This window comes from Hemicordylus capensis, chromosome 4 (assembly GCF_027244095.1).
Source record: "Hemicordylus capensis ecotype Gifberg chromosome 4, rHemCap1.1.pri, whole genome shotgun sequence".
NCBI classification, from domain to species: Eukaryota; Metazoa; Chordata; class Lepidosauria; order Squamata; family Cordylidae; genus Hemicordylus; species Hemicordylus capensis.
Window position 1 is genome coordinate 21,082,977 of NC_069660.1, and position 257,776 is coordinate 21,340,752.

At 46.1% G+C, this 257,776-nt stretch overlaps 1 long non-coding RNA gene across 6 annotated transcripts; it reads right to left on the reverse strand.

Moving 5' to 3' along the window:
• Positions 1-112,803: 112,803 nt before the first annotated feature.
• LOC128323329 (uncharacterized) lies at positions 112,804-243,094 on the reverse strand. Of its 6 annotated transcripts, XR_008306207.1 has the most exons (13): positions 242,943-243,094; positions 241,923-242,041; positions 229,814-229,887; positions 229,546-229,708; positions 213,858-213,921; positions 207,795-207,901; positions 192,844-192,990; positions 161,951-162,128; positions 134,356-134,462; positions 133,535-133,712; positions 129,805-129,949; positions 123,993-124,099; positions 112,806-112,866 (listed from the first exon to the last, which is right to left on the reverse strand). It is a non-coding gene; the product is annotated as an uncharacterized LOC128323329 (long non-coding RNA). The 6 variants fall into 6 exon arrangements; XR_008306206.1 differs by lacking the exons at positions 213,858-213,921; positions 229,546-229,708; positions 229,814-229,887; positions 241,923-242,041; positions 242,943-243,094 and adding an exon at positions 210,746-211,454; XR_008306208.1 differs by lacking the exons at positions 123,993-124,099; positions 213,858-213,921; positions 229,546-229,708; ... (1 more) ...; positions 241,923-242,041; positions 242,943-243,094 and adding an exon at positions 210,746-211,451 and having other exon boundaries at positions 112,804-112,866.
• Positions 243,095-257,776: the final 14,682 nt, after the last annotated feature.

A 257,776-nucleotide genomic window follows, 5' to 3' on the forward strand; every position in this document is an offset into this window, starting at 1 on the left:
ATGGACTCATCCCTAATATAATAGTATAAAATTTTAATTTTAATAATTGTAATAATTTGTTTTAAATTCTTTTTATTGTGTTGTGTATTTTAATCTGTGACTTTTAATATTAAAATGTGCACACTGCCTAGGGATTCACATATCAGGTGGTATAAAAATATGATAGATAAATAAATAAATAATCCCACATCTTCCAGTCAAGCTCTCAAGTGCAAGGAAAGGGTGCTCTGAAACCCAAAGCAGATATCCTAAATATAAATATACAAAACAAAGCCATTTTTCTAGGGAAAATATGTTCCTGCTGTCATAGGAGGCCGATTTTGATTTTATGTTAACCAAAGAAGAGAAATGAAAGACAACAATGCATTGTGACAAATTACTCCCCAGTCAAACCCCTTATACAGAAAACTTGATAAGATACAGTGTAAATGATCTTTATCTCTTGACAGTTGTGATGGAAGAGGCTATTCTCTATGGAAATGCATATTGGGTGGCGCTCCTGATTTTTTGTGCTTTGCATTGTGCGAGGCATTGAACTTCAGATCAATGTTAATTCACATGTCAGCAAGTGACTGGGCTCCTTGTCAGCTGCTATTTAGGCTGCAGACAGTAAATTTTAGAGTTTGAAAATGACAGGAAAACTTTGGAATTCATATGCGTCATCCCGGTTCCTCAATATAGGAGCAACATACAAAGAACAGCAGAACATTCCAGCCTCTAGAGCAGGAATGGGCAAAGTTGGCACTCCAGCTGTTGCTGAACTATGGCTCCCATCATCCCCTGCTATAATAAACTGTGGCTGGGGATGGCTCAGCAACAGCTGGAGGGCTATCTTTGTTCACCCTTGTTCTAGAGCTGGTAAAGTAATCAAATGCAAAGCAAGATAGTGATCCTATCACCTTAATAGTAGCTCTATTCTCCTGACATATCCAGGGTGATACTGGCATAGAGGAAAGACCTATGTGCCTTCACTTGAATGTCTACATAGAGTCAATGCATGAGATTCTGTAGGGCACTTCCTCTGCAACCTGGAACTCTGCTTTGCCAGAGTCCTCGGTCAGGAGGAGGAAGCCCTTTGCATGTATGTTGTATGAGTGGTTGGCTCCATGAAGACATTCAAGTGAGCACACATATGTTAGAGAGTGGGGCCCATCATTGTTATTCTGCTCCCACCACCACTACATATGTGTGCTCACCATGAATATCTATCTATCTATCTATCTATCTATCTATCTATCTATCTATCTGCGTGATTTCATATGTTGCTGTTCTTCACATATTAGTTCATGGTGGTTTACAACAGAATTTTAAAACTCAATAGTGTTGTACTCATGACCACAGATCCCTGGATAGGAGGGGGTTAACCCTGGCATCTGTTGTCATCTGGGGCCCTGGGAGTCCTCCTGATCCAGCAGTTCTGAATCTGGGTAGCCCAGATCCACTACCCAGGTTAAAAGTGTGGTAGAACAAAAAAAGAGGTGCCTTACCTTTTTGTTTTGGTCATCTGTACATCCAGCGAAATTTAAACTGTTCCTGGGCTGCTGGCAGCCATGCTTATCATACAGCTTTGTGGAAAGCAGGACCAGGGAGAGGAGAGCTGTTGATGTACTGAGGGCTATCTCTCCGCTGCTCCCTCAGTTACTTTGGGATATGTGGAGGGAGGCCCCAGCTCCTCATATCAGCAATGGAGAACACTGCTACAGTGTGCGTGTGGGCATGCAAGCTGCCGCACCCAAAAAAAAGGCTCTGGTCATCTGGGAGGCATGAGGTAGAAGCGTGCCTTCCCTCCAGTCTCATATGAGCCCAATAAATACACAATGAAATAAAATAGCACTCTTCGGCATTATAAATACAAAGGGATAAAAGACAATAATTAAAGCAGGATAGTCATTGAGATAAATCTATCTATAGTGGCCAACATGATGCACAGCAGTACAGTCCCGCTGCAAGCTGTGTCAGGGCTGTTCTGGAAGTGTATGGCCGCCCCGACACTGCTGAGAATGCGAGGTTGTGCATGTTTTGCCCATGTGTTGCAGTGGGAGAAACTGAGGTAGCGCTGCTTGCAGGACCATGCGTTCTCAGGAGCATCAGGGCTGTCGTACAAGTCTGCAGTGCTGCCCTACCACTGTGCATCATATCTAGTTAGAGGACGGCCTCCTGAAATAAGAACATTTTTAATTTCCATTTAAAGTTGAATAGAGAGGGGGCAGGGCAAAGATCAAGAGGCAGAGAGTTCCACAGAGCTGGGGCTACCACTGAGGAGGCTCGCCTGTACATCATCAACAGCCATATTTCTAAAGGCAGCAGGACAGGAAATATCACAAGATTAGGAATAATGTAACAGCATCATGTACCCTTAGATGATTCTACTGTGGTAATTGCTCTGTAGCCAAGCACACACATTGAGGTTGTCCACATGACCTTAGCTGCTGGGGCTGAGGAAGGCTGGGGGGAGAGCAGGATCAGTCCTACCTTCCCCCGCACAACTGTGAAATAGGAGGGCTCACGCATGCTTTCCTACCTCACTTTTATCCTGGGTACAAAACCCAGGCTACCCAGTTGCGGAACACTGGGATCAGAACCAATCCTGGTGCTTCTCATGACCTGTGTTCCTGTGCATTGACTTCAAGAAACATCAGCCTGTGGCATACAGACCAGATTGGGTTGGGTTTTTTTTTAACATGCCACTGCAGCTGCCTGAAAAGAGACATTTGCAGAGGCATGGACTAACTGCCTTGTCATGGAATAACATGGCTGGAAGGCAGTTAGTACAGGCTGCCTGGAAACAATACTGCACTAGGCTGAGACTGTCACACAAACAGGCTCTGAATTGCCTCTTCTTTCACAAGTCAATATCTCTATATTCATCCGAGTATGTCGGTTCTTTCCTTGTTTGGTTTTGTTTTGGGTTCCTTCTTAGCATGCTGCTGCTGCTGTTGTTCTTATTGCTATTGTTTGTGTTGTGCCATCAAAGTAGAAGAGAGCAATTCCCTGCCCCAATGAGCTTACAATTAAAAACTAACACGTAGGAGAAAGCACAGGGATGAGAGGGAAACAGAGGCAGTGAGCAAACAAGTGGAGAATAGGTATTTATTTCAGTTTCCCCTATTTAGGCATAGTTACCATGGGGATATACTAAAGAGTTCATGGAAAATGTGATTTTGAGGAAGGATTTGAGGCAAATAAGAAAAGTAGCATCATGCAGGTGTTTTGAGTGAGAGTTCTAGGCATAAGGGGGGACCAGAGAGAAACTCTGGGAATATTCACAATGATCGATGAGGGTGGAATAATAGGATCAGTGAGTTTTGGAGTGGAAGGGACTGTGGAGGTCTTCTATTCCAACCTGCTCAGAGCAAGAAACTGCGATCGCATCCCTGACAGAAAAAGCAATATTTAAAAAACCTCTGTTGAAAGAGAGCCCAGAACTACGCGAGGCAGTATTTCACTGTATTGGAACTTTGAGGAACAAAAGGAAGTACTGAGAGGTGTCCTGAGAGAAGAGTGCAGAGAGATGAGGTGGAAGAAAGACATTGAGGCTGTTCTCACGTGCAGCCTAACCCAGGTTAGGGAAGCCCAGCCTGGGTTAGGTTGCACGTGAGATCTGCTGGGATTGGGCCGAATCCCAGCAGGGCAGTGCTGCCTAGCCCGGCTTTGTAGCCTGGCTTTTAGCCGGGGATAAAGGCACCAGCGTGCCATTAACCCCGGCTCCCTGATCGTGTGCAAGCCTAGGCTGTGTCTAGCCTGTCTTCACACAGAGACGGACGCCTAGAGCAGCCATCTCCTGGGGGAATCCCCCATGCACTGTGCTTGGTGCGCAGTGCATTGTGGGATACCCGGAGCTGCACGCTCTTTGGCAAAGCACTGCTCATCTGGGAGTGTGGTCCACGCTCCCAGCAACATGTGTCTGATTGTCTGGTGTGGAGGTAAGATTTGCACTTCCCCCTCACTCACCCACTTCTTCCCCCTCATCCACCCACTTCTCTGCCCACCCGGTCATGTGAAGAGCCCCATTGCTGGGCCAATGAATGTAAGGATGAGACGTGTTGGATGCAGGAATGCAAAAGTACATTGTGCATCACCGTTAACCTGGTGGGTTTTTAGGTTTTTTTTACAAGAGACAATTAATATTTTTCATAGAAAACTAAGCTATGTGAATATTTAAGGACAAGGCCACGTCAGCCATGATGAGTGGCTCACAGGCAAGCATTCTTCTGCGCTCCTGGGTTTCATCCTAAATGGTGCTTTCCTTCTGATTGTCTCCTATCTACGCTTAATAGATCTAAACCCACATTCGTAACTTGCTTTGCTGTCCAGATATATAGCATAAATGTGGAATGATCTTTGTACACAGGGAATACTTCCCCATAGAATTGTCAGTGGCACACAATTCCCGAAAATGAGGTGGTGGAGACTTTCCCCCTCCCCACTTTCAATACAAATGGCTGCATCATCATTTGAAGCTGTGTCAAGTAAGTGAATTAAATTTGCACGAGATTAATGTCTTCTAAGCAAGCTACTGAAAAAAATATTAGTGGGGATAGTAAATAAACTAAGTTCCATGACACGTACATCTATTACATCCGCAATTGCTTTGCTGGCAAGAAGAGGCAACCCATCCGTTGGGTATATGGGCAATTTGTTCCAGAAACTATACTGTCCTACTGTCATTACCTTCCCTGGTCTTGTCTGACATTTTACTGGGTCTTAGTGACAGGCGGGAAAGGAAAGGAATATAGTCCAAGGCAGACTTGTTCCTATATCCCTGAGCCCAGCTCTATGGCAGCTGAATCAGGATGAATGTCTGATGCCAGGGACAAAAGCTGCAATATTTGTTTGTTTGTTTATTATGTAAAATATTTATATCCTGCCTTTCTGAAAACACTCAAGGCAGTGTGCAATGATCAGTGAAGAACAATACATCATTAAAGTACAATGAATAAGAAAAAGACCACTAGCATCCCAAGGAAGTAAAATAGTGACACTAGTTGACAACCTGATGTGAGAGGAGAGCGGTGAAAACAGCCTCCCCTGAGTGCAAACACTGTTTCCAGCTCTTCCACAGACGTCGGAATTGCACAGGCTCAGTTGCGCAATGTACTGACATTATTCCCAATGGCTGTGCCATGCAACGGCATTTGTGCAATTCCAGGAGTTGCACAAGAACGCTCTGGTGCAATTGTGAAAAAACTTTTAAAAAGAGTTCTCAGCAGCTTCCATAGTGGCATGAGCCTGGTCAAATAAGCATTCAGCCACAAAGAGAGAAGAAGGGAAAGATGCTATCGGACACTCCTTTCCCAACCCTCCTGGAGAGGGATCCAATGGTGTAGCATGCAAGTGAGTCAGGGAGGCGGGAGGGTTCCATGTACCCCATGTACTCTAAAGTGTGCCGTTGAGTCGGGTTCGACTCCTGGTGACCACAGAGCCCTGTGGTTGTCTTTGGTAGAATACAGGAGGGGTTTGCCATTGCCTCCTCCCATGCAGTATGAGTTGATGCGCTCTAGAAGGCTACAAAGTACCTCTGGTTGGAAATCCCTCATCTAAACTATAGTTTAGATCAGGGATTCTCAACGTTGGGTCCCCAGATGTTATTGGACTTCAACTCCCATAATCCCCAGCCTGAGTGGCCTTTGTTGGGGATTATGGGAATTGAAGTCCAATAACATCTGGGGACCCAACTTTGAGAATCCCTGGTTTAGATGATCATTTGAACCTGCCCTTTGTGTTTTCCTCATTTCCTTTTCTGCAAAAACATGCTGTTTTCCAATTAAAAAATAGTTTTTTAACTATTAAAACTCAAGGCAGCGCTAGCACGGAAAGAATGTTAACAAGCCAAACAAAGTCATGAGGAAACAACAGAGAAGGTGAGATCTCTGGTCATAGCGGAGAAAATAAATGTCCCATTACATATGTGTTTAGCATCGGCATGGCATTTTGAAAAAGTGAGTTTGAAGTGAATTGCAGGATTCTTCTTAAAGACAAACATCTGAGAATGTTCAAGGGAAGCCAAACAAATTTCTGCAAGACAAGTGAAATGTCTTTGGGAATTTCTGCACATCTCTATGATATGTTTGGATCCAAGGGACCACAATCAAAAAATAACATTTCAAACTGCCAACCAGAGAACAAATTATGGCCCAATTTGCAAATGCTAAATACTTCAGAAAGTTGGATGCTTCCTCTGGGTTTTGGCAGCTAAAATATAACAGAGGAAATCTCCAAATTATGCACATTGAACACTCTGGAAGATACAGATTTTTGAGACTCCTTTTTGGCATAGCTTCAGTTCCCCAAATACCTGATCATACTGATAGTGTGCATGCATTTGATCTATGGATGATCTACGGCTACTAGGGGTGTGCATTTCGGGTTTTCGGTGATTCGGCTCGGGACCCGAGCCGAATCACCTTTGTTCTGTTCTGTGTCTGAATTTTGCTGACCCGAATCACCCCCGATTCGTTTCGGATTCGGATTTAATCCGAATCCGAATCCGAATCGATTCGGATCAGCAAAAAGGACTCTGGAGCCAAAAGAGTGGGGTGGGGTGGTAGTGCCTAATGGGTGTAGGCTACCACCCAAATTTCAGGGGGATGGGACAAAGGGCTGATTTTTTGTGATTTTTTGAAGTTTTTGTGTCTTTGGGGCAGATTGGGGGCAGAAAGCGTATCTGCCCCAAAAGAGTGGGGTGGGGTGGTAGTGCCTAATGGGTGTAGGCTGCCACCCCAATTTCAGGGGGGTGGGACAGAGGGCTGATTTTTTGTGAATTTCTTAAGTTTTTGTGTCTTTGGGGCAGATGGGGGGGCAGAAAGTGTATCTGCCCCAAAAGAGTGGGGTGGGGTGGTAGTGCCCAATGGGTTTAGGCTGCCACCCCAATTTCAGGGGGGTGGGACAGAGTGCTGATTTTTTGTGAATTTCTGAGGATTTTCTTGGGTGCAGCAGAGTGAGTGATTGATTCATTCATTCATGCAGCATATAGTACTCTCAACTCTAGATGACCCTAACACTCTCGCTTTTCTCTCACTTTCTCCTTAATTACTATGACGAGTATGGGAATGAATCAATCTAGCACTCTGCTCTGCTGCACCCAAGAAAACCCTCAGAAATTCACAAAAAATCAGCCCTCTATCCCACCCCCCTGAAATTGGGGTGGCAGCCTACACCCATTAGGCACTACCACCCCACCCCACTCTTTTGGGGCAGATACACTTTCTGCCCCCCCATCTGCCCCAAAGACACAAAACCCTCAGAAATTCACAAAAAATCAGCCCTCTGTCCCACCCCCCTGAAATTGGGGTGGCAGCCTACACCCATTAGGCACTACCACCCCACCCCACTCTTTTGGGGCAGATACGCTTTCTGCCCCCAATCTGCCCCAAAGACACAAAAACTTCAAAAAATCACAAAAAATCAGCCCTTTGTCCCACCCCCCTGAAATTGGGGTGGCAGCCTACACCCATTAGGCACTACCACCCCACCCCACTCTTTTGGGGCAGATCCACTTTCTGTCCCCCCCATCTGCCCCAAAGACACAAAAACTTCAGTAATTCACCAAAAATCAGCCCTCTGTCCCTCCCACCCCCCTGAAATTGGGGTGGCAGCCTACACCCATTAGGCACTACCACCCCACCCCACCCCACTCTGCTGCCCCATATCCCACTCTAAGTCCAGCAACAGTGCCCTGCCCTGAACCTCACCTCATCCAAACTTCTTTCGCCCACTACAGTCAACAGACAGGCACAGCCAGGAGGGAACACACATAGGACACACGCAAGACAACAACACTCCGCAAGTGGAGCAGCAAGTCTTGGCATGTTGTTGTTGCCCCCTCCTCGCCCACACAGCTTTGAAGAGTAACGGATGATGATGGCAGATAAGAAGAGAATGGCAGCACGCACGTGTCTCTGGACATTTCTTTTCCTGTCTGACTCTGTGGCATGAGATCGCCGCATCTATGTATCGGCAAGCACAATCTTCAAATAAAATGCTGTCAATCAACTCGCAAACAACATGACCCGATCTTCATTTGGAAACATAATGCAATGATGCATCTCCCCACACACATGCACAGGCACAGTGAATTGCACCTGTCCTGTCCTTTACCGGGCCCCACACGGACACACCACTCCACACCACATCACACAACAACACCACATACCACGAAGAGGTCTCTGCAACAAAGCAAGCTAGAATTTTTGCAGGCTTTTTCGGATTGCATCCCAATGCATGCCGCAGATACTGGGCAGAAAGACTGTGCAATCACATGATATGACATTACCACTAGTTCGGAGTCTAGAAGATGCCTTTATTCCCCTGTGTGTGTGCACTGTGCGGGTTTGCTGCTCAAGTCACTCACTCTCTGCAAGAGGGTTAGGGCTGAAAAGGGCTGTGTCGCCTCAGGTTGCAATGTGTGCTCTCTCTGTCTGCGTGAGACAGACATTTGTGTGAGGGCTGCACCAGCATCAAGCTCATCATTGGCAACACAGCTTTTCGGGGGGAGGGGAGGGGAGGGTGGGTGCATGTGTGTGTGTGTGCCGCTTCAGGCACAGCAGTAGTACTACTCCCATTGTGGCCAGAAAAAGCAGGCAGCAGCAGAGCAGACCATCTCACTCAGCGGCGGCGGCGACAACCTAATAGACCAAGGCAAACCACATATTTGGATTTGAACAGAGGAGAGCATGAAGAAAGAAGTAAACTAGACATCACCTGACAAGCAAGCCGAAATCAGAAATAATTACATCGCATTGAGAAAAGCAGCAGACAGACCTTTTTTAGATTACAGCTTCAATGCAATTGTTCATGGGAGGAAGCAATGATGACAGTTTTAGCAGGCAAGCAGGCTAGCAATTAGCGGCAAGCCCACTCAGTGACAGTGTGTGTGTGCCCCCCTCGCCAGGAGGCACAGGCCCATTGCACAGAGCCACTACTCTCCCCCAGGGATGTCCCTTCCAATCCTGACTGTGCCCCCCACACACGCACACGCAGCAGCCTGTCTCTGAGGTTGTGGATGGATGGTGCGCTGCCCTACGGCCCAGCCTTCAGCACTGGGCAAGTGGGTGCTCCCAGCATCAGGGGGGGGCCCACCACAGATTTCTTCTGCAGAGACAGCGACTACAGCTCCCATTGTCCCTAGTCTTGATGGTGGCCAGCCATCAGGACAGTGGGAAATGGGAGTTGTCGTCTCTCTCTGCCACATCTGTGGTAACCCCTCCCTCATGCTGGGAGCACTCACCTGGCAGTCCACCATCCCAGGCTGACAGTGCAGCGGTGCCTGTGTATGCATGCGTGTCTGGATGTGCCAGCAGCACGGGGCATGTTTTAGTGGCAGGGTGGGCTTAGAGGGATGGACTGTGACACATCTTCTGGCCGGGATGAACTGCCGTGGCGTGGGAGGCGCTACATAGGGGGGGTGACGCGAGTCACTCGCCCTCCACGGCCAGTTCGGGGTAGCCCAGCAGGGGGAGGTTGGCCTTCAAGAAGACGAGCTGCTCTACCAAATCAGCATCCAGGCGTGAGCGCAGAGGAGTCACCACGTCCCCGGCCATGGAGAACAACCTCTCGCTCGAGACGCTGGTTGGCGGGCAAGAGAGAAACCGGACAGCAACGGATGCCAAGTCCGGCCAGACTTTGCGACGTGTTGCCCAAAAGGGGAACGGCTCACTCTCCTCGTCTTCCGTCGCCTCCTCCAGGTACTGCAGAACAGTCTGCTCAGCACGGCTGGGGCGAGGGACAGGCTCCTCCCGTCTCCCAGGCATGAGACTAGCATAGCCCCTGAGCCACCGGGTGGTGGTTCGAGGTCGCACTGGCTGCTCTGCTGGTCCCAGTGCCGGAGAAACCACGCCGCTGGACTGGGAAGAAGTGGGGGTGGTGGCAGTGCTGCTGCTGCTGCTGCTGCTGGGGGTGGGATGCGCAGTGCCAGCCTGCGACCAAGTCCCCTCCTCCTGGTCGTCTGCTGCACCTATCCCTAGCCTCCTTTCCTCTTCACGCTTCACGTGTTCGACCAGGAGGCCCCTCCACCTGGGCAGCTCGCCAGGAGGCACAGCGCTGCCCTTCATCCTTGGGTCACAAATGCATGCCAGGACATGCCATGCAGATGCGGCCCATGGTGTCTTGAGCCGCTCAACTACCCCAGTCCTCAACCGACCTGCCAGGGCAATCGCAACCCCAGTGGTCAGAGTGGTCTGGAGATCGCTCATTGCCTTCTCCAGGAGAATAGCAGTGGGCAAAGCCAGGCTCAGCGTGGCGGTCTGAGTACACAAGTCGTTCGTTGCAGAATAGAACGGCTCTAGTACTAAGACCAGCTCGCGGATCACCGGCCAGTCATCATAGAGAGACTTGCACAGATCCAAGCAACCACGCGTCCCCAGGCTGTTGAGTGCTCCCTCTTGCTCATGCATGCGCCGGAGCAAGAGAAAGGTGGAGTTCCACCGGGTAGGAACATCCTGGGGGATTTGGTGTTCGGGCAGGCCCAGCTCGATCTGTCTGGCCTTGAGCTGGCGCCTTGCCTTTTCACTCCGGTGGAAGTGGCCCGCTACCTGGCGGCAACGCTCCACCAGGGCGGCCACGGGAGCAGCAGGATCCTGACCTAAACTACTGGAAGAGCCCCGAACACGCTGGTGCTCCTTGGCCTTCTTCGGCGCCTCCTTGAGGCCAAGCGCACCCTTCACTACGAGGTTCAAGGTGTGCGCAGCACAAGCGATGTTCACACCGTAAACCCGCCTAGCAGCCTTGGTGATGTTGGCTGCGTTGTCCGTCACCATGAAGCCCCGGCGGAGGGTTGGCTCCCCGGCCAGCCACGCCCCCACCTGCCGCTCCATGACGGCAGCCAACTCATCTGAAGTGTGGTCTGTGTCCATCGCCTCCACATGCAACACTGCCCAAGAAGGCGTGCATGCATGGGAGGAGCTGGATACAGCACCAGCAGCGCCAGATGTCCCCTCACCCCCATGCCCCCACCAATGGGCTGTCAGGGACATGAAGGCAGTGTGCAGCCCACTGCGGCTAGTCCAGATATCCGCAGTGAAATGCACACTGGTGTTTGGCCCAGCTGCACGCAGCTTGGCCAACACGGCCCCCCTGCACGCACGGTACAGGGAGGGGACCACCCTCCTGCTGAAAGTGGTCCTTGAGGGGATCTTGTACTCCGGAGAAAGCAGCTGGAGCAGACGCCGGAAGCCAACATTGTCGACAATGGAGAACGGCTGGTCATCAAGAGCGATCATCTCACCAATGGCCCGAGTCACGAGATGAGGCTTTGGACGATCAGACCGCTTCCCAAGAGATTGCACCCACTGATGATCGGTCAGCTTTTCCTGCCTGTGGGCAGGAGCCGCTGGCCGCTTGCTACTGCTGCCACTACTACTGCTTCTGCTACCAGGTGAGGCACCGGGCCTACTGCCAGTGCCAGCAGAGGTCTCCACACCTGGGTGCCGCCGACGCATGTGCGACCACAGCCCCGAGGTTGTGAAGTGCATAGGGTCCTTGCCTCTGCTGACCAGTGCCTTGCAGTGGGTGCACACAGCATGGGTGGGATCACCAGGGCTAAGCTCAAAGTGATCCCAGACCACACTGCCAGACTCCCCAGCGACACGAGGTCGCTTTGTTGGTGGAACTTTTGCTGGTTCCTTCTCGGGCATACCACCACCAATGCCCTCAGCGCTGGCATGGGAAGGCCCAGGGGCAGGAGAAGATCTTCCCTCCTCCTGAGCCCCCTCAGATGCCAGACTGAGCCCCCCACCAACCCCCATAGTGACCGTTTGGGGGGTCCGCAAGGTGGATCTGGCTGGACTGCCAACCTCCTCCACCAGCACCACCTCCTCAGCTGCCACAGGAAGATCTTCTTCCCTGGCAATCTGGGAGGCCCCCCCCCTAAATCCTGCCTGGATGCAGGCCCTGGCATAGGGCCAGGCTGACCCAAGAAGAAGTCAAGCCTGCGCGCCGAAGCAGGGCCGGGGGTGACTTGGGGAGTAGGCCCCTCTTGCCGCCCCCTGCCACGACCAGCTGTAGGGAAGACAAGCCTCCCACTTACTTGCGCCCTCCCTTTTCCTGCTGTCCTCCCAACCATTGCTTTTTAAAACTTTTTTAAAAATTTCAGAATGTGAAGAAGGGGTAGTTGTATCGAACGCACTCCACCACAGGGGAAAGTTACTCTCTCTGTGGTCTGAAAGTAGCACACAGTTACAAAAATGTTTCAAAAAATTATCTCTGTGTCAATTACACAGGCAAACAAGATGGAAAAGTAACTGTGGGCAGACTAGGCCCTTAAAAAATATTTCTGCAAAATACACAAAAGCAGCAACAGAAATATAAAGTTGCAGCACTACTAGGCCAGGCCACTCTTACAGTCTACTGCTACTCTACAGTTGGACCTCCTCCTAATAGCTAGCTACCGGGGAAGGTTACACACAATCCCTAGTTATTTAGAACCCTATTTATTTAAAACACTATTTAAAACCCAATCTTACAACTATCACAACACTTTAATACCCTATTTATTTGAAACACTATTTATTTAAAACCCAATCTTACAACTATCACAACACCTTGAAACCCTATTTATTTAAAACACTATTTATTTAAAACCCAATCTTACAACAACTATCACACAACACTTATAGAGAAAAGTGAAAACCCCAAAAACCTAAAAACAGGGAAAAATTAATAAACCCCAAGCGCACAGTTAAAGAATGGAACACTACAGATTAGAACGCCGTGCGTGACGTGCGTGTGTCTGTGTGTTGTGTGCGTGTGTAAAATATAAAATGGCTGGGCCAATCTCACTCAGGTGTAGGCTTCTCCAACGCCGGGTCTCTGGCGTCCACCTCTGAGGGTCTGGTCTGGTGGCTGGTCACACAGGTGGGCCTGGAGTGCAGGCAGGCAGGCAGGCAGCAGGCACAGGCAGCAGTGACTCTCCGCAGAAAAAAATTGCCCAAAAAAGTGGTTTGGCAAAAAATAGGGTGGGGGGATTCAAAAGGAGAAAAAACACCCTCCTTTCCCACCAAGGGCTGCAGGCTGGCAATGCTTGCAGGCAGTCAGATGTTTAAAAAAAAATCTAAAATCTATTCCTCTTCTTCTCTTCACAAAAAAGGATTAAAAAAAAATGGGAAGAGGAGGTTTGCTCTGCAAGGAAGAGGTTTCCTTCCAATCCTTTCCTTAAAAAAAATCTCCCCCTCTTCTAGCCCCAACAAGGATTAAAAAATGAACAGAGGGTTTGCCTCTGCAAGGCAGAGGTTTCTTTAAAAAAATAAATAAATCTCACCCTCTTTTAATCCAGAAAAGGATTTTAAAAAATGGGAAGAGGAGGTTTGCTCTGCAAGGAAGAGGTTTCCTTCCAATCCTTTCCTTAAAAATAATCTCCCCCTCTTCTAGCCCCAACAAGGATTAAAAAATGAGCAGAGGGTTTGCCTCTGCAAGGCAGAGGTTTCTTTTTTTTTTAAAAAAATCTCACCCTCTTTTAATCCAAAAATGGATTAAAAATTGAAAAGTGGTTTGCCCCTGCAAGGAAGAGGTTTCCTTAGAAAAAAAAAATTCTCCCCCTCTTCTAGCCCCAACAAGGATTTAAAAATGAGCAGTGGGAAACCTCTGCAAGGCAGAGGTTTCTTTAAAAAAAATTTCCACCCTCTTCTCTCTTTATTTTAAAAATTGCTTAAATAAAGCAGAAAACCAACCAACAAGGCAGAGCACTGGCGTCAATGCAGAAAAACAGCACCCACAAAAATCCAAAATCAAAATGGAGGCAAGACTTACTAAGCAAGGCAGCAGATCTCTCTCTTGTGTCTCTTCTCCCACGCAAGGCAGCAGAAAGGAAGAAAATGGCTACTGGTGGCCCCTTAAATACCCTCCTGCAAAGCCCTCCAAAAATCACCCCCACCCTTGACCCTACCTCCACCTGTACCTGGCCAATGGGAGGGTGTGATTTACTATCCAAACCTTATTTGGTCATTTTCCTCTGCAGGTAGGAACTTTTATTTTCAATGGAGGTGAATGGGAAAATTTTTCTGCATTGAAGTCAATGGAGAAAAAAGGCGGGAAATTCAAAGAGCTGTCAGAATTAAAATGGAGGGGGAAGAAGAAGGCAATTCTGCAGCCACAAAATGGAGGCTGCAGACATGCCCACGGAGGTCCGAATCACCCGAATTTTTTTTCACGAAATCGGGGTGATTCGGATCGGGCACAGAAATTTTCGGAGGTGCGCAGGGGTGATTCGGATCGGCTCCGAATCACCCGAAATTCGTTGTTTCGGGCACAGAACGATCTGTGCCCGAAACGAAATGCACATCCCTAACGGCTACAATTATTCACCCAATAATAGTGTGCCCTCGTTTATTTATTAAACACAATTCACATGCTGGGCAAGGCGGTATGGGCAGCTTCAGCACTGCCTGAACCTCTACGAGCTCATAAACACTGCTGATGGGGCCAATTACCAGTTGGTGTTGTGTCAAGCACTGCATGCATGGAACCCTTATGATGGGGTGAGGCTGCCCACCAATGTAGCCCCACCAGCAGTGCTTACTAGCATTCAGGGGCAAGGGCGGTGCTCAAGCTACCTATGTTCCCATGAGCTGTATGTCAGTCAATATTTATATCCCACTTTTTTGAACCAAAGGGATCTGCAGGTGAGAATAAAAAATATTAATTCAAACACAGCCAGTTCCCCCTCCTCTCTGCAGTCTCATTTACTATAGAGAGGATGCTCTCCATGACATCCGAATTCAGATGAGAGAGTGGCAAGAGGGGGCACGGAAATGCGGGTGCATAGGACCTACGGTTCTGCATTCTGTGCGAAAGCAGCCAAGAATTGATGCAGAAACAACAGTTTTTAGGAATCTTATTTGCTTGTGAATATTTTCATCAATAAATCTATGGGCAGACAATTCAGGTGGAAACAGGCCACAAGTCCTTCACTCAGTTATTTAGCAATCTGCTGAATGACTATATCTTAAAGTTTCCAGGAATAATGATCAAACTGGAAAAGTATCATTTGTGTGTCACATACACACCAGGTAGATTTATGTTCACGGTGGATACCCTTTACAGAGTTATAAAACTGATTTTGAAAGGAGAAAAGACCTCTGAGCCTGAGGTACAAACCTACATAGACTTGCTTGTCAAATCACTCTCTGTACCAGACAAAAGACTGGAGCAAATCAAAGTGGAAAGAGAGAAAGATGACGCATTGAGAATTCTAAATGATGTGGCCATTCACTGAAGCCCAGAAGACAAAGGACAGCTCTGAATTTGGTATAAGACTCTACTGAAACAGCAGATATATAAGCGTGCAATAATTCCTAGTGAGGGATGAAATCCAGCCCCATCTCTGTTCAGAATAGGCTTGGTCTTTCTGAGCCTTCTTGGAAAAAAGGCTCTGGATTTCCCTCCTCTCCCAGTTCCCCAGTTCCCCAGTTTTCTGCATCATAAAAGTTTGAAGCTCATTTATGTATTGGTTCTTATGTCAGCCCATAGGAGGGAGGGCACTTATTGATTTGGTTAACACTATATCCGTTCTCTGCTAAAGTTCAATGCAAAAAGCATATTTGCTCCTTCATGTCTGGCTGGTGAGATAAAGGCCCCATTCATACTTAACGGGAAACTGGAGTTGAAGGGACCTGAGGTTGAATTTCTAGAATGTCTAGAAAGTGTGCAACTGTGATTCAGACACAAAAGGTTTTCCTCCCAAAATTCCAGTTTGAACCCTCAGTTTGTAGCAAGTTTCACTGCTCTACCTGAGGTTCCAGTCTGGGGTTGTTATGTGCGAATGCTAAACTGCAGGTCCACTGACCTCTAACCGGGGTTGAGGGAGGAAGCTCCTCCCTCACTCCAGCTGTGAATGGCTGCCGGGGCTGTCCATCATTCCAGAAGGAAGCCCAAACAGCCAGGTCCTCCTCCTCCTCTGCACTCTCTCTGACTGCAGTTGGGGTCCTGCCAGTTACATCTGAATATGGACAGGTAACCATGCTGGGCTGGGGGGATGTCTGCTTCCTGTGAGAATGTGGCCATTGAAACACCAGCACAAACAGAAAATAAGGCTGCTGTATACAAATGAAAGATACTGTGGAGCAAGGGAGGAAACATGCACTGATAGAACAGCTAGAAATAAAGTTTAACTCATAAAGTGTCTTGTGTGGAGATTCAGCAACTGACATGAGAAAAATTACACAAAGTAGTCCCATTAAAGGTAATTGCACAATTTAGGCAATGTTTAACTTTTCCTTTTAATTTCAGTTGAACTAATTTGAGTAATTTTCCTCCTCATGTCAGCCAAAAATGTAGCAATGCCAAGTATCCCTCTTCCTATTCCTATTTCAGAACATCCCTGTTTCTTCTCTGCCACATTAAGCATTGCCTTTTTCACAGTAATTGGTGAAACGTCAAAAATTACTCTAATGAAGCCATTTATAGTATAACAAGAGAAAGCATTATTTTCTAGAAGAGTGGCCATTAAGGGATTGTGAAGTTCTAATTTTTTAAAAAAACAAAACAAAACAGGGAATTTAGCATTATGATGCTATCCTATACATATTACCTGCTATTCTGTCCACAGCCTGTGGTCCAAGTGTGGCCCTCCAGGCTTTTACTGCTTCTTTCATTCCCTTTCTGATATCACTAAACCCGCACCTCTCAGTTCTTTCCAAGTGATATATGCACATTACCCTAAATAAACACAATGACCAGAATGGAGGAACTGGCAGACACCTGAAGTAGTAGTGACAGGCAAATGGCAATGGTAGTGGGTGGTCTAGTGAACTCTCTCTGGCTCTATTCTAGTGTGTTCCACAAGGAAAGGGGCCACTGCAGAGAAGGTCCTTTTAAAATGAATGACTTGCATTCAGATCTATTAAGAATAAAGGACCCACTGCATTCCTGATCATGTTTACATGTACAGGAGAAATCTCTCTTCCCTCACCTCATGTGCAAGCAACCCCCTCCTTTCTACCCTCTTCCTTTTCCAAAATGTACCTGGTGATGGTGGGGAAGGCTCACTCCAGGGTTTATATATTCTGGTAGGAATGCTGCTGTGAACATATACAGCAATGTCCAGGACTGCCAGAAACCACAGGAAATGTAGTTCCCATGGTGCCCAATGTCTCTTAGTAACGATGGGAATTTCATTTGCTGTGCTTCCTTCAAGCCCTGGATGCTTCCATGCATGCTTGCAACAGTGCTTCGAGTCTTGTCTGGATGGCTACAGGCTGTCTCCAGGTTCAGAGGTGGGATGCCTATGAATACCAGTTGAAGGGGAGCTGCAGTGGCAGAGGGGAGCATGTCTTTATCTCGTGCTTGTGGGCTTCCCAGAGGCATATAGTGGGCCACTGTGGGAAACAGGATGTCAAACTGCATGGCAATGCAGCGCGGCTCCAAAACTGACCTGGCCTCCATGCAGTGGCAGAAGCCAGGTCATTTTTGGAAACACACTGTGCCATGCGGGTGGGCTGCTGGGGGTAGCACCGGACCATTAAGTACCTACCTTGCATCTATTTTTAAACGTGCCCTCTCACTGCCCCCCTCCTGGTTGGCCTTTTAGAAGCCTTATTAAAGCCAGGATTCCCCTTTGCTTGAAAAGGGGAATCCTCACTAGATCCCCCTTTACAAGCATAACCCCTCAAACCGTCGAATCGGTTTGATCTGCTCCGCCACAGCCCAGGCTTGGTTTGGTTCAATCGCAGACTGGCCTGCCTCTCCTGGAGGGCCAGTTTGGTCCATGATCGAACTGTTGAACCAGTCCAGTTTGTGGCGGACCAGTTTGCAATCAAATGGTTCATAAACACCCCTACTTTCCATTGCGTTCTGACATTGAAGAAGGCTCAGTTATCCTGCATCCAGCCTTCTCTGTTGTTGCCTCCAGGCTCTGGAATGCTCTCCTGGTGGTTGTCCATTCTCTGACTTCTGTGGCTGCTTTTTAAAAGCAGCTAAAGACTTTATTTGTTCAAGCTTTTTCCTCTTAGGGGTTGCCAGTCTCTCTGCTCTCCTGTTACTCCTGGCCTAGGTGATTTATTGCTGCTGTATTTTTTTTTAATGGCCCTTATTGTTTTAAAATTAACAATGTTTAAATTGATTTTAATGTTTTATGGTGGTTTTTACAAAGTTTTATTGTATTTTAACATTTGTAAACCACCTTTTAACAAATTTTTGAACTACAGAAATTGAACTACACTACATGTTTTATGAACATATAGTTTTGAACTATAGAGTTTTGTGAATGGTATAGAAATTGAACAATAAATGAATGACTGAAGGAATTAAATAAATAAAATCACCACAAGCAGAGCATTCACATTGCACTGCTTTTTGAGTAACTTCAGATGTCCAGCTAAGAAAATTTGCTATCTGGCTTCTTTTCCAACCGCCCAACAGCAGCTGTTTGGCATATTGTTTAATCTAAAACATTGTTCTTGTATGTTTCTCAAGTTTGATATGCTATTCTCTAATGTGCTTGGCTGCCCTCTAATAAGATCCACCTAATTAGACATGATTAGTTTTCAGATTGCATTAAAAGTGATGTCCACCTATAGAAAGCTTTGATCCTCATTAAAAAAGCTGCAGCACTCATTGGAGGGCTCTGCAAAGAAGACGGACACATAAATATGAAATAGCTGCTGGTCTGAGTATTGTCATTTCATGAAAGATGAAAAGGGAAGGAAGCAGCCTAGTGGTTCCTTTTCAGACAACCAATAATTACTTCATTTCAGGGCCAGACTAGAGCCCTATTCAGACTTCTGAATTCAGACATTCATGTGCATGTTTGTAGGAATATAGGAACATATGTATCTATACCGAATCAGACTATTGGTCCAGCTAGCTCAGTATTATCTACATCAGACTTGCTCAACTTTGGCCCCCCAGCTGTTTTTGGACTACATCTCCCATAATCCCCAGCCACAGTGGACAGTAGCCAGGGATTATGGGAGTTGTAGGCCAACTTCTGCAGGAGGGCCAAAGTTGATCAGCCCCAGTCTACACTAATTGACAGCAGGAACACATGAATGTTTTTTAGGTATACAGGAACGTAGGTTATTATACCAAATCAAACCATTGGCCCATCTAGCTCAGTATCGTCTACACCAGGCATCCCCAAACTGCGGCCCTCCAGATGTTGCTGAACTACAACTCCCAGCATACCCAGCCACAAAAAATTGTGTCTAGGGATGCTGGGAGTTGTAGTTCAGCAACATCTGGAGGGCCGCAGTTTGGGGATGCCTGGTCTACACCAGGGGTCCCCAACCTGCAGCCCTCCAGATGTTGCCAAACTACAATTCCCATCAGCCCCAGCTACGACTTATTGTGGCTGGGGCTGATGGGAGTTGTAGTTCAGCAACATCTGGAGGGCCGCAGGTTGGGGACCCCGGTCTACGCTAACTGACAGCAGCTTCTCCAAGGTTTCAGGCAGAAGTCTTTCCCAGCCCTGTCTGGAGATGCTAAGGATCGACCCTGGGACCTTCTGTATGCAAGCCGATGCTCTACCACTGAGCTACAGCCCATGTTTGTGGGAATGGCTGTATAAGAGTACTTTTTAAAGGTGAACCTGGATATAAAGGTAAAGTTGTGCCATAGAGTCAGTGTCAACTCCTGGCAACCACAGAGTCATGTAGTTTTCTTTGGTAGAATACAAGAAGGGTTTACCATTGCCTTCTCCAACGCAGTACGAGATGATGCCTTTCAGCATCTTCTTATATCGCTGCTGTCCCATATAGGTGTTTCCCATAGTCTGGGAAAAATACCAGCAGGGATTTGAACCGGCAATAGTCCCCCTGAAATGCAGGGTTCAGCTAGGAAGTGTAATGCTGTACATGCACTGAACATGATGTATGGATAACTGTAAAGATCTGTATGTGCATACACTGTACATAGCTTCTATGTGGATCTACTATAATGTGTGAACAGAGCCTAGATTATCATTGATTGTCCAACAGAGATGTACGTTTTGGGCGGTATTAAAATATGTTAATAAACAAACAAACAAACTGGGGCCTGTATATCTGTATTTTTACATTCAAATAGCAGGAACATACGGCCCTTATTAAGATTGGGAGTGCAGCATGAAGGAGAACTATTTTATAAGGAAAAATCATTATCTCAAATAAAAGTATCATCTCAATAAAGTCACCAAAATCCCACCAAAATCAACTAATGATGAGAAGAGGTTGTATGAGAAGAGGCTTCACAATAGCTTGCACTGTTTGGCTCATTCTCTCCCATTTCCTGTCCCTTTCATAAGTTATCCAGAATAAGATTTATTGCATCATTTACTGATGCAAAACAGGGCAACATAAATGGTGATGCATGCTTTGGACCTGTGCAAAATGTAGCAAAACATGTCAGAGATTAATAAGTGAAGCAGATGTTATCAAACACTAGATGGTTCCAATTCAAGGTTAAGCAAATTCCTGAAGAGCTTGAATTTGAAAAGTCACCTTTCTTTGGCTCTAGAGTTTTCTTTGTAATCTTCATTTATTTTTTCGGGCTCTCTTTTGATATGAGAGAGAACCTTGATGGAGCATGGTTGCTTGGAGACTGTAGAACAGTTCAAGCACCTGTTCCCTGTTTCCATTCATGCCACACACACCCCAATCTTGTTTTCTCCACAGTGATCTGTTCTCACCCTCAAACCCAGGTGTAGGCAAACTCCTCTCCAGCTATTGCTGAACTACAACTCCCATCATTCCCAGCTACAATAAATTGTGTCCGGAGATGATGGGAGTTGCAATTCAACAACAACTGGAGAGCTAAGGGTGCCCACTCTTGCTCTAACCTGATCATCACAATTCTTCCCAATCAGCTGTTAATTCCCTGATACCGTGCTTTTAAGGTTGCCAACTTTTTAAAGAGTAGGGCTCTTGTGCCTTTGGCAGTTATGTAACCAGTAGAGTTCAGCAGATTTAGCATTTCCAAACATACAGCTGGAGCAAGAGAGTTTCACCTTCTGAATTTATGTACATCAAGCACTTGTTAAACATATGTGAATACGTTGTGGGGGGTGATTAAAGTCAGGCAATTATTTCTGTATATCCCCTGGAAGGGATGTAATATAAAGACATATACACCCAAGCTCAATTAGACATGGGAGGTCTATTAGCTCATGAAGCTGTCTTCATCAGACCTTTAGTCTAGCCTAGCAATGTAACTGGTAGTAGCTCAGATAGCGATCATCACCGAGTTTGCTTCCTGAAAGATGGCAATGCCAGGGATTGGAATTGGGACCTTCCACATGGAAAACAGGTGCTCTTCCACAGAGCAATGGGCACTTCCTGATGGCAAGCAGTGTTGAAGATCCACTGCTGAAGATCCACTGAAGGCAGCCAGGAACTGCCTCCCGGTAAGAGTAATCCCTCCTGCTGCAGAGCCAGAGTCAAACCGGAGTGTCCTTGAAAAGTGTTGTAACTTAGAGCTTAATAATAAGCAGCAACAAGAGAAAGCAACAAGACTTACTTGCCTGGACTGGCCTTTGGACTGCAAGGATGCATTGAGAAAGAATAGGGATATTTAAGTGGATTTTAATCTGATTAATTGTTATTGTTTTACTAGTTTTAGCTCCTCCTCTCCTTTTCTTTTTGTCTCTTACTTTGCTCCTGTAATCCATCCAGAATTTTCTTCAGGGGTCTTCTGATACTTCCTCCTCCCGTGTCTAAAATCTCACTTCTGAAGAGACTCCTATTGAGCCAGGCTCTGGGATGAGTCTCAGCTTGAAGAATTTCACATGTGCCACATTCATGCATGACGGGAAACCAGAGTTAAATGGGGCAGAGGTTGGATTTCTTGTACGTCCAAATGCATGGAACCTCTGTCCCACGGGAAAAGCAACCCAAGGTTCCCCTCCCCAAACTTCAGTTTGAATCCTCAGTCTGTTGTAAGTTTTGCTGCTCCTACTTGAGGTGTGCAGCTGGCTGCTGTACATCCAAATTCTGAAGTGAAGGCTAAATGCTCCAAAACCAGAGTTCAGGGAGGAAGCTCCTCCCTTTCTCTGTTCCAATTGGCTGCTGTGGCTGTCCCTCATGAGAAGGAGGAAGCCCACCAGCCAGTTCCCCCGCTTGCGCAGCCATTTCCCCTTCCTCTCTGCAGTGTCTTTGGCTGTAGTTCCGGTCCTGGCTGTTATGTCCGAATGTGGACAGGTAAGTGCACGCAGGGAGGAGGGTGCTCGGTTCCACGTTACATGCGAATGTGGCCAGTATCTGTTGTCTGGATGATGAGAACGCCTGCTTATTGCATTGTTGCATCAGTCAAGTAGATCAAACAGTTTCAATATGAGGAAATATATACTGATAACAGATAAAAAGAAGTAACTATAAGTAAGCAAGAACAATTTATAGTCTACTATGAGAAATAAAAAGTTAGTACAGCAGTCTACGAAATGCTAAGGTCCTCCAGCTGTTGTTGCACTACTACTCCCATCATTTCCAGACACAGTTGTGGGGGCTGATTCAGACAATACTTCTCCAGTCCATGCAAATAAAAGGGGAATGCATGCATAAAGAGTGCAGCCATCATGATGCTTTCATGGATGTCCCAATGCCCTTCTGACACCTCCCTTTATTGTGGGGGAGGGGCCATTCATCCAAATAGCCTCTCTCAGTGCACTCCAAACACTAGTTAAAACTAGTATTTGGAATGCTGCTTCCTTCATAAACACAAAGTAGTCCTAACTTGGTTTAACTAAGGCCACCTTTGGACATACCAGCAAACTGGAGGCAAACGTGTCAGAGGTACAAGATTGTGGTCATCCGAATGTATGATCCCACAGTTTGATCACCGAACTGTGGGTTGGTTTTCAACCCCAAACCTGAACTTGAACCTTCAGTCTACTTTGAGTTTTGCCATCGAAACTTCAGGTTTGAAGGTGGCATCGTGGCATCCAGATGCTGCCGCCGTGTCATCCAGTTTGTGCAAACTGCACAAACCGGAGTTAAGGATAGCAAGCTCCTCCCTCTCCCCAACTCTAATGGCTGGTGCAGCTTTCCTTCATGCAAAGGAGGAAGCCTGTGCAGCCAGTTCCTCCCTCTTTGTAGTCACCCAGACTGCAGATCGTGATCATCTGGGAGCATGCTGGGGGAATGGGGGGAAACTGTGGGTCTGTAATGGTCTGTCATTACATCCAAAGGTGGCCAATGACTCTTTTCAGAAACAACTCAATTTTTCTCCTCCTTTCCCTCGCTTTTCTTTCTGACTCCACGCACCCCCACCCCCCCACACACACACTCTCTACAGGATCCTCACTAGGACAAACTTCTAAAATCACAAAACATAAAAGACTACTAGATAGAATACAAGTGCAAGAAGAGCTGCCATTTGGACAAACAGTCCCCCTCCCCTACATAATAAAGGAATGCACTGAGGGGGCATCAGGACATCCATGAAAGGCATGGTTGTGCTCTTGGCGTTCCTCCCTTTTGTTTGGACCAGGAAACTCTTGTCCAAATGGGCCCTAGGACAACTTGACACTGGGAGAACCTTCTAGAACATTTTTGACAGAACGTCACGTTCAATGAACGGGTGTCCTCAGCACCTGCTGTTCTCAAGTAATGCATTTATCAGCCTCTCACTTTCACGTTTCTCTGTTTCAACTGCATATTGACTGGCCAGCTATTTAGTCCAAGCTTTACTCAAATTAAGTACCAACTCCTCTTCACGGACCCATTAAGATGCTTTCTTGAGCAAACACAAATCGAATCCATCATCTCAGTAGAGTCAGAGCTCTTGACTTCCAGACAAACTTGAGACACACAAAGGGTGGAGAGCACTTGACATGCATCTACTGTCTGTACATCTCCTTGACTTTTAATTAGTTTCTAATCTATTGGGTCACTTCATCAAATGAGCTTCTGGTTCATCTCAGGATCTTCCTCCCACTCCTGGCTCTGAACAAACACTTCTCTTTTTGCTGTTGAAGCATTCAAAGACTCTTAAAGTCAAGCTGATGTACTTGCATTGTTTTGACCAGTTGCTTTAAAGAAACTCCACACAGTACCATTCCTTCAAGACACACCAGTCTTTCTCACAGTAAGCTTGTAAGGCTTGCACTGCATACATGCATGTAAACACTTGTTCTGGGTACATGCACCCAGTGCAATCAATTTCCCAGATGCATCTATATCAGGGCTGCACAACTATGGGCCTCCGGCTGTTGTTGGATGACAACTCCCATCATCCCCAAGCCACAGTGACTAATAGTCAGGAATAATGGAAGCTGTAGTCCAACAATATCTGGAGGGCCAAGGTTGTGCAGCCCTAATCTACATGGACTTTAAAAATGAATGCGTACATTTATGTGGACACCTACACATTATGTGTTTGCTGCAATCAATCAATCAATCAATCAATCAATCAATCAATCAATCTGTGTAGAGGAAGATCCTTGATTAAAGTGTGGGTGCAGGTCACTCAGCATATGAAAAGTCGTGTAAAAAGCTGGCATGGGATAGGGTGTTCACATAAATGAGTAGGAAAGCTTCATGTGATTAGACGAGCACATGGTGAGAAGGTTGACAAGACCTCCAGAAAGCATTTCCACCAACTTGATTGGCACCGTATATTAGCCCCAGTGGTGATCAGGGCAGTTATTTTTTAATCAGTTATGAGACAAGGACTTTGGGAGATAGGCAGGTATGTTAGGGTTGCCAAAAATTTACACAAATGGACTTCATCCTGACTAAGCATGCACTAAGAAGAAGCATCTCCACTTCAGAGAGTTTCCTGAGCTCTGCAGTGCCAGTCACATAAGGGGGAGATTTTCATCTATCTCTCTTTCCTGTGGAAGTGCCATGCACCACCCCAAAATATGTCCCTGAAGACTGTGTGATCCTCAAGCACATATTTTCAGGTGGTACAGGGCAATTGTGGGGGAAGGAGAGCTTGGCAAAAATCACATATACACACACATACCTGGTTCGGTACATGTTATGGAGCTCAGAAAACTGCAGTGGGGAGCTTCTTCTCATTACACAGGCACAGACAGTCAGGATGTCACCCAACATATCCAGTGTTCAAATATGACAGAGATACAAATTTGATAGACAGACAGACAGACCGATGCAAAGCATGTTAACATCTGGTGGGGGCCACCTACATTTTAAGAAATTGGTGCTGTCGCCCCCAAATAATGTAATTCCACCGCCACATATTGACAAGAGCACGTCAGTTTTGCAGACCATTCAGATTCAGAATAGACTCCATGTACAAAAACACAGCCAATAACTCAGCCAATCACTGTTCAGCGAACCTGCATACTCACTGAGAAACAATCTGTGGAGGTTCTTTCCATATACCAGGTGTCCATTATTGGCACCAGCAGAGTCATCTGTCACATTTAACTTATGGAAACCAAGTAGCCCTACTGACAAATGATGTGTCTATAGTACAAATTTATAAAATTATCTGTTAAAAATGTTGTGTAGGAGTGAAGGCAGATCCTTGCAGCTTTTTATACCCCCCGCAAAGAAAGGATAACTTTTCCGTCTCAAGCATGAATTCTGGGAAGCGGTAAAAAATTGTTTGCACAGTTATTTGAGGCCTGGATATCTTCATCTTCTCGATTTAATTTTCTGGGATAAAATGCAATCTGTTTAACATGTGTTGAGAAGCGCCAGAGTCTTCTGTCCGAAGACAAACTGAAGCCCAATCAAATAAAAGTCTATTTCAAGCTAACAGGGCTTTAAAAAAACAAAACAAAAAGAACTTTCAATGACTCTGTGTCGCAGACAGAATTTAATCAAAGGGAATGGGCAATGCCTCGAGGTTTAAGCCATCCTACTTTCCAGAGACAAAACAGTGCCTTGTGTTGATGCAATAAGACTCACTTCTCTAACAATGTGATAAAGCTCTCCCCACACACACACTCTCCACACTCCCTTCAATGCTGCTTGTTAAGACAAAACAGCTAATGCCATTGTCAAAGGGCCTCTCTTGTTTATCCCCAAGTCAGGCTCAGAACATATTGAACTTTCTATGAGCTTTCCAGCCCTGCCCTGCCATTGACCTGAACACTGCCCCACGCAGGTCACAGTCATTCAGGGCCTAACAATATAATTTGCATGCTGGCGTAGCTAAGGGCCTCTCCACATGCAGAAGGCGCTAATCACCCCACATTTTGCTGAATAATGCAAGGCGGTTTTGTGTCCCTGGTGTTCAGCAAGGCCTCAACAGCTGAAAGGCCGCTTGCCTGGTTCACGTAGCAACGGAGACTGAACAGCAGGCTGAAGACTGAGAAGCCAGGGCCCTTCCTATTGGCTGGGTCACTCAGTTCCCTGCCTGAGAGGGTTAAATCATCCCCCATGCACAAAGAGAATGAAGAAGCCATCATAAATATGCAAAAGGCTAGTTTGGGAGAGCCCCCAGCTTCGCATTCCAAGCAAAGCCCTTCTGACATTGGTTGGCAATGCACTCTATGTAGGGCTGTCCTTGAAGAGAGTTGGGAAGCTTCAGCTGGTCCAGGATGCTGCTGCAAGGATGTTTGTGGGTGTTAGTTGCTCCTCGAGGATGACACCTATCCTGCGGCAGCTTCAACGGTGATCAGTTTGCTTCCGGGCCCCATTCAAAGTGCTGATCTGAACTCGAAAGCCGTACACGGCTTGGGGCGGAGGTATCTGTCAGACCGCATTCGCCCATATTGTTTTGTTATTTATTTGTTTATTTTATATAACTCCTGACTTCAACGGCTCTAGGCAGTTCACAAAAATAAACACAACAAAAACAAAATCAGACAAACTGTTAAAACAATTTAAAAACAATTTAAAACATTCAAAGATTACTAAAAGCCTGGCTTAAAAAATGTGTCTCAAGGGCTCTTTTAAAGGCTGGCAAAGACGTTAAATCACAAACATCTATAGGAAGCACATTCCATAGCCCAGGAGCATCTACAGAGAAGGCCAATTCCTGAGTCACCACCAGATGAGCTGGCGGCATTCAGAGACGGACCTCTCTAGACGACCTTGATGTGCGATGGGGATCATGCAGAAGAAGGTGCACCAGGTAATCTGGTCCCAAGCCATTTAGGGTGAGGCAGGTATAAATCTGCCAGGGCTCTTCATTTATCATCTAGTCCTGCTTGTGGCCCCACCATTGACTGAGATTCAGTTGGCAGGGACAAGATACAGGGCTTTCTCGGTTGTGGCCCCTCAGGTATGGAATGCCCTCCGAGAAGAACATTGCTACGCTCCTTCCCTTAGGGTTTTTTTAAAATAAAGAGATCACAAAACCCATCTGTTTAGAGAAGCTTTAAAAAACTTTTAATGATAAATTGATTTTTTTATTTGTTTGATTTTAATTGAGTTTGTTTTGATTGATTATATTTTCTGCAGTGTTTTATTTGTTTTGTTGTTTTGAACATTATATATTACTTTTACTGTTATAAGCCGCTGTATTGTAATGGAGGGGCAGGATATAAATATTTTGTTATTATTAATATGAATATTAATATTAATAATATTAATATTAATTGTTATTATTATTAATACTACTACTACAATAACAACAACTTTTCCTTATACAGCTTTTTCAAAGTCTAGTGGCAAAGCTTCTCACCTTCACACTGTCGGGACAGGTGTTTTTGACATTTCCTCTGAAGCCAGTAATGAGATGCTCAAGCGTTTTCTGGAGTTTGTGTGGAAATTGTGCAAGCTCAGTTCATCCCAAATGCCCTGGAATATGACGAATGAGTGGTGTTCTGCAAAAGCACCATTGCACACTTGCAGAAATCCCATTCACTGGTTGGGTTTGCATCAAAGATGTTCCCAACAGATGGTGGCAAACATCTCCAGAAATGCAGGTAGCATTTCCATATTTACTTCTGCATTTAGATGTTAAAGTCATGTTTAGGGCTTGACTAGTAAAATGCATTGTTCAACACTCCATGATATGGAACGCTGGCACTAGGGAGCCTGGCTGCAAGGCTGCTGTGCAATAGGAAAGGCAGCCCCAGTGGAGCGGCGAAGACAGGAGGTTGTGCACCGACCTAAAAGAGAGTGCAGGCACTCGCACTGTGCTACTGGCATTGTTTTCTATGGAAGTAGCACTGTGGTAGTGCCAGCAGCCCTGGCAGGTCCTTGATGCTGGGAAAGAAACAAGTTACAGGGCATTCTGTAAAAGTGCCTCTTTGGCCACATTCGCATGTAACGGGAAAGTGGAGCTAAACAGGGCAGAGGATGGATTTCATGTCCAACCAAATGCATGCAACCTCAGCCCTGCTGATAAGGTGACCGAAGGTTTCCCTACCCAAACTCCAAATTGGACCCTCAGTCTGTAGGGAGTTTTGCTGCTCCTACCTGCGGTTTGCAGCCAGCTGTCTGTTCATTTAAATTCTGAATTGTAGGCTATGCTCAGGGTAACCAGAGTTGAGGGAGGAAGCTCCTCCCTCTCTCCCGCTGTCATTGGTTGTCAGGGCTGTCTTTCATGCCAGAAGGAAGCCCACATGGCCAGTTTCCCCTCCTCTCCGCAGTCTCACAGACTGCTATTCGGATCCTGCCCATTACATCAGAAGATGAAGAGGTAAGCTCATGGGGAAAGGGGGAATGGGCCCATGGTTCTGTGTTATGTGTGGATGTGGCCATTGTGTCTCATATCATTGTGTGAAGATGATAGTATCTGAGGTAGCATCTAGCAGGGCTGCACAGCTTTGGCCCTCCAACTGTTGTTGAACGACAACTCCCATTATTCCCAGCCCTATGGCCAGTAGTCAGGGATGATGGGATTTGGAACTGAACAAAAGCTAGAGGGCCAAAGCTGTGCAGCCCTGATCTACAGTATGCAAGTGCCATGTCTTTACAGGTGAAAACCACAGCTCTGAATTGTGACAAGAAATCTAGAGCCAGAGTGGACACAAGCAGTGCACATTACATAAGATGTGAAGACTAGAAACATCCCGTCAAGCCAAGCTGAACCCAGCCAACAATATCCAACACACTTGCACAATGCATCTTTAAAAGGAATTGTTTGGCCGTAAGAATGTAACCATCCCCAAGTCCCTGAATCCATGTATCTTTCAAAATCCTTAATAAATAAGTTTGCTATTCTCATCCAGAAGCTGTTGAGAAACTCATTACATAAGACTCTCTTTATGAAGTATTAAAGCTTTTGCATGTCTGAGTTCAGCAAAAGTTGCCATTTAAACATTAGGTATGGAAAATGTTACCCAACTGATTTATGCAGTCACAAATGATCTTTTACACTTAATTCCTCTCTAAAGACACATCTGCATGGGAACTTCTCTTAACATGTGGTTATAATCTTAAGGCATTCTCTAATCTTCCCTCTGGGGACCAGGAGAAAACTAGACATCCTGAGTTGGGAACTCCTGTGCTAGTGCACTACCTACCCCAACGCCTAGCAGATTTCCTGACTGGGATATATTTGGATATATTTGGCTTGTTACTGAAGTTCATCAGGTCCTTACTAAATGGGGAGGCCAAGGTCCCAACAGCTGTGGTCCGAAAGGTCAGGGCCTCCATGTCAGCCATGAGCTTCCCCCAATTTTGACAATGACCTTGCTGCCAGAACTCTTTTGCCGTCTTTGGTTGTCATGGGAAAGGTTGGCTCCCTGTGATGTCCAAATTATCAGAACTGTGGTTGCCGGACCCAACCACAGTTCTGATTTCTCCCCACCCCACCCCAATCTCCGGTTGAACTCTCCATTTGTAGTAAGGTACACTCACCAAACCGAGGGTCCAGAGGCTAGGACATGACACCTGGTTTGGGCAGATGGCCCAACCAGAGTTAAGAGGAAGCTCCTACGTAAAATCCATTGGCTGGTGTGACTTTCCTTTCAGGCTTGGAGGACGCCTGTACAGACATTCCCACCCCTTTGCAGTCTCCAGATCTTAATCATCTGGGAGTGCGCCAGGGGACTCAGAGGCAAACTGTGTGTCCGTTGGACCACTGTTGGACCCACAGTTAAATGTACATTCAAAGGTGCCCCTAGTGTCAGAGTTCCTTCCAACGAACTGCCTCCAATGGGGATCTGATACATTGCACCATTTATTCAGCCTTCAGGCTCCATGCTGGCCCCACACATGGAAGCTCGCCATTGGTTCATCCACAAATAGGAAGGATAATAAGAGACTTACTGAAGGGGTGTACACTTATTACTTCCCAATTTTCCATTAACTATTACTGTCAGGGACAATCTTCGTCTCAGTATTTATTGGACTGGTGTGCAACTGTTTGTGATATTGCCTGATTCCATGTTGTGACTCCTGGCTTGTTCTTGACTTTGGTTCCCACTCGCTCCTTTTGACTTCTGACTTTGCTTTATTTCTGGTGTGATTTTGACTGCTGGCTTCTGGTTCGACCCCACTGACCTGATGAATCCTTGGTTAAGATCCTTTGCTCCCTCCAGTTCTTGCCTTTTGCCTAAGCCTTCTGATTCCTGATGGATGTATCCAGCTGACCCCTGGTATGTATAGGTACTTCGATTCTGACTTCTGCCTCATTCCTCCAGATGTGCCTTATCTACTTGACCATCTGAGTTCCAGCGACTCTCAGTCCTGGCCTCTGAACTCATGTGCGCAGGTACTGCTGCCCACAGCCCAACTGCTGTAATACCTACACCTGTTGCAGGATGCACATGTGACCTGATGTTCTTCACAGGACCCGGATATGTTGGAGGGCAGTTTCAGTATTGCTTTTGTCATAGACAAACCATTTTTTGGGTTAAGTTCACAGGGACACGGAATTTCTTTGGGGATGGAAGGTCTGATAGGATTGCCCACCCTTGGACCTTTATAGATTGTATACAGAGCCCCTGGTGGCATAGTGGTAAAACTGCCGCCCTGTAACCAGAAGATTACAAGTTCGATCCTGACCAGGGGCTCAAGGTTGACTCAGCCTTCCATCCTTCCGAGGTCGGTAAAATGAGTACCCAGAATGTTGGGGGCAATATGCTAAATCATTGTAAACCGCTTAGAGAGCTTCCAGCTATAGAGCGGTATATAAATGTAAGTGCTATTGCTATTGCTGTAAGATCTGAAGATGCTCTGGGGATTTCCAAGCTGACCTTCTTCTTTCTAGCCAAATTGATCAGTGGAATAAACAACATGTGGCCCGAGGACTTTGACACAACAATGGTCAATGTTATCCTGTCAGTTTCCCCCCTGGCCAAGCAGCGGAGAGTTGGATCTCTGTGGATTTCTTTTCCGCTTGTGGAAGGTGGCTCTGCCTGCTTTCTGGGTATTCCCTCCCCCTGCACCCCATGTGTTTAAAAGCTGGTGGGTCTTCATCTGGTGATAGAATGCAGACAATAAGAGAGTGAGAAGGAGGCCAAAGCTCACTGATAGAATATCTGCTTTGCATGCAGAAGGTCCCAGGATCAATTCCTGGCAGCATTTCCTGTAGACAATACTGTGTAGACAATACTGAGCTACACGGACCAAGGGTCTGACTCATATAAGGCAACTTCCTGTGTTCCTTTGTTCCTGTGAAGTGTGTCTTCTTATGTAGGGAGTTCCACATGCTAGACAAGGCCACAGAAAAGGCCCTCTCCTGTGTTCCAACTAAACAAACTTCAGATGGCGGAACACAGAGAACAGACTCCCTAACAGATCTTAATATTGAGACAATTTGTATGGGAGAAGGTAACTTGGAGATTACTTCAGTTACTTGAATGTGATTGTTATATCAGTTCTGGCAGAGGTGCATGAACCTGCCTGACCTCCCCCTCTTCTAAATAGTCAACTGTACACCCAAAAGGGATGCAATCTTGCTGGCTGCATGGCACTCATCAGTTCATGAACACTCTTAACAATGGCAGGGAAGGCTCTATGCATCATCAGCACTGCATCAGATCAGCTGCAGACAACTCCCACTGAGAACAATGGAAGTCAATCACAGCTGCTTTGATGCAGTGCTTAGGAAGCATGGAGACTTGCTCGCCATTGCTAGGAGAATCCACACTCTGGTGAGTCCTGCACAGCCAGGCCGCCTTTGGGCATAACGCAGAAGGTCCATGGGAGCTCTCCCTGCTCTCCCGTCTGCATTCAGACATACTGGAGTGTCCTCTCTGCAGTCAGTGAGACTGCGGAGAGGCAGGGGAGCTGGTTGTGTGGGCCTCCTTCTTTCATGAAGGACAGCCCGCACAACCAATAGCAGCCAGGAGTGAGTGAGTAGCCAACTCCATCAACTCCAATTTGGGACAGGGATAACAGTGGTGTCAGCATTCAGACGTAACATTGGGACCACTAAACTAGAAGCAGAGGTGGCGAAACATAGGCTGAATTCAGACGCAACACAAAATCGGAGGATGGTGAAGCTGCAATTTCGGTTTTAAACTGTAAATCGTACCACTCTTCTGGTTACAGGGGAGGGGAGCCCCCCCCCCCCACTGCTCGGCCACTGAGGCTGGTGCCAGCAATCTCCACAGCCAGACTGTGTGCAAAGCATCAGCATGTCAGCGGAGCAGCAGTGATTGACCATAGTATGCTGAGCACGATAGTTCCTTTTCGGAGCCGTCTGCCCACCCTTGACATGGAAAGGGCATTTAAATCCCTTTAAAGTACATGTCATGCCAGCACTTCTTCAGACATCGATGGCACCACCGCCCTCTTAAAAGCCCTGCACCTATCCCAACAATGGGGGCCCCACTTGTGTGGGACCCCCAACTCTTTATGGTGAAAGGTAAAAATGCTGCAACCCCCACCTGAAACCTTGCATGCACCCAAAGGAGATTTTGATGGTCCATGTTTCAGAACCTGGCTACATGCATGGATGGGAGGGACACCAGGTGCTGGGACGGATCTTTAAACCCATTCAAAATTCCTGGTTTCTGTCCAACATCATGCTGTATGCAGATCTGCCAGCATGGGGAATTGCGGGAGAGGGGAGCCCCAGTTTCCAGCAGCCCCAGGAGAGCAGAGTTGCCATTTGGAGGCACAGGCAAGGCTGTACATGTCCACATGGATGGACAGGCTGGCAGGGGCAAGCTTTGACAGCTATTTGGTAGTTGCCAAGACAGGGAGAGCAGTTGCTGGGGTACCTATTCCTGCAGCTTTCCTCCGTACAGCAACCTGTTTCGATATAGAGTCCCAAAGGCCTGATACTCTAATGAGAGAGCAGTCCATGGGAGAAGGGGTTGTCTTATCATCACACATTATTAACAATTTTGCTCATCAATTCTTTCCCCTTCCTCTCAAGGTTCTTCTCATGAGTCAAGAGGGGACATCCTCATGGCCTGGCACTCTTTTGAGTGAGCGCAGTCCGCTTTGGGTCGTAATCCGTCATCATCTACATCAAATTGCTCCTCCGACTGGAGCAAAGCTGAACCTGGTGACTGGTCCTGCTCATGCGTAAGCTTAGGGACCATAAGCCCTCAAGGCGAAGGGGCTGGGCCCCCAACCTTTCTATGGAAAAAAACCTTGGCTGTTCAAGAATTCCTGGTTGGGGCTGCCTTTTAAACCTGACCCCTGATATTCCATCCCCAGCAATTTGTTCCCTTTCCAGTGCTGTGATGCGGTGCCCTGTTTATGTTGACACCTGGAGTGTTTGTTCTTGTGAACATACATCATTGTCACTTCCCTCTTGGGGAGCTGGTCTTGTGGTAGCAAGCATGACTTGTCCCCATAGCAAAGCAGGGTCTGCCCTGGTTACATATGAATGGGAGACTTGATGTATGAGCACTTTAAGATATTCCCCTCAGGGGATGGAGCCACTCTGGAAAGAGCAGAAGGCTCCATGTTCCCTCCCTGGCTTCTCCAAGATAGGGCTGAGAGAGATTCCTGCCTGCAACCTTGGAGAAGCCACTGCCAGTCTGTGAAGACAATACTGAGCTAGATGGAACTATGGTCTGACTCAGTATATGGCAGCTTCCTATGTTCCTATGTTGTTCTTATGTAAAGCACTTAGTGCCCATCCTGGCATCCCTTCCCCTTCCCCTTCTTTTCCAGGTGGAGAGAACAAGGGACAAAGTGGGAAGTGGGCATGCCCCTGTGTGACTGTGCTGCTTGACAGGCTGACAAGCTTGGGATGGGACGTCATGTTGCCAGACAACTCCATAGCTGGATAGGTGACAGTAGGGGTGGGGCTACTGCTCAGAGAGGTGGCCAGCAAGGAGCACTGCAGCCATGGAGCTGGCACGTTCCTGGGTGAGTCTGCACCACCATCTCTATGACTGGCATGAAACCGCAATTATGGCAGCATTTGGGATCAGACTAACGCTTTGGCAGCCAAACTGGAGGTCTCAACTCCAAACCTTTGTGCAAACTGAAGGGTCAAATGGGAATTTGGTGAGACAAACCACAGGTCGCTTTGGGCTTGAACCCATGGTTGCACAAATTAAACCATGGCTCGAAACCATGGTTGCACAAATTCAGACGTAATGGACTTCCAACCTTTACCCCCTTCTCTCCAGTGTCTTGCTACACCTCAATTCAGTCACAGATTGAACTGAAGGTACAACATGGAGGGAAACCATGGGTCCATTATTGGCTTTAACTGTGGTTGTCCAAATTTGGATGTGTGGTTAGTGAAACCAGAGATGAAGGGACCTCTGTGAATGCAGCCCCAGTGAATAGCAGCTGGATGTGTTAGAACACAGTTGAAAAGACACACATACACCTCTCTCATTTTAAGGATTTAATTGTTGAAGACTTGAGAATTGCTGTCGTGGGACAGATAGCAACTGTGTCAATTTGGGGAGAGCTCCAAATCTGTGCCCCATAGAGGACAAAGGTTTAATTGACTCTCCCCTCTCTATGCTCCTGATCCCTCTGTGCCTACTTAATATATTATGTAGTTTGACCACTTGTCATTGGAACAATGAATGCTGATAAATCCGACATAGTACCACTGACAACTCCAGCATACGATGGAACTTTGTTTTTATTGATGTGTACAAAACACAATTGTCTGGGGGAAATGTCTATGTTGGAGGAGGGGGAGAAATAGCTGATACCACTCTATGGTCCCCTTGGAATGCTGTGATAAGTGTTGACTCAATATTCTCTCAGGCGATTTCTCTGGCTATGTGACTGCAAATTTAAACTAAATGACACTCTTTACAATCAGGTATGGATAGTGGGGAGGAGTGGAGTAATTTCAACATTATTTGCTTTTCCATTTAAAATCATTTTGCGTCTGAAAATTTCTCCAGTGTCTAGACAAGATGGATCACTTGCCTGCTGAAAATATTAAAATTTTTATACTGTATCGTCAACATTGCTTCTCTGGTAATAAACATACAGATTCAGTTTTAAAGGGGTTATTATTATTATTATTTGTTAAAGTTCATGTTCATTTTAAAGAAACAGATTAGATGATGATGATGATGATGATGATGATGATGATGACTGCTGAAGGTGTCAGATGGAATTTAATGCAGGTAGTCAGACCTGCTGCTGTTTTGTTCAGCTCAAGCTGCTGTAGCTTTCCTCTTAAACGCATGTTCAGCTTTCCTCGTTTTGCAGCCTTTGCACTTTTCTGTCATCCGGCCCTGATGTGCAGCAATGATACGACATTAGACATGATTCAAAAGCTGCAGGAGATGCCATGTTTGCATGAGAGAGAGAGACACAGAGAGAGAGAGAGTCTTGCATACTCCACCAAAATGAACCATACCCCCACCATGATTTTGCACTTGTATAACTTGTTTTATAACATGTATAAAACTGAAAAAAGCTGAAGTCTGGATAAGTAGACTTGAAGGTTTTCAGAACTGAGATCTATTTGCATACTAATCTAAAGGAAATAATCTATTTATATAATAATTTAAAGAATCTAAACATGAAAATTGCAAAGAGCCATCTATCTGTCTGTCTGATTTTTCTTCTTTCCCAAGGTGAGTACTCTTAGATGACAGAGTATTTTCATATCCATCAGAGCTGCCAAGGCTTCCAAACCATGTGCCAGGTGGAGGAGGAGAGTTGGTCTTGTGGTAGCAAGCATGACTTGTCCTTTTTGCTAAGCAGGGTCCACCCTAGTTGCATTTGAATGGGAGACCACATGTGAGCACTGTAAGATCTTCCCCTTAGGGGATGGAACTGCTCTGAGAAGAACAAAAGGTTCCAAGCTCCCTCCCTGGCATCTCCCAATAGAGCTGAGAGAGACTCCTGCCTGCAACCTTGGAGAAGCCGCTGCCAGTCTGTGTAGACAATACTGAGCTAGATGGACCAGTGGTCTGCAGCTTCCTATGTTCCTAACAAGAAGCTGAGGTAGGGGTGGGAAAGTGACGCAAGTGCCTGGCAGGTTCTTTCTCCAATGTCAGGCCCATAGCAGTCGCCACAACAAGAGATCAGCATCTTCCAGCTGCTCTGGGTGAGGACAATCCCCTCCAAGACTGGGCCTAGCAAAATGTAGAATGGCAAGGCAAGGAAGCTGACGATCCTGCAGGTGAAAAATCCATTGGGTCCTCTAGGGTCTGTAACTCAGCTAATGAGGGCCTGAGGGTCACTGAAGTTAGATACTGTTGAGCAGGGGTGGCCAACCTGAGACTCTCCAGCTAAATCACAACTCCCATCTTGCACAGTTGTAATTTAGTGTGGCTGAGGTGATGGGACTTGCAATCCAGCAACTGCTGGAGAGCTTCAAGCTGGCCATCCCTGCTTTACAGTGTGAAGTGGCTGTAAACAGGGACAACTAATGTCAAGTACTGGAAGATTTGACTTGGTTATGTTAGTGCAACGGTAGCATCCTGTTAGGCTGCCAGAAGATTGTGGAACAGAATGATCTCGAGCTGTGCTTCAGTACCTGACATCTGCAGATCATTTTCCAAACTGGCAGAATGCAATCCTTTGACAAGAAGCATTCAAAAGCCAAGTTCATTTGCTCCATTTAAATGGGATGCTTCATTCTAGGCCACATCCAGGGCCAGCCCTGGGTGAGGAGTACCTTCCACAACCCACCCCCTATAGTTCATGTATCAGTGTCACCAACTTGTGTGGGTTTGTGCAGGTTTGCAAAACAGGGTAGTGTAACAGGCCCTACTTATAAATGTATAAGTATATAAATGTATTATATACATTTATAATATGTAAATCTATTAAATAAATAAATAAATTAAAAACTTCCCCAGCAATGCCCATCTCCAGTGTTGGGATCCAACAGAACTCTCACAGGTCTTACACTCCGCAGGGAGTCATCAAGAATATATGAACAGGCCTGCTGGATCAGGCCCAAGGCCTATCCTGTTCAGCATCCTGTTTCACACAGTGGGCCACCAGATGCTTCTGAGAAGCCCATGGGCAAAAGGTGAGGGCATGCCCTCTCTCCTGCTGTTGCTCCCCTTTAACTGGTATTTAGAGGCATCTTGCCTCAGAAGCTGGAGGTGTCCTATAGCCACCAACTAGTGGCCATTGATAGACCTGTTCTCCATGAATTTGTCCAAGCCCCTTTTAAATAAGAACATCAAGCTATGCTCAGCATCACCTTCAGATAGGTGCCTTGGGCGATCACCTAGCTGATCTACCACTAAGGCCAGCCCTGGCCACATCAACACAACTAGCCAATTAGAAATATGATCTGAACCATTTTAAGATAGTGGGTGACATACAGTACAGGGGAATGCCAACAGTTGTAGCACTGCTGACAATCCTGAGCATGTGTCAACAATACCATATGTGGTGTTGCGCTTCAGGGCAGTGCCACTCCATTGCAAAGATGCACAAATGCAGTTGTGCAATGCAACATCCATAGGAAATAATAGACATGGCGTCACACAACTTTGTTCACATAACTTTACGATGGAGTGGTACTGCCCTGAAGCACAGCACCATTGGTGTTTTACAAATGTGCAGGGGCACCAGAGTGATGCAACCATCACAATTCCCTGCAAAGCATGTCGGTGACCATGTGCTTACTTTTCTGTAAAAGAACATTGGGGAGGAGAGCTGGTCTTGTAGTAGCATGCATGAATTGTCAGTTTTGCTAAGCAGAGTGCTGGACTAGGACCGGGGAGACCCGAGTTCAAATCTCCATTCAGCCATGAAACTAGCTGGGTGACTCTGGGCCAGTCACTTCTCTCTCAGCCTAACCTACTTCACAGGGTTGTTGTGAAAGACAAACTCAAGTATGTAGTACACTGCTCTGGGCTCCTTGGAGGAAGAGCGGGATATAAATGTAATAATAATAATAATAATAATAATAATAATAATAATAATAATAATTTGGATGGGTGACTACATGTGAGTACTGTCTGCTAAGATATTCCCCATAGGGGTTGGGACCATAGCTTAGTGGAAAAGCATCTGCATGCTGGCATGGATAAAAGTCCCATGTTCACTCCCTGGCATCTCTAGGTAGGGCTGGGAAAGACTCCTACCTGGAACCTTGGAGAGCCATTGCCAATCAGTGTTGACAGTACGGAGCTAGATGGACCAGTGGTCTGACTCAATATAAGGCGGCTTCCTATATTCCTAAAAGGGTTAGGCAAATTCATGTCTCTATCAGTGGATATAAGCCAGGGCTGCACAATTTCAGCCATCCAGCTGTTGTGGGTCTACAACTTCCATCCTCTCTGACTATTGGCCATGGTGGCTGGAGATGATGGGAATTGTAGTCCAATAACAGCTGGAGGGCCAAAGTTGTGAAGTCCTGATACAAGCCATGACAAGGCCAATGGTGCCTCCATATTTAGAGACAGTGAGCCTCCGGTTTCTGGATCCTGGGAGCAAACCTTCTTTTACATGATCCCCACCGCACGTTAAGGTCATCTGAGGAGGTCCATCTCCAGTTGCCAACGGTTCGTCTGGTGGCGACGCAGAGGCGGGCCTTCTCCGTAGCTGCTCCTGGGCTATGGGATGCACTCCCGGCAGAAATTCGTAATCTGAGATCATTGCTGTCCTTCAAGAGAGCCCTTAAAATGTACTTATTTGGCCTGGCCTTCCAGAGTTTTAAATAATTAATTGTTTTAAACTGTTTTAAATTGTTGCCTTGATTTTGAGGGCTTTTAGCTGTTTTATTGGTTTTATTGTGTTTTTAATAGTTTGATTTTAATTGTTAATTTGTTTTTAATTATTTTTATCATGTTGTGAACCGCCCTGAGCCGTACTGGAAGGGCGGTATATAAATCTAATAAACAAACAAACAAACAAACAAACCACAGGCCCTGCTGGTGAGTTCCTAGGGCATATGGTTGGTTACTGTTGGGAACAGACAGAATGACAGACTAGATCAGGGGTAGGCAGCCTTGGGTCTCCAGCTGCGCAGTTGGGGATGAGAGTAGTAGTTCAGCAACAGCTAGAGCGCCAAGGACTAGATGGAGCCTTCCTTGGTTTAATATACCAAGATTATTCTTATGATATTCTGTCACCTGTCTATCTTTAGGATCAGCAGGGCTGTGGAGCAACAATTTGTCTTCTTAGTCTTTGAAGTACTGTTTGCTGACTGAGGATGTATCTGATCTTGATCAGAGCAGAAACATTAACCTGCACAGACTGAGAGTTACCAGCAGAAAAATGTTTGAGGGGGGCCCCCCTTGTTCCTCACTAAAAGAGGTCAAGCCATTAGCAGCTGTAAAAAGAGTTTTCCCCCACCTCAAATAATAATTTAAAAACCCTATCTTATAATATTCAAATGGTGACAAAACTGACAGAGCAATTAAGTAGCATGCCTTATAATAGTGAGAATCAGCGTAAATCCTTGGGGGACACGAGGGTCAGCTCTCTTCAGAATCGTTGCTGCAGAGACATTTAATAAGGCTCCTGGTTTGTTTCTGTCGTTCATTTCATGTTCACCCTCTCACTTACGGAGATCAATCACTGGTCCCCCCTGCTGCCCTGTATTCCCACCCCACCCCTTTTCTTATTCTTTAAAGAAGAAATGCACTCTCTCTGTTGAAGAAAATAAAGGAAAACATTCTTGATACGGGTTTCTTGTGTACACTTTCCCTCATCTTTTGAACTGCTCTATGAATCTTCCTGGCACATGATGTTCCACAAGTGGTGTGGGTAGAAGGAATCTGAAGCCCACTTAGAGAAGGCAGGATGGCCTACGGAGGAGTAGGAAGACCTGCTGGCCTGGATAAACCATACAGTGAAGCCACTCCAGAGACTACAGGCGTTTTTTGTTTGGTACATTACTGTTTTATATAGGTTTTTATACTTTTAAAGCAAAGTTGTGCTGTCGAGTCGGTGTTGACTCCTGGCGCCCACAGAGCCATGTGGTTTTCTTTGGTAGAATACGAGAGGGGTTTACCATTGCCATCTCTTGCGCAGTATGAGATGATGCCTTTCAGCGTCTTCTAGATCGCTGCTGCCTGATATAGGCTGGGAACATACCAGTGGGGATTTGAACCAGCAACCCCTTGCTCCCTAGGCAAGTTACTTCCCCACTGTGCCATACCTTTAAATAGAGATATTATTTTTATTTGTATAGTCAATAGCTGTACTTCTAATATTTTAATTGTGCATTGTTTTTATTATATTGCAAATGCTTTGAGATTTTTTAAAATTAAAAGCGAACAAAAGCGAACTGAACAATGAAAATAAATAAATCATGCACTGCTGTGCTGTAGTCTTTCTGGCTTACTAAACTAGAAGTAATACAACTCCAAGGTTTAGAGGGATGAAGTATGTACTGGAGTCTATGCTACAGTGGCATGCTTGTATTTAGAATGACTTGTGGCACATTTCCTCCCCACCCCCTCCAAAAAGGGATTGGTTGTCACAGTTCTAGCATATCAATATCCTTCTTGTACCACAATCCCCAAAAGACAATGGAAACAAAATCATCAGTCAAATTATGGAACAGAACCTGTGAGAAGAATGGAGAAGATATACAGTGTCATCTGTTCCTCAAGCCCATCTGTAAGCCTCTCTGCTTCTGGCTGAGTTGTTTCCAGTAATATGTTCTCTCTCTCTAGTAGGTCTGGCACATGGGCTAACACCAGCATACATGCAGTTGCCAGCTCCTGACCCAGAGATAAAACACATTTCTTTCTTACCCACAGTGAAGCAGAATTAGAGTCCTGCTTGCTACAGCAGATGGAATAGGAACATGCAAAAATGAATGTGTCACACTTTCGGGGTTGAAGTCCTCACTGTTTTCATGTCTATTTAACAGCCATTTGAATTGAGGAACAAACAGCCTTCAAAAGAGAAGCCAATATGAACTATGACAGGCTCACAGAAAGCACTGGTCGAGATCCCCACTAATGGTGCAGACAGAGCTGCTCTGTGCAAAGTTCCGTTGAAGTGTTTAGTAATCCAGAGTCTCAGTGTGCACATGGGAGAAAGTAATTTTCATCCATCTCTCTCTTTCCCCCAAAAGTGCTCTTTAACACCCCCTAAAAATGTCCCTGAGGGCTGCACAGCCCTCAGGGATATCTTTAGGAATGCTTCTGGGAGTGCTTCTGAGAGAAGAAGAGATTGGCAAAAATCACACACAATTCACATGTGCTGTGGGACTCTGGTTTACTAAATGCTTCAGAAACACTTTGCATTTGGCACCTCTGCACCACTGGCAGGGATGTCAACCACTGAGAATAATACATATCAGTATATACAGGGCAAACTTGAATCTCAGAGATTCCATCGTACTGGTTCTTTAATGGGAATGTTATTCTGTTGTGGGAAGGAGGAGGTCATCTTAGGCATTTGTTTAGGTAATAGCTTAACATTCCTTTAATGGGCATTGAGGTGTAGAATATGCTTGCTTAGGCAAGTACTGGTGGCTTTTGAAGGCTGGTGGCCACTAGCTACTGGACACGCCCTGCCAGCTTGGGTTGGGGCTGGAGCAAGACAGCAGCTACTGGAATGTAGACCAATATCTGGATTTGTTGCTGACTAGTAAGAAGCAGCTTTTTGAGGAGTGGGGGGAAAGCTCCTAATGCATGTGGTATGTTTTTGGTACATATTTTGCTGCTTTAGAGATTAGTGTTGTCTACCTGGGTGCTCCCTTGCACCCCCTTGCTCAATTTGTATATTTGTTATAAAATAGATATTACTAACATACCTAAGTAAAAAGATATCCCTGAAACCAGGAAACATTTGGGGAAGGAAGAGCATGGGACAATATTAAAAATACGCATTGCACAGGTCATGAAACACAAAAGTGCTTAGCAGGCTGTGTGAGAACAATTTTTGTATTAGGCAGGAGAGAATGGCCACATTCATATGTAACATGGAACCTCAGGTCCAATGGTTCTGCTCCCTACCCCCTGATCTCCTGTCTGGACGTAACAGAGAGCTCCCTCTCTGCAGTCTAACTAACTTCTTTCTTTCATGAAGGGCTTCTTTCTTTCATGAAGGACAGCCTGCATAGCCAATGACAGCTGGGTTGAGGGAGGAGCTTAACGGAGTTAACGGAGCCTGCATTTCTGCATTCACACATAACACAGGCCGTGTAAAACTTCGGTTTGGAGTGGCGAAACTCACTACAATCTAAGAGTACATATTACAGTTCTGAGAGCGGAACTTCAGGTCGCTCTCAGAATGGAACCGGAGTTCCAGGGACCAGGCCTGCATCCGAACATAATGCTCTGGTAACCTCTGGCCCCTTCAACTCTAGTTCCACATTACATGTGAATGCAGCCAATATCTTAGTCAAAGATCAGGAATCAAGAACTATTTTATATGCCCACATAACAATGATGAGGAGCTGGGGTTATACAAATGCAGCAAGTGCACCTAGGAGGCGTATTTGGCAGTGGAAATTATTGATTGTGAACAACTCTTGATTCTTCCTTATTCATAATAATATTATGCTGCCTGCTGGTAATCACTCCATTGTCTTCTAAAGTGCTCACAAATTCATTATTTCGTTATGCTCTAGTATTCAAAAAGTGAAGTCAGCAGGTCTGTCATTCTCTACATTTCTGTATTTTTTCTTCTCCTGTCTTTAGGCTGTGCATTGTGTCGGATCTGACAGAACTGTCAGATCCAACATTATCTATGTCAAAAAATGTTGAATTATTTCCAACATGACTCCTATGAGGTTCTGTTGGAACAGAATTGTCAGAAAGCAAAACTCTATTGTGTCGGATTTATGTTGGAAATGTCGGAATTAAAAAATATCTCTTTTAGGGCTTCTAGAAGCCAAGCCAAACAATATTGCCATAGCAATTGCCTTATTTGGAATAGGCTGGGGAGGGGAGGGGATTGGAAAGAGCTTAGGAGTGACAGATCAAGCTGGTAATTTGTAATTAATGATGTCAAATGATTTGAGTCTTTGTTATAAGCACAGTTATTCTGAGAGGGACACAGATCTCTACATTTTTCTTGTTCAAGTGCCAACCTTACCATTTTCCTAGCAATTGCTTTGGAGAGATACCTTAACTTATCTTACCACTTGGATTACTGCGTTTGCGGACTCACTCTTTAAAAAAAATCATTAAAAATCAATGGCTGGGCCATTATGATTCAAATTAAAGAAACTGAATGCTATGGCCATGTGCTATGACTGTGGGAGATTTGGCAACTTTTGCCCAGCCATTCTGAAGTTATAGCATGGGGTGCCAAAGCAGGGGGCAATACTCAATTTCCTATGAAGGCAAGGGGCACTTTTCTCCTAATGGGGCATGTTCAATTGTCACAGTAGGGGCTTCAAGTCTTGCATTTTTAAAATATAATTTTCTGCCATGAAACAAAGCAGTTATGGCACTTTAAAAAAGTTTTTTAAACTTCTTTTAAAAATCAACGAATGAACTAATTTCCTTAAAATGTCATACTTTTAATGCTATCATCATTTACAACCACCATGAGAAGTTTGAGAACTTTCTGCCCAGAGATTCTGGAGTTATAACATGGGGTGCCAAAAGGGGGGGTACTACTGCTTTTATATGAAGGCAAGGAGAAATTTCCTCCAAATAAGTCATGCTTGATGTTACAGATAGGAGCTTCAATTCCTTGCAATTTTTGTAACTTTCTGCCTTGAAACAAAACACTATGGAAAATTGTTTAAAACCTTTTTTAAAAAAATCATTAAAAATCAACAGGTAGACCAATCTCCTGTAAGGTCCACACACTTAATGCTATCATCATGTGCTACCACCATGTGAAAGATCAGAGCTTTTTGCCCAGTCATCCTGGAGTTATTGATATTTTTACATTTCCCATTGATACCTATGTAAAATCCAGCTTTACCTGGATATTTCCAACTGAAATCCAACATGATCCAGCAATATGACAATTTTAAAGGGTTCTCATTCTGATTCTGACAATTTTCATGTTAGATTGGAGCCAGCAGTTTTTCACATGCACAAGCCTAGCCATCTTCTGAGACCATGTCATTTCCCCCAGTCCTCAAATATAATGGCTCACATACTGCACAGTGAGCTGCCTCCTAAGGGAAGCACTCCCACTGCTACTCCCATTATTCCCTTTCAGCTCTTTTAAAACTGTTGCCTGTTCTTAGCCTCTGGTGGCTGTAAAACCCACAATGAAAACAGACAAAAATGGTGAGAGATTTCTTTGGCTATTCAAGCATATACCATGGGAAGAGCCTGCACTTGCCTTGAGCCCACAGTTCATTAGTGTCCTTGTTAATAGTTAAATGGAAAGCCCGCACCCAGCTGTTTCCCGTACCTTCTTCTTCTGCAGATACAACTGGAAACTCTGTAAAAAGGGGGCTGCTGGGCTTTCCTTCCACTACGAGGGCACATGGAGGTGAAGTGTGGCCAATGTAAACCGGTTGCCCAGAGGGTGGAACAAGGTGGAGGCAAGCAGGAAAAATGCTGCCCCAGTGCCAGTGGTGGGGAGGGGAGAAAGAGGGGCAGTGGCAGCAGCAGGGGGAGAGAAGGGGGAAGCAGCGATGAAGCGGGAGAGAAATGGAGTGGTGGGGAGAGAAACAGGGGCAGTGACGGGCGAGGCTTACACGCCTTCCCCATTTGTGGCGATGGGGCAGCAGCAATGCTAGGGGAGAGAAACAGGGTGGCAGGAAGAGAAACAGGGCAGTGGAGGTGGCAGGGAAAGGAACAGGGTGGCGGGAAGAGAAACACGGCGCTCTGTGTTAATGTCCTGCTAGAAAGCCGACACTCTTTTAAGTCCCCCTTAAAATTGGATAACTCCCAGGTTATATATGTGAAAATATGGTATATGCTAAAGAGCTAATGTGCTTTCCAGTTTACTTTTTAATATTTAAACTGAAGAGCAGTGTGCCTCTTCAGCAGTACAAGCAACTGCAGTGGAAATCTGTGTATGCAGTGCACTGTCCACCCCCCCCCCACCCCCATGAATGTGCAGAATCCTATTGGATCAAAATAAAGAAGGACAAACATTACCATTGAGACTTATGCCAGCAGCATCTAGAAATATGAAGGCCTGGAAAGAAGCCGGGTGGGAGGGATGGACCCCCCCCCACTTTTTTCTAAGGAGTTAGAAAATGTTTTGTTTTTATTAAGAACGGAACAAACAAAATACACCGCCACACCTTTCCCCACATTTTCCCAGGCCTTTATACCACTAGAAACAACCTCCCATATCTGACTTTAAAGTTAGAAAATGTGTGGTCTGCTACAAACCAACTCAATAATGGTGCTAAATACGACTCTGGATCTTAGCTAACAAAACCAAGAATCAGTGGCTAACATCCAGACTCAGTCGTGTTTTTTTCTTTCTTTGCCCACTTACCCTTGTAGCTGTACATAAAAGTAAATTTGTAATGTCATATGTCCTTCAGTAAATTTTGATGCACATTAATGCCTGTCCCACCCCCCCTACAAAAAATTGGTTTTTGTTTGTTACTAAAAAGCTATTAAACATGTTAAAAAATTATATTATCCTGACTCCCACACTTTCCCCCATTTGTGACAATGCAGCGGCGGGGGGGAGGATTCCAGAAGCACAGCTAGAACCACCATTCATTCTTCCCAGCACTACAGCAGCCCCTGGGTGTGGCATTATGCAGCCGTAACACTGCACATCATGAAGCCCACTGGGACAAATCCTGAGTAACTTAGTCTCTATGTCATCTAGTGTATCAGACGCTAAGGACAAAATGGAACCTCCATGTACAGAGATAGTATACCAGATGCTAAGGACAAACAAGGTGGTCAGTTTCTTCATGTCCTGCTTCTGGGCTTTCTAGGGGTATCTGGCTGGCCACTGAACTAGAAGGACTTTTGGCCCAGGCCAGCAGGAGGGGCCTCCTTGTATCCTTATAACAAATTTAAGAATCATTATGATAGGTAACAGCTCTAAGATTTGACCAGCTCTCAAGATTGTTGCATGAATGTCATCTCATACTACTGACTTTGGCTTATTCAGGTGGCCCAAATATTCCTTGGCATGTGCCTTTCATTATCCTGACCTGTGACCTTTCTCTGTCCTCTTTTAAGTCAATGTTGCTAAACGTCTTCTCAGAGCATTCCTTCTTGGCACACACTGAAGCAAAGTCAGTAGGTAATTCACTCTTTCTTTCTGCCTGCAAGTTTATCTCCTCCTGAGTTACTGACCAGATCCCATAGATCGTTCTGTCAGGATGCCACCTTACCCAGTTTCCTGTTTGGCCCTGTGGAGTCCAGCAGAGAGCACTGCACCCCTTCTTTGGGGCTTTGGTCTTCCTCTGAATGGAGCAGGGTTGAGATGGTTTCAGGCTGGTCGGGTCCAGGTGGGGTCAAGCAGGCAAGGCAGGGAGAGCTGCAGGGAACAGCTTCAGTGGGGCAGCCGTATTTGGTGTGGCAGGAAGCAGGAAATGAGACCAGTGAGGGGCAGGGCTTGGAGTAGGGTTTAAGCCCTGTCAGTTTCGGGGCATTTAAAGTCAAGGCAGCCAATGATAAGGGCTGTTTGTGAGCATAAGAGGAGTGCTGGTCGTGTGGTAGCAAGCATGACCCTTAGCTAAGCAGGGTCTGCCCAGGTTGCATATGAATGGGAGACTTGATGTGTAAGCACTGCAAGATATTCCCCTCAGGGGATGGAGCCACTCTGGGAAGAGCAGAAGGTTCCAAGTTCCCTCTCTGGCGGCATCTCCAAGATAGGGCTGAGAGAGATTCCTGCCTGCAGACTTGGAGAAGCCACTGCCAGTCTGTGTAGACAATACTGAGCTAGATGGACCAAGGGTCTGACTCAGTATATGGCAGCTTCCTGTGTTCCTATGATTCAGAAGTTCTCCTGGTGAGCAAACTGGCTGCATGCAGCAAGCCCGGAGGAGGGCTGAGATGATGAAGTAACCTCCACCCCAGGCCTACTCTGAGGCTGACCTTGTCTGTTCCTATCCCGTAATTCTGGTTTCAAGAAAGGCCAGGAACACACCTCCTTCCCTTTGGAGCCTTGCACATTCTTGTTGTATCGTATCCTCCTAACATTCGTTCAAGGTCCCTTCTTCTTCTCATTTCTAGTGCTATGCTGAATTTTTGTGAGTTTTAGGATTCCTTGCAAAAGTTGCCATTCGGGAGCACAGATTGGTTTCCAAAAACCCTTTGCCTTCCACTAATTGGTTGCCCTTACTCAGAGATGCATCACCTTTGGGGAAGCCATTCAAAGCAAGCCTTGTCAGGTAGCAAAGAGCCTGAGCCATTTCTGACTCATATTTTCTTCTCAGTCGGTGGCACTTAATTGTGAAAGCCTCTGGGCCGACATTTAGTGAGCAAATTAATTACCAGAGTGGTGACAGAGAACTCCATTTGGGGAGTAGCTATTTTTCTGCAACAGCCTAATATATGCCACATTCAGAGGAGTAAGCACCACTGTTCTGCAATTCTTCTAGCAGAATGCCACAAAGATAGGGAGGTAATTTGAATAATTTAAAGATCCGATGTTGCTACAGGGTGATTGAGGACTTGGGGCCTGGGCAGAACCACCAGAATCAATTATTCCCTGTGCTGGCTTCAAGACGTACTATTGTGATACAAATTAGAAGTTTATCTCTTTGCTCCCCGTGAGAGAAGGAATTTATTTTATAATCTCATCTGTCATTTCTCCTTTTCATTCCCCATGCCAACAAAACAGAAAGCCAGTAAGGAAAGAATGTAAAACAGCATGTCAGAAACACTCAAGGAACTGCTGATGAGTCACCTTTGTATTCCTTCCAGTAATGGGTCTCACACTGTGATACAGACCTCCCTACCGTGGGGTGAAAAGTGGCCAGGAGAGGCACAAAGGCCCTCACTGATACCTGCCGGAATGTATCTTGACTTGACGAGAAAGCAGAGGGTTGTGTTCACATAGCCCACCTCCTTTCCAGCAGTATTCATATAGGAAGCTGTATGGAAGGAGAGCCGGTCTTGTGATAGCAAACATTAATTGTCCCCTTTGCCAAGCAGAGTCCATACTGGTTTGCATTTGAACGGGAAACTACAGGGCTGTTCACACAACCACACATGCAGGCAGCCATACGGGCGGGAGAGGGGAGGCATCTGCCTACTGTTCCCCAGATGTTAGCTCTTGATCTTTTCAGCATGCAAGTTGCATGCCCATACCACCTACACTGCCAGGAGCAGTGAGGATAACGATCCATGCTGCTCCCAGCAGCGCAAAGCAACAGAGGCCGGGACTCATTTTCATCAGGAAATGGCATATCTGGAGGCAGTAATGGGCTGGATGAGGGATAACGAACAGAAGTTGAATCCAAATAAGACAGAGATACTGACTGTGGGGGTCAGTACATCCAAAACATCTCTCAGGACCTGAGAAATGTTTTGGATGAGGTTACACTCCCCTTGAAAGAGCAGATACATGACTTCGGAGTGCTCCTGGACAGCAAGCTCTCCCTGGTTTCTCAGGTTGAGGTGGTGGCCAGGCGTGCTTTTTATCAGCTTCGGCTGATACATCAGCTACGTCCATTTCTAGAGGTGAATGACCTTAAAACAGTGGTACATGTGCTGGTAACCTCCAGGCTTGACTACTGTAATGCGCTCTACGTGGTACTGCCTTTGTATGTGGTCCAGAAACTACAATTGGTAAAGAATGTGACAGCCAGATTGGTCTCTGGGACAACATAAAGGGACCATATAACACCAGTTTTGAAAGAACTGCACTGACTTCCAATATGTTTCCAGGGGAAATACAAAGTGCTGGTTATTGCCTAGAAAGCCTTTAATGGCCTGGGCCCAGAGTATTTAAGAGAGTGCCTTCTTTGTCATGAACCCTGCTGCCTATTTTGATCTTCTGGAGAGGTTTGGTTATGGTTGCCGCCTGCTCATCTGGTGGCAACTCAGGACCAGGGTTTCTCTGTGGCTGCCTGGGGTTTTGGAATACGCTCCCTGCTGAAATAAGAGCATCTCCTTCTCTGTTTGTTTTCAGGAAGAACCTCAAGACTCTCTTCTTTTCTCAGACTTTAATTAGAATTAATTTTAATAATTTTAAAAACTTCTTTTAATAATTATTTTATTCTGTTGTTTTAATTGTCATGTATTTTAATTTGTAACTTTTAAATATTTTAAGTTTTGTACACCACCTAGAGATGTACGTATTAGGCAGTATAACAATATGATAGATAGATAGATAGATAGATAGATAGATAGATAGATAGATAGATAGATAGATAGATAGATAGATATCCCACAAGGCAGCACACAATGAGCTCGGTGCCTCGGGAGATTCCACCATCATATGGACACTCTAGGCACACATCTCTGTGTCTCCTTGAATCTCCTTGGACTTCAGGCTTCGACTGGACCATCAATATCAATTATTCCATCTCTGGTTCAAAATGTACTATTTATAAACAGTTTCCAGAAGATGGCTTTTTCTCAACTTTATTCTCCCAGTGTTGGGAAATAACTTTTACATGGTAAGGTCACAAGTTAGACATGGCGGCCAACATGATGTGCAGCGTTCTGGTGATGGCGAGAACCATGCTGGGGCTGCCTCAGGAACAGAGTCCTGAACGTAAAAAAATTCATCTGGAGAATGAGAAAAGCAGCAAAAATCACACTCTTTCCTGCTCTGTGCTGCTGGGGCTGCAGGGAAAGACTCTAGAGCCATTAAGCTCATGACTGATTGCATCTCTGCAGAGCTACTTCCATTTTTTGTAGCCAGCCATTATTATTAGTGAACATCCAAACTAAGAACACAAGGAAGTCACCATCAGCAGGTGTGGGAAGAACACTGTAGTTGCAGGTAACATGAAACCGGAGTTGAAGGAACCTCCAGTTTCAAGAAGTGTATGCTTGAGTGCGGGCAATCACAGTGCTGCCATAAAATGGACCCACGGTTTCTCTCCCTGGACAGAGATTTGTACCTTCAGTTTGTAGTGAGGTCTGCCGACTGGACCTCCAGTTTCCCGATGCCATCATTATGTCAGAATGCTGGTACCATAGTCTGGTTGCTTTGCAACCAGAGTTGAAGGAGGAAGCTCCTCCCTCACTCTGGCTGCTATTGGCTGCCGGGGCTGTCCTTCAGTAAAGAAGGAAGCCCAGGCAGCCAGTTCCCCCTCCTCTCTGAAGTCAGCGAGACTGCAGAGAGGGAGCTCTTCTGAATGTCCTAATTTGGATGGGAGAGTGGGGGGAGGGGGAGAGGAACCACATGTCCATTGGACTTATGGATCTGCATTACGTCTGAAGGTAGCCTATACTGGTGTTGAATAGGGACAGTTGATAACTCCCTGCTAAATGTAAGAGAGACACCACTTTAAAAATGGCTGTCATTTCATTCATTCATTCATTCAATTTCTATACCACCCTTCCAAAAATGGCTCAGGGCAGTTTACACAGAGAAATAATAAATGAATAAGATGGATCCCTGTCCCCAAAGGGCTCATAATCTAAAATGAAACTTAAGATAGACACCAGCAACAATTGCTGGAAGTACTGTGCTGGGAGTGGATAGGGCCAGTTACTCTCCCCCTGCTAAATAAAGAGAATCACCATGTTAAATGGTACCTCTTAGCCAAGTTAGCAGGGTTTAAAAATGACAGTTGCCTGGGGTTAAATAAGTGTATGACGCAGGCCCTGCAGCTAGGAATGCCACATTTGTGGTCAATTGTAGGCGCATTCACACATTATGTACACACATGAACAACACTCATACAATGAGTGCTTAGTATACACAGGTACAGATCTGTACACAGGTACAGTCATTCACATATTATGCAGAACGCAGGTACAGAAGTACATTTCCTATCTGTACCATACGTTTGAAGGGCCGGTAAATAGGTTCACTCTTAAAATGAACACAAGTACAGTCATTCACACAAACACTTGTGCAAATGTACAGACATCTGTACACTCATACAGCATGATGTCTGAATCAGGCTTTTGTCTGCTAGTGATGAAGAGTGTAAACACACATTCTCTCTCTACTGGGAAAAAAAATCTTTTTCACATTTTACAAAGAGAGGTAAAAGAGAAAGAGGAAACAAACTACTACTAGCAGTACTACTAATATGTATATATCACTTTTTTTCAAAAGTTCTAAAAGTGGTTTAGATAGATAGATAGATAGATAGAAAACATGGTTCCCTGTTCCAAAAGGGCTCACAGTTTAAAAGAAACATAAGGTAGATAGACACCAGCAACAAGTCCTAGAGAGATGCTGTGCTGGGGTTGGATAGAGACAGTTGTTCTCCCCCCTGCTAAATATAAGAGAATCACCACTTGATCACAAACATGAATGAGTCATGCCTTGTTTTTCACATTTTCTGCTATAAGGTGCAGAACTGCTACAGGATGAGTTCCAAGCCTTGGTCTGAAGGCACGTGATATAGAAGACTTGTTGAAGCTAAGCAGGTCTGGAGCTGGTCAGTGCTTGGATGGGAAATCATCTGGAACCCCATGCAAGTTCAGCCACGCAAGTCACTGGGTGACTCAGGGCTAGCTGATTATCTCTCAACCTAATTACCTCACAAGGTTGTTGAGGATAAGCAGGGTTGTGAGGATAAACAGAACTGAACCATGCATGTACACCACTCTGGGCTCCTTGGAGGAAGAGCAGGATATAAATGTAAAAATAAATAAATTAAAATAAATAAGGCTGGATATGTTGAGAAATGCTTGAGTAACAAGCAGAAGGTTGCTGGTTCGAATCCCCGCTAGTATGTTTCCCAGACTATGGGAAACACCTATAATCGGGCAGTAGCAATATTTGCTGGTTTGAATCCCCACTGGTATGTTTCTCAGACTATGGGAAACACCTATATTGAGCAGCAGTGATATAGGAAGATGCCAAAAGGCTTCGTCTCATACTGCACGGGAGGAGGCAATGGTAAACCCCTCCTGTATTCTACCAAAAGAAAACCACAGGGCTCTGTGGGTGCCAGGAGTCGAAACCGACTTGACAGCACACTTTACCTTTACCAATGGCATGTAAAATATGGGGAAACTGGGCATCCAGAACAGAGTGCATTGTTAACAAAATCTCTTATTTGCAGAGTTGGGATCTCTGCTCAGCAGGGAATGAGAAGAGGCTGACCTGGGGACATCTGTACTCTGCCTGCCTGCCAGCCAGTCTACATGCTGGTAGAGGATCAGGAGAAATCACTATGCACATTTCCACATCTTTATCTCCCATTCAGTGCTTTCTATCGAAACCTTAGTGCAGGCAAATGACGGTCTGAATTCAAGGGAAGGGACTTCTGGTTCACAGACTGTGTCTGCCTTGATCACAAATCACAAGTGCCCTTTGAAAGCCAGAGAAGGCAACACATTGCCCTCGCACTGTAACTAGGCACCAATATATTCAGCAGCCTTTGACTTGGATAAATGTGGCTCACTAAGCCATCAGTCTTCCTGCAAGACTAATTGGCCCTGTGCCCACTGAGTGAAGCTGTTCCAACATGTAATCAAGTAAGTCCTGAGGGCCCCCCAACTGCTGCCTAATATAGCTATACCTGCTGCAATGAAGAGACGGCTTTCACTCTCAGCCAAGTGGAACAGTGTCCCTTTGGAGTACAGCAAGCTTTGGAGTAGGACTCTCTTGCAGAGAGAGAAAGGGAGGGCCATGGAGAGAGATAATAACTGAGTTGAATCTTACTACTACTGCTACTATTATTATTTCTTATTTACACAGTCAGATAGGTGTTATTGACTGGTTTGTCAATCCAGACATCGAGTCCTTCCCAAGGACCTGGGATGGCTGAATTTTATCATCAATACTGTTGGCTATTATTATTATTTATTTACACAGCCAGACAGGTGTTATTGACTGGTTTGTTTTATCCAGACATCGAGTCCTTCCCAAGGACCTGGGATGGCTGAATTTTATTGTCAATGTTGTTGCTGTTGTTATAGATATCATCGCAGAATATAGGCTGTTCCCAGTAAAGTTGCTTTTTGTAATTGGCTGATGGTGATTTCTGTGGCCCCTATGGTGTTGAGGTGCTCTTCAAGGTCTTTTGGAACTGAACCCAGGGTGCCAATTACCACTGGGATTATTTTGGTCTTTTTCTGCCAAAGTCTTTCCATTTCAATTTGTAGATCTTTGTATTTGGTGATTTTTTCTATTTCTTTTTCTTCTATTCTGCTGTCCCCTGGTATTGCTATGTCGATTATTTTAACTTGTTTTTCTTTCTTCTCAACTACAGTTATATCGGGTGTATTGTGTGACAGATGTTTGTCTGTTTGTAGTCGGGAGTCCCATAATATTTTTACATCTTCATTTTCTACAACTTTTTCAATTCTATGGTCCCACCAATTTTTGGCTACAGGTAGCTTGTATTTTTTGCAGATGTTCCAGTGTATCATCCCTGCTACCTTGTCATGCCTTTGTTTGTATCAGTCTGTTTGATCTTTTTACAACAGCTGATTAGGTGGTCCACGCTTTCATCTGCTTCTTTACAAAGGCGGCACTTGCTGTTTGTTGTGGATTTTTCTACTTTTGCTCTTATTGCATTTATTTGTAGTGCCTGTACTTGTGCAGCCAGTATTAAACCCTCTGTTCATTCTTCAAGTTGCCATTCTTAAGCCATTGCCAGGTCTTGGTGATGTCTGATTTTCTGCTTATATTGTGCAAATATTGACCATGCAGGGGCTTATTTTCCCATTTTTCTGCTCGGTTCTTGACTTGTTCTTTCTTGTAGGCCTGCTTTGTTTCATTGGTGTTGAATAGTTTCGCGTTCTTGACCATTTGAAGTGCATCTTCTTCACTGTCCTTGATATATTCTTCAAGGCCTCTTTTCTCCTCCTCTACTGTTTGATGGACTTGCAGCATTCCTCTTCCACCTGAGCTGCGAGGGAGGTATAGCCTATCGACATCACTGCGGGGGTGCAGAGCATGATTGATGGTCATGATTTTCCTGGTCTTACGATCTAGCGTCTCTAGCTCTGCCTGGGTCCAGTCTATTATTCCTGCAGTGTATCTGATAACAGGTATAGCCCAGGTGTTTATGGCTTGTATGGTGTTCCCGCCATTGAGTTTGGACTTTAGGATTTGTCTAACTCTCCTGATGTATTCACTTCCCATTTTTCTTTTCACTTCAGTGTGTGCAATGTTATCAGCTTGGAGAATGCCCAAGTATGTAATGTTTTTTCTCTTCCTGGTTGTTGATCTTGCTTCCATTGAGCAGTTCTATTCCTTCTGTTTTTCTTATTTTTCCTCTGTTCATTATTAATGCAGCACACTTGTCTAGTCCCAACTCCATTGCTATATCACTACTGAATATACGAGCAGTGTTTAGCAGTGATTCAGTTTCTGACTGGGACTTTCCATACAACTTCAGATCGTCCATGTAAAGCAGATGGTTGATTTTACTTGATGTTTTAGATGTTTGGTATCCGAGGCCTGTTTTGTTTAGTATTTGTGAAAGTGGGGTCATGGCGATTACAAACAACAGAGGGGATAGTGAGTCCTCACCATTGATTGTTAACTGTGTACTCCACATGTTCGTTGCTTTTAAAAATAAATATCTGAATGTTTTTTCTGACACCAGTTGTTTCTAAACTGTAGTGCCCAGTGAGGCACTACCTTGGCGTGGTTGTGGGGTTTGCGTGCTCTGAGGAAAGTGAGAGCTATGCCAGAGGTTCAACCATACTGGACAGGTCTCACCAGAGGAGCCAGACAAAGAGTGCCTCTCCCATCAACAATATGGTGAGATGTAACTTTAATAAATCTATACTGGATCGGTCGTTGCCCAGGTTAACAAGGACCGCGCCAGGTGCTGGAGTCCCTGGACATCTGGTGGCAAGTGGGCAACAGGACTCAGGATCTTCAGTTTGAGCAACCAGGGCTGGAGACTGCAAGGTGACTGGAAGAAACGTCACTTAACCAAAAAAAGAAAGAAAGAAAGAAAAATGCCAACAAGGAAATAAGGATCTGCTTCTGCTATTATTGTTGTTGTTGTTGTTGTTGTTGTTGTTATGGAATACTGTTGGAATCAGTAGCAAACATCCCATTGCCTCTGGACTGCACCCTTGGATATTCATCCCGCCCCATGTCCCCACCCCCATCCCCACCTCGATTCTTGGTGCCATAGGGTTACAAGCAGAGCTGAAGCAATGGATGTATTCTATATCCATGCAATATATTGTATGGAAATAGAATGTTCCATGTTTTCAAAAATGCATCACTTTTAAGATGAGGTTTTGCATTTGGAGATTTGTACATTATAAATTGCCTTAGGGAAGCTTTTGGGGAGCAGGGGGAACTAGTCATTTTGGATTGATTGATTGATTGATTGAATGAATGAATGAATGAAATATAGATCTGAAATGTGAGACTCCTCACATAGGAGTCTCCCTCTACTTCCTCTGCCTTCCCTGTGTTTTTAATATGCAATAGCCAAGAATTGTGCCCCCACAATAAATCTTGCCAGAGTTGGTGGCAAGAAAGTACAAGCCAAGTGAATCTAATCTGAGCCAGGCAAAATAAAAAATAAAAAATACAACCCACCTGGATTACTCTCAAGCTCCGAAGCCTCTTAGCCAGAACTCCACAGCCTATGCCTTTCTGGGCCCTGCTGCTCCCTCCTCCTCTCCATGTGACTGGCTGACTAGGTGCTCATGCTCAGCCTGATTGACAGGCTCAGAAGCCAGAAAAATGCTGGCTGATGCTTAGCTATATCATTTCTCAAGCTGCTGAGCCTGTGAGTCAGGCTGAGGGGTGCTGCCCGGGGCGTGCCTAGGTAGTTTTGGTGACTGGACCTGAAGGGCTTCAGAGCTCCCTGCCCTGCCCCACAAGTTAAAATTAAAAAGTCATTTTTTAAAAAGAGTCAAATCTGCACTTTACCATGATGCCAAAAGGTCCAGGGGGCCCTCCTGCCGCCACCCCATGCCGCTGCTGCCTTGAGGTGCTAAACCACAGCGCCGAAAACATCAAGAATCCTAGCCTCGCCATGTGCGTGGCTGGGGGTGTGGGGGGCATGGGGGGCATGGGGGGTGAACGGAGCAGGCCTCCCCCACCCCAGTAATGGAGGTGACGGTGTTGGCGGGCAGAGTGGGAGCGGCCACAGGGCTTGACCATTCAGCCCAACGGCCCTTGAGAACTGCAAGGAAGCGCCATTGCACCTGCTCTGTGAGCATGTCACACCTTGTTCTATTGCACCTACACTGCTGCCCCTATCCCTTTGGTTCCCATTTAGAATATTTTATTTGTTTGTGTGTTTAATACATTTGTATACCACCCAAAATGCAAGTCTTTGGGCAGTTTACAATAATAATAATAAAAGCAGATAAAAAGATTAAAACATTACAACAATTAAAATTTAAAACATTAAAACTGTTAAAAACACAATTAAAACAATATCTAATTAAAAGCCTGGGTGAACAAATGCATCTTGACTGCCTTTTTTAAAGTTGTAAGAGAGGAGGAGGCTCTTATTTCAGCAGGGAGTGTGTTCCAAAGCCTCAGGGCAGCAACGGAGAAGGCCTGTCTCTGAGTAGCCACCAGACGAGCCAGTGGCAACTGCAGATGAACCTCTCCAGGTGATCTCAATTGGCAGTTTGGTTCATAGAAGGCGTTCTCTTAAATACCCAGGGCCCAAGCTGTTTAGGGCTTTATAGGTTATAACCCAAACCCTGTATTTTGCCTGGAAACCTATTGGCAACCTGTGTAGATCTTTTAAGACAGGAGTGATATGGCCTCTCTGAGATGACCCAGAGACCAACCTGGCTGCCACATTCTGAACCAACTGAGTTTCTGGACTACATACAAAGGGAGCCCTGCATAGAGCGCGTTGCAGTAATCAGGTCTGGAGGTGACCAGCAGATGTACTACTGTCATTTATCTCAAGAACCATATGCAGCTGGCGTATCAGCTGAAGCTGATAAAAGGCACCTCTGGCCACTGCCTCAACCAGGGACACCAGGGAGAGGTTTGTATCCATAAGCACCCCCAGACTGCATATCTGTTCCTTCTGGGGAAGTGTGACCCCATCGAGAACTGGCAGATCAAAATTGTCTCCTGAATTCTGACCCCGCACAATCAGAACCTCCATCTTATCTGGATTCATTCTCAGCTTGTTACCTCCCATCCAGCCCATCACTCCCTCCAGGCAGGCATTTAGGGAGGTTATGCCTTCTCCTGATGATGTTGACATGGAGAAAATGACTTGGGTGTCATCAGCATACTGATAACACCCTGCACCAAATCTCCTGATGATCTCTCCCAGCAGTTTCGTGTAGGAACCGCTGGGAATATTGTGATTTGCTTGCCCCATACCAGTGATAAGTCCAAGGACAGCACTACAAAGTTTAGTTTCCATTGCATGAGAATACCAGAGGCTTGTTACACCTACACATTATTTGCCTCATTTGAAAATATATAAGCAGAGCGTATCAGAGGCAAATAGGTACTCCTACAGCAGGCAGAAAATCCACGAACTGTGCATCAGGTTCCCAGAAGGAAACCACTCCTCAGGTTCAAGCTCAGTTTCACTTCCACTCTCTCTCTGAAATCTATACCGCAAATCTGGTTCCAAACTGTTTCCCAATCTTAGGTAGAGAATGTCACCTTCCCCAAGCTGTGATGGTTGATACTTTCCAAAGACTGGGGAGAGATCCCCAGCCACCAAGGAATATTAACATTCTTTTGTTTAATCCCCAGCCAGCCATTCCTTCATGGTGATAAAGAGGCCAAACAGAGGCTGTGTGAAATGTCAGCCAGTGGCTGACATCCAGACTAACTGCACTAGTGCAACAAATAAGGATGCGACCATGCAAGAAGGCTCAGAGCTACACAGTCTCTTGCCGTCTCAGTCCACTTGTGCAGGTGTTGTGGTTCTGCAGCAAGGGGAGCCAAGAGCTTTACACCATTCCCTGCAACATATATGGACTGAGGAAGAGTTTCACAGCAGGAGGTTGAGCAACCACACCCTCTTGCCCCAGTGCAACACTGGTCTGCATTGCAAGCCGACTTCTTAGCAGAGCTAGCTATCACAGCATCCTTGACTAGTGCGTCATATTTCCACTAGTGCAGTGTTAGTCTGGATGAGAGCCACTGTTTGAAAGCCACAAATACACAGCAAATTGATGGGGGCAGTATGCAGAGGTACATTAGATGCTCACAAACCATTTATTAAACAGACATAGATCATGGATTTGATCACATATATCCACAATTAACAAAGAGATCTTTTTCTTCTGCACTCTCAGCTGATCAGTAGTGTTCCATGTGATCTCTCTGTTCCTGCTCTGTGACACAAAAAGATAAGGCATTTCTTAATTCTGATTCCCATTTCAAATTGCCTTTTCTTCCCTTCAGTGTCTGGCTGTATCAGGTTGTATTTCAAAATCCCCTCTCATCACTCCAGAGGGATGACAGCTGATGTCTTTGGACTCCTCCGAGAATCAGCAAATCATTTCTGTCTAGACTAGAGAACTGTACTCCTCCTAAAGACTTTTAATAAGCTTTCAGGAGTCTAAATCCTAGCTTCTGTGGAGTAAAATTCTCTAGGTATGATGCAAGTCACATTACAGACAATGAGATCCACTTGCTCTGGAAGCAGGAGTAGAGCAAAGAACTCCATTTGTTGAATTTGAGCTGCCTAGGCTAGGGGTTTGCATGAACGGTACGTTGCCTCAAACTGGACCGGTTCGGAGGTTCGATCGCAGACTGAACTGGGGGCGGTTCGGTCCACTATCGAATCGAACAAGCCCAGTTCAGACAAACTGGTTCAGCAACCAATGGGGGAGGTGGTGAGAGAGGTAGTTAAATGCTTACTCGGCCAGCAGAGCTGCCATACCTACCGCTCACTGGTACTCCCCCCCCCCGGCATGGCCCCAAGTGCATGCTCTGTCTTCTTTAGGAAGTTGCCCACACAGTGATGGAGCAGTTCTAGCATCTGATCATCTGCTGTGCGGGCGACTTCCTAAAGAAGGCAGAGCACGTGTGTGGGGCTGTGCCAGAGTGGGGAGCAGCGGCAAACGGCGATGCTGGCAGCCATGCCAGCTGGGTAAGCATCTAAATACCTCTCTCCCGCTGCCCCCACCTGGCTGCCCGTTCATTACTAGGGTCCCCCACCCGTGTACTTGTAAAGGGGAATCCTCACCGGATCCCCCTTTACAAGTATTAACCACCTAAACTGCCAAAGTGGACTGGCCAGTCGGTTCAACTGATCAGGTTGGGCAGCATGCAGTATGGCTCAAATTCTCTTCGAATTTGAGCCGAACCATGATTTTTGGTTTGTGCACACCCCTAACCTAGACCTCCAGATTTGTATGGTGTTTTTTAGGTACTCCCAGGTCAGCAGAACCTCATGTAATTAGTATCTCCAGTTAAGCAAGCAATGTAATGCTCTTTAAGACATTTTGACAAATTTGTTTAATCAGAGCTGAATTCACACCTCACTTGCAAGCAGTGATCATTTATTTATTTACTCTATCAGTAACTTCAGTGGTAAATTACTTCACTTCTGCTGCCCACATCACTCCCCACTATTACCACTATTATTACTACTACTATTACTACTACTGTTTTTACTATTACTATTACTATTACTCCCGGCTGAGTTGACAGTGTGGACAAGGGGATGTAGACTTTTCAATTTCTCAGGCGGGGAACAGGTAGGTGTATAAAACCTGGGAAAATTGGGGTAAGTACGTTTTAGAATGTTCAGGGGGGGAAATTGTCCATGTAGATGCAGACATAAAAATAGTCAATTGGGGAAACAGCAAATGTGTTTTGAGCAAGAGCTAAAACCTGAGACTTTAGATACCCAAATGTACTCTCACCTAGAAGTAAATCAGTTGAACATAGTGGGACTTGCTTCTGGCAAAGGCATTGCTAGGCACCTAAAAGATCCGTAGCTTGGATCCCCAGTTGCTGGGCTCAGGTTCACAACATGTCCTCTCCTCCCATTTTGATAATTAACTCTTTTCCTGTTCTCTAAACAAACTATTGAGCCACAGAGAGAAGAGGAGAAATACTGACACAAGGGACAAGCCTGCCTATGCTGCCTGGCACTTGCAGCCAAGGGGTGGATGGGTGGGTAGGCAGAGCACAATCACCCCACCCCACAGAGGATTCCAGTGAGGATCTCAGCCCTGCCATACAGCACACACACCTCTGCCCCCTAATGGCGCCGCGGGGAAGCCAGAGGTTGCCAGTTGACTAGCAAGCCAGAAGTTGCCGGTTTGAATCCCCACTGGTATGTTTCTCAGACTATGAGGAACACCTATATCAAGCAGCTGCAAGTTGCTGAAAGGTGGCATCTCATACTGCGCAGGAGGAGGAGGAAATGGCCAACCCCTCCTGGATTCTTCCAAAGACAACCATAGGGCTCTGTGGTCACCAGGAGTCGAAACCGACTCGATGGCACACTTTACTTTACACACACCTCTAGTTTATACCCATGGTGTGGACAATGGAAAGGTGAATCTGTTTGCTGCTGAAATTACTCCTGGTGTAAATTTCTGCTTCTTGATAGTGAGTTGGCAGCACAGAAGATATGGAAGAGAAGTACCATAATTAAACTACTGCTCCTTCAGAGGTTAGTAGCTGGAAGAGACTCTAGGTTTTATCTTTCCAATGCCATGCTGTATGCCACATCTTAAGAATATCTAACAGGTGCTTCATGAGCTTTCTGTGAAAACATTCATGATGGGAATCCATAGACCTTTTTGTTTCTCCAATGCAAAACTGTATTCATCACTCAGATATGTGTTATTTCACATTCTTTTAAGGTTTATTCCAGCAAACAATATAAATTTGGCATATTTTAGGAATGTTTTTTGCCATTTCCTTTGACAGAATTGTTTTTGACAGAAAATCATTTTGACAAGAAAGGTTTTTGCCATCTCTTACTTAAATAAGTCAGCTTGTTAATTATCTGCCAGCCTTTCCTTAACTGTTCATTGAGATCAGAGGTTCCCAACATTGGGATCCCCAATGCTGTTGGACTACAACTCCCATCATCTCTTGCCTCAGTGGTATTTGGCAATTGTGTCTGGGGATGTTGGGATCTGTAGTCAGTAGTTTGAGAAAAGCTCTGAATTTTGATTCATGAAGATTTTCCCCTGGAGAAGAGGCTTTGTACCATGAAACGTGTTGGGACTTGGAATGGGCCCAATCCCGGTGGTTCACACGAGCATGCAAACACCTTAGCCCGGTTTTGCACACTCATGTGAATAGCCTCCATGAATATGTGATGCTTTGTCTCCCACTGACCTTGCACTTTGCAGTTGCAGTGAAAAAAATAAATTCCAAACTATCCTAAGATTTGGGAGGGGAGGATGATGCCGGATTTTTCCTGTCCTTTCACTGATGAGAAATTAATTTCTGGATTTTGGCTAGAAAACAATAGCCCATTGTTTCTTAGTACTATCATGTCCTGAACTTGCTGTCCAATTTCTTTTGACCCTAATTCAACTTCCTGCTATGGAGTACAATTATTGTTACTAACATTCTCCGTCAAGGTAACCAGAGGACACTGTTCAAACCCAGCAATTCTCAGAGTGGTTTCAGCTGGAAATTGGCCAAGGAAGAGGAGAATCAAGTTGGCCATGTCAATTGACCTTCAGCATATTTGAAACCTGTTCGTAATATTTTAATTGCTAGTATGCAACCATCCTCCTAGATTGCTCTCTGTTTACTGAGAATATCATTAGAAAACCTACTAGATCAGGCTAATAGCTGAGATAAGTCCACCATTACTTGGTGAACTTCATGGTAGGGTAGAAATTTGATCTATCAGGTCCAAGTTCAGCATTTGGTTCCCTACAGCAGTGAAGCGTGTATGCCTCAGATTGACACCCGTCGAATATGACACCTTAGAGAACCCTCAATTTCAAAACAGAACAGGGAAAAACAAGAGTCCTTTTAACACATTGAGGCTATTCTCACGACCTTCCAAAAGCAGACTAAAGGAGCCCAGCCCAGTTTTGGGAGGCCGTGTGCTTCAACAGGAGCCGCATGGCTCCCTGCAGCAAACCTCCTTAAATGCCCCCACCTTTAAACGAGGAGCGAGTGCTCTGATAACCCCATTTTTCAATTGTGAGTCGCCACGGCGTGGCTCCATGCTGTGGCAACTCACGAGGAGATGATCAACCGGGAGGCTTCAACAAGCCTCTCAGCATCAGGGGTTCCCCAACATACCCCCACGCACTCCGATCTCATGCCCCATGCACTCCAATCCCATGCCATGCCCCACACACTCTGATCTCTGCCTCCCTACAGAGCCACTGTGATGGAGCTGCCACCCCCACTGTGACGGAGCTGGTAATTGTGTTGATGGCTGATCCGGCCACCCAGGGTGCGCTGAGTGCTCATGTGCAGGGAGAGTTGGTCAAGCCCGCTCTCTCCACCTAATCCCATCTGTCTCTCCACACTGCTCATGTGGAGAGCTTCATTATGTTCAACACATGTACAAACTAGTCCTTTTCAGACGGGGGAGGGCTCAGCCAGGGCAGGAGAGCCATGGGCACTCCTGATTATCAGTTGTGTGCACTCCAAGATCAATGTAGGAGGAGCAGAGAGTGGTTGTATGGGAAGTGGGAGCTGGAAAGGAAAGCTTTTTGTACACTCTCGATAAAATGCTGGGGGCTGAATGTGGGTTGGTCACTCCTGTCCTACCCAGCTCCTGCCTTCTACATGATCATTCTCCCCTCCTCCTAGCTTGAGCTTAGAGGTCACATGACCCCCAATTGGGAGCATGCATGGCTCTCCTACCCTGGCTGGGTGCTCCCTCAATTCTGTTACGGGCTGTGTGAACAAACCTGTTATGTTCATCAGAAGAAGCAGGCGCATAACAATGATAGGGCAAGGGGAGACAGTTGTTTGGGGTCCCCACTGCCTGGAGGGGCACCCCAGAGGCACCTCATGTGACTCCCCATTGCCCCCTGCCCAGCCCCATAGCCTCTCAGCCACTCGCCCTCTTCGCCGTCTCTCCTGCTTGTTCTGCTGGCCCGCAATCCAAGCAGCAGGCAAGCTGCAAAGAGCTCCTTTTCTCCCGCCTCTCAGCTGATCGGCGGGTGGGCGGGGCTTCCACGGAGGCCTCCGTGTAGGCCTCAGTGAAGCCTGAACTCCAGTAGGGCCCAAGCAAGCCAGGAAGGAGGAGGCAGCCAGAGTGTTCTCTGCAGCAGAAGACCCCTTGCTGCCCTGCTTAACCCAGACCAGCATTTGCCAGGTAGAGTGTGAACTCCTTTTTGTGGTTACCTTTCCCGCCCCCCCCCCATATATAGGGATCTGCTTGCCATAGGGCTTGGATATGGGGGGGGGAGGGACCGAGAAGTCTCTGAATATTTATTTTGAAACAGCTTGGAAAATTTGCTGACTTAAAAAAACTATCTAAAAAGTCCTATAAGTGGCTTGTTTCATGGCAGAAAATTGCAAAAACTTCTAGAACAGTATTTTATTAATTTTATTTATTCATTCATTCATTTATAAATGCACTTATGTTCAAGTTGTTTTGCAACCCAGAAGGTCTGAGTGAGAACTGTGAAGCATGTGTGGTGCTTTTATTTTATTTTTCTTGTGTGTGAACTGCTCCCCAATAACTTGCAGGGACTTCAGGGTAAATCTGGCCAACATGTGAATGCAGCACCTCCATTCCAGAGGAGATGTGTCTTAAAGGGCTTTAAAAGCCTCCTGTGAAAAACCTCCTGCAATCAAACTTGAATGAATTTGTTCAGAATTCTGAGAAAACAAACATAGGTTCACCCTGCATGGTTGAAAGTCTCCTTTGCTAATCTGCAGCGAGGGGCCCATTTTAATAATTCATCTTTCTAGTGTGTTCTAGGCATTAAAAGTAATACAAATGTATAGTACTCAATGTATATCACTATATATTGTGATGTGTGTGTGTGTATTCAGTGAAATGTATTTGCAGGCAGCATACTTATTTTGGAATATCAGACTTAAATCCTTGGGGGCCTGGGGTGTGCGGAGGCCCTGGACTTTGGGGGGGGGCATTTTAAAATCTTGTCTCTGGGCCCACTCCAACCTTGCTACGCCCCTGAGAAGAAGGCATACCCTCCCAAAATGACTGTCTGGAGGCAGTGATGAACTGGACTTCACCAAACCCAAAGGTTTTGACCAGCCTAAGGTCTTTCCCAGTAGACTATGCCTCGCATGAGAGTGCTAGACCACTGGCAGCAAGCTGCCAGAGAAGCAGGAGTGTGGTTTGGTCTGCATGGACTGTTTTGCGGGGTAAGCCTTGTAAGAGCATCCTAGGCCAAGGAGGGACAGACCCCTGACCCAAACCTTTGCACTCCTTCATACACATATTTCCTTCTAGGAAGTCATCGAGGTGAGTCTCACAATTGGTGAGACTCGCTGGAGGGGGTTCTGCGGGGAGAGCGGGCTTAGCCCACTCTCCCCGCAGACGTTCCAGGCTGCAGCCCTGGGTGGCTGGATCGACCACCCACTCATCTGCCGGCTCCATCATGGAGACTGCGGGGGCTGCGGGATCAGGGCCCCCTGAAAGTTCCAGGATGCCCCGCGTGGGTGAACGGAGCATCCTAGAGAGACCCCCAGGGCCAGGAGGCTGGTTTCAGCCTCCCAATGGGGGTCTCCTCGTATGTTGCTGCGGCATGGAGCCTCACCGTGGCAACACACGATTGAAAAGACAGGGTTAGCGGAGTGCTTGCTCCGCTAACCTCATCTAACAGGAGGGCTAGTTAAGCAGGTTACTCCCTTAGCTCACTTTTTGGCAATCATGAGAATCGCCTCATCATGTTCCCTTCCCTTTCCTGAGTAACAGGAAAATAGTGCCCCTCAAAGACACATACACACACCAGAAATCATGCTTGTGCCAGAACAGGGGCGTAGCAAGGTTGGAATGGCCCCTAGACAAGATTTTAAAATGTCCTCCCCCTCACTGAAGCACAGCTTATGAAGTAAAGAAATCTTAAATGAGACTGAATAGTGGTAACACAAAGCAGTGTGTGTGTGTGTGTGTGTGTGTGTGTGTGTGTGTGTGTGTAGTTTGTTTGGTCTAGGAACGTAAATAAAACTTGATCACACACACACACACACACACACACACACACACACACAATCACCTATGTGCCACAATAGAACATCATCCTAAATTATTTTTTTAAAGGTTTTGTAAATTGTGGACGATGCAAGTCATTTAATGGTACTAGAGAAAGACATGCTGTTCTGGTAGCTCCAGGTCTTAACACTCACATCGATTTCGGAGGATGAATACAACTGAAGGACCTGGTGCGTGATGTCAGTGTCATTGACCCTTTAGGGAACAGTAACCATGGTTAGTTAGTTAGTTAGTTAGTTATTCGATTTCTATACCGCCCTTCCAAAAATGGCTCAGGGTGGTTTACACAGAGAAATAATAAATAAAAATAAGATAGAACCCTGTCCCCGAAGGGCTCACAATCTAAAAGAAACATAAGACACACCAGCAACAGTCACTGGAAGTACTGTGCTGGGGGTCGATAGGGCCAGTTACTCTCCCCATACTAAATAAAGAGAATCACCACATCAAAAGGTGCCTCTTTGCCAAGGTAGCAGGGGTCAAAACAAACTCAATTAAAAACAAACAAATTAAAAAATCAATTTATCATTAAAAGTTTTTTAAAGCCTCTCTAAACAGATGAGTTTTGTGATGTCTTTATTTTTAAAAAATCCTAAGGGAAGGAGCGTAGCAATGTTCTTCTCGGAAGGCATTCCATACCTGAGGGGCCACAACCGAGAAAGCCGTGTATCTTGTCCCTGCCAGCTAAATCTCAGTCAATGGTGGGGCCACAAGCAGGATGAGATGATAAATGAAGAGCCCTGGCAGATTTATACCTGCCTCACCCGGTGCACCTTCTTCTGCATGATCCCCATCGCACATTAAGGTCATCGAGAGAGGTCCGTCTCTGAATGCCGCCAGCTCATCTGGTGGTGACTCAGGAATTGGCCTTCTCTGTAGATGCTCCTGGGCTATGGAATGTGCTTCCTATAGATGTTTGTGATTTAACATCTTTGCCAGCCTTTAAAAGAGCCCTTGAGACACATTTTTTAAGCCAGGCTTTTAGTAATCTTTGAATGTTTTAAATTGTTTTAACAGTTTTTCTGATTTTGTTTTTGTTGTGTTTATTTTTGTGAACTGCCTAGAGCCATTGAAGTCAGGAGTTATATAAAATAAACAAATAAATAACAAAACAATATGGGCGAATGCGGTCTGACAGATACCTCCGCCCCAAGCCATGTACGGCTTTCGAGTTCAGATCAGCACTTTGAATGGGGCCCGGAAGCAAACTGATCACCATTGAAGCTGCCGCAGGATAGGTGTCATCCTCGAGGAGCAACTAACACCCACAAACATCCTTGCAGCAGCATCCTGGACCAGCTGAAGCTTCCCAACTCTCTTCAAGGACAGCCCTACATAGAGTGCATTGCCAACCAATGTCAGAAGGACTTTGCTTGGAATGCAAAGCTGGGGGCTCTCCCAAACTAGCCTTTTGCATATTTATGATGGCTTCTTAATTCTTTTTGTGCATGGGGGATGATTTAACCCTCTCAGGCAGAGAACTTAGTGCCATCAAATTCAGCATACATGCAGGGAAAGAATCACCAAGGGCGTCTAACACGGACATTTTGAATTTCAGAAGACGAAACATCTCCAAAATGAGAAGAATGGTGAAAAGAAAGCTGAAGGAAAATCAGGAGAGTCACTTCGCTCCAGAGTGCATGGAGTTTACTCAAAACCACAATACTAGAAGCCCAGTTAGAAGGTATACCCAAAAGGAGGAAAGGTACCACTAAGTCCAGGAGGATACCAGCATGGCTAATGGGTACCGTCAAGGAAGCCATAAAAGGGGAAAAGACTTCCTTCCGAAATTGGAAGGCCTGTACAAATGAAGAGAACAGAAAGGAACACAAACTCAGGCAAAAGAAATGCAAGGTGACAATAAGGGAGGCAAAAAGAGAGTTTGAGGAACATTTAGCCAAAAGTATCAAGGGGAATAACAAAAATTTCTTTAAATACATCAGAAGCAGGAAACCTGCCAGGGAGAAGGTTGGACCATTAGACAATGAAGGAGTGAAAGGGATTATTAAGGAGGATATGGAGGTTGCAGAGAAGCTGAATGAGTTCTTTGCATCTGTCTTCATGGCCGAGGATACTGAGTATATACCTGTTCCTGAAACAGGCTCTTTAGGGATGGAGGCTAGAGAGCTGAGTCAGATAGAAGTGACAAGAGATGATGTTTTAAACTGTCTGGAAAAACTGAAAGCTAACAAATCACCAGGGTCGGATGGCATCCATCCAAGAGTCCTCAAAGAACTCAAATGTGAATTTGCCAACCTCCTTGCTAAAATATATAACTTATCCCTGAAATCAGGCTCTCTACCAGAGGACTGGAGAGTAGCAAATGTAACACCAATTTTTAAAAAGGGGTCCAGGGGCGATCCGGGAAATTACAGGCCAGTTAGCTTAACGTCTGTTCCAGGCAAATTGATGGAAAGCATCCTCAAGGATAAAATTGTAAATCACGTAGAAGAACAAGCCCTGCTGGGAGTGAGCCAGCATGGCTTCCGCAAAGGTAAATCTTGCCTGACCAACCTTTTGGAGTTCTTTGAGAGTGTCAACAAGTGTGTGGATCAAGGTGATCCAGTTGACATAGTATACCTGGACTTCCAAAAAGCTTTTGACAAAGTTCCTCATCAAAGACTCCTGAGGAAACGTAGTGGTTATGGGATAAGGGGACAAGTCCATGTGTGGATTGCTAACTGGTTGAAAGACGGGAAACAGAGGGAAGGGATAAATGGAGAGTTTTCACAATGGAGGGAAGTAAGAAGTGGGGTCCCCCAGGGATCTGTACTGGGACCAGTGCTTTTTAATTGATTCATAAATGATCTAGAAGCAGGGGTAAGCAGCGAGGTGGCCAAATTTGCAGATGACACCAAACTCTTCCAAGGAGTGAAATCCAAAACTGATTGTGAGGAGCTCCAAAAGGATCTCTCCAGACTGGGGGAGTGGGCGACAAAATGCCAAATGCAGTTCAATGTTAGCAAGTGTAAGGTGATGCACATTGGGACGAAAAATCCCAACTTCTAGTATACACTGATGGGATCTGAGCTGTCGGTGACTGACCAGGAGAGGGATGTTGGGGTTGTGGTGGACGGCTCGTTGAAAGTGTCAACTCAATGTGTGGCAGCTGTGAAAAAGGCCAATTCCATGCTAGGGATCATTAGGAAGGGGATTGAAAATAAAACGGCTAATGTTATACAAAACTATATACAAAACACTTATACAAAACTATGGTATGACCACACTTGGAGTACTGCGTACAATCCTGGTCACCACATCTTTAAAAGGACATTGTAGAACTGGAAAAGGTACAGAAGAGGGCAACCAAGATGATCAGGGGCCTAGAGCACCTTTCTTATGAGGCAAGACTATAACACCTGGGGCCTTTTAGTTTAGAAAAAAGACGACTGCGGGGAGACATGATAGAGGTCTATAAAATCATGCATGGTGTGGAGAAAGTGGATAGAGAGAAATTCTTTTCCCTCTCACACAACACTAGAACCAGGGGTCACTCCATGAAATTGATTGCCAGGAGGTCTAGGACCAACAAATGAAGTATTGTTTCACACAATGCGTGATCCACTTGTGGAATTCTCTGCCACAAGATGTGGTGACAGCCAACAACCTGGATGGCTTTTAGAGGGGTTTGGACAACTTCATGGAGGAGAGGTCTATCGATGGCTACTAGTCGGAGGGCTACAGGCCACCTCCAGCCTCAAAGGCAGGATGCCTCTGAGTACCAGTAACAGCAGGAGAGACAGCACACCCTCAACTCCTGCCTGTGGCTTCCAGCAGCATCTGGTAGGCCACTGTGCGAAACAGGATGCTGGACTAGATGGGCCTTGGGCCTGATCCAGCAGGGCTGTTCTTATGTTCTTATGAAGGAAGCCTGGGTGGATGCATGGCTGGGGGAGTCAGTCATGTTATTTGCCTTGGGGGGCTCCCAAGGCAATGGGCCCCCAGACAACTGTCTCCCCTTGCCTTATTACAGTTACACCCCTGTGCCAGAGAGTTTTGATTAGGAGTTCTTAGGAGGGCAGTGGTGAAATCACTGTCAGAAGAAGCGCTGGCATGGCATGGCATTTAAAGTGTTTAAATGCCCTTTCCCTGCCGTGGGTGGGCAACTTGTTCTGAAAAGGCACAATTGCACTCGGCACACCCCCTTGAAGTTCATATTGCAGCCACCCTGGTGACTTGCTGACACCTTGCCCACAGGCTCGCAATGTGAATGCCATGGAGCTTGCTGGGATGTGGCCTTGGTGGACCAGGAAGAGGGAGGGGCTCCCCTGTCCTGAGACTGGAAGTTGCCAGACTGCAGTTGGACAAATGTCTGCCATACGGTTCACGGTTTCAAATTGAAAGCATGGGTCTGGTGACCCCTGGTTTTGCGTTATGTGTGAATGTGGCCTGAGACTATATAAATCAAATGAATGAATGAATGAATGAATGAATGATAGATAAATCCAAAGATTCAGTTGGATCTAAAATGGAGGTACGGGTATAAAAATCTCTAGGCGGTGTACAGAATTAAAACATAAAATATAACACGTTTAAAATGCATTAAAATATAAAAATAATAATAGATAAAAACACATTAACAGTCATTCACACAAAAACCTGTAGATGTGTAGAAACATCTGTATATATGTACAAGATAGTGTTGGAAAACTGGTGAGGACTTTATTGAATCAGCACCAGATCCTTTCCACTTTTGTGCCCAGTTGGAGCACACTTAATGCTAGTTTGGACAGCACTAATTCCACCAAATCTCCTCGTTGTGATACAAAGTGTACCGAAGGAAAGCCTTTTAAGAGCCACTTCCAAGAGCTGAAGGCCACAAGTATGATATTGACACCTCTGAGCGGTCAATGGCTTTTTATCTTTCTGAGCACAGTCACAAGCACAGAACTTTGCAACCTGCCAAGGGGCACTAGCTCAGAATTTAATCAGCACCATATGCCTGGTGTGTGGATCCCCCCCCCCCCGTTTTGTCTTGGGTTTTTTTAGCTAGACACTCCTTGTTTCCTCTCCGTGAGCCATCCTGAATCTGGTGTGATGGGGGGGATCTGGCTGTCAAGCCCCAACTCTGCTTTGCTCTTCATACTGAGCTCTTTGCATTTTTTTTTCCCTGCCTGGGAAATTTCAAATCAAATGTCAGCCTGTGCAGCTCATTAATCTGTTATCAGTGCAGCGAGAGGTCTAAGTGCTTTGAAAATAGAACCCCAGTCTGGAATTCAAGGATGCCGTGCCCAACCTGTCTGCCCATCGATCCATCTATCTGTCTAGCTCTGTGAAGCTTGAAAGGAGAGCTGAAACCAATATTGCTCTTTTGGTTTTTGGCTCAAGGATTACATCTGCATTTGCAAAGCCCTCTTAGGCCTCTGCAGGGTCACAGCTAAGCCTCCTTGGGATCTTGCTATTGATTTCGCCTTTGGTCTTGTATAACTACATTTCGTCTGGAGGTGAGTTGTAACTTCATCTGCTGGCTACCAGTGCCACCTTATTTATTACACACATGCCGTCCTTCCTCTGAGAAACTCAGAGGAGCTTACACGTGCTTCACAGTCAGTCTCCCTTTCAGGCAGCTTACAGAATCAAACCTGCCCTGTCCGTCTTAGCTTCAGTAGTAGAAGCTAACTGAGCAAAGCGGTAGCTTTTGAACTGGTGATTGTCTTATACTTAGCAGAGCCAGAACAATTGTCTCTATCCAACCCCAGAACAGCATCCTCCATTGGCTTTGGCTGTGCTGTTCTCCACCTAATAGTTCCTTTTAGATTGTGAACCCTTTTAGGACTAGGAACTTTCTTTCTTTCTCTTCCTCTTCCTCTTTCTTTTGTTCTCTCTCTTTCTCTCTCTCTCTTTCTAGAAGAAGAAGAAGAAGAAGAACTGTGCCTTCCAACCATTTCCCCCAAGCCATGTATACAAGGAGGATAGCTTCTCCATTCTTTATAAAGTTACTAGACCTGATTTTTTAAGCATCCATGATGCAATTGTTATCTGGAACTATTTGTGCTGACATGTTGAGAATGCAGATGATCCAGGTAGATTGTATGTATGCGGGGACTGGCTTCTTAGAACTTGGGATATCCAGAAATGATATCCCAACTGCACATGTGCATTGGCCAGCTGCGTGGGAGAGACAAGGAGGTCATTCACACAATTGAAAACTGTGTTCTACCCAGGTTTGGGAGCTGTGTGTACTCCCAATTTTTGATTGTGTGGAAGCAAGGTTAGAGGAAAACCTGGGTAGTTTTTTTCTCCTACCTTGCTTCCACACAATCACTTCTACCCAGGTTTTTCTCTTACCTTGCTTCCACACAATCAAAAATTGGGAGTACACACAGCTCCCAAACCTGGGTAGAACACAGTTGTGTGAATGACCTCAAGGTGTGTGGTAGGCCAGGAGTGCAGGATACTGGGTGGTGGGAGATTTTACCAAGTTTTAAAGACATACTCTGGGGCTATTCTTATGATCACAAAAATCGGTCTAAATCCTAGCCCAATTTTTGTGATCGTAACAACCATTGGGCTCACAGCCGAGCCCGATGGTTCTGCAGCAGCTAACCCGCTCCTGTAGCCCACCCCTTAGCCTGGGTTTGCGGAGCGAGCATTCCGCAAACCCGGGCTATCTGCTCGTGAGTAGCCGCGGTACGGCTCTGCACCATGGCTACTCGTGAGTAGACCCCCGGCTGGGAGGCTTAAAAGCAGCCTCCTGGCTCGGGGGTCTCCCCAGTATTCCGCATGGCCCCCAAGCTCCCCAGCCCCCGCCCACTCTTCCCGCTCACTTCCCAAAACCGGGTCTCACGGATCGTGAGATCCGGTCCTCTGTCTTCCTCACCGTCCGCACCCCATCCCAGCCTGCACCTGCTCTGTACATGCTATGCAAGCATTCATGTGCAATCTTATTCTTTGTACACATTCCAAATGGGGACTCCACACAATTTTCACAGCATTTACAAAGGATATACAGCCATGGAGGCTGTATCCCAGTAAAGATGTTGAAACTCTAAAGAAGTTTGTTATTTTGAAACAGTCACCTCAGTAACTTGAAAGTAACGCCTTTGTTGATGTACTGACACCATCTTATATACGTACCTGAGTTTGAATAAAAGTTCAAAATAGAAGAGGTGGAATATAGTCTTGCCAGTTCTAAGGTTGTTACTTTGTCTCAGAAACCATTATGCATTTGACCTACACTGTAGTGAATCAGTCGTGAAGTTATTGTGCAAGAATAAAAGTTATTGAGCCCTTTCTCATGACTAGTGATAAAGGGCTACCCTATCTATGGGGAGGAAGCCCAGAAAAGCTTACCTCCCGGCAGACGATCCTCCAGGCCTCCCTGCACAGATGAGCACAGGCTACTGCCAGTGACTCTGGAGATTGGGGTGCTGGGATGCGTTGCCCCACATTGCCCCGCCCCCTGGAAATACCATAATGCAGCACGTGAGTGTGCATTGCAATATGGGGAATCCCCCTCCCCAGACTCCTCACACTCTGGCAGCTACAGCTGACAGATGATTTTAAAAATGGGGTTAGGAGAGTGCTCGCTCTTCTAACCTTGTTTTAGAGGGAGGCTTCACAGGTGGGATTGCCATGGTGGTGCCACTGGGATCAGCCTGATCCCAGCGCTGCTCACAGGCGTGCAAAACCAGGCTGGGCTCCCTTCGCCTGGTTTTGCACATGCGTGTGAATAGCCTCATTTCCTTTATTAGGAGCTTTAAAAATGTTTCAGCTTTGTCTGCTTACTTCTCCCCACATTACCACTTGGGCGCAATACTAAACATAGAGGCTCTCCACATGAGCAGTGTGGAGAGCCGATGAGGGTTGTCAGGATATAGCTCTGTTAGGTGTTGTAGTAACATGCCTTCAGGTGAAAACTGCAAGTCACTGTATTTACTGTGATTAGTGACTAGCAACATGTGATGCCGATTACAAGCTGCTGAGTAATGCTCTGCAGTGATTGGCCAAGGCCAGTTTAAGAGGAGGCTCAGAGAAGAGCAAAGTGTCCACAGTGGCAGATGCTGCTACACTGTGGTCCACCTGGCTGAACTATGTGAACACTGTATCCATGTGCCTGATGTATATACTTATTTACATGTAATGGACTTACTGAGCTGCAACATCATGTGAGTGCCTTTTTTACAATATATTCTTCAGTTTGAACCCTTGCCTATGTGTTGGAGTCTTCTTACTTTTCCACTGAGGTACTGGAACGTGACTCTGCAAGTAGGGTGCAACACCAACAAGGGTGCTGTGGGGAGAACAGGCTTGACCTGCTCCCCCCGAAGATGAACCTGCACCCAGCTCTGGGCAGCCCAATTGGCCAAGCACATGATTACCAGCTCCATCACAGAGCTGGTATGAGCGGAGGGGATCGGGGGCTGCCTGGCCCCCAGAAGTCCCAGCATGCGCCGTGCAAGTACGTGGGGCATTCTGGAGGGACCCCCCGACACCAGGAGGCTTGTTGTAGCCTCCCGGTCAGGGGTCTACTTGTGTATCATTGCGGTGTGGAGCCATGCTGCAGCAGCACACGATCACCAAAAGCGCGCTCGGGGGGGGGGTGGAATTAGGCAGGCTAGCCACTTTGAGCTGCACAGCTCCCAGCGGTTCACATGTGCAGAGAAAACTGGGCTGGGCTCCCTTTTCCTCCACACATGTGAATAGCCTTTGAGAATTAGAGACCCAAATTGGGATTTAATTTGGTGGTGGCAGCATAATAACTAACTGACTGACTGACCGACTAAATAAATAAATAAATAAACAAACAAATAAATAAAGGGTTTAAAACAAATCAAAGGTTAAGAAACATATTTGGGCTCTTCATGATCCATGAGAAAAGCTTGCGGGTGTTCTGTGGGGAAGGAGGGTTTAATGTACCTTCCCTGCAGATGATCTCCTGGAAGTCCCTGGGCGGACAGATCGCCTGCCCAGACAAGCAGTGGCTCCTGCTATAGCTCCTGGGGTTTGGGTGCTGGGACACACTGCCATGCTTTGCCAAGCCCCCCAGAGCATTACTCCCCTCCCCCGAGTGTGCCAGCCATGTACTCACAATTTTAAAAATGAGGTTCGCTTGCTCCCTTAACCTCATTTAACTGGGAGACTTCACAGGCAGGTTTGCCACCATGTAGCCACCAGGATCAGGTGCAATCCCAGTGGTTCACACGAGCATACAAAACTGGGCTGGGCTCCTTTAGCCCGGTTTTGCACACTCGTGTGAATAGCCTCATTGTTTACTTTGACATCTGCATATTTAAAACACTAATCTCCCAGTCCCAAACTTGTGTCCGTGGTGGAACATGGACAATGGAACAATGGAGACATGGTGGAACAGTGAGAACAAGTGGGACACTGCTATTCCTGGATGTAAATTCAATAGGAAGGACAGGGAGGGGTGAACTGGTGGTGAAGTACCACTGTATGTTAATGAAGGGATAAAATCTAACAAGCTAGGATATCTAGGAAGACCAGAGTCCTCCATAGAAACTCTGTGGGTTTACATGGCCTTAAAGGAAATGTGCTACTAGGGATGTGCTATTGCCCGCCTGATCAAAATGCTGACAATGACCAGGAGCTGCAGAAAGAAATCAGGGAGACATCAAAGAGAAACAGAGCTGTAATAATGGGCAACTTCAATTACCCACACATAGACTGGGTAAATTCACAGTCAGGTAATGGGAAATAGGTCACATTTCAAAAGAGGCTGAATTTCAAGATAATGCCCTATATCAGTTGGTCAAGGATCCAACCAGAGAGATGGAGGACTTAATCCTGAGTGGTGTACAGGACCTGGTACAAGATGTGAGTGTCGTGGAAACTCTAGGGTACATTGACCATAGTGTGATCAAATTCAGCACACATATGAGGAGAGAATTGCCAAGTTAGTCTAACACTGAACTTCAGAAGAGGAGACTTCTCTAAAATGAGGAATTTGAAAGGGAAAATCAGGTCACTTCACTCCAGAATGCATGGAATTATTTAAAACCACAATAATAGAAGCCCCCTTAGAATGTATACCAAAAAGGAGGACAAGTATCACCAAGTCTGGGAGGATGTCAGCACGGCTAACAAGTAAAGTCAAAGAAGCTATACAGGGGAAGAAGAATTCCTTCAGAAAGTGGAAGACCTGCACAAATCAAGAGAATAGAAAGGAATACAAGGAACACAAACTTCTGGTAAAAGAAATGCAAGGAGACAATAAGGGAGGGGGAGAGAGAGAGTTTGAAGAACATTTCGCTAAAACCATCAAGGGGAATAACAAACACTTCTTTAAATACATCAGAAGCAGGAAACCTGTCAGTGAGGTAGTTGGACCATTAGATGATGAGGAAGTGAAAGGGATTGTTAAGGAGGCTATGGAGATTGCAGGGAAATTAAATGAGTTATTTACATCTAGCTTCACAGTGGAGGATACTGAGCATATACCTGTGCCTGAACTGAGTTTCAGGGACAGAGGCTAACGAACTGAGTTGGATAGAGATGACAAGAGAAGACATTCTTAACAGTCTGGAAAAATTAAAAATTAACAAATTGACTGAGCCAGATGGCATCCACCTGAGAGTCCTTAAAGAACTCAAATATGAAATTGCCGACCTCCTTGCAAAAATATATAACGTATCCCTACAATCAGGCTCTGTACTGGAGGACTAGAAAATAGCCAGTGTAACACCAATTTTCAGAAAGGGATCCAGGGGATCTGGGAAATTACAGGCTGTTTAGCTTAATGGCTATTACTGGCAAATTGATGGAAAACATCAACGGTAAAATAGTTAAGCATGAAGAACAGACCCTGCTGAAGGTAAACCAGCATGGCTTCTACAAAGGTAAATCTTGCCTCACTAACGTTTTGGAATTCTTTGAGAGTGTCAACAGGTGTGGGGATAAAGGTGGTCCATTTGGCATAGGATACTTGGACTTTCAAAAAGCGTTTGACAAAGTTCCTCATCAAAGACTTTTGAGAAAATTTAGCAGTCATGGGATAAGGAGACAAGTAAATGTGTGGATTGGTAACTGGTTGAAGGACAGTAAACAGAAGGTAGGTATAAATCAGTTCTCTAAATGGAGGAAAGTAAAAAGTAGAGTCCCCCAAGGATTGGTACTGGGACCAGTATTTTCAGTGTATTCATAAATGATCTAGAAATTGGGGAAAGCAGCAAGGTTGCCAAATTTGCAGATGACACCAAAATATTTAGGGTAATGAACACCAAAACAGATTGTGAGGGGCTCCAAAAGGATCTCTCCAAACTGGGGGAGTGGGCAACAAAATGGCTGATGCGGTTCAATGTTATCAAAGGTAAAGTGATGCATATTGGGGCAAACCCCATCCTCCACCCCCAACTTCACATATATACTGATGGGATCTGAGCTGTCGGTGACTGACCAAGAGAAGGATCTTGAGGTTGTGGTGGACAGCTCGTTGAAAGTGCCAACACAATGTGTAGAAGCTGTGAAAAAGTCCATTTCCCTGCTTGGAATCATTAGGAAGGTGATTGAAAATAAAACTGCTAATATTATAATGCCTTTAAACAAAACTATGTTGTGGCCACATTTGAAGTACTGTGTACAGTTCTGGACACCATACCTCAGAAAGTACATTCTATTAGTATTATTATTATTTTATACAGTCAGACAGGTGTTATTGACTGGTTTGTTTTATCCAGACATCGAGTCCTTCCCAAGGACCTGGGATGCCAGAATTTTATTGTCAATGTTGTTGCTGTTGTTATAGATATCGTCGCAGAATATAGGCTGTTCCCAGTAAAGCTGCTTTTTGTATTTATTATTATTATTATTATTATTATTACATTTATATCCCGCTCTTCCAGAGGAGCCCAGAGCGGTGTACTGCATACTTGAGTTTCTCTTTCACAGCAACCCTGTGAAGTAGTTTAGGCTGAGAGAGAAGTGACTGGCCCAAAGTCACCCAGCTAGTTTTATGGCTGAATGGGGATTTGAACTCGGGTCTCCCCCGTCCTAGTCCAGCACTCTAACCACTACACCACGCTGGCTCTCTTATATATTATATTATAGAACTGGAGAAGGTGCAGACGAGAGCAACCAAGATGATCAGGGGCCTAGAGCACCTTCCTTATGAGGCAAAGCTACAGCACCTGGGGCTTTTTTGTATAGGAAAAAAATGCAACTGAGGGGAGACATGATAGAGGGCTACATGCTCTGGAGAAAGTTGAAAGAGATAAATTTTTCTCCTTCTCTCATAACACTAGAACCAGGGGTCATCCCATGAAACTGATTGCCAAGAAATTTAGGACTGACAAAAGGCAGTACTTTTTCACACAACGCATAATCAATCTATGGGATCTACCTCTACCACAGGATGTGGTGACAGCCCGCAGCCTGGATGGCTTTAAGAAGAGTTTTGATAAATTGATAGAGGACAGGTCTATCAATATATTTGTTTGTTTGTTTGTTTGTTTGTTTGTTTATTATGCATATTTTTATACTGCCCAAAACTTACATCTCTGGGAGGTTTACAACAAGATAAAAACAACATTAAAACATTAGTTTAAAAAACCCAAGAAATTTAAAACATAACAATTTAATTTTTTTAAAACAGTATTCTAAAACAACATTAAAAACAATCAAAACTGTATCAGTTAAAAGCCTGGGTGAACAGATGCATCTTTGAAGACTTTTGAAAACTTGTCAGAGATGTGGAGGCTCTTATTTCACTAGGGAGCACATTCCAAAGCCTCGGGGCAACAACAGAGAAGGCCTGTCCCTGAGTAGCCACCAGGCGAGCCGGTGGCAAATGCAGACGGACCTCTCCTGATGATCTCAATGGGCGGTAGGGTTCATAACAAAGAAGATGTTCTCTTAAAAACCCAGGGCCCAAGCTGTTTTGGGCTTTATAGGTTATGACCAACACCTTGTATTTTGCCTGGAAACATATTGGCAGCCAGTGTAACTCCTTCAATACAGGAGTAATATGGTCTCTCCTAGATGACCCAGAGACCAGCCTGGCTGCCGCAATCTGAGCCAACTGTAGTTTCTGGACTACGTACAAAGGCAGCCACACACAGAGCGCATCACAGTAATCCAGTCTGGAGGTTACCAGCAGATGTACCACTGTTTTGAGGTCATCTATATCAAGCTGGCGTATCAGCCAAAGCTGATAGAAGGCACCTCTGGCCACTGCCTCAACCTGGGACTCCAGGGAGAGACTTGGATCCAGAAGCACCCCCAGACTGCATACCTAGTTTGAGGGCTATAGGCCATCTCCAGCCTAAGAGGCAAGATGCCTTTAAATACCAGTTGCAGGGGAGCAACAGGATAAAGGGCTCTTACCTGTGGGCTTCCCAAAGGCATTTGGTGGGCCACTGTGTGAAACAGGTTGCTGGACTAGATAGGCCTTGAGCCTGATCCAGCAGGGCTGTTCTTATTTTCTTATGTAGCACAGAAGTTTGTAGCAGCATCTGTATGAGGAGTAAGATTCCAAATGCATGTGAGTTTTGAACATCTTGCAGTTCAGTCTGGGAAGACCCCGTGTCTGTTTTTTGAAGACATTTTTATTCCACAAAGTGTTTGTCGGCTGATTTCATCCTGTGTTGGTTCCTATAAAATGTTGTTACTAGGGGTATGCATATTGATTCACTGTCGAATTGATCCATGTCAAATCAGGGTTGATTCACAGATTTGACCTCAAACCAAATGACCCCCAAAATAGAGGGGCCAATTCAATGTTGAGGAGAATTACCTCAATTTCTCTCAAATCAATCTGAGCAATTTGAATGCCATTTTGAGATTCATTTTGCTGGAAACACAGGCCTCAAAATAAATAATAAATTAAAAGAAATAAAATGGCACTTTCCCAGGGACTTTTATATTCAAAGTTTTTGCTTCACAACTCCTCAGCAAGGAGGCTCCTCAGCAAGGGATTATTTTATGTGCTTTGACAATTGTACTGTACGTTCATACTATTATCATTTTTTTCATTCTATTGATTGCTCTTGTGCTGTTAATTGGTAAGCTACCTTGTGAAAATTTTATTAGAAAAAGTGACATAAAAAACATAAAACAAATGCATAGATAAAGAATATAAATAAATGGACACATTCTCAGAGGAATAGAGGTTGTGATATATCATGCAGGTGAGATTTACCTCAAAGCAGCAGAATTACAATGTATTTACAAAAACAGAAAGATTGATATTGAAAGCACATTGGGTTATTTGTGTGAGCTGGACAAATCTGCACCCGCCAAACTGTATTTAGTTTTAGTGCTGCTTGAACACTAAATTCCTCTCTTCTAGTATAAGAACCTCAATTCAGGGGCCTGAACATACCTATCTGTTCTTTCCTTTTCTTTGGAACTTGCAGTAAGAATATTTATTGGATAAAATTCCCTATTCAGTTGCAATGTTTTAATAGAGTTTTAACTCAGTAAAAGTGAAAATTGGGTTTTTATCTTTTGCCAAAAAAGAAATTGTATTGAAAAGGGATATCGTATATATGTAGATCATATTAATATCTTTCCACTTTGTGTTCTGCAGATCTGGTTTATTACTGAATTTGAAGATTTTTTAGAATTAATACAGTCTTCTTTAGTCTGTTCAGTCAAAGCCTTTCATCAGTCAGAAAGTCATGGAAGCTCTTCTCACGATTGGCGAGAAGAGCTCTGGTGGACTGTGAGGAGAGCAGGTTTGCCTGACCCTCCCTGAAGACGTGCACTCACCCATCACTGGGTGGGTGGATCAGCTGCCCAGATGAGTGGCGGCCCTCCCACAGGGCACCCACGCTTCGCCACGCCTCGCTCGGGCGCTCCGTGGTCAGGCACAGGGAAGCTTCTCCATGTGGAGTCCCACCTCCCAGAGCCCCAACAATGCACCACACAAGTGCACAGGGCATTACTGGGAGCCCCCCTCCCCACAACTGTGTCCACCGCAGATGAGAACAGCCACTGTAGACACACGATCGTGAAGCCCGGTTTGGGGGCATGCTCATGCACGAACCCTCAGTTAAGCGGAGGGCTACTTAAGAGGGCCTGCCACACCACCGCTGCCGGGAGCCGCACAGCTCCCAGTGGTTCTCACATGCAGCAGAAACCGGGCTGGGATCCCTTAGCCCAGTTTCTGCTCCACATGTGAATAGCCTCACGCTCATCCACTGGAGCTGACCAAGGCTCCATTCATGGAAACACAAAAGGCAGTACTTTCCCACATAACACCCAGTGACACAGCTAGGGTTGCTTACTGCAACACATATAACTACTAGTAGTAGTTAAGGAGTGTGTGTATGACCACATTCACACATAATGTGAAAGATGTATGTTCACAAGCAGTTAAATGGGATAGATGTTGCAACTGGTGAACGCCCATGCGTGCAACCATAGATTTGTGGCAAAAGTGACCTGCAGTTTCCATTGCCAGATTCCAATTTGAACCTTTGTTTTGCAGTGAGTTTCACCTCCCCAACCTGTGGTTTTGTGGCATCAGCACTACATCTGAATTCAGATGCTACCATAAATGTGGTTTTGAACAATTTCTGGAACCATAATCATAGAGAGGGAAGCCTAGACCCATCCGGGATTGCACCCACTCCATGCCTGTGGCACTTCTCACTGTGTCCTCTCCAAGCACTTGCCCCACTCCTTTTCTGCAATCTAATAAAGCAGTTGCTCATCAACAGGGATGCTGCCACGTCCCATCCCAAGCTTCCAAGCCTGGAAAGTCACACTGGGGTATACACTTTCCCCTTGTTTACCCCTTCTGGCAGTCAGGAGGCTGGGCAGCAGGATCAGCATTGCTTTGAGGGTCAGAGCAGATTCCTCCTCTGAGATGACAATGGATGCTGTTCCTGAGCAGATCACTCTCTTGTGAGAGTGGAAGGCCATGGGGATACCCCTTCACAACTCATGAGAAGAACTGGGCAGAATTGCTAATGAAGTGCAATGACATTCCTTCTTCCACAGTCTGCTCTCTCACAAGAGTGTCAGGCCATGGAGACATGCATGTGTGTCAGACAGAAGATGCTGCCCAGCCTGATTGATTGACACAAGCAAGCCATGGGTACGGGTACCCTAGCAACACCTCTCCCTGCCTTGCCGATTGCTGCAAAGAAGCATTCAAGGCGGGTCCTCTGCCAGCCTGTCTGCCCATTTGAACAAGTCCTCCTTTATTTTTGCTTACTCTACTGGGGTTGTAGACAAGTGGAGCCTCCTCCCATGATCCCCCATGGCGACAGATGTGCGTATGCCGCAACACTGGTCCGAACCTGGGAAATTTGAACGAGAGTTAAGCTCTATCCTTGGTCCTGGTGTTTCCCCAGTCTGCCCACCTGATTACTCCCGGACACATGGAGCATCAAAATCTTCTTTGGGCATGTCAAACGCTTCCCTTGGGAGGAGCGGGTTGCTTTGCAAAACATCTATCATGAACCGGAGAGAGAGTGGGGCCCCAACAGAAGTGGGGCCTCCCTTTTTTGGATAGCTGAACTCATGAGCATGCAGTCCAAAGGAAGACCCAAAGGCCGGCAAGCCTAAGGTCCTCCCCAGCAGACTGGCTCTCTCATAAGAGTGCTAATTCCCTGACGGCAAGCCACTACAGGGGCAGGTGTGTGGTTTGGTCTCCATGGACTGCTTTGCCATGGTGAGCCATCGCAAGAGCATCCTTGGTCACAGCGGGCCGGACCGCCATGTCCTTTGCCCTCCCTCATATACATTTCCCCTCCCAGGCAGTCATCATGTTCCCTTACTTTTCCTGAATAATAGAAAAATAATGCCCCTCAGCACCCACCCGCCCCAATGGCCAGAAATCATGCTTGTGCAAGACTGTTTTATTCTGTGGCTCTTACGAGGGCAGAGGTGCAATTGCTATCAGATGAAGGGCTAGCATGCCATTTAAAGAGATTTAAATGCCTTTTCCCTGCCGAGGGTGGGTGATCCATTATGAAATGGCATGATTGGCATGGCGTGTCCCCTTGGAGATCATGGCCAATGGCTGCCACCATAGAGAAGCGCTGATGCCTTGTCCACAATCTGGTGATGCAAGTGCTATGGAGCTTGCTGGGATGCAGCATCAATGGACCAGGGAGAGGCTCCGTTGCCCTGAAAATGGAGGTTGCCAGGCTGCGGTTCGTTGAACATCTGCAATACGATTCACAGTTTGAAAAATTAACTGCGGGTTGAGCAACCGCCTATTTCATGTTACACACAAATGCGACCTCTGTGTGTGTGGTGGGGGTGTGTGTGTTCAAGGATTAGACAAATTCACAGAGCAAAATCTGGTCAAGTTAGCCATTACTATGCATCACAGAAATCAATTGGACAAGTTAATCCTAACTAACAACTTCCATTAATTTCAATGGCTGACATTCTGCACAGTGTTAGAACTGCATAACTGGAATTGCATCATTGTAATACTCAGCACTGCAGCTCCACACAGTGTGTTGCTGAGCAGGGTAATGTAGGCAGAGGGGGAAGGGAACCATATTGACTGTGCTCTCCTCCCTCCTGAGGGACTTTTTAACTTCAGGTATATGTCCTTGAGGGCTGCACAGCCCCACTCAGTAGCCTTGCTATCACATTCTGCACCAACTGCAGTTTCCAAACACTCTTCAAGGGAAACAGACATAGACAGCATGGCAGTAGTCTATCCTCAAAGTGACTAGAGCATGTTTTACTATGGCCACATCTGCCTTCTTGAAGAATGGGTGCAGCTGACACACCAGCTGGAATATGGAGGAGCAGAGCTCCTCTTGCGATAGTTAAATATGTCAAATAAATAAATAAATAAATAAATAATGAGCATGAATTGTCAACTTTGCTAAGCAGAGTCTGCCCTGGTTTGCATTCAGATGGGAGATTATATGTGAGCACTGTCTGCTTCCCCTTGGGGAAGGGAACTTTGGTTTGCTTCATGCTTCTGCCAAAAAACAGGCTGTGCACTAGGGATGTGCAAATCAATTCAAATTCAAATGGATTTGACTCGAATCAAATCAGCCTTAAAAGTGCATTTCAATTTCAATTCAAATCGAATTTTTGAAATTTGATTCAAACTCGATTCAAGAGCCATTTGGCACCTTTTAAAAAACCATTCAGGCCCCCTGATTGGTCAACAAAGGCACCAAAACAGGGTCGAATTGACTTTCAGACGAGATTCAAATCCAATTCAAATGTGAAATGAATTTTCAGAATCTGATTCAAATTCTAAATGAATAAAAAAATTCATTTTGTGCACATCTCTAACGTGCACTGCTAACACTTGACAGAACTGCATGCACCGATTTTGTTAACTGAGCAACTGGGTAGAAAACCTTGGTAAACGATCACTCTGTGCTTTTGTCTAGTGCTCTGCAACCTTTTATGTTCACATGACATCTGGAGTGTATATGGCACTTTACAGAGTAATGGAAGCAAAAGCAGGTCGACTTTACAATCTAAATGCAGAGAATGAGGAAGAGAGAAACAACGGAAGGAGAGCAGGGGAAACAAGAGTAACAAGCCAGAGATGAAAAGTGAGGCATGAAAGGACGGAGCCAGAGCAACAACAAGGCATTCATGCAAACACTTGAAGCTGTACCTATTTGAATGTTAGTCTTTCTCTAATCAGTATGGAGCTGGTGGCAAGCAGGCAATGACATTTGCATATTAAGGCTATTCACACGAGCAGCCTAATGCAAACTGGAGTAGCCCACTCTGGCTTAGGCTGCTCTTGTGGAGAGCCAGGATCGCTCCCTATCCTGGTAGTCCCACCTAGCCTGACCCACTTTTGATCCCAGCCTTTACCCAGGGTTAAGAGTGCAAGTGTTTATGCTCAGGCTGCATGCAGCTCGAGCATACACAGAGTTGAGTGCCTAGAGAGCCTGACTCACAGAGATTCCTGAAATGCACTACACTGCTCACACAGTGCATTTAGGGATTCCTGAAGGCTGGGACTCATTATTTATTTATTTATTTACACAGTCAGACGGGTGTTATTGACTGGTTTGTTTTATCCAGACATCGAGTCCTTCCCAAGGACCTGGGATGCCAGAATTTTATTGTCAATGTTGTTGCTGTTGTTATAGATATCGTCGCAGAATATAGGCTGTTCCCAGTAAAGCTGCTTTTTGTAATTGGCTGATGGTGATTTCTGTGGCCCCTATGGTGTTGAGGTGCTCTTCAAGGTCTTTTGGAACTGCACCCAGGGTGCCAATTACCACTGGGATTATTTTGGTCTTTTTCTGCCACAGCCTTTCAATTTCAATTTGTGGTGTTGTTGTTTGCACAGTCAGACAGGTGTTATTGACTGGTTTGTTTTATCCAGACATCAAGTCCTTCCCAAGGACCTGGGATGCCAGAATTTTGTTATCAATATTGTTGTTCTATAGGTATCGCCACAAAATGTAGGCTGTTCCCAGGAAAGTTGTTTTTGTAGTTGGCTGATGGTGATTTCTGTGGCCCCATGGTGTGGAGGTGCTCTTCAAGATGTTTTGGAACTGCACCTAGGGCGCCAGTTACTACCGGGATTATTTTGGTCTTTTCTTCTGCCACAGCCTTTCCATTTTGATTGTAGATCTTTGTATTTTTTGTTATTTTTTCTATTTCTTTTTCTTCTGTTCTGCTATCACCTAGTATTGCTATGTCGATTATTTTAACTTGTTTTTCTTTCTTCTCAACTACAGTTATATCTGGTGTATTGTGTGGCAGAGGTTTGTCTGTTTGTAGTCAAAAGTCCCATAATATTTTTGCATCTTCATTTTCTACAACGTTTTCAATTTTATGGTCCCACCAATTTTTGGCTACAGGTAGCTTGTATTTTTTGCAGATGTTCCAGTGTATCTTCCCTGCTACCTTGTCATGCCTTTGTTTGTCTGTGCGATCTTTTTACAACAGCGGATTAGGTGGTCCACTGTTTCATCTGTGCTGCGTGGTGTAGTGGTTAGAGTGCTGGACTAGGACCAGGGAAATCCAAGTTCAAATCCCAATTCAGCCATGATACTTGATGGGTGACTCTGGGCCAGTCACTTCTCGCTCAGCCTAACCTACTTCACAGGGTTGTTGTGAGGAGAAACTTAAGAATGTAGTACACCGTTCTGGGCTACTTGGAGGAAGAGCAGAATATACAATGTAAAAAATAATAATAATCTGCTTTTTTACAAAAGCAGCACTTGCTGTTTGTTGTTCCGATAAAAAGATTAAAACATTACAATAATTAAGATTTAACATGTTAAAACTATTAAAAACACAATTAAATCAATATCTAATTAAAAGCTTGGGTGAACAAATGTGTCTTGACTGCCTTTTTAAACATTTTAAGAGATGGAGAGGCACTTATTTCAGCAGGAACTGTGTTCCAGTGCCTCAGGGCAGCAACGGAGAAGGCCCGAACCTGAGTAGCCACCAGACGAGCCAGTGGCAACTGTAGACAAACCTGTCCAGATGATCTCAATGGGTGGTGTGGTTCATAGTGAAGAACGCATTCTCTTAAATACCCAGGGCCCAAGCTGTTTAGGGCTTTATAGGTTAAAAATAACCCATATTGTTTTTAGCAGGAGCAGCATGGACCATGTGGGTGCATGGTGGCATGCCAAGGAACACGGCAAAGATCATCTGGGGGACGGTAGGTCCAACACTGCATCCCCCCCACCTGCCCACCACCAGGGATTCGATCTTGTGCATAGTATTCTTTGGGTGCATAGCCTTTTTGTCAAACAATTCCTTTGGGGGCACTGCTTTACCAGCTCTTAGGCTGCAGCCACCACTGAAAACGAGTCTAGGGGTTTCTTTCTTGTCTCTAAATTGGAAACGTCATTTCTGCTGAGAATGCAGATTTAAACACCAGTCTGCCTGCAGGACGTCCAATAAAAGATTCATCCTTAATAGCATTTCACTAGAGGTTTGCCACAGGAGACTGCTTTCCCTTCCACCCCCTCCAGACACTACACAAAGTTTTGTTCTTCACATCTTCTAAGGCCATTGTCTGCCCCAACTAGCGCCACAGTTCTGATACGGCAGAAATAAATGCTTGAACTGCATTTTGTAACTCATTGGCCAGAGATGGTGTGCCATGGGATGACCTGATCATAGGATTAATTTCTAGGAAGTGTGTGCATGTGTGTGTGTATGCAATTCTGCATCAATGGGAATTGTAATGCCAGAATCTTCTGTTCCATTTGGAAGCAGTGGCAAGGTGGTGGTGGGGGATAGTTTCTGGAATGGATCCAATATCACAACAACCAGTGTGTGTGTCCCAGACCTGTGAATGAAGCAATGCCAGGTAGGGTAGGGCCTTGGGAAATTTCCAGGTCATTTCTGCACATGCACACAGTAGAATGGAAAATTCCATAATCCACTCTGGAATTTGGGTGGAACAGAATGGATGCATTTCTGGCTCTTCCCAGACGTTTCAGAGCAGAACCAAGGAGTTGTGCTCAGCCGAATTAACTTCTAAAATTATAATTGCTTGGGGTTTGATTATCTGGTAGCAAAGCTCTCTCCCCTTTGTGTTTCAGATGTGGCTGTGTCCATGTTCAGACCTACCCTCCTCTTCATTATTTCTTCGTGTATCCTGGGGTTCTGTTTTGGTGCTGATGACAGGATTCAGCACAGAACACCAGCTCCAGTTAAGCTCTGCCAGATATCTTCATGGTTGTTCCCAGAAACAGTGGCCACTGCAATTCTTCAGGTATTTGCATGATTGAATCCCTGAACTACATCTTCTGCCGTGCTATGAGGATGGAGGAAGGGCTCCACCCTTGCAGATTGGCAGGAGCCTAGCTACATTGAAACCTTGCTCCACAGCCCAGTGCAGCAGAGAGGGAAGTGACTTCTCTTCCCTCCTTCCAAAAGCCCTTTTTGATACCAGGAGTATGTCCCTGAGTGCTGCACAATCCTCAGGGACATATTCTTGGCAGCGACAATGGCTTTTGTCAGGATAGGGAGCAGCCAAAATCACTTTCCTCTTCCCTCTCCACCTACAATGGGCAGAGATGACACCAAAGGGTAGCAGGTGTTCCCCTCAATATATTGACCACTCCCCCTTTAACTCCCCCATTCTCTTGACAGCAACGTGTCAGACAATACAGTCACAGTATATTATAGTCCCATATCTTGAATTCATAGCAAATGGCCTGTTAAGTCACTTGGGTATTATAGGTATTGAAAAAAGGTTGTCCAAGTCTCTTGATCAAAAAAATGTTGTAGACAGGTTTGCTTCTTGTCATGACAACAGGCATATTCAGCTTCATTAATAAGGTAAATAAACTAACAGTAATTACATGACCTCTTTAAGTATTTCACATGTAGCAAAATTCTCATTCCTTTGATGTTCTCTACCACCATCTTTGTTTCCCCAAACTAGTTCTAGAGTCAGACCTGATGCTGGGATGTGTTGAGCAAGGCTTCAACACAGCTAGATTCCTGCGAGGACTCTATGTTTGCCCTTGTAGTGCTGTGGAAAATGTCAGCCCCTGTTATTATTGCCAGTTTACCAGCCTAGCCTAATGTTCTAGAGAATATGTGGGTCTTGAACATGTGAAACTGCCTACATTTGAGTCAGTCTATTAGCCCATCTATCCAAGTAATGTTTATTCAGACTGGTATCAACACTTTTCCAGGGCCTCAGGCAGAGATCTTTCCCATCATCTGTTCCTTTGTTGTTATTTTTTTCAGCTGGAGCTGCCAGGGATCGAACCTGGACTTTCCATGCTATTTGACTGAGCTATGTCTCCTTAGTGGGTACCTCTCACAAGCTCGATACCCACGAAGATGAGCCCAGTGCATCAACCATTAAGGTCTCTGTGAACCAGGCAGGCTGCTAACAGTGGTTTGGTGGCCTGTGTTTGTCCTTGTAGCTCACTAGGTGTGCAAACCTAATTTATTAGAAGAGTTGAGGCAGAGCTGAATACAGTCAGGAAGGCTACAAAAGCAGGCACAAGTTTGCATCTGTTCAAGGCAATGGGCTGCAATGGGCTACTTGAATAGAGATCCCTCCCCCCGCCCCCGTAAGCAACATGGCCGTCACTCTTAATGATAAATATTTGCACTCCCTTAACAAACTCCTTTCAATTCAATTCAGATGCTTGTTAAACTAGCTATTTAAAACAAGACCTGTTGCTCTTTGTTTTTATAGGGGAAATAAATCAGCCAGATTTAATGAAGAAAGGGATATGATTTGCCCACAACTGTGTATGAAGACAAAAGTGCCATTTTCCAGGTTAATGAAGTTGAAAGGGGCGAGGGGAGGTGAAGCCTTCGAAAGCCAATAAAAATGATTCAGGAGCCATAAAACTTTGACAGGTCACCTGACTTGCAAACCTTTCGGTGAAGCAACATTAACAAGTGCGTGAGGGTGTAGCAGAACATCTTGCTGGAGGTATGGAATCATGGCTGACATGATGCGCAAGGGTAATGGAGCCAGAAGATATTGGCACCACCACAGAAACAGCAGCCACAATGGGAGAAACCATGGGGATGCGGTCTGCGCAACTGCTGGTCAGGACCATGGCATCATTGCTTCCGTCTATGCAGCAGCAGTGGCAGTGATGTCCTCTGGCTCTGTTACCCTTGCGCATCATGTCAGCCAAGAGCTACATCCCCTCCAGCAAAGAGATGCCTAGAGTGGTTATGTTGGCTCAATGGGGTGCTAAAGGAGCTGAGAGATGTAAGTGCAAATATACTGCACTAGTACAAAGATGTTGCGCTAGTTAGTTCCACTAAGTTGGGAGCTTGGGTTCCAGACGACTGTTGCCCTGGGGCAATAGGGTACACTAATGGCTGGCATGAGGCCCAAAGGGAATGGAGCTGGTAGACAACACTTGTGCACTGGTGCAACCTGGGGCACTGCTCTTTCTGTGAAATCTCAGACTCTTCCACAGTCTATATTTATGTCTGGCTACACATCCCTGTCTCCTCTACCCAGCCTGGCTAGGCTTATCGGGACCGGCCTCAGAGCAGGGACAGGGAGGGGGTTGAGCATCACCCTGTGCCTCCTCTGTCCCAGGCTGCTTGTTTCTTGTGTCTGCCCCTGTCCGGGGGACCCTGACACTCTCCACCAGCCTCCTTCTCATCCATGGCCAGCTCCTTAGATGCCTCCTCACAGGCTATGCATCGCCCACCCCCAATTACGGGGCCAACACCCCTCTTTATTACCTGTAATTGATTACCGCTTACTGCTGTTGCCAAGGCCTCTCCCCATTCTCCTTCCTCCTGCTCAGATCCCCTCCCTTCGGGAGGCATGCTGCTGATGTTATCCTCACATGCCTCCCCTTCAGTCTTATCAGGGCTCAGCTCCTCCTCCACTGGAGCTGAGTCCCTGCCCATTGGCAGTCTTTCCTCTATCTCTCCCCCTGTCGCCTTGGGCCCTCTCACTACTCCATCCTCGGAGGTAAGGACAGCCGGCCTCGCCGGACAATACGTTACAGGGAATGATGCAAAGCTATCTGCTGTTCTTCTTGCAGAAGTGCAATGCTTGAGCAAGCCGACTGAGAGAACAAGAGATTGTGCCACTTTGAACATCCACTCAGCCTTGCAGCCATCCTGTGTAGGTGCATCTTTGTTTCTTGCACTAGCACAGCATTAGTCTGAATGTCAGCTAGTGCCTCTTATGGGGAGTCAGCTTTGCATTGAGTCTGAGCAATTAATGTTATGAGCTATTTTGATTATAATCAACTAGATTTTGTGGGCACAGCAATGGTTTTGGCTGGAAGCAGTTATCTACCCTAGCTGCAGTGGAAGTGCACAAGTAAGGAGAGCACTGCTAATTAATATGGTCTGGAGATATGGAGTTAAAATTCTAAATAAAATAGTGTGTTTAGGAAATCCATCAGGAAGACAAATAAGGCCTACATACCTTGCTGCTAGCTACATACAGGAAGAGGGGAGGGAGAAGAAGGAAGGCGAGAGAGTGAAACTTGAGACTATCCGTCTAACAAAGGGGAAGCAGAGTAGAGAAAGAGTAGTCAGAGATGGGATTCCCTTGCTCCCTATCTCTACCCCTAGTGCCCCTAGTGGTCAATAGGGTTGCTGGTGCTACGAGTTGATGCCATCAGGTACTGCATCTCCAACAAAACCATGGTTCCACATTACATCTGAATGAACCTTTCAACAAACTGTAGTTTGTTAGAGGTCAAGATCTGAAACCACAGTCTGAAGCTGGTTTGCAAACCAGTTTCTGTTTGATAATTCACACAACACAAACTGCTTGGGTTAACCCAGGCAGCTTGGGTCACCTGGAGCACCAGGAGCCCTCCAATCCTGGCTGCTCCAGACCTACAGAAGACAACTATCCTACCTGGCTTTTTACCAAAGTAAAAAGCCCGGTGGTTCAAAGGTGGCAAGCCCATCTAATTCCTCTTCCCCTTAGATGAGGTTAACAGAGCGAGTACTCCGTTAACCTTGTATTTCTGCTTGTATACCACTGCAGCATGCAGCAACACATAAGTAGACCCCTGACCAGGAGGCTACAAGCAGCCTCCCGGGCTCAGCCCCCCCCCCCCAATGCCCCACGTGCTCACGCAGGGCATCCTGGGACTTCCAGGGGCTAAGCAGCCTCTGATCCCTGCAGCCCCCACCGGCTCCGTGACGGAGCCAGTAGTCATGTGGGTGGCTGATCCGGCGGCCTCCCAGGGCTCTGCGGGAGATCAGCTGTGAGGCGCTTCACCCTAACCATGTGGAGTGCCTCATTGAGCCGGATCTCATGATCGGTGAGGCCTGGTTTCTGCAGCAGAGCGGGAAGAGCGGGCTAAGCCTGCTCTCCCCACTCATGATCAAAGTGGGAGCCCTGGGCAGCCAGATCGGACACCCACACGATTGCCGGCCCCGTGACGGAGCCGGCAGGGGCTGGGGATCTCGGGGGTGATCAGGGCATACTGGGGAGACCCCCGGAGCCGGGAGGAGGCTTTTCGCCTCCCCTCTGGGAGTCTACTCGTGAGTAGCCATGGTGTGGAGCCGCAGCGCGGCTACTCATGATCAGGAAGCCTGTGTTTGCAGAGCGCTCGCTTCGCAAACCCGGGCTTAGGGGAGGTCTACAAAAGCAGGCTAGCTGCTTGTAAGCCACCGGGCTCGCCTGCGAGCCCGGTGGTTTACACGAGCAGCAAAAATCAGGCTAGGCTCTCCTAGCCCGATATTTGCTGCTTGTGAGAATAGCCCCATTGTGTTTTAACTAATAGACCATAGACAAACCACAATTTAGCTATTAAGTCACCTCCAGATGCTGCTGCATCATGGACTCAGGAGTGAACTTATATAACTGAGTCCTGAGCAGGTGGGAAACAAAAGCAGGCAATCAGCTCTAAACCCTGGTTTGTCCATTGTACATCTGGAAGTTAAAACCATGGAGGCGGGTCTCACGATCCATGAGACCCGCTTTCTGCAAAACTGTGGGGAGAGCGGGCTAAGCAGGGAGCACTATGCAGCCAGATTGGCTGCCCACATGGTTGCCGGCTCTGTGACAGAGCCGGCGGGGGCTGGAGGGAGCATGGGCCACCCAGCCCCTGGAAGCCCCAGTATGCCCTGCGCGAGCGCTCGCGAGCGCGCAGGGCATACTGGGGAGATCCCCGGAGCCGGGAGGCGGCTTTTCACCTCCTGGTCGGGGGTCTACTTGCGAGTAGCCATGGCGCGGAGCCGCGCCGCACCTACTCACAAGCAGATAGCCCGGGTTTGCGGCTAAGGGGCGGGCTACTTGAGCGAGTGAGCTGCTCAAGCGAGCCCGGTGGTTCTTACGATTAACAAAAATCGGGCTTGGCTCTCCTAGCCCGATTTTTGTTAATCGTGAGAATAGCCCCATTGTGTGGGTTTTAAAACATGGGTTAGCACAAAGCATAGTTTTGCTTCATATTTGATCCCCATCTAAAAGTAAATCTTTTGGGGTATAAGAATGAAACAGGCCTCCAATATTAATTCAGAAAAAGATGTCACCTTGGCTGCTGGGTGTTTGGGAAACTCTGCTTTAATATATTTCAAGCTATTCCTGGGTTGTTAAAATCCTCACTCTTCACACTCTGCCTTCCACTCTTTCCTCCCCCCCACCAATCTGTTTTATTTGTACAGTCATTTCACAGGCCAGTTGCTTTTTTCTGGTGAGGTGGCCTATAAAATATTTCTATTACTAGTTTCAGTCTCTGAAACCATTCCAACGGCAGCCCCTAATGACACAGCACCACCAATCTGTACTTCTTCAGATCCCTGCATTTAGACTGAGCTTAACACATCCTCTTTCTCTTGCCTCCCCAGTGCCCAGTCATCTAAACATTCTCTATTCTTGCACATCAGAAGTACAATAATCTTGCAAGAAAAGTTTATCAGGACAACCTGTACATTTCTCAGTGTGGCACAGCTGCTTGTTGCTACTTGCATTACCCAGTTCTTTTCTAGGGGGGGGGGGAGGAGGGGGAGGAGGGACAAACCATCCTGGCTTTTGTCTCAGACTGTTCTTCTCCTTCTGGGGTGCTTATCGATGAGCAGACTGGATGTTCCTTTTGAAGTTGTTTATTCACCCTATAGCAGAGTTCCTTTTTAACTCTGCTTGCAGCCACACAAGGAAGTGGATCACTAAAAAGCCACTCTACCTGAGATGTGGTGCAAACTACCCCAGCTTTTTCTGGAATGTATTGATCAGGAAAAGCTGAAGCCCATTCTCACGACCAAAAGCTGAGGAGGAGGAGCGTCCAGCCAGGATCGCAGACTACCCAGCTGAGAAGAGACTAAGGGTGTGGACAGCCCTGGAATGTTTACTGGAAAGCTCCGAAAGGCTTATGTGGTGCTCCTAGTGGTCTTGCTTCCAAATAAGTAATGATCGAGGTTGTTGCTATGGCTATCTTCAAGGGAGAACAGGAGGGGCCGCTGCCCTAGGCCCCCACATTTAAGTGGGGGTGGGTCACTTTGGGGGTGAACTGTGGTTTGAATTTATGTCTCCCGACATAATTATGGCTGCTATTCCACTAGTCATCATTCTCACCCTTCTTGACAGGCTCACTTAAAATAATGGATCCCCCCAGCCCAGGCTTGGTTGCCCGAGAGGACCAGCGGGAGCCAAACAGCACCCAGCAATGCCTTGGAGGCAAACCTACCTAGGGAGCCTGCCTCTTCATGAGGTTAAGGGAGCGACCGCTCCCATCGCCCCATTTACTGGATCGTGTGCCAGCGATGGCTGCTTTCAGCTGGTGCTGAAGCACTGACAGACACCTGCCCATCACTGGGGGGATCTCCACAATGCACTGTGCAGGGGCGTAGCTAGGGGAGAGGGGGTCTGTGTTCACCCTTCTCTCTAGCAGCCCCTAGGAGTGAGGGCGATAATGAAGAAGATAGGGAGCTGGGTCTCACAATCAGGGAGACCTGGTTTGGGGAGCGTGGGCTAAGCTCGCTCTCTCTGCACACAAGCAGGGCAGGAGCCCTGGGCGGGCAGATTGGCTGCTCATACAATTGCCGGCTCCATGACGGAGCCGGTGGGGGCAGGGGGGAGCGGGGGCCAATCAGCCCCTGGAAGCTCCAGCATGCCCTGCGTGAGTGCAAGACCCCCAGAGCCGGGAGGCAGCTTTTGCCTCCCCTCTGGGGGTCTCCTCGTGAGGCGGTGCGGAGCCACACCGTGGCTACTCACTATTTAAAAAAACGGGTTTGCGGAGTGCTCGCTCCGCAAACCCGGTTTTAGGGGTGGGCTACTTGAACGGGTTACCCACTCAAGAACCACCAGGCTCGCAACCGAGCCCGGTGGTTCTCACGATTGCAGAAAATCGGGCTAGCAGAGGCTAGCCCAATTTTCTGCAATCGTGTGAATAGCCTCAGGGAGTGGTGGGGCTGGGAGGCCCTCAAGAGCTCAGGGGCCCAGGTTCTTTGAACCCATCCACTCAATTATATCAATACCCCTCACACCGTGCAGTGGCATGGTTCACTGTAGGATCTCCGGGGGCCGGAATGAAACGTTCCAGCCTCAGATCCCACTGCCCTGCACCATGCACGCTCCCACCACCAATCCTTGGATTGTCTGTGGGGAAGGTAAGCTCTTTGGAGCCTTCCCCATCCACCCCCTTGCCCCCCCTCTCAGCAGTCATGAGAATCACCCCATTGTTTCACACCTTACCTTGGGCACCATGGAAGCTAGAAACAGCCCTGGTTGCTTCAACTCTATCCCCCTGGAACTGCCTTCTTTGTTAAGCCAGTCAGTCAGTTTGCACAACGTCATTGCCAAATAATTCCTTTCAAGTGTGATTCTGGAGGACCACCATGAAAAACTCATATGATTTAAATAACTATGAAGTATGTCCTTGCGTGACAACCAGTGTTTCCTGTAACAGGGGTTCCCAGATGTTGTAGACTGCAACAAAGGCTGCAGTTGCTTTTGGCTGGGGATTATGGGAATCTTAGTCAACAACATCTGGGAATCCCTGTTACAGGGAACACTGATAATAACCCTAGTCAAAATAGATGGGTAAACAGGTTAGGTCAGAGCCAGACTGGGGAAATATTTCCAGTTCCTAGATGCCAACATCCTTTTTCTTTTCTTTTTCTTTTATTTTTAGTTTTAGGAAAAAAGCATTCCATATTTTTTCGGCACTGCTCAATTTCTTTAAACTTTTGTAAATAGCAGCTACACATGGAGCCTAATTCATACCATGGCATAACAGGGGCAGGAGGAGGGATGGTTTGACCCTTTCTCTATGCAATTTTCTGAATGAAAATCACCCCCTCCCCTTCAAGTTAGTGTTTGCCCTAATAAGAAAAACATGCTATGAGGCTCTACACACGATCAGTGTGTAGAGCCTCATGGGGTTATGCGGGGAGAGTGGGTTTAGCCCACTCTCCCCACACACGAGCAGTCGCTTATTGCTGGGAGGCCAGATCGGCTGCCTAGATGAGTGGCTGCTTTGGCTGGGCACTCCCATGCCTGGCTGTGGCTCCCTCATGTCACACAGGGGCTTCACTGTGTGGCCCCCTGGCCCCTGGAGCCCCAGGAAGGCACCATGCAAGTGGGCAGTGCCTTCCCAGTGTCCCCTCCCTCTCCCCCCCCACCTCAAGTGTGTCAGCCACCGCTGCAAGCAACTGTGGCTGACACACAATCAAAATAACAAGGTTAATGGAGCGCTCACTCCGTTAACTTTGTTTAAGGGGAGGGTTTTTTAGGCAGGTTAGCCACCTAATGGGGAAAAACTGGGCTGGGCTCCCTTAGCCCGGTTTCCTCCCATCGTGAGTATAGCCACTTTGTGTCTGGGTGAATAAAATAGCAACTTGGTGGGGTTATTTTAATTGGGGAAATGGTGCAGAGAGAAAGGATTAAAATCCTCTCCTCTTATACCATGGCCTTGGATCAGACTCCTTCATGGTGGCTATTTTCAGAAGATTAAAGTGAGTGGAAACGCATTCACACGACTCTGCGTTTGACTATCCAGGAAAGGAATCCTGGAGTCATGGTGGATAGTTCATTCAAAATGCTGGCTCAGTGTGCAGCATGAGTGGAAAAGGCGAATTCTGTGTGAGGGGGTATTTTAAAAGTAATTGAAAATGAAACAGTCAGAATTCTAATGCTGTTATAAAAATTGATGGCATGAATGCATTTGGAATACCATAGACACTTCTAGCTGTCCCATCTCCAAAAGGATATTTGAGATGGGAAAGTTGCAGAAATGGGCAATAAAAATGATCAAGGGCTTGGAGCATCTCCCTTACAAAGAGAGGGTAAAGTATTTGAGGATTTTTAGTTTAGGAAAAACGATGCTAGAGAGTAGGGTGGCCAGGTGTCCTCTTTTATCCCGGAGCATTCTCTGTTCTGAAGGGCTGTCTGGGACAAATCCCAGACAAAGGCAGTCAGCTTAATTATTTTGTCTGGACTCCTGCCCAGCCTTGGCACCACTGAGCTCCTTTTTGGGCTCGGTAGTCTGCAGTCATGGGAGATCAGCCACCAGGGGAGGTCGACACAGCGGCATCTGGGGTGGGGTTGGAGCCGCACACAGGCACAGCAGAGATCAGCTGCTGCCCAAGAGGGGATCAGGATGGGATGAAGACACATGACCAGATGTGTGGGCAAGGCTGGTGCAGGCACTGGTATGGTGAGGATGGGTGTGGGGAGATTGTAAGTCCATTTAAGCACATGAGACTTACCACAACGAGCTAGTGCAACAGTTTTGCACTAGTGCAATGCCATTGTGCAAATGCACTGTTGGAATGTCGGTCATGGTGTGCAGGGAAGGGAAATCCATTTGGTTCCCTGCAAATAGCCACTTTGGAGGTAAAAAGAAGCTTTGGGGCCTGGGGGAGATTTCCGGTGCTGACCTCCCCCCTCATCATGTGCTGCTGTGGTCCAAAATAGGTATATGTAGAACTCTACCCCTTATTTAGGACAAACTGCTTGTTACATTAAAATATTCATTGTAGTAGTAGTAGGAGGAGTACATCAAATATGTTGTTTGGCTATACTTTTTTCTCCCTTTAAACCAGGACTGTGATGAGGAGGGGTTGTTATTTTAACTGCTCACTCTGCAGTTCCAACAAAAATGGCCCCTGAAGCTGCTATTGATGCCCAATTTCACTTCCTAGACAGAGCGGCTCAGGGGGAGCAATTCTCATCAGGATGACAGCACAAAGTGAAAGCATCAAAAACCTTAGCCAGAGTCCCAGTCTTGATCATTACACCCCAATACTATTTAAAGGGTGGGGGGACATGAGCAATCTATGAGTTGAACTTAATGTGTCATGGGCAAAGAGTCGCCTTTTGAAAGTGGTGGCTGTTTTATATTTTGTAGAGGGAGAGCAACTATCCCTCCAGTGGCTGTGGCTGGTGTCTCCTTTGCGTGTGTTTTTCTTTTCCTTTGTAAAGATTGTGGGCCCTTTTGGAACGGAACCATTTTCTCGTAATTTTTACTATGTAAACTGCTTCAGGGATTCATGAGAGGAAAGGTGTCCCTTACAGTAGACCCATGTGATCTAAAAGGCCTGTAAAAATCATCTTGGACATGTTCCCAATGAGCCCTTTCTCACGAGCAGTGAGAAAGGGCAAGAGGGCTAGAAGGGAGGAAGCCTCCAAAAGCTTACCTCCCCACAGACGATTCGGTTCTTCCCTTTGGACAGAAATATCGCCCATCCAGATGAATACTGGCTGCTGCCGATAGCATTGAGGGTCGGGGTGCCAGATGCATTGCCCCTCATCACCCCCCCCCCGAGTGAGTGCATGGTGCATTATGGGGATCCTCCCTCCCCAAAGCTGACCAGGAGCCCCACAGTCAGCCAGCCCTGGCTGCAAGCAGACAATTGTAGAAACAGGGTTAGGAGAGCGTTCACTCTCCTAACCTCATTTTGGAGGGTGGTTCTGTATGCGAGTTTGCCACTGCACCACCACCACCACCAGGATAGGGCCCAATCCCGGAGGTACACACATGTCTGCAAAACCGGGCTGGGCTTTGTGTGTGAATTTTTTCAAATGTGCTTTACACTCATATGCTTAACAGTGAGGCTATTCTCACGGGCATACAAAATCAGGCTAAGGGAGCCTAGCCCAATTTTGTATGACCATGAGAACCACTGGGCTCGTAGCCAAGCTGGGTCTCACCAAAGCGGGTAACCTGCTGAAACGCCCCTCCCCTTAGCTGAGGTTAGTGGAGAGAGCACTCCGCTAACCTGGGCTTTTCAATCGTGTGTTGCCACGGTGCAGATCTGTGGTATGGCAACTCATGAGTAGACCCCCAATCTAGAGGCTTAAAAGCAGCCTCCCGGCTCAGGGGGTCTCTCCAGCATGCCCTGCGTGCTTGTGCAGGGCACGTTGGAGCTTTTGGGGGCCGCACAGCCCCCGATCCCCTCAGCCCCCTCTGGCTTTGTAACAGAGCCAGCTGCTGTGTGAGCAGCCAACCCGGCCACCCAGGGCTGCCTCCCCGCTAACCATTCCGAGGTGGGTCTCACTGATTGTGAGACCCGCCTCATTCTGTATTTGAAAATAATGGGACTTAAATGTGATTCATTTCCCCAACTATTAACACAGAAGAGAAAAAGAAAAGCACAAACTCATCAACATTTCAGGTTATTTTAGAGCTCCTATAGGTACCCTGCTGTTTGGAGTGGGCACAGGAAGACAATTTTTTTGCTCGAGGAGGTGTAACCCATAAGAACCAGCTTCTGAAAATCCAAAAGGTTTAGCCCCCTATCTCCATCTTGCAGGCCCCACTGATGGCCCCCTTTGCTGATCCAAGCAATTAGAGACAAGAACACCAGGGCAGATGCTATAATGTTTGTGTTTACACGGATCACATTGCATGTATCATATAAAACAACACAAATGTCAAATGGTTACATATTAGGGTTATTTAAGGTTAAAGAGTAGATTTAATCTTGAGGGCAGACATACAGCACTTTCTCACAACTGGAGGAAGGGCTCAACAGGGGTGAGGGGAGGAAGCCTCGAAATGCTTATCTCCCCCGCAGATGATCCTCTCTTCCTTGCTAAGCAAGCAGGTCGCTCACCCAGACGATTGCTGACTCCTGCTGACAGCAGGGTATTTCTGGGGCCCAGAGTGTATGGTGCATTATGGAGAGCCTCCTGATGCTAGTCAGGAGGCTACTTGTGAGTAGGTGCCCTGCAAAGCACTGACACATGATCCGTTAGCCTGGGTTTCAGGTGCATTTGCACCCGAAACCCTGGCTAACATCTAGGGCACCCAACAGGGTTTGCTGCCATGCCGCTGCTGGGAGTCGTGTGGCTCCTGGAAGTTCACAAGGCCAGTTCCTGGCTGGGCTTTCCTAGCCCAGTTTTGCCTCAGCATGCAAATAGCCCCATAGGATTTTTAGAATAGTCTCAGTGAATTCCTTGCCCATGGTTTGAACCTGGCTTTAGAATTTGCACCACAAACATAAGGATATGAGTAAACTGAATCAGTGTGCAATATTCTCTTGAGACATGAGGAGAACTGTTCAAAAACGTTAAAATGCCATTTTGACCTTTAGGAAATTTATTTAAAGTGCCACGTATATGCCCATCCTCCACATAACAAAACCAAAATTCACTAACCTTTTTTTAAAAAAAATTGCATATCACAAAACTACTCACATTGCCAAGTTGCAATGCAAGTCGCAGCTTTGAAAACACACTCTGGAAATTGGGGTGTCTGTGGGAAGAGTGTTGGTGACGTAATGGGCAATTGAAAATAGGTTTCCTCCATATCCAGCTTCCCCCCATCTAAAGATCAATGGCTGAATTATCAGGGATCACATGGGCTGATCATATCACCTCATATTGAAAATGTTGTACTGGCTGCCAGTCTGTTCCAGATACAATCCAAGGAGCTGATTGTTACCTTTAAAGCCTTCAGCAATTAGGGTCCTAAATATATGAAAGACTGCCTGATCCTAAGTAATTCAACCCACCTGACAAGGTCATCTGGGATGGGGCCTTGTCCGTGTGTCACCACCAGGTGATGCTGGGTGTGGGGGGGGCAGGGCCTTCTCAGTTATTGCCCCCAGGCTCTGGAATGCCCTCCATGAGAAAGGATGCACAATTTCCTCCCTCCTGATCTTGCACAGGTGTTTGAAGACAACGAGCCGGGTCTCACAGTCAGTGAGACCCGGTTTTGGAGTGTGCGCAGAGAGAGTGGGCTAAGACCGCTGTCCCCGCACACGAGTGGCCGGATCGGCTGCCCACATGATTGCCGGCTCCGTGATGGAGCCAGCAGGGGCTGGGGAGCTTGGGGGCCACGCAGCCCCCGGAAGCTCCAGTATGCCCTGCGCGAGCACACAGGGCATACTGAGGTGACCCCCGGATCCGGGAGGCAGCTTTTCGCCTCCCCTCCGGGGGTCTCCTCATGAGTATCTGCACCGCAGAGCTGCACTGCGGCTATTCACGATCGGGAAGCCCAGGTTTGCGGAGCGCTCGCTCCACAAACCCAGGCTTTGGGGAGGGCTAAAAAAGTGGACTAGCTGCTTGTAAGCCACCGGGCTCGCCTGCAAGCCCGGTGGTTTACGCGATCAGCCAAAATCGGGCTAACCTCTCGTAGCCCGATTTTGGCTGATCGTGAGAATAGCCCCAATGACTGACATCCTGACTATCAAAGTCAAATTTGCATTAGCTCAAGAAGATCAGGCAGTTGCACTAAAGACAGGTATTTGCACAATTACACAAGTCCCCTTTAAAACAAATGACACATGCTGCAGTTGCACAAGTGCAAGCATTATTGCAATTGTATGGCACTTATCTGGAATGCACGCTCCAGTCTTAGTACAAGTAGCTAGCACAACAGCTTTGTGCTAGCATGATGTCCTTTCACAAACGCTCTGTTGGATGTCAGGTCAGCCATTCTTCTTCAGACCGGCCTTTGAGGGTGATTTGGCTTCCCTGCAGTTATGCTCTGTTGCAACATTTTGTCATGTTCTAATGTTGGACTGTTTTCTAATGTTGTGTTTTATTGTATTTTCATTGGATGTTTATATGGCACACTGCCTGGAGGCCATTTGATGAAAGGTGGTTTTATAAATAAATAAATATAAGTCAACAAATAGAGCAAAACCAAAGCAAAAATAAAAATAAAAATGCAGAACTGTATCTTCAAGAGCTTGCCCCAGGATATAGAAATCATCTCTACCACTCTGCTAAATAGACTTATTGCCAATTTCATTGCTTAGGAAATTTCAGTGAATAGTTAGGGTTGATAGATCAGGCTGCTAGATCAGTAGCAAGTTGGTAGATCAGGTTAGGGTTAGGGTCAGGGTTTCATAGTAGGGTAGATCAGGTTTCATAGTAGAATAGGAGCCCGATCCAGACATTATGCTGTACACTTGTGCTTGTGTTTGCTTGAATGATTGTACCTGGATTTATTTAAAATTGCATGATACAAATAGAAAGTGTATGTTTGTACCTGCATTCAATATAGCATGTGAATGCCTGCACCTGTGTACATATCAGTACCTATGTACACTGTACATTTGTTGTATGAATGTGAACATAACATATGAATGGGTCTAGCGTGTGTGTGAGTGTGTCTGTCTGTCTGTCTTTCTGTCTGTTTGTCTGTCTAAGAAATATAGAACTGTTAAAGGGAAAGGAGAGTTAGGATATATGGGTTATGTGTGGGTATCCCAATTTGGATCGGGAACAATGTGGAGGAAAAACATAAAGAATGAAGCAATCCAAATTAATGCTCCACACACACACTAGGGATGTGCATAATCATTTTTAAAAAATTCAATTTGTACCCGAACCAAATCACCCCCGATTTGTTCTGGGTCCATATCTGACCCCCAAATCACCCCAGATTTTATTTGTACCTGAATTTTCTGAATCCAAATTGATTAAGGGCAAAAAAAGGGGTTCCGGGGGCAAAAGAGTGGGGTGGGTGATAGTGTCCAATGGGTGGAAGCTACCACCCAAATTTCAAAGAAATTATTTATTTATTTATTTGGTGCATTTTTATACCACCCTAACCCAAGGTCTCAGTCGGCGCATCTTTAAGTTTCCCCCCAATGGGGATTTCAGCAGCCTTATAACTCCATGTGGGGGGCACCAGGGTAACCCAGAGCAGGCTGTGGTGGGTGGTAGTGCCCAATGGGTGCAATTTTTTGGCTCCGAATCTGGGGTGATTTGTTTTGTGCCCAAATCTGGGCAGCTGAGCACAGGAGTGATTTGTTCTGTCTCCAGATCACCTGAATCAGCTAGATTTGGGTACAAATAATTTTGTACTCAAATCGATTTGCACATCCCTACCACGCACACCCCTCCAGTCTCAGTTCCTTATCTTTGGAAGTCTATAAACTCTAGAAACTTGTTGATTAGAAAATTGAAAGCTATAATTCACACCAATCTGAGGGATACACTGAATACTGTGGCTCATGACATGATCGGGGCCATACAGAGACATGTTATATTTTGATATCAGCAAGCTAGAAGTGTTGCAAATCCCTTTTCAAAGCATCACCCTTATTTTCACAAGTGCCCCTTATTTTAGAACACTATTGAACAGAATGGAAGATTTCTATTGGAGAATGCTGCAGCTCCTCATCATATTGAGGTTCTCCTTTTTATGTTTAAAGCTGTCTGGTAAACCTAAAGGTAAAGGTAAAGTGTGCCATTGAGTCGGTGTCGACTCCTGGCGACCACAGAGCCCTGTGGTTGCCTTTGGTAGAACACAGGAGGGTTTACCATTGCCACTTCCTGCGTAGTATAAGATCTTTCAGCATCTTCCTATACTGCTGCTGCCCGATATAGGTGTTTCCCATAGTCTGGGAAACATATCACAGGGGATTCGAACCGGAAACCTCTGGCTTGCTGCACCATAATGGCCGCACCATTAAGTATTAATTGTACTCAAGTTAAACAGGAAGGCTATTCCCATGATCCACGGAAAACGGGCTAAGCTCCCTTAGCCTGCTTTCCATGAATTATGGGAACCACCAGGCTCGCAGGTGAGCCTGGTGCTCCCAAGGTGGCTTGCCCGCCTACAGCACCCTCTCCTTAAATGAGGTTAATGGAGCGACCCCTGTCCGGGAGGCTGAAAGCAGACTCCCGGGTTTGGGGGTCTCTCCAGGATGACCCACACACTCGCATGGGGCATCCTGGAACTTCTGGATGCTGCACGGCCCCCAATCCCCACAGCCCCCTTTGGTTCCGTGATGGAGGCAGCCGTGTGGGAGGCCGATCCGGCCGCCCAGGTACGAGCGGCTGCTCATCTAAGCCCGCTCTCCCCGCAGACCCGGAAGAAGCTCTTCTCACAGATCGTAAGAAGAGCTTCAGGATCTCAGTTTAGCTGCCACTGTATAAAGCATGCAGCCACTGAGCTTCTGGAGTGAAAGATGTGAATGATCAATGCTTGGGTGAAAGTGGAATTAAAAATATCGCACATGTGATGTCTGCAAACAAACACCTCCCCCTCAAAAGATACTGATGAACTGTAGAGGTTTTTTCTGTAATAATAGATGGCCTGGCTAGAAGGAATCCTTCCCCCTACCCCACAACGGGGGGGGGGGCAGGGTGGAGAGAGAGATGGACAAGAAATAATTAACAATGTAATTTAAGTTTGTTTTGTACTACAGCACTTTGTTCTTCGTTTCTTTGATTCAGACTGACCTTTTAAGATGTGACATAGTTAAAATAAAACAGGCTAGGTTCCTCTTGTGCACTGATAACCTGAAAAAAGAGTAATTACTTTTGCTTTTGTTATTGAGTTAAATTATCTTTCTTGTTTCTCCCCCCCCCCCCACTCCCCACCTTGCCTGCAACCCACCCCCACCTTGTGGCCCCCTCACTCTCCTCACAAGCTCATTTGCACACACATCCCACTAAGCACACACTCAGCAGCCCACCTTGAACAAAACACTCCAGGACTCTTGAAAACAGCAAAAGTGCTAATCAAGCAAGGCCCGAGCTGTGCGGTTCTGCAGTGGTTGCTTGGCATAGAAAACGGGACTGTCTGGCCGCAGCAATGAGGTAACGTCTGGCTTTTTTGCCAAGCTGCAGAACTAGTCAGACACTCCCAGGGAGTAGGGAGGGGGGGCAGGAATAAGAAAAGTTAGGCAACGAATGATCTTCCAGAAACTTCTTCACATCTGTCTTTTGGGGTGTGTTGCGTGTGTGTGTGTGTGTGTGTGAGAGAGAGAGAGAGAGAGAGAGAGAGAGAGAGAGAGAGAGATTACATAACCACATTACTTAGAATGCAAGGGATTTTGTCAGCTGCTTCCGATTTTGGAAAGTAATTTTTTGAAACTTATTTTTTTTAAAGCCCCTACACAGACAGACTGGGAGTACACAACGTGAATGAATGAATGGCGGGGGGAGGGGAGCAAAAGGAAAAAAAGACCCACAAACACAAGATGCAGTTTAAGCTTCTATTGTCTATTTCTGGAAGCTACTGAAATAGAGCGATAAAAATACAGACAGGCTGAACCAACCTGTGTTTGCAGCATCATCTTCTCTTATTCCCTCACAGCCACCAATTAGCCTAATTAGCCAGGGGAAGAAACGTTTCTCATACCCTTTCCTTTATAAAGAAATTAGTTATTGAATTTTCTCTCTCTCTGTGGTTGGCTACTCAGAATTTGAATCCTCACAGTCTATTCCACGGAGACTCATCGTCGGCAGGAGTTGGGTTTTGTTCTGGTTTCCTTCCTTCCTTTTTTATGAATGAGGCAGAGTGCCTAGTGGTTTATTTATTTATTTTTTTCTTTCATTCTCTGGTGAAGGTGAAGCATTAATCTGAGCTTTGCATTGGGGGATTTCAGCTTCTGCAAACGAGATCCTGGATCCCTGCATAGTTAAAAGGCTGCACTTGTGTGACGAGGGGAGTTTTTAAGAGGCAGCAACTTGATCAAGCAGCAAGAAAGAGTTTTTTGGTTCTTAAGGCACGATCAACCAATCAAATGTTGCTTCAGTGATGTAATGGCCCTAATGTGATGCTTTATTGGCTGGAGATATAGATGCCTGGTTGGTGCTGGAGCATAGGTGGGCAACATCACCCTGCAGGTCTGAATTGTGAGACCTGAAGAATCTCTGTAACATTTTGAGAATCTCAGCTTGTATACATTTCTGCAGAACAGAAGGTGCTTCTGTTCTGACTCTATTCTTCAGCAGCACATTATTTGTTTGTTTGTTTGATTGATTTCTATACCGCCCTTCCAAAAATGGCTCAGGGTGGTTTACACAGAGAAATAATAAATAAATAAGATGGATCCCTGTCCCCAAAGGGCTCACAGGCTAAAAAGAAACATAAGACATACATCAGCAACAGTCACTGGAGGTACTGTGCTGGGGGTGGATAGGGCCAGTTACACTCCCTCTGCTAAATAAAGAGAATCATTGCGTTAAAAGGTGCCTCTTTGGAAAGTTAGCAGTAACTATGCCTCCCAGCATCAGTGTGCACCTTCCAAGACGGTGCAGAGGCTCAAAAGGACCTCATTTACCTTAGGGGAACACCACCATCATTGAGAAAAGCACAGCGCTGTACAGTGAGAATAGCCATCTACTCATGGCTCCTGGGGCAGGGGGCCAGGGGGAAACTGAGCACAGTATTTAGCTTTGTTGCAGAGTATTCACACAGGCCCAATAAGCAATTAGTCAGGTGGTTGCACTTAGGCTTGATGGGGACCAGCACTGGCCTTTTAATGAAGAACACTGCATTATGGTGACAAAAAGTTAATGAATATGTTATAGGACATAGAAAGCTGCCATTTACTGAGTCATAGCTACTGGCCCTATCCATCCCCAGCACAGCATCCCTCCAGTGACTGTTGCTGGTGTCTATCTTATGCTTCCTTTTTAGATTGTGAGCCCTTTGGGGGACAGGGAGCCATTTTATTTTTTTATTTATATCTATGAAAACTGCTTTGGGGACTTTTGTTGAAAAGAGGTATATAAATATTTTTCACATTCGTATTCATAACAGCATGGGGCATCTTGCCATCCTGCTGGTGACCTGACAATCTGCCCCCTCAAGCAACTGCCTCACCTTGCCTCATGCAAGGGCCATCACTGCTGAGTAGATAGCCCAATGGTCTGATTCTGAAAAGAGCAGCTTCATATGATCATTCATCATGACAATGTCATTTGTGCAGAGTTCCATAGATAGATAAAGGAGCAAATTGTCCAGGGGGCAGAGGTCAGTGAAGGACCACATGCTCTGTGTGCTTAAGATCACAGGTTCATGCCTCAGCCTCTCCAATAGTAGCCAGGTTGGACAAGATCTCTGCTTGAGACTGTGGAGAGTTGCCACCTGTCCGAAAACTTGCCAAGAAGGTTGGACCATGCTGATTTACTGCCTATAAATATTGATTGCTAACTGAAGATTCTCAGTAGCACCAATAAGACACCAAACCCGAACAAATCCTATCCATTGAGTCATTCCAAAGGATTTATAGTGAATGCAACTCCCTATCACCCAGCATCCTATCTCCTATCCCTTGTGACAGTTAATTAACCTAGAGAAAGAGATGAAATGCCACAAGTTTGGACTCACAGCCACGTCCCACCTCTGCAGGGGCAAGGGGCCCATTAGGATGGTCCTCCCAAGAAGGTTATTGGATCCAATAGGATTCCAAGAAGCCTTGGAGGGATTTAACGTTGGCTCTGCCGGTGACCCTGTCAACCCTCCGGTGGAGAATTGGAACAACCAACTCACCAGGGTAGTGGGCATGGTCGCTCCTAAGTGTCCCCTCTGGCCTGCTTCAAAATTGGCCCCTTGCTATACAGAAGAACTACAGGGGCTGAAGTGGTGAGGTAGACGACTAGAGTGCAAGCGGAGAAAGACTCGACTTGAATCCAACAGATTATTACATAGAGCACATTTGAAGATTTATGCTCAGGTGATACATGCGGCAAAGAAGAACTTCTTTCCACCCGTATCATGTCCTCAAGTTCACGTCCGGCAGAGTTGTTCAGGGTCATGAAGGGGCTAGTGTGTGCCTCTTCCCCCTTGAATCAATATTTGGAACCAACAATTACTGGTTGTGACATTTTTAATGATTTTTTGTGTGGACAAAATCTCTCGTATTTGGGCCAACTTAGATTCAAACTCCACAATTGTTACAGTGTCTGATGCCGAGGTGTCGAGCAGCTCCTCTTATGTGATGACCCTGGATCAATTTCAGTTCGTGACTCCTGAGGATGTGGACATTTGCTTGGAATGGTGCTGCCTACCACCTGCCCTCTTGATCCTTGCCCAACTTGGCTTATACTCTCTGGCAGGGAGGCTGTTGTAGAGGGCCTGATAGAGATTATAAATCTGAGGGAGGGCAAGATGCCTCCTTGTCTTAAGGAGGCAATCATTATACGACTTCTGAAGAAGCCTGCCTTGGATCCCTCAGAGTTAAGGAACTACAAGCCTGTCTCCAACCTTGCATGGCTGGGCAAGGTGATTAAGAAGGTGGTGGCCTCCCAGCTCCAGGCAGTCTTTGAGGAAACTGATTATCTAGACCCATTTCAAATTGGCTTTTGGGCAGGCTATGAGGTGGAGATTGCCTTGGTCAGCCTGGTGGATGATCTCCAATTGGGAATTGACAGAGGGAGAGTGACTCTGTTTGTCCTTTTGGATCTTTCAGCAGCCTTCAGTACTATTGACCATAAAATCCTTCTGAAATGTCTGAGGGGATTGGAGGTGGGAGGCACTTCATTGCAGTAGTTCTGCTCCTATCTAACGGGCAGATTCCAGATGGTGTCTCTTGGAGACTGTTGTTCTTCAAAATCTGAACTTTCGTATGGTGTCCCTCAGGGCCCCATATTGTCTCCGATGTTGTTTAACATCTACATGAAACCGCTGGGAGAGATCATCAGGAGATTTGGTGCAGGGTGTTATCAATATGCTGATGACACCCAAATCTATTTCTCCATGTCAGCATCATCAGGAGAAGGCATAACCTCCCTAAATGCCTGCCTGGAGGCAGTAATGGGCTGGATGAGGGATAACAAACTGATGCTGAATCCAGATAAGATGGAGGTATTTATTGTGTGGGGTCGGAACTTAGGAGATGATTTTGATCTGCCAGTTCTGGATGGGGTCATGCTCCCCTGGAAGAAACGGTACAGTCTGGGGGTGCTTCTGGATCCAAATCTCTCCCTGGTGTCCCAGGTTGAGGCAGTGGCCAGAGGTGCTTTTTATCAGCTTCAGCAGGTACTCCAGCTGCATCCATTTCTTGAGATGAATGACCTCAGAATGGTGGTACACATTCTGGTAACCTCCAGGCTGGACTACTGCAATGCAGTCTATGTGGGGCTGCCTTTGTACATAGTCCAGAAACTGCGGTTGGTACAGAATGTGACAGCCAGGTTGTTCTCTGGGTCATCTAGGAGAGACCATATTACTCCTGTGCTGAAAGAACTACACTGGCTGCCGACAAGTTTCCAGGCAAAATACAAGGTGCTGGTTATTACCTATAAAGACCTAAACAGCTTAAGCCCTGGGTATTTAAGAGAATGTCTTCTTCACCATGAGCCCCATTGCCCACTGAGATTGTCTGGAGAGGTTTGTCTGCAGTTGCCACCAGCTCATCTGGCGGCAAGTGTAGCACTGTAAGAGATTCCCCTCAGGGCATGGAGCCACTTTGGGAAGAGCAGGAGGTTTCAAGTTCCCTCCCTGGCTTCTTCAAGAAAGGGCTGAGAGAGATTCCTGCCTGCAACCTTGGAGAAGCCGCTGCCAGTCTGTGAAGACAATACTGAGCTAGATAGACCAATGGTCTAACTCAGTATGTGAAAGCTTCCTGTGTTCCTACGACAGGCCTTCTTCGTTGCTCCCTCTGAGCTATGGAATGCACTCCCTGTTGAAATAAGAGCCTCCCCATCTCTGGCAGCCTTTTAAAATGCACTGAACACATATTTATTCTCCCAGGCTTTTAATTAGATTTATAATTTTAATACTTTTAATGATGGGTTTTAACTGATTTTAATGTTTAATTTATTTTAATTGTAAACCGCTCAGAGATGCAAGTTTTGGGCTGTAATTATGTTAAATAACAAATAAATAAATTATAAAGATCCTCTGTCAAATGGGGGGACCCTTCTTTTAGCAGGCAGGGGCACAATTTTGGTAGGGGTGTGCCATCATTTTAGGAACAAATGGAACCTGAATCAAATGGGACCCATCCAGTCTGGGCTCCGTTGTTCTGAAATGAGTAGTTTGGGGGGGAAATGGGGCAGGCCTGCTTCTGGAAGCCCCATTCATTTTAATTCATTTTCAAAGGCTTTTTAATTCAGAAAAAACTCTTTTAATTAAAACTTTTGTGACCACCTATCTCAGAGGTGGCAGGACTCTATTGTGCAGCCGAAGTCTAGTGGGCAACATTTTTTTTAATTCATTCATTCATTCATTCATTCATTTGAAATATTTCTATACCACCCAAAACTTGCGTCCCAAGGCGGCTTACAGTTAAAATCATTTAAAACTTTAAATCAATTAATTAAAATCATTAAAAAGATTTAAAACATTTAAAACCAGTATTAAAATTATTTAAAATTATAAATCTAATTAAAAGCCTGGGTTAATAAATGTGTCTTCAGTGCCTTTTTAAAAGTTGCCAGAGATGGGAAGGCTCTTATTTCAACAGCAAGCACATTCAAGTCCAGGGTCTGCAATGGAGAAGGCCAGTTCCCGAGTAGCCGCCAGCCCACCAGATGAGTTGGCAGCAGCTGTAGACAAACCTCTCCAGATGATCTTAGCAGGCGATCAACTTCTGAGGTGTGAATTCTCATTCTATCATAGCAAATGAGATTTTTTTCAATTAAACAACTCTCATGACCCCACTTTCACTTTTTCACACTCTCAATTACTATGACTATGAGGAAGTAATCAATTTTGCACACTTCACCTTATGAAGACAAACCTCAGAAATTCACCAAAATTCACCCCTCTGCCCAATCACTCTGAAATTGGGGACGGGTGGTAGCCTTCACCCATTAGGTACTATCTACTAGCCCACCCCACTCCTTTGGGGCAGATCCACTTTCTGCCCCCAATCTGCCCCAAGACACCAAAACTTCAAATATTCCCAAAAAATCAACCCTCTGCCCAATCCCCCTGAAATTGGGGTGGTAGCCTCCACCCATTAGGCACTACCACCCCACCCCACTCTTTTGGAGCAGATCCACTTTCTGCCCCCAAACTTCCCCAAAGTCACTAAAACTTCAAAAATTCTCAAAAAATTAGCCCTTTGTCCAATCTCCCTGAAATTGGGGTGGTAGCCTCCACCCATTAGGCACTACCATCCCACCCCACTATTCTGCCCCAGGCCCCACTTTCTGCCCCAATCTGCCCCAATCTGCCCCAAAGACATGAAAACTTCAGAAATTTCCCAAAAATCAGCCCTTTGCCCGATCCCCCTGAAATTGGGGTGGTAGCCTGCACCCATTAGGCACTACCACCCCACCCCACTGTTTTTGCTCAGATCCCATGATATGCCCCCAAACTGCCCAAAGTCATTAAAACTTCAAAAAATCCCCCCAAATCAACCATGAACCGAATCACCCAAATTTTTCAGACTGAAATTCGGGTGATTCGTCTTGGGCCCTAAAAATATTGGGGGACATCGGGGGTGATTCGGTTCAGCCCCAAATCACCCAAAATTGCTCATTTCAGGCACAGATCGTTCTGTGCCCAAAATTTTTTGCACATCCCTAGTTACCAGCAGATGTACCACTGTAATAACTTTAATGCCCATACTGCACCGTCCTGATATAGCTTCCTGGCAGAGATGGGTGTTAAACAAAACATGGTGTTAATCAGGTAGCAAGTGTGAAGTAGAGTTCTTGCCACTACCGACAGATGGCTGCAATGAAAACCACCTGCTTGTCTGGTGCCTATGCAGGGACGGGACTTCTATTTTGCTGCCCCAAGACTCCGGAATGTGCTCCCTGCTGAAATAAGAGCCTCCCCATCTCTGACAACTTTTTTAGAGTCTCTAAAGATGTATTTTAAACCCAAGCTTCTTAACTTGACGGTGGTTTTAAATTGTTTTAAGGTTTTCAAATTTGAAAAATAAACAAATACTTTTTTTAAAAAACCTGAAGATTTTGAAAATGAAAATGAATAGGGTTAGGAAAATGACTTTGGACTTTCTGAATGACCCCCATAATTAACTGGAAGACCTGATAGGCCAGTACTGAAAACCAGTGGCATCACAAAAAATATATTTAAAAGCATCCAACAAGGTATTGGTTTTTATAAGAGAGGTGCAATTTCCATCTCTCAGTGTAAAGTCAGGAAGATAAACCCTTTTTAGACCAGCTCTCTGTGTACCATCAATGCATGGGGAGAACAGAGTTGCACTATTGACCTTTCCCTCAAGTTCCACATGTTGATCAGGTCATCTGCACGGAGTCGATAGGTATACACACATGGGCTCTATTCATGAAAGATATCTGTCTACAGAGTCCACATGCATCCAACTTGATCAATGCATGGAGGATGCGGGCATGGAAGATGCAATCCCATTCCCTAGTTTCATGTGTTGGTCAGATGTGGATATGTTGCCTGAACAAGGCATACCTGAAGCATGAAGCATGAATATATGGAGTCTGGAACATGAGGGTCAGGGGCAAAATGACACCCTGCCAATGGGCTACTAGTAAGGTATCTAAATAATTCCCCTCTTTTTGGAATAAATAGAATAGGCAGCATTCAGACTAATGCTGCAGAATATTACAATATTTTGCATGGCCAATGATTTATGCCAAACCACACTTCCTGCTCCTGCTCCTGCTCCTGATGACCCCTGAAAATATGTCCCTGAGGGCTGCAGGGACCTTCATAGACATGCATTGGGGGCAGCAGAAATAGTTGAGTGCAATCTTCTAATGCAGGGATTGGCAACCTTTCAGAAGCAGGGTGCCAAGTCTTCAGGTGCAGCTTGAGGAGGGATACAACTTGAAGTGATGTTGGTGTCCCTGCCTTGCTAGCCCTGCTCCGCCCTGTGCATCAGTCAGTTAGTGACACTGCCCCACCCCCATGTCACTGACCTTGCTCCAGCCACTGGAGGCCCTGTCCTGATCGCTACCTCTCTTCTTCCTGGAGGCATTCATCTCTGTTCTCCAGGCAGCACTAACCATCACCAGCTAGTCTGTCTCTCTATCCTTCAGGCTGGATGCTACGATCCCCGCTGCCTGTCTCTGGTTGACATGTCACTGCTTCTGTAGCAGGCAGAGGACATCCAGGATCAGCAGTGGCAGTAGTTTCCCTGTCTATGCCAGCTGGCTGGTTCTCTCTTGCACACACATGTTCATTTTTTCAGTGTGTACTCATTCAAGTGAGAATGCCAGCCAGCCAGCGCAGCCAGGGAGACCTCCTTGGCCGATAATGGATGTCCTCTGCCTGCCACAGTAGGGATATTCGGTCTGATGGTCTGACAACAAACCGACACCCCGACACCCAGTTCATTTCATTATCAGACCAACCCGCCCCACCCCCCGCCGCCGCCATTCGGGGTCATGACCTGGCCACACAGAGGCTTGCTGGGCATGCGTGGCAACCTCCAAAATGACCACCGTGATGGGGGTGAGGCCTGGTATAGGCCGGACAGCATAATGGAGACTGGTGTGGGGAGGGGAACCTCCCTTGCAGCCTCAGAGAAGTCTCCCAGAGGGAGGGAGTACAAAAAACTCCTTTTTTAAAAAAAGGATTGCAAACCCTCCCTGAACTGAACTGAAGTGGGGGGTTTTAGGAGGTGCAGAACCAAACTGGCCCAGTCTAGACTGAACTAGGCCCACCGGTTTTGTGCACACCCCTATGCCTCAGCAAGCAGCAATACACCAGCTAGAGGCAGGCAGCTGGCAGCAGGCATTGTAGTGGCTGGTCTTCCTAGCAGTGTGAATGCCGCTCAGAATCTTTTTGTGTGCTGCTTTCAGCACCTGTGCCATAGCTGCCTGACCCCTGCACTAACATGCGAACCGTTTTAACTTGGATGTTGTCCAGTATCTCTACAGCTTATGCTTCAGCGAAGCAATTGAATAGTATAGACCTGGACACCTTGTGACTCACTGAGCCAAACAACTTTGGCTGGTAGCCTTCCAGATGCTTGGTAACCAGACAGGGAGCAAAAACAGGAAGGCTACTGAGTCTCTTATTGATTGCCATACATGGCAAGAGGGTTGCCATCGGCTTGGCAGATCACAAATTGTGCTGGCCTAGCATCACCTGAGAAATATACTTAATGTCCCTTTTTAATTCAAATGTATAAAATTACTGCAGTGAGGGAGGTTTTTTTGATGTGCTGTCACAGCAAGGAAAGACACATCACTCATGACTTTAGTGATGAGGATTTCTCAACATATTCCCAGTGATCACAAGCTCCATTCCCCCCACCCACCCACCCAGAAAAATGACTTTGCTTCAGCTGTCTTTGGCTCTCTCCTGGGATGAGTTCCATCATGGGCTTTTTGTTCTAGGAAAGAAGCAGAAACATCCATGGAAACGGCACCCTCAAAGCAGTGACTTGAAAATACATATATAGGCAGTGCAGCTTTAACCGATAAGTATCAGTATTCCAGAAAATAAAAACATTTTTCATCTAAACCAGAATTCAGAATCAGATCTGACCTCTGCATGTTCGGATTTGCCAAGCTGGACACATCCTGCCAGTGGTCTTTGGGGAGGGGGCCATAGCTCATTGGTGGAGCATCTGCTTTGCGTGCAAAAGGTCCCAGGCATCTCCGGGTAGTGCTGGGAAAGACTCCTGCCTGAAACCTTGGAGAAGCTGCAGACAGTCAGTGTAAACAATACTGAGATGGATGGACCAAGGCAGCTTCCTATGTTTGTATGGCTTCTAAGTCTTGCTGAAGGATTTTGTGTGACCTCACACACAGGGTGGCTGACATCTTCTTTAATGTTGCATGTGTGCAGCTAAAAAAGGCACACTTGCAGTGTTAACACTGCTTCTAAAGTGCTGGATCTCACATGGAGGGGTTATTTTCATTTTTTTCTCCTTCACCTGGAAGCACTCTGCACCACCCAGCACTATGACCCTAAGGGTCACACAGCCCTCAGGGACATAATTGTGTGCTGCTCAGAGTCCTTTTGGGGGGAAGAGAAGATCAGCTAAAATCAAGCCCCCACATTCAAGCCCCCCCTGCACTTCAGAAATGGAGCAGCTATCACTGTGCACATGCCTTTTTTGGCTGAATGTGTGCAGAGTTAGGGTTTCAGCTAGTATCTGTAGACTGTCCTTTGTAGCTCCTTTTCTCTCAATCAGGGCTCCCTTTGCTTCCCTCAAATGCAACTACCTTCATTTTTCTTGTTGAAGCTGTGACAGAAGGACTAAATTATTGCTGATAGGGTAGTGAGGAAGGGCCATTTCCTTACCGTTTTTTAAAGGGAGAATGCATTAAGGTTGGTCACCTTAAGTGAGCAAACTTAAGTGCAGCGGGGAAATGCTTGACTAAGAAGCAGAAGGTTGCCGGTTTGAATCCCCACTGGTACTATATCAGGCAGCAGCACTATAGGAAGATGCTGAAAGGCATCATCTCGTACTGCAGGGGAGGAGGCAATGGTAAACCCCTCCTGTATTCTACCAAAGAAAACCACAGGGCTCTGTGGGCGTCAGGAGTTGAAATCGATTTGATGGCCCACTGTACCTTTACCTTACACTAAGGTTGTTCACATGACATGAACTGCTTGGAGAGAATCCCTCCAACCCAAGCAGCGAGTGTCATCTGGGAGAACAGGAGGTCTCTCCACCCAGCTGCTACAGCCCCTGGTAGCCCAGATCTTCTACCTGGGCAAAAAGTGAGGTAGGACAGAAAACAAGTCTGTCCTGCCTCACTTTTAGATTGTGTGAAGCACCTGGTCTCTGAAAGTGACTGCTGCAAGCAGCAGCCATAGAGCCCTGACTGCAGCACAGCCAGAGAGAGGAGTGGTTGCCTCTATGCTGCCCTTGCCATGCATTGTGGGATGTGGGAGGATTTCCTCCTCCCGGTCCCATTTTGGGTGACTGCCACCACATCAGTTACATGCAAATAGCACCACCTTGAGGGAACCAGGATTGTGTGGGAGAAGATAGGTAGGCTCCTGTTTTCCCCCTCTCCAGCCCCAACAGAATTGGATGTGCGAACGACCTTACTGGACCGGGTCTCACGATCAGTGAGGCCCAGTTTCTCCTGGTGAGCAGGAAGAGCAAGCTAAGCCCGGTCTCCCCACTCACGAGCGGGCAGGGAGCCCTGGGAGGTCGGATCAGCCGGCCACACGATGGCCGGGTCCGAGACGGAACTGGCGGGGGGTGGGGGGAGTGTGGGTTACCTGCTCAAGAACCGCCGGGCTCAGCTGCAAGCCCCGTGGTTCTTACGGTCACCAAAAATCGGGCTAGCCTCTGTTAGCCCGATTTTTGCTGATCGTGAGAAGCACCCCATTGTTTGGTGATTGCCATCACTGTAATGCACTAAATCTATGAATCTCAAAGGCATCTGTCTAGCTCAAGGGTTCTTAACCTTGGATCCCCTCAGAGGTTATTGGACTACATCTCCCTAGCCACAATGGCCACAGTGACTGGGGATGATGGGAGTTGCAGTCCAACAAGACCTGGGGGACCAAAGTTTGACAACTGCTGGTCTAGCTACTTCAGGAAATTTAATGCTGGTTAGACAGAGGCTTCGACTGATCTACCAAGACAATTCATATCTTTCTAGCTGGATAGCAAATGCAGGTATTTGACACTACTTTACCTTAACTGTCATGGTATCCCCCAAAGAATTCTAGAAACTATATTTTTCTCAGAGCTTCCTAGCTGAGGACAATAAAAGTTGAATAGGATTGGATTGGTGTGTATTTGCAATGTAGACACAGAGGAACAATGGCAGAGTTGAAATTAACAGGGCTTAAGTTAGTCATAAGTTAGTCATGAGTAGTTGATTCCAGTGGTCCTTAGTCATGACTAACTAGTGTGGATCTTGTTCTGCAAGTCTAGACTGCAATCTGGTTGTCACTGGACTTTCCAAATTATTATTATTAGTAGTAGTAGTGGTGGTGGTGGTGGTAGTAGTAGTACATTTTATACCCCACTCTTCCTCCAAGGAGACCAGAGCAGTGTACTACATACTTAAGTTTCTCCTCACAACAACCCAGTGAAGTAGGTTAGGCTGAGAAAAAAATTACTGATCCAGAGTCACCCAGCAGGTATCATGGCTGTATGGGGATTTGAACTCGGGTCTCCACAGTCCTAGTCCAGCACTCTTAACCACTACACCACGCTGGTATCTGCATAGATTTGGCAATGTGAATCTGCATAACCAGCTCCAGTACCTGTCAGTTGACGAAGGGTGTGTGTGTGTGCTTTTCTCTAGAACTGGAGTCCATGATGAGAAAGGCATGAAGAGGATGCTGGGAAGATGTGAAGGAGACACAAGGAAGCATCCTTGCACCTCACCCCAAAATAACGTAGGAAGAGTCCTACTGGATCAGACCAAGGGTCCATCTTGTCTAGCACTGTGTATCCTACACTGGAGAGCCAGATGCTTCTGGGCATATAGGCAGCAGCCCTTCAACGCTGTTTGCACCCCAGGAACTGGTATTCTGAACATGGCGGTTCCATGTAGCCAACAAGAGAAGTAGCCTCATGGATAGGCCTTTCCTCCACAAATTTGTCCAAACCCCTCTTAAAGCCAACTAATCTAGTGGTCATCACCACATCTTGTGGCAGCAAATTCCACACATTGTATGAAGCACTCTTTTTCTTGCTGACATACTGTACAATGTATGGAAATAATAGATAGAAATGGCAACTGCGCTACTGCATTTCTTGCAAGAGTGGTCTCATGCAACTGCACACATGTTCCATTGCAAGGCAGACAGAACTTTGCGCAGTATGTCAGCCACCATCTATTGTCCGTAATTTCACTGTGTGATGCCAAGTTCTAGCATTATAAGAAAGAGAGACAAATATCCTCTCTGTCCACTTTTATCATACTATAAATACTTTTCTAAACTTTGAGCAGGTCCTTCCCATTCCCAGTGCTTTTTTTCTAAGCTAAAAAGCTTCAAATGCTTTAATCTTCCCCTGCAAAAAGGTCTTGTAGGTGCTTCAACCTCTTTCTAATTTTGGTTGCCCTTTTCTGCACCTTTTTTATAACATCCTTTTCATATCCCCCAGTCATAACTGTACTGTATGCAGGAAACCTGGAAAGACGACTAGGTTTCTAAAGAGGGTTCTAACCCATTCTTCTCCCTGATATGTAAGGTTTCCAATTACAGGGAGATTCCAACATAGGGAGGTCACCTAATGGCACAGCAGGGAAGTAACCTGCCTAGAGAGTAGGAGGCTGTTGGTTCGAATCCCCGCTGGTGTATTTCTCAGAATATGGGAAACTCCTTTATCAGGCAGCAGCGATATAGGAAGGTACTGAAAGGGATTATCTCATACTGCAGGGGAGATGGCAATGGTAAACCCCACCGGTCTTCTACCAAGAAAACCACATGGCTCTGTGGTCGCCAGGAGTCAATACCGACTCAACAGCACAACCTTTCCTTTTACCTTTCCAACATAGGGGGGCTTTCAAAAAACTACTACTACTTATACTATTACTAATTGTTGTTGTTGTTAACACAGTCGGACAATAACAGGTGTTATTGACTGGTTTGTTTTATCCAGACATCAAGTCCTTCCCAAGGACCTGAGATGGCTGAATTTTATTATCAATCTTGTTGCTGTTATTATTATAGATATCGTCGCAGAATATAGGCTGTTCCCAGTAAAGTTGCTTTTTGTAATTGGCTGATGGTGATTTCTGTGGCCCCTATGGTGTTGAGCTGCTCTTCAAGTTGTTTTGGAATTGCACTAGGGCACCAGTTACCACTGGGATTATTTTGGTCTTTTTCTGCCACAGCCTTTCAATTTCAATTTGTAGATCTTTGTATTTGGTGATTTTTTTTCTCTCTTTCTTTTTCTTCTATTCTGCTATCCCATGGTATTGCTATGTCAATTATTTTAACTTGTTTTTCTTTCTTCTCGACCACAGTTATATCTGGTGTATTGTGTGGCAGATGTTTGCCTGTTTGTAGTCGGAAGTCCCATAATATTTTTGCATCTTCATTTTCTACATTTTTTTCAATTTTATGGTCCCACCAATCTTTGGTTATAGACAGCTTGTGTTTTTTGCAGATGTTCCAGTGTACATCCCTGCTACTTTGTCATGCCTTTGTTTGTAGTCAGTCTGTGCGATCTTTTTACAACAGCTGATTAGGTTGTCCACGGTTTCATCTGCTTCTTTACAAAGGCGGCATTTGCTGTTTGTTGTGGATTTTTCTACTTTTGCTCTTATTGCATTTGTTCTTAGTGCCTGTTCTTGTGCAGACAGTATTAAACTCTTTGTTTCTTTCTTCAAGTTGCCATTCTTAAGCCATTGCCAGGTCTTGCTGATGTCTGATTTTCCACTTATATTGTGCAAATATTGACCATGCAGGGGCTTATTTTTCCATTTTTCTGCTCGGTTCTTGACTTGTTCTTTCTTGTAGGCCTGCTTTGTTTCATTGGTGTTGAATAGTTTATCATTCTTGACCATTTGAAGTGCATCTTCTTCACTGTCCTTGATATATTCTTCAAGGCCTCTTTTCTCCTCCTCTACTGTTTGATGGACTTGCAGCATTCCTCTTCCACCTGAGCTGCGAGGGAGGTATAGCCTATCTACATCACTGCGGGGGTGCAGAGCATTATTATTATTATTATTATTATTATTATTATTATTATTAATTCTTCATGTGCTTTTTGAGGTGGTGCAGTAATATGGAGGACTGTACCACTTACATCCCTGAATCTTTGAACAAACTCTTCCTTTATTAGGCCACAATCATCCTGATGGCGTTTATAAGCCTACAGATTCCACTCTACAGGGTAGAAGATGTCAATGCAAGTGTTAATTATATTTTTATACTGAAATGCAAACTTTCAGCTTGTGAAGAACATGGGTGTCCTTACAAGAAGTGGTAATGAAAAATTAAAAACAGCCAGTGTTCTCAAATCAATTTTCACATTTGAGAACTATAAAGCCCCATTCCTTCCTTCCCTCTCCCCACCCCCTTTTGTCAGCTTTACGCTTGTCTTGTCAAAAAGCGTGTCACTTAATAATTTGCAGTGTTTCTTTCAAGCCATGGGGAGGGCAGCTAGGAGAGAGAGGGAAATGAGAGAGAAACCCAAATGAAAAACCCAAAGCTGTATTAAGCTGTGTGGGTCGGGGGAATTGCAGAGAATATGTATCTTTTTATTTCACGAGCCACAGGGAGAATTGCAAAGAAGATTCACCCTATAATTGTGTGGATATTATCCTTCTGTGGCTATTAATGGCAGTTGTTTGCAGAGCGTTCACTCCTTATAATTTTCACAGCTTGTTTGTGTCATAAATGAGACACAAATCCGGTGGCAGATGAATACCCTGGAGGTACCATATTTATCATAATATCAGACGCGTCTCTCCAGAAATGCTAAGAGAAGAGCATTTGTGTTTATTTATTTATTGGCTCCAATGTAGAATTCCATACGGTCTTCTAACCAAGTTCATTAAAACTAATGGGCAATACTAAGTTAAAAACTTGCTGACTGCAGACTTGGAGTCTTAGACTCCCCCCTCCCTTTCCAATTTCTTCTAAGGCATTCATTTCTAATTCCTTTAAAAAAACTACTGACTTCATATTTTTAAGCTTCTCCAAACTCGCTCTCAGATCCCAGGGGGGCCTAGCCCTCTTTCCAAACCCTGGCAGTACATTTACTTTCTTCTGAGTTAACTACTAGACCTAATTAAACAGCACTGTCTCATCTGAGTGGATGATATTCTTACAGTCTGAATACAAATTAAAATTCCAATTCTGTTAACATTCAGGTCAGTTAATCAGAATAAACCTCTTTTGGAGGGGGGGAAACCTTCTAAAAGACTAAAGTAATTTCAAAGTCAGTCATACTCATAACTTGTTTCTAAGAAGGTAGGTTGTAATATCCTCTGGTGTACTAGATTTTAAAGAAAGAAAACAAGAAAGAAAATTGAAGCTTATGCCAGCTCATAGCCAGAAATGGAGCAGAAGTTGGTCACAAAGATGTCTGAGAGATGTGTGTATGTCCCATGTTAATGAGCACTGAAACAACCATGAGATGGAAGATCTCTGATTGGATCATCTGACTTTTTAAAAAAATGTTGAGGTTGCAGTGTAGGGCTCCAGTTTTGTTCAAATAAGCAGTGATGGGAGAGAGGGTATTCAGGCCTTTCCACCTGTGCTGTTTTCCCAATTTAAAAAAATCCCCCACCACACATACTCACTGAACCTGCTATTAACTCTACTGGGGGGAAACATGGACATGTATGACACAGGTACAGCAACAAAAAATCCAAATACATGATTCTCTGTCGGTTTCTCTCTCTGGCCACCTTTGGACATAATGCTGAACTGCAGGTCCAATGGACTCACATTTCCATGCCCCCTCCTGCCCACTCTCCCATCCGCATTTGGACATACCGGAGAGAATCCTCTCTGTAGTCAGCAAGACTGCAGAAAGGCAGGCGAGCTGGCTGTGAGGGCTTCCTTCTTTCCAATAGCAGCCGGAGGAAGGGAGGAAGCTCCTCCCTCAACTCCGGTTGGAGAATGCAAACCAAAGGTACAATTCTCTGTTCAGGGAGGGAAACCGTGGGTCAATTTTTTGCTTGAATTGTGGATGCCAGCATTCAGACGTGCAGTCTGCAAAACCGGAGGTGGAGGGTCCTCCAATTTTGTGTTACATTCAAATGTGGCCTTTGTCTGTCTAACTGCAACTTCTCATTATTGCCAGCAACTATGCTTCTCAGGAAAATGTCGCAGACTGGAAGCATGTGCTCCTGGAGGGCGTGTTGTGCAAACCTGTCCAAGTATGGTAACAGAGCCATCTGTTCAACATTCTATCAACTTTCTCTTGGAACCAATATTTGAAGTTGGGCGGAGAATGTTGATAGAATGTCAGGTGGATGGCTCAGGAATGGGACTTTGTAAACTGAGAGTTCTAATGGGCCTTTTGACTGCTGCTAAAATGATAATTGCAAGACACTGAAAGGACTCGGAATCTCTCTGTAACTGAATGGTGAAAAACGGTTTGGCAGGTGGTTCAAATGATGAAAATAACATAATTCATAAGATTGAAAGAAGGGAGGCAAATAAGACCATCTTTTTGTAATCAGTGGTGCCCACTTTTGGAATTTTGGAAGATAACATTTGATATGAATTTTAATGTTTATACTAAGCTGGTATTATGAATGTGGTAATTTTCATATGGCTATGTGGATATGATTGTTTAGAAAACATGTTGTATCACAAATTTTGTATTTTGTATTGAATTTAAAAAAAAATTAAAGAGGGGGCGGGGAAAGGGGAACGGGACTTTGGTGGGTTTATACAACACGCCTGGGAGTGCATGCTTCCGGCTCCTGACATTTTCCCAGGCAGTCGACTCACTGGTGTTGTGTGAAGCCACTCTGTTCAGCTATCTTCCCATATATCTATTTACCTGTCTACACATTGATTGTTGATCAACATAAATGATGTATAGGGGCAAACTGTTTCAGCTTCTGCCTTCTTCAATTGTATGTTAGCATAGCTAATAGACCTAATTTATTTAAAGTGATTTAATTAAAATGTCATACATTAAAATTTCAACTTAATATGTAAATGTGCATGGATGTATAAGTGTGTATGCAAATAGATAGTTTTTAAAAAAACAAAACAGGCCATTTGCTTGTTGGCCATTCCAGTGCCTTTGGCCAAAACCATGGGAAATAGGAACAAGTTTACTTCCTATTGAGTAATTGGGTAGAATTCTGTCCATAGGTTTTCCCTTATATCTATGTGTCAATTATTTTATTATAGGACACTCTCAATGTATATATTTTCACAGTTATGATGTGGAAATATGATGTGTTTTTTATGGCCTACATAACAAAACATAACAAAAATAGTATATTACAGTAAAACAATTTGATAATGAAATAGCAATAAAAACTAGCAGCAATAAAGCATCAGTTAAAATCCCTGGGAAAATTAAAGGATCGTTCCTTAGAGTTGAAAGGACCACAAAGTAGGTGCCAGATAAGCCTCCCTGAGGAGAGACTTCTATAAACAGGGTGCCACAGCGAAGCAGGCCCTTCTCTCTGGCTGCCACCCCACTCACTTCTGAGGAGAAACATCAGTGAGTCTTTCAGTGCATGGACAGGCTGTTGTGGAGTTACGGAGGCAAAACAAATTGAGATTAAAGACCCTGGAATTAAAGACCTAAGCAGAACTGAAAATATTCTGGGGTTGGTGGGATGCACAGAGCTCAGATCGACACCACATCTTCCCCTCCCTCATAATGGAGGAATCAACAGCAACATGAAGAAACCATGTGTGCAGTCACTAGGTTTTATATTCCTGTGCATCCCTCCCCTTGCCACTCTGGATCTGAGCTTGCTGTGTGCAAGAAGCCATATAATATTCTTTAACACTTTGGCAAGAATGTTTCCGAGAGCAGGACTGGAAAGTTTCTGTTATCAGATTCCCCCCCTACTCTCTCTTTTCCCTTCTCCTTCCATATTAGCCATGGTTGGCTGTGGGGATTTGAAAAAGAAATGAGTGAATGAGACCCAAATGGCCAAACAGATCACTGCTTGCTTGTGAAAACTGAATTGAGCAAAAGGGGCTTTGTTTATCCTTTCCCCAATCACCCTGAAACAAATGCACACCCCATCAAAAACTATCCCCCATGTGCTTGTCAGAAGATGAGCTGGGTAATGACTTGTTTCTAAGCCCCAGAACCCCTCTTTAATTTTACTATTAGCACTCCAAGGGGGGGGGGGGGCAGTTCATTGGGTTCCATTGCATCAGAATAACGAGTCATACCACCTAGCCTTATCCTAAGTTTGTCCTTTCCTAGTCATCCCTGAAATAGCAAAAGGGAAAGCCAGCAGACTTTTGCTACATTGTTGCTACAATTTAATTACCCAACCTTCAGGCCAGGCTGGCAGGGAAGCAGCATTCTCTTATTTGTTTTTCTAAATAAACACATAACATGATGGATACACTGTCAGGAGAAATCAAATCGCAAGGGATATAACTTCAAGGAAATAACTTTTAGCCTTCCCGCAGGATCTCCCTTCAGAATTCCTCGCAGAAGTATAAAAAATTTAAACAGTTTGTGGGTACGGCGAGACATACTGTGAATAATTACATTTCACTCCATTCTTGTCATTTCAGGAGATCCCCAAAGTATTATGAAGTCTTACGAAAAAAAACACATCACAATTCACAGGGAAAAGGTAAGGCACGGATCTTAAGCTCATGTCTGCAGTGGCAAATCTTGGTTACAATCCTTCAAGTGCTGTTGCATGCCATACGACGCTTCTTCTAATGGCCAGAAACTGGGAACTTCGGGAGCTGTGTGTACTCCCAATTTATGATTGTATACAAGTAAAATCCTGGGCAGGAGAAAGGGGTATGAGCATGTGGGAGCCTTGCACTGGGTAGGACAGTGCCATCTTACCCAGTATCTGTACTCAGCTGTTTAATGAGGTCGGAGAAAAAGCCATCCTACCCAGTGCGAGGCTTCCATCTGATCACTCCCCCCTCTTCCTACCTAGGTTTTTATCTGCACATGGTGAAACTCATCCAGCAGAGCTTTCCAAAGCCAAGGGGCCACAACCATAAAGGCCCTGTCTCTGGTCCCCACAAAAGGAGAGAAGAGCTGTTCTTGTGGTAGCAAGCATGACCTGCCCTCTTAGCTAAGCAGGGTCTGCCCTGGTTGCATATGAATGGGAGACTAGAAGTGTGAACACTATGAGATATTCCCTACAGGGGATGGAGCTGCTCTGGGAAGAGCAGAAGGTTTCAACTTCCCTCCCTGGCCTTATCCAAGGTAGGGCTGAGAGAGATTTCTGCCTGCAACCTTGGAGAAGCCACTGACAGTCTGTGAAGCAAGCATGACTTATACCCTTAGCTAAGCAGGGTCTGCCCTGGCTGCATATGAATGGGAGACTTGAAGTGTGAGCACTGTAAGATATTCCCCTCAGGGGATGGATGGGAAGAGCAAAAGGTTCCAAGTTCCCTCCCTGAGGGAAAAGTTCCAAGTTCCCTCCCTGATATCTGAGCAAGATATCTATCCCTGAGCAAGATAGACCAATGGTCTATCTTGGTATATGGCAGCTTCCTGTGTCCCTATGTCCCTAAAACGAATCTCAAGGTCTGTGAGCGAGGCCTGAGGCATAGAACAGAAGGCCCTGGCAGGTTCATACTGGCAGATGCAATCTAACAGATACCCCACCCCCAAGCTGGGTATGCTTTGTCCTACCCATTCCTCCCTTGGTATGTTTGTCTGCTCCCTTCTCCCGACACAGGTCTATGCAAAGGGGGACCCTGTGGGGACCTGCCACCCTTTGGGGATATGCCAAAACCCTCCATGAAGATTTAGCTTCTTCTTTTTAAGTAAGTCTCTGGTCCTTTTACTTTTGAAAATGTAAAGAAAAGCATGCAGACAATATTTCAAGCCAACTGTTCACGAAGACGTTATGCAATTAAATAATTTTAATAAACAAATTTGTCTACCCGTTGTTGTGTTCTGCAGTGCTTCCTTGTTCCCTTGGGCCCTGTTATCACACAAATGTCTGGCCGTGGGCCGATTCTAATGTGCAGCATACCTGGAGTTCTGTTTGCTGGAACAGGTGTGAGAGAGGGAGGCTGATTAAAAGGCCAGGAAAAGTAGGGGCAGAAGCAAAAGCATCTGTTGTGTTGCTAGAGTACACACAGATCTCTGGGTTGCAGTCTGGCAACCCTGACAGAGTGCTATTTCAATATTACTTATTTTAAGGTTTTGTGTTTTTTTTAAAGGTGTCATAGATCTATTTTTAGATTTATATTTAGCAGTTCAATTCAATTCTGCTTTAACCTGTCCTGGTTCTTTGGCATGGGGAAGGATGTGAGGGGCACCCCTAAAACAAATGTGAAATTTGTCTGCAGAGAATCTGCAGGAGATCTTTGACATGGTGAAAGCTAATATTTTTTAAAAGTGAGGCTCCTAAATTTGGCTGGGTAAGGAATAAACATGATTCAGAATGAAAAGCTACTTTTAGACATTCAGCCTGATGTCTAGCCACAACATAATTAAGGTCCTTAAAGCTTCCTTGGCTTTCCAGAAGAGTGGCATTTACTCTAAAATAATCACAACTACAGTAGAAAATAATAACAATGAACTGTCACAGGAGCAAAGCAAGAGCAGTAATAGGCCTCCTAAAGAGGGAAAGAGAAAAAGGAACATGTGCTCCTAGACAGAATTCAGCTTGCCAATGTAGTAAGGCATGGGGATGAATCCTCTGGAACTGATTGGCTGAGCTTCCCTGATGTCACAGGGACAGACTACATATTATGCTGAAACACAAGGCTTGTTCTCACAGCCAAAACTGGGTAAGAGAAGCATCCGACCAGGCTCCAAGCCCTGTGCATGCTCCCAAGAAACGGTAGCAGGTCACCAAAAATCAAAGGAGGAAAATCATGTGCTAGCCTCGATCTGCTTAGGGTGGTGCTGGTTGTGCTTTTCCTCCATCCTCAGTGCCATGCTAGGTATGTGACCTACCCAGATCACAGCTAGCACACCAACACTTCCTCCTCCTCGTACCTTGATTTCTTCCCCCCGACACACAACTTTTTCTCAGAAATGTGCATGGGGCTTGGAGCCTGGCTGGACACGTCTCCTACTCAACTTCTGGTCATGAGCAGTGGTGGCTGGTGTGGGTGCCACCGGTGGGGGGAGGGCGGCAGGAGGTACCTTCAAGTGTAAATTAGTAGGTGCTTACCTCCCATACCACTGCACCTGGAAGCTCTTAAGAGCAGTTGTGCACCGCCCAGCACCCACTGCGGCAGAGGTTAGATTCGGCCACTCTGCTGGCCTCTGTATACGAGTGGAGGCCATTTGCTGGCCTTGCAAATGGCCTCCGCCAGCTGAGTGGCAGACCCTGAGTGGCAGGGCTTTCAGGTGTGGTGGTACGGGAGGTAGGCACCTACTCATGCCACTGGTCATGAGAACAAGCCTATAGATTGGCCTCCACCCTCCCACACACACAACTTAAGAACATAGGAACCTGCCTTATACCAAGTCAGACCATTGGTCCATTTTGCTCAGTATTGTCTATGTTGACCGGCAGTGGCTCTCCAAGGTTTCAGGCAGGAGCCTCTCATAGCCCTATCTGGAGATGTCACCAGAGATTGAACCTGGGACCTTCTGCATGCAAGCAGATGCTTCACCACTGAGTTACTGCCTCATCCCCTAATGGGAATATCTCACAACAGACAGTGCTCATGTGTATCCAGATGCAAACCAAGGCAAAAGGGACAATTCATTTGCAAAAAGAACATGTTCACTACTGCAAAATGTGGCTTCCACTCCAGACCGGCTCTCTACTCCTTAAATAGCAGTTATGCAGGAGCAGGGGGGCAATCAGGAGTGAGACCGTGATGATTCTCTTCATGCAGTGGTCTTGATGAAAATGCCCCCTCTGAAGCTGCTAGTAGTCTTGGAAGGGAAGCCACCACTGGCCCCATGCAGTCCTGATCCTGATGGGGGTCCCAATAGGGATGTGCAAACCGGCTTGAATTCGAACCAGTTGGGTTCAAAGGTTCAGACTTGGACTGAACAGGGCATTGCATTGGCAATGCTGGTCTGAGTTTGAACCAATCGAGCCAGGTTTTGCTTGAGCCTGTTCAAGCCGGTTTGAAGGTCTTAAAGGCCATTTTAGATCTTGTCCTCCATTTTGTGTGACTTGTGTTCCTTGATTGTATTGGCTGAGCTCTTGCTTCCCTGATTGGCCAGATAAGTCTGGCTCTCTGGTAGGCTCTGCACTGTGCCAGTCCTTGAGAACTGGCACCCTATTGGCCAGGGGGGGATGCAAAGGTGGGGGCTCCCAAAGGAGGGAGTTTCAAATCCTATTTAAAGCCAAGCCTCTGGCCTAGCAAAATCACTCTGGCTGCAGTTGCCGCTTGGCTTCCTCTGGCCTGCTGGTGCAGTGAGAGTCTGCTTGGCAGAATGCTGCTGTGTTTTTGTTCCCAATCCTCTGTTCCCTTCTGTCTGTTTATCTCTGCCTCTGCTTTAAACCATTTTCCCCACTGTGTGTCTGTTCCTCTGTGTATTTGTTCTGCTGCTTTTATTCCCCCAACCACCCAAGTAAATGAGTGAGTGTGTCTCTCTCTCTCTCCCCTCTCCTCAGGGCCAGGGGGGTCCCAGCCCTTTGGCCTGAGGCCGCTCTGTGACCCATCCATTTCCCTAACCCAGCCCCCACTTTCTCCCACCTTTTTTGCTTTTGGTGGCTGGCTGCTGCTTTAAAATCTGTTGGCTGAGAGCCTCCTCCTTAGCTCAGCAGCCACTGACAGTTGTTTTTATTTTATTCTGGGTTCTTTAGGGTTTTTATTTCCTTTGTTTTCTCTGAAGCAGGTGCTTTTATTTGTTTCTTGCTGTGCTTAGCACACCACCTGCTCCAGAGTCCAGACCATCACCTGCCTTCTCCTTTCCTTCCGATCCCCCTTCCCACAGCCTCTTTTCCCACCAGCCTTTTTATTTATTTTCTTAGTGTTTATATTTTTAATTTGTTTTTTGAGGCAGGTGAAATAGCTGGAAAGCTTTTTATTCTGTCCTACCCCCACCCTGGCTGTGTCTGCCCACCACTGGTCTGGGATTCCTTCTTTTTTGTACTGACCAGTGTGTGGTGCAGAAGATCTCCAGGATGATGAGAAGGTAAGTGATTAATTTTTGTTCCCTTTTCTCCCTTTAGTGTTTCTTAAATAGGGCCTCCTTTTTTCATGTTTGGGTGTGGGGAGATATGTGTTTTTTTTTTCTTTGCAGGTTGTTTCTTGATTTCTCAGGTTGTCTCTTGTTTTTACAGGTTCCCTTCCCCCATTGTGTAGTTTATTCATTGCATTGCTTTTTTATTGTATTGTATTTTTGTGGGTGGAGTGAGTGGGTAGGTTTGTTTTAAAAGGGGTTTTCTTTAAATGGGTGTGTGTGTGTGTTTTTTTTAAAAAAGTTTTTCCCCCAAATAGGTGTGTGTGTGTGTGTGTGTGTGTGTGTGTGTGTGTGTGTACACACACATACATTCCCCCCTCCATTTTTTTAACATTGTCCAGATTTTTTGTAAAAAGCCCCAGGGTCTTTGGGAATATCTGAGCACTATGTTGTGAGCAAAGCTCACAGCAGGTTGGCAGGCAGAGGTGGGAGGGGTCCCCAAGCTGGTGCAGGAGGCCATGGTGGGGGCAGAGAAGATGCCATCCTGGGGTACCACAGGTCCCCAATGGCAAATACTATGGCCCAGGTGAGGCGGTGGTGCGAAGGCTCCCCTATCCGGAGGAGCCTGCTGCTGTCAAACCAGTTCCTTGCCCAGTGGTGGGTCCATCAGGTGGTGGTACACCACTGGAGCTGGTGCCCAGTGCAGAGCCTGGCAGAGCAGGGGGCTCTCCTGCCAGGGAAGCTCCTTCCATGGTGGGGGTGGAGGGCAGGGACTTGACAGCTGGCAGTGCAGCTAGATTTTCCCTCCCTCTTTTGTCCCTTCCAACGCTCTTTTCGCCACTCAGTGGGGGCCCCTCTGATGATGCCCAGGTCATGGTGGAGTCCATGCTGGGTGCTCCCAGTCTGGCTCCGAGGAGGAAGGGTCTGCTGCTGAGGTGGAGGGGGCAGCCCCTCCACCAGTGAAGCTGGGCCCTTCTTCCGTGGAGGGTGGAAGCAGGGTAGGTGATGGCAGTGGGCGAGCATCAGCAGTCCCCTTAGGTCCGCGGTCACCCAAGAGGCCCAAGATGGCGCCCAGGGCATCTGAGGCCACCCAGAGCAGTGATTTTTGGTGGCATTTTGTGGTCCCTCAAGATGCCCCAAACACTGCTCACTGTGTCCACTGAAGGGCATAGGTCAGTTGGGGCAAGGATGCAAAGCATCTGGGGATGACCTCCTTGTGGCGACACATGTGATGGCATCACCTGGATCTCCTTGACTCCACTGGCAGCACTAGTGCACCTTGTGTGCCTGTGACTAGAGCTGATAAGGGCAGTGTGCCAGCTTCCATGAAGCAGGGCACACTGCCAGTCAAGTGGTGGACGCAGTCGTCAGTCACAAAGCGGCCTGGTCATGTGGACCGACGTCTCCTCACCTGTCTTATAGGGGAGATGTTGGCCACTGACGACCAACCTTTTCAGGTGGTTGAGAACTCCGGCATCCGCCAGATACTCCAGCTGCTAGCACCCGACTACTCCATCCCCTCAATGACCACATTCAGCTGGAACGTGGTCCCCTCCCTGTACAGGCGATGCAGGGAGCTTGTGTCAGCCATGCTGTGTGCAGCACCAGCTGGCACCAGCGTGCATTTCACCACTGATATGTGGAACAGTGTGAGTGGGATGCACACTGTTTTCCTGGCCCTGACTGCCCACTGGTGGGGTCCAGAGAGAGAGGGGACCTCTGGTGCTGCCTCTGGCTCCAGCATATCCCACACTGCATTTTGGCACAGGTGGGCCGCCTTGCACATGGAGACCTTGAATGGCAAGCACACCAAGGAGGAGGAGGCAACCATACTCAGCTGCCAAATAGAGGAGTGGATCGGCAGTTTGTCACACCTGGCTGTTGTTGTGTAGCTAGTCTGTGCTGTTGTTTGGTTTGGTCCCCTTGGCTTTGCAGATGTGCGAGCACAGCAGCAGGTCTGTTTCTGTGGTGGCTTTTTGGTTTTCATTTGGTTGTCGTCTTAGTTGTGTCACTGTGTGTTCGTATGGTGGCCTGATAGGGGCACAAAACTGAGGTGGGTGTTGGGCACCCAGGGGTGCCAAGCACTCACCGAACCCCAAAGCAATCAAACACTTCTGTGATTTTTAATGTATTTTTCCAATTTTTGTATTCCTTCCATAGGGAATAATGGGGATTTGAGATGGCCCAGCTGGCCCATTCTCCCTTTTGTGGGGTGCCAGAGCACCCCAAAGTGGGCCTGGGGGCATGGCAGGCCTGGCCTCAACTCGCCCCAGACAGCCCCAAGTTTGTAGGATTTATTGTTTTTTTAAAAAGAATTTTTAAAAAGATTTTTTTTCCTTCATTGCAATGCAAAGGAGGAGTATCTCCATTCATAAGTAGAACTGTGTGTGACCTAATTGTGGTAAACTCAGAGAATTCAAACTGAACCGGGGGGAGGGGGCTTTTGAGCAAAACTAAAACCAAACCTACCCATCCTGGTTCGAAGGTGGTTCAAAATTGAACCAAAGAGGCTAAGCCAGTTTTGTGCACATCCCTAGTTCCCAAAGCTACTATTTAAATTTCAGGGGGGAAGACAAATGACTGGAGAGAACATTTCACTAATGGAATGCCAGCACCACCAAGAAGGCCTTTTCCCCAACAACCACCCACCTCGCTTCTAAAGGAAGGGGCATGCAGATATTGCTTTAGTTTGCCATCCCAATATTCTATAAGGACAAGTTCACAGATCAATAACATTTTGTGTGAAGAGGCATTATTCTTCCTTTGTTGCTGCCATCCATTTTCATCAGATGATCTGAAAGTTGTATTTAGAAAGGGAATATTAATTCACTTGGATCCCTATTAATTCTCCCACACATTTTGTCACTAAAGGTCTTTCTATTCATTCAGATATAGATATAGATATAGAATCAAAAAGCATAGAATTTATTTTTGCTATCCTATCTGAAACTTGTATGAACTATGGAACAACCCACTGAAAAGTGGGGCTTTCCCACCCCACACCCGCACCTGCTCGCTTTATAAACACCCAGAGCTGGCTTTCAAAAATCAATTCCTAGAGCCATCCCCGGGTCTTTTCCCTGCCTGCTCTTTAATTAAAATGCAAAAACAACACAGAAAGATAGTCAAATTTTGTTCTAAATCTCACACTGGTCTGTAAAACGTTTAGTGTGGAAAGTCAAACAAGCGTTATCTGTAGAGGAAGTCTGAGTCTGATAATAAAATGTTCCCATTCCACGTGTTGTTTAATAAACCACCCAGACAGAGGGAGCATTATTCTGTAAACTGTGCCTGGCAAGTAAGTCTCCCTGCAGTAAGAGCTGAGCAGGCAAATCCCACGACAGGGGAGAGACCGCACTTTTTGACCCAAACAATGTCTAGACGGGTTGAAAACAGATAAATTAACAGGCAAGCAGCAGAAAGCATCACTCAGAGGCAAAACGGGTAGAGATTTGTCACCTCAGCGATAGCTTATATAGAGATTCAAGGCCCAGTGCAGTTTTCCTGGAAACACAATGCACTCCAGCTGCCTCTCTCTTGCTGTCTCCCCTCCTCCTGAGCTATTTACTATGTTAACAGCTCCCCTGCAGAAAGTTCACATTCACAGACATGGTAAACATCTCCCATCTTTTATAGGCCACCTTAATGAGGCAGCAGGACTGGAAAAAATAGTGCCTCGGCAGGCTTGAAGCCAGTTTTCAGACGGCTCTGCAGTTCCATGGTGTCCTGTGGTTTGGAGCTTTGTCTTCAGCTGTTTCTGGGGGATCTGGCAAAGGATTACCTATCTGGGGGGTGAGGGGGGTATATTGACAAAGGCAGGAAGCTTTTACCCTAATCCAGCATTTCATGTGTTCTGGGGCAGGCGCGTCGCTAGGGGAGAGTGGGCTCATGTTCGCCTCTCCCCTCGCGCATGCCAGCCATGCCCGCTGCATGTGATGTCACACGCAGGGGGTCTAGGCAGCACCTGGAAGAGCCCACGTGGCCTTCTGGAGCTCATTTCCCAGTTGGCAATGAAGCACCGGCTGTGTGTTTTCTTGCAAGGGAGAAAATGAAGAACACACACAGCAAAAAACAAAGCTGGCTGAGAATGAGGCCAGCTGGAGCTGAGGGGGAAGGGTGAGCCCGGGGGGGGGGGGTTCACCCCTCTCTCCAGTGGCCCCTCAGAGTGAGGGATATAATTAAGAAAATAGGGAGGGGTGGAACTGGAGGACCCTTAGGAGCGGGGGGGTGGCCAGGTTCTTTGAACCCGTCTGCAGACGCACTCTTACCCCTGGAATTCGGGGCTGAAGTCCAGGGCCTCTCACCCCCTGGGCCCCCCACAATCCTCTTTAGTTTGTCCTGGGTGGTGTGGTTTATGCCCTCAAGAACCTACGTGATGATGCTTAACTTGCAGCAGGGGGGGCCTCCAAAGGCCTTTAGGTCCAGGCTCCAAAGCTGTACAAACTGAGACTGGGTACTGTAAGATCTCCTTCTCCCATAAAACTCCCATACAACTTCTCCCATGAAACTGCAAAACTGTCTGAAAACTGGCTTCAAGTCTGCCAAGGCAATATTTTTTTCAGTCCTGAACACACAATTAAGTAGCTGTTATCCTGCTGTACATGTGCAGCCAAAGGATGCCTGCCCATGAGTGGCTGTGTTCCCACTGTCACAGCAAGAGTGGTTGTGCACATTGGTAGGGAGTATTTTTTGCTGATCTCCCCTACCCCTGAAAGTGACCTCTGAAACCTGCACATATGTCCCTCAGGGCTGTGCAGCCCTCAGGGACATATTTGCAAGTTGTACAGAGGACTTCCAGGGAAAGGGGAGAATGGTGAAAATCATCTCCCTGCATGCAACCATCAATGTTGCTGAAGCAGGAATACAGCCTGGAATGCATGTGCACAGTGTTAGAATGTCAGCAACTATCTGGGGACCTACTCTGGGTCCTCTCACCAACTGAGGTTCAGTGGGTGGACATGAGGAGCAGGGCTTTTCCACTTGTGACACTAACACTTTGGCACACTCTCCCCAGGAAAGATTATGTGGTCTCATCACTAAATAAAAACTTGACGTTTCTACCCAGCGCCAGATAAAGACTTGACATTTTAGAGAGGACTCTGCAGGGCACTTTCCAGGTAGCCATTCAACAGCAGCAAAATGCTTCCGTTTAAGCAAATCGCTTTCAAAATATAAACAGCAGGGGGAGCAGTCTCACGAAAACTAACAACCTGAAAAAAGCAACTTTTTTACATCGGACGTACAACATCATAGCACTATTTCACAGCGATTAAATTCGAAACAAGGCATTGGAAATATGAACAGCACCCTGTTGTCAGCATAGGGACTGCGGTGTCACAACACAGGGAGTGTGGAAGCACACTTCAGAGATTCGCTGTTGCAAGGTGTAATCTGGAAAGCATCCAGGAGACTGAACAAATAGAAGTTTGTTTAACATTTTCTTTCATTTTGATGCATGTGATAGAATTTACATATAGGAACTGGAGAGTGAGTGTGTGAGAGTGAGTGTTGCCATAGTAATCAGGCATGGAATGTTCAAGGGGAGGATTTAAATAAGGACAGTTGGTTAGGAGAAGACTTGGAGTTGGGGCTGGAGGGAGTTGGAGTTGAAAGTTGGGAATGAGAGGTTGGACAGAGCGTAGCACAGAGACCAGTTTTAAGGATGTGCACGGAACCAGCTGGCCTGGTTCGGTTTGAGGCCAGACCAGCCTCGAACCCAACTGGGCCAGTTCGGTCTGGCACCCCCTCAAACCCCCTCAGTTTGGTTCCGTTCAGGGGGGTTCGTGAACCTTTAAATTCATACATATATAGATATTTTACTCCCCTCGGGGGAGTTCCTGGAGGTGGCAGGGGGGTCCATGGAGGTTCCCTCTCCCCCCACCGGCCTTCAAAATTACACCCTCGCCCAGTTTGGGTGTTCTTGAGATGGTTTTTGGCCTACACCCAGCGGCCCAGTGATCATTATGCAGGCTGCGCGCCTTCGCACATGGCCTCTGCATGGCCTCGAACAGGTTCGGGGTCAAACCTCTTTGCACATCCCTAACTGGTTTATGTGATCTGAACAAGAGAGATTGTTCAGGGGTTTGTGTGAGACTTGATTGGTGAATGTGTGGAGATTGTAGAACCAGCAGTACACTGTGGCAGTACTCTAAAAGTGGGGAGTGTTAAGCCTGGGAAAGAAACCATGAATGTGAAAGGTGCTCAGAAGTGAAATGTCATGGTGACAGACAAGAAAGTCTGAGTTAAGCCTAGGAGTTAAGACTAAGTCTGCAAACCAAGTTGCATTTACCTCTGTCCCAGGTATATCACCTCCCTAAACATTACATGTTATCAAGAAGAAAAATCCACTCTGAGAGAGTTAAACATCTGACGTACTTACTGTAGCAACTTTGTAGATAGGTTTATGTGCTCTGCCTTGAAGAGATCTTTATTCCAATCAGTTGTAAATAATAAACTTATTCCTCTTTTGTTCTACACCTCAAGTTTTGTTTCAGTTGTACACTGAACATATACTCCAGTCCTGCAGTTGCAAGGCTACATAACCAAGGTATTGAGTACTGAAAGAAGGGTAATAAGTAATCATATGGTGGCAGCGAAAGAAGTAAAAACTGAATAAATTCCCAGAACCTGGAGATAAAGTTGTTATAAAACAATATAAAAACAAATCACCTCCCTGGACTTGAGAGGGGCATCAGGGTGGGTTTCTGACAGGGCAGCATGAAGGAACACTACAGTACACAAATTAAAAATAAAGTAAACTAACTCATTGGCCCAAGTTCCTGACTTTTTTGTGCCTGTGCAGGGGGAAAAGGTATATATGCAGCACTAGTATCTCCTTTTCTGAAGTGCAGAGCAGTGTTCCCTCTAACAGGGATTCCCAGATGTTGTTGACTACAACTCCCAGCATTCCCAGCTGCAAAGGCCTTTGGCTGGGAATTATGGGAGTTGTAGTCAACTATACGAAACCGCTGGAAACTGATTATCAAGATCCATTTCAAACTGGCTTTCGAGCAGGCTATGGGGTGGAGACTGCCTTGGTCAGCCTGATGGATGATCTTCAATTGGGAATTGACAAAGGAAATGTGACTCTGTTGGTCCTTTTGGACCTCTTGATGGCTTTCGATACTATCGACCATAGTATCGTTCGGGAGCATCTGAGGGGGTTGGGAGTGGGAGGCATTGCTCTGGTTCCTCTCCTACCTCATGGGCAGATTCCAGATGGTGTCCCTTGGAGATTGTTGTTCTTCCAAATCTGTATGGTGTCCCTCAGGACTCTGTATTGTCTCCGATGTTTGTACATGAAACTGCTGGGAGAGATCATCAGGAGATTTGGTGCAGGGTGCTATCGGTAGGCTGATGACACCCAAATCTATTTCTCCCTGTCAACATCATTGGGAAGGGGCATAACCTCCCTAAATGCTTGCCTGGAGGCAGTGATGGGCTGGATGAGGGATAACAAACGGAGACTGAATCCAGATAAGACTCATTGTGCGGGGCTGAAACTCGGGAGATGAATTTGATCTGCCAGTTCTAGATGGGGTCACACTCCCCTGGAAGGAACAGGTACACAGTCTGGGGGTACTTCTGGATCCAGGCCTCTCCCTGGTGTCCCAGGTTGAGGCAGTGGCCAGAAGTGCCTTCTATCAGCTTCGGCTGATATGCCAACTGCGTCCGTTTCTTGAGATAAACTATCTCAGAACTGTGGTACATATGCTGGTACCCTCCAGACTGGATTACTGCAATGCTCTCTATGTGGGGCAGCCTTTGTGTGTAGTCCGTAAACTACAATTGGTTCAGAATGCAGCAGCCAGGTTGGTCTCTGGGTCATCTCGGAGGGACAATATCACTCCTGTATGGATCTACACTGGCTGCTGATAAGTTTCCAGGCAAAATACAAGGTGCTGGTTTTAACCTATAAAGCCCTAAACAGCTTGGGCCCTGGGTATTTAAGACAACATCGTCTTTGTTATGAACCCTACCACCCACTGAGATCATCAGGAGAGGTCTGTCTGCAGTTGCCACGAGCTTGTCTGGTGGCTACTCAGGGACTGGCCTTCCTCGCTGCTGCCCCAAAGCTTTGGAACATACTCCCTGCTGAAATAAGAGCCTCCCCATCTCTAACAACTTTTTAGAAGTCTTTAAAGATGCATCTATTTACCCAGGCTTTTAATTAAATATAGTTTTAATAGTGTTAACATTGTTTTAAAACATCATTTTGAAATTGAAATTGTTGTAATGTTTTAACTTTTACTGTGTCATTTATTTTATTTTAGCAATAGCAATAGCACTTACATTTATATACCGCTCTATAGCTGGAGCTCTCTAAGCGGTTTACAATGATTTAGCATATTGCCCCCAAAATTCTGGGTACTCATTTTACCGACCTCGGAAGGATGGAAGGCTGAGTCAACCTTGAGCCCCTGGTCAGAATCGAATTAATGTTTAATGTTTAATGTTTGTTGTCTTTTATTTTTACTAATGTTTTAACTTTTTCTGTTTGTTTGTTTTTGTTGTAAACCACCCAGAGACGTGAGTTTTGGGTGGTATAAAAATATGTTAAATAAAATAAATAAAATAGAATTCTGGGAAGTGAAATGGCACCAGTCAGGAGGCAATTCTGTTGCCCCTGCCCACAGGTCCCCAATCCCCCCAAAGACTGTTCAGCCATAATGCCTGGGGCCCAAGGAGGGCAGTTTGCCAAGAACCCACAGAAACCTTTTGACAGCTCTGCCAACAAGAGGCCAAAGCAGGTCAGGTGATACTCCATGACCTCTATAAAAGCTTCCACATCAGGCTTCCTTACTGTTCTGAGCAAGGGCAGCTCTTCACTCTGCCCAAGAGTGATAACTGAAGAAATTGAAGGGGGTTTCCCCTCTCCCATCCAAATTAGCACCTAGAAGTGTTCCCTGTAACAGGAGTTTCCTGAAGTTGTTGACTACAGTTCCCATAATCCCCAGTTACAATGACCCAAGGCCACTGCATCTGGGAATTATGGGAGTTGTAGTCAAAAACATCTGGGAATCCCTGTTATAGGGGACGCTGCTGCCCAGGTGAAGGGATCTCCATCATCATTTGAATAAAAATGGCCAACATGACTTTTCCTCTGCAACCGTCTCTGAAATTAGTTTTTATCTTAAAAAGCTAGGATTCTGAAAAGTCAGTTCAAATGGCTGGATTCTATTTTGGATGCTATAAATGTACAATGGCTAACACAGAGATTACCAGAATTTCTAGGTATAACTTGAGATATGTAGCATTCCTGTTTATACACCCCTGATTAGTTTGGTCTCTTGAGGTCTCCTCAGGCTATTCTGCCCAATAAGGTAGTATTACACATAGTTGTTATGCTACCTTAAGAAAACTTTTATAGGCTTTTTAAAAAGACAAATTGACAATCCCTGACAAACCCAAATGGTTTCAAATGACACTGTTGGAAAAGATTGGCTGTTATTTTATCGTTTGTGTTTATGGCAATTTCTGTAGACACAAATTACCTTAATGAGCTACAGGCTTTGTCGTTTGCAGTTGGTGCTGCCATACCAAAGTTTTAGGAGCGGAGAATGACAATATATTTAAATGTATAGAAAATAAATAATTTGCCACATCAGGGCTGTCAAAACGGAACAAGCCAGGCTGTGATTAAAAGCAGTTATAGCTCTAAACTGGAGGCTGCTTTTCCAAAGCTGTTGTGAAAATAGCAAAAGAAGCAATTTTCTTAAGTGCATTTTCAAGTGAGAGATTAAAAAAAAAAGTGAACTTATTGCACAATAAGCTATAGAAAAGTCTATTTCAAGCATCAAGAAGATGATACTTCATCACATGGGAGTCTTGATTCAGCACAATTTTAATCAGTTTCCCCCCTTTGCAGAGCTGAAAGCAGCTGTGGTTTGGTGTGGGGTTGTTGTTTTTTTGCGGGGGGGCGGGGGGAGACTTGAAGAGATTGTGGCCCCAAACCTCAACCCCACTCTGTAAATGCTATTCACTTCAGCACAGAATTAAGCTATTTTGTCAGTATCACTAGTTCAATCATGGCCATTTTTGTGCAGTTACCAAGTTACTCCTTGCCTTTGCTTTCTTGACTTGAGACCATGTGCCTTTCTGTTTTGCACTGCTTTTCCATACTGCCAATAAAATACCCCAGAGAAGAAGTACTACAGGTAGGGACCAGAAACAAAATGCTGCAGTATATCCTGTGCTTGAGCATGGTGACAGTTTAGAGACCATTCCCCCTCAGAAGCAGAAGGGGTTGTGAGTATCTTGAGGGAATATTCTTTGCGCTGAGAAATTTCCTGCTCCTTTTGCTCAAGCCCTCCTTCCCCACTCCTTGCCACTGAGTTTCATTAGCTCTGCCCAGCTGGTTGTCTGTTAACTACCCTCTTTAGAGTTTTGTAAACTAATTTATCTGTGAGTTACTCTGACATACCTCCTTCTAACCCGTAGGTGCTCCAAGTATGCATCCATAAGGATAATAAGGTTTATAACTATTGACTTGTTTAGCAAGCATGAGGTTGCCAGTTTGAATCCCCGCTGGTATGTTTCTCAGACTATGGGAAACACCTATATTAGGTGGTAGCAATATAGGAAGATGCAGAAAGGCATCATCTCATACTGCACGGGAGATGGCAATGGTAAACCCCTCCTGTATTCTACCAAAGAAAAACCACAGGGCTCTGTGGTTGCCAGGAGTTGACACCGATTTGACGGCACACCTTACCTTACTTTAACTATTGTTGTACTTGTAATCCACCATGGGACATCTGTGTCTGATGGTATAGACATGTAACAACTAAATAAAAGACAAATAAACCTGGAGGTAGCCTACAGCTGTCAAGACTAGCAGCTACTGATAGACATATCCTCCAAGAATCTTCTGCTTTTAAATCCACTTTTAAAGTCTTCCAAGCTGGTGGCCATCACCACATCCTGTGGCAGAGAATTCCATAGATTAATTATGGTTTCAGGGCTCTCGGCAGCTGCTATTACACCTGGGAGGAATGTAACCCAAAAGACTGTGAATGTTAACATGGCTGGAATGAAGTAGTGCCTCTTTTTATTCAGTATAGTTAATGGATGAGGACTTAGGGATAAAGTTTGAATTCTCAGTCTCAAGTGAGCATATCCAGGTCAATATCAGCCTCTCTCGAGTTTAAAAACATTGGCAGAGATTACAGAAGGAAAAATTCAGCATAATGCCCAGAGCTGTGTCATGGCCTCAGCTTATAAATAAGACATATTCTGAGTATCTTTGGCATGGCTGAAGTTGTAAACATATTGTATAATCACACAACTGGGCCACAGCCCATTTGTTAGCAATGTAGAAGAGAAGAGATTAGAGACAAGGATAGTCCCAGTGGACATACCTTGACAGCTACCCATCTGGAAGGATGAAAAAAATTTTTTAAGGTTTTAATTCGTGGTTAATTTTAAATTGTTAAATTGTTTTAAGTTATTGTATATATTTTAACTTGTGTCATACTATTGTTAACTGCCCAGAGATGAAAGTTTGGGGCGGTGTACAAATGTAATAAATAAGATATAAATAAATAAATAAATAAATAAAATAAGGAGCCCTGAATTTTAAAATACTTTGGGGTTAATAAAGGACCAAAGGGGATTTCTCTTTTAAGATATCCCTATCTCAGGTTGGCCATGATAAATGTGTGCAACCATTAACAAAAGAATAGGAGGGCACCAGTGAATGTGAGCAGCAGAAGCATCCAGCTCTACTGAAGTACATAGCATCAAATTCAATAAAACAGCAGAAACAGAATTTCCATGTCGTACATTTCCTAGTAATATCTCCATTGGATTCAGGGGATCCCCAGTGAAAATACAGAATATAGGAGGTTGCCATCTACTGAGTCAAACCATTGGTCCATCTGTCTCTCCATGGATTCAGGCAGCCCTACCTGGGACCTTCTGCTGGGGATTGAACCTAAGACCTTCTGAATGCTAAGCAGAAGCTCTGCCACTGAGTTACAGCCAAATCCCCATCCCCATCTTCTCGTTACTGAGATTGATAATGACAGATAAGCTTCCCTGACAGACAGCTTGCTTCATCACCTGACTCGCAAACCTTTGGTGAAGCAATGTAACAGAGAGAGTCAGGATTTCGCACAACAACTTGTAGGTGATATGGAATAATGATGCACAAAGGTAATGGAGCCAGAAGACTACTGTTGTACTAGTACTGTTGGAGATGCAGCTCTTGATGGCATCAACTCTTTAGCACCAGCGTCCCTATTGAGAGGAGAGCTGGTCTTGTGGTAGCAAGCATGACTTGTCCCTTTAGCTAAGCAGGATCCTGGTTACATATGAATGGGAGACTTGCATATGAATGGGAGACTTGATGTGTGAACACTGTAAGATATTCCACTTAAGGGATGGAGCCGCTCTGGGAAGAGCAGAAGGTATCAAGTTCCCTCCCTGGCTTTTCCGAAATAGGACTGAGAGAGATTCCTGCCTGAAGCCTTGAAGAAATTGCTGCCAGTCTGTGTAGACAATACTGAGCTAGATGGAGCTATGGTCTGACTCAGTATATGGCAGCTTCCTATGTTCCTATTGACCACTAGGGGCGTTAGGGGTAGAGACAGCCAGTAAGGCAGTCTCTGACTACACGTTCTCTACTCTATTTCCCCTTTGTTAGACTGATAGTCTCAGGTTTCATTCTCTCACTTGGAGAAAGAGACTTCCTTCTTCTCCCTCCCCCTCTTCCTGTATGTAGCTAGCAACAAGGCATGTGGGCCTTATTTGTCTCCCTGATGGATTCCTGAAATAAACTACTTTATTCGGAAGTTTCATTCCGTGTCTCCAGACAATATTAATTAGCAGTGCTCTCCTTACCTGTACACTTCCACCGCAGCTGGGGTAAATAAAGAAATCTCCCCTCCAAGCTCTCTAATAGGTTTAGCTTTAAACATCCCTGGGCTGGGCTGGCATTATGTGTGATCCCAGCTTTTGAATGTAAAAGGGCCAAACGACATATGACATGAAACCCATCTTGGACTTACCGTGGAAGTGGACCCCAAAGGGCTGTTTTATGTTTCAAAATTATCTGCAGGGGCCCCAAGCAGATCAAAAGTGTGGCAAATGGGGAGGGGAGTTTCATATTTCCTCCTCTGTGCCATTTAATGTGGCAATTTGCCCCTAAAGCAGTGAGTTGCAGCTGCTTTGGATCCCAATTGCTGCTTCAGGGGGAATTTTCAGTGCAAAGGCAGCAGAGCAGCATACCCTCACCATTTGCCATATTCTCAGCCTGAATTGGGCCCCTGAAGCTAACTTTCAAAGATGAAGGGACCACCACTGCTGCTGCTCCACTTCCATGTTCAACATGTCTTCTAAAGTCAGGTTTACTATCATGTGTAGTTTGGCCCTAAGAATTACCCACAGAGAAGTTCACCACCACCTGTGAGTCTGCACAAGTCACAGCGGAGCATGTGTCTCCCGGCTGGGAGGAGGCAAGGCCAGAGCAGTGACTCATGAAGAGAAGCAACAGCCAGGCGACTCTGAGCACAAGTATTTCTGCTTGGGAAGAGAGCTGGTCTTATGGTAGCAAGTGTGACCTGTCCCCTTAGTTAAGCAGGGTCAACCCTGGTTGCATATGAATGAGAGGCTACATGTGAGCACGGTAAGCTATTCCCCTTAGGGGATGGGGCTGCTCTGGGAAGAGCATCTGCATGCTGGATATACTGATTATTTGAATTAGTTGATATAAATCACATAACTAATAGAAGGTTCCAAGTTCCCTCCCTGGCATCTCCAAGATATTTTTTAAATATTTTTTTTAATTGAACCAACAAACTACCAAAGCATACAGTACGTTACCAAAGCACAATTATATACAAAGTGGTTGTTTGTACGTCATATATCTACATAGATTTTCAAACAAGGATTTGGTAACCCACAGGGTTATAAAGTATATGCAGGCAGTACTGTAACACGGGGGGTTGAAAGAGATTCCTGCCTGCAGCCTTGGAGAAGCTGCTGCCAGTCTGTGAAGACAATACTGAGCTAGGTGGACCAATGGTCTAACTCGGTATATGGCAGCTTCCTATGTCCTTATGCTGTATCTTTTCCGGATTGGCTCATTCATGCGCTGGGGAAGCTTGAATGATCTAATCAGCCTTGGTGCAGAGATCTGGCAAAATAGTCTGCAGATTCTGACTGCAAGGAGCACTGAGCAGGAAGACGTGCGATGGGCAGCCATGTTGTGCACACAGGAGGTTTTCATTATTGATGCTTCCCCCCTCCATTGGCTTACAGTGCTTGCATCTCTCACCCAGCACACATTTTGGGGCGGGAGGAGAGAGAGAGAGAGAGGACTCCACAGGGATGTTTGCAGATCAGCAGAACCAGAGGCCTGCTTCCCAATTCAACATATGCACCAGCTGCATGACTTGGATACTAAGTACAAATGCAATGAAGTGACTGAGGTGGGAGAGACAGAGAAACACTGCAGCAGCTGCAATTATGACGTCCAGCCAGGGAGAGCATTTTCCAAGGTGAACTGTAGAGCAGACCAAAAAATGGGTTTCAGCCTTTGAAAGCCTGAAGCTTGAAAGGGTATTTCTTCCCCAATGACATATGAGTAACCCTCTTACTAATTATGCTTTCATGCCAGTTTACACCATCAGACAATCTCCTTACAACAACTTTGGATCTGGTCCCCAGTGCTTAGTTCTCAAGAAGGAAAAGATGTGGATTCACTTAGCAGTTTTGTGGCATTATATGATATAATATCCTTCTCATAATCATGCTCACAACAGTTCTGAGATGTGAGTCCAGCAGGGCCAGCTCTAAGGTGGGTTTCCCCCACCCTGGAGCAACACAAGAATATCACTGTGCAAATAGAGAGGACTCCCAAGGAACTCCTGTGACCTTACTGAGGAGTATCAAGCACATTCAGCTCACCCAGAACAATGCCAGAAGAAGCACACATAGCCCAGACCATGTGCCACTTTTAGCTTGGTGATAGCCCCTAAATGCTGCTGTCCTAGACAGCTGCCTATATAGTCAAGCTGTCTCTGTATTACTATCATTTTACAAATACAGAACTCATTGTTGAAGATGAGTCACTTCAAGCCATTCAGTGAGCCTCCTACTGAGAAGTTACGGGTTGTTGTTGTTGTTGTTGTTTTAAAAAAGCAATTTCATTCTACTCTTCTACTCTTCAGCCAACAAGGCCCCTGAAGCAGCTTACAAAAAATCAATAAAATAGCAAATTAAAACAATAAAAGATTTTCCCCTACCATAATGGCTGCTTTCCCTCCTCCTCCTCCTCCTCTCCTCCTCCTCCTCACAGGGTAGTTGGTAGGGTTGTGCAAATCTCTGGCTCCATATCCCAAAGCCAAATACTCTGCCCATAGAAAACGTTCCCCCTCAAGTTCTTCCCAGTGCTTCCCACACAACTTCTCAAATGTCACTGGGGCTGGCAGGACTCTGTTTCTCTTTAAGGGCTCTTCCCCACCCCCGGTACTGGGAAAAGTGTAGCCGTGGGTGGAGGTGGGAATGGTCACCTCTTTGCAGCCAGGGTGTGTGTGTGCACATTGGTGCAAAATATTTGGTTTGAGGTATTTGGAGTCAAAGCGGGCTGACAATGGAACATGTCAAGCACCCAGGATGGAGTACTCCCAAAGCTGAGGCTCCAATTACTGCAAAGGCAGCAAATAGACAGAGAATGGAGTGGCAAACAGATAGCCTGATGACTCCCTACAAAAATAAGCAGACTTTGGAGCTATATAGCAGGCAATGGCATGAAACCGGCTTTCAGAGTCACCTGATCCCCAAATTAATATCCAGATTTGAACTTCCTCCCACCAGTGGTCCTGGGAGAGCATGGATGCCCAACTCATAGAGCTTGCAGATTGAATCCTGTAGCATCTCATAATATGGGGAAAGTGATTAAGGGCTCTTTCCATGATGCCAAATGTGTATTTTCTCCAAAATAAGAAAAATCCAGATGTGCAACAATGCCTTTCTTTAGGCTTGTCCAATTAGCTCTTCATGCCAGAAATATAATTTAACACAGCTCTCCCTGAATTGTACCACTTAACATTGCAGAAAGGGGGGAAATACATTGGAGTGTCCAGCATAGAGAAGAAACCACTTCAAGTTGGCTTGACATATGGAATGGAATGTGTAGACTGACCTTTGCACCTTGCACGTCCCTGTTCCGTACAGCCTCTAGCACAGTACCAAGAAACTCTTTCAACAAAAGCCAGGTCCCAGGAGTTCTAGTGAAACCACAAAACAGACCTGAGGGCAGAGCTATGCAGATAGGCTGGCTTGTTTTTCATTGGCTTCCATTGAGGTCAGTGTAAACAGGCTGCAATCTAGGATACAAACAAGAGGGGCAAAAGCTTCTTCTCACTCTAGACATTGGGATAACCAATGCCAGGGAGTAGATTTAGCTCCCACACATGCAGTACCTTGGATGCGTGCCTTTATTTTCTTCTACACGTGAATGTCTCTCAGCCATTCTTGGAGAGGATATTAAAGGCATGTTTCATTTGTATATAGAAGACACCAGTTCTTGTTTAAGAATGGTCTTTTCCGATATATTGGAAACTGGTACCCTAGTGAGATGGGAAATCCTGCCAAACAGTAGAATTTTCTAAATGAACATTTGTAGATTGATTGATTGAGTGAGTGATTGATTGCTGTCAAGTCAGTGTCGACTCTTAGCAACCATGTAGATAGATTCTCTCCAGGCTGATCTGTCTTCAACTTGGCCTTTTAGTTCTCTCAGTGGTGCATTCATTGCTCTCCTAACCGAGTCCATCCACCTTGCGGCTGGTCATCCTCTTCTCTTTCCTTCAACTTTTCCCAGCATTGTGGACTTCTCAAGGGAGCTGGGTCTTCTCATAATCTGTCTGAAGTATGAGAGTTTGGGCCTGGTCATTCAAATGAACATTTTCACAGTTCCAAAATTCAAGTTCTGCAAAAGTTTTATTATGTTAGATGATGTAAATAATAGGTCTGTGCAAAATTGGACAGGGCTTAGAGAGAGTCCAAACCCAAACTTGCCCAGCCCAGTTCAGATGGGCCTCCTTCAGAAAAAATGGGAGATTTTTCAGAGCTTCAAATGGTGGTGTAAGTCTGCTCTTTTGTTCTTTTTTGGTTAGCGATCGCAGCAGGGAGGGAGGCATCTTTTCTCTTCGAGCTTCCCACCTGCCTGACTGCCCATAAGTTTTTTGCACATTTAAACTCACATGCAGTTGATTTCCGGGTTTCTCCTGCAATAATCTGATGTTACATCACTTCCCCTGCCAAAGCTCTGGTGTTAGGTTACTTTTCTTCAGAGTTCACGGTGAGTATCCATGGTTACTTTTAAAAAATGTTTTTTAAGGTTTGTCTGACCCCAACCCTCCCTGATCCCAACTTCTATTGCAACCCCAATCCTGACTCCAATCCCATTTCCGACATGAAAAGTTTAAGGAAAGTGCCAAACTAACATTTGCAGGGTTAAATTAGATCGGGCTGGACCCGATCCCAACTTTCAGTAGCTTTCAGGAAGCCCATAAGCAGGATATGATGGCAACAGTCCTTTCCTGATGCTGCTCCCCTATTATTCAGTGGTATACTGCTTCAGACCATGGAGGCTCCATTGTCATGGCTAATAGCTAGGATAAAGCCATCCTCCAGTAATATATCTAATCTCTTTGTCAAGGCAACTAAGCTAGTGGTTATCACTAGGACATAAGGAAAGCCCTGCTGGATGAGGCCAAAGGCCCATCTAGTCCAGCATCCTGCTTCACACAGTGACCAGCCAGGTACATCAGGGAAGCCTGCAAAGAGGCTTCTGTTGGAGTTCCATAGCACCTGGTGTTCAGAGGCATGCTATATCTGATCCTGAATGTATACAGCTATTAAGGCTAGTAGCCACTGATAGTTAGGGATGTGCACGAACCAGTTCAGCGCCTCCTTTGGAAAGCACCAGACCAGCTCGAGTACCCGCAGCCAAACTGGTTTGGCAGCGCAGGGAGTGATTCCCTTAAAAAGCAAGTAAGCAGTTTTCTTTTCCGGGTGCAGTGCCCGCTCTACCAAAGGTTGCAAGCGGCTGTGGCACTATTTCCTCTTGCCTGAGCATGGCGTTGGCCTTTGGTGGAGTGAGCGCCAAGCCTGGGAAAGCAGCGGGGTGGCAGCAGAGCAGGTAAGGATCTGCTTACCTGCTTTTCAAGGGAATCACTCCCCATCTCGCTTATGCCTGCATGAGCCATTCGTGCACATATCTACTGATAGCCCTATCCTCCATGAATTTGCCCAATCCCCCTTTTAAAACAGTCTAGATTGGTGGCCACCACCACATCCAGCAGCAGTGAATTCCATAGTTTATCTGTAAGGACATAAGCAAATATAACTATATCTTGCGGCAGCAAATTCCATAAATCTGTAATGTATTGTATGAAAAAGGACTGTCTTTTGTCTGTCCTGAATCTGTTGCCAATCAATGTCATTGGATGACCCCAAAATCTAGAGTTATGGGGGAAAGAGAGAGAGAGCAGAAGTGGGAGACTCAGGCTCAGCCAAAAATAGTATAACTTCCTCTCTCCTGTCCGTCAAACGTGATGGGCATGGCGCTAGTATTAAAATAATAGGGTGCCTCAAGGAGTAATAAGCATTCAGTCATGTTCTTTGCAATGACTTTGCAAGAGCAGTGAGAAGAAATTCTTTTGAGCAAAAGCTCCATCTGAGATTAAGGTAATGATATTTGTGCTGCAAATGTTTGCTTAACAAAATGCAAACTCTCTGGCGGAGGTGCATAAATGTATTACTGTATATACAGAGGTGTGGCGAGGGGAATGTAGACTAGAAAGAGATGTAAATCGCAGCTGCATGGGACAGAGCTGGAATCTGATCAGCCGGTGAGAGTGTACTGTTTTGCTAAAAATGTCACGTAGGGCTGCAGTCCTGGTAGTGTTGAAAAAAGTCCATTAAGAACCAAGGCCATGTTGACAATACAGCATTCTGTCAGTTTCATATCAGGTTCCCTGTCATGGCTTCCTCCAAAGAATCTTGGGAATTGTAGTTTGGTCAGTGTCCTTGGAATTGTCAGTAAGAAATTCCTCCGGCCACCCAAAATTTGGCTTTAAAAACGACAAATCTGGCAACAGAGAGTCCCACTACAGTTCCCAGGGTTCCACGGTGAGAGGGTGAGAACTAGGACCCCACCCACCCCCAGCATGCTTATACTGAACATGCAAAGGAGGAGTGGTGACCCTGCCCCTGACATCTGCACATTCACTGTCCATGTCACAACTGTCCATGCAGTTGTGTGTGGTATAGGGCTCTTCCATGCAATAGTGAATCCTGATCACCTTAGATTGTGTGGAGGAGCCTTAGATGTGCACAATGGAATGTGTGTCAGCTCCTTTCATACCAATGTTGAACATGGGAATGTTGGGAATGTGACCAGCAGTTGAGCTGATGTCAGGGGCAGGATTCCACATGTTCATTTTAACAAAATGCTTTCTTAAAACTATCTTTACAAGACAAGCTTAAAAATCAACTGCAGGGGCCCCCAATCCAGTCTGGGATTATGGTGCATGGCAAGAAGGTGGTTAGCATTTCCCCCTTGAACTGTTTTTGCCCTTAAAATCACCCCCTGAAATCACAATTTGCAGCAAATTGCCACTTTCAAAGAACAATTTTTGGTGTGAATGCAGAGTAGGGGAAAAGTGTTATGAATAATAATTCAAATTCAACCAATATGTATATACTGCTTTTCAACAAAAGTTTCCAAAGCAGTTTACATATAAATAGGTAGGTAGGTAGAATGGCTCCCTGTCCCCAAAGGACTCACAATCTAAAAAAGAAACATAAGATAGACACCAGCAACAGTCACTGGAGGGATGCTGTGCTGGGGATGGATGGGGCCAGTTGCTCTCCCCCTGCTAAATCAAGAGAATCACCACTTTAAGAAGGTGCCTCTTTGCCCGGTTAGCTTCTCCTTGCCCTGCATCACATGTACAAACCATCTAATGTTTGAAGGCCCATGCAGCTAATTTTTGAAGATAAAAGGAACACTTCAAGTCCACTTAAGCTTTTGCCCTGTCTTGTGAAGATAGTTATAATGTCAGATGTCATTTGGTTCTGAATGGGGACGAAGGATGGTGAACAATTGAATTGCCCTTTTGATAAACCAGGTGAAAGGTACAGAGTGATTAAAGTGTGAAGAAAGGAAGGATTGGTGCCTCTCCCACTTTTGCCTCTATACCAGTGCATCGGTGGCAGATATACCATTGGGCAACTGTACACAGAGCAGGGAATGGCTGTCCAATGAAGCCAGAGCTGGGGGACCCTCATGTTGCCTGCCAGGGGCATAGCAGTGGGAAAGTGGGCCCGTGTTCAGAATACAGGCAGCCTTCCCTCTCATGGTGGTACCCCCATGGTGGTTCACCCCACTCAGTCCCCACCAGGAGGGGGCCACTGAGATCCACCCTCCTCCAGGCGAGGGCTCCCGCCACTACCGGTGCTGGTCACCTGCAGTTGCTGCCTTCAGCTGCCTCCTTTGTCTGCTTACTCTTCCCATCCTCCTCCCATCAGCTGGGCTGCTGGCTGATGGGAGGAGGATGGGCACAGCCAAGCAAGTGCAGCTGAAGAAGGCTGGTGGTGGTGGGCTGGGTGGCAGCTGAAGGTGGCCAGAGGTGGCAGTGGTGGGAAACCTGGCCTGGGGAAGAGGAGAGATCAATGGCTCCTCCCAAAGGCTCAGCACCTCCTGGATGCACGGCACAATGGGCATTATTACAGCCCTTGCTGCCTACCTCTGCAGCCACCCATCCACCTGCCTCTCTCTGTGTCATTGGTGGTGATAAAGAACTTGCACACTTCTCTCCCTGCCACCATCAATGGCAAAGCCTGGTGAGGGGACACACTGGGCAACAGGGTTGTGCAAACAGGTTCGAATCCAAACCGGTTTGATATCAAACCGTTCCAGTCTGAAGGTTCAGGGTTGAGCCAAACCAGCCCGGTTTGGCTCAACCCCGGTCCGAACACGCCCCCCCCATTCAGGGGGTTAATCAAGGCATTAAAAAAAAAACTTACCCGCTCTTGGGGGCTTCTGCAATGTGGTGGTGGGGTCTGTAGTGAACAATTGAACTCTAAGGTGGCCCCCCCCCCCGGACTTCCTTTATGCAAAAAATAGGCCCTTTCCGGGCCTATTCCCTTCGTGGCAGCCATTTTGGAGGCTGCCGCACATGCACAGTGGGACCCTGCGTGGTGGGGGTCAAAACCCTGTTCAAGCAGAGGCAATGGAAGGATAAAAGAAATGTGTGTGTATAGCATAGAAAATTTATTTAAAATTGTCTGCCCCCAGCCTCAGTCTCTAGCCTCAGATAAACCCCCAGCTCCCCTTCACGTCTCTCTGATCTGAATACAAACATATTAAAACTTCATTCCATCCTCACACTAGATTGCAATCTTGGATAATGTCTGTTTTGATAGTTTACAAGAAAGATTATTTTAAATGCCAATGCTAGTAAATATTTCAAAAGCCACTGCTTAAATGAAAGCGATTTCTCGCAGGTCATGCCTTGCAGAGCCAAGCAAAACACGGGTTTTTCAGTTCTCTCTTCTGCCGCCCCCTTTTCCGTTCCTCTTTTGTTTTCTCTCTTTAAGGGTGTTTTTGTATATCAAACAGACATGACAAGCTGTTATGTTTCGTGGTTTTATTAGAGCTGCAGATGTAAATCAACAGGGAACTGTGCCCAATTCCTGATGTAAAAAACAGCGCATTCTAGAGACTGCACAGTACTGTTTAAACCCATTAAATTACCCACTAGCTCCATGCTAGGTGCTGGGTGATTATTCCAGATTCCTGACTTCAAAACAAAAGCCAAAAATACACTTCAGATTAGTTAGTGCCTTCCTAAAACTTCAGTTCAAACAATATAGTAATGTTAGCACCTAATTATATCTCATGATAATACATTTTACACATTGGAAGGCTCAGGGCTGATGTCTTCTAACCCTGCAAGGCTTGTGAAATGCACTAAAAAGAAAAATTGAGATCAAACAGAAGCTCAAAAAATTATGGGTTCAAACAAAACCAGCCCTGCCAAACCAGCCCACATAATTAAGAAGAGGGATGTGTAAAGAGTGTGCCCATCTTGATACCTTTTCCTGGATGACCTGATGTCTTTCTGGTACATTCCAAATGGGTTGCTAATAAAGCTGCCGTTTGGAGCAGACTGTCCTGCCCCCATTTGCAATGAAGGAACATGCCAGGAGCTCAGGATATCCAAGAAACGTGTCAGGATGGGAACACTCTTGGCCTGTTCCCCTTCTTAATCATGTGGGCCAATTGGAGGGGGAATGTATCAGATGTACTAGGCTAGCCCAATGGGATGTATTTTAACAATGGCTCTGATTCAATGTAAAAAATAGGCTCCAACTGTGGGGATTTTTCCGTAGACATTGTCTCTGTTCTGGTCCAGGGCATGCTTGTCTATGTATATGTGACTGTGTTCAGGCCTAAGTCTTAGTTTCAATTTAACCTTCTTGCTTGCTGTCTTGAATTTTAAAACTGAGAGATTTTCCCTCTCTCTACATAACAGACTGTTAGTTTATTGTTTTCTTAACCTATGAGGCTGTTCTAACAAGCAGCCAAGACTGGGCTACAGCACCTAAGAACAAGCTTGGCTGCCTGTGGGAATCCACAGGTGGCAAACCTGTTAAAAAAGCCTGCCTCTTAAATGAGGTCAAGGGAGTGAGCGCTGACTGTCTGTCAGTGCTGCCTGCTTTCAGCCAGTGCTGCAACATGGATGGGTACCCACCTGTCTCGGGGGGGGGGGGGGCGATCCCCAAATACCACCACACATTTGTACAGTGCATTGTGGGATTCTCAGAGGCTGGGACAATGAGTCCCGGCTTCAGAGTGATTGGCCCTGCTGTGAAGCAATACATAGTGAGCTGGGTCTCACGATCAGTGTGACCGGGTATGCGAGAGAGAGCGGAGAGAGCAGGGCGGGAGCCCTGGGTGGCCCAATTGGCTGCCCACACGATTGCTGGCTCCATGATGGAGCCGGCAGAGGCTGGGGGGAGCGGGGGCCAATCGGCCCCCGGAAGCTCCAGTATGCCCTGCAGGAGTACGCAGAGAATGCTGGCGAGACCCCCGGAGCCAGGAGGCAGCTTTTCGCCTCCCCTCCGGGGGTCTCCTGGTGGGTAGCCACAGCACGGAGCCACACTGTGGCTACTCACGATCAAAATAACCACTCTGCAAACCCGGTTTTAGGAGTGGGCTACTTGAGCAGGTTACCCGCTCAAGAAACACTGGGCTCGCAGCCGAGCCCAGTGGTTCTCCCGATTGCAGAAAATCAGGCTAGCTGAGGCTAGCCCCATTTTCTGCAACCGTGTGAATAGCCTCTGTGAGATAAAGAGTTTATAGGCAAGAAAGCTAGACAAGATGGCTATATTTGCATATGTGGGGAGGCATCCCACTGTTGAAATGCTCAATAAAACAAACTACAGAAGATGGTCCTCTAGAATGAAGATGTTGCTGAATACACTTGGACTATCTTATGTTCTGGAGGGACAAAGACCAACAGAGAATGAAGATAAACAGGTAGAATGAGATTCTGCAATCAAGCAAGCCATGGGACACATCTCTGATGGTAATCGATGAGTTAATTTATCATATAGAAGATTAAAATACAGCAAAAGAGATGTGGGAAAGATTAAATGAGGACTTTCAACAAAGAACCATGAATACTCTTTTCTTATGTTGCAGTTGTGTAACAAGAAATTCAGAGGGAGAGAGTCTGCAAAAACACATACGCTAATTTTTTGGAACATTGGGAGAGTTGGAACTGCCTAAACAATATGAGAATATTGCCAATTTTCTGCAAATTAAAGAAAATGCGACTTTGAGTTTTGTGCAGGGATGTTTGCAAGGGTTTAATTTGAAAAGAGCAAACAGAAAGAGGAATTAGTTAAAAATTAAGGCTACAAAGTTGCTGATGGTAGGCAATGTTGTATATGTGGAAGCACCTTGCATTCAAGGAATGCTTTTCCTAGTAAAAAGCAAGGGGATTATTCTCAACAGAGAAAAGGGAATAAGACTAAATTTGGGGAAAATTGCTCTCTAGCAAACAAACTTTCCTAAGCAAAAGTGAAAGCAATGAAAATAATGCTGAAATATGAAAAGTTGTATGCTTCAAAAAGAAATATCTGCAGGTTTGATGCAAGTCAAAGTAGAAACAAAATATATTTGGATAGTGAAACTATTTCACATTTCTTCAATAATTTGCAAGATTTCTCTGAGATAAGCATGGAACATAAAAAAAAACTTTAAAGTCCCATATACCTTGCTAATAGGTGGCAAATTTTTGCAGAAGGAAAAGAGACAGTTTATCTGAAGTGTAATGTCTGTGCAAATAGAGTGAATGAAGTGTGTATTCCAGGGGCATACTATGTTCCATGTTTGCAAAACAGTTTAATGAGTGTAAAAAACAGCTACAAGGCATGGATGCAGAGTTCTTTTCAGAAGGGAACATTGCTTTATTTTCAAAGGAGGAAAGCATCTGATGAAATGTATGGTGAAAGATGGTGAACTGTATGAAATAGATTGCAAAAGACAGCAAGCTAATGTTGCAAGTGAGGGTGCAGTGCACACAAATATTGCATGAGTCTTTGGCATTGACAATTTGGGCTTGCAAGCAAGGAGTGCATTTCAAAATTAGTGAAAGAACTATTTATTTATTTATTTTTCAAATTTGTATTCCACCCCAAACTTCTATCTCTGACTGATTTACAACAATTGGCAAGAAATCTACAGGTTAAACCATGCAAATCTGAAGTCAAGGGTATTGAATGTGTTAAAGCAAAAGCAACCAGAGGCACATATTCATCAACTACAGAAAGGCAATCTGATGAGGTTTTGGATTTGATTCACAGTTATATTTGTGGGCCTTCCCAGTAAAGAGACCAGGAAATAATCTCTATTACCTGACTTTCATGGATGATTTTTCTCTATATACTTACACTTACCTACTCAAAGAGAAAAATGAGGTGTTGCCAAAACCTAAATAATATGTGTTTAGAGTAAGCAACAAGTTTGGAAGAAAAGCTAAGCTTTTGTGTCCTGATAATGGTGGGGAATATACTGGGAAGGATATTGAGCAATACTTAAAATAACATGGAATTAAACATGAGATAACAATACTTTATACTCTTGAGCAAAATAGAGTGGCACAGAGAAAGAACAGAACTTTGACTGAAATGTCTTGAAGTATGCTTCTTGCCTCAAATCTGGAAATCAAATATCAGGGAGAAGCTGCAATGACTGCAACTTATTTGCAGAATACACTTCCAACTGCAACTAAAGGAGTAACACTCGTTGAGCGGTGGAAGGGACAAAACCTACCTTAAAGCATCTTAGGGTATTTGGATGCAAAACATATGCATATATCCCTAAAGAACTAAGAGGAAAATTAGATTGCTACAGAATACTTGATCCTGTCACAGAGACTGTTAAACTGCGGTGTTGCATATTTTGATGAGAGGCAAAAGTCAAATGCCAATGTAATATCTGAATGTGATCCAGTATTTCCAATAAGTGAAGAGGCTGAACAGCAACCACAGAAACAAAATGAACAAGTAATCATAGACTATGATATAACCGAGAGACTCAGTCGAGAAGGGAAGATTGAGACAGAACCAGAGAGTTTCCAATCAAGAAGGGGAGATTGAAATGGAACAAGAAATAAGACATTCAAGCAGAATTAATAAAGTAGTTCCACCTAAAAGATTGTCACTGGCAGCCAGAAAGGAGGAAATGCCAGAACCTACTGACTGGCACAAAACTGAGGTAATGAGGGTACAGACACAGAATAATGGGTGCAGGCAAGCAAAGAGGAAATGGATTCACTTCACAAAAATATAACTTGGACTCTTGTAGAATTACCTGAAGGTAGAAAAGCAATAGGTTGCAAATGGGTTTTCACAACCAAAAGTGATGAAAAAGGAGATATCCAGAGATACAGAACAAGGTTAATTGCTAAAAGGTATACTAAAAATATCGAGAGGATTACGAAGAGACATTTGCACCCGTGGTAAAATACACATCCATTAGATTGCTAGTAACAATTGCTGCTTCAAGAAAATTAGATGTGAGTCATCGTAAGCATTCCTTTATGATATTATTAAGGAAGATATATACATGAAACAACCACTGGGTTATGAAAAACCAGGTCAAGAAACATTGGTGTGTAAACTACAGAGAAGCATATATGGGCAGAAACAAGCAGCAAGGGCTTGGAATGAGAAATTGTACATATTTCTTGTAAAGGAAGGATTCAAACAAAGAGAAGCTGACCCCTGCTTATATACAAGGCTCAGAGATGGCAGGTGGACATATATACTTACATATGTGGATGATCTGATCATTTGTCATCAAGATAAGAAAGATCTTGATAAGCTAGTGGAAATGTTAAATAAAGAGCTGGAGATTAAGGAACTGGGAGAAATCTATTATTTAGGAATTCAAATTAAAAGGTGAAAAGATGGAAGCTTTACTCTCAATCAAAAACAAAAGATAACAGACTTAGTAGAATGTCTTGGTCTAAAAGAGGCAAAGAAGGCAACCACCCTGATGGAAGTGGGTTTTCTAAAAGAAAAAGAGGACAGTGAATCTCTACAGGACAATTAAAAATACAGAATAAGAATTGGAGAGCTCTTATACATATCTAACATCTCACGACCAGATACTGCAGTAGCAACTGGTATAATGTGTAGAAGGGTGGACTCACCAACAAAAAAGGACTAGAATGCAGTGAAAAGGATTGGACACTATTTAAAAGGAGCAGCAGATCTGGAATTGCCGTTGCTGGCATGCAAGGATCCTAAATTGGTAAGTTACATGGATGCTAACTGGACTGAAGACGAAAGGACAGAAATCAGCTAGTGACTATGCATTTTTCTATGGAGTAGGAGTAATTACTTGGATGAGTAGAAAACAGTTAATTGTGGCTCTTTCCTCCACTGAGGCTGAATACATTTCTGTAGCACAAGTGTGTCAAGAAATAGTGTGGTTGCATAGGCTTCTTGAAGACTTTAAAATAAATGAAGCAAAGCCAACCATAATGTATGAGGATAATCAAAGTTGTATCCTCTTTACACAGAGTGAGAAATTCAGACATAGAACCAAATGTATTGACACAAAATATCATTTGGTGAGGGACTTAGAAGAAAAGAACTTAATTCATGTGAAGTACTGTGCATCAGAAGAAATTAGAGTGGGCACTCTCACAAAACCCTTGTCAAAAAATCAATCTGAGAACTTGTGAGAAACATTAGGACTTGGAATTCAAGAATGAGACAATGAGGTTGTTCACATGATTGGGCAGGCGGGGCAGCAGGTGGGTGGGGTCGGGAAGGAGGCTGGTTAAACTCACCTTCCCCCCAGATGAGCATGTCACTGTTGCTAGGAGCATGGACTGAGCTCCCAGATGATCCATACTGTGTGGTACAGTGCAGTGTTCCAGAGGCTGGGATGACACAATGCACCACACAATATGCAAAGTGAATTGGCAGGTTCCCCAAGGAGACAGTTGCTCTAGGCACCCATCTCTGTGTCTGCTGGGGCTGAACATTGCCCCAGAGAACACACAATCCCAGAGCCCAGGTTAAGGGCTCACTTGAGCACTTAACCCTGGTTAAAAGCCAGGTTTCAAGCGGGGCTGGGTGGCATTTGCTTGCCAGAATCAGGCCCGATCCTGGCAGTTCTCACATTCAGCCTAACCCAGGCTGGGCTTCCCTAGCATGGGTCAGTGTGTGCATGAGAACAGCCTCAATAAGAAGGGGAAAGTTGGGATTTCCCCATAGACATTGTCTCTGTTCTGGTCGAGGACACGCTTGTCTATGTGTGTGTGTCTGTGTTCAGGCATGGGCGTGGAGTCTAAGTTTCAGTTTTGTCTTCCTGCTTGCTGTCTTGAATTTTAAAACTGAGGAGTTCTCCCTCTCTCTGCATGTTAGTTTATTGTTTTCTTAGCCTAAGTTTAATTAGTAATAAATATCAAACACTTGTTTCTCATTTAAAGTAAGCTTCCTGTGTAATCACTTCTACAAGATAAGTAATTACCCTGCAACATCAGCCGCCCCTATTTACTAGGGACAGTCCTTTTATTCTGGAATCTGTCCCTGATCAGTAGCTGTCCCAATTTTGTCCCAATTTTTGCCTCCTGGAGATGCCTTGTTTGATTCCCCCCCCCCATCTGAGTTGATAGAGCTGTCATTCTTTAGGATTCAGTTCCCTCCCAAAGCAGTGGTGGCTGGTACAGGTGGATTAGGCGGGGATGGGGGTGGGAAATGAGTGGCAGGTGAGGCTCATTGGCACTTCTCTCGCCCTGTCCCAGCTGCTTCTCTGTCTCCCACCTCTCCCCATTGCAGAGTTAATCCCGGGTGCACTGGCAGGTGTTCCCTGGGTTGGGAAATGCATTTCTTCACCTTCAGCTTTCTTTCCGCCCCACCCCGGCCCACCAGTACCAGCCTCCACTGCCCCAAAGTATCTAGAAATTACATCTCCAAGTGGGTGGGTGGCTGCATTGTGTCTCTAGAGCACTTGCATGTGATTACTCCCATGGGGGTCGTGGAGGAGTATTCCTCAAAGGCTGAAACTCCAGTTGACTCAGCAGAACCACAGGCCTGCAGGCCCCTCTACCTCCTTCCCTCCCTCCTCCTGATGAAGCCTCTGAGGCTACTGAAGTTGAGGTGCCTGCCCCAGATCCCCCAAAGCAACGTTTGGCCAGAGTACAGGCTCAGAGGGAGGAATGCCAGAGGTCAGAGGTCAGAATGCCCCCCGTCGCCATCGGCGCCCCCCGTCAGCCACCTCCTCATCATCATATTTAATCATGAGAAACAGCCCAAGTAGTCGTAAGCTGTGAAGATACACCTTTCTTCCGCTCATATCTGGAGACCCAGGTTTGAGAACCCTAGTCTATGCCACTTGTCAGCAGCTCTCCAGGGATTTTCCCCAAGCCTATTTTGGATTACCAGAAATCAAACCTGAGCTCTTCTGCATACAGAGCATGTGCCCTAAGCTATGTCCTTTCTTGCTTTTCTGGAGTATGTTTCCAAGATATGATTTGTTTTAATTGTGCCTTCTCTGTAATCTGAAATTCTCAGTCCCCGCTAACCTTTTATAGATCAGGCAGGCATAACCTGCGAACCACCAAACTGAAAGCAGCCTCCTAGCTATGCATGGTGACCAGCCAGGAACTTGGTAAATCTCCTGCTGTGGCTGCAAAGACAGGGTGCTTGGCAGCCTCCTAGCAGGCCACCATATATGGCTGGGTGGACTGTGTTCAGCTTGTGCAGGCCTGCTACAAACTGCACTATATGACACCTTTGTACTCTGTATTGATTGATCTGGAATTTCCAGGTAGTTATTCCAGGTAAATGAATCCCCACTCCATCCATAAAGACAACAATTTAGAGAACCTTTCCCTGCTACAGGAAGTCTGTTTGGTCCCCTCTTTGGTAGTTTTCCATCACCAGCTGACAACTTTATACAGGGAGACCCGAGTTCAAATCCCTATTCAGCCATGGAACTCACTGGGTGACTCTGGGCCAGTTGCTTATCTTTAGCCCAACCTACTTCACAGGATTGTTGTGAGGATAAACTTAATCATGTACACTGCTCTGGGCTCCTCAGAAGAAAAGTGGGGTATAAATATAAAAATAGAAATTAATAGAAATAAGATGTTCTGTGTGTTTGCACTTTTGTCGTTTGTCCACTAGACTGTTGGGGTGTTCTTGTTTGGAGGTTTTAAATGGGATTTTCTCACTGTTTCTCTCTAATTTATGTTTGAGATTGTCCTGTGGTTTTTTATGTTTTGCGTTAGAAGCGTTGAGCACATCTAGGTTAGAAAGGAAAAGCAGTATATAGAGGGAGGAAGGAAGGGCTGGTTCTCGGGATTAGATGTAAAGAGGTTCTGGATCTGTGCATGCTCTCAATAATCAATCCTCTGGAGTTGTAATCCAGCATCTGGAGACCCACCTGTGAGAACCCCTGGTGTAGACAATACTGAATTAGATAGACCTATCATCTGACTCAGTGGCCACTTTCACATGGAACCATGGGTCCAATAGACCTGCAGTTCTGCTCCCCACTCCACCCCGCTCTCCCATACAAATTCAGACATCACAGAGAGCTCTCTCTCTGCAGTCAGCAAGATTGCCGAGGAGGCAGAACTGGCTGCCTGGGCTTCCTCTTTTACTGATAGCAGCTGGAGCGAGGGAGGAGCTTCCTCCCTCAACTCCAGTTGGTAGACAGCAAGACTGTGGTGCCGTGTTTGGATGAAAGACTGGCACCACTAAACCAGAGGTCCAGGCTGCAAAACTCACTACAAACCAAAGGTACAAATCAGAGTCTGGGGAGGGGAACCGTGGATCCATTTTCTTTCACAACTGCAGTTGCCCACATTCAAATGTACACAAATTGAAACTGAAGGCACCTTCAGCTCTGCTATCGTGATCCATGCATATATGGTCTGTATAAAGCAACGGCATATGCTTGTATATAAGAAAGTCTCTGTTTCCCAGTCAAGGACCAAAGAATGCAAAACAGAAACTTAAGCTTTCTGTTGCCAAGTTAGTTGGGTGGCATGACATGAAATACCGCCGTGAAAGAAAAAGATATTTCACCTGGGCTCCAGTTTGTAAGTTTTTTGGGAGCTGAGAGTTATGGGGAGAGAAGGAAAGAGAAAAAGGAGAAGAAGGGAGAGAATGAAAGAACAGTTTTTCTTTTCACTATGAAGAAGTGTGGTACAGGGATTACTATATTTATTTCTGTGTTTTCTAGCACTGAATGTATTTCCACACATCATTATAAAAGTAGGACTTTGGTACACACTCCAAATAGAAAGGCAAACATTTGCCAGCACAAGAGCAGCAGCTTCTAGAACAGTAACATCTGACTCAAATAGGTTAAATGTAGTGGGGTGGGAGGCAGGGGTGTATCTAGGGGTAGGGCAGGCAGGGCACGTGCCCCGGGCGCCACTTGAAGGGGGTGCGCCATTTTTCTAATTTTTTTAAAAAAAATTAAAATGGCTGCTGAAAACAAAATGGCCACCACGCATGCTCAAATGGCCTCTGTGAGGCCCTAGGCCATACCAGGCCTCGCAGAGGCCATTTGAGCATGCGCAGTGGCCATTTTGTTTTCAGTGGCCATTTAAAAAAATTTTTTTTAAAAAAAAATGGCCACCGCACATGCTGAAATGGTCCCTGCGAGGCCCTAGAGGCCAGAGAGGGGAAGAGAAACCTTTGCAGACCCCCCTCCCCCACAGCCTTTAGGAAGCCCCCTGAAGGGGCTACAGGTAATTTTTTTAAAATTAATTTTTGTATTAAAAATTTTAAAAATATATTTTAAAAAAAAATTTAAAAAAATTAATATAATATAAGTCACTGTACACATATTCAGTTTGGCACTATGTACAGAGAATCAGATGGGTGTCAGATGTTTGTACAGGGGGCGCAATTTCAGTGCTTGCCCTAGGCACTATTTTCCCTAGATACGCCTCTGGTGGGAGGTGTGACTCCAGAGAAGAAAACACTGGGAGTGCATGCAGGAGGGCCAAATTCGGGTTTCAGGGGTTGCTCAGCAAAGTGCCCTCCATGGACGCACACACCCCACCCCACCTGGGTGGGCTCTAAGAGGATGGCTCCGCCAGCTTCAAACAAAAGCTATGAGCACAGAGGAGTCGACAGTGGTCCATTCCAGGTCCATAGACAGCTGGTGGCATGGCGTGTACCTGCCACATCAAAAAATTCTCTTTCCTCCCCAGGCTCACTGACTGTTTTCACTGAACATTTTATAACCTGCCTCCTCTGACTTTGGCAATCCCCCTCAAAAAAATTTGAGGCTGGTTACAGGCCTCGTCCATTCTGAGGATCCTGGGCCTTGCCTTTGGCACTGCCCAAAGATGTCAATTCCAGTCCTATATGCAGGCAAAACTGGGGAGGATCTAAACTATGCTCTGTTCACATTTATTACTTTAAATCTTAGAACAGAGCAAAACAATTCCATCTTGTCACACACAGTCAAGAAAACAGAAGAAGCCGAGAATGCCGTAGTGGGGACTAATTCAATTTTTATTGTGGCATCCAGTAATGGCTGGTGAGGGCAATACCTGGGGTGGGGGGCGGTGAGAGGCACATTTAAAAATAAATAAAAAGTTCTAGCATATGGACTAGGAGAGGGTGAGGGTGTGCATTAGCATACCTATATAACAACTGTGGCTCAACACCTCTGCAAAAGGAAGTACCTGTCTAATGAGCCACTTCCTGTTTCAGAGGCTGTCTTCCTATTATGTTGCTGTAGTGGCAAGTAAGTTCCCTGGATACACCATTTATACAACTGTTGTGTCTAGTGATCTTTGCCATCAAACATGCACTTACTACATATTGTTTTAAAAGATCCCACTCCTAGAGTAATTGTTTGTGATAGCTGTTATTGTTAAATAAATAATAATGTCTCAAGAGCCTATAATAACCAGATATTATAAAATATAATATCAAAGAGGGTCCAAAATATAATACAGTACACATCTTATAATATTTAAACATCAATGTTTATATTTCCTGTACTTTTATAAGAAAAATATTGCAAACTTCAGAGCTTGTCCCATATTGTCCGTATTTGCATGTAACGTGAAAACGTGGGTTCAATGGACCCATGGTTCCGCTCCCCTCTCCCTACACTCTTCTGTCTGAATTCGGACATAACGGACAGAAATTTCTCTGCAGTCGGCGAGACTGCAGAGAGAAGGGGGAACTAGCTGTGTGGGCTTCCTTCTTGCTTGAAGGACAGCTCGCACAGCCAATCATGGTCGGAGTTGAGGGAGAAGCTTCCTCCCTCAACTCCAGTTGAAGGGGACGCAGCCTGTGGTTCCGCTTTTGGATGCAATGCCAGCTGCGTCCAACCTCTGGTTGTGGCACTGAAACTCACTACAACTTGAAAGTTCAGACTGGAGTAAGAAATCGGAAACCTCGGGTATGTCACCATGCCAGACCACATTTGCAGTCATTCACATGTAATGCCCTGGGAACCTCTGGCCCATTCAACTCCAGTTCTGCTTTAAGTGCAAATGCGGCAATAATCTCTTTATAGGGAATCAAACACTAAAAAGGGTGCTGCCACTTTCTGGATGCTATGAAGAGCAGGGCCTTTACAGTGATGGCACCTGGCTTCTACAATTTCATTCCAAAGACATGCCAGGTTTATTCTGTTGGCCCTTTCAGGAAACCTATGAAAATACTTCTGTTTCACCAGGCCTTGGGGCTTTCAGTGACTGGGTGCTAATATTTCTGAGGTTGACTCCTGTTCTTTGATTCTCATGTTTTACTGATTTTACTGCTCATTGTGTGTATTCATGGTTTGGTTTTTGGAATTATTGCATTTTATTAAAGTTGTAAATAATCGATTTGTTAAAAAAACAGGAAAAACATTCATAATAAATAATGAGGAGGCCTTCCTTCCTTTTCCAGATTATTTCTAGGGCAAATGAGAGCTGTTTTTGAGTGCTGATGCAGATTCATAAATGTTGAAAGGATTGGGATTAGCAAAGCCGTTGCTGATCTCTGTTATCTTTTGCTTTGGTTTCTACTGTGCTTGTTTCCCTTCCACCATTACTCATCTCCTCCACCACCCAGTTTCCACCCCCCCCCGCAAAGAAAAGTTGAAAATAAAACTGAACATAACAGCTATGTGTTTATGATGTGCAGCTCTCCCACAAGGGAGCTGTTACCTTCTTCTGATGCTTTCCTTTTTTTAAAAAAAGAACATATTTTGTTATTTTCAGCAGTCTATTACCTCAAGCATGATAAAAACATGGGATATTGTCAGACTGTGTTCTTGTTTATACCATATATATATATATATATATATATATATATATATATATATATATATAATGCCCATTCCAGAACAAAGTGTTTTATATGATTCATCTCTATCTCCTCAAGATGGCTCTGGAAACCACATTCTCACCACCACCACCACCACCACCACTACCACTCTGCCCTAATCCTGATCCCATAGTTCCTAGCAGAATTCATCACACAAGTGTAACTGGAAATCCTGGGCCGGTTCACACATGCATACCCATCCCCTGACAACTGCAACATCAAACAATGTGTGAAAGGATGGTCTCAGACCTCACACCACAGACAGCACTTTCATATCACTGAAGGTCCTCCTACTCTCATACAAACCTGCCTGGGCAGAGGCTAGTATCTAAGCATTCCTGACATCAGAGGTAAGCTGAATGGTGATTGGACACAGGGCCTCTGCAGTGGAGGCACCCTGTTTATGGAATGCCCTCCTCTGTGGGGCCTTTCTTTGTTAAGTTTCAGGCACCAGGTTAAGACCTTCTTATTTGCCTAAGCCTTTTAAACACATTTTGTGAACAGTGAGTGGACAGTGGGTCTCTTATTTGCTGAGAAATGTTTGTACAGACTCTTTTATTGTCCCATCTGGTGTTTTTATTCTTTTTATTGCTGATGCTGCTGTTATTTCTGACCTGCTGTTGTGTGAGTTTGATTTTAATTGTTATGTGTTGTTTGTACTGATGTTTGCCGTTAGCCACCTCGTACTGACAAGTTTAGGATGCACATTTTTGAAACAGGCTCACCACAAATGTGGCGTATAGTGGGACATTCAAATCATGGGCCATAATAATGGATTTGATTTGATCTGGGACATTGTGGTGCCAACACATATCTTCCCTCCCTCCACCCTCTGGCTGCCAACTGGGTGGGTTCCACCTGGGCAGCCAGGCTGTGCCCTGAGCCGCCTCCTTACCTGACACACGTGTCACCTGACCAGTCCTTGCACACCTGCCTCACAGAAACACCAGCCTGGACAGATGTAGCCAGCCAGTCTAAGCAGCAGGAGCCAGAACAGAGATAAATCTTCCATTCGCTCCAACAGGACCTTTCTTTTCAGTACAAGCAGCAGCTGCAGGGCCTCCTTATCTAGGCTGAGAAGGTTAATGACCATGAGCCAGGAATGAAAACTGAGCCAGGAGTCACCGTCGATAATGTCCTAGAGCCATGGAGACCTTATCACACAGGCAAAACCCTAGCCAAGCAGGAAGCCTTTTATTGTCCTTCCTGTACCAGAAGGATCCAACGGCCAGCCTGGCTGGGTGGAACCAGTCCAGGTCCTGAGATCCCTTTATTCGGTGACAACCTTGCAGTTCAGGCAGTCTGCCACATGGAGCAGCTGCTCATGAAGCTGAAGATGTCCGTTTCTGCCCAGGTAGTTCCCGACACACAGAATTTGAGCCCAATATTAAAGTAAAATTGTGGGTGAGGGGCAGAAATCACCACCCTACATGTGACTAGCAGAACATAGACATAGGAATCTGCCTTATACCAAATCAGATCTACCTAGCTCAGGATTGTCTACACTGACTGGCAGCAACTCACCAAGACTTCGGGCAGGAGTCTTTCCCAGCCCTTCCAGGAGATGCTACCAGGGATTGAACCTGGGACCTTCCACATACAAAAGAGATGTTCCACCACAACTGTGTGCTGGGAGGTGGAGCAGGATGTGGGATCAGGGTCAAAGAGATGTATCATTCCACCCATTCAACCCATTATTTCTTGTGGGTTTATACCAGTTTAGTTGTACTGGTGTCTCCCCTCCACCCACCCTGCCGCAAAGAATCCAAGGAAGTGCAGTGGGGGGGGGGGTGCTGAGAATTCTGTTAGAATAAGAACATAAGAAGAGCCCTGCTGGATCAGGCCCAAGGCCCATTTAGTACAGCATCCTGTTTTACACAATGGCCCACTAGATGCTGCTGGAAGCTGACAGGCAGGAGTTGAGGGCATGCCCTTCCTCCTGCTGTTACTCCCCTGCAACTTGTACTCAGAGGCATCCTGCTTTTGAGGCTGGAGGTGGCCTATAGCCCTCCGACTAGTAGCCATTGATAGACCTCTCCCATATCTCCCCGCAGTTGTCTTTTTTCTAAACTAAATAGCCCCAGGTGTTGTAGCCTTGCCTCATAAAAAAGGTGCTCTAGGCCCCTGATCATCATGGTTGCCCTCTTCTGCACCTTTTCCAGTTCTACAATGTCCTTTTTTAGATGTGGTGACCAGAATTGTATGCAGTACTCCAGGTGTGGCCGCACCATAGTTTTGTATAAGGGCATTATAATATTAGCCATTTTATTTTCAATCCCCTTCCTAATGATCCCTAGCATGAAACTGGCCTTTTTCACAGCTGCCGCACATTGAGTCGACACTTTCAACGAGCTGTCCACCACAACCCCAAGATCCCTCTCCTGGTCAGTCACTGACAGCTCAGATCCCATCAGCATATACTTGAAGTTGAGGGGTTTTGTCCCAATGTGCATCACTTTACATTTGCCAAAACTGAACCACATTTGCCATTTTGTTGCCCACGTACCCAGTTTGGAGAGATCCTTTTGGAGCTCCTCACAATCAGTTTTGGATTTCACTACTTGAAAGAGTTTGGTATCATCTGCAAATTTGGCCACCTTGCTGCTTACCCAACTTCTAGATCATTGATGAATAAATTAAAAAGCACCAGTTGCAGTACAGATCCCTGGGGGACCCCACGTCTTGCTTCCCTCCATTGTGAAAACTCTCCATTTATACCTACCCTCTGTTTCCTGTCCTTCAACCAGTTAGCAATCCACACATGTACTTGTCCCCTTATCCCATAACTGCTAAGTTTCCTCAGGAGTCTTTGATGAGGAACTTTGTCAAAAGCTTTTTGGAAGCTCAGGTATACTATTGTCAACTGGATCACCTTTAGAATAAGTAACATTTTCCCCTCACATCATTATCCTGCTGACAGTCTCCTCTTCAAACGGATTATTTACCCCTGAATTGATAGTTTCTTTCAGATTGCAGCTTTGGGGGCAAAACAGTGGCTTTGGAGGCCGATTTTTGGTGGGGAAACACAACAAGGAGAAAGAGTTAATTTCTCCCCACTTAGCCCCATTTAGCACAGGAGGCTGGATTCGTGGCCCGTTTTTAATGAAATAAGAGGCACTCCTAGGTTGGAGCAGATTTCTATGTTTGCATACCAGTTTGATTCTGAATATAGAATCCTTCCTTCACCTTAAAAGTAAATGTCTTTCTAGGGGCCTGTTCTCTTTGCCTGTCTCCTACCTTTCCCCTCAAATGAGGTACTTGGGGGGGGGGGGGTTGTATTTTCTGCATGGGAAACCCAAAGTGCCAGAGTTGGAAAGGATTCAGCAGTGCGGAAAAAGGTTCCCAGTCTTCCAAGCTGGAAATATGAAAGCTACAGTTTGCTCAGTATAGCTTCTCGGTGTGGGACTGGCAGGACAATAAATAAAACCAGCAGCTTCTGTCTAGACCTCCCCTGCTGTTCAGGGGAAGGAGAGAGTTTGCAGTCAAGCAGCCTGCGTGGGTGAAATCCTAATAGATCCACTGACATCAGACCAGCTGGATTCACCCCACCAATGCCCCATGTCCCATCGATAAAAAGGTTTAACATTTGAACTGGCTCCCTTTTGAGATTTAAGAGCTGTAATAACTCCGGCTGTGTGCTTCCCTCCAGCACAACTACTAACGCTTGCATTAAGACAGAAAAGAGGCAAAGTTTATTATTAACTAGCAGGATGTCTGTCATCATTGTGAGTTGCTGGGTGTGGTGGAGGAAGGGGTTCTACTTTACATGGGCCCTGGAACTGCGAGAAGGGGGCAAAAAGGGGTCGCTGTGTACCCTGTCTGTGGGTGAAATAATTACGGGAGGGCATTTTCATTAACTGCAATTAGAGATCTCCACATGGCAGAGAGGAAAAACTATCTCTATAATATTGAGGGCTAAAACTAGCTATCTATCAGAGATGGAGCCATAGCTCAGTGGGAAAGGTCCTGCAGAAGGTCCTGGGTTCAGTTCCTGGCAACTCCCAAAAGGGCTGGGAAGGACTTCTGCCTGAAACCTGCTTCTAGTCACTGGAGACAATACTGAACTAGATGGACCAAGGGGTCTGACTTGGCTTAAGGCACCTTCCTAGCTTCCCACCCACCCACCCACCCACCCAGCCAGGGACAAACATTCCATACTAAGCTATCTTCTTACACTCTCCCTCCACAGATTAAATCAGCCCATGGTGGGGAATAGGATCTTGACAGTTGGCCATGGGCACAGCAAGGCTGGGGTGGACCCTGGGATAAACAAGTGGAGATGGGCCTCTGCCCTCCTCCACCACCTTCTTCAGGGAGGTGTGAGGTGGAGCAAAGAACAAGCTGTCAGCCTGCCAAGCTGCCTCCCCACACCTGCTTAGGGACCCAGGGACACATTTATGCTCCTCCCTTGTTCAATTATGGCTCCACCCCTGAAGCTGGCCCTGCCCCTGATCAGTATATGACCAACATCACTGCAGCCTGCCCTCTGCATAGAAGAAAAGACCTCACATACAGAAGAAAAGACCTCGCATACATACATGTACATGCACAGGGCTGACACAGATAGTCAGGAACCATGTCACTGTTTTCCCACTGGCAACAGAGGGCAGGGCCAGTGAGTGTGATCCTGCTCTCCTCTATGCATTGATTTTTAAAAAATGTTTCTATTTTCAGAATATCCTAAGAAGATCCTTGCTGGATCAGATCAAAGGTCCATCTTGTTTACCATCCTGTTTCGCACAGTGGTCAACCAGATGCCCTCTGGAAAGCCTGTGAAAGCAATAGCCCTCTCCTGGCTTTGCTCCCTAGAAACTGGTATTCAGCAGAATCCTGCCTCTGATCCTGGAGAAAGCAAGTAGCCATTGTGACTAGTAGCCATTGATGTAGAGATACCTAGAGATAGTGGCCGCATTCGGGTCCAATTCGGGAATTGCGGGTCCAATTGATCCACAGTTCCGTCCCCTGCCCCCGCTCTCCCATCCACATTTGGACATTAGACGAGCATCCCCTCTGCAGTCAGTGAGACTGCAGAGCGGCAGGGGAGCTGGCTGTGTAAGCTAGCTTCCTTGCTTAAAGGACAGCCCACGCAGCCAATCAGGGAGGGAAAGAGGGAGGAGCTTCCTCCCTCAACTCCAGTCCAGGTGAATGCAGCCTCCAGTGCCGCATTCAGATGAAAAGGAGGGTCCCCGGACCCTCAGTTTGGAGCAGTGAAACTGAGGGTTCAAATTGGGGTGCTGTCAGCACAACCTCAAGTCGCGCTACAGATGGGATTGCAGTTGGCTGGGTTCATAACAGTAAGGGAACCACGGGTTCCACCAACTCTGGTCTGGCAGTCCCCAATTACTTGTGAATGTGGCCAGACAGTCAGAGAGAGAGACAATGGAGAAGCATGAGAACAGGGCTCTACCAACATTCCATTGCATTGTCATGTGACTGAGAAAGGGAGCCAATAGGAAAGGACTTTGTTCTCAGTCAGCTCCCATTGAGTTCTGTGCAACCAAATAAATGGTCTGCAATCTGAGACATAGTGCAAGGTGAGAGGATACATCTGCTTCTCACTGTAGACACTGAGATTACCATTCCCGGGAGGAGCAGATTTAGTGGAGCTGGAAGAAGGACTGGAACTCTGTCCCTTCTCCTTCCCTGCCAATTAAACCTAGTGAGCCTGTAGCTATCACTTATACAGCAGCACAAAATGCTTTACATATATGTATGAACACAGGAAGCTGCCTTATACCAAGTCAGACCATTGGTCCATCTAGCTCAGTGTTATCTAATCTGAATGGGGTTTCAAGCAAGAGTCTTTCCCAGAACTACCTGGAGATGTCAGAGATTGGAAATGAGACCTTCTGAAATTGCCCTGAGCCATTTTTGGTAGGGCGGTATATAAATCACATGCATGCATGCATGCATGCATGCATACAACCCCATTACTCTGCTTCTGAGCTATAGCCTCATCCCCATCACTACTATTTCATAGGAACATAGGAAGCTGCCATATACTGTCACCATTGGTCCATCTAGCTCAGTATTGTCCTCACAGACCAGCAGCAGCTTCTCCAAGGTTGCAGGCAGGGATCTCTCTCAGCTTTATCTTGGAGATGCTGCCAGGGAGGGAACTTGGAATCTTCCGCTCTTCCCAGAGCAGCTCTATCCCCTGAGGGGAATATCTTGCAGTGCTCACACTTCTAGTCTCCCTTTCATATGCAACCAGGGCAGACCCTGCTTAGCGACGGGGATAAGTCATGCTTGCTCCATATAGAATAAGATTATGAAGCTATTCACACACGCATGCAAAACCGGGATGAGGGAGCCCAGCCGATCCTGGAGGCACCATGGCGGCAAATCCGCCTATAGCGCCTCCCTTTAAAATGAGTGAGCGCTCCCCTTAACTTTGTTTTCCGGATTGTCTGCAAGCAGCTGTGGATAGCAGACTCGGGGGGGGGGGTCCCCATAATGCACCACGCACTTGCACAGTGCATTATTAGAGGTGGGTGGGGAGATGCGAGGAGATGCGTCCCGGCACCCCGACCTTCGTTGCTGCTGGCAGCAGCCAGTGCTCATCTGGGCAGATGATCTGCCTGCCCAGGGAAGGCGGAATGATTGTGGGTTGGTAAGCTCTTTTGGGCTTCCTCTCAACCCTGTAGCCCTTTCTCACTGCTTGTGAGGAAGGGCTCATTATGTATTTATTACTTGAAAATATTTCTCCCCCGCCTTTTGACCATATGACCCCCAAGGCAACATTCAGACAATCATTTGGAACAATATAAAAACAAGCTACAACCCCCACCCTGCTGCCCAAATTAGATACAGCTACAAAACAGAGCAGCAACCTAATGACACAGCAGGGAAATGACTTGACTAGCAAGCCAGAGGTGGCCGGTTCGAATCTCCGCTGGTATGTTTCCCAGACTATGGGAAATTCATATATTGGGCAGCAGCGATATAGGAAGGTGCTGAAAGACACCATTTCATACTGTGCAGGAGGAGGCAATGGTAAACCCCTCCTGTATTCTACCAAAGACAACCACAGGGCTCTGTGGTCGCCAGGAGTCGACACCGACTCAACGGCACACTTTACTTTACTATACAAAGCAGAGCACTGTAAACAAGCAGTCTGCAACAAAAGAGCTGCCAAACACTTGGGCACATAGGACTGTTTCACCCGATTCCTAAACAATAGGAAAGGAATTGCCTGGTGGAGAGTTCTGGGGAAGAAGTTCCAAAAGCAACGTGCTACCACTGAGAAGGCCCTGTCTCTGGTAGCCAGCCACCTGTCTTCCAAAGGTGGGAGCCTCCAAACCGGGCCTCTGCTGAAGACTGTAACAATATTATTGTCAACCCCATATCATCAACCCCATACTGCAAATGAGGCATAGTGGCTCATTTGCACTATGAGCCCATGGCTGCCTGATAAGTTTGCCACTACGGTGTGACTGGAACCAGGGACTTGCTGGAGCCCAACTCACACTTGCAAGCATGATGCTAAACCTTTCCCTCCAAGTGCTCCCCCAAGTTTTTTATTTCCCACCTTCTCTGAGACTCTTGAGCTTTGTTACAGACATGGGAGAGAGAGAGCAAAGGAGGTGGTGAATACAGCTGAAAAGCAAGTCCTTAGCTAAACAGCTAATGAAGGGGAAAGATACTGAGACATCCCCCACCTTCACAATCATTTTTGTGTCAGTGACGAGAATTCTGATAGCATGCCCCTGATTATTTTCTGAGTCGCGGTTGGCTTTTCAGATAACTGATGGGAAGTAAAACCTTTACAAGTACTCCTGGAAGTAAAGGGGGGATAGGGGGGACTTCATTATGAAGTCCATCTATTGCAGGTAATAACTGCTCCAGAAATGGATATCAAACCTGAATCCGCACTGTGATCATGTGACACCAAAGACCATAGCTGATTTGCCTACCATGCTGTCCCTCTCTCAGAGTGCCAAAGTACACACATATATATATTTAGTTTTACATGTGTATCCCACTTTTCCTCCAAGGAGCCTTGAGCAGTATACATGGTTGTGTTTATCCTCACAACAACCCTGTGAGGTCGGTTAGCCTGTGAGATAAGTGACTGACCCAGAGTCACCCCATGAGGTTCATGGCTGAATAAGGATTTGAACTTGGGCCTCCCCAGTTCTAGTCCAACATTCTAATCATATGACATTAAATGTCTTTAGAAGGCACACTTAATGCAGAAGTGGACTGGAAGTGTCCCTTTTATTGTTGAAAAATAAGCTGAATGGCACCTTGCAGCACAATGAATGGTGGGCTGCAAGGGTGGCGGAGGTAATTTTCCCCTTCACTGTTTTCACCCTGAAAATCACCACGCAACTGGCATTTTGCTACAAAACCCAGCTTTCAGAGAAGTAGGGGTTGATTTTCAGGACAAAAACAGTGCTGAGGATAAATATACTAACCCCTACACACCATGCATCACATTCTCAGTGACCACTTGCCTTGTTTCTAAGCCAAGACTTGGAAGCCAAGAGTTGACTTCTTCTGGTCTACTTCCGTGTTAGCATCTTTGAAAGATGAGTTTACCATCACATGTAGCTTGGACCCAGTTACTTCAGCACTTTGTAAGGGGCTGCATTTTTTAAAGCCTACTTTCCTTAAGGAAAGTAAGCTTATGAGATCACCCAGTGGTGTGTGTGTGTGTGTGTGTGTGTGTGTGTGCGCACACACCTATCAACTTTGCAGTGTCTGGACCAATATGAACCAAATTGGGTATAGCTGTAGGGCACTTAGGGACACCTCAGTGCTTTAGTTTGTGATGGTTTCATCGACCCCAATTCAAGATGGTGGACGCATAAACGTTTGGGGAGCAAGTGGTCTAACTTGTGGACTGCCTAACCAATTTGAACCAAATTTGCAGCAGCTGTAGGTACACATAGGGACAGCTCAAAGGCATAGTTTGTAAAGATGTCAGCCGCCCCAATTCAAGATGACGGACACAGGGACACTTGAGGTGCACGTGAGCTAACTTTTAGACTACCTAACCGATTCTGACCAAGTTTGGTGCAGTTGTAGTGAGTGACACAAAGGGATAACACAGTGGTGTAGAAGATTGTGATGATGTCATCCACCCCAATTCAAGGTGGTGGATGCATGAACATTTGAGGTGCAAGTGGACTAACTTCTGAACTGCCTAACTGATTTCAACCAAATTTAGTCAAGTTGTAGGGATAGTGAAAGGAAAGCAGGCATATTAGTTCTTACCAGAACGTCTTGTTTGTTTGTTTGTCTATCTGTTTGTTTGTTTATTATTGTTAAATTTATATACCGCCTTTCATTAAAACAATCCCAAGGCAGTTTACAGCAAAAATTTAAACACAAGATGGTAGAAAAGACACAATTAAAATATTAAGTGAAAAATATTAAACAAATCTGATTAAAAATTTAAAACACAAGCATAAAAGCAGTACAGCGTACAAAGAGCAGCAGCAGAGAGTTAAATAAATGCCTGGGCAAAAAGCCAAGTTTTTACACTCTTTCTAAAAGCTGTGATGGAGACCAAGGAGCAAATAGCCACCGGGAGAGCATTCCAGAGTCTGGGGGCAGCAACAGAGAAGGCCCTGTCCTGCGTGCATGACAACCGAGCCTCCCTCATTCTCAGCACCCGGAGCAGAGCCCCCTCAGATGACCTTGTCAAGCAGGCAGTAACCCTTGGGAGCAGTCGGTCCCTCAGGTATCCTGGGCCCAAACCATTAAGGGCTTTAAAGGTCAAAACCAGCACCTTGAATTGGACCCGGAAACAAACTGGTAGCCAGTGCAGCTATTTCAAAATGGGTGTGATGTGCTCCCACTGGGCAGCTCCAGATAAAACCCTACCTGCTGCATTTTGCACTAGCTGCAGTTTCCGGATATTCTTCAAGGGCAGCCCCACGTAGAGCATGTTACAGTAATCCAGCCGTGACATGACTAAGGCATGGGTAACTGTGGCCAGATCTGCCTTCTTGAGAAAGGGACATGGCTGGCACACTAGCCAAAGCCATGCAAAGGTACCCCTGGCCACCACCTCCACCTGAGCTTCCAAAAGCAGAGCCGGGTCCAGTAATACCCCCAAGCTGCGTACTTGCTTCTTCAAGGGGAATGCAACCCCATCCAGAACTGGTAAACTCTCCTCATCCCGATTGGCTCTCCTACTGACCAACATTACCTCCGTCTTGATTGATTCAATTTCAGTTTATTCGCCCACATCCAACCCATCACAGCCTCCAGCCCCCGATTCAAGACATCCACTGCCTCCCTAGGATCAGGTGACAAGGAGAGATAGAGCTGAGTGTCATCCGCATGTTGCTGACAACTCAGTCCAAGTCCCCAGATGACCTCTCCCAGCAGTTACATGTAGATGTTAAACAGCATGGAGGACAAGACCGAACCCTGCAGGACCCCACAGGCCAACGGCCACGGAGCCAAGCAGTAGTCCCCCAGCACCACCTTCTGGACCCTCCCCTCAAGAAAGGACCGGAACCACTGCAACGCAGTACCTCCGATTCCCATACTCAAGAGGCGGCCCAGAAGGATACCATGGTCGATGGTATCGAACGCCGCCGAGAGGTCCAGCAGAACCAACTCCCCCTGTCTAGTTCTCAGCATAGGTCATCCACTAGAGCTACCAAGGCAGTCTCAGTCCCATATCCAGAGTGGAAGCCAGATTGAAAAGGGTCCAGATAATCCGTATCATCCAAGACCCTCTGCAGCTGGAATGCCACCACACACTCTATAACCTTGCCCAAAAAGGGCAGGTTAGAGACCGGTCTATAGTTGTCCGGGTTGGAGGAATCAAGGGAGGGCTTTTTTAATAATGGTCTTACCATTGCCTCCTTGAGGCACGATGGCATCCTGCCCTCCCTTAATGAAGCATTAATGATCACCTCCAACCATCTGCCTGTCCCCTCCCTGGCAGCTTTTATTAGCCATGAAGGACAAGGGTCAAGAGCACATGATGTCACCCGCACACTGCCCAGGATCTTGTCCACATCCTCAGGCCGCACCAACTGAAAAAAATCCAGGACAATAGGACCAGATGGTACCAGAGGCACGTCTGCCGGAACTGCCAAAACTCTGGAGTCCAAATCAGCACGGATGCGAAAGACTTTATCCGCAAAGTGACATGCAGACTGATCACAGCGAGCTGTGGATGGTTCCTCCCACATTACCTGGGGGGATGTGTGCAGCAATGTCTTAGCTACACGAAACAGCTCCGCCGGTCTGCACTGAGCAGATGCAATGGAGGCGGAGAAAAAGCATTTCTTTGCTACCCCCACTGCCACGGAGTAGTCCCTAAAATGGGCTCTAGCCCGTGTTTGGTCGGATTCTTCACGACTCTTCCTCCAGAGTCGTTCCAGCCATCGCCCAAGTTGTTTCATCGCCCTAAGCTCCGAGGAAAACCAAGGAGCCGAACGGGCTCCACCAAGCCGGAAAGGGCATTTAGGAGCAACCGTGTCAACAGCCCGGGCCATCTCTCCATTCCAGAGATCAACCAGGGCCTCGACAGGGTCACCAGCTCTGGACACTGGAAATTCTCCGAGGGCCTTCTGGATCCATAAGCCTCCAGGGGCGGACCATCCTAATCGGCCCACCACCCCTGCAGAGGGCAGACAGAGCAGTCAAATTAAACCCCACCAGATGATGATCTGTCCATGACAAGGGAGTTATCTCAAACTCCCCCACCTCCAGATCATTTATTCCCCGGTCAGCAAAAACCAGATCCAGAGTATGTCCTGCCATGTGGGTAGGGCCCAATACCAATTGAGACAGGCCCATGGTTGCCATGGAGGCCATGGAATCCTGAGCTGCACCCACTAGGGGGGCCTCAGCATGGACATTGAAATCCCGCAAAACAATAAGCTTGGGAGAATGCAAGGCCACCTCCGAGACCACCCCCGCCAGGTCAGGAAGGGAGACTGAAGTGCAGCGGGGTGGTCGGTACACCAACAGAATCCCCAGCCTATCTCGGAGGCCCACCCTCAAGGACAAACACTCAAAATTCTGAGATTGCCTGACCGGGCACCTGGAAACGGGGAGGGTCTCTTGATAGATGACTGCAATGCCCCCTCCCCGGCCCTCCAGGCGGGGCTGCTGCACAATCAGGAAACCTGGAGGACAGAGCTGAGAGAGACCAACCCCACCCAGCTCATCTAACCAGGTCTCCATCACACATACCAGGTCAGCATGCTCATCCACAATCAAATCATGGATGAGAGATCATGTTTTAGCATTAACCGACCTGGCATTCAGCAGCAGCACCCTAATCCTTGAGGGAGTGTTCTCAGAGCTCCAAGGGTCTCAGGGTTGGGAGAAGTGCTGGAAAAAGGCACAGGTCTCAGTTGCCTGGACCGTTCCCCCCTGTAACGGCCAGCCTTGTATAGACAGGACTGACCTTTTCCAGGACGGAAAGGAGGGAGGTTATTAGGCCAGCCTGGTCTTACCTGGCAAGGTGAGACCAAGCAGGCTGTCAGGTTTTTCAACTCAGTAGATACTTCAGTAGCTTTCGCATTTTCAAGCTGCTACCCATAAAATATACTTATTTCCAAACCAACATAATAAGAACCCCTCCCTCCCCTGACTCAAGTGTCACAGCTGGAATGATTTCCATTGCAAGCTAAGAAAGATCATGGGCTGCAGACAAGGAAGTTCTGCAAAATTAGACTTTGGATTCAAGTGTCTGCACAAAAGCCTTTGCTGGATGTTAGTCACCTGGCACGTCATTATCTGCTCTGGTAGGCAGGAGATCCAACGGCCATCACAGATACTCCTTTTCCTACACTGAGATCTGTGGGCATAAGCTGCCCAGTGTTGAGGAGTGTGAGGAGAAACATTAAAACCCTCACACTGCAAAGTATGCTCTGGTGGTAAAGAAGTTCAGCCCAAGGGATTATTTGGAGACACTGAGTTCAAAAAACAAAGATTTATTGAGAAACTAACATCACATACTAAGAGAGAGCCACTGAAAAACATACACAAACAGGCACCAGTCATCAACAACAATTGAACCGTTCTGACTCTTAACTGACCAAGAGAGACCTATTGACGTAACTCCTCATGCCTCTAGAGGCCAGAAGAGGTTACTGCAATGCTAACAATCAAATCATCAACATATATTAGTATACGAGTTCATCTATTGTTTCTAAACCTTGAATAAAGACAAGAGTCAGCTTTTCCTTGAATAAACCCTTGTTTAACTAGCTACTGATTTAGCCCTGTATTCTAGGCTCTTGCTGCTTGCTTTAGACCTGTGGTTTCCAACCTGGGAGTTGTAGTTCAGCAACATCTGAAGGAACTCAGGTTGGGAATCCCTGCTTTAGAGCATAAATGCTCTTTTGGAGCTTACACACAAGTCCCTCCTTACCAGGTTCATTGAACTCTGGCAGTTGCTCCATGTAAAAGTCCTCCTTAATGTCAACATGTAAAAATGGACAGGTGGGCAAAAGTAGTAACCCTGGCTGATCCAAGGAAACACATTTGGTTAATAGGGTACTCAGTGATTATATATGTCTCTTTTTCTCCTCTTAAGCTACTACTTACACTCCATTTCTTGACATCCAGACCTTGCAGACAAGGTAGAAGTGGTTATCCAAAGCACAGTTTTCTTTACTGAGATCGCCAAAATTTCTGAGCAAGGGGTCCATGCCAAAGTTGATAATGACTCATCTGTACTTTATTTTTTTCATTATCATGGAGGTGAAAGGAATCTGATAGATTATTTTGTCATTTAATTCAAGGTCTCCCACATCCTTTAATTTGTAGCAGAAAGTAGTTCCTGAGATGCATCTCTTTCTATCAAGCACCACAGAGCATTCCTCTTTCCTTGCCCTAGTTCATGTATTTGTTGGTCCAGACACCAGAGGTGCCAAGGATGAACATGCACACATATATGATGCCGTAGCATCATTCATTGTGGCTACCAGGTGGCCAAAGGAGCAGTACTGGGAAGGTCTCATAATTTGCCCCACTTTGCCCCCTGCCATGTCAAAATGTCCAGAACACACACCCATCACTTGGTTGGGGAGTGGAATGTACAAGTCAATCCCTCTGCTATTCCCAAGCAGTAGTGATACTGTGCTGAAGCTGTGGAGGGAAATGGAATGGGATTGTAGCTCAATGGTAGCACATGCGCTTTGCACACAGAAGGTCCTAGATTGGTCCTGCTGGGGAAAACCTCCACCTGGGTGCCCTGAACAGCTGCTTGCTTATCAAACAATACTGGGCCAGATGGGCTAATGGTATATTGCATGTATAATGACTCAGAATAAAGCAACTGCGCATATTTACATGATCCAGGATGTGGGCTGAGGGCATATGATACAGCCAACTTGCTGAAGCGAAACAGATCTAGTCTGGTCAGGACTGGCTGGGTAACCAGTTTGGAATCCCCGGTACACTGCCTTGAATTTCAGCATGGAACAGGATATGAAGGTGATATCTGCAATATAAAGCTGCTTGGGCCTCACTGACTGACTGACTCACTCACTGACATAAAACTCCCACACCAAACCACTAAAGATAGAAACATGCTGTCTCCACAGGTAGGTGCCAGACCATAACATAGAATATATAACATATAACATAACACATAACACATAACATAGCATAACATAACATACTATTTAACCATGGAAAAAAATATTTCCCAGAAAACCCTGTAAAACTCTCCCATTGGAAAGCATGAGGAATGAGACCTCACAGAACTAGAAAAAGACTAAAGTCTGAGCGAGATAAGATGTTAAGATGCTTACAAACCCCAAGCTCTCACTAATTCACTGAAATGAAACTCCAAACCCAACCACAAAATATGTATTAATGCCCTGGAAAATGTGAGGGAACTCTCCCATTGGACAGCATGGGTTATGAGACCTAATAAAGCTAGAAAAAGACTAGAGCCACAGCAACATAAGATGCAAACTGCAAGCCGTTTTACCAGTGTGTGTGTGTGTGTGTGTGTGTGTGTGTGTATGGGGTGGGTAGGGGGTGAGAGAGGGCGGGAGGGAGGGAGAGGGAGAGCACAAGCACCAAGCCAGGCAGGATCTTGTATGATATCCCAGTTGCAACCGTTTCTGCTCCTCATCCCACTATCTTCTCCTATTGTTTCTTTGAATCAGTGGAAGCTACATTCCTTCACAAAAGTAAAAAATTTTGAAGTAAAATTCTAAATATACAGATCCTCTAGCCTCTTTCTTTCTTTCTTTCTTTCTTTCTTTTTTTTTTGGTGGCATGCACAACTTCAGGAGAAGCAGAGGCAGGCCTCCTCCTCTACCACACAACAAGCAAGTTGTAAGGCAAGATTTAATCTTGCCGATATAATATGTCGGACTTTGATAGAATTAAAACCGCTTCAGTCTAAGTACTCCAGTTTAACTGGTTTGTAGTTTGGGCTGCAGACCTGCTGTGTTCTGCAGTATCAGCAGTAATCTGTGTTTGTAGCAACAGGGCAACTGGCAACGGGGCCGGTGGGGAGCTCAGCCAACCTGATGCCTTTTTTAATGCTTAATTCCTATGAGATTGCAGAGTGTCACCTTGAAGTCATGGCCTCTGATCTAAAGTCCTAATCCCAGGTAGATAAGGTCTGGGTGTGGCTACTTCATGCTAAGGAAAAGACATTCTGCACATGTCCACAAGCAATGTTATGTTTCCTTTCTGCCCCTCTCAAAAAAAAATGTGACAAGAAAAGCTCAGTTTTGTGATCTAGAAAAATTTGCATAATTTAGCATAATTAATGGGTAATGGGGAGACAAGGAACACTGAATCACCACCTGGGGATCTTCATTCAGCCAGCTACACATCTTTTGAGATTTCCCTAGGTGCTTACTATACACTTTCAGGTGAGCCTCATAGGCAGAAGCTCTCTGCCAGCGATTCAATGAACCCCTAACTGAGGAGATGACTCCACAGCAGGGTCTCCGCAGTGGAGTTGAGTGCCCTGTCCCTGGTAATGGGATATTTGATTGTGTGTTAGATAAAAGCAAGGCCAGAGGCAGGGAGCTTGCTCGTATGTCAAGCCGCAGCTGGGTAGGAGCGTTTTGATCTTATTCCAAACCTGGGGATGGAATCTGGGTAGGCCACGTTCATCCTACTCTGCTGGGGCTGACAGATGAGCAAGTTCCCTGCCTCCGACCTTGTTTTTATCGAACACACCATCAAATATCAGGAATGCACACAGCTCCCTAACTAAGATAGGAGATTTCTCCTACCCTAGTGTCAATCCTGAGGACATATGTTCAGTTTTGCTTATCAAGAAGCCTGTAGGAAAATAAGATACAGTTTATGATTAACTATTTTATACATTAAGTAGGTTGCACTCCCCAGAAACTGGGTTGGGGAGTCACAGAAGGGAAGGATAAAGGGGACGCATGCCTCTCCTGAAATAGGGTGAAGGGCTTCTAGCTTCCCCTGTGTCCAATCCCCAATTCTTGCCCCAGATTTACTCCCCTTCCAATGACTCAAACTCCCATCATTTAGAAATAATTTGATGTAATAAATAATTTGCAAAACCCAGGACACTCAGCCCAGAGAGATCAAGAGAGAAGTGGAGGCGGTTGCTTCCAGTTGAGCTTATATAGTGAATACTCGCCTCATCACAAAATCTAGGTTACTCCCTTGCATGACAACAAGCACTCAATCCAAGGCAGACGGGTCACCTGTCAGGCTCACCTCACCACACACAAGGGTGACCAGATGCAGAGAAGGAAATGGCTCTTGTTCCTCTAGCACAGGTGACACCCAGCTCTAACATACAGCTCTATGCAGGTGACACCTACGTCTCATGATGATATCTGATGCCAGGGAGCTGGTAGATGTTCTGAACCATGGGTTGAAGGCAATAAAAGGCTGGAAATGGACTAATGCACTGAGGCTTAATCCAGATAAGATGGAGGTGCTGTTGGTCAGTAGGGATGAGGAAGTTCAACCTGCACTGGATGAGGTAGCAATCCCTCTGAAAGAGCAGGCAGACAGCCTGGTGGTTGCCCACAACCTAACATTGCTCGTGGATGCTCGGGTGACCACTGTGGCCTTTGTTTGGCTTTGTCTAACAGGCTAATTATATTCCTTGCTATGAGATTGCTGTCACCCCTGCCTTGATCATGTTGTGTTTGGATTACTGCAATATGTTCTACATGGAGCTGCCCTTGAAGAGTATTCAGAAACTTCAACGGAGGTGGGGAGGAGAGAAGAGTACACATAAAGGGGTGCCTTGCCTCAAGCATTTAGTGCCCTTCCTCAGGTACAAGGAGACACCGAGTCACCCCTGATTTGAAGTGAATAGCTGTAAATGGGCATATCTGCCGCACCAAATCTGCCGATTGGCTCAACCACGGCATGCTAAAACTGGGAAAGGAGAGAGCGACTTTGCTCTCGCTTCCCCACCCACCAGTTACTTCTTGCAAGGGGACCATGGAATTAGATATTTCTATAGGTACCCGATCAAGTTAGAGTTGTTATGGCAACTCTAGTCATTCTTCTGTATAACATGCATAATGAGAAGAACGTTCTGAAGAGAATGCAGTTACCAAATGCTTCCTTATCAAGAAGCACAGCTAATCTTAGACACCTGCAGAAAGGGATGTTGAATGTATTTAGGCCCAATGTACACAACCTCTATGCTCCTGTCAGATCATTTTTATTCCTTCCATAGGCCCATTCAGATACGTTTAAAATTTGCAAATAGGGCACTTCCCAATTCAGACAAGCTCCACTCTAAGCGTGAGCAGCAGGGACAAGGATTGCTGAGGGGTCAGGGACAGAACTTCCATGCTGCTATAAACAGGTTTCCAGTGCTATAAAGTTGCTTTGTTTGCTTGTTTCCAGAGGTGGCTCATTGGTAAAGTCAGGAGGGGCTGTGCCCTGCCTCCAAACAAACAAAACAAAGAAGCTACCTGAGAAACTCATACTCTCCAGTACAGGCAACCAGCAAATCCTTCAAAGCAGCACTGAGCTAACTCCACCTCCTCCTCCTTGCCGGTTGCTTCATTCCTTGATCTTATTGGGTGGAACAGCCTGCTAATCAAGCTGTTCCAGCCAGTCTGACTCCTAGGGGGCGCCAGCCTGGTATCAACCACTCCAGGAACTAAAAAATAGGTAGAAAATACAGCCCCTAAAGCCACCAGGAAGTGTATGTTTTTTACCCATTTTTTAAAATTCCCTGAGTAGTCAATGCCAGGCTGGCGCCCCCTAAGACTCAAACTGGCTGGAACAGCTTGATTAGCAGGCTGTTCCACCCAATAAGACCAAGGAAGGAAGCAACTGGCTACCTGTACAAGTAAGTTTGAGTTTCTCTGGTAGCTTCTTGCTTTTGTTTGGCGGAGGATGCAAATTCTGTCTTGCTTTCTCCTCTTTTTGGTTCTCTTTTCTGCCCCTTTCTCCTTTCCTCCTGCCCCTCTTTTTCTGCTCTCTGCTTTTTGTTTTTGCCTTTTGGCCCCCGCCTTCTACTCCCCCCACTCCTGCTTTTTCTTATTTCTGGTTTCTGCTGCCTCCCCACTTTCTGGTTCTCTTTTTTTGCCCTGCCTTCTGCTTCCCCATTTCTGATTTATTCTCTTTGCCCCTCCCTCCCTCCCTCCCTGCTTTCATCCATGTTAGGGGACTTTCCCTCCACCAGCATGGAGGAAAGCATGGGAGGGGGGTGGTCCTGCCTTGGTGAGTCAGCTCTCCTCTGCCCCGCCCCCCAGCCCTGGTGCCAACCAGCCACCACTGCTTGTTTCACACAGCATTTTATTTTCAGCAATATGGATCTCATCTCATCTCCCCCCAGCTTCTTCCCAGCATTGGGATCCCTATCAGGAGGCTTGCCATCCTTGTGAGTGCAGGAACATGCCCTCCCCTGCATGTCAATTGCCAGGCTATCTCCCATTGGATAGCAACTTCAGCATCTACTTCCTGTTCCTTCTCCCACCCCGCCACTGGGCCTCAGCCTGGCTCTCCTTTTAGGCATTAGGATGGTCGAACCATCCACTGGTTCAGCCAGGGCCAGGTGTGGCCTCGCCTCTACCCCTTTGGGGGCTCTTCTTAGGTCCTGCCATCTGAGGTCCTGCCATCTCAGTGGACCCATCTTTCCTTTTACTATTCATGGGGGCCCCAAATTCCAGCAGAAGTGGGCTCATCATCTCTGTCACCTGGCTCACAAGGGGGTTCTTCAGCAATTTCCAGGGAGCATGAAGGGGGCCAAAAGAAACAAATTAAGGAGGCCTTGCCAGCAGCACTTCTCTGTCTGTCTGTCTGTCTGTCTGGCAGCCATAATGTTTCCCCCCAGAAGTCTTCCTGGATCAATGCTATAGCATGACATAGTGTAGTTTCCAGAGGACTTCTTTGAAAAATGACAGCTGCCATCTCAGAGAACTGCCACTTTAATAGTGATAGAAGTGCTATCAATTCTGTGAAGCTGGTGGTAACGCGAAAATAAAGTGAGCTGGGGGCAGTTTCAGGCCATCTCCCGTCAAAACCAAAAGTTCTTACAGCAGAACTTTAAGCTCGGCCTTATACATGGCTCCATGTGCCCATCAACTGGGGCTGTGTGTCTGTGAAACAGATGTGCAAAAGTTCAACATTATTTTTCATTCCCTATTTTTTTTAAAAAAAGTTGACCTGCTGGCATCCTGAATCTAGCTCTCAAGACAAATTTTATCTCATCCCTGATGGTCCTGCCAAAGGTTAATGAGGGTGAGGTAAAACTTCTATTTATTTTTGGTTTATCTTATTTAATGTACTTAATATCCCACCCTTCAGTCTGGCAACATTCAGGGGAGCTTGGAATCTACATTTAAAAACAAGAATAATGACAAAATTAAAAACAGCATTTAGAAAAATTAAAAATGCATTTAAAACAGCAGAGCACAGGAGCATTCCCAGATGGCAATTTTACTTTGATTAACCATTGATGGGCAAGGGTGCATTCACATATTGTCCAGCTTTAAGTCCCTGTGAGCTGTCGGGGAGAACTCCATATACAATTTGGGGTTTTCATTGTTCATTAGAGCTTAGCCCGATTTTTGTCTGGGGTAAAAAAAAATCCACTTTTTGCATCGGTTTCCTAGGCAAATTCTAAATATCTGTAATTCGCAGTACTTCACCCCTCTTAATCCCCTGGTAAAGCCTGTTGTCTGGGAAAAATCCAGGTGAGCTTTCCTGGGGAGAAGATTCCACAGATGGGATTCCGCAGCTCACAGGGCTCTTTCCCCGTTACCAGCTGCCTAACCTCTGAAGGTGGGGCATCCAGATAAAGGCCTCAGAAGATGACCTTGGCACTGAAGTAGGTTTGTGTGGGAGCAGGCAAACTGTTTGCTGTTGTCAAAGCTGGTGGCCACAAGAAAGTGATTAACAGAAGGATTAACAACTTTATAATAACAAAAGACAAACACTAATAACTTAAAGAAGTAGCAGCAATATCTGATTTGAGAATGAAAGCACAGCCAAAGAAGCAAGCAGTTATATGGCAATGGACAATATTAGAATGCACAAAACCATTCTTGATTTCAACAGCAGCTGAAGAAAACAAAACAGTTCTGTGGACTCTGAAAAACTTTACCATCTAGGAACAAATTGATATTTTAGACCATAGGTAGAAATCAGGGCAAGATACTCTAGGCAAATGTAAAGTTTCTCCTTCTCACTTCTCTGTAAGTCTTATATGCTGAGCAGCATAACTGTCATGACCCCAGCCCTTCATAGTGACTCTAAATCTGACTTTGTGAAGGCAGGACCAATAGTATACCCAGTCCTGAATCTGACACCAGGCTGAAGCCTGAAAGAACCCCAAAATTAGAGCCACTGAAACAGCACCCTCAGAGTCTGAGCTCCTCAAAATGGCACCCTCAAAACCTAAGCCCTCTGGAGGGTCAGCCCCTCCCACACACCATCATATCTGCATTCAACAACAAACTATGAAGGATGTGACAGACAGTAGTAGTAGTGCTGGACTGGAAAAGTTGCAGAAGAGGGCAGCCAAGATGATGAGGGGTCTAGAGCACCTTTCTTATGAGGCAAGGCTACAACACCTGGGGCTTTTTAGTTAGAAAAAAGAAGACTGCGGGGAGACATGATAGAGGTCTACAAAATCATGCATGCTGTGGAGAAAGTGGATAGAGAGAAATTCTTCTCCCTCTCACATAACACTAGAACCAGTGTTCATGGGTCATCCCATGAAACTGATTGCCAGGAAATCTAGGACTAACCAGTCGGAGGGCTACAGGCCACCTCCAGCCTCAAAGGCAGGATGCCACTGAGTACCAGTTGCAGGGGAGTAACAGCAGGAGGGAGGGCATGCCCTCAACTCCTGCCTGTGGCTTCCAGCGGCATCTGGTGGGCCACTGTGCGAAACAGGATGCCAGACTAGATGGGCCTTGGGCCTGATCCAGCAGGGCTGTTTTTATGTTCTTAATATGCAGATGACACCCAGCTCTACCATTCTCTGATATCAGATCCTAGGGAAGCAGTGGATGTGCTGAACCGGAGACTGGAGACAGTGATGGGTTGGATGTGGGCCAGCAAACCTAGGTTAAATCCAGACAAGACAGAGATGTTGCTGATCAGCAGAAAAGTCAATCAGGACAGGGTGATTCAATCAGCTCTGGATGGGGTTGTACTCCCCTTGAAGAGCATGTGTGCAGTTTGGAGTTATTGCTGGACCCGGCTTGCTTTCGGATGCCCATGTAGAGGCAGTGGCCAGGGGTGCCTTTGCACAGCTTTGGCTAGTGCACCAGCTGCATCATTTCCTTGACAAGGCAGATCTGGTCACAGTTACCCATGCCTTAGTCACATCATAGTCTGAAACTTCAGTTGGTGCAGAATGCAGCTGCCAGGGTTCTCTCTGGAACTGCTCACTCAGAGCATATTACATCTATTTTGAAGGAGCTGCACTGGCTTCCAATTTGTTTCAGGATCAAATTCAATATGTAGTTATTACCTTTGAAGCCCTTAATGGTGTGGGTCCTGGATACCTGAAGGACTGTCTGCTTCCAAATGTTTCTGCCCACCCAACAAAGTTGTCAGAGGGGTCTTTGCTTTATGTGCCTGTGGGGGTGGGGGGGGGATGGCAGTTCAGACCCCAAACAGCAGAACAAAACCAGTTTGGTGAGAAAGCAGCAAAGCAAGAGGTCTTGAGACAGTTCTTTAGTTTGGAAGAACCACAAGGATTTATTTAAAGAAAAGGTTAGGTTACAAACAAATGTGAAAAATCCTGCAACTTATTCCAGCTGTAGCTCATGGCTGAAGAGAGACCAAAACAAACAGCCATCTCTGGAGAGACAAAATGGAGACTAACACTGGAAGAACAAAGAGGGGAGGAGTCCAGCACTTTTATTCATGACCCTAACTCCCCCCCACCCAGTGGCCACTATGAGACATTGTAGGTGAGAGCTGATGTTGCCAGGGTCCTAGCTCCCATAGTGCCAACACTGAGAGAGACTGAGGTGAGTCACACGAGCAGTGTGAAGCTCCGAAAGGAGGTCTGTGGGGAGAGCAGCTTAGCCCTGGGTGGCCGGATTGTTCGCCCACATGACTGCCGGCTCTGTCATGGAGCCGGTGGGGGCTGTGGGGATCAGGGGCCGCATGGCGCCCGGAAGTTCCAGGATGCCCCACACAAGTGTGTGGGGCATGCTGGAGAGACCCCCGAGCCTGGGAGGCTGCTTGCAGGCTCCCAGCGGGGGTCTCCTCATGTGCTGACCAAAAAGATGAGGTTAATGGAGTGCTCGCTCCATTAACCTTGTCTAAGGGGAGGGGTTGTTATGGAGGTTTGCTGCTGGGAGCCACGCAGCTCCCGTTGCAGCACACAATCGGCCAAAAGCGGGCTAGTCTCCCTTAGCCCGCTTTTGGGTGATTGTGAGAATAGCCTCAATAAATTTTGTTGTGCACATGGGACAGGGCCTTCCCTTTTGTTGCCCCCAGGCTTTGGAACACTTTCCGAGTGAATGTCTGGTCTGACAACTGTGGCTGCTTTTAAAAAGAGCTTTTTATTTGTTCAGGCTTTCACGCCTTAGGGGCTGCCAGGTCTCTCCACTCTTCTGCCTCTTTTTTCTTTTTTATGGTTCTCGATGATGATGATGTTTTATGGTTTTTACTATTTGATTGATTTTAAGTTTTTAAATGTGATTTTTATGAAGTTTTATTGTATTTTAACTATTGTAAACGGCCTTGGGATGCCTTATGAAAGGCGGTACAAAAACTGAACAACACATATATAAATAAATGTGCTGCTGTTATTGTCTTGTCCCATTCCATGCATAAGAGTTTACAAATACAAATATAAAGTGATGGTTGTAATCTATGGAGACCTAAACAGCTTAGGTCCATGGCATTTAAGAGAACATCTTACTCATTATCAGCCCTGCCACCCATTGAGACAATCCACAGAAGTCTATCTGCAGTAGCCTCCAGTTCGCCTGGAGGCTACTCAGGGACAGGTCTTCTCTGTTGACATTCCTCAAGACTTTGGAATGTGCTCCCTGCCAAAATAAGAGCCTCCCATCCCTGACACCTTTTAAAAAGACTCTTAAGATGAATTTGTTTACCCTAGCTTTTCAACTAGAATTGTGGTTTTAAACTGTTTTAATGCTTTATTTTCTGTTTTAATTTGTTTTATGTTTGTTGTAAACCACCTACAGACATAAATTTGGGGTGGTGTAAAATATACTACATACATACATACATACATACATACAAGGCCTGGATAGCAGCAGAATGGGGTTACTCGAGTTGCAGTTACAGCACCATGGACAGCTCCAAAACAAAACGTTGCTCCAACAGCAGTCAGAAGTAGGCTGAGCTTTGAAGTAACTTTTTAGCTCAGGTTACTGTCCTGGGCTTTGCTTATCTACCTAGAGAATGGCACAGCCTTCTGGTCAGCAGTCATAAGCACACAAGAACAGCCCTGCTGTTAAAGGCCCAAAGCCCATCTAGTCCACCATCCTGTTTCACACAGTGGCCCACCAGATGCTGCTGGAAGTCTGCAGGCAGGAGTTGAGGGCATGTCCTCTCTCTTGCTGTTACTCCCCTGCAACTGGTACTCAGAAGAATCCTGCCTTTGAGGCTGGAGGTGGCCTATAGCCCTCCGACTAGTAGCCCTTGATAGACCTCTCCTCTATATAATAATACAAGCCCCTCTTAAAGCCATCCAGGTTGTTGGCTGTCACCACATCTCGTGGCAGAGAATTCCACAAGTTGATCATGCGTTGTGTGAAAACGTACTTCCCCGGGTCCCCCAGGGATCTGTACTGAGGCCAGTAAGGATGTTCGGACTGGTCCGGCAGTCCAGTCCGGGGGTTCAGGGTCGAACCAAACCACTCCCTGGTTCCATCGGACCAGAACCGGACCGCCGGGTCTGGTCTGGCCGGTCCGCGGGTTGTTTTTTTTAAACTAAAGTAGATTTTAAATACCTTTAGCCCCTTTGGGTGTCCGCGCGGGTTCCCTCTCCCCCCCCCCCCGCTGGCCTTCCTCATCACCGCCGCAGCCGGCCCTTTGGGGCCTCTGTATGAGCGTACGGCCAGTGCGCTGTATGAGCGCGCGCTCATACAGTGGCCCGAAAGGGCTGAAAAAGCTCAGTTACCCAGCCATGGTGGGCCGCAGCGGTGATGAGGAAGGCCGGTGGGGGGAGAGGGGACCCGCGCGGACACACACACACCCCTGCGGCTTCAGCAAGCCCCCCAAAGGGGCTAAAGGTATTTAAAATCTACTTTAGTTTTTTAAAAAAACAAAACAAGAAATCCGCGGACCAGCCAGACCAGACCCGGGGGTCTGGTTCTGGTCCGACGGAACCAGGGGTGGTTCGGTTTGACCCCAAACCCCCGGACTGGACTGCCAGACTGGTCCGCACATCTCTACTGGCCTCAGTACAGATCCCTGGGGGACCCCATTTATCCTTTAGGATGCTTTCCATCAATTTGCCTGGAACGGACATTAAGTTAACCGGTCTGTAATTTCCCGGATCGGCCCTGGGTCTCTTTTTGAAAATCAGTGTTACATTTGCTACTTTCCAGTCCTTTGGGACAGAGCCTGATTGCAGGGATAAGATATATATTATTGCAAGGAGGTTGGCAATTTCACATTTGAGTTCTTTGAGGACTCTTGGATGGATGCCATCCGGCCCTGGTGATCTGTTAGTTTTCAATTTTTCCAGACAGTTTAGAACAGGGATTCTCAATGTTGGGTCCCCAGATGGTATTGGACTTCAACTCCCATAATCCCTAGCCCCAGTGATCTTTGGTTCAGGATTATGGGAATTGAAGTCTAATAACATCTGGAAACCCAACTTTGAGAATCCCTGGTTTAGAACATCATCTCTTGTCACTTCTGACTCAGTTCTTTAGCCTCCATTCCCGAAAAGCCTGTTTCAGGAACAGGTATATGCTCAGTATCCTCTGCCGTGAAGACAGGCACAAAGAACTCATTTAGCTTTTCTGCAACCTCCATATCCTCCATAATAATCCCTTTCACTCCCTCATTATCCAAAGGTCCAGCTGCCTCCCTGGCAGCTTCTGATGTATTTAAAGAAGTTTTTGTTATTCTCCTTGATGCTTTTAGCTAAATGTTCCTCAAACTCTCCTTTCACCTCCCTTTTTGTCACCTTGCATTTCTTTTGTCTTCATTTGGACAGGCCTTCCAATTTTGGAAGGAAGTCTTCTTCCCTTTTATGGCTTCCTATTGATAACACTTCAGTCCAGACCTCCTGATGACCTCTCATATCAACCAATCAAGAGTTGTCTGGGATATTGTTTTCTTATTTTCACTGATAATATTTCTCACTTCTTTATCCCACCCCCACCCCCGCTTACAGCTTTCCTATGGCCTGGGTAGCTGATGGACCTCAACAAGTTCTTGATTCTATCATCTGAGTTACAATGGAGTTAATGAGCTGCTATACCATCTCTATGCATTTTCTAGGATTGCCAGGTTGGATGCATCAGAAACCCTGAGGCTTCTGAAGCAGGGGCTAGTTTTCTCAGAAGATCGAGACTGGCAATGACACTAGGCTACCAGCCCCTTAACAATGGGGAAAATTGTGATGCCGGGGTGGAGTCCAGGTGGCTCAGGAAAACAAACAAACATAAATCCCGGAACCACTTGTGCCACTCAGGGACCTAAAAGGGAATTTAGGCAGGGAAGTGCCTTTTAAAGGGAAATCATGGAAGGCAAGACAACTGTCTCAGTGCACTCTTTCTGGGGTAAGGATGAGATGAAGCAGCCTGTCTCCTTCTCCCGTCCCAGGTAAAGGAAAGGGAGAAGGAGGAGGTGATGGAATTTCCTACATGGAAGGGCAGGGGGTTTACAATAAACTGTAGGTGGGGATAATGGGAGTTGTAGTTCAGCAACATCTGGAGCACCACAGTTTGGGACCCCCTGATCTAGCACAATGTGCAACAATCCCAACTCTTCTCCTATCCAAAACTACTTCCTATTTTGATCAGCTGAGGTAGGCTACTGACTTGATATATTCTGAGCACATGTGCTCCATAGATGAGAATCTGTTGGTGATTAAATTGTGCTAATTTTATTTATTCATATTATTAACATTTACAGGCCACCTTTCCACTTACAAAAGCCTTCAAAGCAGCTTTATCAAAGAGCCTGAAGATCCATGAGTGGGGCAGTGTTTAAGCCTCCAAACTGGAGAATAGGGCAACCCCTGAGAACGCAGAAGTTGGCCACTCTTGATTCTGAGGACCTCTGGGCTGTCTCCAGACTGAGGATGTCTGGATAAAAGTGGGACTTTTCATGGCTTGCTTGCTGATCTTGGAGACAAAACATCACCAAAGCAGAGTCAAAACAAAAGCCTTAATCAAAGTGCCTTGTGCCAACTCCATGGTAAAGAGAATTCTTACAGAACTCTGCCTGACCTAGGACTGGACACTCTGATCATGAAACAAACAAGTCACCTTTTATTCTAGTCCTGTAAATATTTCCTGTGGTGTGTGTGAGATTCCACAAATCGGAAGACATTCTGCACATGTTCTTTAAAAAGCCAAAGAGACAAGCTGGTAAAAGTAGTTCCTTTGTGCATGCCATTGCTGCTGCTGCTGCTGCTGCTGCTGCTTTTTCACATTGTTATTTTTTAAAACCTAGATTGCAAGTCTGGGGAAGAGGCAGGGACTCTAGTTTCACCTTGTTTTTGATTCCTGGCTGTGTTAAAGCAAGCGAGGGAGCACCTCATAAATAAGAGAATGGAAAACAGAGCATGTTGACTTTAAATAAAATGTATGCGCCCATTGTCTCAACTGAGAGATCAGCTTTTCCTGCCTTTCTTTTTAAAAAAATCATCCCACGGGCAGCAATGTTTTGAATGCTTGAGGCAAGATGGGAGAGCTTTTAACTAAGAAGGGATAGCTCATGTGTTCCATCTTGTTCACTGCCAGGTCACAAACTCCATCAGACACTTCACACAGAAAAGGGGAATGTAGAACATGATGCTTCATTGCAAACAACCCATTCAAGTCACAAGTGTAGCACACCACAGTGATCCTTTTCAGGAGTGGGAGGGCTATCTATCTATCTATCTATCTATCTATCTATCTATCTATCTATCTATCTATCTATCTATCCATCCATCCATCCATCCATAGAAGCCTTTTCACCCCACCTTGCGGCCTCCAAATAATAATATTGTTATTATTTAGGCTCGCTGTCGGCCTTTGAGAGCCCCAAAAACTTACTTGTTAGGCCTGGCCTTCCAAGGTTTCTTAATTGTTTTTTTTTAAGTATTTTAATTAGTTTTAAATGGTTTTTAATTGTTTTTGAATGGTTTTTATATTATTTTTAAGCACAGTGTCTTAAATAGTGTGTGTTTTTATGTCTTTTTAAAATTTGTTGTACACTGCCCAGAGCCTTTGGAATGGGTGGTTTATAAATGTAATAAATAATAAAAAATAATAAATAAATAAATAAATAAATAAATAAAGATTTAAAACAATTAGACTAAAAAACCCCACATATATTACAATGATAACAACTCAAACGGGTTGCAAGCATGACTCGTCCCCTTAGCTAAGTAAGGTCTGTCTTGGTTGCATATGAATGCGGGACTAGAAGTGTGAGCACTGTCAGACAGAGGCGTATCTAGGGAAAATAACGCCTAGGGCAAGTCCTGAAATTGCGCCCCCCCCCCATTTCTCATTTAGAAAAAGGAAAGATATACTTTAAACCCTGCAAAACAAAAGCAAACCCACACCACAGATGTTGCTAGTAGTGGGTGTGAAAAATACCTTGCTTTCAAATAATCCATCTGCAACGGGGCAGTGTCTTGGGGCGCATCTCCGCTTTAGGCTCGAGGCTGTGGCTCTGCACAAAGGCGCTTTCCTCAGCTCCTGACCCGGCCGCCACCGCCGACTGTGGGGGTCTCCTCCTAGCAGTGCTGGCTGAAAATGCACATGGCGGCAGCCACCGTCGCTCCAAAGACTAAGTGGCGGTGGCAAGGCAAGGCCGTTTCGTCTCGGAACAAGCCCGCCAGGCAGCCTTTCTCAAGGCCTCAGGAGGTGAGCGCAGCGCGCTGAGGCCTCCCTCCTTCCCTCTGCTTACTCGGTAGTCTACCAGGGTTTGCCCGGGGCAGCCAGTCAGCGCAGACTGGGCACGTCAGAGTTCGCAGCCGCCAGGAGCTTGGCATGGGCGGGAGGAAGGGCGAGCCAGCGTCGGACCCAGCCGAGGCCCTGCGTCAGCATTTTGGTTCCCGCCCTGGCACTTTCCTTTCCTGTGGGCGGCGGGCTGGCAAGAGCTGCATGAATGAGTCGGCGGGCGGGCGGCAGGAGAGAGGAGACGCCATTGGCATCCGCAGCACATGCCTCTGGACCGCTGCAGGAGGCGCGGGCGGGCAAACTAGCAGAATGCCATGACCTCCAGGGGCCACAGCCAGCCGCACAGCACAGCACAGCACAGCAGCACTCGAACGTCCACGTGGTCATGTAGACATGCGCTCTTTGCAGGAGTGCGAGGGCGGGGGGCCAGGCGGCCGCCTTTCCTGCCAGCCAGTGGGAGCGCCCGGCCCGCCAGCCACCCCCACCACCCTCCACCGCCCGGAATTTGGGGGAAATTTTTTTTTGGAAAAAAAATTTTTTTGGTGGTGGAGCTTTTCTGGGGCATCGCGCTGCGCCCCCTCCCAGACTGGCGCCCAGGGCACATGCCCTGCCTGCCCCCCCTATCGTTATGCCCCTACTGTCAGATATTCCCCTTAGGAGATGGAGCCGCTCTGGGAAGAGCAGAAGGTTTCAAGTTCCCTCCCTGGAAGCATCTCCAAGATAGGGCTGAGAGAGATTCCTGCCTGCAACCTTGGAGAAGCCGCTGCCAGTTTGTAAAGACTATACTGAGCTAGATAGACCAATAGTCTGACTCAGTATATGGCAGCTTCCCATAAGGCAAACCAGACTCAAAAACTGAGAAGCATCACAGGGGACTCAGTAAATTATATATCATAGGAGAGAAAAATCATGATTGGGGATGGGGCCATAGCTCAGTGGAAGAGCATTTTCTGCTTTTCATGCAGAAGTTCCCAGGTTCAATCCCTGGCAACATCTCCAGGTAGGGCTAGAAAAGACTCCTGCCTGGGACCTTGGGAGCACTCTGACAGTACTGAGCTAGATGGACCAATGGACTGGCTTGGTATAAGGCAAACTGGTATAAGGCATATTCCTATGATTTTATCCCTCCTGACCCTTCCTGTTCCCAAAATGTTCAGCTGCTTCTTGTTGCAGGTGCGGGTATACCAGCCATGAAGAACAGTAGCAGAAATAAGCATGTGCAAGTAGCCCATGTTGGGTTGACTGGGAAGACTCCAAGCATTTCATTTGCAATGAGCAGACTGGACCAATGAGGTACCTTTTAAAGTCGTGGTTCTCTTATATTTAGCGGGGGGCGGGGGGAACTAACTCTATCCAACCCCAGGACAGCATCCCTCCAGTGGTTGTGGCTGGTGTCTACCTTAAGTTTCTTTTAGATTGTGAGCCCTTTGGGGACAGGGGGCCTTATTTTTTTTTTTCCTGTGCAAACCACTCTGAGACAGTGGGTTGAAAAGCAGTATATAAATATTCGTAATAGTAGTAGATCTGCGACAGCTTTTGAGTATCTGCTGTGGGTATGACGGACAATATGCAAAAGGACTGTTTGGTGAATTGAGAGTTTGTATTTGGGGGAAGGGGCTATTGTCCTCTTGGACCAGCTTAGGAAAAAGAAGAAGTTTATGAGTTATAATGAGTAATAACTCTAGGAGTTAATGCAGTTAATGGAGTTGGATCACAGTTTGTTGTTGTGACAAAAACAAACTGTTGTAGCCGTTCAAAGGATATATCCTGATAAATAAGCAGGTGCAAATACACCCATATAACAATCATTGACCTAGAAGAAATATGTTTTCCACACTGCTCCATTTCCTGCCCAAACGCAGGGCCACCCACACACTAGCCCCAGCCTTAGTGAATCTGTGCAGTCCAAACCACAATGGTGTTGATCCACAGTTCATCACCCAGCAGCATCTCTCTCCAACAGAGAAAGAGTCAAACGGCAGCTCTGACCATACTGATCACCTGTAGCAGGGAAAGAGAGCGAGGCAAGTGGAATGAATTAGATTCAGTCCTTCCCACTCCAACCAGCTGACAGCTTTTGTCTAAGGTCTAATGCCCCAAAACAAACCACTTGGAATTTTTTAAATCATAAATTGAGGTTGATGTGCTTGGAAGGACACTGAATTGACTGCTCTCTAGGTTCTTGGCTGGTTTATTCATTTGTTTTATGTGTCTATGCCCCTTTTCTGCCCTGAAAACAGTCCCCAAAGTGGCTCATGTAAAAATTTAATATATTACTATTAAAACATAATTAAAGCCCATAAAACAATGGTAGAGAACAAGAGATAAAAAGAAAACAAGACCATAGCAAGGCTGCAAGGCTTGGCTTCCCAGAGTCAGTGGCTGGCATCCTGACTAACGAAACACCAGCATAACAGAAAAAGCACCAGTGTAACACCAGTGCTTCTGAAGAGTTCCAGGCTCATGCTGCACCAGTGCTAGTGAGGGTGAGGGGAAATTTCAATGACCTCCCCTTCCCTTAGAGCCCTCGGGTCACCCCAAAATATGTCCCTGATAGCTGTGCATCCCTCAGGGACATACCTTCTGGTGGCACAGAGGTCTTCCAAAGAAACAGGTCACTAAAATGTGCCCCCCCCCCACTGTTGAGCCAGCAGTGGAGCTGAGTTAACTGAACTTTTCAGAAGCACCAGGAAGTTTTTCACACCCGGCATTTAGTTCACATCTCCAAAATGGAGGATATCCATATCAGCCAAATTTACCCCGAAGTCCCTATGAGCTATGAAGGAGCACTTATCACACTTCAGGTTTTTGATTGCACGTCAGAAACCCAATTTATATCTGGGTTTTTAAAAACCCACTTTTTGCATAGTTTTTGGGATGGGCAACTTTGAACTCGTAATAAAGCTTCTCAGAAAACCTGCTATAAAGCCTGCTGTCTGGGAAAGCTCCAATGCTTTTCCTATTGCACTGATGCTTTGTTAGGATGTCAGCCTCTGAATCCAAATAATTTCTAATCAATTTGCCAGAGTATGCTTAGAGCTACTAGGGCAACTGAGATAGGGCTGCTAGAATGGTAGTGTGCAAGAAGCAGTTTGTGGCGTTTAATGAGGCTGCAGTCCATGTTCCAACACCCACACACAGGTCTATGGGGCTTGCTTAGTGTGGCAGTGGGAATAGAAAAGCCTCTCTGGATCCAGGATGCTGGAAGGAAGACTGGTAGCTGTTAGGCAAAGAGAAGGAAAGGGAGTCAGATTGTCCTGGGATTCCAGTCATTTCAGTTTGTTTAAAAAGCTTTTACCACATTATAGTTCTTTGCCTTGGTCTTTCCACTTTCCAGATATGATTTATCTTGAGATAAGGCAGAAGGATGGCGAAGTCGTTACACAGAAATGTACATTGTCCTGCTTCCTACTGTCAGATCACTCCCAATCGCAAGATGAAGGCGCTGTTTTAAAAAATGCAGGAAACAGAATATTATGGCTTAAAAAAACCCCAAAACAACCTTAAATGAGGACTGGAAACACCAACTGCAATAGACCTCACTGGAGCAATATACAAACTGTGTATAATTCCTGGAGGGTGTAACCTTAAACCTATTGTCCAACCCACCCTCCTCAACATTTAGTATTCTTAAAACTTTGACTCAAATAGCATTCAAAACTTGGGGTTTTCTCAGAAAAACAAACCATTGTAATACTCAGATTCTGAGCGAGTTCACCTGCTCTTGCTTGGGAGTGCAGGACAAAGTAAGGTCTGAAAGAAGACACATTAGCCAAGGGGACTTGTAAAGGTAAACATAAAGTGTGCCGTCAAGTTGGTGTTGACTCCTGGCGACCACAGAGCCCTGTGGTTGTCTTTGGTAGAACACAGGAGGGGTTTACCATTGCCACTTCCTGCGTACTATAAGATCTTTCAGCATCTTCCTATACTGCTGCTGCCCAATATAGGTGTTTCCCATAGTCTGGGAAACATATCACAGGGGATTCGAACCGGAAACCTCTGGCTTGGTAGTCAAGCCATTTCCCCACTGCACCATTAGACTTGTAGTGGATGTCAAAACCGGCAATGGTGTAGTGCTGAAGGGAGAGGCAGAGCTGCAGTCATAGGAACATAGGAACATAGGAAGCTGCCATATACTGAGTCAGACCATTGGTCTATCTAGCTCAGTATTGTCTTCACAGACTGGCAGCGGCTTCTCCAAGGTTGCAGGCAGGAATCTCTCTCAGCCCTATCTTGGAGAAGCCAGGGAGGGAACTTGAAACCTTCTGCTCTTCCCAGAGTGGCTACATCCCCTGAGGGGAATATCTTGCAGTGCTCATGCATGTAGTCTCCCATTCATATGCAACCAGGGCAGACCCTGCTTAGCTATGGGAACAAGTCATGCTTGCTATCACAAGACCAGCTCTCCTCCAGGGTTTCCCTCCAGGGTTTCAACAGGGATTCAAAGCCCTTTGCTGTGGAAATGATATTCTGCTCTTGCTATTCCAACTGTTGCATAATGGAATACCGGGCTGCAATGGATTTTGTTATCATTGTTTCTGTCTTCTGTTACAAGGAGTATCCTCTACCCTTTTGAGATGTGGCTGTTGGGGTGGCTGTGGCTATGGGGCTGTCATGGAGAGTGCCTGCACTTCTGAATATAGTAATAGCACTTACATTTATATACCGCTCTATAGCTGGAAGCTCTCTAAGCGGTTTACAATGATTTAGCATATTGCCCCCCAACATTCTGGGTACTCATTTTACCGACCTCGGAAGGATGGAAGGCTGAGTCAACCTTGAGCGGCTTCTCCAAGGTTGCATTCTGTGACTACCCCACTGCAAATATGTGACTACCCCACTGCAAACTGATAATCACTACATACAAAAGGAGGCTTCTGTACAGGTGTTGCCTTATAAAGCGGATGACGTGTAAACACAGGCCCTGTGATTCGGAAGGAACGAATGTCTGGAATTCATTGCTGGAAGAGGGAATTAAGGAATGTATATAGGAGTACACTCTTGTACTATACTGTAGGTCATGAACCAAATTCATGTAAGTACTCCAGTCTGGATTGGATATTGAGGGCTCATTAAGCCTCGATGCTAACACAGGAGACTGTTGTGGCTTTGGAAAAGGACACAGGGGCCATTCTAGGTGAATTCCTATTGATCCAGCTAAAGTTGTCGTCTCCGCAGACAATCACTCTGGTGTGTTTGTTTTTAAAGGATCAAGGAAAGCAACTACCTTAATCAGGCAGCTTTGTCTGCACAAGGAAAAACAGCTGTGGGAGCAGAAGCCTGGGCAAGAGAGCAGGTGGATAGGAAATTTGAGACTGCAGCAAGTCTACGAAGAAGCCCAAAAGCCAGAAGAGCGAGAGTTTCATTGGCGGATAATAAGGTGATCAGATAAACAACAGCTTCATGAAACAGGAGCACTGTCTAGACATTGATTCCCAGAGCACCTGGAGACATACCTTCAATAAGTAGGGGCCTAGAGTCTTACATCCAAAGTGCCAAATGCAATCAGGTCCATCCAGTAGTAGCCAGCCTGGGTTGTGGCCTGGTCTGCACTGACGCTTAGTCCACCACACAGTCCATCCTGAGATCTAGTCTGCCCAGAGACCTGGTTCACACAGATGCGGTAAACCTTTGTCTGGGCTGTACCATTTCAGATTGTAGTGGGCAAGAGCTCACGGGACTGAATTCTACTGTTCTCTCCACATAGGAAACTAGAGGTCAGGGAGGAGACTTCTAGCTGAATCTTTTCCCTCACATGCCTGTTTTCTATGAGCAGGAAATGTCTTTGTATGAAGGAACATTCAGTCACCTCACTGAAGACCAGACTTTCTCATCTTCATATTTGTTTTGCTATGTTCACTGCTTTGTGGACATTTTGGTTGAAAAGCAGTAAATAAATATGCATCATCATCATCATCATCATCATCATCATCATCATCATCATCATCAAATAAACCAGACATGACACAAAAGATCCATAATCAAGATCTCCTGCAGTTTTATTTTGATAAACTAGAAATATTAGCCCTACACAGACATGGAGGCTATTCACATGCATGGGGAAAACCAGGCGAAGGGAGCCCAGCCCAGTTTCCCCCACGTATGTGAACTGCCGGGAGCCACATGACTCCTGGCAGTTAGCCCGCTTAATTGCCTCCCCCCCCCCATGAGGTTAGCAGAGCGAGCGCTCCGCTAACCCAGTTTTGGCAGTCATAAGTTGCCACCATGGCACGGCTGCGTGCCACAGTGACTCACAAGTAGACCCCCTACCAGAAGGCTACAGCAAGCCTCTTGGCCTCGGGGGTCTCCCCAGAATGCCCTGCGCACTCGCATTGGGCATCCTGGGACTTCCAGGGGCCGATCCCCACCGCCCCTACTGGCTCCATGACGGAGCCGGTAGTCATGTGGGTGGCCGATCCCGCTCTCCCCGCAGAGCCCAGTTAGGCTCTGCACACGGATCATGTGTAGAGCCTCCTTATATTGTATGTGCACACAGAAACACATACATGTGCATGTGTTTAAAATGGACCTGGGTACAGACCCCCTCAAATGCAGGGTACAAAAAGGGAACAAGCTACCTGCATTGAACTTAATGGGCTAGGTCAGACTACATCTCCCCATCCCCCACCCAAACTTGCTCATGTAATTAAAAGGTGGGATGCGCTGAGAGCATGCATGTCCTTAAATCTTTCCTGGACATCCTGTTATCCTTCTGGTGCATTCTTTTATCATGGGAGCTGTCGGCAGCTCAGTTGAACTGCCACTATATATATGATCCAAATACTAGTTTGAAAGCCCAGGAAAGAGGTAAGGATCAGGGGCGTAACTATCATAGGGCAAGGGGAGACAGTTGTCTGGGGGCCCCCCCAGAGGCAAGTCACATGACTGACTCCCCCAGCCGCGCACCCGCCCAGGCTTCCTTCAGTTGGATTCATCCTCCGAAATTGATGTGAGTGTTAAGACCTGGAGCTACCAGAACAGCAGGTCTTTCTCTAGTACCATTGAATGACTTGCATTGTCCACAATTTGTTACCACTATTCAGCCTCATTTAAGATTTCTTTACTTCATGAGCTGAGCTTCAGTGAGGGGGGGGGCATTTTAAAATCTTGTCTCTGGGCCCCCTCCAACCTTGCTATGCCCCTGGTAAGGATATGTGCACTCTTGGTATGTCCGTCCCCTTTTTAATCACATGGGCTGGCTTGAGGGAGACAAGTATTGTCTGAAATGGCCCAACATGTGAATAACTATAGCCTCACTCAGACATTAGAAAATCACCCCACTGTAGTCATCTACAGTGCATCAATCAGCAGTGTGCTCCACCACTCATGATTACAGTGGGACTTGTCTGAAGCGGGAAGAGCCCAATGTGTGATAGATTGTGAGCCCTTTGGGGACAGGGATCCATCTTATTTATTTATTAATTCTCTATGTAAACCGCTTTGGAAACTTTTGTTGAAAAGCAGTATATAAATATTCGTTGTTTTTGTTGTTGTTGATAGTGAGCTCTTCCAGATCAATCCAGTCTTGCAATCATGGGAGTGACCACCATCATGCTTTGGGCTTTTCCCTCTTCAGACAAGCCCCATTGTGAGCGTGAGCAGTGGGGCGTGCTGCTGATTGATGCAGGGGTGGGGTGGGACCTCCCCCCCCCCTCATCCCACTGTACAGGGCCGCAGCGGAGTGATTTTATAATGTCTGAATTAGGCTGAGCTAGATGGACCAGGGATCTGAGTTGGTATAAAGCATCTTCCTAGGTTGCTATGTGCAAAGAAACACAGGCTTGCTTTCCTAGAGTGTAAGAGCTGTTCTTGCGGTAGCAAGCACCAATTATCCCTTTTGCTAAGCAGAGTTTGTTTTGGTTTACATTTGGATGGGGCTACATGTGAGAAATGGAGAACACTTGGGTACTATCAAACTGAGCAAAGAGGTACCTTTTTGAAGTGGTGATTCTCTTCATTTAGCAGTGGGAAGTAACTGGCCCTATCCATCCCCAGCACATCATCCCTCCAGAGGCTGTTGCTGGTGTCTATCTTGTCTTTCTTATTTAGATTGTGAGTCCTTTGAGGACAGGGAGTCATTTTATTTATTATATCTATATAAAACACTTTGGGTACTTTTGTTGAAAAGCAGTTTATATATATCTGTTGTATTTGTTGCAAACATCAGAACTCTAAAACTTCTCTGGTGAAGCTGGTTGCAATATCAACACACAATGTCAGATTTCTCATTTTGGGCGTCACAAAATATACCTTCCTTGCCCAAACAGGGTCCTTTTGTGAAAAGGGGCCAGTTGGATTGTAAGGTTAAACTGCCTGGCCCTGAAGGGCCATAAGGAAGATTTAGACTTAACATTGCATGATTATAATCATTTTGTTTCTGCAGCTACACTAGTTAGTTTCTGCTTAAGCATGCCGTTTGCTTCTTGTCCACATGCAATACTAATTGACCTGTTGATATGTGCACACAGATCTATACTTGTGTGCACTGTAAACAATTGTGCATTCAACTAATATGTGAATAGGGCTTATGTCTCCCTTATTTCTACTACTCATTTGAAGCTGAAACAGTCAAATGTTAGTTTCAATCACTGTTGCATTGAACATGTTTCATTTTCTCCTCACATTTTTCATTAGTATTATCCAATCAGTTACTGAGGGAATAAAATCCTTGGAAGCAAAAAAAATCCCAATAGATACAGAGAAAGAGAGAGTGGGCAGTAAGAGAGAGAAAGGGAGGGGGGAGAGAAATTTTAAGATGACATATCCTGTATTTGTTTCTAATGGGTTCTCACCTGGAGGTGCCTTTCAAATTTTGGGTGAGGGAGGTAAATGAGAATTTTCACAGTAAAATTCAGTCAGTCAGTCAAACTTTACTGTGGCATCTGACCAATCCAGAAAAAGCCAACATTAATAAGATAGATATTGTCATCATTCAGTTAAAGTAGACATTGTTGGACTCATTACGTTATTAGTCTACACTATTAAACTTGATACATAGCCATACCACAACTGAAAATTAATTTCAGCTATAACTAGATAACTTTACTGGCTTTACTTTAAATCTAATTCTGTTTGGCCACCACATAAGAAACAGCTTGACCGTGATCGGCTAACAACTAATGTAAATAAAATGAATCAAAAAATGTCTGTAATAGAGTTAAGTAACCTAGACCAATCAGCTTGTTAAAAGGGACAATATAACAATATATGCTCAAGGGAGTCCACTACCCGATCGTAGAATCCAAGCGAAAGAGCTGTGGTATGGAAGGACAAGGCAATAGTGTGGAATCAAAAATAATAATAGTTTAATGACATAGATATTATGTACAGGGAGACAAGTGCAGACTGCTTTTCTGTGCTCTTGCTGCTGGCTGTTTGTTAGCCCCTCCTCTACTCCACGACTGGAATACATGCAACTAAAGCCTCATTCAAAAGCTGGCCTGGATCAAGGAATGGATTAGTCAAAAACAGCATTTTGATCTTCACAAGGACAGTGTCACTCTAGGTATGAAATATTCTTTTATTTTCCCTCTAACACCTCTGAGGGAAGAGCATCCAAGCGGGCTAATGTAAGCATCCTTCTGTATTTAGGGATTGTAATAGAGTTAAAGTAGCTAGATAGGCCTTCTCCGAACCAGGAACTCACATACAGATGTTTTAATGGGAGTCTACTTAGTTTCTCCTGGTGCTGGATATCTAACATTTTCTGACTGAACATTGATCTTGCACTCTCATAACCCATCCCTAATAAATACCCCAGAGTAAGGCCAATGAATTTGATTTTCTGTTCAATTAGCAGTTCCCAACCTGATTGGAAATTGCCCTCAAAAATCAGGGGCGGTGGGGGGAAGCCCTATATGGTATATATTACATTTCAGCCAAAATTTAATAATCATGATCCAGGACTTTGTCTCAACAGCAAAAGTCAAAGGTGTACTCTTTGGTACACTGAAGATTAAATTGTATTTTTAAAGTATATTTTCAGAATATTGAAAGTACATTTTAGAGTACATTTTCAGAATTTGCTGTTGGTACTGTTTAGTCTTTGCAACAATGGCAATGTTCAAATAACCCCCTCCCCCCAGCATTTTTAAGCAGAGACATATGTCTCAGCTGGTTAAAGACCCATTTAATTGTATTTTGCATTCACTGGAACTAGTGATGGAGACAAATTTTGTAAATGGGCATGTATGAGAATGATTTCCCCCAGTCTGGAAATCCCCAAGCCATTACAAGCCAAAACAAGCCTAGCCCCACTCTGAAATTTGCCTCTTAATGCCTCAGTGCCAGCTATTCCATCCAGCTTCTGCCCCTGTCCCTATTTTGCTTCTTGTGTTCCTAAGCTGTACCTGCACTGCCAAGGTGAGCAATCAGTTTTATCCATTCTGACTGATGCACCAGGAGGAATTAAAACTACAGTACCCAGAATTCCTATTGGCAACAGAGGATCTGAGCATCCTCAGAATGCTTTGTGGCAGATAGGTACAAATATAGGGAGCACTGTAACTATGTCTACCCCTGCTGCTATTTCCCGTCCCACCACCACCCCATTAGCTTGGTCAATGTGAAAAAGTGTGAGGAATGAAAGAAACTGGTAGACAAGAGAACTGGAGGTAGTGGGCAGGGGCGTATCTAGTGTAGGGCAGGCAGGACACGTGCCCCGGGCGCCACTTGAAGGGGGGCGCAATTTTTTAAACTTTTAAAAAATGGCCGCCAAAAACAAAATGGCCACTGTGCATTCTTAAAGGGCCTCTGTGAGGTCCTAGTCCATGCCAGGCCTTGCAGAAGCCATTTGAGCATGCGTGGTGGCCTCCCCCCCCCAGCAGCCATTTAAATTTTTTTTTAAAGGCCACTGCACATGGTCAAATGGTCCCTGCGAGGCCCTAGAGGCCAGCGGGGGGAGGGGGAACCTTTGAAGACCCCCCCACGGCCTTTAGGAAGCCCTCTGAAGGGGCTACAGGTATAAATAAATAAATAAATAAATAAATTTAATATAATATGTCACTGTACACATATTTAGTTTGGCACTATGTACAGAGAATCAGGGATTGTGAATACTGACCTGAAGCTTATGAGCTAGGATTGTATTCATTTGCTCTTACTTTGCTTCTTGTGATAAGTGGGTTAAATGTGATGTCTTAATAATATGGCTATTAATGGTGAATTTGTCTTTGAATCAGTGTGAAATCCTTAGTATTAAGGCCCACTGGGAGTTTCTTGCTCTCTTTCTCTCATTTTAACTGTCTTTCTGAAAGACTAGAATATATTCCAAGCAGTGACACAGTTTACTCTGCATATCCTTTAATTATTTTCAGAGTATCTGGGAAAAGCCAAATTCTCCATTTATTTTTAAAACTGATGTAATAGTGATGCTACAATGCACAGTAGAGAATTAGACAGGCACTTCTGTTTAGTTTTCCAACTATACCTCCACATAGTATTTGGGTATTTCATGAGCCCCAGCATGCTGAAATTTGTAGTTTTCCAGCATTTTTTGGTCTGGCTATGTCCACTGCTAAATAGTTTTTGAAATATTAAAAGATTAACGAGCTTGAGTTGTATTTTTCAGGTGATATTATGGTAAAGTTATCTGAAAGATGGGTGTCAGATGTTTGGACAGGGGGCGCAACTTCAGTGCTTGCCCTAGGCGCTATTTTCCCTAGATACTCCTCTGGTAGTGGAGGAGCAGTCCTGAACTCTGAAAAATTCTCAGAAAATGCTCATAAAGCCCTGGAAAGATCCAGCCTGTTGTGAACTGGCATATCATGCAGAACCTGTGAGTTAACCAGAGATACTTATGCTTCCCATATGGTTTTAAATGGTCATGCTGGGGGTTGCCCTAATGCTCTTCTGTTCCTTTGCTGAATGGCATCCTTCTCCAACTTGTATATCACCTCTGATCTAAAATGCTTGGGTCTGCCAATTTTACTTCCAGTCAGGCAAGATTTGTTGTGAGAAAACAGGGAAGAGATGCAGGTGGCTTAAATAAAGTATTTCAAAGAGCAAAGTACACAAGATAAGAACAAATAGGGAAGAAATAGAATGTGGAGAATTCCTAACAGTCCTGAGGGAATCGAAGGGTGTAGAAATGCATCATGGAACTCTGGGGGTGTTCATATATGAATAAACCAGCTTTAAAAGATCATTCCAGTGACAGCAGCTGCTGAGCTGAATTTAAATTACCATCTACAACCAAAGGGGAGCTTTTCAGTCTTAGAAGGTGGACACTGTTTGTTCCAATCTTTTATATAACTTTCCAAGAAATCACAGCAAGAAGAGTTAGATTTTAAATTATTTCTTTTATTTAAATAAAAAGCACACATCACTTTGGCACTCCAGTTGCTGTTTGTTTGTTTGTTGCATTTATAGATCGCCCCACCCAAAGGCTCGAGGCTGTGCACAAGAAGTTTAAAAAGACATAAAAACAAACACCATTAAAAACACACTGCTTAACTGCTGTTGAACTACAACTGCCATCATCCTTGGCCACAAATGATGGGAGTTGTAGTTCAACAACAACTGGATTACTAAGGTTCTTGTGGTAGCAAGAATGACTTGTACCCTTAGCTAAGCAGGGTCCACCCTGGTTGCATATGCAAGGGAGACTAGAAGTGTGAGCACTGTAAGATAAATTCTCCCTAGGGGGTGGAGCTGCTCTGGGAAGAGCATCTAGGGTAAAAGTTCTCTCCTTGGCAGTATCTCCAAGATAGGGCTGAGAGACACTCCTGCCTGCAACTTCGGAGAAGCCGCTGCCAGTCTGTGTAGACAATACTGAACAAGATGGACCTATGGTCTGACTCAGTATATGGCAGTTTCTTATGTTCCTATGTTAGTCTACTGACTGGCAGTGGCTCTCCAGGATGGCAGGGACACCAGTGTTCCCTCTAACAGAGATTCCCAGATGTTGTTGAATACAACTCCCATAATCCCCAAGCAAAAGCCAATGCAGCTGGGGATTCTGGGAGTTGTAGTCAACAAGATCTGGGGGTCCCTGTTAGAGAGAACACTGGATAGGACCCGAGACCTTCTGCATCCATAGCTGCATTTCACTGAGCAGAGGCGTATCTAGGGAAAATAGCACCTAGGGCAAGTACTGAAATTGCGCCCCCTGTCCAAACATCTGACACCCATCTTTCAGATAACTTTACCAAAATATCAGCTGAAAAATACAAGTCAAGCTCATTAATCTTTTAAAAAGATTTAGCAGTGGACATAGCCAGACCAAAAAATGCTGGAAAACTACAAATTTCAGTATGCTGGGGCTCATGAAATACCCAAATACTATGTGGAGGTATACTTAGAAAACTAAACAGAAGTGCCTGTCTAATTCTCTACTGTGCATTGTAGCATCACTATTACATAAGTTTTAAAAATAAATGGAGAATTTGACTTTTCCCAGATACTCTGAAAATAATTAACAGATATGCAGAGTAAACTGTGTCACTGCTTGGAATATAGTCTAGTATTTCAGAAAGACAGTTAAAATGAGAGAAAGAGCAAGAAACTAGCAGTGGGCCTTAATACTAAGATTTCACACTGATTAAAAAACAAACTCACCATTAATAGTCATATTATTAAGACATCACATTTAACTCATTTATCACAAGAAGCAAAATAAGAGCAAATGAATACAATTCTAGCTCAAAAGCTTCAGCTCAGTATTCACAAGCCCTGATTCTCTGTACATAGTGCCAAACCAAATATGTGTAGTTACTTATATTATTATTATTTTTTAAAAAATATCTGTAGCCCCTTCGGGGGGCTTCCTAAAGGCCGTGGGGGGGGGGGTCTGCAAAGGTTTCCCCTCCCCCCACTGGCCTATAGGGCCTCACAGGGACCATTTGAGCATGTGCGGTGGCCATTTTTAAAAATAATTCTTTTTTAAAAAAATGGCCGCTGAAAACAAAATGGCCACCGTGCATGCTCAAATGCCTCTGTGAGGCCTGGCATGACCTAGGGCCTCACAGAGGCCATTTGAGCATGTGCGGTGGCCATTTTGTTTTCGGTGGCCATTTTTTAAATTTGAAAAAATGGCACCCCTCTTCAAGTGGCGCCCAGGGCACGTGCCCTGCCTGCCTCACCCTAAATATGCCCCTGTCACTGAGCAATGGTCCTTCTCTAAATATAGGTACATAGGATGCTGCCATATATACCTTATAGTCAGACCCTTGGTCCATCTTGCTCAGTATTAGCGGTGTTGACCGTCAACAGCTCTCTAGAGTTTCAGAGGCTACCTGGAAATGGCATGGATGGAACCTGGGGCCTTCTGCATGCCAAGCATTTGCTCTACCGCTGAGCTACAGTCCCTTCCTCCTTATACCTGCACAGTATGTTTAGTACACTTGAAGACTCCTACCAGGAGAACTGGTATGGGAGGAAACCTGGTCTTGTAGTAGCAAGCATGAATTGTCCCCTTTGCTAAGCAGGGTCTGCCCTGGTTTGCATTTGAATGTGAGACTAAGAGGTCATCCACACAATCAAAAACTGTGTTCTACCTGGGTTTGTGTGTGCCCTCATGTTTTGGTTGTGTGGAAACAAGGTGTGGGAAAACCTGGGTAGCTTTTCCTCCTACCTTGCTTCCACACAATCACTTCTACCCAGGCTTTCCCCCTTCCTTGCTTCCACACAACTCAAAATTGGGAGCGCACACAGCTCCCAAACCCAGGTAGAACACATGTTTGAGGCTATTCACATGTGCGGAGGAAGCCGGGCTAAGGGAGCCCAGCCCGGTTTCCCCCGCACATGTGAACTGCTGAACCCACGCACATGTGAACTGCACATGTGAACCCCACCCAGCTCCTGGCAGCTAGCCCACCTAATTCCCCCCCCCCATTAAATGAGGTTCGTGGAGCGAGCGCTCCACAAACCCCGTTTTTTCGGATCGTGAGTCACTACGGTGTTGCTCTGCGCCACGGCAACTCATGAGGAGACCCCTAACCAGGAGGCTAAAACTAGCCTCCTGGCATGGGGGTTTCCCCAGAATGACCCGCACACTTGCGAGGGACATGTGGAGACTTCTGGGGGCCAGGGGGCCCTCAATCCCCACTGCCCCTACTGGCTCCGTGGCGGAGCTGGTAACCATGTGGGCAGCCAATTCGGCTGCCCAGGGCAGGCTAGCTGCTTGTGTGCGGGGAGAGAGGGCTTGACTAATTCTCCCCACCAAACCCCATCCGGCTCTCCACACCGGTCATGTGGAGAGCCTCACTGATTGTGTGAATGACTTCCACATGTGTGAGTGTAACCCCTGCTCTTTAAGGGTTAAAACATTAAATGATATAGGCTTGTCCAGTAGAGGGCTGCCAGGTGAATAAAGTAAAGTGTGCCGTCAAGTCGATTTAGACTCCTGGAGCCCACAGAGCCCTGTGGTTTTCCTTGGTACAGGGACTACCATATATGGTTTTTTTTTAAAAGGCACAATCCTCAGAGGATCCAGAGGCCTGCAGAAGAAGATCCCTGCCTAGAGAACTCCTGTGGGCTGGTTGTTTGCTAAGCCTATATTTATTACTTTCAGACTTCAAGAAGAGGGGCCCGCAACAACAAACTTTATCTCAGCGCCACAGCCAAGAAAGAACTCCCAAACAAGCCAACACCACCACCAAAAAGAAAAACCTCAGTTTGGACACCTGAGTCTGAGCAAGTCCTCTGTAACCCTTTTTTATTTTGCATATTCTTTTGTTTGTGTTAAGAAAGAAAATTTAAAGTGCAAATTCATCATTTGATTGTTGTTATGATTGTATCCATTTATATGGAAAGCTAAAGAAATCCCACAAGACAGGATTACACAGCCAATTGTAAAATAACCCATACATGGTGTAAAGTAAGTGTTATATGAACACTGTGAGATATTCCCCTCAGGGGATGGAGCCGCTCTGGGAAGAGCATCTCCATGCTTGTATGCAGAAGGTTCCAAGTTCCCTCCCTGGCTGCATCTCCAAGATAGGGCTGAGAGAGCTTCCTGCCTGCAACCTTGGCGAAGCTGCTGCCAGTCTGTGTAGACAATACTGAGCTGGATGGACCTATGGTCTGACTCAGTATATGGCAGCTTCCAATGTTCCTATGCTGATGAACTAGCACTGCTGTCATGGCTAGAACATCAGCAGACCCTTGTAGGCACCCAAAGACTTAGGCTGCTAGTTATTCCAGCCTCTCTTGAGAGAAAGCCAGTCCACATCCCTTCCCACGCCATCAGTGCCTTCTGAAATGGTGAGGGAAAGAAGCAAAGCTACATGAGGCACTTAACTCCAGAGGCTGATTCATTTCTGATTCATAAAAAACAAACAGATAGCAAAACATATGTCTAAGCAGAGCAGCATTTACACTGTGGGAACATGGAGATGTAATAACACACTTTAACAAGGTCAAACAACATTAGCCCCTTGATTTGTCATTATTAGTGTCACTAATTCTAGTGTCATGAACATTGGTGAAAATATATGGCAAATAAAAAGGGAGGAAAAAGAAAAGTATCCAACTGCCGTTATAAGAAAACGTCCATCTGTCTTTCCAGAAGAGAAAACAGCCTTGGCAAGAATGACTGCAGATCTGCAGGGAGATATATATATACATATATGGGTTGTTTTGTTTGTTTTTAATCCCCCCCCCCACTTCTTTTTTATTCATTAAAAGCTGGTTATGGTTTGAAAATGGACTTGAGAATAAATGACCCCTCATTAGAGCTCCACTTATCTGCTCCCATTTGTCTTCCACTAGGACACATCAGAGAACTGGCAATTACAGTGATGTGATGATGCTCCTATTAATGTCAAGAACAAATTCTCCTATTGGCTTTAATGTAGGAAAGTGTTAGGCCTCTGTTTTAAGAGGAATGGGAGGCAGGGATTCTGGGGGTGGGGGCTCAAAGGAGAAGGGGATTGTTGTGACTGGCTGTGAGAAATTAGATTGAGACTATCTATGTCCCACAAGGCAGTAGAGGCCTAACCATTTTGAGGGCAACCTGAGAGTTGGTGCTGATGGCCATCAAGTCTGACTCGTGAGGTGCCAGTCCTGTGGACAGGATTGATTAACTCAGCACCAGCACTTACATGTGCGGGAGGAACGGAGCCGGGAGGTGAACCTTCTCACAATGACCCCAAGATAGCTCTTCTGGAGCTTTCGCAGATGGGCAGCTTTATGGCTTTACAGTGGCAGAAAGTACCTAAAGATAAGCCAGTCGGAGCACTGCACAAAAGTGCTGCTTTTGTAGGACGCATATAATGTGCAGTAACTGCAAATCATCAGGAGCAATGCTGGAAAATGCCATTGACAGCACTTTCTGTCGCCATCTTGGCGTCACTGTAAATGGGGCCCTCAGATGAACTCCCTCCCTGCCAGTCTAAGTGTAGCGAAGCTGCATTCAGTCGCCATTTAGAAAAGCACCTGGTTAGTCACCACCATTTCAGACTCCATACCGTGTCTGTGAACTTGAGATTTTTTGCCCCGATAACAATTTTCACGTAGTTACTGTTGGACGTGAAGGACTATACGCTGTCTCTTGTCTCAATGACACAGGAGGGCAGACTAGTGAATCAGAGGGCTAGAGGGTCAAGACATTGGTCATCCCTTCTCTACTACTCTGACACTATCCCTTTGATATGTAGATTGCTAATCTCAGGGACTTCCTGCCTGCCTGCCTGCCACTTCCTCTTCCCTTCTCTTCCCTTCCTTCCTCCTTGCAACATGCAAGCTCCTCTCTCCCTGCACCATGTGTGCAGAGATGTAGAATCCATCTGCATCCAGCTAGATAGATAGACAAGAGAGCCTATCTCCTCACTTTCCTATCTAGAATTGAGTTCTCTAATAAATACTCCTTATATTGATTTGAAACTATGAACTGGCTCCAAGTTATTTTTGTGCAGTTTTAAGATTTGTAACAGCCCTCCTCTGCAACAGCCCTGGAGCTGCCTTTTAGGTGTGCAGCTGCCCCTGTGGCTTCCTAATGCCAAAGTTAGACTGTACAGAATGTTAGCCATTGAATCTTATTTCCATTTTGTTGCCCATTCGCCAAGTTTGGAAATAATGTTTTGGGGCTCTTGATATACTACTCTGGATTTTCACCACCTTGAATAATTTGGAGGTTTTCCAGATGGGGATCTTTACTGTGCGAGGAAGCAGTGTAAGTTCGGATGATTTAGAACGAAAAAAATATAAAGTGAACATAAACATAATAAGCATACATCGGAGTAAATCTGGGGCAGGCACCTCACTATTTTTTTATTGCAATTGATATCAATTTGTTATAGTTTTCCAAACCTTGGCTTGTTCATACAGCAGGCTTCTCTTCATTCATCCCATCAATTTCTGGCAAATACAGTTGCAGAGGGGGTGCCTCGTCTCCTTATTCCTATTGGTGCATTCACCTGTGCCCAAGTAGACAAGAAGTGAGTATGTGTGCATGTTCCGATTCTGTTACTTTTCCAAATTTTTTATTTTTAGAAATATTTTTTTCTCCCAGCCCTCTTGCACAAGTACTTCTGCCAGGAGCACAATCCAATGTTCTATTGTCATTAAGCACTGCTTCAACTTTGAGGCTCTCGTTGGGAGGGAGAGGGAAGAACAGGCACTAGGTTCTGCACATGCAAACTTCCCACAGACTTCCCCACTTCTTGTGTGCGTGTGCTCTTGCACACTCCCAGTGTTGCAAAAGGAAGAAATCAATTCAGAAATCCTTTTGAAGTTGCACAAAAGCAGTTGCACAAGAGCACTCAGCATTTAATTTCAAGTAAATTGATCCACCCCTTTATTTTTAATATTTTTTTTAAAATAACTAAGCTGAAATCACACTAACCAGAGAATCACAGTAAAAAATAACTTCATGTCCAAGAATCACTGAATTTTTTAAAAATCTTTAAAAATCAGTACCTAGACTGATATCCTTGAAATTAAAAATACAGTGTCCGGCCATCCTCCACTACCTATGTGTCAGTTTTCAGAGCTTGCTGCCCAGCCATTACCACACTGTGATTTTTTTCTCTTTTCCCTAAATACTTTTTGGTTTTAAAAGGTGTTCTTGTGCAACTGTGCTACTTCAAAAGGATTTCTGTATTGTTTTACTCACTTTGCAATAGCATGAGTGCACAAGGACACCTTTTTAAACCAAAAAGTCTATGGGGAAAAGAGAAAAAATTCAGTGAGCAGTAATGGCTGGGCAGAGAGCTCTGAAATTTAGCACACAGGTAGTGGAGGATGGCAGAATTTGGTATCTTTAATTTAAAGTTAATCCGTCCATCCCTAGCAGCACGGGGAGGAAGCTGCAGCAGCCAAGAAGAGGAAGCAGGAAGTTCCCTCCCTCACAGCAGATTGTCTGTTTTCTTCCCTAATAGTTTCCTTCTGGGCTGGCTGGACACTGTGAGCTGTCTTTTACCAGCCATGGGCTGTTTTCTATTTTGGGGGTGGTGCTGGCTGCTGCTAGATTTGAGTAGCTCATATCACTCTGCGGCTGTTACCTGTGCATAGACCCATTGGAAACAGTGGGCTTACTCATGTGTAACATTCACTGTATGGCTTTTGCAACCAGCATCCTTCCTTGCCCCACCCCTCCCACATCCCGGATGGTATGGGCACATCGACCAAGGAAGAGGTCCCTTCTAAGGGAGCATTTCCCTCTTCCTCAGCCTGAAATCCTCCTTCCCTGAGACCTTCATTCTCCAGAAGAGGAGCTGTCAGCCTGGGAGTGGGATGCCTCTATCACATCCCTGAAGATCTCACCCACACACCACTCTGCCTCCCTGAGTTTCTCCAGGTCAGCCACCTTGGCTTTGAGGGAACAAACCTGTTCTCTGAGAGCCAGGAGTTCCTTGCACTGAGCACACACCCATGACAGCTACACCACTGACAGTGTGTGAGAGCAGCAGGGGAATATCTTCTTTATATTTATTTCTCTAAGACATAACTGTGGCTAATCTCATGTGTGGCAGCTCTCGCGAAAGTTCGGAGAGCTGCTAGATTGCCATGGGAAGGGCAAGAGAAAAAAATATGGCAGCGGTGGTGGCAGCCAAAGAAGGCGGAGGCGGGTGGGCGCCCAGCCGCAACTGGGCAAACAGGTGAGCGGCCCCAACCAGCAGGCGGTCGGTTGGAGCAGCAGGTGGCCTGACAGGCAGGCAGAACGGCAGGTGGCCCAACAGGCGGCCGGCCGAAGCGGCCGTGACCATCAGGCAGGCCCGGCAGCCGAAGCAGCTGCGAACGGCAGGCCGGAGCAGCCACTAACAGCAGGCGGGCGGGAGGGAGTGGCAGCGAATGGCAGGTGGGCCTGGCAGAGAAGTGGATGGCCAGGACCAGCAGTTGGCTGGCCAGCCGGCAGCCAGGAAACGGCAGTGGCAGGCGGCACAAAATAAGATGGGGGCAGGTGGGCGGGGAAGAAAAAGAAGGAGGAGAAGGAAGAGGAGGCGGCTGTGGGGGGGGGAGGAAACGGGTGGGGGAAGAATGCGGCAGGGGTGGAGGGAGAAAGCAGTGATGAACTAGGGATGCAGATGCTCTGCTCCGGATCAGCCAGTATATGTAATGCCAGCAGGGGAGGGGGTGCTTCCCAGTCTATTGCAGAGAACTGAAGAACTGTTGGCTCCCATAGAAACCAATTCTGGCCTGTGAGGACTGTAGGGGCGGCCTTTCTCCCACTTTCCCAGGAGCATTAGAATACTTATATGCCCTGAGAGGAAGGCAAGAAAGGAGGCCGCCTTCTGTTCTTGTCCTTTCTTGAAGACAAGCAAGCGAGCTTTTGCCCTCGGCTCCTGGAAACACCCACAGCCTGAGACATTTTATTAATCTTATGTAATTTCTTTGTTTTAGTATTTTAAACCACTTTGGATGCCTTTGTCAAGGCAGAAAGGCGATATAAAAATGGAGCAAACAAGCAAATAAATACAACACAGCAAAAATGGGACACTGCCGTTTCCAACACTCTCCCGAAGTGCAACTTTTTAAAAACGTACTTATATATGTATTAAGGACCAATCATCATGAATCCATGAAAAAAGCTGTTGGCTGTATGATTGACACTTTGCTGTTACTGTGTTAAAGTCACTGTAAATCCCTCCACTGTGTGAACTCCCCCCTATCCTATGCATAGCGAAGCAGAAGTAAATCGCTGTTTGGGAAACCTCCAGCTGTCATCTGAAAACTTGGACACCTCCCTGCCCACCTCTAAATTCACATAATTTATAAACATGTTGTTGGGGGGCTTGCCAGGCCCAGCGTGAAGGACTCACTTGTTCCTGGGTTGGCCTTGGCAGCAGCAGGATCCCCTTATTCCTCCGGCCTAGCTGCAGAACCGTGAGCCGTAGGGCTTGATGAACCCGGTGTGTGTTGCTGATGCCCAGGTGTGAGCAACTGTGCCACTGGACAGCATCGGGCCTCCAGGCAGCTCCATGGCAGGCTCAAGAGCCAATGGGCTGAGCCTGCAGGCGGGGCCAATGGAACTGGTATTGGTGGAACTGGAAGTACTTGTGTGGGCGGGACTTCTAGGGGCGGAGCTATGAAGGCGGTTTCTCCAGGCACACAGGTTGAGGCCCTCTGGAGAGAGGCTCAACAAGGAGTTCACCTGGCTGGGGGAGGAACATGGGTGCCACAAACTCCCTCCCCAAAAGACTCTGAGGCCTCCAGAGAAAGAAACAGAAATGGAGCCTGCACAAAAAGGGGTCCCACAAGGGTCAAGATCCTGGGGCACCTACACAAGTTAAAAAGTACTGGTCCTAATACAGAACCTTGGGGAACACAAAATAAATATATGAATCAGGTCATTGGTCCATCTAACCCAGAATTGTCTACATTGTCTGGTAGCAGCATTCCAGGTTTTTAAACAGGAGTCTTTCCCAACTCTGCCTGCAGATGTCAGAGTCACATCGGTGACTCCAGAGGGGGGACAAGGATGTCCCCTCAAACAACTAGTCTGCCCCCTTCATTGCTGGACCCTTAAAGAAAAAGCACATTTCTCATTCTAAGTTTCATAGTGCTTTGTTTGTTTTCCAATTTATATACCACTTTTCATTAAAATAATCTCAAAGCAGTTTACAATATAATTAAAACAATGCATAATTAAAATACAAAGGTACCGATGTTCTTAAAGCAGATTACAATGTAGTTAAAACAATATATAAATAAAATACAAAAGTACAGGTAATTATTATTTTTTATTTACTCGATTTCGATACTGCCCTTCCAAAAATGGCTCAGGGCGGTTTACACAGAGAAATAATAAATAAATAAGGTGGACCCCTGTCCCCAAAGGGCTCACAATCTAAAAAGAAACATAATCTTGGCTTTTTATCCAGGCCTTTACATGATTTTTTTATTGCTGCTTCTCTGTGTTTTTATCCATGTATAGTTTTGTTGTGTTTGTATAATATATATTTTAAATCAGAGTTGTTTTTATATTTTTAGCTTAATACTTTTAACTGTCATTTTAATTATATGTGTTTTAACTTTTGTAAACTGCCTTGGGATTGTTTTTAATGAAAAGTGGTATATAAATCTAACAATAAAGAAAGAAAAATAAAGACAGACACCAGCAACAGTCACTAGAGGTACTGTGCTGTGAGTGGATAGGGCCAGTTATTCTCCTCCTGCTAAATAAAGAGAATCACCACATTAAAAGGTGCCTCTTTGCCAAGTTAGCAGGGTTAATATAAATATAAAAATAAAATCACTATTTAAAAATTTAAACATATTTTTTAAAAATAATAATATATAAAACATCAGCAGCAGTAAAAACAATACTTTCATTCAACAATCTGGGTGAAGAGCCACATCTTTACTTTTTTCCTAAATACTGTCAAGGAGACTGAGAAGCGGATGTCAGCTGGGAGAGCATTCCAAAGCCTGGGGGCAATGACTGAGAAGGCCCTGTCCCGCATGCTCAATAACCAAGCCTCTCTCATCGTCAGCACATGGAGCATAGCCCCCTCCAATGATCTTGTCAAGTGGGCAGAAACCCTTGGGAGCAAGCGATATCCAGGGCCCAAACCCTTAAGGGCTTTAAAGTCAAAACCAGCACCTTGAACTGGACCTGGATATCGCTTGCCCGTGGTAGCCCGTGAAATTGGTAGCCCGTGAAGCTCTTTCAGAATGGGTATAATATGATCCTAGGGCAGCTCCAGATTATTATGCAACATTTGCTGGCAGGGAATGAATATTTTCATATCTGCATCAACTTAAGACCTATCTGAGGAACAGTATGGTTGACAGCTATACTCACAAAATAAAACAGACTCTCCCAAACCCTCAACCTTTAATTTGTTTAAACCATTTTTGCAGAATTTAATAATAATTGGCAGATTTACTTCTGTAGATCATTGCATATATGTTTTGCGTCAGTTTGCCTCAAGTAACTGTTGCGGAAACAAATACATCACTACTGTGTTCTGTCTGCCTAATTTGGACATCAAAAATGTTTGTGTAGGAACTCTAGGCTGCTTAAAGCTCTGTTGTCCTTATTGGATTTGTTTGGTTAATACTTGTAACATAAAAAATAATTTATATATCCCCTAAATTAACTTCATCAAAATCAATAATATTTATTCCAGAGAAAATATGTTCAAGATGAGAGTTTCAATGTTCAATATTCTATTACTTCACTTTCAGGAATCTAACATGTGAGACACACTTTGCTCACTCCTGAACTTTGCCCCTTCTGTTTTCCTGATGCCACCACTGGTCAGGGATTGAATTCGAGACAGACCCTCTCTGAAGCTAGAGGCTTCACACTGCAATGCCAGCAACACAAAAACCTGCTCATCTCTCCCTCTTAAAATATAATGGCAAGATTTTCACACAACAGGTGGTATCGGTGTGCAGATAGCCATCAGGCAGGGTGAGAGTGAGAGCTGGACTTTAATATAACCAAGGCCCGTATGATTGCAAAGCTTTACAGAAAACTAGCTGCACTGTTCATTCAAGTCTCCAGGATGCCTGAATGACCCTAACAGACTGCCTGATGTACTAGAAAAGAGGTAGGTTGGAGAGGGAGAATACAGGGACAATCTTGTTAATATTCTATGAAAGACAGTATCAATTGGGGCACTTAAGATCCACAAAGACTATCTGCACTGCATAAGCATTTGCAGGAAATTGATCTTCTTCCCTGACTTCTTGTGCATTTGTGATTCTATATCAATTTTTTTTTAAAGGATGGAAGATAAATTACAGCTCATAGGCCCTATAAAGAACTTGTAATTATTCATTAAACCTGTGTGTTGAACCTTGTGTTCTTTCTTCTCCAGACTGGATTTAGGCTTTTTCCTACTTAAACTCTCTGACTGTATTACCGGGGCAGTTTGTAGACACCATCTGCATCCCCTCCTGTTTTCTCAGATAAGATTTCACCTTTGGATGTCTGACTAGAGTCCAACCGGCTGTCTGGATACGCTTGGTACTTCTGGCTCCATGCCTAGTGAAATCAAAGAGAGCTGTTGGGGAGATCTCAGACTGAAATCTAGGATTCAAACAGATTCAGATGATTTGGGGGAGAAGGGGAGCATTGTGCATCAGGTTTCTTGATTGATTCTGGAATGGAGAGTGGAATTTGTTTTATTTGTCATCATGTGTGAGATTTTGTAAGTCTGCTAAGATACTACTAAAGAGGAAAGGAGAAGAAGATGGAATGAAAGATACTAGAGAGCATCTCTAAGGATGTCTGGAAGAAGGTTGGACATGGATCCAAACCACTTCACGGTCCCAGCATGCCAGACCAGGGGGTTTCCCAGATGGCAGGCTTAATCATGGAAATACGCAACAAATCATTAGTCACATAAAAGCCACAGCCTGAAGCCAAAATGATGGTGATTCTGGGGGGCGTTTGCATAGGGCTGCTTTTGATGTGGTGCCCCCTTTGTTCCTTTCTGATTTCCCCTGTGGACCATTTATACCACTTGCTCCTGTGTCTTTCTCTGGCCAATGGCTTTCTAGAGTAGGTGGGATGCCGCACCTCCTTCACCCACCCACCCCACTATGCATGCTAACAACCTGGATGGCTTTAAGAGGGGTTTGGATAACTTCATGGAGGAGAGGTCTATCATCGGCTACTAGTCAGAGGGCTATATAGGCCACCTCCAGCCTCCAAGGCAGGATGCCTCTGAGTACCAGTTGCAGGGGAGGAACAGCAGGGGAGAGGGCATGCCCTCAACTCCTGCCTGTAGGCTTCCAGTGGCATCTGGTGGGCCACTGTGTGAAACAGGATGCTGGACTAGATGGGCCTTGGGCCTGATCTAGCAGGGCTCTTCTCATGTTCTTATGCATGGTGTGTACTTCTAAAAACTTTTGTTTCAATGAATATTTTTTTTAAGATAATAATATTTGTTTAAAGTTATTTTTAGGGGGTCTTCTGCAAGATCACCCATCTGGCGGCCTCCCCACCTCACCCGTCCTTCTGACCAGAAAGCAGCTGCAGAGAAGGCGGGGAGAGCAAATCAAGCCAGCTTGGTGGGAAGAAAAGCACAGAGGTGGGCTTCTTTCTTTCTCTTTCATTTTATTTTTTCCCTGGTGGTCAATGATCTTGTGGAAGACTACCAACTCAGCAAAGACGGTGGCCTTGCTGGTGTTCTGCAAGATCACCCAGCATTTTTTTTTTAATGCAAAAAAAAATGTCACCATTCTATCACTATGGCCCCACCATAAATCTCAGAAGAAACATGGGGGTACTTCTACATATCCCAATAAGCCACTGTGGAAAGTAGAACTTTTTTGTACTGGGATAATTGGGGCTAAGCTCTGATGCACAACCCAAATCATGTATGGAGTGTTCCTCAATACATCACATGGTCTTCAAGGTAAATCCATCACCCCAATGTGTGAATGCACACCCACCACGCCTGGGGAACTTTGAAGTAAATTTGCCATCTGGGAAATCCCCAGGCTTGTATGAAGCATGGTTCATACAAGGTTTGTATGGTGAAGTGCAAACCAAGAGCAAGTGTGGGGAGCGGGAGGGTGGAGAGAAGTGGAAAAAGAAAACATGGTTGACACAACTTCATATTCTACAGTAATGCAAATATGCATGTATATGCAATTGAAATAATATCACATCCCCCCTGTTTAGTAGTGCCTCCAATTCCCTCCCCATCCACTGTTGCATCCCTTGTGTCAATATCTAGATTGTAAGCCTCTTGGGACTTACCGTGTTCTATCCTCCAGTTCTTTGCGAAGTGCATGTACATGAGCGGCACTATGTAAACAAATCATAACCATCAGTGTGTTGTGACACAATTCCTTTCTCCAAAGAACTCAGGGTGGTGTTCATGCTTGAAATGGAGGCTCTCTCTGTCCAAATACTTCATAGCTAAACCCAGAAACCCACTACTACCTTTGCTCACTCTAAAGATGATCCAGAAATTAGGGGAAGGGGTTTACTGAGCCATAGAGACAGAGCCTCCATAGCCAGTCAACAGCACTGGTAAAAGAGAAAGGGCAAGAATATGAGGCTTTTAAACACTGGCACCTTGTAGCTACAATGCCTGGAGAAAAGCGCTAGGAAAAAAATGGGTAAAATTAATTAAAGCAACATTCCCACTCAAATTCTTGGACATTTCATATCCAGGATGGCACTTTTTCTACATCTTGGACAGTACGTCTGATTCCTGGACCCTCCGGGCCAGACCGGAACAAGTGACAATGGCAGGTGTTATGCTAATTGATTGTCTCTTGGCCTCAATAATCCTCCTCACCAGGAGGTTTCACAGACAGGGGTTTTAATTTGAATCCACTCCAGATGGAGTGTGCAAGTCCATATATTAGTTTTGTTTACCTGCAGGCTATCAGGGATGAGTACACACCCAACTCTACTTTCCCCCAAATTACTGTTAAGGATTACTGCACATTCTTGCTTGGTCCGAATTATGTCTGGGGTGGGGGGGATCCTTTATTTGCAGCAGCCTTTTTTTTTTTTTTTTTTTTAAAGCGGAGCTTTCTGGTATTCCCTGGCGCTTCTCCCAAGATGTGTGGAGTGGCCATTGGCAGTAATTCGGCTTTTTTCAAAAGACAAAGAAGGGGAGTTTGACAGCTCTGTTGTCTGCTCTGAGTGATTTGCAATTGCAAGCGCTGGGGGTGGGGTGGGGGTGGGGGACACAGAGTTCAGTTCAGGTGCCAGCTATCATTACTTCCCATCTCCCAAGCACTGAGCAAAATGCCATCTGAATCCAACTGAAAGCCAAGCAAGGGGGCTGGATGCGGGGTGGAACAGCCCCCTCCCTCCTCAGAGGATTCACTGCTGCCACCAGGCCACCACGGAGCAAGGGGAAGAGGGGAGGAGCATGCAAGATGTCACTAGGCAGTCAGTATGTGATCACTGGCTGGGGGGAGGAGGCGGGTCGAGTTGGAGACACTAGGGAAAACGCAAGTTTTCTGCAAAAGATTCAGTGGGGGAGCAGCTGCTTCTTCCCACTAAAGTCTCTGAGCTCTAAATAATAGATCTTTGTCCAGTCAGGATACACGCTTCTCAGCTCACAAGCATAAAGTTCCTTCATGAAGCCTCCTCCTCCTCTCCGCAGCCTCATTCTGCTTCCCTTGCAATAGCACAGATAGAGAGAGGCAGAAAGAGAGAAAGCTGCACAAAAGCTTCAGTGCATTTCGGCAACCCCTTCTCTCCATGACAAGCCACCTGGGATGACTTCTTCTTAACCCTCCGGTGCCCGCTCTTCTGTCAAGAAGGTGCTGTGGTTCATTCCCACAGGGGGGTAGCTCAGAAGAAGCAGCAGCAGCAATGAACAGGTATCTAGCTAAGTGTCACGTGGTCTGCCATTCCCCACTCTCGAGGGACACATTCCCCTCCAGAGTTTCGCTCTGCACACACTCCCTCTTGCTCCCTCTGTCAAACTAACAACAACAAAAAGGTCTCTCGCCTGTGACTGGTTGGAGACAAAAACCCTGAGCAAGCTGTAGGAACACACACGGGGAAAAGCTCGCAGGGATTGCAGAGAGGAATTGGCCCCATGTGGACTGTCCCATTTAATCTCTGAATTAAACATTTTGCGAATCTGCTGCAAAGCAGATTAGCTCTTCAGATACCCTGGGGCATGAAGGCATGTGTGAACAACTCCCAGGAGGCTTTTCAGACAGTTGGGTTTACCTCAAGGCTTTACTGCAATAATAATGGACATAATGGATACTCCAATGCAAAAAGAGGATTTTTTTTTTTACCCCAGGCATAAATCGAGCTAGGTTCCAATACGGAGGGGGAAACCCGAATCATGTGTGAAGTGCTCTCTGATATATCTCACAGACTTCAGCGTGAATCTGGCTAAATATGTGAACGCACAGCCACACTCCCAAGTAAAGTTGCAGTAAAGTCACTGTCTGAAAAAGTGCCTGCATAATCTGAGCATTAATAGGTTGCCTCTGACCAGGTCTTTGTGCAGCTCTGCTGGCCAGCTTTAGAATATTTATTTATTTATTTATTTATTTATTTATTTATTTTTACATTTCTATACCGCCTTTCATTAAAAGAAAACCCCAAGGCGGTTTACAAAAATTAAAACATACAATAAAAAGCAGTAAAAACATCAAGCTAAAAACAAGCATAAAAACAAGACAACAGATATCATGTTATTCCCTGATCTCACTCAGATGTAGATTAAGATTTCTATTTGCAAATGCACTTAGCCCTGCGTATGGCTCATGGCATGCATGAGGTAATTTGACTCTCCTTCTGAGTCACCATTTTGTATATGGTTCTGCTCTCCTGCCAGTATTTTGCACCTGGATCCAACTGGAGGGCCTCAGATTCTAGTAAACATTAAAGTAGATCCTGCAAGCCTGAAGTCCAACCACTTCTGGCCTAGAATGTCTCCCTGATCAGGGGAAAGGAGTACATGAAGCAATATACTCAGTGACCACTGAGTTATTATTTTATATCATTGCATCACTTCTGCAGGAGAAGGGCAATATCTGTGGCAAATACATATATAATGTAAGCACCCTCAATTATGTGAAATATCTATTGCTGGACGGCGTTGGTGTTTTGTTTTGTTTTTTAACCCCACTGTATTTGCTTAGGTTTGCTGTTTCCCCAGCTTTCTCCCACCTTTTGCATCAGCTGCGATTTGGCATCGTTGGCAGTTTCTGCCCAGATAAGAGGGTCACGTCTAAGCTAGTCAGCAGACTGTCTGAATCACAATTTCAGCCCTCAAAAGGATGGTATTTCTAGGTCACGGCTAAATATACCAAGCGTAGGGGTGAGGATGGCAAAGAGCCTTTTCAAAACTGCCCACATGATGCCGGTCCTGAGTCTTTGGAGAGAATAATGATTCTCTTCCTCTCTCTTTTTAAAGCAGAGTCAAATGGATATGCCAAATGCCCTTGTCTGCCATCAGGGAATGTTGGAGCAGTGGGGAAAGAGAGTAATGTATGGCACTGCCCTTTACTGAGTTAGAGAACATTGCTCCATCCACCTCAGTGTTGTCTTTAACTAACAGCAGTTCTCCAGGGTCTCAGGCAGAAGTAGGGGTGATTCTCATGTTCGCCAAGAGCAGGTGAGCAGGAGAGGTGAGGAAGGCTGCAAAAAGCTTACCTTCCCCACAGACGATTGAGGGATTGGTGGTGGGAGTGCACTCCACACTCCCACACAAGCAGCCCTGCTCCATGAAGCAAGATGATCAGGGGCCTAGAGCACCTTTCTTATGAGTCAAGGCTACAACACCTGGGGCTTTTTAGTTTAGAAAAAAGACGACTGCGGGGAGACATGATAGAGATCTATAAAATCATGCAAGATGTGGAGAAAGTGGATAGAGAGATTTTCTTCTCCCTCTCCCATAACACTAGAACCAGGGGCCATCCCTTGAAATTGATTGCCAGGAAATCTAGGACCAACAAACGGAAGTACTTTTTCACCCAACACATAATCCACTTGTGGGATTTTCTGATACAAGATGTGGTGACAGCCAACAACCTGGATGGCTTTAAGAAGGGTTTGGATAACTTCATGGAGGAGAGGTCTATTAATGGCTACTAGTCAGAGGGCTGTGGGCCATCTCCGGCCTCAAAGGCAGGATGCCTCTGTGTACCAGTTGCAGGGGAGTAACAGCAGGAGAGAGGGCATGCCCTGAACTCCTGCCTGTGGCTTCCAGCGGCATCTGGTGGGCCACTGTGCGAAACAGGATGCTGGACTAGATGGGCCTTGGGCCTGATCCAGCAGGGCTGTTCTTATGTTCTTAAGCATGGAGCAGGGCAGAGGGATCTGGTGCCAGAACTTGTTATTCTGGCCTCTGTGAATCCCACAATACAATGTGCAACACACTTGTTGCATTAGGGCATTCCCTCAAGAGACGGGCAAGTCTCTGTGACCAGTGGTGCTAAATATAGCCCCAGCGAACACACAAGCAGGTAAGGGGGCACTCTCTCCCTTAACTTCAGCTAATAGCCAGGGTAAACAGCAGTGCTGGGTGGCACTGCCCTGCCACCGACATTGAGCACAATCCCAGTGAATGTTATACGCAGCCTAACCAGGGCTGGGCATCCCCAGGCCACATTAGGCTGCGCATGATAACAGCCTCATAGTTTCTATCACCTGCTACTTTTAATTGGAGATGCTAAAAATTCTAGCATCTCCAAGCCTCCCCATCTCTGGCAATTTTTAAGAAACTTTTGAAAACACATCTCTTCAGCCAAGCTTTCTCAGCTTTTTAAAAACTTGTTTTTAAATTGTTTTGGCTATTTAATTGGTGTTTTATGATGTGTTCATTGTTAATTATTATTTTATGCAGTTTTCTAATTTCTGTTTTAATTGTTAATTGATTTTAATGGTGTTTTAATGTAAACCGCCTTGAGCCTTTTGGAAGGGCGGTATAAAAATTTAATAAAGCAAGCAAGCAAGCAAGCAAGCAAGCAAGCAAACCCGGGACTTCCTGTACTGAAATGGTACTCTACCACTTAGCTGTGGCCCCTCCTCAAGTTTGTTTAGAAGGTACAGTCCATATTAATGAGGAGAATGATTAGCCCTCTCCTGCTAACTGAGCAAAGAGGCATCTTTTTAAAGTGTTGATTCTCTTTATTTAGCAGGGGGAGAGCAACTGGCCCTACCCACCCCCAGCAAGCATCCCTCCAGTAGCTGTTGCTGGTGTCTATATTATGTTTCTTTTTTTAGGTTGTGAGCCCTTTGGGGATAGGGAGCCATTTCATGCATGCATGCATACATGCATTCATTCATACATATCTATTTAAACCGCTCTGGGAACTTTTGTTGAAAAGTTAAATATCAATATTCATCATATTAATCATGTAAGGATGATCAAAACACTTACAGCTGCATCTCTTAGAGCACCCATGGATTCTGATCATGGAAGTGGCCCCATGCTCCTTAAACCAGCATTGAACTTCTGTACCAAGCAAGACCTCAAATCCTGTCTTGTGGGAGCTCCTCCCCCACACTTCTGTGAGTTATTCTTTATATCTAGGTATTCTGACAATCATATTGATATCTCCGCTGCTCTCACACTTGCGCTTAGGCATGGCAGAAGTGGGAAACTAGGGACGAGACGGAGAAATGCAGCTCTGTGCAGCCCCAAACCACTTCCAAGGTGAGCATGGGCAGGGCATGAATAGTAGACACAGGGAACTGAGGAAAGCGGCAGAGCCAGGGCCGATCCAGGTCCGCCTGCAGGCATCTGAGACAGCATGGTGAGCTGCCTCCCTGGACTTTTGCACATCCATACCCTCAACTCTTCCCGGTGATGTGAACACACTGTTTTCCCTGGCTCTTCCCTCCTCTCTTCCCCCATCTTGCTTCTTCTCCATCTTGGCTTACTCATGAGTAGCCGCGGCATGGAGCCGCACCACGGCAACTCACGAGCAAAAAAACGGGTTTAAGGGGAGGGTTACTTGAGCGGGTTACCCGCTCAGGAACCACCGGGCTCGCAGCCAAGCCCGGTGGTTCACATGGTATGCAAAAATCGGGCTAGGCTCCCTTAGCCTGATTTTTGCAGACCGTGGGAATAGCCTCAGGGGGTGGCCATCACCCAGAAGCAGGGCTCCACAACCTCTCTCTCACTCCTTCCCAGCTGGCAAACGAAAATCCAGCTGGGTGCTTTCTTTCCCTCCCTTGCTCTGAGTGAGGTGCTTCATTCGTTGGCTGGGAAGGAGTGGGGAAAGGGCTGGACCTCTCACTCCAAGCCAACATGCTTCGTTTGCCAGCTTGGTGTGGGAGGAGGACAAGGGGATGCCCTGGGGGAGGGGGTGCCATGGCAAACCCTCTGACGCCAGCAGCCCAGGGAGATTTGTCCCTCCTTGTCCAGTGGTGGCTATGCCACTGGTGATGGGCAGCCTGGATTCCAGAGAAGCTTTCCTTCCACCTTCTCAGTGAGAACCCCCTGATAATTCTAAGCAACTTCAATTTCTAAGGAACCCCAAATGCATTCCAAAACACATTTGAATATCCCTGGCCTAGAACATATTTCTGATAAGCATGGTTGAAGCCAGGAACACAAGTAAGGCTCGAAGCCTTGAATCTGCCTAAAGAGAGCTCTCAAAAGTATCTCTGGTGCTCCCATCAGCACTTTCACCAGTTGTCTGCTGATGGCAACAGCAGTGTTGTTGCTTTTAGCAACCTATTAGTCAGTGCAAAAGGCATTGCTTATAGTGTCGAGCACCAGCAGGGCTGATCAAAAAGACGCAGCAGACCACCCCCTTCTGGCCATGGAAAAGGCATTGCCTAGAGTATCCCTGGGGAGATAGAGGGAGACACAGAAAAGAGCTGGCCTGGAACATGGGTGGGAGTCAGTGGTGGAAAGATGTAGAAAGAGGTGTGCCAAATGTATATATGATAGTATTGGCACAATATAAAAGAACACATTTCTCACAAAAGAAATGCAAGGAGACAATAAGAGATGAAAAATTTGAGGAGCAGATAGCTAGAAGTGTCAAGGTGAAGAACAAAAACTTCTTTAAATATATCAGAAGCAGAAAACCTGTCAGGGAGACATTTTGACCCTTAGATAATGAGGGCATAAAAGGGATTATTAAGGAAGAAAAGGTGATTGCAGAGGTGTTGAATGGGTTCTTTGCATCTGTCTTCACGGCAGAGGATACTGACGTTATACCTGCTCTTTTCAGGCTTGGAAGCTGAAGAACTGGGACAATTTGGGGTGACAAGGGAAGATGTTCTAAACTGTCTTGAAAAACTAAACATTAACAAATCACCAGGACCAGATGGCATCCATCTAAGGGTTCTGAAGGAACTCAAATATGAAATTGCTGATCTCCTAGCAAAGATATGTAACTGGTCCCTACAATCAGGCTCTGTATCAGAGGACTGGGAAGTAGTTAATGAATTCTGATTTTTAAAAAGGGATCCAAGGGGTATCCGGGAAGCCACTGGCTGGTTAGCTTAACATCTGTGCGGGGTAAAGTGATGGAAAGCATACTTAAGGACAAAATCTTTAAACATATAGAAGGACAGGTCTTGTGAAGGAGAACAAGCATGACTTCTACAAGGGTAAGTCTTGCCTCACTGACGTTTTGGAGTTCTTTGAGAATGTCAACAGGATAAAGTGATCCAGTTGACTTCCAAAAAGCTTTTGACAAGTTCACCACCAAAGGCTCTTGAGTAAACTTAGCAGTCATGGGATAAGGGGACAGGTTCAATTGTGGATTGGAAACTGGTTAATCAATTAACCAGGACAGAAAACAAAGGGTAGGAATAAATGGACAGCTTTTACAACAGAAGGGAGTAAGAGTGGGGTCCTTCAGGAATCTGTACTGGGATGAGTGCTCTTTAACTTGTTCATAAATGATCTAGAAGTTGGAGTAACCAGTAAAGTGGCCAAATTTCCAGATTACACTAAACTGTTTAGGGTAGTGAAATCCAAAAGAGATTCCGAGGAGCTCCAAAATGACCTCCAAACTGGGTGAATAGGAGACAAAATCACAAATGCGGTTCAATGTAAGCAAGTGTAAAGTGATGCATATTGGAGCAAAAAAAACCCCAACCCATCCAACTTCACATATATACTGATGCGGTCTGTGTTGGAATTTACTGTGTAAATAAGTATTGTCTCCCTTCTTGTTCAAGGCATGCATACCACTATATGTATGTATCTATGCTAAGACCTTGAGATGGAATCATTCTTCCATTCTGTTGATTGGTTGTTTTACAATTCAGTTGGTTTTGCTTTCCCCTCTTGCAGAAGTGACTGTTACATTGTTAGCTAGTATTAAGAAATAATAACTAATTCAGATGTTGTTTCTGCAACTAAAGTTAAGCCTCTTGTTTAATTCCTTATAAATCAAGTAATCACTCTGAAACAGACTGAGCTGTCCGTGACTGACCAGGGGAGAGATCTTGGGGTTGTGGTGGACAGCTCACTGAAAGCGTCAACTCAGTGCACAGCAGCTGTGAAAAAGGCAAATTCCATGGGAGGGATCATTTGCAAGGGGATTGAAAATAAAAATGCTGGTATTATAATCTATGGTGTAGCCACATTTGGAGTACTGCATACCCTTCTCCTTTGGGGGTGTGCATGAAACCGGTTTGCCTGGTTTGGTTTGAGTCCAAACCAGACTTGAACAGAACCAGGCATGTTTGCCCCCCCCCCGAAAAGACTCCCCCCAGTTCAGCTCGCATTCAAGTTGGTCCATGGGGGGTGGGGGGGTCTCCAGCAGTTCCTCCTCTCCGCCCAGTCTCAAATTGGCCCAGTTCAGGCAGTTTTCCTGCTGTTTCGATCTTTTTGCGCTGGTGGTGGCAATTTTGGAGGCCGCCGTGCATTTGCACTGGCCATCTGCATGACGGAGATCATGCAGATGGCCAGTGAGCATGCATGTCAGCCTCCAAAATGGCCACAACGAGTGCAAAGAGGCCCAGAATGGGCCAAAAATGGCCACCACCAGCGCAAAGAGACCCAGAATGGGCCGGAAATGGCCAGAAATGCCTAAACGAGGCCAATTTGAGACAAGGGGGAGGCCGGCAGGGGGAGGGGTAACAACCATATCCCCAACACAGCTGTGGCAGTGACTCCCAGAGGCAGTGAGTTCTTTTTAAAAAATAATAATTTCCAGACCAGCCAGGGGGGAGTTCAAGCCGAACCAAGTCTGGTTCTGCTCAAGGGCGAGCCAGGGGCAAGTTCTTGAGCCAGCCAAGTTTGTTGTCAAACTGGCTCAAAGTTGAGCCAGTTCATACATCCCTATTCTCCTTACCTCCCTGCCTTTCTCTATGCTAGAGTAGAACTACTTAAACAAACCAAGATTAAATTATGATTGTGGGAACAGACTTCAGGAGGGCCTGTGATTAAAAGAAACAAACCAACTTCAGTCCCTGAGTTCAGATTGTGATTTGACTGTCCAAAATAAATCACGTTGTGTAGATTAGTATCAGTTCAGAGGATAACTCAGAGGAGGCTAGGAGGAGAGCTGGTTGCATGCATGAATTGTCCCCTTTACTAAGCAGGCTCCACCCTGGTTTGCATCTGAATGGGAGGCAAAGTGTGTGAGTCATGTAAGATATACTGCTTATGGGATAGGGCCATAGCTCAGTGGAAGAGCTCCTGCATGCTTGCATGCAGAAGGTTCCAAGTTCCCTCCCTGGTATCTCCAAGGTAGGGCTAAGAGAGACTCCTGCCTGCAATCTTGGAGTAAGAACATAAGAACAGCCCTGCTGGATCAGACCCAAGGCCTATCTAATCCAGCATCCTGTTTCATAAAGTGGCTGACCAGATGACCCTGGGGAGCCCACAGGCAAGAAGTATGTGCATGCCCTCTCTCCTGCTGTTGCTCCCCTGCAACTGGTATTGAGAGGCATCATGCCTCTGAGGCTGGAGGTGGCCCACAGCCTCCGGACTAGTAGCCATTGATAGACCTGTCCTCCATGAATCTTTCTAAGCCACTCACCGCATCCCATGGCAAAGAATTCCATAGATTAATTATGTACTGTGTGAAAAAGTACTTCCACTTGTCGGTTCTAAATTTCCTGACCTTCAGTTTCATGGGGTGACCCCTGGTTCTGGTATTGTGTGTGAGAGAGAGAAATTTCTCTCTGTCCACACTCTCCACTCCATGCATAATTTTATACACCTCGAGCATGTCTCCCCTTAATAGCTTCTTTTCCAAGGTAAAGAGCCCCAGATGCTACAGCCTAGCTTTATAAGGAAATGCTCCAGGCCCCTGGTCATCTTGGTTGCCCTCTTCTGCACCTTTTCTAGTTCTACAATATCCTTTTTAAGATATGGTGACCAAAGCTGTACACAGTACTCCAGATGTAGCTGCACCATAGATTTGTATAAGGGCATTATAATATAGCATTTTTATTTTAAATCTCCTTCCTAATTATTCCTAGCATGTTATTAGACTTTTTCACAGCTGCAGCACACTGAGACAACACTTTCAATGAGCTGTCCACCACGACCCCAAGATCTCTCCCTTGGTCAGTCACTGACAACTCAAATCCCATCAGCGTATATGTCAAGCTGGGGTTCTTTGCACCAATATGCATCACTTTACACTTGCTTGCATTGAACCACATTTGCCATATTGTTGCCTACTCGAGTTTGGAGAGATGTTTTTGCAGCTCCTCAATCTGCTGAGGATTTCACTACCCTAAATAGTTTAGTGCCATCTGAAAATATGGCCACTTCGCTGCTTACCCCAACTTCTAGATCACTTATGAACAAGTTAAAAAGTACTGGTCCCAGTATCAATCCATGGGGGACCCCACTTCCTACTTCTTTCCACTGTGAAAACTGTCCATTTATTCTTACCCTCTGTTTCCTGTTCTTCAACCAGTTAGCAATCCAATAATGAACCTGTCCCCTTATTCCATGACTGCTAAGTTTACTCAAGAGCCTTTGGTGGGGAACTTTGTCAAAAGCTTTTTGGAAGTCCAAGTATACTATGTCAACCAGATAACCTTTATCCACATGCCTGTTGACACTCTCAAAGAACTCCAAAAGGTTGGTGAGGCAAGACTTGCCCTTGCAAGGGCCATGCTGGTTCTCCTTCAGCAAGGCCTTTTCTTCTATATGTTTAACAATTTTGTCCTTAAGTATGCTTTCCATCAATTTACCCAGTTCTGAAGTTAAGCTGACCGGCCTGTAATTTCCCAGACCCCCCTTGGATCCCTTTTTGAATATCAGAATTACATTGGCTACTTTCCAGTTCTCTGGTACAGATCCTGATTGTAGGGACTAGTTACATATTTTTGCTGGGAGATCAGCAATTTCACATTTGAATTCCTTCAGAACTATTGGATGGATGCCATATGGTACTGGTGATTTGTTAATTTTTAGCTTTTCAAGACAGTTTACAACATCTTCCCTTGTCAGTTGAAGAATTTGCCCAGTTCTTCAGCCACTAAACCTGAAAAGCTCAATTTTGGAAAGAGTATATGGTCAGTATCCTCCACTGTGAAAATTGATGCAAGGAACTCATTCAGCTTCTCTGCAATCTCCTTATCCTCCTTAATAATCCCTTCCACACCATCATCTAAGGGGCCAACCGCCTCCCTGGCAGGTTTTCTATTTCTGATATAATTAAAGAAGTTTTTGTTATTCCCCTTGACACTTCTAGCTATGTGCTCCTCAAACTCTCTTTCTGCATCCCCTATCGTCTCCTTGCATTTCCTTTGCCAGAATTTATGTTCATTTTTGTTCCCTTCATTTGGGCAGGACTTCCATTTTCTGAAGGAAATTTCATAGCTTCCATGACTCTACTTGTTAGCCACGCTGGCATCCTCCTGAACGTGGTGTTACCTTTCTTCCTTTCTTGGTATACATTCCAACCGAGCTTCTAGTATTGTGGTTTTAAATAAGTTCCATGTTTTCTGGGGTGATTTGACTCTCCTGACTTTCCCTTTCAACTTCCTTCTTACCAGTCCCCTCATTTTTTAGAAGTTTCCTCTTCTGAAGTCCAATGCATCTGTGTTCAACTTCCTTGACAATTCTCCACTTGCATATATGCTGAATTGGATCCCACTATGGTCACTGCTACCCAATGGTTCTGCAACTCTGACATCTCACATCAGGTCCAAGGCACCAATCTGGATTAATTCCAAGGTCGCCATCTCTCTGGTTGGTCCCACAACTAACTGTTCTAAGGCACAGTCATTTAACTTGTCTAGAAATTTGGCCTCTCTTTCATTACCTGAAATGTGAATTTACCCAGTCTATGTGTGGGAAGTTGAAGTCACCCATTATTACTGCCCTGTCTCTCTTTGTTGCCTCTCTTATTTGCTTCTCCAACTCCAGGTCACTCTCAGCATTGTGATCCGGAATGTTACCTATAATTATTCTGTGGAGGAATCCAGTCCACCTAGGTTTTCTAGGTGGAATTGATCCCTTCTTTGATGTACAGTGCTACTCCTCCCCCAATCCTCCCCTCCCTGTCCCTTCTGAAGAGTTTATATGCAGGAATAACCGTATCTCACTGATTCTCACCATTCCACCAGGTTTCCATTATACAGACTATATCTATGTTTTCATTAGTAACCAAGCACTCCTGCTCACCCATCTTCGCTCGGAGGCTTCAGGCACTGATATATAGACACCTATACACTAAGTCCCTCACCTGATGTTGGCGTGTGCTATCCTCCTTACCATCCTTTGATCTTTTTGGCAAGCTGTCATGTGTTACCTTCTGCTCAACCTGTCTCTACTCTGTCGCCTTCTGATTCATCTGAAACATGTGCACCTTGGGGGATTTTGCTAGCCCAACCAGATACCTCCCAGTTCCTGTCGGCAATTCCCCAGGCATCATTTTAAAAGCTGTTCTGTGACCTTTTTTATTTTAAGCTCCAGCAGTCTGGTTCCATCTTGGTTCAAGTGGAGCCCGTCCCATTTGTACAGGCTTTGCTTTCCCCCAAATGTTTCCCAGTGCCTAACAAATCTAAACCCCTCCTTCCAGCACCAACACCTCATCCACACATTAAGTCCTCTCTGCTTTGCTTGACTTGCTGTCCCTGTGCATGGAACAGGTAGCACTTCAGAGAATGCTACCCTGGAGGTCCTGGACTTCAATATGCTACCTAACAGCCTAAATTTGGCTTCCAGGACCTCCTGACTGCATTTCCCAACATTGTTGTTGCCAATGTGCATCACAACAGCTGACTCCTTCTCAGCACTGCCTACCTAGATGCAGCGTGACATTCAGAACCTTAGCACCAGGTGGGCAAGTCACTATGAGGTCTACACACCGGTCACAGATCCCTCTCTTTATGCCCCTAATGATCAAATAACCCACTACTATGAACCTCCCACCCCCTGGAGGAGTATCCTCTGTGCAAGAGGATATGGGTGCATCTCCAAAGAAAAGGGTCACTGCTATAAAGGACTGGCTAAAGCCAGTCTGTGTAGACAATTATAAGGTTATTCACACAGGCATGTGTGAATAGCGGGGACTGTGGGAGGAAGGCATGAACCAGCTTACCTTCCCCGTAGATGATCACCATGATGTCTTTGGTGCACTGCTATACACCCACATGATCCATGCTGTATGAACCAGCAGCTTGAGTTTCGTTGCTGCAACCCAAGTTTTGACACAGCCTGAATTGTCCAAATTCAGAATTGCAGACTGTGTCCCCTGGAACCAGAGCTCCTCCCTCAGCTCGAGCTGTGATTCCCTGTGCAAACTGTCCTTCGTGGAAGAAGGAAGCCTGCACAGCCAATTCCTACTCTCCTCTTCTCTGCAATCTTGCTGACTGCAGAGAGGGAGCTCTCTGTTATGTCCAAATTTGGGTGGGGGGTGGGGGAGTGGAACCACGCATCCATTGGACCCGCGGCTCCGTGTTACGTGCAAATGTGGCCTATGTTTCAATCATATCAATTAATCACAGTTAGTCAAAGAAACCAGGGTTCCAGAGGATGTTTCAACTCAACCACAGAGTGCATCTAATTGCTGTAACATGCATTTACCATAGTCTTAAGTCTGTGTGGTGGTCCCATACCATTTGGCTGAAGAAGGCTGTGTATAGCTGGCATCTTTCTGCCAGTGAAAATATGGACTGTGTTAAAAGGTTCTTCACTTTCCCCAGGCCATTTCCCACATTCCTGGCATGCAAGCGGTTGCCACCCAGAGCTGATATTTGGTAAGCCTTGTTCTCACATACCTTTGCTGGATAAATCATTAGGCTCTAGGTTCTGTCTGGAACACACCAAAAGAGGCTTAGCTAAAGAACAAAGGAGGAATTGCTTATAATGGAGTCAGTTCAATATGGTTGGCAACAGGAGCAGAACAGCCTTACTTCCCTGACATTTTACAATGAAACAAACCTGTAGGAGAGAGAACATTTTTAATTAAACTCAGTATATATCTCATGTGTCAAGAAACGTGAGCAAACTTCTTGGTGGCTCAACGTCAGACTCCAAAGTACACACCAGTTTCGCTCTCCACAAATAGACTGGAAACCAGGAGGTGAGCAGCACAGACGGGTGAGTTGCTAAAAATGTGCCTGAAGTGAAAACAAAAAGCAGTTTTGTCAGTCCTCTATTGATATATATTTCCTTTGATGCCAAGCACAAGGTACAAAGCAGTCAAACATTACTGCAAAAATGTCATGATATTCCAGGGATGTTATAAGTATTTACTGTACAGAGCCTTGGAGAACTCATGCAGACAGGGACTAATAGTGCAAGAAGGAAAGTCTCCAGTTCAAATTTTACCTCAGTCACAAACTTACTGAGGAGATTCTCATGATCAGCAAAAAGCGGGCTAAGGAAGCCTAGCCCGTTTTTGCTGATCGTCTGCTGCCACGGGAGCCATGCAGCTCCAGGCAGCAAACTCTCCTAATTCCCCCTCTCCTTAGCTGAGGTTAGCGGAGCGAGCACTTCGCTAACCCAGTCTTTTTGATCGGGTGTTGCCGTGGCGCGGCTCCATGCCGCAGCAACAAACAAGGAGACCCCCGCCAGGAGGCTGAAACAAGCTTCCCGGCCCTGGGGATCTCTCCAGGATGCCCCCCGTGCTCGCGTGGGGCATCCTGTAACTTCCAGGGGCCATGTGGGGCCCTGATCCCTGCAGCCCGTGCTGGCTCCGTGATGGAGCCGGCAGTTGTGTGGGCAGCCAATCCGACCACCCTGGGCTAACAGGGGATCGTCTGCGGGGAGAGCGGGCTAAGCCCATCCTCCCCACAAACCCTCTGAAGGCGGGTCTCACCAATCTCACCTCACCATATGGTCTCAGGCCAGCCAGAAAGAACATAGACCAAGGTTGATCAACTTAAGGCCCTCCAGCTGTTGTGGGACTACAACTCCCATCATCCCTGACTATTGGCCATTGTGGCTGGGGATGATAGGGCCAAGGTTGTGCAGTTCTGAGGAAAGGACGTGGTTGTCTTTATACTAACAAATTCTCCAGCTAATATGTGATGGGGCTATTACCCATTTTGATGGATTGGTTGATCGATTCCCACAGAGTTTAAGCAGCTTGTTCCATGGCATTAACTGTTGTTCTTCCTGTGTTCTCCTTGGACAGATTGTCCTTGGAAATGCTAATCATTTTGCATGCGATTAAGATGCACCGTCCACCAGGCTTTACCTCCGAATGCAGCTTTCAGTTTGTTTCAGAACCACAAAGCCAAGTTGCGTAATCACTCTGTCCGCCCCCCTGCTTCATTTAAGTTAAAATAAAATTTCCAGTTGCTTGATTGTTCAGCTAGAGATTTCCCCCTCCCGCTTGCATTATTTTATGGCAGATGAAAGTTAAGAGGCCCAATTACTAACATTTTATGATAGCCTCGAATATTATGAAAGCTCTTAAGAGGTTATTAACACCTTTTCTGTACCTCATTATTTAAAAGCCTGCCACGTTTAATCATTTTAGCACCATTAAATTGGCTTTAACAACAACCCTATGACTTGCACTCCCCAAAATGTCACCCATTTGACAACACTGAGGTAATAAAGCATCTTAGAGAAACCTGCAAGGCGCCAGGTGAATTGAAAGACTCCCTCCCCAAATGGTAGTTGTTGATCACTTCACCAACAAAGGACTTAATAAAGGGGATGAAAGAGAAATCTCATAACCCAATTTCTTTTTTAAGCATATTTCCCCATTACTTTCTAAAAGTGACTATAAGAACATGAGACGAGCCCTGCTGGATCAGGCCCAAGGCCCATCTAGTCCAGCATCCTGTTTCACACAGTGGCCCACCAGATGCCGCTGGAAGCCTACAGGCAGGAGTTGAGTGCATGCCCTCTCTCCTGCTGTTACTCCCCTGCAACTGGTACTCAGAGGCATCCTGCCTTGGAGGCTGGAGGTGGCCTATAGCCCTCAGACTAGTAGCTGCTGATAGACCTCTCCTCCATGAAATTATCCAAACCCCTCTTAAAGCCATCCAGGTTGTTGGCTGTCACCACATCTTGTGGCAGAGAATTCCACAAGTTGATTATGCGTTGTGTGAAAAACTGCTTCCACTTGTTGGTCCTATATTTCCTGGCAATCAATTTCGTGGGATGACCCCTGGTTCTAGTGTTATGGGAGAGGGAGAAGAATTTCTCTCTCTCTCCACTTTCTCCACACCATGCATGATTTTATAGACCTCTATCATGTCTCCCCGCAGTCGTCTTTTTTCTATACTAAAAAGCCCCAGGTGTTGTAGCCTTGCCTCATAAGAAAGGTGCTCTAGGCCCCTGATCATCTTGGTTGCCTTCTTCTGCACCTTTTCCAGTTCTACAATGTCCTTTTTCAGATGTGGTAACCAGAATTGTACGCAGTACTCCAGGTGTGGCTGACCATAGTTTTGTATAAGGGCATTATAATATTAGCAGTTTTATATTCAATCTCCTTCCTAATGATCCCTAGCATGGAATCACCCTTTTTCACAGCGGCCGCACATTGAGTCAACACTTTCAATGAGCTGTCCACCAGGACCCCAAGACCCCTCTCCTGGTCAGTCATTGACAGCTGAGATCCTATCAGCGTATACTTGAAGTTGAGGTTTTTCGTCCCAATGTGCATCACTGTACAGTTGCGGCATCACTGGCCGTTGCAGCAAGCATGGCGCAGTGTGTGGTGATCGGGGGGGGGGAGGCAGGAGCAACAAACGGAGGAAAGCAGTGAGCAGAGGGAGGCACTTCAGATTTGCCCCCAGGCCACCTCCAAGCTTGCTACGCCATTGTTTTCTGGTAAATGCCTGTGGAGCCTGTCTTATTCTAACCACAGTTTGTGGACAGGCCAGGATATCAGCTGGGATTGTATAACAAATTGGGATTTGCCAGGTTTAGATACAAGGAAAAATCCCAGTTTGCTTTAAATCAGGGTAGATATAGAAATTTTCCTTTCCTTGCATGCAAAGAGGGGAGTGGAACACATGAACCTGTGGCTTCAAATTTAATCACAGTTTAGCATTACATCTGAACTCAGCCCTTGCTTTGCGAAAGGGGTGGGATTGGATAAGCTTTTGACCCTTTCTGGCCCTGTTCTTCCATAATCTGACAAGTCATAACTCATCCGAGGGCTGAAAGCAGCTAAAATAATTGGAGTGCTCTTGCATTTCCTATGTCCCACATTTTAAGTTTCTGTCCTAATTATTATTTTCTGTGTCATCCTTAAGACATGGTGATTTGAATCTGAAATATACTGTAAATCTTTGTGTGCAAAATATCCAAACCAGTTGTCCACTCCATCCAAGAACTAGCCCTATAAAACAGCACTGGAGTGGATAAACAGGACATCACGTGAATCAAGTCATAGATATTCTTAAAAAGATGTCCTACCTTATTTCTAAAAGTTTGATTAAAAAAACACAAACACTGTGGTTGGTTTGATAGCCTAGAGAGGATTAGAGCAAATCAGGACACTTGGTACTGCAAATATTCTGTTCAGATCACAGCTTGACCCTCTGGGGAAGATTCGCTTTTGGCAAAAGGTAGCAAAATATAAGAGGAGCAGAGGACTGCACTCTTTTGCTTTTTCAGAGAGCAGCCATGGCAGAGAGGGGAGAGGGGAAAGGTTGATAAGGGCCATGGGGCAAGAGGAGGAGAACATGGGAAAATAGGAAGCTGCCTTATACTGAATTGGACCATTGGTCCATCTAGCTCAGTATCATCTACACCAGAGATTCTCAATGCAGATGTTATTGGACTTCAACTCCCATAATCCCCAGCCCCAGTGGCCTTTGGTTGGGAATTATGGGAGTTTAGGTCCAACAACATCTGGAGACCCAAAGTTGAGAACCGCTGATCTACACTGATTGGTAGCGGCTCTCCAAAGGTTCAGACCTGAGTCTTTCCCAGCCCTGCTTGGAGATGCCAGGGTTTGGACCGGGGACCGACTGCATGCAAAGCAGATGCTCCTCCACTGAGCCATAGCCCCATCCCAGAGTCTTAACTGCTCCCCCTCCCCCATGCTGCAGCTCCAATGCAAATCTCTCTGCCAACGCTGCTGTTGTGCATGGAGGGGGAAACCTCTGGGTACAATAACTGTGCCCATAGGTTTCCCCCTCTATAGCTAGTGGCAAGGTTTTGTTGAGGTGGTTAGATAGGGAAGTCAGCATGGGGACAAAGGTTAAATTCTTCCTCCCTTTGTGCATATCCAATCCAGGTCCCCCATGACTGCTTTTTGAAAATGATCAGGTCGAAAAACAAAGGATTGGGTCTTGTGATAAACTTAAGCGTATACAAGATAAGAATGGTGATAATTCTCAACAGAATAGGAGTAACTGGTGATAACATCTCCTGTTAAGAACACATCACCAATTACGGCTATTTTAAAACTATTACCATGCTTGCCAACTACCAAGTTGGTCACCAAACTAGGCCCCTGCATTTCTTAACCATTTGACTACCTTGTTTTCGGGGGGGGGGGGGGTCCCTTATATACCCATATGTGTGTACATACACATTTTACTTTATATACGTTGTAGTTATTTATTTATGTATTTATTTATGTATTTATTTATTTATTTATATTTCTACACCGCCCTTCCAGAAATGGCTCAGGGTGGTTTACACAGAGAAATAATAAATAAATAAATAAGATGGAACCCTGTCCCCAAAGGGCTCACAACCTAAAAAGAAACACAAGATAGACACCAGCAACAGTCACTGGAGATACTGTACTGGGGGTGGATAGGGCCAGTTACTCTCCCCCTACTAAATAAAGAGAATCACCATGTTAAAAAGTGCCTCTTTGCCAAGTTAGCAGGGGTATTGTACCCCCACTGATCTACAGAGGATTACACTTCATGCATCTGATGAAGTGGGCTGTAGTCCATGAAAAGCTTATGCTACAGTAAAAGTGTAGAAGAAGAAGTGTAGAAGTCCCCACTTCGAGAACCCTGGCACCTTACAGAAGCCTGATGACCCGAGTTACTTGGGCAGTGAGGCATTTCACACAACTGAAACCTGTCCTACCCAGGTTTGAGAGCTGTGCATACTCCCAAATTTCAGTTGTGTGGGAGAAAAGAATCAGGCAGGAGGAGGGAGAAATGATTGTGGGGAGGCAGTTGCTGGATAGGATATCTTTTCCTCCTACCTTGATAAAATGCTGGGTATGAAAGCTGGGTAGTATGGCACTATCTTATCCAGCTCCTGTCTTCCACACAATCACTGCTCCTTCCTCCTACCTAATTGTTTGCTCCCACACAACTGAAAATTGAGTGTGTGCACAGTTCCTAAATCTGTGGAGGACACTTGTCCTACCCAGTTTTCATTTGTGTGAACAGCCTCAGAGGCTATGCTCATGATTGTGTGGGTGGGGAAGGCTGCGTAAACCTTACCTTCGCCCCGCCAACAATCAAAAGACTTCTGCTGGGAGCATGGCTTGTGCTCCCAGACAATCTGCGCTGCTCCAAGCAGCACGGATCGCTAGAGGCTGGGACGATGCGTCCCGACCTCCAGGTATCCCATAATGCAGCATGCGATAAGTGCAGTGCATTGGGGGATACCTCCATGGGATGGGCACTCTAGGCACCCATCTCTGTGTCCACTTGGGCTGTATGAAGCCCAAATGGTCACATGACCCCAGAACCAGGGTTGAGGGCACACCCGCACCCTTAACCTTGGTAAAAGGCCAGACTTCAAAGTTGGGTTAGGTGCCACAGCAGCACTGAGATTGGGCTTGATCCCAGCGCTGCACATGAGCAGCCTAACCCAGGCTGGGCTGCCCTAGCCTTGGTTAGGCTGCTCATGAGAACAGTCTTTCAGTATCTCTTCCCTATGGCCTTGAAAGCTCAAGCCCTTTTCTCACTGGTATCCCCAGCATGCAGTAGCCTTTCTGCCCCCTAACACACCATCTCTTCCTCTGCCCCATTTTCTTATCTCCCCACCACCACTGCCAAACCAATCCACAACCTTGGATCACCCACAACTGCCTCACCTGCGTGGTGAGGCTCCAGGGGTCATCCAAGGTGAGCCAGACTCTCTGTCATGACAGTCTCTTCCTGATAGTAGCTTGAGCCATGATTTTCACCACTTCCAGGAGAGTCGGTCCTTGCTCCTATCTGAACATCTCACAGTAAGTGAAGTTAGAAATCAGTGAGCTGCATCCTTTCTAGAAGGGAACTTGCTCACCACTGGAGCAAAGGGTTGATTGCATTATCAGTACTGAGATCATAAAGGAATTCAGTACTTCAGCATTTACAGTGGATGGAAATACTATTTTGAATTCCATTTTAACCATGGACATACATATCTTTTCTAGCCAGAATTCAGAGATGGATGTTCCTTATCTTCTCGGATCCTGAAAACTGGACTAGGTTTTACCTACATGAGAGTTCTAGTGGGGCAAAGGAAGAACTCCTATTTCCTCTAGATATACACATATGTAGAGATGAAGACATATTCAGCCAGAAGACAGAAGACATATTCAGCCCAGTTCTCCAGTTGCCTTTTCTGTTCAGCCCAGCTCCCTCAGGTGGAACCAAATGTTACCCAAAACTTTGGGTTGCAGGGATGTGCATGAACCGGTAGATGGTGCACATGCACCGGCCACTCCCGGTTTGACGCTGACCGGGGTGGCAAGAGGGTACACTTGGGGAAATGCAGTGGGGAAAGTGCGGTGGGGGGGGGGTAAGAGCACCCTCCACCATCAAACCCGCCAAACAGACAGACCAGTCCGGAGGTCCAGAAAAGGACCTCCAAACCAGGATGCTGGCCTCATCCAGGAGGGCTTTTTCTTAAAAATGGCATCCCTGTTTTGAGTTTCTCCCCCCCCCATTGTTTTATTGGAGAAGCTTCTTTGATGTTTGCAAAAGCACCATACAAATGCTTTATATAAATTAATAATACTACTGCTTAGTCAAGAAAGTGAACAATACTTCTGCTTAGACAGGAAAGTGTGGGGTACCATCTGCACATCATATATTGTTCTGCCTCCCCTAGCAGTAGTCAATGATGTGAAGCAGGTGTGGGAAATTCACAATGTGATGATGCATTTCCATTGTGTGATGGTGCATCCTGTGTTTCCATTACTACACACTGCAGGGAGGAAAGTGTCAAAATGACACAGAGATGCCATTTTCAGTGGCAGCCCTGCATTCTGAGGAAAGCCTATTTCCACCCTTTGGCTCACAAGGGATGCAAAGGAGCCCCTTCCAGCTGAGTGCTTTTGTATGCCAAAGGGAAGTCATGCAAGCAGCCCAACTGAGAGCCCTTTAAGAGAAGAAAGGGGACACAGTAAGGTGTGTATGTGTGTGCATTTTAAAGAAAAGTAACTTTAAAGGAAGGAGGCTTGATTAAGAGCCTCATAACCCAGATTCTTTTTGGCACCAGTTTTTAGCATTAAATGTGCTTCTTTATCCTGATTAAAGAACAGTTGTGGCTTCTCCTCTTGGGGTATTTAACAATTAGGCCATTCAGAATTAGGAATTTGTCGGTATATGCTCCAAAATGAAGTTTCTAGAAGGGCTGCCTGAAGTGTTCACCATTTCATTGGGGGGAGGCAAAAAGGGGGCCTGGGTCTAAAATACTTCCCAACGTTAACAAGTTGCTCTCTACCTGTTTGCTGCCCAATCTTCTGCTTGGTGTCCCCCACCCCTTTTGTCTTCTTACTACTGAGAACATGATCCCAGCTGGCAGGCAATCACATAGCAAGTGCCATGACATCATAATACTGCATAGTCAGTGAGGCTGTTCTCACGACCAGCCTAATCCTGCCTGGGCTGCCCCTCCCCTGATCCCTCCCCTTCCTGCCCTTAACAAACCTGTATTTTAGCCGAGGGTGAGAGTGTTCTCATACCTTTAACCCAGCTATCAGGTGTTGTGTGACTCCTCGGGCTGTGTGTGAGTCATGCAGTCACAGGACTGTGTGCAAGTCATAGAGACAGGCGCAGAGAGCACCTGTCGGAGCGGGGAATCCCCAATGCAATGGGTGTGCCTCACATTACATTGAGGGATGTCTGGAGGCCAGAACAAAAGGATCTGGATCCCTCCGCCCTGCTCCGTGCTTCATGGAACTGGATGGAGCAGGGCTGCCCGTGTGGGCACACGAGAAGCATGCCTAAGAGGACCTGCTTGGTCATATGGGGGGAAGTGTAAGGTAAAAACAGCCTCCCCCCGCCCATGCCCTCCCCACCTGCCCAGGGCAATCGTGTGCATCGCCCCAGCCAGTATTCTGTGATGATATTACAAAACCAATTAAGAGTACAGGCAATGAGGAGATTCTCACCAGCCACCCAACGCGGGCTAAGGGAGCCAAGCCCGCTGTTGGAGGATCATGTGCTGCCACAGGAGCAATGTAGCTCCCAGCAGCAAACCCTCCTAATTCCCCCTCCCCTTAGATGAGGTTAGCGGAGCGAGCGCTCCGCTAACCCCGTCTATTTGATCATGTATTGCCGCGGCGTGGCTCCACGCCGCAGCAACACACGGGGAGACCCCCACCAGGAGGTTGAAACCAGCCTCCCGGCCCTGGGGGTCTCTCCAGGATGCCCCGCACGCTTACGCGGGCCATCCTGGAACTTCCAGGGGCCATGTGGCCCCCGATCCCCACAGCCCCTGCCGGCTCCGTAACGGAACAGGCAATTGTGTGGGCAGCCGATCCGGCCACCCAGGACTGCAGGAATGATTGTCTGCGGGGAGAGCTGGCTAAGCCCACTCTCCCTGCAAACCCCATTCAGGTGAGTCTCACTGATCGTGAGATTTTCCTCAGTGTTTCATGGATATAGTATTCCCCTCAGTTTCAGTGGCCAAACACTTGCGCCCCATTTCCCTGCATTCATGAAAAATCAGTGAAAAGGAGGAAAGTTTGGTCGGAAAACTCCCCTGCCCCTTTTAACTCATCCTTAGCTGTGCCACAGGAATACAGGCTGGCAAACGAGGTGCCTCAGGTGAGCACTGTTCCTTGCAATGGATCCATGAATACTGAGCAGGGAAGTCACCCTGTGGTGACTTTTCCCTTTGAGAAATGGCTGCATGAGACCAGGCCATGTTACGCTATAAAACCTTTCATGGTTAAATTCATTTGAATGCTTATGACAAGCTCCTTTGAGCAGTTATTCCTCTCCCTGAACAGTTTCAACCATTAAGGATGAAATATGCAAATGATCAAGGAATGGAAGAAGAATCACTGGACCAATACTACTGCTGTGCTGATGCCACAACGACCAAAGGAAATTCTGGAATGGTACTGGACATATTGGCTTACGTTCTGTGCGCCACTGATCCAAGATTGGGTCGCACACACTGGTTCTGGGTGCCACTCCAAAGCCCATCCATGCTGCTAGCAAAGGCAAAGAGGCTGCATCACTACTAAGGACTGTGTCCTCGCAGTAGTGATGATTCATCCATTATTCCCAATGAGAGAATCATTGCTACGGTGACAGGCAGTCCTTAATAGCCTCAAAGCCTCTCCACTTTTGCTAGCAGTATAGACAGGCTTTGGAGTTGCAGAGGTGGAGGTGCATGCACCTTGCTCTTGGATCAGTAGGGTACTGCACAGCATGCAAGCAATCCTGTGGAAAAGGCTGAGAGATGGATCCGTGAGACTGCTCAGTTCTGGCACACAGAGAACGGTGATGATACAGTTATGGAGGAAATAGAAGAAACCCAGATGATAGTCACATAATAATTGCCTGTTATATGTAAAGACAGAAGAGCTTGATTCCAAAACCAGGTAGTCAAACACGCCTGATTGGCCCTTCATCCCAGCTTAATTCTGCATCGTGTATCTTGTTGCTTTTGGAAAGTACAGGCTTGGTAAAAGCCAGAGAGTTCACATAAGAGGCGGCCAGATTGTTATGAAATATTCACAAGACATTTAGTTTAACTCCGTGCTAATTGAACACTGACAGCATAAGTTACTCCCACCTACAGCAATTGTCTATCATGTCTGGGTGAATGCCAGCCCCCCCCCCCACACTCCCTTTCCCATACTATCATAGGAGTAGGTTGAAAACAAAATGCTTCCAAAACGCTGTAAATAGCTGGACAGAGAGCACACAGAAACAGATGGGATGTTTAGGAATACAGTCCCCCTCACATTCCTCTGTTGTCTACCATGTCAAAATTTTTATTATAAGCCCCTTGGGTCAGGGGCCTGTCTTGCTGTGAGTTTTGATGGCAATAGATATATAAACAACAACAACAACTATTTATATACCGCTTTTCAACAAAAGTTTCAAAGTGGTTTACACAGAGAAACAAATAAATAAGATGGCTCCCTGTCCCCAAAGGGCTCACCATCTAAAAAGAAACATAAGACAGACACCAGCAACAGTCACGGGAAGCACTGTGCTGGGGATGGATAGGGCCAGTTGCTCTCCCCCTGCTAAATAAAGAGAATCACCACTTTGAAAAGGTGCCTCTTTGCCCAGTTAGCAGGAGTTACAGACAGATAGGACCAAGCAAGCTTCATAAACTGGAGCTTCAGGAAGCAGCATGTGAACTGGCCTTTCATAAAACTGCATTTTATCTATGCCTGCCTGTGGAAATGTTCTGGCTTCATTCCCACGTGTGATTTCAGGATACCAAGAAATGGAAATGTAACCTTGGGCACAGCACTGAATCTTTAATGATGCTCTGAAATTGTTGGGACTTCTTTCCCTTTATTGGATCTAGACACACAAAATTGGAATCGGGAGCATTCTCCCGACAAAACAGCTTCCCATTCTCCTCCAAAGGAGAGTGTACCCGAAGATAACACACTAGCAAATTACGGCATATTTTAAGCCTTTGTAGCCAAACATTCTGTTTTGGGTATCTTGCCAGATATCTTGCAGTGCCAATGCAAATGCAATACAGATGTTTACTTGTTGGGATGGCAGGCAGACGTGCTGTAATTCATGTCTGCTGAAAATTATAGGATACACCTCCCTCGCTCACACTCACACACACTCACACACCAGCTCTATCATTTATCAGTAATAAGAGGATCACGCTTCACAGACCATTTTAAGGAGGTCAGTAGTGGGGGGTGGGGTGGACATTCACACACGCCATTTAAAGAAGCTGCAAGGACGGGAGACTTTCATAAGCTTCCTGATACAAGAACATACGAAGCAATGCGGTTGGACAGTGTGAATATAGATGACTTGGTCCAGGGAGACTTCAGCATCTATCCCACCTCAGCCATGAAATCACTGTGTGGTATGATCAGTCACACTCTCTCAACGTAGTATACCTCACACGATTATTATGAGGTTTTATTTGGACAGTTTTGTGTATGTTAACCCAGGCCTTGACAAATTTTCTTTGGATCTAGGAACTGTTAGATAGGTTTGAATTGTGTAGAGAATCTGCAGGTGGCCACTCTACTGGAGTACACAGAATCTGCCAAGCTGTTGAATCTTCTATCTTTAATTAGTGTGTCTGTTGCTCAATGAAAATGTGTTGTTAAGGAGTTCTGTGTCTGCCTGGTGTTATTCTGTGTGAATACGACACAAGATCTTAGAGGAACTAGCCCAAAGATTTAGGAGCCAGACAATGTACACTTGGCACAATTACCAAACTTCGTGATTAACCTTGTAGAGGCAGGGTGTGTATGTTTGTGTGTGCTTATATTGATTTACTTTACAAGCCACATACTCAGAACAGAAACAAAGAAAGATTTTAACTTTCTTTGTCACAAAGAAAGATTTTATTTAATATATCTACTCTGAATATCCTAGTCTAGGTACCAGAATTAAATTCCTAGGCACCATGGCTCCCTGGTGCCTGGGATTTGTCTAGTCCTATGTTAGCCTGACCTACCTGAAGGAAGAATGATCAGTATACATATACTGATCAGACCAATTGTCCATCCTCATGGAAATGTAAAAAATGAAGGAATGTGGAAGGGGGAAAAGTAGCCTCTGAGGTCATGGGGCTACTAATCTCTCAGGTTCCATTTTGGAACTCCAAACTCCATCTTAGAACATTATAGCAATGGGTTCCTAGAAAATGCTGCCAGGACTCATCCTCTTCAATTGGCCTTAATGCCTCGAAGCATTCTGAGCACGCCCCCCAGCCCTGCCGGAGGAAGCCATCCAAATGCCTCAGCACATGGAATCCATCCGTCTATCCTGTTGCAATGCAAAGCTTGCACAGTCTTTCTCAAAAGTCTCTGCAGCCTCACCTGAATCCATCAGCACAGGATGATGATTCATTCCAGATAGAACTGTAAACAAGGCTTTGTTCTCCGTATGCAATTGTGTCCTTGTTTTGTGTGTTTTTGCTTTGCTCTCGGTTTCCCGTCTGCAAATGAGAACAATAGTCCCTATTGCACAGAGTAACTGAACAAGATTTCTTTATGTAAAGCTGTATTTAAGTTGGTGCATGCTGGGAAGAAGCATCCCCACTGTGAAGAGCTACCATGGCACCTGTTGGACAGGGTGATGATTTTCTCTGCTCTCTCCTTTCCCTAGAAGTGCCCTACACCACCCCAAAAAATGTCTCTGAGGGTAACACAGCCCTCAGGGACATATTTTTGGGTGGTGCAAGGCACTTCCAGGGAGAGGAGATATTAGAGATCTATCCCTTCTTTGTGTGATAGGAAGTTCTCCATAGCAGAGACACTTCTTCCCATCACAAGGCCGCACACGTAGTCAGAGTGCCACCCTGCCTCATCTACCTAGGACCCTGATTACCAATTCATTCATTTCGTATTTCCTGACACCAAGTGTGCAAAGGTTGGGTCCTAATATCTACATAGTAAAGTAAAGCTGTGCTGTCAAGTTGGTGTCGACTCCTGGAGACCATAGAGCCCTGTGGTTTTCTTTGGTAGAATACAGGAGGGGTTCACCATGGCCATCTCCCACGCAGTATGAGACGATGCCTTTCAGCATCTACATACATTACTTTTAAAAATTAGTGCCAAACAACATTAAGCGCCTTATAGGCTCTTGTGTGTTTGGTAGGGTCCCTCCCCCCCCGCCCGCTGACATAGCAGTCATGGGGGCCCCAATCCAGATTGGTACCTTGGCATGGAAAGAGAGAGGAGCATGGTCCCAGTCTAGATTGGAGGCCCCATAACTGGTATGTGTCTCAGGAAGGAAACTGCCACTGGCACCAGCTGCTGTATCCCATATCTCGAGTCTACAGTGCTATACCCCACATGCCATCAAAAATGCTATACAAGTAGATTATTAATAATTACCCCATTCACACATAACACAGAACCAAGGGTCCAATGGACATGTGGTTCTGCCGCCACACCCCTGCGCTTTCTTGTCTGCGGTCAGACGAAACAGACAGGAACCAAATTGCTGTCAAGGAGACTGCAGAGAGAGTGGGAACTGGCTGTGCGGGCTTCCTTCCGGCTTGAAGGACAGCCCTGACAGCCAATCACAGCCAGAGAGAGGGAGGAGCTTCCTCCTTCAGCTCAGGTTACAGCCTGCAGTTCAACCTGCAGTTCAGTTCAAAACAGCAGGTTGCTGCAAACCTACAAGTAGGAGCAGTGAAACCTACAGCCCAAGGTTTCAAACTGGAATTAGGGGAGGGAAACAGGTTGCTTTTCTAATGGGAATGGGGTTTGATGCATTCGGACATACAGGAAAGTCAAACTCAAGCTCCTTTAACTGTGGTTTTCTGTTACGTGTGAATGAAGCCATAGAAATAGAGATACTTGTGCACTGCGATAAATAGCTAAAGCATACAGAGCTGATCAATATGGGACCTAGAGTAAGAGTCACAAACTGAAAATTCCAAGGCAACTAGGAATGTCATATAACTAAAGTCTGTGCTGGCCGTATGAGTCGTTGTTGGAAAGAAAGAGAGGCTGCTGTTCTCAGAGTTTGACGGGGGAGTGGAAGTGCTGGCACATCCTACAAAGGGCTGATTACAGGCTGGTTTGGACGATACTTGGTTCACCCAGCCCACCACATGCGATGAGGAAGTGCACACTGTGGGTGCACAAGGCTGCCACTCCCTAATTTCAACTTGATTTCTATCTCTCCTCCAGCCCTTTCATAGCCAGAGGACAGCTGATGATGCAGTGAGGGCTACCAGTCTCCTGGCAGCACAAAGCATGATGGGAAGGCTTTGCCGATGCTATGAAGACTTCCCCCCCCATCCCCCAGCTCCCATTTGCAGCAATTGAGACCGCAGCTGCTATGATAGTCGGGGTGCTGAGTTTGCAGGCCCAAAGAGAGGTTCTGTTTGTCTGTAGGAATCAGGGGAGGAGCTCTTCCCTGCTCCATCACTCCCACATGATTGTGTGCAAGGCCCTACAGTGTGCCAGGCAGTGGTACAGTTGCAAATTCAGAAGGGCAGGTGCTCTGCATGACAGCCCCCATGGCCATGACCACCCCTACAGTCAGAGAAGACAAGAAGTGCTGGTGCTCCATGCCTGCAAAGCCCCCCTCCACTACACCCATGGTGCCAGGTGAGAAAGTCAGTTCTGTGTGCAAGGTTATGTCTTCCTTCATGACCCATTTCTAAATGCAAGTCATCACATGATATTGCAGGGCAAAGGCCTGAAAGGTCTTCTTGTGCTCCCAACTATTTTAGGGATAAGATTGACAGTAGACTGCAGGGGGAAGTTGAATAATTCTTTGACAACGAGGTGTTTTTGGGGGGGTTTTTTGGTAAGCATTTCGGGTTTGAGGCTGATCAGTACAGAATAAATGCATAAATACTGACAATGTGATAGAATACCACAGTGTTCTTTGTGGAACAGATTTAGCTAATAATGACAGGCTGTGATTGCCCCACATATGTTCCATTTTTCATATTCCCCTTCCTTGCCCCCTCCTCTCCTCCCTCTTCCCGCTGTCCTTCGCACACATCAGTCATGCTCACTGCTGGGGCGAAACTGTGTTTTATGAAAACAGCCTCCTTTGCAGATGTGCTTTGCAGCTTCTGCTTTTGTACGATCACTTCTACGACAGCAAAACAGCGCTAGTGAGATGTCAGTCATATCTGAGATGGGCCAATACAAGAGCCATATTGTATACACATGGGAATACTTAGATGGAAGTGTGGCATGCTTCCATCATTAAAAAAATTGTCATATTCAAATACACTACTTTGCACAATGCCTTCACAGGGACATATGAAGCCGCCTTATACAGAGTCAGACCATCATTCTGTCCAACTCAGTACGGTTTGAGCTTTCTACAGGTGTGGATTAAGCTCTTTGCCGCTTGTAGGCAACCAAAGATTTGCCACCCCAGATCAAGGGGCTCGATAGCTATACTTGTAAAGGGGAATCCAGCAAAGATTCCCCCTTACGAGTAAAGGGCTGGGGGCAGGGGAAAGTTAAATCTTTTTCCATGCACAGAGAGCTCCAAAATGGGCTGAAAATGGCCCGTCCTGTCATTTGGGAGGCAGGCGGGCCCATGGGAGGAGCTCTTGCCACCATCCCCGCCACCATCCTTCTGCCATCCTGATGCGCAGTGGCAGTTTTTAAAAAATAGAGGAGGAAGATTTAACTTTCCCCCAATACAAGCCCTTTACTTGCACTCCACTCCCAACATTTGCTGCCCCTCAAAATTTGCCACCGTAGGTAAGTGCCTATATTGCCTATGTGTTAATCCACCCCTGGCTTTCTAGGGTTTCAAAAAGGGGTCTTTCCCAGCCCTATCTGGAACTGGGTGGGAGCAAGAGTACAGATCACACACAACCCCAAGCATTTGAGGAATTCTCCCCTCATTTTACTGAACTCCCCCCTGCCAAACCAAATAATCAATTTCTCCTCTCCCGCAAGAGTGTCTTCCCACCCCCACCCCCATTTAAAAAATCAAGTGAGGAGTTGCTCCTCAACCTTTCCCTCTGTCTGCACCCTGGGTAGGACCTTCTACAAGCAAGGTGCATGCTCTACCATTGAGCATGTGATATGGCCCCTTAACAGTGAGATGTTGGGGGCAACCTTTACAGGATCCATTAACCATCTGCTTATTTACAGGCTGAGACCACAGTTCAGAGTAGCAGAAGCAAGCACACAGGCAGTAACAGATTCACAGCCACATACAAAGAGCCTGTATTTGATTTCCTCCCAATGCTCTGACATTTTCGACTTCATTCACATTTGGGATTTCATATTCAAACTTATTTTCCTATGCCCTTTCTAGTTCTGCAGTCCCTTTCTTCTCTTCAGGTCTACTGCCACGTTCCTTGGGCCATAGGCAGTATTAAGGCTCCACAGCAAAGCTCCAAGGAAATTTCCAACCACCACAAGTTATGTCTTTCTCTTATTTTTCCTTGAAACAAGGGAACACGACAGATCTTTGCATTTCAATCTGAAGCAAACCGATTTGTGTGGTGAATACTAATGCGCCTTTGATAGCATCACATAAATTCAAACATATTTTGAGGAACGCTAGCAAAAGCCTGTAGTAGCAACTCAGCTGGAGGGTTTCTTTTAATAAATAAATAATAAATAACCCAGATGCAGAAGTAGAGTAGGGTGGGGGAAGAAACTTACAAGAATCTCTCCTTCAGGAATGACTGATTTCTGCATGTTCCCCCAGGGTCATCACAAAAAGATGAAATTTGGGACAGAAGCACATAGGAAGTGGCCTTATATGGAGTGAGACCGTTGATCCATCAAGCTCAGTATTGTCTCTGCTGACTGGCAGTGGCTCTCTGTGGTTTCAGGAAGGAGTCTCTTTCAGCCCTATATTGGAGATGCAAGGGACTGAAAGCAGGCAGGTGCTCTTTCACTGAGCTATGGACCCATCCCCTAAGAGGAATATCTTACAGTACTTACATATAGAACCTCTACACACTGAGGCAAGTCTCATGATCAGTGAGACTCGCCATAAGGGGGTTAGCGGGGAGAGCAGGCTTAGCCCGCTCTCCCCGCAGATGATCGCCAGGCAGCCCTGGGCGCCCGGATCGTCCGCTCACACGACTGCCGGCTCCACCACAGAGCCAGCAGGTGCTGCGGGGATCAGGGGCCATGCGGCCCCCAGAAATTCCATGATGCCCTGCTCAAGTGCATAGGGGCATCCTCGAGAGACCCCCAAGCCCAGGAGGCTGCTTTCAGCCTCCCGGTCAGGGGTCTACTTGTGTGTTGCCGCGCACCGCAGCAACACACGAGCAAAATACCAGGGTTAACGGAGCGCTCGCTCTGTTAACCTCAGCTAAGGGGAGGAGGAATTAGTGAGGTTTGCTGCCGGGAGCAGCGCAGCTGCCGTTGCAGCACACGATCGCCAAAAAGCGGGCTTAGCCTTAGCCCGCTTTTTGGTGATTGTGAGAATTGCCTCGCTATTGGTGTGTAGAGCCTTACCAGGCTTTTCCTTAGCCCGCTCTCCCTGCAGACAAGCAGGGAGCGGTCCCTGGGCGGCCAGATCAGCCACCCACATGACTACCGCCTCCGTCACATGTGGGACATCCTGGGGAACGCCCAAGCAAAGCGTCACTTGTCTGGGCGGGCAATCCACCCACCCGGGGAGGGGTGGTTGATTGTCTGCAGGGAGAGGGCAGGTCAAGCCCGCTTTCCTCATAGAACCTCTTTCAGCTCTACACACGGATCGTGTGTAGAGCCTTTAAGTCTCTGAGAAAGGCAGGCTATATCTTCAGTACATAGATAGACAAGCACACATTTTATCATAGTTTGTTACAGAGGTTGAAGTACAACATCTGGGGACCCAGAGTATTGCTTTATTCTATTGTATAGTTTGGCGTGATCTGAGGGGAACAGTGCAGATGAACCCACAAAGCTAACGTATACTGAATGATATCATTGGTCTGTCTTGCCTAGTATTGTCTGCACTGACTAGCAGCATCTCTCTAAGGTACCAAGCCGAAGTTTCCCCCAGTTCTCCTACCTGAGATCATGTCACTGGGGATGCCAGGGCTGGAAGGAACCTAGGATCTTATACCTGCAAAGTATGCTCTACCACTGACCTATGGTGGCTCCTCCCCCTTCCTGTACACTGAGTTTCCCCCCATTCCCAAAGTACAAACAGCTTTCTCTCTACTTTAATTTCAAAACAAGCCAGCCTTGGATGATTCCACAAGTTCTGTGTAACAGTACTTGGCCTGCATTGGAAACACCTCATTCCTTTTGTCTGCATTCATCATCCCAGTGCTCCCGGCAAAAGTACTTGAAGCAGCAGAAAGCATTTGTTGTTCATTAGAAAGATTCTCTCTCTCTCATCTGATGCAGGCCCTCTGCTGCATGTTCATTAGAGGAGTGGAATGTGTTCCAAATATTTCATAGTGCTGGTGAGGCAGATGGTTGAAAAGAATTTTGCAAACTGCATTCCTAAACCGGGGCGGGGAGGGGGGGAGGAAAAAAAAACACAAGAAATAAACCCCAGGTACCTTCGATATGATGTATTGCATTCCTTTAATATCCCTTTTGGAGTTTTAACCTCACAGCTGGAGCAGATGTTACCCTGATGCTCCTAGGGGAGAGGAAGGCAGCTGTTAGGCATCACCCCATCACAGCCCTTTTTGCTCTGCCAAAAACAGAAGCCAGGTCCTGGGTAAGAAGTTACTCCATCTTCCTCCTTTAATAAGTCTCCCAGGTAAAGCAAAACCAGGTCCTGGAAGAGTTAGTAGAGTTTCCTCGTACAGTAACTTTCCCAGATAAAACAAAACCAGGAAGCTATTTTCACGAGCAGCAGAAACCAGGCGAAGGGAGCCCAACCTGGTTTCTGTTGCTCGTGTGCACCAACAGGAGCTGTGCAGCTCCCAGCAGCGAGCCCGCCGCCGCCTAACCTGGGTTCAAAACACGGGTTAACGGATTGTGTGTCTGCTTGCAGCTGTGGTGGACACACTCAGGGAGGGGGGACCCCAGAAATGCAACGCCACTCGCAGACTGTATTACTGGGGCTTGGCAGGGGGAGGCGCTGCACGGCAGCACTTCCATTCACCTGACCCCCAGAGATGCCGGGCGAGGTGTGGGCGGATGGCAGGAGAGCCACTGCTCGTCTGCCCCACTGATCCGCCCGCCCAAAGCCCTGGCTGCGATCGTCTGCGGGGAGGTAAGCACTTTCAGGCTTCCTCCCCGCAAAAGAGGGCAGCCTCCTCACACGATCGTCAGGATGGTGTCCAGGTGTTGAAGATAGAGTTGCCTTCCAGAGAAAGAGAAGCCAAATCTTGGACCAGTTCAGATGACACGCCATTTGTTGGCCTGTCCTAAACACGTGTGAGAGGAGTGTTATTTATTCATTTTATTTTTATACCTCCCTTCCAAAATGGCTCAGGGCGGTTGGAGGCTATTCACATAATGGGAGAAAATCAGGCTAGCGGAGGCTAGCCCGATTTTCTCCCATCGTGAGAACCCCTGGGCTCGGCTGTGAGCCCGGGGGTTCTTAAGCAGGTCACCCACTTAAGTAGCCCTGCCCTTGAACCGGGTTTTGCGGAGCGAGCGCTCGGCAAACCCGATTTTTCTAATCGTGTGTTGCCGTGGCAACTCATGAGTAGACCCCCGACCAGGAGGCTCAAAAGCAGCCTCCCAGCTCAGGGGTCTCTCCAGCATGCCCTGCACGCTTGCGCAGGTCATGCTGGAACTTCTGGGGGCCATGCGGCCCCCGATCCCCCCAGCCCCCATTGGCTCCGTAATGGAGCCAGCAGTCATGTGGGTGGCCGGTCCGGCTGCCCGGAGCAGACTGACTGCTTGTGTGCAGGGAGAGCGGGCTAAGCCCACTCTCCCCGCTAACCCTCCCGAGGCAGGTCTCCTTGATCGTGAGACCTGTCTCTTGGTGTCCTTATCTCCCTCAGAGCCAACACACTGTCCTGCTGCCACCTAATAGTGAGGAGGGTGATGGCTTGGATGATGTATTTATGTATGTGTTTATATCCATGTAAACCACTTTGGGGACGTCTGTTGAGTAGCGGTATATAAATATTTGTCATATTTATTTATATCCAAATCAGCCCTTTGATGTGGGTTTAACCCTAATTTCTTCCTGCATTAACTTCTTAGCGGCATTTTTCATTTCACTGGTGCATAGACTAACATCTTGGAGACCCCCCATAGGCTGCAGTTTCTGCACAGTGGTTTTGAGTGGGTTTGGAAATGCACATTGAGCAGTCCACATGTGCAAGTGATGTCACCTTCTGCTGTTCTCTTGCACATCTCTGCTTGTCTACACTGAAAGCTAGAGCAGATACAGTTGGCACAGCCAGGTTCAGTGCTGGCCCATCCACTAGGCAGAACCAGGTGGTTGAACTTCCGGGGGCCGCGCAGCCTCCAATCCCCCCAGATGCTGCAGCTCCCCAAGCAGAAGTTGAGTGGGCAGGGCCCACCTTCAAGCTGGTTGACGTGCTTTCCTTCTCCTTCTCCTCCCCCCTCAGTGTGCTCTGTCCCCACCGCCTCTCTGCCTCCCTCTGCTCTACTGCTGCTGCTCAGGCAGGAGCCTCTATCCTGGTTTCTCAAGTGCCCATTCCCCAAACAGGAAGTAACTGGTCCACCCGACAGCTGGCTTCACTGTAGTCAAGCCCGGTTGGTTGCAGAGCAAGCTCCTCACAGTGCTGTTAAAAGCCGCCTCCCAGGGAGATAGAGAGCCGGGTCTCACGATCAGTGAGACCCGGTCTGGGAAGATCAGTGGGGAGAGCGGGCTAAGCCCGCTCTCCCCACAGACGATCAGGTCAGGAGCCCTGGGCAGCCGGATCGGCTGCCCACATGATTGCCGGCTCCATGACGGAGCCAGCAGGGGCTGGGGAGTTCGGGGGTTGCACGGCCCCCGAAAGCACCAGTATGCCCTGCGTGAGTGTGCAGGGCATACTAGGGAGACCCCCGAGCCGGGAGGCTGCTTTTCAGCCTCACGCCGGGGGTCTACCTGTGAGTAAACACGGCGCGGAGCTGCACCATGGCCACTCACGATAAAAAAACCTGGGTTTGCGGAGCGCTCCCTCCACAAACCTGGTTTAAGGGCCGGGGTACTTGAGTGGGTTACCCACTCAAGAACCACCAGGCTCGCAGCCAAGCCTGGTGGTCCTCACGATTGTAGAATATCGGGCTAGCCCGATTTTCTACAATCGTGTAAATGGCCCCAGAGAGTTTCTTTGGCCCTGAGGCCTCAGGGCCTGAACTAATGAGGGGAGGGAGGCACCAGGAACAGAGGAAGGGTGGGCATTGGACAGGTTCTGAGCTCCTCAACCCTTTTTCCTGTCCTGCGGTTTCCCCAGACCAGTGCGGCTAGTCATTCACTGCTCAACTGCATGGGCTGTTCATTCAGCTCAGAAAATGAGTGGTCTGCGCAGCTCAAGTTAAAACCAGGGCTCCACACTTCTTGGCTGGTGGGGAGGGCACCAAAGTCAAACTTTGTGTAGGGCTCCAAAAACCCTAGGGCTGGCTCTGGCCAGATTCACACTTCTGATATGAGAAAACAGGTGATCTGCTTGATTAAGGCATCTGCTTCACTTCCAGTTTTGTCTGCTGACAGACTAAATCAGTTGTTCAGGGCTGCACAACCCACCATGCCAAATGCAACCCATCACCCACTTTACAGCTTGCTAGATGCATCATAAGCATGCTTTCACAATCCCAGGCAGGCACTGAAAATGGAGACTTATTCAGCCCTTTGTAGGCTGAGCTATGCTTGGCTTGGCGGGGGCCATAAATTGTTCAACCTGGACAGATAAACCTACCCTGTCAATAATGTTTTTGTTGAAATTCTACCCACATAAGAAGAGCCCTGCTGGATCAGGCATCCAAGCCAACATCCTTCCTCAAGCAGTGACGGACCAGGTACACTCGGGAAGCCTGCAACTGGGGAAGAGAGGGGCAACTGCCCCCTATTTTGGTGCTCCCAATGGGAGATATGCCACCTCTAATCCAGGGGACATGCCACCTCTAATCCTGATGGAAGTACAGTATAAAGCTACTAAGGCTAGTAGCCCTATCCTCCATTAAGTTATCTAATCAGTTTTAAAACCATCTAGATTGATGGCCATCACATCCGGTGGCAGCGAGTTCCATAGTTTAACTACACAGTCGTGTAAAGAAGTACTTCTTTCTGTCTGTCCTGAATTCCCCAGCATTTTGCTTCAACAGATAACCCTAGATTCTACAGGTAATACTGTATTATGAGAGAATGAGAGCGAGAGAGTTTTCTCTCACATCTAGTCTTCAGTTTGAGCTAACCAAATAGCTGCATCCTTACATATATGTAGCAGATGTAACTAATTTCTTGCAAAGATTCATCTCATTTCCCCTCTGAATGTTTGGAAAATACATTTACTTTATAATTATAATGTGTTGGACTCGGGTTTACCCTGGAAGATGAATGGTACAACTCTAGAATATGTGAATAAACAAAAAAGAAATTATCACAATTGTAATTTTAATTAAAATGTGTAAGATGAAACCTTCCCAAAAAGCAGAACTCAAGATTAAGTTCTTAATAGTTTTAACACTAGTTCTGAGACAGTGTAAAAGCATTTTAGTTTCCTTGGAAACACTGGCAATGTATTAACTGTATCAAATCTACAAAAGAAGATTTTCAGAAGTTAAAGACTTCTGGCTGCAGACAATGCTATAACTCTTTTTGTTTTGAAAATCAGATGAATGCATGCCTTCTGGAATGTAGGTTTCCCCCCTCTTCCTTCTGTGATCTCTCTTCTGCCTTAAAAAGTGTTTATTTTACATATAAATTTTAAAAACCAGAAAGAACTCCAAATGATGGGAGAGGAGGAAGGGAAATCACCTTCAAAGTTTCTGTTTCATAAAGTTTATTAAAATGTGGCTTTAAAGATTACTTGTTCCAGCTCTGTAGAATCACCCTGGGACTGCAAAAATCTGCCTTTTTCTCCTCCTAAAATATCAGCATTGCTATCACTTGTGATTTTATTCAAGTCTGCATAATATTTTCTTCTTCTTCTTAAATACTCAAGTTATGGAATTATAAGGACTCCAGATTTTTTTAAATATAATAATCATGGCTGGAGTCTGGGAAACACTTTACTCCAGCAGGATTGGTATTCAAAATAAAAAGAAAGAAAGAAAATAAAAAATAATTGAATGCTACAAAGGACTTGATTAGGGCGGGTGGGAGGCGAGCGAGTCTCCAGTCTGCCATTTTAGTCAATTTAATGTTGAAGAGCTGGTCTTGGGGTAGCAAGCAAGAATTCTCCACTTTGCTAAGGAGGATCCACCCTGGTTTTCATTTGAATGGGAGACTACATCTGTGAGCACTCTAAAAGGCTCCCCTTCAAGAATGGGGTTGCTCTGGGAAAAGCACCTGCATCTTGCATGCAGAACACAGGAATATAGGAAACTGCCATATACTGGGGCTATTCTTAAGATCACAAAAATCGGCCTAGGAAAATCCTGCCTGATTTTTGTGATTGTCAGAACCACTGGGCTTGCAGCCAAGCCCGGTGGTTCTGGAGCGGCTAACCCGCTCCTGTAGCCCGCCCCGCTCCTGTAACCCGCTCCTGTAGCGAGCACTCTGCAAACTCGGGCTATCTGCTTGTGAGTAGCCACGGCGCGACTCCGCTCCGCAGCTACTCGGAAGTAGACCCCCGGGCTGGAGGCTTAAAAGCAACTTCCCGGCTTGGGGGCCTCCCCAGTATGCCCTGTGCGCTTGCACAGGGCATACTGGGGCTTCCGGGGCTGCATGGCCCCCGAGCTCCCCAGCCCCTGCTGGCTCCGTCATCATGTGGGCAGCCGATCTGGCTGCCCAGGGCTCCCTGCCCGCTCGTGAGCGGGGAGAGCGGGCTTAGCCCGCTCTTCCCGCTCACCACTAGGAACCGGGTCTCACTGATCATGAGACCCGGTCCACTGAGTCAAACCATTGGTCTATCTAGCTTAGTATTGTCTTCACAGACTGGCAGCGGCTTTTCCAAGGTTGCAGGCAAGAATCTTTCTCAGCCCTATCTTGGAGATGCCAGGGTGGGAACTTAGAATCTTCTACTCTTGGTCCAGAGACGATATTGGTCCAGAGCCATCAAGAGATCCAGAAATGGAGCCCCTCAAGACAGCACCCATACAGCCTGAACACCCCAAGGTGACACCCTTGGAAGTTTAACTGCCGCCCCCCCCGGGGGGGAACTAGGCCCTCCTCTTCCATAACCCTCCCCGAAATCTGCACATTAGCACCAGTGACAGGCATGGTAGGATCTCTAGGAGAAGAGGCGTGATGCCAGACTACAGGCCAGAAGGCTGCACCTTTTAAGACAGTGAGGCGCTTCACGCAAGCAAAATGAAGCCCCTCGAGGTGGCTTAGCCCGCTCTCACTGCACATGAGCAGGAAGCCGTCCCTGGGCAGCGGGATCAGCTGCCCACATGATTACCGGCTCCGTCATGGAGCCAGTAGGGGCAGCGGGGATCAGTGGCTGCCCGGCCTTCAGAAATCCCAGGATGCCCCACAGAAGTGACCGGGGCACCCCAGGGAGACCCCTGAGGTGGGAGGCTTATAGTAGCCTCCCGGCCAGGGGTCTACTCTTGTGTCGCCTCAGCACAGAGCCGCACCGCGGTGGCACCCGGTCAACTAAATGGGGTTAGCGGAGTGCTCGCTCCGGTTACCTCATTTAAGGGGAGGAGTGTTTTGTAGAGTTTGCTGCCAGGAGCCGCATGCCACCCATGGCAGTACACGACCAGGACAAATTGGGCTCAGCTCCCTTAGCCCGATTCCTCCTGGTCGTGAGATGATGATGATGATGATGATGATGATGATGATGAAGAAGAATTCAATTTCAATACCACCCTTCCAAAAATGGTGCAGGGTGGTTTACACAGAGAAATAACAAACAAATAAGATGGCTCCCTGTCCCCAAAGGGCTCACAATCTAAAAGAAACATAAGATAAGACACCAGCAACAGCCACTGGAGGGATGTTGTGCTGGGGGTGGGTAGTGCCAGTTACTCTCCCCCTGCTAAATAAAGAGAATCACCACGTTAAAAGGTGCCCCTTTGCCAAGTTAGCAGGGCTACTGAGATTAGCCTCAGTAGCAGCTCATTTTAATGAGGGGGGCACCGCAAATGAGGCACAACTGCCTCTGGTCCCCCCCCCCCACACACAGCTCCATTTGTGCCCCTCTCCCCCATCCCTCCCTGCTCTGGTGTTAACGGGAGCCATCCTGCCTGCAGGCCGGCCATTAGTTAAGTAGAGTTATGCAGGCTGGTTAAGCTATGCAGGCGGGATGGGAGAGAGAGGTGCAGCAAGCCTCTCATCTGGGGCTCCCCCCACTCCTTAGGACAAGCTGCTACTGCTTTAAGACAGCCGATTTCCAAGCAGCGAGGTAGAGCCCAGCAGGGGTAGACTGAGCTCAGAGATATTTAGGAGCTCGTTCTGCCTCTGACTACTGTTAGGCCAATGTGTCCTGTGGGCCTTGCTGCATCAGCCACCAGACCTTGTGAGCTTTGTGCTCCTAGGAATGGGCCCATAGCTCAGTGGTAGAGCATCTGCTTTGCATGCAGAAGGTCCTAGGTTCAATCCCTGGCAGCATCTCCAGGTAGGGCTGCGAAGGACTCCTGCCTGAAACCTTGGGGAGCTGTTGATGGTCAGTGCAGACAATACTGAGCTAGATGGACCAATGGTCTGACTTGGTATAAGGCAGCTTTCTAGAAGAACACAAGACAAGCCCTGCTGGATCAGGCCCAAGGCCTATCTAGTTTCCCCCAGTGGCCCACCAGATGCCTCTGGGAAGCCCACAGGCAAGAGCTGAGGGCATGTCCTCTCTTCTACTGCTACTCCCCACAACTGGTATTTAGAGATATCCTGCCTCTGAGGCTGGAGGTGGCCTATAGCCCTCAGACTAGTAGCCATTGATAGGCTTGTCCTCCATGAATTCATCTAAGCCATTCTTAAAAGCCATCCAGGCTGTCGGCTGTCACCACGCCCTATGGAAGAGAATGGACAGTGCCCATGTGCTATGTAGCAAACACATACATACTCACCGTTCCCTCCTACCCCAGCATTCCTGGTCACTGGAAGGATCTATCCCTCAGTACCGAATTAGCCTCTGAAAACAATGAACCTGTGGACAATGGAGGGGGAAGACAGGACAAAATTGTGGGCTGGCATTGAAGAGGGGCATCTGAAAGGAGTTATGTCACTTCAGGGCAATCACATGACAAACAAGTAGCGAGATGACCAAGCTGCTGAGAGATGAGTTTAGTACAGTGGTGTTGAACCTCTTTGGCAAATGCGCCACAAGTCCAAAGTATGTGAGGATGCCACCCCAGTTGTCAGAGCTGGGCAGGACAAAGCCGGGATAAAAACGGAGCAGACAAACCAGGAACCAGGATCAAGAAGCAAAGCAAGAGGTGCAGCCAGAGCCAGGGGTCGAGGCCAAGCAGACAAAGAGGACATTATACCCCAGGACCAGGATGACCGAGGCAAGGTCTTAATCCAAATGGAAAGACTTAATCCAGGGGTGTAGCTAGGAGAGAGGGGGCCTGTGTTTGCCCCGCTCTCCCTGGCAGCCCCTCGGAGAGAGGGAGATAATGAAGAAAATAGGGAGGAATGGAGCTGGGCCCCCCGGGTTCTTTGAACTCTTCAGTTGAATTATAGCTACACCCCTGACTTTATCTCCTTCCTGATTTGGAATAATCTAAAACCCATGCTAAGAACAATGGATCAAGGGTGGGTGGGTGGGGGAGACACACAAAATTCCTTGAGTCACAGGGCCCGGGAAGGCCACCCAGGTGCCCCCCTGCCCTCCCAATCCATTACCCCTTTCTCCCTCCTGCTGAGGCGGAGGCTACCCCATGTTGGCCATACCCCTCCCCCCTGCATCAGCACACGGACACAGCGGGGCATGGCAAAGAGTTAACCCCTGCTAATTTGGCAAAGAGGTGCCTTTTAATGTGGTGATTCTCTTTATTTAGCAGGGGGAGAGTAACTGGCCCTATCCACCCCCAGCACAGTACCTCCAGTGACTGTTGCTGGTGTCTATCTTATTTTTCTTTTTAGATTGTGAGCCCTTTGGGGACAGGGATCCATCTTATTTATTTGTTATTTCTCTGCATAAACTGCCTTGATACATTTTTGGAAGGGCGGTATAGAAATCAATCAATCAATCAATCAATCAATCAAATAAATAAATAAATAAATAAAGCTGGAAATGAATGCACTGTGGCCCCTCACCATCTCCAGCTGGCCAAGCGTTTTCTTCACCAGCTGAATGCTTCCTTTTTCTATCTCGCAAGCAAGGGAGAAAAAGGAAGCATCCAGCCAATGAAGAAAGCACTTCAGTGGCTGGAGAGAGCGAGGGGCAACTGTGGATTCATCCCCAATGTTGGCCATGCGCACGCCCCCCCCCCATGTTGGCATGCTGACTCAGAGGGAAGGGCCATGGCCGGTGTGGGGTAGCACACTCAGCGGTCTCAGCAGATTGTCCTGGGGCCACCATCAACCTTGCTGCACCCCTAAGGTAGTCCGGCTGGACAGGGCCATCCCAGGGCCTGAGAGTTCTATGTTCCGGCAAAGCTGTTCCAATTCAGCAGTCACAAATTGGGCTGGCAGAGTGGGGGGTGGGGAGCACACGGGTTCAGTCACAGCAATGGAGATCCAAACAGAATTCGATCTTGTGGATAAGGTCAACATCCATTCAGCTCAAAATACAACAAAACTGAAAACTTCAAGCTTGCATTGTGGGTTAGAATCCCAGCTTCTCCTGAACCCGCTTAACAGGACTGAGGTAGAGCTCACCTCAAAGTGCAAAATATCACTGTGTGAATTCACACTAAAAAACCAACAAAATGAAAAAAAATGAAATTATTTATCCCAGGGCATTTTTCATAAAATTGCTAAGTGCATTAACCAAATGTTCCCAGTGAAATATTAGGTTTTTGCTGCCACCCAAGCCAGCAGGATGCTAGATTTATAACAGTCTGGCCCACTATTTTGGGAAAATCATATGCTGCTAATTTGACTTCTCTTAGTAGGGAAAAACCCTGAATTCAGTCTAGATATAAGAAAGCACATACCAAAGAACAGCAGACAAGCTTGCCAGAGAAATACATCTTATCCAGTGTGTGATGGACTCTGATTAAAAGAAGATGTAATAAGTAGGAATTAAGGTAGGCTAGAAACTAACACCATTTTAAAGCTAAAGAAGCAACAGAAAAGTTAATATGGGAGGATG